This window comes from Triturus cristatus, chromosome 1_1, assembly GCF_964204655.1.
Source record: "Triturus cristatus chromosome 1_1, aTriCri1.1, whole genome shotgun sequence".
Taxonomy (NCBI): domain Eukaryota; kingdom Metazoa; phylum Chordata; class Amphibia; order Caudata; family Salamandridae; genus Triturus; species Triturus cristatus.
In genome coordinates this window covers 863,391,064-863,679,421 of record NC_140579.1, presented here as the reverse complement: position 1 = coordinate 863,679,421, position 288,358 = coordinate 863,391,064, and positions in this window count along the sequence as shown.

Genomic DNA, 288,358 nt, shown 5'->3' with positions numbered 1-288,358 from the left:
AGCGTACTTATCAGTAACTTGTATTTCCTTAGATAGGAATCCATTGTGTGGTTTTCACCAGAAAAGTTTCTAAGTGTCTATTTTTGAAATGTACAAATATTCCTCTAAAATCAGCCGAACTACGAATTCCGATTTACTAACCTGTTATCAGGAGAGAACCGGGGGCTGCATCTTTTAGCTTTTGGCCCAGCACCGACCCTGAAAAGTAATTCTAAGCATACCTACCAGTAACTTGTATTTCCTTCCATAGGAATCCAGTTTGTGGTTTTCAATAGAAAAGTTTCTAAGTGTCCATTTTTGAAACGTACAAATATTCCTCTAAAATCAGCCTAACCACGAATTCCGATTTACTAACCTGTTATCAGGAGAGAACCCAGTGCTGCATCTTTTAGGCCAGCACTGACTCTGAAAAGTAATTCTAAGCGTACTTTCCAGTAACTTGTATTTCCTTCCATAGGAAAACATTGTTTGGTTTTCACCAGAAAACTTTCTAAGTGTCCATTTTTGAAACATACAAATATTCCTCTAAAATCAGCCGAACTACGAATTCCAATTTACTCACCTGTTATCATGAGAGAACCCAGTGCTGCATCTTTCAGCGCAGCACTGACCCTGAAAAGTAATTCTAAGCGTACTTACCAGGAACTTGTATTTCCTTCCATAGGAATCCATTGTGTGGTTTTCACCAGAAAAGAATCTAACTGTACATTTTTGGAACGTACAAATATTCCTCTAAAATCAGCCGAACTACGAATTCCGATTTACTCACCTGTTATCAGGAGAGAACCGAGGGCTGCATCTTTTACCCAGCACTGACCCTGAAAAGTAATTCTAAGCATACTTACCAGTAACTTGTATTTCCTTCCATACAAATCCATTGTGTGGTTTTCACCAGAAAAGTTTCTAAGTGTCCATTTTTGAAACTTACAAATATTCCTCTGAAATCAGCCGAACTACGAATTCTGATTTGCTCACCTGTAATCAGGGGATAACCCATTGCTGCATCTTTTAGACCAGCACTGACCCTGAAAAGTAATTCTAAGCATACTTTTCAGAAACCTTTATTTCCTTCCATAGGAATCCATTTTGTGGTTTTCACTAGAAAAGTTTCTAAGTGTCTAATTTTCAAACGTACAAATATTCCTCTAAAATCAGCCGAACCACGAATTCTGATTTACTCACCTGTTATCAGGAGAGAACCGAGGGCTGCATCTATCAGCCCAGCACTGACCCTGAAAATAATTCAAAGCATAATGTCAAGTATCTTGTATTTCCTTCCATAGGAATCCATTGTGTGGTTTTCACCAGAAAAGTTTCTAAGTGTCCATTTTTGAAATGTACAAATATTCCTCTAAAATCAGCCGAACCACGAATTCCGATTTAATAACCTGTTATCAGGAGAGAACCCAGTGTTGCATCTTTTAGACCAGCACTGACCCTGAAAAGTAATTCTAAGCGTACTTACCATTAACTTGTATTTCCTTCCATAGGAATCCATTGTGTGGTTTTCACCAGAAAAGTTTCTAAGTGTCCAATTTTCAAACGTACAAATATTCCTCTAAAATCAGCCGAACCACGAATTCCGATTTACTCACCTGTTATCAGGAGGGAACCCAGTGCTGCATCTTTCAGAGCAGCACTGACACTGAAAAGAAATTCTAAGCGTACTTACCAGTAACTTGTATTTCCTTCCATAGGCATCCATTGTGTGGTTTTCACTAGAAAAGTTTCTAAGTGTCCAATTTTGGAACGTACAAATATTCCTCTATAATCAGCCTAACAACAAATTCTGATTCACTCACCTGTTATTAGGAGAGAACCCAGTGCTGCATCTTTCAGCCGAGCACTTACCCTGAAAAGTAATTCTAAGCGTACATACCAGTAACTTGTTTTTCCTTCCATAGGAATCCATTGTGTGGTTTTCACCAGAAAAGTTTCTAAGTGTCCATTTTTGAAATGTACAAATATTCCTCTAAAATCAGCCGAAGTACGAATTCTGATTTACTCACCTGTTATCAGGAGGGAACCCAGTGTTGCATCTTTTAGAACAGCACTGACCCTGAAAAGTAATTCTAGGCGGACTTACAAGTAACTTTTATTTCCTTCCATAGGAATCCATTGTGTGGTTTTCACTAGAAAAGTTTCTAAGTGTCTAATTTTGAAACTTACAAATATTCCTCTATAATCAGCCGAACTACGAATTCCGATTTACTCACCTGTTATCAGGAGATAACCCATTGCTGCATCTTTTAGACCAGCACTGACCCTGAAAAGTAATTCTAAGCGTACTTTTCAGAAACTTTTATTTCCTTCCATAGGAATCCATTGTGTGGTTTTCACTAGAAAAGTTTCTAAGTGTCAAACTTTGGAACATACAAATATTCCTCTATAATCAGCCGAACAACAAATTCCGATTTACTCACCTGTTATCAGGAGAGACCCCAGTGCTGCATCTTTCAGCCGAGCACTGACCCTGAAAAGTAATTCTAAGCGTACATACCAGTAACTTGTATTTCCTTCCATAGGAATCCATTGTGTGGTTTTCACCAGAAAAGTTTCTAAGTGTCCATTTTTGAAATGTACAAATATTCCTCTAAAATCAGCCGAAGTACGAATTCTGATTTACTCACCTGTTATCAGGAGGGAACCCAGTGTTGCATCTTTTAGAACAGCACTGACCCTGAAAAGTAATTCTAGGCGGACTTACAAGTAACTTTTATTTCCTTCCATAGGAATCCATTGTGTGGTTTTCACTAGAAAAGTTTCTAAGTGTCTAATTTTGAAACTTACAAATATTCCTCTATAATCAGCCGAACTACGAATTCCGATTTACTCACCTGTTATCAGGAGATAACCCATTGCTGCATCTTTTAGACCAGCACTGACCCTGAAAAGTAATTCTAAGCGTACTTTTCAGAAACTTTTATTTCCTTCCATAGGAATCCATTGTGTGGTTTTCACTAGAAAAGTTTCTAAGTGTCAAACTTTGGAACATACAAATATTGCTCTATAATCAGCCGAACAACAAATTCCGATTTACTCACCTGTTATCAGGAGAGACCCCAGTGCTGCATCTTTCAGCCGAGCACTGACCCTGAAAAGTAATTCTAAGCATACATACCAGTAACTTGTATTTCCTTCCATAGGAATCCATTGTGTGGTTTTCACCAGAAAAGTTTCTAAGTGTCCATTTTTGAAATCTACAAATATTCCTCTAAAATCAGCCGAAGTACGAATTCTGATTTACTCACCTGTTATCAGGAGGGAACCCAGTGTTGCATCTTTTAGAACAGCACTGACCCTGAAAAGTAATTCTAGGCGGACTTACAAGTAACTTTTATTTCCTTCCATAGGAATCCATTGTGTGGTTTTCACTAGAAAAGTTTCTAAGTGTCTAATTTTGAAACTTACAAATATTCCTCTATAATCAGCCGAACTACGAATTCCGATTTACTCACCTGTTATCAGGAGATAACCCATTGCTGCATCTTTTAGACCAGCACTGACCCTGAAAAGTAATTCTAAGCGTACTTTTCAGAAACTTTTATTTCCTTCCATAGGAATCCATTGTGTGGTTTTCACTAGAAAAGTTTCTAAGTGTCAAACTTTGGAACATACAAATATTGCTCTATAATCAGCCGAACAACAAATTCCGATTTACTCACCTGTTATCAGGAGAGACCCCAGTGCTGCATCTTTCAGCCGAGCACTGACCCTGAAAAGTAATTCTAAGCATACATACCAGTAACTTGTATTTCCTTCCATAGGAATCCATTGTTTGGTTTTCACAGGAAAAGTTTCTAAGTGTCCATTTTTGAAATGTACAAATATTCCTCTAAAATTAGACGAACTACGAATTCCGATTTACTAACCTGTTATCAGGAGAGAACCGGGGGCTGCATCTTTTAGCCCAGCACCGACCCTGAAAAGTAATTCTAAGCGTACCTACCAGTAACTTGTATTTCCTTCCATAGGAATCCAGTGTGTGGTTTTCACCAGAAAAGTTTCTAAGTGTCCATTTTTGAAATGTACAAATATTCCTCTAAAATCAGCCAAAGTACGAATTCTGATTTACTCACATGTTATCAGGAGAGAACCAAGTGTTGCATCTTTTAGAACAGCACTGACCCTGAAAAGTAATTCTAGGCGGACTTACCAGTATTTTTTATTTCCTTCCATAGGAATCCATTGTGTGGTTTTCACTAGAAAAGTTGCTAAGTGTCTAATTTTGAAACGTACAAATATTCCTCTATAATCAGCCGAACTACGAATTCCGATTTACTCACCTGTTATCAGGAGAGAACCCAGTGCTGCATCTTTCGGCCCAGCACTGACCCTGAAAAGTAATTCTAAGCGTACATACCAGTAACTTGTATTTCCTTCTATAGGAATCCATTGTGTGGTTTTCACCAGAAAAGTTTCTTAGTGTCCATTTTTGAAACTTACAAATATTCCTCTAAAATCAGCCGAACTACGAATTCTGATTTGCTCACCTGTAATCAGGAGATAACCCATTGCTGCATCTTTTAGACCAGCACTGACCCTGAAAAGTAATTCTAAGCGTACTTTTCAGAAACTTTTATTTCCTTCCATAGGAATCCATTGTGTGGTTTTCACTAGAAAAGTTTCTAAGTGTCTAATTTTGAAACGTACAAATATTCCTCTATAATCAGCCGAACTACGAATTCCGATTTACTCACCTGTTATCAGGAGATAACCCATTGCTGCATCTTTTAGACCAGCACTGACCCTGAAAAGTAATTCTAAGCGTACTTTTCAGAAACTTTTATTTCCTTCCATAGGAATCCATTGTGTGGTTTTCACTAGAAAAGTTTCTAAGTGTCCAATTTTGAAACGTACAAATATTCCTCTAAAATCAGCCGAACCACGAATTCTGATTTACTCACCTGTTATCAGGAGAGAACCGAGGGCTGCATCTATCAGCCCAGCACTGACCCTGAATATAATTCAAAGCATAATGTCAAGTAACTTGTATTTCCTTCCATAGGAATCCATTGTGTGGTTTTCACCAGAAAAGTTTCTAAGTGTCCATTTTTGAAATGTACAAATATTCCTCTAAAATCAGTCGAAGTATGAATTAAGATTTACTCACCTGCTATCAGGAGAGAACCCAGTGTTGCATCTTTTAGCCCAGCACTGACCCTGAAAAGTAATTCTAAGCGTACTTACCAGTAACTTGTATTTCCTTCCATAGGAATCCATTGTGTGGTTTTCACCAGAAAAATTTCTAAGTGTCCATTTTTGAAATGTACAAATATTCCTCTAAAATCAGCCGAACTACGAATTCCGATTTACTCACCTGTTATCATGAGAGAACCCAGTGCTGCATCTTTCAGCGCAGCACTGACCCTGAAAAGTAATTCTACGCATACTTACCAGTAACTTTTATTTCCTTCCATAGGAATCCATTGTGTGGTTTTCACTAGAAAAGTTTCTAAGTGTCAAACTTTGGAACGTACAAATATTCCTCTATAATCAGCCGAACAACAAATTCCGATTTACTCACCTGTTATCTGGAGAGAACCCAGTGCTGCATCTTTCAGCCGAGCACTGACCCTGAAAAGTAATTCTAAGCATACATACCAGTAACTTTGATTTCCTTCCATAGGAATCCATTGTTTGGTTTTCACCAGAAAAGTTTCTAAGTGTCCATTTTTGAAACTTACAAATATTCCTCTAAAATCAGCCGAACTACGAATTCTGATTTGCTCACCAGTTATCAGGAGAGAACCCAGTGCTGCATCTTTTAGACCAACACTTACCCTAAAAAGTAATTCTAAGCGTACTTATCAGTAACTTGTATTTCCTTAGATAGGAATCCATTGTGTGGTTTTCACCAGAAAAGTTTCTAAGTGTCCATTTTTGAAATGTACAAATATTCCTCTAAAATCAGCCGAACTACGAATTCCGATTTACTAACCTGTTATCAGGAGAGAACCGGGGGCTGCATCTTTTAGCTTTTGGCCCAGCACCGACCCTGAAAAGTAATTCTAAGCATACCTACCAGTAACTTGTATTTCCTTCCATAGGAATTCAGTTTGTGGTTTTCAATAGAAAAGTTTCTAAGTGTCCATTTTTGAAACGTACAAATATTCCTCTAAAATCAGCCTAACCACGAATTCCGATTTACTAACCTGTTATCAGGAGAGAACCCAGTGCTGCATCTTTTAGGCCAGCACTGACTCTGAAAAGTAATTCTAAGCGTACTTTCCAGTAACTTGTATTTCCTTCCATAGGAAAACATTGTGTGGTTTTCACCAGAAAACTTTCTAAGTGTCCATTTTTGAAACATACAAATATTCCTCTAAAATCAGCCGAACTACGAATTCCAATTTACTCACCTGTTATCATGAGAGAACCCAGTGCTGCATCTTTCAGCGCAGCACTGACCCTGAAAAGTAATTCTAAGCGTACTTACCAGTAACTTGTATTTCCTTCCATAGGAATCCATTGTGTGGTTTTCACCAGAAAAGAATCTAACTGTACATTTTTGGAACGTACAAATATTCCTCTAAAATCAGCCGAACTACGAATTCCGATTTACTCACCTGTTATCAGGAGAGAACCGAGGGCTGCATCTTTTAGCCCAGCACTGACCCTGAAAAGTAATTCTAAGCATACTTACCAGTAACTTGTATTTCCTTCCATACGAATCCATTGTGTGGTTTTCACCAGAAAAGTTTCTAAGTGTCCATTTTTAAAACTTACAAATATTCCTCTAAAATCAGCCGAACTACGAATTCTGATTTGCTCACCTGTAATCAGGGGATAACCCATTGCTGCATCTTTTAGACCAGCACTGACCCTGAAAAGTAATTCTAAGCATACTTTTCAGAAACCTTTATTTCCTTCCATAGGAATCCATTTTGTGGTTTTCACTAGAAAAGTTTCTAAGTGTCTAATTTTCAAACGTACAAATATTCCTCTAAAATCAGCCGAACCCCGAATTCTGATTTACTCACCTGTTATCAGGAGAGAACCGAGGGCTGCATCTATCAGCCCAGCACTGACCCTGAAAACAATTCAAAGCATAATGTCAAGTATCTTGTATTTCCTTCCATAGGAATCCATTGTGTGGTTTTCACCAGAAAAGTTTCTAAGTGTCCATTTTTGAAATGTACAAATATTCCTCTAAAATCAGCCGAACCACGAATTCCGATTTAATAACCTGTTATCAGGAGAGAACCCAGTGTTGCATCTTTTAGACCAGCACTGACCCTGAAAAGTAATTCTAAGCGTACTTACCATTAACTTGTATTTCCTTCCATAGGAATCCATTGTGTGGTTTTCACCAGAAAAGTTTCTAAGTGTCCAATTTTCAAACGTACAAATATTCCTCTAAAATCAGCCGAACCACGAATTCCGATTTACTCACCTGTTATCAGGAGGGAACCCAGTGCTGCATCTTTCAGCACAGCACTGACACTGAAAAGAAATTCTAAGCGTACTTACCAGTAACTTGTATTTCCTTCCATAGGAATCCATTGTGTGGTTTTCACTAGAAAAGTTTCTAAGTGTCCAATTTTGGAACGTACAAATATTCCTCTATAATCAGCCTAACAACAAATTCTGATTCACTCACCTGTTATTAGGAGAGAACCCAGTGCTGCATCTTTCAGCCGAGCACTTACCCTGAAAAGTAATTCTAAGCGTACATACCAGTAACTTGTATTTCCTTCCATAGGAATCCATTGTGTGGTTTTCACCAGAAAAGTTTCTAAGTGTCCATTTTTGAAATGTACAAATATTCCTCTAAAATCAGCCGAAGTACGAATTCTGATGTACTCACCTGTTATCAGGAGGGAACCCAGTGTTGCATCTTTTAGAACAGCACTGACCCTGAAAAGTAATTCTAGGCGGACTTACAAGTAACTTTTATTTCCTTCCATAGGAATCCATTGTGTGGTTTTCACTAGAAAAGTTTCTAAGTGTCTAATTTTGAAACTTACAAATATTCCTCTATAATCAGCCGAACTACGAATTCCGATTTACTCACCTGTTATCAGGAGATAACCCATTGCTGCATCTTTTAGCCCAGCACTGACCCTAAAAAGTAATTCTAAGCGTACTTACCAGTAACTTGTATTTCCTTCCATAGGAATCCATTGTGTGGTTTTCACCAGAAAAGTTTCTAAGTGTACATTTTTGAAACGTACAAATATTCCTCTAAAATCAGCCGAACTACGAATTCCGATTTACTCACCTGTTATCATGAGAGAAGCCAGTGCTGCATCTTTCAGCGCAGCACTGACCCTGAAAAGTAATTCTACGCGTACTTACCAGTAACTTTTATTTCCTTTCATAGGAATCCATTGTGTGGTTTTCACTAGAAAAGTTTCTAAGTGTCAAACTTTGGAACGTACAAATATTCCTCTATAATCAGCTGAACAAGAAATTCCAATTTACTCACCTGTTATCAGGAGAGAACCCAGTGCTGCATCTTTCAGCCGAGCACTGACCCTGAAAAGTAATTCTAAGCATACATACCAGTAACTTTTATTTCCTTCCATAGGAATCCATTGTTTGGTTTTCACAGGAAAAGTTTCTAAGTGTCCATTTTTTAAACTTACAAATATTCCTCTAATAATCAGCCAAACAAAGAATTCTGATTTGCTCACCAGTTATCAGGAGAGAACCCAGTGCTGCATGTTTTAGACCAGCACTGACCCTAAAAAGTAATTCTAAGCGTACTTATCAGTAACTTGTATTTCCTTAGATAGGAATCCATTGTGTGTTTTTCACCAGAAAAGTTTCTAAGTGTCCATTTTTGAAATGTACAAATATTCCTCTAAAATTAGCCGAACTACGAATTCCGATTTACTAACCTGTTATCAGGAGAGAACCGGGGGCTGCATCTTTTAGCCCAGCACCGACCCTGAAAAGTAATTCTAAGCGTACCTACCAGTAACTTGTATTTCCTTCCATAGGAATCCAGTTTGCGGTTTTCAATAGAAAAGTTTCTAAGTGTCCATTTTTGAATCGTACAAATATTCCTCTAAAATCAGCCGAACCACGAATTCCGATTTACTAACCTGTTATCAGGAGAGAACCCAGTGCTGCATCTTTTAGGCCAGCACTGACTCTGAAAAGTAATTCTAAGCGTACTTACCAGTAACTTGTATTTCCTTCCATAGGAAAACATTGTGTGGTTTTCAGCAGAAAACTTTCTAAGTGTCCGTTTTTGAAACATACAAATATTCCTCTAAAATCAGCCGAACTACGAATTCCGATTTACTCACCTGTTATCATGAGAGAACCCAGTGCTGCATCTTCCAGCACAGCACTGACCCTGAAAAGTAATTCTAAGCGTACTTACCAGTCACTTGTATTTCCTTCCATAGGAATCCATTGTGTGGTTTTCACCAGAAAAGTTTCTAAGTGTCCAATTTTGAAACGTACAAATATTCCTCTATAATCAGCCGAACTATGAATCCCGATTTACTCACCTGTTATCAGGAGAGAACCCAGTGCTGCATCTTTCAGCCCGGCACTGACCCTGAAAAGTAATTCTAAGCATACTTACCAGTAACTTGTATTTCCTTCCATAGGAATCCATTGTGTGGTTTTCACCAGAAAAGTTTCTCAGTGTCCATTTTTGAAACGTACAAATATTCCTCTAAAATCAGCCGAACTACGAATTCAGATTTACTCACCTGTTATCAGGAGAGATCCCAGTGCTGCATCTTTCAGCCCAGCACTGACCCTGAAAAGTAATTCTAAGCGTACTTTTCAGAAACTTTTATTTCCTTCCATAGGAATCCATTGTGTGGTTTTCACTAGAAAAGTTTCTAAGTGTCCAATTTTCAAACGTACAAATATTCCTCTAAAATCAGCCGAACCACGAATTCTGATTTACTCACCTGTTATCAGGAGAGAACCGAGGGCTGCATCTATCAGCCCAGCACTGACCCTGAAACTAATTCAAAGCATAATGTCAAGTAACTTGTATTTCCTACCGTAGGAATCCATTGTGTGGTTTTCACTAGAAAAGTTTCTAAGTGTCCATTTTTGAAATGTACAAATATTCCTCTAAAATCAGCCGAAGTACGAATTAAGATTTACTCACCTGCTATCAGGAAAGAACCCAGTGTTGCATCTTTTAGCCCAGCACTGACCCTGAAAAGTAATTCTAAGCGTACTTACTAGTAACTTGTATTTCCTTCCATAGGAATCCATTGTGTGGTTTTCACCAGAAAAGTTTCTAAGTGTCCATTTTTGAAACGTACAAATATTCCTCTAAAATCAGCCGAACTACGAATTCCGATTTACTCACCTGTTATCATGAGAGAACCCAGTGCTGCATCTTTCAGCGCAGCACTGACCCTGAAAAGTAATTCTACGCGTACTTACCAGTAACTTTTATTTCCTTTCATAGGAATCCATTGTGTGGTTTTCACTAGAAAAGTTTCTAAGTGTCAAACTTTGGAACGTACAAATATTCCTCTATAATCAGCTGAAAAAGAAATTCCAATTTACTCACCTGTTATCAGGAGAGAACCCAGTGCTGCATCTTTCAGCCGAGCACTGACCCTGAAAAGTAATTCTAAGCATACATACCAGTAACTTTTATTCCCTTCCATAGGAATCCATTGTTTGGTTTTCACGGAAAAGTTTCTAAGTGTCCATTTTTTAAACTTACAAATATTCCTCTAATAATCAGCCAAAGAATTCTGATTTGCTCACCAGTTATCAGGAGAGAACCCAGTGCTGCATCTTTTAGACCAGCACTGACCCTAAAAAGTTATTCTAAGCGTACTTATCAGTAACTTGTATTTCCTTAGATAGGAATCCATTGTGTGTTTTTCACCAGAAAAGTTTCTAAGTGTCCATTTTTGAAATGTACAAATATTCCTCTAAAATTAGCCGAACTACGAATTCCGATTTACTAACCTGTTATCAGGAGAGAACCGGGGGCTGCATCTTTTAGCCCAGCACCAAACCTGAAAAGTAATTCTAAGCGTACCTACCAGTAACTTGTATTTACTTCCATAGGAATCCAGTTTGTGGTTTTCAATAGAAAAGTTTCTAAGTGTCCATTTTTGAAACGTACAAATATTCCTCTAAAATCAGCCGAACCACGAATTCCGATTTACTAACCTGTTATCAGGAGAGAACCCAGTGCTGCATCTTTTAGGCCAGCACTGACTCTGAAAAGTAATTCTAAGCGTACTTACCAGTAACTTGTATTTCCTTCCATAGGAAAACATTGTGTGGTTTTCACCAGAAAACTTTCTAAGTGTCCGTTTTTGAAACATACAAATATTCCTCTATAATCAGCCGAACTACGAATTCCGATTTACTCACCTGTTATCATGAGAGAACCCAGTGCTGCATCTTCCAGCGCAGCACTGACCCTGAAAAGTAATTCTAAGCGTACTTACCAGTAACTTGTATTTCCTTCCATAGGAATCCATTGTGTGGTTTTCACTAGAAAAGTTTCTAAGTGTCCAATTTTGAAACGTACAAATATTTCTCTATAATCAGCCGAACTATGAATTTTGATTTACTCACCTGTTATCAGGAGAGAACCCAGTGCTGCATCTTTCAGCCCAGCACTGACCCTGAAAAGTAATTCTAAGCATACTTACCAGTAACTTGTATTTCCTCCCATAGGAATCCATTGTGTGGTTTTCACCAGAAAAGTTTCTAAATGTCCATTTTTGAAACGTACAAATATTCCTCTAAAATCAGCCGAACTACGAATACCAATTTACTCACCTGTTATCAGGAGAGAACCCAGTGCTGCATCTTTTAGACCAGCACTGACCCTGAAAAGTACTTCTAAGTGTACTTATCAGTAACTTGTATTTCCTTAGGTAGGAATCCATTGTGTGGTTTTCACCAGAAATGTTTCTAAGTGTCCATTTTTGAAACGTACAAATATTCCTCTAAAGTCAGCCAAACTACGAATTCCGATTTACTCACCTGTTATCAGGAGAGAACCGAGGGCTGCATCTTTTAGCCCAGCACTGACCCTGAAAAGTAATTCTAAGCGTACCTACCAGTAACTTGTATTTCCTTCCATAGGAATCCAGTTTGTGGTTTTCAATAGAAAAGTTTCTAAGTGTCCAATTTTGAAACGTACAAATATTCCTCTAAAATCAACCAAACTACGAATTCCAAATTACTCACCTGTTATCAGGAGAGAACCGAGGGCTGCATTTTTTAGCCCAGCACTGACCCTGAAAAGTAATTCTAAGCATACTTACCAGTAACTTGTATTTCCTTCCATAGGAATCCAGTGTGTGGTTTTCACCAGAAAAGTTTCTAAGTGTCCATTTTTGAAATGTACAAATAATCCTCTAAAATCAGCCAAACTACGAATTCCGATTTACTCACCTGTTATCAGGAGAGAACCCAGTGCTGTATCTTTCATCTTTCAGCCCAGCACTGACCCTGAAAAGTAATTCTAAGCGTACTTACCAGTAACTTGTATTTCCTTCCATAGGAATATATTGTGTGGGTTTCACCAGATAAGTTTCTAAGTGTCCAATTTTTAAACGTACAAGTATTCCTCTAAAATTAGCCGAACTACGAATTCCGATTTACTCACCTATTATCAGGAGAGAACCCAGGGCTGCATCTTTCAGCCCAGCACTGACCCTGAAAAGTAATTCTAAGCGTACTTATCAGTAACTTGTATTTCCTTCCATAGGAATCCAGTTTGTGGTTTTCAATAGAAAAGTTTCTAAGTGTCCAATTTTGAAACATACAAATATTCCTCTAAAATCAACCGAACTACGAATTCTGATTTACTCACCTGTTATCAGGAGAGAACCGAGGGCTGCATTTTTTAGCCCAGCACTGACCCTGAAAAGTAATTCTAAGTATACTTACTAGTAACTTGTATTTCCTTCCATAGGAATCCATTGTGTGGTTTTCACCAGAAAAGTTTCTAAGTGTCCATTTTTGAAACTTACAAATATTCCTCTAATAATCAGCCAAACTACGCATTCTGATTTGCTCACCAGTTATCAGGAGAGAACCCAGTGCTGCATCTTTTAGACCAGCACTGACCCTGAAAAGTAATTCTAAGCGTACTTATCAGTAACTTGTATTTCCTTAGATAGGAATCCATTGTGTGGTTTTCACCAGAAAAGTTTCTAAGTGTCCATTTTTGGAACGTACAAATATTCATCTAAAATCAGCCGAACTACGAATTCCGATTTACTCACCTGTTATCAGGAGAGAACCGAGGGCTGCATCTTTTAGCACAGCACTGACCCTGAAAAGTAATTCTAAGCGTACCTACCAGTAACTTGTATTTCCTTCCATAGGAATCCAGTTTATGGTTTTCAATAGAAAAGTTTCTAAGTGTCCATTTTTGAAACGTACAAATATTCCTCTAAAATCAGCCGAACTACGAATTCCGATTTACTAACCTGTTATCAGGAGAGAACCCAGTGCTGCATCTTTTAGACCAGCACTGACTCTGAAAAGTAATTCTAAGCGTTCTTATGAGTAACTTGTATTTCCTTCCATAGAAATCCATTGTGTGGTTTTCACCAGAAAAGTTTCTAAGTGTCCAATTTTGAAACGTACAAATATTCCTCTAAAATCAACCAAACTACGAATTCCAAATTACTCACCTGTTATCAGGAGAGAACCGAGGGCTGCATTTTTTAGCCCAGCACTGACCCTGAAAAGTAATTCTAAGCATACTTACCAGTAACTTGTATTTCCTTCCATAGGAATCCAGTGTGTGGTTTTCACCAGAAAAGTTTCTAAGTGTCCATTTTTGAAATGTACAAAAAATCCTCTAAAATCAGCCAAACTACGAATTCCGATTTACTCACCTGTTATCAGGAGAGAACCCAGTGCTGTATCTTTCATCTTTCAGCCCAGCACAGACCCTGAAAAGTAATTCTAAGCGTACTTATCAGTAACTTGTATTTCCTTCCATAGGAATATATTGTGTGGGTTTCACCAGATAAGTTTCTAAGTGTCCAATTTTTAAACGTACAAGTATTCCTCTAAAATTAGCCGAACTACGAATTCCGATTTACTCACCTATTATCAGGAGAGAACCCAGGGCTGCATCTTTTAGACCAGCACTGACCCTGAAAAGTAATTATAAGCGTACTTACCGGTAACTTGTATTTCCTTCCATAGGAATCCATTGTGTGGTTTTCACCAGAAAAGGTTTTAAGTGTCCTTTTTTGAAATGTACAAATAATCCTCTAAAATCAGCCAAACTACGAATTTCGATTTACTCACCTGTTATCCAGAGAGAACCCAGTGCTGCATCTTTCAGCCCAGCACTGACCCTGAAAAGAAATTCTAAGCGTACTTACCAGTAACTTGTATTTCCTTCCATAGGATTATATTGTGTGGTTTTCACCAGATAAGTTTCTAAGTGTCCAATTTTTAAACGTACAAATATTCCTCTAAAATTAGCCGAACTACAAATTCCGATTTACTCACCTGTTATCAGGAGAGAACCGAGGGATGCATCTTTTAGCCCAGCACTGACACTGAAAAGTAATTCTAAGCGTACTTACCAGTAACTTGTATTTCCTTCCACAGGAATCCATTGTGTGGTTTTCACCAGAAAAGTTTCTAAGTGTCCATTTTTGAAACTTACAAATATCCCTCTAATATCAGCCAAACTACGAATTCTGATTTGCTCACCAGTTATCAGGAGAGAACCCAGTGCTGCATCTTTTAGACCAGCACTGACCCTGAAAAGTAATTCTAAGTGTACTTATCAGTAACTTGTATTTCCTTAGATAGGAATCCATTGTGTGGTTTTCACCAGAAAAGTTTCTAAGTGTCCATTTTTGAAACGTACAAATATTCCTCTAAAATCAGCCAAACTACGAATTCCGATTTACTCACGTGTTATCAGGAGCGATCTCAGTGCTGCATCTTGCAGCCCAGCACTGACCCTGAAAAATAATTCAAAGCGTACTTACAAGTAACTTGTATTTCCTTCCATAGGAATCCATTGTGTGGTTTTCACCAGAAAAGTTTCTGAGTGTCCAATTTTGAAACGTACAAATATTCCTCTAAAATCAACCGAACTACGAATTCCGATTTACTCACCTGTTATCAAGAGAGAACCGAGCCGTGCATTTTTTAGCCCAGCACTGACCCTGAAAAGTAATTCTAAGCATACTTACCGGTAAGTTGTATTTCCTTCCATAGGAATATATTGTGTGGTTTTCACCAGATAAGTTTCTAAGTGTCCATTTTTGCAAACGTACAAATATTCCTCTAAAAATATCCGAACTACGAATTCCGATTTACTCACCTGTTATCAGGAGAGAACCGAGGGATGCATCTTTTAGCCCAGCACTGACCCTGAAAAGTAATTGTAAGCGTACTTACCAGTAACTTGTATTTCCTTCCATAGGAATCCATTGTGTGGTTTTCACCGGAAAACTTTCTAAGTGTCCATTTTTGAAACGTACAAATATTCCTCTAAAATCAGCCGAACTACGAATTCCGATTTACTCACCTGTTATCATGAGAGAACCCAGTGCTGCATCTTTCAGCACAGCACTGACCCTGAAAAGTCATTCTAAGCGTACTTACCAGTAACTTTTATTTCCTTCCATAGCAATCCATTGTGTGGTTTTCACTAGAAAAGTTTCTAAGTGTCCAATTTTGGAACGTACAAATATTCCTCTATAATCAGCCGAACAACAAATTCCGATTCAATCACCTTTTATCAGGAGAGAACCCAGTGCTGCATCTTAAAGCCGAGCACTGACCCTGAAAAGTAATTCTAGGCGTACATACCAGTAACTTGTATTTCCTTCCATAGGAATCCATTGTGTGGTTTTCACCGGAAAACTTTCTAAGTGTCCATTTTTGAAACGTACAAATATTCCTCTAAAATCAGCCGAACTACGAATTCCGATTTACTCACCTGTTATCATGAGAGAACCCAGTGCTGCATCTTTCAGCGCAGCACTGACCCTGAAAAGTAATTCTAAGCGTACTTACCAGTAACTTTTATTTCCTTCCATAGGAATCCATTGTATGGTTTTCACTAGAAAAGTTTCTAAGTGTCCAATTTTGGAACGTACAAATATTCCTCTATAATCAGCCGAACAACAAATTCCGATTCACTCACCTGTTATCAGGAGAGACCCCAGTGCTGCATCTTTCAGCCGAGCACTGACCCTGAAAAGTAATTCTAAGCATACATACCAGTAACTTTTATTTCCTTCCATAGGAATCCATTGTGTGGTTTTCACCAGAAAAGTTTCTAAGTGTCCAATTTTGAAACGTACAAATATTCCTCTATAATCAGCCGAACTACGAATTCCGATTTACTCACCTGTTATCAGGAGAGAACCAAGGGCTGCATCTTTCAGCCCAGCACTGACCCTGAAAAATAATTCAAAGCATAATTACCAGTAACTTGTATTTCCTTCCATAGGAATCCATTGTGTGGTTTTCACCAGAAAAGTTTCTAAGTGTCCATTTTTGAAACGTACAAATATTCCTCTAAAATCAGCCGAACTACGAATTCCGATTTACTCACCTGTTATCATGAGAGAACCCAGTGCTGCATCTTTCAGCGCAGCACTGACCCTGAAAAGTAATTCTAAGCGTACTTACCAGTAACTTTTATTTCCTTCCATAGGAATCCATTGTATGGTTTTCACTAGAAAAGTTTCTAAGTGTCCAATTTTGGAACGTACAAATATTCCTCTATAATCAGCCGAACAACAAATTCCGATTCACTCACCTGTTATCAGGAGAGAACCCAGTGCTGCATCTTTCAGCCGAGCTCTGACCCTGATAAGTAATTCTAAGCGTACATACCAGTAACTTGTATTTCCTTCTATAGGAATCCATTATGTGGTTTTCACCAGAAAAGTTTCTAAGTGTCCATTTTTGAAACGTACAAACATTCCTCTAAAGTCAGCTGAACTACGAATTCCGATTTACTCACCTGTTATCAGAAGAGAACCGAGGACTGCATCTTTTAGCCCAGCACTGACCCTGAAAAGTAATTCTAAGCATACCTACCAGTAACTTTTATTTCTTTCCATAGGAATTCAGTGTTTGGTTTTCAATAGAAAAGTTTGTAAGTGTCCATTTTTTAAACGTACAAATATTCCTCTGAAATCAGCCGAACCACGAATTCTGAGTTAATAACCTGTTATCAGGAGAGAACCCAGTGCTGCATCTTTTAGACCAGCACTGACCCTGAAAAGTCATTCTAAGCGTACTTACCATTAACTTGTATTTCCTTCCATAGGAATCCATTGTGTGGTTTTCACCAGAAAAGTTTCTAAGTGTCCAATTTTCATACGTACAAATATTCCTCTAAAATCAGCCGAACTACGAATTCCGATTTACTCACCTGTTATCAGGAGAGACCCCAGTGCTGCATCTTTCAGCCGAGCACTGACCCTGAAAAGTAATTCTAAGCATACATACCAGTAACTTTTATTTCCTTCCATAGGAATCCATTGTGTGGTTTTCACCAGAAAAGTTTCTAAGTGTCCAATTTTGAAACGTACAAATATTCCTCTATAATCAGCCGAACTACGAATTCCGATTTACTCACCTGTTATCAGGAGAGAACCAAGGGCTGCATCTTTCAGCCCAGCACTGACCCTGAAAAATAATTCAAAGCATAATTACCAGTAACTTGTATTTCCTTCCATAGGAATCCATTGTGTGGTTTTCACCAGAAAAGTTTCTAAGTGTCCATTTTTGAAATGTACAAATATTCCTCTAAAATCAGCCGAAGTACGAATTCTGATTTACTCACCTGTTATCAGGAGAGAACCCAGTGTTGCATCTTTTAGAACAGCACTGACCCTGAAAAGTAATTCTAGGCGGACTTACCAGTAACTTTTATTTCCTTCCATAGGAATCCATTGTGTGGTTTTCACTAGAAAAGTTCTAAGTGTCTAATTTTGAAACGTACAAATATTCCTCTATAATCAGCCGAACTACGAATTCCGATTTACTCACCTGTTATCAGGAGAGAACCCAGTGCTGCATCTTTCAGCGCAGCACTGACCCTGAAAAGTAATTCTACATGTACTTACTAGTAACTTTTATTTCCTTTCATAGGAATCCATTGTGTGGTTTTCACTAGAAAAGTTTCTAAGTGTCAAACTTTGGAACATACAAATATTACTCTATAATCAGCCGAACAACAAATTCCGATTTACTCACCTGTTATCAGGAGAGACCCCAGTGCTGTACTTTCAGCCGAGCACTGACCCTGAAAAGTAATTCTAAGCATACATACCAGTAACTTTTATTTCCTTCCATAGGAATCCATTGTTTGGTTTTCACAGGAAAAGTTTCTAAGTGTCTATTTTTGAAATGTAAAAATATTCCTCTAAAATTAGCCGAACTACGAATTCCGATTTACTAACCTGTTATCAGGAGAGAACAGGGGGCTGCATCTTTTAGCCCAGCACCGACCCTGAAAAGTAATTCTAAGCATGCCTACCATTAACTTGTATTTCCTTCCATAGGAATCCAGTGTGTGGTTTTCACCAGAAAAGTTTCTAAGTGTCCATTTTTGAAATGTACAAATATTCCTCTAAAATCAGCCAAAGTATGAATTCTGATTTACTCACATGTTATCAGGAGAGAACCCAGTGTTGCATCTTTTAGAACAGCACTGACCCTGAAAAGTAATTCTAGGCGGACTTACCAGTAACTTTTATTTCCTTCCATAGGAATCCATTGTGTTGTTTTCACTAGAAAAGTTTCTAAGTGTCTAATTTTGAAACGTACAAATATTCCTCTATAATCAGCCGAACTACGAATTCCGATTTACTCACCTGTTATCAGGAGAGAACCCAGTGCTGCATCTTTCAGCCCAGCACTGACCCTGAAAAGTAATTCTAAGCGTACATACCAGTAACTTGTATTTCCTTCTATAGGAATCCATTGTGTGGTTTTCACCAGAAAAGTTTCTTAGTGTCCATTTTTGAAACTTACAAATATTCCTAAATCAGCCGAACTACGAATTCTGATTTGCTCACCTGTAATCAGGAGATAACCCATTGCTGCATCTTTTAGACCAGCACTGACCCTGAAAAGTAATTCTAAGCGTACTTTTCAGAAACTTGTATTTCCTTCCATAGGAATCCATTGTGTGGTTTTCACTAGAAAAGTTTCTAAGTGTCCAATTTTCAAACATACAAATATTCCTCTAAAATCAGCCGAACCACGAATTCTGATTTACTTATCTGTTATCAGGAGAGAACCGAGGGCTGCATCTATCAGCCCAGCACTGACCCTAAAACTAATTCAAAGCATAATGTCAAGTAACTTGTATTTCCTACCGTAGGAATCCATTGTGTGGTTTTCACCAGAAAAGTTTCTAAGTGTCCATTTTTGAAATGTACAAATATTCCTCTAAAATCAGCCGAAGTACGAATTAAGATTTACTCACCTGCTATCAGGAAAGAACCCAGTGTTGCATCTTTTAGCCCAGCACTGACCCTGAAAAGTAATTCTAAGCGTACTTACCAGTAACTTGTATTTCCTTCCATAGGAATCCATTGTGTGGTTTTCACCAGAAAAGTTTTTAAGTGTCCATTTTTGAAACGTACAAATATTCCTCTAAAATCAGCCGAACTACGAATTCCGATTTACTCACCTGTTATCATGAGAGAACCCAGTGCTGCATCTTTCAGCGCAGCACTGACCCTGAAAAGTAATTCTACGCGTACTTACCAGTAACTTTTATTTCCTTTCATAGGAATCCATTGTGTGGTTTTCACTAGAAAAGTTTCTAAGTGTCAAACTTTGGAACGTACAAATATTCCTCTATAATCAGCTGAACAAGAAATTCCAATTTACTCACCTGTTATCAGGAGAGAACCCAGTGCTGCATCTTTCAGCCGAGCACTGACCCTGAAAAGTAATTCTAAGCATACATACCAGTAACTTTTATTTCCTTCCATAGGAATCCATTGTTTGGTTTTCACAGGAAAAGTTTCTAAGTGTCCATTTTTTAAACTTACAAATATTCCTCTAATAATCAGCCAAACAAAGAATTCTGATTTGCTCACCAGTTATCAGGAGAGAACCCAGTGCTGCATCTTTTAGACCAGCACTGACCCTAAAAAGTAATTCTAAGCGTACTTATCAGTAACTCGTATTTCATTAGATAGGAATCCATTGTGTGTTTTTCACCAGAAAAGATTCTAAGTGTCCATTTTTGAAATGTACAAATATTCCTCTAAAATTAGCCGAACTACGAATTCCGATTTACTAACCTGTTATCAGGAGAGAACCGGGGGCTGCATCTTTTAGCCCAGCACCGACCCTGAAAAGTAATTCTAAGCGTACCTACCAGTAACTTGTATTTCCTTCCATAGGAATCCAGTTTGTGGTTTTCAATAGAAAAGTTTCTAAGTGTCCATTTTTGAATCGTACAAATATTCCTCTAAAATCAGCCGAACCACGAATTCCGATTTACTAACCTGTTATCAGGAGAGAACCCAGTGCTGCATCTTTTAGGCCAGCACTGACTCTGAAAAGTAATTCTAAGCGTACTTACCAGTAACTTGTATTTCCTTCCATAGGAAAACATTGTGTGGTTTTCACCAGAAAACTTTCTAAGTGTCCGTTTTTGAAACATACAAATATTCCTCTAAAATCAGCCGAACTACGAATTCCGATTTACTCACCTGTTATCATGAGAGAACCCAGTGCTGCATCTTCCAGCGCAGCACTGACCCTGAAAAGTAATTCTAAGCGTACTTACCAGTAACTTGTATTTCCTTCCATAGGAATCCATTGTGTGGTTTTCACCAGAAAAGTTTCTAAGTGTCCAATTTTGAAACGTACAAATATTCCTCTATAATCAGCCGAACTATGAATTCCGATTTACTCACCTGTTATCAGGAGAGAACCCAGTGCTGCATCTTTCAGCCCGGCACTGACCCTGAAAAGTAATTCTAAGCATACTTACCAGTAACTTGTATTTCCTTCCATAGGAATCCATTGTGTGGTTTTAACCAGAAAAGTTTCTAAGTGTCCATTTTTGAAACGTACAAATATTCCTCTAAAATCAGCCGAACTACGAATTCAGATTTACTCACCTGTTATCAGGAGAGATCCCAGTGCCGCATCTTTCAGCCCAGCACTGACCCTGGAAAATAATTCAAAGCGTACTTACCAGTAACTTGTATTTCCTTCCATAGGAATCCATTGTGTGGTTTTCACCAGAAAGGTTTCTAACTGTCCATTTTTGGAACGTACACATATTCCTCTAAAATCAGACGAACTACGAATTCCGATTTACTCACCTGTTATCAAGAGAGAACCGAGGGCTGCATCTTTTAGCCCAGCACTGACCCTGAAAAGTAATTCTAAGCGTACCTACCAGTAACTTGTATTTCCTTCCATAGGAATCCAGTTTGTGGTTTTCAATAGAAAAGTTTCTAAGTGTCCATTTTTGAAACGTACAAATATTCCTCTAAAATCAGCCGAACTACGAATTCCGATTTACTCACTTGTTATCAGGAGAGAACCAAGGGCTGCATTTTTTAGCCCAGCACTAACCCTGAAAAGTAATTCTAAGCGTACTTACCAGTAACTTGTATTTCCTTTGATAGGAATCCATTGTGTGGTTTTCACCAGAAAACTTTCTAAGTGTACATTTTTGGAACGTACAAATATTCCTCTAAAATCAGCCGAACTACGAATTCCGATTTACTCACCTGTTATCAGGAGAGAACCGTGGGCTGCATCTTTTAGCCCAGCACTGACCCTGAAAAGTAATTCTAAGCGTACCTACCAGTAACTTGTATTTCCTTCCAAAGGAATCCAGTTTGTGGTTTTCAATAGGAAAGTTTCTAAGTGTCCATTTTTGAAACGTACAAATATTCCTCTAAAATCAGCCGAACTACGAATTCTGATTTACTAACCTGTTATCAGGAGAGAACCCAGTGCTGCATCTTTTAGACCAGCACTGACTCTGAAAAGTAATTCTAAGCGTACTTACCAGTAACTTGTATTTCCTTCCATAGGAATCCATTGTGTGGTTTTCACCAGAAAACTTTCTAAGTGTCCTTTTTTGAAACATACAAATATTCCTCTAAAATCAGCCGAACTACGAAGTCCGATTTACTCACCTGTTATCATGAGAGAACCCAGTGCTGCATCTTTCAGCGCAGCACTGACCCTGAAAAGTAATTCTAAGCGTACTTACCAGTAACTTGTATTTCCTTCCATAGGAATCCATCGTGTGGTTTTCACCAGAAAAGTTTCTAAGTGTCCAATTTTGAAACGTACAAATATTCCTCTATAATCAGCCGAACTACGAATTCTGATTTACTCACCTGTAATCAGGACAGAACCCAGTGCTGCATCTTTCAGCCCAGCACTGACCCTGAAAAGTAATTCTAAGCGTACATACCAGTAACTTGTATTTCCTTCCATAGAAATCCATTGTGTGGTTTTCACCAGAAAAGTTTCTAAGTGTCCATTTTTGAAACTTACAAATATTCCTCTAAAATCAGCCAAACTATGAATTCTGATTTGCTCACCTGTTATCAGGAGAGAACCCAGTGCTGCATCTTTTAGACCTGCACTGACCCTGAAAAGTAATTCAAAGCATACTTATCAGTAACTTGTATCTCCTTAGATAGGAATCCATTGTGTGGTTTTCACCAGAAAATTTCTAAATGTCCATTTTTGAAACTTACAAATATTCCTCTAAAATCAGCCGAACTATGAATTTCGATTTACTCACCTGTTATCAGGAGATAACTCAGTGCTGCATCTGTCAGCGCAGCACTGACCCTGAAAAGTAATTCTAAGCGTACTTACCAGTAACTTGTATTTCCTTCCATAGGAATCCATTGTGTGGTTTTCACCAGAAAAGTTTCTAAGTGTCCAATTTTGAAACGTACAAATATTCCTCTATAATCAGCCGAACTATGAATTCCGATTTACTCACCTGTTATCAGGAGATAACTCAGTGCTGCATCTGTCAGCGCAGCACTGACCCTGAAAAGTAATTCTAAGCGTACTTACCAGTAACTTGTATTTCCTTCCATAGGAATCCATTGTGGGGTTTTCACCAGAAAAGTTTCTAAGTGTCCAATTTTGGAACGTACAAATATTCCTCTATAATCAGCCTAACAACAAATTCTGATTCACTCACCTGTTATTAGGAGAGAACCCAGTGCTGCATCTTTCAGCCGAGCACTTACCCTGAAAAGTAATTCTAAGCGTACATACCAGTAACTTGTATTTCCTTCCATAGGAATCCATTGTGTGGTTTTCACCAGAAAAGTTTCTAAGTGTCCATTTTTGAAATGTACAAATATTCCTCTAAAATCATCCGAAGTACGAATTCTGATTTACTCACCTGTTATCAGGAGGGAACCCAGTGTTGCATCTTTTAGAACAGCACTGACCCTGAAAAGTAATTCTAGGCGGACTTACAAGTAACTTTTATTTCCTTCCATAGGAATCCATTGTGTGGTTTTCACTAGAAAAGTTTCTAAGTGTCTAATTTTGAAACTTACAAATATTCCTCTATAATCAGCCGAACTACGAATTCCGATTTACTCACCTGTTATCAGGAGATAACCCATTGCTGCATCTTTTAGACCAGCACTGACCCTGAAAAGTAATTCTAAGCGTACTTTTCAGAAACTTTTATTTCCTTCCATAGGAATCCATTGTGTGGTTTTCACTAGAAAAGTTTCTAAGTGTCAAACTTTGGAACATACAAATATTCCTCTATAATCAGCCGAACAACAAATTCCGATTTACTCACCTGTTATCAGGAGAGACCCCAGTGCTGCATCTTTCAGCCGAGCACTGACCCTGAAAAGTAATTCTAAGCGTACATACCAGTAACTTGTATTTCCTTCCATAGGAATCCATTGTGTGGTTTTCACCAGAAAAGTTTCTAAGTGTCCATTTTTGAAATGTACAAATATTCCTCTAAAATCAGCCGAAGTACGAATTCTGATTTACTCACCTGTTATCAGGAGGGAACCCAGTGTTGCATCTTTTAGAACAGCACTGACCCTGAAAAGTAATTCTAGGCGGACTTACAAGTAACTTTTATTTCCTTCCATAGGAATCCATTGTGTGGTTTTCACTAGAAAAGTTTCTAAGTGTCTAATTTTGAAACTTACAAATATTCCTCTATAATCAGCCGAACTACGAATTCCGATTTACTCACCTGTTATCAGGAGATAACCCATTGCTGCATCTTTTAGACCAGCACTGACCCTGAAAAGTAATTCTAAGCGTACTTTTCAGAAACTTTTATTTCCTTCCATAGGAATCCATTGTGTGGTTTTCACTAGAAAAGTTTCTAAGTGTCAAACTTTGGAACATACAAATATTCCTCTATAATCAGCCGAACAACAAATTCCGATTTACTCACCTGTTATCAGGAGAGACCCCAGTGCTGCATCTTTCAGCCGAGCACTGACCCTGAAAAGTAATTCTAAGCATACATACCAGTAACTTGTATTTCCTTCCATAGGAATCCATTTTTTGGTTTTCACAGGAAAAGTTTCTAAGTGTCCATTTTTGAAATGTACAAATATTCCTCTAAAATTAGACGAACTACGAATTCCGATTTACTAACCTGTTATCAGGAGAGAACCGGGGGCTGCATCTTTTAGCCCAGCACCGACCCTGAAAAGTAATTCTAAGCATACCTACCAGTAACTTGTATTTCCTTCCATAGGAATCCAGTGTGTGGTTTTCACCAGAAAAGTTTCTAAGTGTCCATTTTTGAAATGTACAAATATTCCTCTAAAATCAGCCAAAGTACGAATTCTGATTTACTCACATGTTATCAGGAGAGAACCCAGTGTTGCATCTTTTAGAACAGCACTGACCCTGAAAAGTAATTCTAGGCGGACTTACCAGTAACTTTTATTTCCTTCCATAGGAATCCATTGTGTGGTTTTCACTAGAAAAGTTTCTAAGTGTCTAATTTTGAAACGTACAAATATTCCTCTATAATCAGCCGAACTACGAATTCCGATTTACTCACCTGTTATCAGGAGAGAACCCAGTGCTGCATCTTTCAGCCCAGCACTGACCCTGAAAAGTAATTCTAAGCGTACATACCAGTAACTTGTATTTCCTTCTATAGGAATCCATTGTGTGGTTTTCACCAGAAAAGTTTCTTAGTGTCCATTTTTGAAACTTACAAATATTCCTCTAAAATCAGCCGAACTACGAATTCTGATTTGCTCACCTGTAATCAGGAGATAACCCATTGCTGCATCTTTTAGATCAGCACTGACCCTGAAAAGTAATTCTAAGCGTACTTTTTAGAAACTTTTATTTCTTTCCATAGGAATCCATTGTGTGGTTTTCACTAGAAAAGTTTCTAAGTGTCTAATTTTGAAACGTACAAATATTCCTCTATAATCAGCCGAACTACGAATTCCGATTTACTCACCTGTTATCAGGAGATAACCCATTGCTGCATCTTTTAGACCAGCACTGACCCTGAAAAGTAATTCTAAGCGTACTTTTCAGAAACTTTCATTTCCTTCCATAGGAATCCATTGTGTGGTTTTCACTAGAAAAGTTTCTAAGTGTCCAATTTTGAAACGTACAAATATTCCTCTAAAATCAGCCGAACCACGAATTCTGATTTACTCACCTGTTATCAGGAGAGAACCGAGGGCTGCATCTATCAGCCCAGCACTGACCCTGAATATAATTCAAAGCATAATGTCAAGTAACTTGTATTTCCTTCCATAGGAATCCATTGTGTGGTTTTATCCAGAAAAGTTTCTAAGTGTCCATTTTTGAAATGTACAAATATTCCTCTAAAATCAGTCGAAGTACGAATTAAGATTTACTCACCTGCTATGAGGAGAGAACCCAGTGTTGCATCTTTTAGCCCAGCACTGACCCTGAAATGTAATTCTAAGCGTACTTACCAGTAACTTGTATTTCCTTCCATAGGAATCCATTGTGTGGTTTTCACCAGAAAAAATTCTAAGTGTCCATTTTTGAAATGTACAAATATTCCTCTAAAATCAGCCGAACTACGAATTCCGATTTACTCACCTGTTATCATGAGAGAACCCAGTGCTGCATCTTTCAGCGCAGCACTGACCCTGAGAAGTAATTCTACGCGTACTTACCAGTAACTTTTATTTCCTTCCATAGGAATCCATTGTGTGGTTTTCACTAGAAAAGTTTCTAAGTGTCAAACTTTGGAACGTACAAATATTCCTCTATAATCAGCCGAACAACAAATTCCGATTTACTCACCTGTTATCTGGAGAGAACCCAGTGCTGCATCTTTCAGCCGAGCACTGACCCTGAAAAGTAATTCTAAGCATACATACAGTAACTTTGATTTCCTTCCATAGGAATCCATTGTTTGGTTTTCACCAGAAAAGTTTCTAAGTGTCCATTTTTGAAACTTACAAATATTCCTCTAAAATCAGCCGAACTACGAATTCTGATTTGCTCACCAGTTATCAGGAGAGAACCCAGTGCTGCATCTTTTAGACCAACACTTACCCTAAAAAGTAATTCTAAGCGTACTTATCAGTAACTTGTATTTCCTTAGATAGGTATCCATTGTGTGGTTTTCACCAGAAAAGTTTCTAAGTGTCCATTTTTGAAATGTACAAATATTCCTCTAAAATCAGCCGAACTACGAATTCCGATTTACTAACCTGTTATCAGGAGAGAACCGGGGGCTGCATCTTTTAGATTTTGGCCCAGCACCGACCCTGAAAAGTAATTCTAAGCATACCTACCAGTAACTTGTATTTCCTTCCATAGGAATTCAGTTTGTGGTTTTCAATAGAAAAGTTTCTAAGTGTCCATTTTTGAAACGTACAAATATTCCTCTAAAATCAGCCTAACCACGAATTCCGATTTACTAACCTGTTATCAGGAGAGAACCCAGTGCTGCATCTTTTAGGCCAGCACTGACTCTGAAAAGTAATTCTAAGCATACTTTCCAGTAACTTGTATTTCCTTCCATAGGAAAACATTGTGTGGTTTTCACCAGAAAACTTTCTAAGTGTCCATTTTTGAAACATACAAATATTCCTCTAAAATCAGCCGAACTACGAATTCCAATTTACTCACCTGTTATCATGAGAGAACCCAGTGCAGCATCTTTCAGCGCAGCACTGACCCTGAAAAGTAATTCTAAGCGTACTTACCAGTAACTTGTATTTCCTTCCATAGGAATCCATTGTGTGGTTTTCACCAGAAAAGAATCTAACTGTACATTTTTGGAACGTACAAATATTCCTCTAAAATCAGCCGAACTACGAATTCCGATTTACTCACCTGTTATCAGGAGAGAACCGAGGGCTGCATCTTTTAGCCCAGCACTGACCCTGAAAAGTAATTCTAAGCATACTTACCAGTAACTTGTATTTCCTTCCATACGAATCCATTGTGTGGTTTTCACCAGAAAAGTTTCTAAGTGTCCATTTTTAAAACTTACAAATATTCCTCTAAAATCAGCCGAACTACGAATTCTGATTTGCTCACCTGTAATCAGGGGATAACCCATTGCTGCATCTTTTAGACCAGCACTGACCCTGAAAAGTAATTCTAAGCATACTTTTCAGAAACCTTTATTTCCTTCCATAGAAATCCATTTTGTGGTTTTCACTAGAAAAGTTTCTAAGTGTCTAATTTTCAAACGTACAAATATTCCTCTAAAATCAGCCGAACCCCGAATTCTGATTTACTCACCTGTTATCAGGAGAGAACCGAGGGCTGCATCTATCAGCCCAGCACTGACCCTGAAAATAATTCAAAGCATAATGTCAAGTATCTTGTATTTCCTTCCATAGGAATCCATTGTGTGGTTTTCACCAGAAAAGTTTCTAAGTGTCCATTTTTGAAATGTACAAATATTCCTCTAAAATCAGCCGAACCACGAATTCCGATTTAATAACCTGTTATCAGAAGAGAACCCAGTGTTGCATCTTTTAGACTAGCACTGACCCTGAAAAGTAATTCTAAGCGTACTTACCATTAACTTGTATTTCCTTCCATAGGAATCCATTGTGTGGTTTTCACCAGAAAAGTTTCTAAGTGTCCAATTTTCAAACGTACAAATATTCCTCTAAAATCAGCCGAACCACGAATTCCGATTTACTCACCTGTTATCAGGAGGGAACCCAGTGCTGCATCTTTCAGCGCAGCACTGACACTGAAAAGAAATTCTAAGCGTACTTACCAGTAACTTGTATTTCCTTCCATAGGAATCCATTGTGTGGTTTTCACTAGAAAAGTTTCTAAGTGTCCAATTTTGGAACGTACAAATATTCCTCTATAATCAGCCTAACAACAAATTCTGATTCACTCACCTGTTATTAGGAGTGAACCCAGTGCTGCATCTTTCAGCCGAGCACTTACCCTGAAAAGTAATTCTAAGCGTACTTACCAGTAACTTGTATTTCCTTCCATAGGAATCCATTGTGTGGTTTTCACCAGAAAAGTTTCTAAGTGTCCATTTTTGAAATGTACAAATATTCCTCTAAAATCAGCCGAAGTACGAATTCTGATGTACTCACCTGTTATCAGGAGGGAACCCAGTGTTGCATCTTTTAGAACAGCACTGACCCTGATAAGTAATTCTAGGCGGACTTACAAGTAACTTTTATTTCCTTCCATAGGAATCCATTGTGTGGTTTTCACTAGAAAAGTTTCTAAGTGTCTAATTTAAAAACATACAAATATTCCTCTATAATCAGCCGAACTACGAATTCCGATTTACTCACCTGTTATCAGGAGATAACCCATTGCTGCATCTTTTAGCCCAGCACTGACCCTGAAAAGTAATTCTAAGCGTACTTACCAGTAACTTGTATTTCCTTCCATAGGAATCCATTGTGTGGTTTTCACCAGAAAAGTTTCTAAGTGTCCATTTTTGAAACGTACAAATATTCCTCTAAAATCAGCCGAACTACGAATTCCGATTTACTCACCTGTTATCATGAGAGAAGCCAGTGCTGCATCTTTCAGCGCAGCACTGACCCTGAAAAGTAATTCTACGCGTACTTACCAGTAACTTTTATTTCCTTTCATAGGAATCCATTGTGTGGTTTTCACTAGAAAAGTTTCTAAGTGTCAAACTTTGGAACGTACAAATATTCCTCTATAATCAGCTGAACAAGAAATTCCAATTTACTCACCTGTTATCAGGAGAGAACCCAGTGCTGCATCTTTCAGCCGAGCACTGACCCTGAAAAGTAATTCTAAGCATACATACCAGTAACTTTTATTTCCTTCCATAGGAATCCATTGTTTGGTTTTCACAGGAAAAGTTTCTAAGTGTCCATTTTTTAAACTTACAAATATTCCTCTAATAATCAGCCAAACAAAGAATTCTGATTTGCTCACCAGTTATCAGGAGAGAACCCAGTGCTGCATCTTTTAGACCAGCACTGACCCTAAAAAGTTATTCTAAGCGTACTTATCAGTAACTTGTATTTCCTTAGATAGGAATCCATTGTGTGTTTTTCACCAGAAAAGTTTCTAAGTGTCCATTTTTGAAATGTACAAATATTCCTCTAAAATTAGCCGAACTACGAATTCCGATTTACTAACCTGTTATCAGGAGAGAACCGGGGGCTGCATCTTTTAGCCCAGCACCGACCCTGAAAAGTAATTCTAAGCATACCTACCAGTAACTTGTATTTCCTTCCATAGGAATCCAGTTTGCGGTTTTCAATAGAAAAGTTTCTAAGTGTCCATTTTTGAATCGTACAAATATTCCTCTAAAATCAGCCGAACCACGAATTCCGATTTACTAACCTGTTATCAGGAGAGAACCCAGTGCTGCATCTTTTAGGCCAGCACTGACTCTGAAAAGTAATTCTAAGCGTACTTACCAGTAACTTGTATTTCCTTCCATAGGAAAACATTGTGTGGTTTTCAGCAGAAAACTTTCTAAGTGTCCGTTTTTGAAACATACAAATATTCCTCTAAAATCAGCCGAACTACGAATTCCGATTTACTCACCTGTTATCATGAGAGAACCCAGTGCTGCATCTTCCAGCACAGCACTGACCCTGAAAAGTAATTCTAAGCGTACTTACCAGTAACTTGTATTTCCTTCCATAGGAATCCATAGTGTGGTTTTCACCAGAAAAGTTTCTAAGTGTCCAATTTTGAAACGTACAAATATTCCTCTATAATCAGCCGAACTATGAATTCCGATTTACTCACCTGTTATCAGGAGAGAACCCAGTGCTGCATCTTTCAGCCCGGCACTGACCCTGAAAAGTAATTCTAAGCATACTTACCAGTAACTTATATTTCCTTCCATAGGAATCCATTGTGTGGTTTTCACCAGAAAAGTTTCTAAGTGTCCATTTTTGAAACGTACAAATATTCCTCTAAAATCAGCCGAACTACGAATTCAGATTTACTCACCTGTTATCAGGAGAGATCCCAGTGCTGCATCTTTCAGCCCAGCACTGACCCTGAAAAGTAATTCTAAGCGTACTTTTCAGAAACTTTTATTTCCTTCCATAGGAATCCATTGTGTGGTTTTCACTAGAAAAGTTTCTAAGTGTCCAATTTTCAAACGTAAAAATATTCCTCTAAAATCAGCCGAACCACAAATTCTGATTTACTCACCTGTTATCAGGAGAGAACCGAGGGCTGCATCTATCAGCCCAGCACTGACCCTGAAACTAATTCAAAGCATAATGTCAAGTAACTTGTATTTCCTACCGTAGGAATCCATTGAGTGGTTTTCACCAGAAAAGTTTCTAAGTGTCCATTTTTGAAATGTACAAATATTCCTCTAAAATCAGCCGAAGTACGAATTAAGATTTACTCACCTGCTATCAGGAAAGAACCCAGTGTTGCATCTTTTAGCCCAGCACTGACCCTGAAAAGTAATTCTAAGCGTACTTACCAGTAACTTGTATTTCCTTCCATAGGAATCCATTGTGTGGTTTTCACCAGAAAAGTTTCTAAGTGTCCATTTTTGAAACGTACAAATATTCCTCTAAAATCAGCCCAACTACGAATTCCGATTTACTCACCTGTTATCATGAGAGAACCCAGTGCTGCATCTTTCAGCGCAGCACTGACCCTGAAAAGTAATTCTACGCGTACTTACCAGTAACTTTTATTTCCTTTAATAGGAATCCATGGTGTGGTTTTCACTAGAAAAGTTTCTAAGTGTCAAACTTTGGAACGTACAAATATTCCTCTATAATCAGCTGAACAAGAAATTCCAATTTACTCACCTGTTATCAGGAGAGAACCCAGTGCTGCATCTTTCAGCCGAGCACTGACCCTGAAAAGTAATTCTAAGCATACATACCAGTAACTTTTATTCCCTTCCATAGGAATCCATTGTTTGGTTTTCACGGGAAAAGTTTCTAAGTGTCCATTTTTTAAACTTACAAATATTCCTCTAATAATCAGCCAAACAAAGAATTCTGATTTGCTCACCAGTTATCAGGAGAGAACCCAGTGCTGCATCTTTTAGACCAGCACTGACCCTAAAAAGTAATTCTAAGCGTACTTATCAGTAACTTGTATTTCCTTAGATAGGAATCCATTGTGTGTTTTTCACCAGAAAAGTTTCTAAGTGTCCATTTTTGAAATGTACAAATATTCCTCTAAAATTAGCCGAACTACGAATTCCGATTTACTAACCTGTTATCAGGAGAGAACCGGGGGCTGCATCTTTTAGCCCAGCACCAAACCTGAAAAGTAATTCTAAGCGTACCTACCAGTAACTTGTATTTACTTCCATAGGAATCCAGTTTGTGGTTTTCAATAGAAAAGTTTCTAAGTGTCCATTTTTTAAACGTACAAATATTCCTCTAAAATCAGCCGAACTACGAATTCCGATTTACTAACCTGTTATTAGGAGAGAACCCAGTGCTGCATCTTCCAGCACAGCACTGACCCTGAAAAGTAATTCTAAGCGTACTTACCAGTAACTTGTATTTCCTTCCATAGGAATCCATTGTGTGGTTTTCACCAGAAAAGTTTCTAAGTGTCCAATTTTGAAACGTACAAATATTCCTCTATAATCAGCCGAACTATGAATTCCGATTTACTCACCTGTTATCAGGAGAGAACCCAGTGCTGCATCTTTCAGCCCAGCACTGACCCTGAAAAGTAATTCTAAGCATACTTACCAGTAACTTGTATTTCCTTCCATAGGAATCCATTGTGTGGTTTTCACCAGAAAAGTTTCTAAATGTCCATTTTTGAAACGTACAAATATTCCTCTAAAATCAGCCGAACTACGAATACCAATTTACTCACCTGTTATCAGGAGAGAACCCAGTGCTGCATCTTTTAGACCAGCACTGACCCTGAAAAGTACTTCTAAGTGTACTTATCAGTAACTTGTATTTCCTTAGATAGGAATCCATTGTGTGGTTTTCACCAGAAATGTTTCTAAGTGTCCATTTTTGAAACGTACAAATATTCCTCTAAAGTCAGCCAAACTACGAATTCCGATTTACTCACCTGTTATCAGGAGAGAACCGAGGGCTGCATCTTTTAGCCCAGCACTGACCCTGAAAAGTAATTCTAAGCGTACCTACCAGTAACTTGTATTTCCTTCCATAGGAATCCAGTTTGTGTTTTTCAATAGAAAAGTTTCTAAGTGTCCAATTTTGAAACGTACAAATATTCCTCTAAAATCAACCAAACTACGAATTCCAAATTACTCACCTGTTATCAGGAGAGAACCGAGGGCTGCATTTTTTAGCCCAGCACTGACCCTGAAAAGTAATTCTAAGCATACTTACCAGTAACTTGTATTTCCTTCCATAGGAATCCAGTGTGTGGTTTTCACCAGAAAAGTTTCTAAGTGTCCATTTTTGAAATGTACAAATAATCCTCTAAAATCAGCCAAACTACGAATTCCGATTTACTCACCTGTTATCAGGAGAGAACCCAGTGCTGTATCTTTCATCTTTCAGCCCAGCACTGACCCTGAAAAGTAATTCTAAGCGTACTTACCAGTAACTTGTATTTCCTTCCATAGGAATATATTGTGTGGGTTTCACCAGATAAGTTTCTAAGTGTCCAATTTTTAAACGTACAAGTATTCCTCTAAAATTAGCCGAACTACGAATTCCAATTTACTCACCTATTATCAGGAGAGAACCCAGGGCTGCATCTTTTAGATCAGCACTGACCCTGAAAAGTAATTATAAGCGTACTTACCGGTAACTTGTATTTCCTTCCATAGGAATCCATTGTGTGGTTTTCACCAGAAAAGGTTTTAAGTGTCCTTTTTTGAAATGTACAAATAATCCTCTAAAATCAGCCAAACTACGAATTTCGATTTACTCACCTGTTATCCAGAGAGAACCCAGTGCTGCATCTTTCAGCCCAGCACTGACCCTGAAAAGAAATTCTAAGCGTACTTACCAGTAACTTGTATTTCCTTCCACAGGATTATATTGTGTGGTTTTCACCAGATAAGTTTCTAAGTGTCCAATTTTTAAACGTACAAATATTCCTCTAAAATTAGCCGAACTACAAATTCCGATTTACTCACCTGTTATCAGGAGAGAACCGAGGGCTGCATTTTTTAGCCCAGCACTGACCCTGAAAAGTAATTCTAAGCATACTTACCAATAACTTGTATTTCCTTCCATAGGAATATATTGTGTGGTTTTCACCAGAAAAGTTTCTAAGTGTCCAATTTTGAAACGTACAAATATTCCTCTAAAATCAACCGAACTACGAATTCCGATTTACTCACCTGTTATCAGGAGAGAACCCAGTGCTGCATCTTTCAGCCCAGCACTGACCCTGAAAAGTAATTCTAAGCGTACTTATCAGTAACTTGTATTTCCTCCCATAGGAATCCAGTTTGTGGTTTTCAATAGAAAAGTTTCTAAGTGTCCAATTTTGAAACATACAAATATTCCTCTAAAATCAACCGAACTACGAATTCTGATTTACTCACCTGTTATCAGGAGAGAACCGAGGGCTGCATTTTTTAGCCCAGCACTGACCCTGAAAAGTAATTCTAAGTATACTTACTAGTAACTTGTATTTCCTTCCATAGGAATCCATTGTGTGGTTTTCACCAGAAAAGTTTCTAAGTGTCCATTTTTGAAACTTACAAATATTCCTCTAATAATCAGCCAAACTACGCATTCTGATTTGCTCACCAGTTATCAGGAGAGAACCCAGTGCTGCATCTTTTAGACCAGCACTGACCCTGAAAAGTAATTCTAAGCGTACTTATCAGTAACTTGTATTTCCTTAGATAGGAATCCATTGTGTGGTTTTCACCAGAAAAGTTTCTAAGTGTCCATTTTTGGAACGTACAAATATTCCTCTAAAATCAGCCGAACTACGAATTCCGATTTACTCACCTGTTATCAGGAGAGAACCGAGGGCTGCATCTTTTAGCACAGCACTGACCCTGAAAAGTAATTCTAAGCGTACCTACCAGTAACTTGTATTTCCTTCCATAGGAATCCAGTTTATGGTTTTCAATAGAAAAGTTTCTAAGTGTCCATTTTTGAAACGTACAAATATTCCTCTAAAATCAGCCGAACTACGAATTCCGATTTACTAACCTGTTATCAGGAGAGAACCCAGTGCTGCATCTTTTAGACCAGCACTGACTCTGAAAAGTATTTCAAAGCGTACTTATCAGTAACTTGTATTTCCTTAGATAGGAATCCATTGTGTGGTTTTCACCAGAAAATTTCTAAATGTCCATTTTTGAAACGTACAAATATTCCTCTAAAATCAGCCGAACCACGAATTCCGATTTACTCACCTGTTATCAGGAGATAACTCAGTGCTGCATCTTTTAGACCAGCACTGACTCTGAAAAGTAATTCTAAGCGTTCTTATGAGTAACTTGTATTTCCTTCCATAGAAATCCATTGTGTGGTTTTCACCAGAAAAGTTTGTAAGTGTCCAATTTTGAAACGTACAAATATTCCTCTAAAATCAACCAAACTACGAATTCCAAATTACTCACCTGTTATCAGGAGAGAACCGAGGGCTGCATTTTTTAGCCCAGCACAGACCCTGAAAAGTAATTCTAAGCATACTTACCAGTAACTTGTATTTCCTACCATAGGAATCCAGTGTGTGGTTTTCACCAGAAAAGTTTCTAAGTGTCCATTTTTGAAATGTACAAAAAATCCTCTAAAATCAGCCAAACTATGAATTCCGATTTACTCACCTGTTATCAGGAGAGAACCCAGTGCTGTATCTTTCATCTTTCAGCCCAGCACTGACCCTGAAAAGTAATTCTAAGCGTACTTACCAGTAACTTGTATTTCCTTCCATAGGAATCCATTGTGTGGTTTTCACCAGAAAAGGTTTTAAGTGTCCTTTTTTGAAATGTACAAATAATCCTCTAAAATCAGCCAAACTACGAATTTCGATTTACTCACCTGTTATCCAGAGAGAACCCAGTGCTGCATCTTTCAGCCCAGCACTGACCCTGAAAAGAAATTCTAAGCGTACTTACCAGTAACTTGTATTTCCTTCCATAGGATTATATTGTGTGGTTTTCACCAGATAAGTTTCTAAGTGTCCAATTTTTAAACGTACAAATATTCCTCTAAAATTAGCCGAACTACAAATTCCGATTTACTCACCTGTTATCAGGAGAGAACCGAGGGATGCATCTTTTAGCCCAGCACTGACACTGAAAAGTAATTCTAAGCGTACTTACCAGTAACTTGTATTTCCTTCCACAGGAATCCATTGTGTGGTTTTCACCAGAAAAGTTTCTAAGTGTCCATTTTTGAAACGTACAAATATTCCTCTAAAATCAGCCGAACTACGAATTCCGATTTACTCACCTGTTATCATGAGAGAACCCAGTGCTGCATCTTTCAGCACAGCACTGACCCTGAAAAGTCATTCTAAGCGTACTTACCAGTAACTTTTATTTCCTTCCATAGCAATCCATTGTGTGGTTTTCACTAGAAAAGTTTCTAAGTGTCCAATTTTGGAACGTACAAATATTCCTCTATAATCAGCCGAACAACAAATTCCGATTCAATCACCTTTTATCAGGAGAGAACCCAGTGCTGCATCTTTCAGCCGAGCACTGACCCTGAAAAGTAATTCTAAGAGTACATACCATTAACTTGTATTTCCTTCCATAGGAATCCATTGTGTTGTTTTCACCAGAAAAGTTTCTAAGTGTCCATTTTTGAAACTTACAAATATCCCTCTAAAATCAGCCGAACTACGAATTCTGATTTGCTCACCAGTTATCAGGAGAGAACCCAGTGCTGCATCTTTTAGACCAGCACTGCCCCTGAAAAGTAATTCTAAGTGTACTTATCAGTAACTTGTATTTCCTTAGATAGGAATCCATTGTGTGGTTTTCACCAGAAAAGTTTCTAAGTGTCCATTTTTGAAAGGTACAAATATTCCTCTAAAATCAGCCAAACTACGAATTCCGATTTACTCACGTGTTATCAGGAGAGATCTCAGTGCTGCATCTTGCAGCCCAGCACTGACCCTGAAAAATAATTCAAAGCGTACTTACAAGTAACTTGTATTTCCTTCCATAGGAATCCATTGTGTGGTTTTCACCAGAAAAGTTTCTGAGTGTCCAATTTTGAAACGTACAAATATTCCTCTAAAATCAACCGAACTACGAATTCCGATTTACTCACGTGTTATCAGGAGAGATCTCAGTGCTGCATCTTGCAGCCCAGCACTGACCCTGAAAAGTAATTCTAAGCATACTTACCAGTAAGTTGTATTTCCTTCCATAGGAATATATTGTGTGGTTTTCACCAGATAAGTTTCTAAGTGTCCATTTTTGCAAACGTACAAATATTCCTCTAAAAATAGCCGAACTACGAATTCCGATTTACTCACCTGTTATCAGGAGAGAACCGAGGGATGCATCTTTTAGCCCAGCACTGACCCTGAAAAGTAATTCTAAGCGTACTTACCAGTAACTTGTATTTCCTTCCATAGGAATCCATTGTGTGGTTTTCACCAGAAAACTTTCTAAGTGTCCATTTTTGAAACGTACAAATATTCCTCTAAAATCAGCCGAACTACGAATTCCGATTTACTCACCTGTTATCATGAGAGAACCCAGTGCTGCATCTTTCAGTGCAGCACTGACCCTGAAAAGTAATTCTAAGCGTACTTACCAGTAACTTTTATTTCCTTCCATAGGAATCCATTGTATGGTTTTCACTAGAAAAGTTTCTAAGTGTCCAATTTTGGAACGTACAAATATTCCTCTATAATCAGCCGAACAACAAATTCCGATTCACTCACCTGTTATCAGGAGAGAACCCAGTGCTGCATCTTTCAGCCGAGCTCTGACCCTGATAAGTAATTCTAAGCGTACATACCAGTAACTTGTATTTCCTTCTATAGGAATCCATTATGTGGTTTTCACCAGAAAAGTTTCTAAGTGTCCATTTTTGAAACGTACAAACATTCCTCTAAAGTCAACCGAACTACGAATTCTGATTTACTCACCTGTTATCAGGAGAGAACCGAGGGCTGCATTTTTTAGCCCAGCACTGACCCTGAAAAGTAATTCTAAGTATACTTACTAGTAACTTGTATTTCCTTCCATAGGAATCCATTGTGTGGTTTTCACCAGAAAAGTTTCTAAGTGTCCATTTTTGAATCGTACAAATATTCCTCTAAAATCAGCCGAACCACGAATTCCGATTTACTAACCTGTTATCAGGAGAGAACCCAGTGCTGCATCTTTTAGGCCAGCACTGACTCTGAAAAGTAATTCTAAGCATACTTACAAGTAACTTGTATTTCCTTCCATAGGAAAACATTGTGTGGTTTTCAGCAGAAAACTTTCTAAGTGTCCGTTTTTGAAACATACAAATATTCCTCTAAAATCAGCCGAACTACGAATTCCGATTTACTCACCTGTTATCATGAGAGAACCCAGTGCTGCATCTTCCAGCACAGCACTGACCCTGAAAAGTAATTCTAAGCATACTTACCAGTAACTTGTATTTCCTTCCATAGGAATCCATTGTGTGGTTTTCACCAGAAAAGTTTCTAAGTGTCCAATTTTGAAACGTACAAATATTCCTCTATAATCAGCCGAACTATGAATTCCGATTTACTCACCTGTTATCAGGAAAGAACCCAGTGTTGCATCTTTTAGCCCAGCACTGACCCTGAAAAGTAATTCTAAGCGTACTTACCAGTAACTTGTATTTCCTTCCATAGGAATCCATTGTGTGGTTTTCACCAGAAAAGTTTCTAAGTGTCCATTTTTGAAACGTACAAATATTCCTCTAAAATCAGCCCAACTACGAATTCCGATTTACTCACCTGTTATCATGAGAGAACCCAGTGCTGCATCTTTCAGCGCAGCACTGACCCTGAAAAGTAATTCTACGCGTACTTACCAGTAACTTTTATTTCCTTTCATAGGAATCCATTGTGTGGTTTTCACTAGAAAAGTTTCTAAGTGTCAAACTTTGGAACGTACAAATATTCCTCTATAATCAGCTGAACAAGAAATTCCAATTTACTCACCTGTTATCAGGAGAGAACCCAGTGCTGCATCTTTCAGCCGAGCACTGACCCTGAAAAGTAATTCTAAGCATACATACCAGTAACTTTTATTCCCTTCTATAGGAATCCATTGTTTGGTTTTCACGGGAAAAGTTTCTAAGTGTCCATTTTTTAAACTTACAAATATTCCTCTAATAATCAGCCAAACAAAGAATTCTGATTTGCTCACCAGTTATCAGGAGAGAACCCAGTGCTGCATCTTTTAGACCAGCACTGACCCTAAAAAGTAATTCTAAGCGTACTTATCAGTAACTTGTATTTCCTTAGATAGGAATCCATTGTGTGTTTTTCACCAGAAAAGTTTCTAAGTGTCCATTTTTGAAATGTACAAATATTCCTCTAAAATTAGCCGAACTACGAATTCCGATTTACTAACCTGTTATCAGGAGAGAACCGGGGGCTGCATCTTTTAGCCCAGCACCAAACCTGAAAAGTAATTCTAAGCGTACCTACCAGTAACTTGTATTTACTTCCATAGGAATCCAGTTTGTGGTTTTCAATAGAAAAGTTTCTAAGTGTCCATTTTTTAAACGTACAAATATTCCTCTAAAATCAGCCGAACTACGAATTCCGATTTACTAACCTGTTATTAGGAGAGAACCCAGTGCTGCATCTTCCAGCACAGCACTGACCCTGAAAAGTAATTCTAAGCGTACTTACCAGTAACTTGTATTTCCTTCCATAGGAATCCATTGTGTGGTTTTCACCAGAAAAGTTTCTAAGTGTCCAATTTTGAAACGTACAAATATTCCTCTATAATCAGCCGAACTATGAATTCCGATTTACTCACCTGTTATCAGGAGAGAACCCAGTGCTGCATCTTTCAGCCCAGCACTGACCCTGAAAAGTAATTCTAAGCATACTTACCAGTAACTTGTATTTCCTTCCATAGGAATCCATTGTGTGGTTTTCACCAGAAAAGTTTCTAAATGTCCATTTTTGAAACGTACAAATATTCCTCTAAAATCAGCCGAACTACGAATACCAATTTAATCACCTGTTATCAGGAGAGAACCCAGTGCTGCATCTTTTAGACCAGCACTGACCCTGAAAAGTAATTCTAAGCGTACCTACCAGTAACTTGTATTTCCTTCCATAGGAATCCAGTTTGTGTTTTTCAATAGAAAAGTTTCTAAGTGTCCAATTTTGAAACGTACAAATATTCCTCTAAAATCAACCAAACTACGAATTCCAAATTACTCACCTGTTATCAGGAGAGAACCGAGGGCTGCATTTTTTAGCCCAGCACTGACCCTGAAAAGTAATTCTAAGCATACTTACCAGTAACTTGTATTTCCTTCCATAGGAATCCAGTGTGTGGTTTTCACCAGAAAAGTTTCTAAGTGTCCATTTTTGAAATGTACAAATAATCCTCTAAAATCAGCCAAACTACGAATTCCGATTTACTCACCTGTTATCAGGAGAGAACCCAGTGCTGTATCTTTCATCTTTCAGCCCAGCACTGACCCTGAAAAGTAATTCTAAGCGTACTTACCAGTAACTTGTATTTCCTTCCATAGGAATATATTGTGTGGGTTTCACCAGATAAGTTTCTAAGTGTCCAATTTTTAAACATACAAGTATTCCTCTAAAATTAGCCGAACTACGAATTCCAATTTACTCACCTATTATCAGGAGAGAACCCAGGGCTGCATCTTTTAGACCAGCACTGACCCTGAAAAGTAATTATAAGCGTACTTACCGGTAACTTGTATTTCCTTCCATAGGAATCCATTGTGTGGTTTTCACCAGAAAAGGTTTTAAGTGTCCTTTTTTGAAATGTACAAATAATCCTCTAAAATCAGCCAAACTACGAATTTCGATTTACTCACCCGTTATCCAGAGAGAACCCAGTGCTGCATCTTTCAGCCCAGCACTGACCCTGAAAAGAAATTCTAAGCGTACTTACCAGTAACTTGTATTTCCTTCCACATGATTATATTGTGTGGTTTTCACCAGATAAGTTTCTAAGTGTCCAATTTTTAAACGTACAAATATTCCTCTAAAATTAGCCGAACTACAAATTCCGATTTACTCACCTGTTATCAGGAGAGAACCGAGGGCTGCATTTTTTAGCCCAGCACTGACCCTGAAAAGTAATTCTAAGCATACTTACCAATAACTTGTATTTCCTTCCATAGGAATATATTGTGTGGTTTTCACCAGAAAAGTTTCTAAGTGTCCAATTTTGAAACGTACAAATATTCCTCTAAAATCAACCGAACTACGAATTCCGATTTACTCACCTGTTATCAGGAGAGAACCCAGTGCTGCATCTTTCAGCCCAGCACTGACCCTGAAAAGTAATTCTAAGCGTACTTATCAGTAACTTGTATTTCCTCCCATAGGAATCCAGTTTGTGGTTTTCACCAGAAAAGTTTCTAAGTGTCCATTTTTGAAATGTACAAATATTCCTCTAAAATCAGCCGAAGTACGAATTAAGATTTACTCACCTGCTATCAGGAAAGAACCCAGTGTTGCATCTTTTAGCCCAGCACTGACCCTGAAAAGTAATTCTAAGCGTACTTACCAGTAACTTGTATTTCCTTCCATAGGAATCCATTGTGTGGTTTTCACCAGAAAAGTTTCTAAGTGTCCATTTTTGAAACGTACAAATATTCCTCTAAAATCAGCCCAACTACGAATTCCGATTTAATCACCTGTTATCATGAGAGAACCCAGTGCTGCATCTTTCAGCGCAGCACTGACCCTGAAAAGTAATTCTACGCGTACTTACCAGTAACTTTTATTTCCTTTCATAGGAATCCATTGTGTGGTTTTCACTAGAAAAGTTTCTAAGTGTCAAACTTTGGAACATACAAATATTCCTCTATAATCAGCTGAACAAGAAATTCCAATTTACTCACCTGTTATCAGGAGAGAACCCAGTGCTGCATCTTTCAGCCGAGCACTGACCCTGAAAAGTAATTCTAAGCATACTTACCAGTAACTTGTATTTCCTTCCATAGGAATCCATTGTGTGGTTTTCACCAGAAAAGTTTCTAAATGTCCATTTTTGAAACGTACAAATATTCCTCTAAAATCAGCCGAACTACGAATACCAATTTACTCACCTGTTATCAGGAGAGAACCCAGTGCTGCATCTTTTAGCCCAGCACTGACCCTGAAAAGTAATTCTAAGCGTACCTACCAGTAACTTGTATTTCCTTCCATAGGAATCCAGTTTGTGTTTTTCAATAGAAAAGTATCTAAGTGTCCAATTTTGAAACGTACAAATATTCCTCTAAAATCAACCAAACTACGAATTCCAAATTACTCACCTGTTATCAGGAGAGAACCGAGGGCTGCATTTTTTAGCCCAGCACTGACCCTGAAAAGTAATTCTAAGCATACTTACCAGTAACTTGTATTTCCTTCCATAGGAATCCAGTGTGTGGTTTTCACCAGAAAAGTTTCTAAGTGTCCATTTTTGAAATGTACAAATAATCCTCTAAAATCAGCCAAACTACGAATTCCGATTTACTCACCTGTTATCAGGAGAGAACCCAGTGCTGTATCTTTCATCTTTCAGCCCAGCACTGACCCTGAAAAGTAATTCTAAGCGTACTTACCAGTAACTTGTATTTCCTTCCATAGGAATATATTGTGTGGGTTTCACCAGATAAGTTTCTAAGTGTCCAATTTTTAAACGTACAAGTATTCCTCTAAAATTAGCCGAACTACGAATTCCAATTTACTCACCTATTATCAGGAGAGAACCCAGGGCTGCATCTTTTAGACCAGCACTGACCCTGAAAAGTAATTATAAGCGTACTTACCGGTAACTTGTATTTCCTTCCATAGGAATCCATTGTGTGGTTTTCACCAGAAAAGGTTTTAAGTGTCCTTTTTTGAAATGTACAAATAATCCTCTAAAATCAGCCAAACTACGAATTTCGATTTACTCACCTGTTATCCAGAGAGAACCCAGTGCTGCATCTTTCAGCCCAGCACTGACCCTGAAAAGAAATTCTAAGCGTACTTACCAGTAACTTGTATTTCCTTCCACAGGATTATATTGTGTGGTTTTCACCAGATAAGTTTCTAAGTGTCCAATTTTTAAACGTACAAATATTCCTCTAAAATTAGCCGAACTACAAATTCCGATTTACTCACCTGTTATCAGGAGAGAACCGAGGGCTGCATTTTTTAGCCCAGCACTGACCCTGAAAAGTAATTCTAAGCATACTTACCAATAACTTGTATTTCCTTCCATAGGAATATATTGTTTGGTTTTCACCAGAAAAGTTTCTAAGTGTCCAATTTTGAAACGTACAAATATTCCTCTAAAATCAACTGAACTACGAATTCCGATTTACTCACCTGTTATCAGGAGAGAACCCAGTGCTGCATCTTTCAGCCCAGCACTGACCCTGAAAAGTAATTCTAAGCGTACTTATCAGTAACTTGTATTTCCTCCCATAGGAATCCAGTTTGTGGTTTTCAATAGAAAAGTTTCTAAGTGTCCAATTTTGAAACATACAAATATTCCTCTAAAATCAACCGAACTACGAATTCTGATTTACTCACCTGTTATCAGGAGAGAACCGAGGGCTGCATTTTTTAGCCCAGCACTGACCCTGAAAAGTAATTCTAAGTATACTTACTAGTAACTTGTATTTCCTTCCATAGGAATCCATTGTGTGGTTTTCACCAGAAAAGTTTCTAAGTGTCCATTTTTGAAACTTACAAATATTCCTCTAATAATCAGCCAAACTACGCATTCTGATTTGCTCACCAGTTATCAGGAGAGAACCCAGTGCTGCATCTTTTAGACCAGCACTGACCCTGAAAAGTAATTCTAAGCGTACTTATCAGTAACTTGTATTTCCTTAGATAGGAATCCATTGTGTGGTTTTCACCAGAAAAGTTTCTAAGTGTCCATTTTTGGAACGTACAAATATTCCTCTAAAATCAGCCGAACTACGAATTCCGATTTACTCACCTGTTATCAGGAGAGAACCGAGGGCTGCATCTTTTAGCACAGCACTGACCCTGAAAAGTAATTCTAAGCGTACCTACCAGTAACTTGTATTTCCTTCCATAGGAATCCAGTTTATGGTTTTCAATAGAAAAGTTTCTAAGTGTCCATTTTTGAAACGTACAAATATTCCTCTAAAATCAGCCAAACTACGAATTCCGATTTACTAACCTGTTATCAGGAGAGAACCCAGTGCTGCATCTTTTAGACCAGCACTGACTCTGAAAAGTATTTCAAAGCGTACTTATCAGTAACTTGTATTTCCTTAGATAGGAATCCATTGTGTGGTTTTCACCAGAAAATTTCTAAATGTCCATTTTTGAAACGTACAAATATTCCTCTAAAATCAGCCGAACCACGAATTCCGATTTACTCACCTGTTATCAGGAGATAACTCAGTGCTGCATCTTTTAGACCAGCACTGACTCTGAAAAGTAATTCTAAGCGTTCTTATGAGTAACTTGTATTTCCTTCCATAGAAATCCATTGTGTGGTTTTCACCAGAAAAGTTTCTAAGTGTCCATTTTTGAAATGTACAAAAAATCCTCTAAAATCAGCCAAACTACGAATTCCGATTTACTCACCTGTTATCAGGAGAGAACCCAGTGCTGTATCTTTCATCTTTCAGCCCAGCACTGACCCTGAAAAGTAATTCTAAGCGTACTTACCAGTAACTTGTATTTCCTTCCATAGGAATATATTGTGTGGGTTTCACCAGATAAGTTTCTAAGTGTCCAATTTTTAAACGTACAAGTATTCCTCTAAAATTAGCCGAACTACGAATTCCGATTTACTCACCTATTATCAGGAGAGAACCCAGGGCTGCATCTTTTAGACCAGCACTGACCCTGAAAAGTAATTATAAGCGTACTTACCGGTAACTTGTATTTCCTTCCATAGGAATCCATTGTGTGGTTTTCACCAGAAAAGGTTTTAAGTGTCCTTTTTTGAAATGTACAAATAATCCTCTAAAATCAGCCAAACTACGAATTTCGATTTACTCACCTGTTATCCAGAGAGAACCCAGTGCTGCATCTTTCAGCCCAGCACTGACCCTGAAAAGAAATTCTAAGCGTACTTACCAGTAACTTGTATTTCCTTCCATAGGATTATATTGTGTGGTTTTCACCAGATAAGTTTCTAAGTGTCCAATTTTTAAACGTACAAATATTCCTCTAAAATTAGCCGAACTACAAATTCCGATTTACTCACCTGTTATCAGGAGAGAACCGAGGGATGCATCTTTTAGCCCAGCACTGACACTGAAAAGTAATTCTAAGCGTACTTACCAGTAACTTGTATTTCCTTCCACAGGAATCCATTGTGTGGTTTTCACCAGAAAAGTTTCTAAGTGTCCATTTTTGAAACGTACAAATATTCCTCTAAAATCAGCCGAACTACGAATTCCGATTTACTAACCTGTTATTAGGAGAGAACCCAGTGCTGCATCTTCCAGCACAGCACTGACCCTGAAAAGTAATTCTAAGCGTACTTACCAGTAACTTGTATTTCCTTCCATAGGAATCCATTGTGTGGTTTTCACCAGAAAAGTTTCTAAGTGTCCAATTTTGAAACGTACAAATATTCCTCTATAATCAGCCGAACTATGAATTCCGATTTACTCACCTGTTATCAGGAGAGAACCCAGTGCTGCATCTTTCAGCCCAGCACTGACCCTGAAAAGTAATTCTAAGCATACTTACCAGTAACTTGTATTTCCTTCCATAGGAATCCATTGTGTGGTTTTCACCAGAAAAGTTTCTAAATGTCCATTTTTGAAACGTACAAATATTCCTCTAAAATCAGCCGAACTACGAATACCAATTTAATCACCTGTTATCAGGAGAGAACCCAGTGCTGCATCTTTTAGACCAGCACTGACCCTGAAAAGTAATTCTAAGCGTACCTACCAGTAACTTGTATTTCCTTCCATAGGAATCCAGTTTGTGTTTTTCAATAGAAAAGTTTCTAAGTGTCCAATTTTGAAACGTACAAATATTCCTCTAAAATCAACCAAACTACGAATTCCAAATTACTCACCTGTTATCAGGAGAGAACCGAGGGCTGCATTTTTTAGCCCAGCACTGACCCTGAAAAGTAATTCTAAGCATACTTACCAGTAACTTGTATTTCCTTCCATAGGAATCCAGTGTGTGGTTTTCACCAGAAAAGTTTCTAAGTGTCCATTTTTGAAATGTACAAATAATCCTCTAAAATCAGCCAAACTACGAATTCCGATTTACTCACCTGTTATCAGGAGAGAACCCAGTGCTGTATCTTTCATCTTTCAGCCCAGCACTGACCCTGAAAAGTAATTCTAAGCGTACTTACCAGTAACTTGTATTTCCTTCCATAGGAATATATTGTGTGGGTTTCACCAGATAAGTTTCTAAGTGTCCAATTTTTAAACATACAAGTATTCCTCTAAAATTAGCCGAACTACGAATTCCAATTTACTCACCTATTATCAGGAGAGAACCCAGGGCTGCATCTTTTAGACCAGCACTGACCCTGAAAAGTAATTATAAGCGTACTTACCGGTAACTTGTATTTCCTTCCATAGGAATCCATTGTGTGGTTTTCACCAGAAAAGGTTTTAAGTGTCCTTTTTTGAAATGTACAAATAATCCTCTAAAATCAGCCAAACTACGAATTTCGATTTACTCACCCGTTATCCAGAGAGAACCCAGTGCTGCATCTTTCAGCCCAGCACTGACCCTGAAAAGAAATTCTAAGCGTACTTACCAGTAACTTGTATTTCCTTCCACATGATTATATTGTGTGGTTTTCACCAGATAAGTTTCTAAGTGTCCAATTTTTAAACGTACAAATATTCCTCTAAAATTAGCCGAACTACAAATTCCGATTTACTCACCTGTTATCAGGAGAGAACCGAGGGCTGCATTTTTTAGCCCAGCACTGACCCTGAAAAGTAATTCTAAGCATACTTACCAATAACTTGTATTTCCTTCCATAGGAATATATTGTGTGGTTTTCACCAGAAAAGTTTCTAAGTGTCCAATTTTGAAACGTACAAATATTCCTCTAAAATCAACCGAACTACGAATTCCGATTTACTCACCTGTTATCAGGAGAGAACCCAGTGCTGCATCTTTCAGCCCAGCACTGACCCTGAAAAGTAATTCTAAGCGTACTTATCAGTAACTTGTATTTCCTCCCATAGGAATCCAGTTTGTGGTTTTCACCAGAAAAGTTTCTAAGTGTCCATTTTTGAAATGTACAAATATTCCTCTAAAATCAGCCGAAGTACGAATTAAGATTTACTCACCTGCTATCAGGAAAGAACCCAGTGTTGCATCTTTTAGCCCAGCACTGACCCTGAAAAGTAATTCTAAGCGTACTTACCAGTAACTTGTATTTCCTTCCATAGGAATCCATTGTGTGGTTTTCACCAGAAAAGTTTCTAAGTGTCCATTTTTGAAACGTACAAATATTCCTCTAAAATCAGCCCAACTACGAATTCCGATTTAATCACCTGTTATCATGAGAGAACCCAGTGCTGCATCTTTCAGCGCAGCACTGACCCTGAAAAGTAATTCTACGCGTACTTACCAGTAACTTTTATTTCCTTTCATAGGAATCCATTGTGTGGTTTTCACTAGAAAAGTTTCTAAGTGTCAAACTTTGGAACGTACAAATATTCCTCTATAATCAGCTGAACAAGAAATTCCAATTTACTCACCTGTTATCAGGAGAGAACCCAGTGCTGCATCTTTCAGCCGAGCACTGACCCTGAAAAGTAATTCTAAGCATACTTACCAGTAACTTGTATTTCCTTCCATAGGAATCCATTGTGTGGTTTTCACCAGAAAAGTTTCTAAATGTCCATTTTTGAAACGTACAAATATTCCTCTAAAATCAGCCGAACTACGAATACCAATTTACTCACCTGTTATCAGGAGAGAACCCAGTGCTGCATCTTTTAGCCCAGCACTGACCCTGAAAAGTAATTCTAAGCGTACCTACCAGTAACTTGTATTTCCTTCCATAGGAATCCAGTTTGTGTTTTTCAATAGAAAAGTATCTAAGTGTCCAATTTTGAAACGTACAAATATTCCTCTAAAATCAACCAAACTACGAATTCCAAATTACTCACCTGTTATCAGGAGAGAACCGAGGGCTGCATTTTTTAGCCCAGCACTGACCCTGAAAAGTAATTCTAAGCATACTTACCAGTAACTTGTATTTCCTTCCATAGGAATCCAGTGTGTGGTTTTCACCAGAAAAGTTTCTAAGTGTCCATTTTTGAAATGTACAAATAATCCTCTAAAATCAGCCAAACTACGAATTCCGATTTACTCACCTGTTATCAGGAGAGAACCCAGTGCTGTATCTTTCATCTTTCAGCCCAGCACTGACCCTGAAAAGTAATTCTAAGCGTACTTACCAGTAACTTGTATTTCCTTCCATAGGAATATATTGTGTGGGTTTCACCAGATAAGTTTCTAAGTGTCCAATTTTTAAACGTACAAGTATTCCTCTAAAATTAGCCGAACTACGAATTCCAATTTACTCACCTATTATCAGGAGAGAACCCAGGGCTGCATCTTTTAGACCAGCACTGACCCTGAAAAGTAATTATAAGCGTACTTACCGGTAACTTGTATTTCCTTCCATAGGAATCCATTGTGTGGTTTTCACCAGAAAAGGTTTTAAGTGTCCTTTTTTGAAATGTACAAATAATCCTCTAAAATCAGCCAAACTACGAATTTCGATTTACTCACCTGTTATCCAGAGAGAACCCAGTGCTGCATCTTTCAGCCCAGCACTGACCCTGAAAAGAAATTCTAAGCGTACTTACCAGTAACTTGTATTTCCTTCCACAGGATTATATTGTGTGGTTTTCACCAGATAAGTTTCTAAGTGTCCAATTTTTAAACGTACAAATATTCCTCTAAAATTAGCCGAACTACAAATTCCGATTTACTCACCTGTTATCAGGAGAGAACCGAGGGCTGCATTTTTTAGCCCAGCACTGACCCTGAAAAGTAATTCTAAGCATACTTACCAATAACTTGTATTTCCTTCCATAGGAATATATTGTTTGGTTTTCACCAGAAAAGTTTCTAAGTGTCCAATTTTGAAACGTACAAATATTCCTCTAAAATCAACTGAACTACGAATTCCGATTTACTCACCTGTTATCAGGAGAGAACCCAGTGCTGCATCTTTCAGCCCAGCACTGACCCTGAAAAGTAATTCTAAGCGTACTTATCAGTAACTTGTATTTCCTCCCATAGGAATCCAGTTTGTGGTTTTCAATAGAAAAGTTTCTAAGTGTCCAATTTTGAAACATACAAATATTCCTCTAAAATCAACCGAACTACGAATTCTGATTTACTCACCTGTTATCAGGAGAGAACCGAGGGCTGCATTTTTTAGCCCAGCACTGACCCTGAAAAGTAATTCTAAGTATACTTACTAGTAACTTGTATTTCCTTCCATAGGAATCCATTGTGTGGTTTTCACCAGAAAAGTTTCTAAGTGTCCATTTTTGAAACTTACAAATATTCCTCTAATAATCAGCCAAACTACGCATTCTGATTTGCTCACCAGTTATCAGGAGAGAACCCAGTGCTGCATCTTTTAGACCAGCACTGACCCTGAAAAGTAATTCTAAGCGTACTTATCAGTAACTTGTATTTCCTTAGATAGGAATCCATTGTGTGGTTTTCACCAGAAAAGTTTCTAAGTGTCCATTTTTGGAACGTACAAATATTCCTCTAAAATCAGCCGAACTACGAATTCCGATTTACTCACCTGTTATCAGGAGAGAACCGAGGGCTGCATCTTTTAGCACAGCACTGACCCTGAAAAGTAATTCTAAGCGTACCTACCAGTAACTTGTATTTCCTTCCATAGGAATCCAGTTTATGGTTTTCAATAGAAAAGTTTCTAAGTGTCCATTTTTGAAACGTACAAATATTCCTCTAAAATCAGCCAAACTACGAATTCCGATTTACTAACCTGTTATCAGGAGAGAACCCAGTGCTGCATCTTTTAGACCAGCACTGACTCTGAAAAGTATTTCAAAGCGTACTTATCAGTAACTTGTATTTCCTTAGATAGGAATCCATTGTGTGGTTTTCACCAGAAAATTTCTAAATGTCCATTTTTGAAACGTACAAATATTCCTCTAAAATCAGCCGAACCACGAATTCCGATTTACTCACCTGTTATCAGGAGATAACTCAGTGCTGCATCTTTTAGACCAGCACTGACTCTGAAAAGTAATTCTAAGCGTTCTTATGAGTAACTTGTATTTCCTTCCATAGAAATCCATTGTGTGGTTTTCACCAGAAAAGTTTCTAAGTGTCCATTTTTGAAATGTACAAAAAATCCTCTAAAATCAGCCAAACTACGAATTCCGATTTACTCACCTGTTATCAGGAGAGAACCCAGTGCTGTATCTTTCATCTTTCAGCCCAGCACTGACCCTGAAAAGTAATTCTAAGCGTACTTACCAGTAACTTGTATTTCCTTCCATAGGAATATATTGTGTGGGTTTCACCAGATAAGTTTCTAAGTGTCCAATTTTTAAACGTACAAGTATTCCTCTAAAATTAGCCGAACTACGAATTCCGATTTACTCACCTATTATCAGGAGAGAACCCAGGGCTGCATCTTTTAGACCAGCACTGACCCTGAAAAGTAATTATAAGCGTACTTACCGGTAACTTGTATTTCCTTCCATAGGAATCCATTGTGTGGTTTTCACCAGAAAAGGTTTTAAGTGTCCTTTTTTGAAATGTACAAATAATCCTCTAAAATCAGCCAAACTACGAATTTCGATTTACTCACCTGTTATCCAGAGAGAACCCAGTGCTGCATCTTTCAGCCCAGCACTGACCCTGAAAAGAAATTCTAAGCGTACTTACCAGTAACTTGTATTTCCTTCCATAGGATTATATTGTGTGGTTTTCACCAGATAAGTTTCTAAGTGTCCAATTTTTAAACGTACAAATATTCCTCTAAAATTAGCCGAACTACAAATTCCGATTTACTCACCTGTTATCAGGAGAGAACCGAGGGATGCATCTTTTAGCCCAGCACTGACACTGAAAAGTAATTCTAAGCGTACTTACCAGTAACTTGTATTTCCTTCCACAGGAATCCATTGTGTGGTTTTCACCAGAAAAGTTTCTAAGTGTCCATTTTTGAAACGTACAAATATTCCTCTAAAATCAGCCGAACTACGAATTCCGATTTACTCACCTGTTATCATGAGAGAACCCAGTGCTGCATCTTTCAGCACAGCACTGACCCTGAAAAGTCATTCTAAGCGTACTTACCAGTAACTTTTATTTCCTTCCATAGCAATCCATTGTGTGGTTTTCACTAGAAAAGTTTCTAAGTGTCCAATTTTGGAACGTACAAATATTCCTCTATAATCAGCCGAACAACAAATTCCGATTCAATCACCTTTTATCAGGAGAGAACCCAGTGCTGCATCTTTCAGCCGAGCACTGACCCTGAAAAGTAATTCTAAGCGTACACACCATTAACTTGTATTTCCTTCCATAGGAATCCATTGTGTTGTTTTCACCAGAAAAGTTTCTAAGTGTCCATTTTTGAAACTTACAAATATCCCTCTAAAATCAGCCGAACTACGAATTCTGATTTGCTCACCAGTTATCAGGAGAGAACCCAGTGCTGCATCTTTTAGACCAGCACTGACCCTGAAAAGTAATTCTAAGTGTACTTATCAGTAACTTGTATTTCCTTAGATAGGAATCCATTGTGTGGTTTTCACCAGAAAAGTTTCTAAGTGTCCATTTTTGAAAGGTACAAATATTCCTCTAAAATCAGCCAAACTACGAATTCCGATTTACTCACGTGTTATCAGGAGAGATCTCAGTGCTGCATCTTGCAGCCCAGCACTGACCCTGAAAAATAATTCAAAGCGTACTTACAAGTAACTTGTATTTCCTTCCATAGGAATCCATTGTGTGGTTTTCACCAGAAAAGTTTCTGAGTGTCCAATTTTGAAACGTACAAATATTCCTCTAAAATCAACCGAACTACGAATTCCGATTTACTCACCTGTTATCAGGAGAGAACCGAGCCGTGCATTTTTTAGCCCAGCACTGACCCTGAAAAGTAATTCTAAGCATACTTACCAGTAAGTTGTATTTCCTTCCATAGGAATATATTGTGTGGTTTTCACCAGATAAGTTTCTAAGTGTCCATTTTTGCAAACGTACAAATATTCCTCTAAAAATAGCCGAACTACGAATTCCGATTTACTCACCTGTTATCAGGAGAGAACCGAGGGATGCATCTTTTAGCCCAGCACTGACCCTGAAAAGTAATTCTAAGCGTACTTACCAGTAACTTGTATTTCCTTCCATAGGAATCCATTGTGTGGTTTTCACCAGAAAACTTTCTAAGTGTCCATTTTTGAAACGTACAAATATTCCTCTAAAATCAGCCGAACTACGAATTCCGATTTACTCACCTGTTATCATGAGAGAACCCAGTGCTGCATCTTTCAGTGCAGCACTGACCCTGAAAAGTAATTCTAAGCGTACTTACCAGTAACTTTTATTTCCTTCCATAGGAATCCATTGTATGGTTTTCACTAGAAAAGTTTCTAAGTGTCCAATTTTGGAACGTACAAATATTCCTCTATAATCAGCCGAACAACAAATTCCGATTCACTCACCTGTTATCAGGAGAGAACCCAGTGCTGCATCTTTCAGCCGAGCTCTGACCCTGATAAGTAATTCTAAGCGTACATACCAGTAACTTGTATTTCCTTCTATAGGAATCCATTGTGTGGTTTTCACCAGAAAACTTTCTAAGTGTCCATTTTTGAAACGTACAAACATTCCTCTAAAGTCAACCGAACTACGAATTCTGATTTACTCACCTGTTATCAGGAGAGAACCGAGGGCTGCATTTTTTAGCCCAGCACTGACCCTGAAAAGTAATTCTAAGTATACTTACTAGTAACTTGTATTTCCTTCCATAGGAATCCATTGTGTGGTTTTCACCAGAAAAGTTTCTAAGTGTCCATTTTTGAAACTTACAAATATTCCTCTGATAATCAGCCAAACTACGCATTCTGATTTGCTCACCAGTTATCAGGAGAGAACCCAGTGCTGCATCTTTTAGACCAGCACTGACCCTGAAAAGTAATTCTAAGCGTACTTATCAGTAACTTGTATTTCCTTAGATAGGAATCCATTGTGTGGTTTTCACCAGAAAAGTTTCTAAGTGTCCATTTTTGGAACGTACAAATATTCCTCTAAAATCAGCCGAACTACGAATTCCGATTTACTCACCTGTTATCAGGAGAGAACCGAGGGCTGCATCTTTTAGCACAGCACTGACCCTGAAAAGTAATTCTAAGCGTACCTACCAGTAACTTGTATTTCCTTCCATAGGAATCCAGTTTATGGTTTTCAATAGAAAAGTTTCTAAGTGTCCATTTTTGAAACGTACAAATATTCCTCTAAAATCAGCCGAACTACGAATTCCGATTTACTAACCTGTTATCAGGAGAGAACCCAGTGCTGCATCTTTTAGACCAGCACTGACTCTGAAAAGTATTTCAAAGCGTACTTATCAGTAACTTGTATTTCCTTAGATAGGAATCCATTGTGTGGTTTTCACCAGAAAATTTCTAAATGTCCATTTTTGAAACGTACAAATATTCCTCTAAAATCAGCCGAACCACGAATTCCGATTTACTCACCTGTTATCAGGAGATAACTCAGTGCTGCATCTTTTAGACCAGCACTGACTCTGAAAAGTAATTCTAAGCGTTCTTATGAGTAACTTGTATTTCCTTCCATAGGAATCCAGTGTGTGGTTTTCACCAGAAAAGTTTCTAAGTGTCCATTTTTGAAATGTACAAAAAATCCTCTAAAATCAGCCAAACTACGAATTCCGATTTACTCACCTGTTATCAGGAGAGAACCCAGTGCTGTATCTTTCATCTTTCAGCCGAGCACTGACCCTGAAAAGTAATTCTAAGCGTACTTACCAGTAACTTGTATTTCCTTCCATAGGAATATATTGTGTGGGTTTCACCAGATAAGTTTCTAAGTGTCCAATTTTTAAACGTACAAGTATTCCTCTAAAATTAGCCGAACTACGAATTCCGATTTACTCACCTATTATCATGAGAGAACCCAGGGCTGCATCTTTTAGACCAGCACTGACCCTGAAAAGTAATTAAAAGCGTACTTACCGGTAACTTGTATTTCCTTCCATAGGAATCCATTGTGTGGTTTTCACCAGAAAAGGTTTTAAGTGTCCTTTTTTGAAATGTACAAATAATCCTCTAAAATCAGCCAAACTACGAATTTCGATTTACTCACCTGTTATCCAGAGAGAACCCAGTGCTGCATCTTTCAGCCCAGCACTGACCCTGAAAAGAAATTCTAAGCGTACTTACCAGTAACTTGTATTTCCTTCCATAGGATTATATTGTGTGGTTTTCACCAGATAAGTTTCTAAGTGTCCAATTTTTAAACGTACAAATATTCCTCTAAAATTAGCCGAACTACAAATTCCGATTTACTCACCTGTTATCAGGAGAGAACCGAGGGATGCATCTTTTAGCCCAGCACTGACACTGAAAAGTAATTCTAAGCGTACTTACCAGTAACTTGTATTTCCTTCCACAGGAATCCATTGTGTGGTTTTCACCAGAAAAGTTTCTAAGTGTCCATTTTTGAAACGTACAAATATTCCTCTAAAATCAGCCGAACTACGAATTCCGATTTACTCACCTGTTATCATGAGAGAACCCAGCGCTGCATCTTTCAGCACAGCACTGACCCTGAAAAGTCATTCTAAGCGTACTTACCAGTAACTTTTATTTCCTTCCATAGCAATCCATTGTGTGGTTTTCACTAGAAAAGTTTCTAAGTGTCCAATTTTGGAACGTACAAATATTCCTCTATAATCAGCCGAACAACAAATTCCGATTCAATCACCTTTTATCAGGAGAGAACCCAGTGCTGCATCTTTCAGCCGAGCACTGACCCTGAAAAGTAATTCTAAGCGTACATACCATTAACTTGTATTTCCTTCCATAGGAATCCATTGTGTTGTTTTCACCAGAAAAGTTTCTAAGTGTCCATTTTTGAAACTTACAAATATCCCTCTAAAATCAGCCGAACTACGAATTCTGATTTGCTCACCAGTTATCAGGAGAGAACCCAGTGCTGCATCTTTTAGACCAGCACTGACCCTGAAAAGTAATTCTAAGTGTACTTATCAGTAACTTGTATTTCCTTAGATAGGAATCCATTGTGTGGTTTTCACCAGAAAAGTTTCTAAGTGTCCATTTTTGAAACGTACAAATATTCCTCTAAAATCAGCCAAACTACGAATTCCGATTTACTCACGTGTTATCAGGAGAGATCTCAGTGCTGCATCTTGCAGCCCAGCACTGACCCTGAAAAATAATTCAAAGCGTACTTACAAGTAACTTGTATTTCCTTCCATAGGAATCCATTGTGTGGTTTTCACCAGAAAAGTTTCTGAGTGTCCAATTTTGAAACGTACAAATATTCCTCTAAAATCAACCGAACTACGAATTCCGATTTACTCACCTGTTATCAGGAGAGAACCGAGCCGTGCATTTTTTAGCCCAGCACTGACCCTGAAAAGTAATTCTAAGCATACTTACCAGTAAGTTGTATTTCCTTCCATAGGAATATATTGTGTGGTTTTCACCAGATAAGTTTCTAAGTGTCCATTTTTGCAAACGTACAAATATTCCTCTAAAAATAGCCGAACTACGAATTCCGATTTACTCACCTGTTATCAGGAGAGAACCGAGGGATGCATCTTTTAGCCCAGCACTGACCCTGAAAAGTAATTCTAAGCGTACTTACCAGTAACTTGTATTTCCTTCCATAGGAATCCATTGTGTGGTTTTCACCAGAAAAGTTTCTAAGTGTCCAATTTTGAAACGTACAAATATTCCTCTATAATCAGCCGAACTATGCATTCCGATTTACTCACCTGTTATCAGGAGAGAACCCAGTGCTGCATCTTTTAGACCAGCAATGACTCTGAAAAGTAATTCTAAGCGTACTTACCAGTAACTTGTATTTCCTTCCATAGGAATCCATTGTGTGGTTTTCACCAGAAAACTTTCTAAGTGTCCTTTTTTGAAACGTACAAATATTCCTCTAAAATCAGCCGAACTACGAAGTCCGATTTACTCACCTGTTATCATGAGAGAACCAAGTGCTGCATCTTTCAGCGCAGCACTGACCCTGAAAAGTAATTCTAAGCGTACTTACCAGTAACTTGTATTTCCTTCCATAGGAATCCATCGTGTGGTTTTCAACAGAAAAGTTTCTAAGTGTCCAATTTTGAAACGTACAAATATTCCTCTATAATCAGCCGAACTACGAATTCTGATTTACTCACCTGTAATCAGGAGAGAACCCAGTGCTGCATCTTTCAGCCGAGCACTGACCCTGAAAAGTTATTCTAAGCATACATACCAGTAACTTTTATTTCCTTCCATAGGAATCCATTGTTTGGTTTTCACCAGAAAAGGTTTTAAATGTCCTTTTTTGAAATGTACAAATATTCCTCTAAAATCAGCCGAACTACGAATTCTGATTTACTGACCTGTTATCAGGAGACATCCCAGTGCTGCATCTTGCAGCCCAGCACTGACACTGAAAAATAATTTAAAGCGTACTTACAAGTAACTTGTATTTCCTTCCATAGGAATCCATTGTGTGGTTTTCACCAGAAAAGTTTCTAAGTGTCCAATTTTGAAACGTACAAATATTCTTCTAAAATCAACCGAACTACGAATTCCGATTTACTCACCTATTACCAGGAGAGAACCCAGGGCTGCATCTTTTAGACCAGTACTGACACTGAAAAGTAATTATAAGCGTACTTACCGGTAACTTGTATTTCCTTCCATGGGAATCCATTGTGTGGTTTTCACCAGAAAAGGTTTTAAATGTCCTTTTTTGAAATGTACAAATATTCTTCTAAAATCAACCGAACTACGAATTCCGATTTACTCACCTATTATCAGGAGAGAACCCAGGGCTGCATCTTTTAGACCAGCACTGACACTGAAAAGTAATTATAAGCGTACTTACCGGTAAGTTGTATTTCCTTCCATAGGAATACATTGTGTGGTTTTCAGTAGAAAAGTTTCTAAGTGTCCAATTTTCAAATGTACAAATATTCCTCTAAAATCAGCCGAACCACGAATTCTGATTTACTCACCTGTTATCAGGAGAGATCCGAGGGCTGCATCTATCAGCCCAGCACTGACCCTGAAAATAATTCAAAGCATAATGTCAAGTAACTTGTATTTCCTTCCATAGGAATCCATTGTGTAGTTTTCACCAGAAAAGTTTCTAAGTGTCCATTTTTGAAATGTACAAATATTCCTCTAAAATCAGCTGAAGTACGAATTAAGATTTACTCACCTGCTATCAGGAGAGAACCCAGTGTTGCATCTTTTAGCCCAGCACTGACCCTGAAAAGTAATTCTAAGCGTACTTACCAGTAACTTGTATTTCCTTCCATAGGAATCCATTGTGTGGTTTTAACCAGAAAAGTTTCTAAGTGTCCTTTTTTGAAACGTACAAATATTCCTCCAAAATCAGCCGAACTACGAATTCCGATTTACTCACCTGTTATCATGAGAGAAACCAGTGCTGCATCTTTCAGCGCAGCACTGACCCTGAAAAGTAATTCTGCGCGTACTTACCAGTAAATTTTATTTCCTTCCATAGGAATCCATTGTGTGGTTTTCACTAGAAAAGTTTCTAAGTGTCAAACTTTGGGACGTACAAATATTCCTCTATAATCAGCCGAACAACAAATTCCGATTTACTCACCTGTTATCAGGAGAGAACCCAGTGCTGCATCTTTCAGCCGAGCACTGACCCTGAAAAGTTATTCTAAGCATACATACCAGTAACTTTTATTTCCTTCCATAGGAATCCATTGTTTGGTTTTCACCAGAAAAGTTTCTAAGTGCCCATTTTTTAAACTTACAAATATTCCTCTAATAATCAGCCAAACAACGAGTTCTGATTTGCTCACCAGTTATCAGGAGAGAACCGGGGGCTGCATCTTTTAGCCCTGCACCGACCTTGAAAAGTAATTCTAAGCGTACCTACCAGTAACTTGTATTTCCTTCCATAGGAATCCAGTTTGTGGTTTTCAATAGAAAAGTTTCTAAGTGTCCATTTTTGAAACGTACAAATATTCCTCTAAAATCAGCCGAACCACGAATTCTGATTTACTAACCTCTTATCAGGAGAGAACCCAGTGCTGCATCTTTTAGGCCAGCACTGACTCTGAAAAGTAATTCTAAGCCTATTTACCAGTAACTTGTATTTCCTTCCTTAGGAATCCATTGTGTCGTTTTCACCAGAAAAGTTTCTAAGTGTCCAATTTTGAAACGTACAAATATTCCTCTAAAATCAACCGAACTACGAATTCGGATTTACTCACCTGTTATCAGGAGAGAACCGAGGGCTGCATTTTTCAGCCCAGCACTGACCATGAAAAGTAATTCTAAGCGTACATACCAGTAACTTGTATTTCCTTCCATAGAAATCCATTGTGTGGTTTTCACCAGAAAAGTTTCTAAGTGTCAATTTTTGAAACTTAGAAATATTCCTCTAAAATCAGCTGAACTATGAATTCTGATTTGCTCACCTGTTATCAGGAGAGAACCCAGTGTTGCATCTTTTAGACCAGCACTGACCCTGAAAAGTAATTCTAAGCGTACTTATCAGTAACTTGTATTTCCTTAGATAGGAATCCATTGTGTGGTTTTCACCAGAAAAGTTTCTAAGTGTCCATTTTTGAAACGTACAAATAGTGCTCTAAAATCAGCCGAACTACGAATTCCGATTTACACACCTGTTATCAGGAGAGATCCCAGTGCTTCATCTTTCAGCCCAGCACTGACCTTGGAAAATAATTCAAAGCGTACTTACAAGCAACTTGTATTTCCTTTCATAGGAATCCATTGTGTGTTTTTCACCAGAAAAGTTTCTAAGTGTCCAATTTTGAAACGTACAAATATTTCTCTAAAATCAGCCAAACTACGAATTCCGATTTACTCTCCTGTTATCAGGAGAGAACCGAGGGCTGCATTTTTTAGCCCAGCACTGACCCTGAAAAGTAATTCTAAGTATACTTACTAGTAAGTTGTATTTCCTTCCATAGGAATCCACTGTGTGGTTTTCACCAGAAAAGTTTCTAAGTGTCTATTTTTGAAACTTACAAATATTCCTCTAATAATCAGCCAAACTACGAATTCTGATTTGCTCACCAGTTATCAGGAGAGAACCCAGTGCTGCATCTTTTAGACCAGCACTGACCCTGAAAAGTAATTCTAAGCGTACTTATCAGTAACTTGTATTTCCTTAGATAGGAATCCATTGTGTGGTTTTCATCAGAAAAGTTTCTAAGTGTCCATTTTTGGAATGTACAAATATTCCTCTAAAATCAGCCGAACTACGAATTCCGATTTATTCACATGTTATCAGGAGAGAACCGAGGGCTGCATCTTTTAGCACAGCACTGACCCTGAAAAGTAATTCTAAGCGTACCTACCAGTAACTTGTATTTCCTTCCATAGGAATCCAGTTTATGGTTTTCAATAGAAAAGTTTCTAAGTGTCCATTTTTGAAACGTACAAATATTCCTCTAAAATCAGCAGAACTACGAATTCCAATTTACTAACCTGTTATCAGGAGAGAACCCAGCGCTGCATCTTTTAGACCAGCACTGACTCTGAAAAGTATTTCAAAGCGTACTTATCAGTAACTTGTATTTCCTTAGATAGGAATCCATTGTGTGGTTTTCACCAGAAAATTTCTAAATGTCAATTTTTGAAACGTACAAATATTCCTCTAAAATCAGCCGAACCACGAATTCCGATTTACTCACCTGTTATCAGGAGATAACTCAGTGCTGCATCTTTTAGACCAGCACTGACTCTGAAAAGTAATTCTAAGCGTACTTATGAGTAACTTGTATTTCCTTCCATAGAAATCCATTGTGTGGTTTTCACCAGAAAAGTTTCTAAGTGTCCAATTTTGAAACATACAAATATTCCTCTAAAATCAACCGAACTACGAATAACGATTTACTCACCTGTTATCAGGAGAGATCCGAGGGCTGCATTTTTTAGCCCAGCACTGACCCTGAAAAGTGATTCTAAGCATACTTACCAGTAACTTGTATTTCCTTCCATAGGAATCCATTGTGTGGTTTTCACCAGAAAATTTTCTAAGTGTCAATTTTGGAAACGTACAAATATTCCTCTAAAATCAGCCGAACTACGAATACCAATTTACTCACCTGTTATCAGGAGAGAACCCAGTGCTGCATCTTTTAGACCAGCACTGACCCTGAAAAGTAATTCTAAGTGTACTTATCAGTAACTTGTATTTCCTTAGATAGGAATCCATTGTGTGGTTTTCACCAGAAATGTTTCTAAGTGTCCATTTTTGAAACGTACAAATATTCCTCTTAAATCAGCCGAACTACGAATTCCGATTTACTAACCTGCTATCAGGAGGGAACCCAGTGCTGCATATTTTACACCACCACTGACTCTGAAAAGTAATTCTAAGCGTACTTACCAGTAACTTGTATTTCCTTCCTTAGGAATCCATTGTGTGGTTTTCACCAGAAAAGTTTCTAAGTGTCCAATTTTGAAACGTACAAATATTCCTCTAAAATCAACCGAACTACGAATTCCAAATTACTCACCTGTTATCAGGAGATAACCGAGGGCTGCATTTTTTAGCCCAGCACTGACCCTGAAAAGTAATTATAGGCGTACTTACCGGTAACTTGTATTTCCTTCCATAGGAATCCATTGTGTGGTTTTCACCAGAAAAGGTTTTAAGTGTCCTTTTTTGAAATGAACAAATAATCCTCTAAAATCAGCCAAACTACGAATTTCGATTTACTCACCTGTTATCCGGAGAGAACCCAGTGCTGCATCTTTCAGCCCAGCACTGACCCTGAAAAGTAATTTTAAGCATACTTACCAGTAACTTTTATTTCCTTCCATAGGAATCCATCGTGTGGTTTTCAACAGAAAAGTTTCTAAGTGTCCAATTTTGAAACGTACAAATATTCCTCTAAAATCAACCGAACTACGAATTCGGATTTACTCACCTGTTATCAGGAGAGAACCGAGGGCTGCATTTTTCAGCCCAGCACTGACCCTGAAAAGTAATTCTAAGCGTACATACCAGTAACTTGTATTTCCTTCCATAGAAATCCATTGTGTGGTTTTCACCAGAAAAGTTTCTAAGTGTCAATTTTTGAAACTTAGAAATATTCCTCTAAAATCAGCTGAACTATGAATTCTGAATTGCTCACCTGTTATCAGGAGAGAACCCAGTGTTGCATCTTTTAGACCAGCACTGACCCTGAAAAGTAATTCTAAGCGTACTTATCAGTAACTTGTATTTCCTTAGATAGGAATCCATTGTGTGGTTTTCACCAGAAAAGTTTCTAAGTGTCCATTTTTGAAACGTACAAATAGTGCTCTAAAATCAGCCGAACTACGAATTCCGATTTACACACCTGTTATCAGGAGAGATCCCAGTGCTTCATCTTTCAGCCCAGCACTGACCCTGAAAAATAATTCAAAGCGTACTTACAAGTAACTTGTATTTCCTTCCATAGGAATCCATTGTGTGGTTTTCACCAGAAAAGTTTCTGAGTGTCCAATTTTGAAACGTACAAATATTCCTCTAAAATCAACCGAACTACGAATTCCGATTTACTCACCTGTTATCAGGAGAGAACCGAGCCGTGCATTTTTTAGCCCAGCACTGACCCTGAAAAGTAATTCTAAGCATACTTACCAGTAAGTTGTATTTCCTTCCATAGGAATATATTGTGTGGTTTTCACCAGATAAGTTTCTAAGTGTCCATTTTTGCAAACGTACAAATATTCCTCTAAAAATAGCCGAACTACGAATTCCGATTTACTCACCTGTTATCAGGAGAGAACCGAGGGATGCATCTTTTAGCCCAGCACTGACCCTGAAAAGTAATTCTAAGCGTACTTACCAGTAACTTTTATTTCCTTCCATAGGAATCCATTGTATGGTTTTCACTAGAAAAGTTTCTAAGTGTCCAATTTTGGAACGTACAAATATTCCTCTATAATCAGCCGAACAACAAATTCCGATTCACTCACCTGTTATCAGGAGAGAACCCAGTGCTGCATCTTTCAGCCGAGCTCTGACCCTGATAAGTAATTCTAAGCGTACATACCAGTAACTTGTATTTCCTTCTATAGGAATCCATTATGTGGTTTTCACCAGAAAAGTTTCTAAGTGTCCATTTTTGAAACGTACAAACATTCCTCTAAAGTCAGCTGAACTACGAATTCCGATTTACTCACCTGTTATCAGAAGAGAACCGAGGACTGCATCTTTTAGCCCAGCACTGACCCTGAAAAGTAATTCTAAGCATACCTACCAGTAACTTTTATTTCTTTCCATAGGAATTCAGTGTTTGGTTTTCAATAGAAAAGTTTGTAAGTGTCCATTTTTTAAACGTACAAATATTCCTCTGAAATCAGCCGAACCACGAATTCCGAGTTAATAACCTGTTATCAGGAGAGAACCCAGTGCTGCATCTTTTAGACCAGCACTGACCCTGAAAAGTCATTCTAAGCGTACTTACCATTAACTTGTATTTCCTTCCATAGGAATCCATTGTGTGGTTTTCACCAGAAAAGTTTCTAAGTGTCCAATTTTCATACGTACAAATATTCCTCTAAAATCAGCCGAACTACGAATTCCGATTTACTCACCTGTTATCAGGAGAGACCCCAGTGCTGCATCTTTCAGCCGAGCACTGACCCTGAAAAGTAATTCTAAGCATACATACCAGTAACTTTTATTTCCTTCCATAGAAATCCATTGTGTGGTTTTCACCAGAAAAGTTTCTAAGTGTCCAATTTTGAAACGTACAAATATTCCTCTAAAATCAGCCGAACTATGAATTCTGATTTGCTCACCTGTTATCAGGAGAGAACCCAGTGCTGCATCTTTTAGACCTGCACTGACCCTGAAAAGTAATTCAAAGCATACTTATCAGTAACTTGTATCTCCTTAGATAGGAATCCATTGTGTGGTTTTCACCAGAAAATTTCTAAATGTCCATTTTTGAAACTTACAAATATTCCTCTAAAATCAGCCGAACTATGAATTCCGATTTACTCACCTGTTATCAGGAGATAACTCAGTGCTGCATCTGTCAGCGCAGCACTGACCCTGAAAAGTAATTCTAAGCGTACTTACCAGTAACTTGTATTTCCTTCTATAGGAATCCATTGTGTGGTTTTCACCAGAAAAGTTTCTAAGTGTCCAATTTTGAAACGTACAAATATTCCTCTATAATCAGCCGAACTATGAATTCCGATTTACTCACCTGTTATCAGGAGAGAACCCAGTGCTGCATCTTTCAGCCCAGCACTGACCCTGAAAAGTAATTCTAAGCATACTTACCAGTAACTTGTATTTCCTTCCATAGGAATCCATTGTGTGGTTTTCACCAGAAAAGTTTCTAAGTGTCCATTTTTGAAACTTACAAATATTCCTCTAAAATCAGCCGAACTACGAATTCAGATTTACTCACCTGTTATCAGGAGATAACTCAGTGCTGCATCTGTCAGCGCAGCACTGACCCTGAAAAGTAATTCTAAGCGTACTTACCAGTAACTTGTATTTCCTTCCATAGGAATCCATTGTGTGGTTTTCACCAGAAAACTTTCTAAGTGTACATTTTTGGAACGTACAAATATTCCTCTAAAATCAGCCGAACTCCGAATTCCGATTTACTCACCTGTTATCAGGAGAGAACCGTGGGCTGCATCTTTAAGCCCAGCACTGACCCTGAAAAGTAATTCTAAGCGTACCTACCAGTAACTTGTATTTCCTTCCATAGGAATCCAGTTTGTGGTTTTCAATAGAAAAGTTTCTAAGTGTCCATTTTTGAAACGTACAAATATTCCTCTAAAATCAGCCGAACTACGAATTCCGATTTACTCACTTGTTATCGGGAGAGAACCAAGGGCTGCATTTTTTAGCCCAGCACTAACCCTGAAAAGTAATTCTAAGCGTACTTACCAGTAACTTGTATTTCCTTTGATAGGAATCCATTGTGTGGTTTTCACCAGAAAAGTTTCTAAGTGTCCAATTTTGAAACGTACAAATATTCCTCTATAATCAGCCGAACTATGAATTCCGATTTACTCACCTGTTATCAGGAGAGAACCCAATGCTGCATCTTTTAGACCAGCAATGACTCTGAAAAGTAATTCTAAGCGTACTTACCAGTAACTTGTATTTCCTTCCATAGGAATCCATTGTGTGGTTTTCACCAGAAAACTTTCTAAGTGTCCTTTTTTGAAACGTACAAATATTCCTCTAAAATCAGCCGAACTACGAAGTCCGATTTACTCACCTGTTATCATGAGAGAACCCAGTGCTGCATCTTTCAGCGCAGCACTGACCCTGAAAAGTAATTCTAAGCGTACTTACCAGTAACTTGTATTTCCTTCCATAGGAATCCATCGTGTGGTTTTCAACAGAAAAGTTTCTAAGTGTCCAATTTTGAAACGTACAAATATTCCTCTATAATCAGCCGAACTATGAATTCCGATTTACTCACCTGTTATCAGGAGAGAACCCAGTGCTGCATCTTTCAGCCCGGCACTGACCCTGAAAAGTAATTCTAAGCATACTTACCAGTAACTTGTATTTCCTTCCATAGGAATCCATTGTGTGGTTTTCACCAGAAAAGTTTCTAAGTGTCCATTTTTGAAACGTACAAATATTCCTCTAAAATCAGCCGAACTACGAATTCAGATTTACTCACCTGTTATCAGGAGAGATCCCAGTGCTGCATCTTTCAGCCCAGCACTGACCCTGGAAAATAATTCAAAGCGTACTTACCAGTAACTTGTATTTCCTTCCATAGGAATCCATTGTGTGGTTTTCACCAGAAAGGTTTCTAACTGTCCATTTTCGGAACGTACACATATTCCTCTAAAATCAGCCGAACTACGAATTCCGATTTACTCACCTGTTATCAAGAGAGAACCGAGGGCTGCATCTTTTAGCCCAGCACTGACCCTGAAAAGTAATTCTAAGCGTACCTACCAATAACTTGTATTTCCTTCCAAAGGAATCCAGTTTGTGGTTTTTAATAGGAAAGTTTCTAAGTGTCCATTTTTGAAACGTACAAATATTCCTCTAAAATCAGCCGAACTACGAATTCTGATTTACTAACCTGTTATCAGGAGAGAACCCAGTGCTGCATCTTTTAGACCAGCACTGACTCTGAAAAGTAATTCTAAGCGTACTTACCAGTAACTTGTATTTCCTTCCATAGGAATCCATTGTGTGGTTTTCACCAGAAAACTTTCTAAGTGTCCTTTTTTGAAACGTACAAATATTCCTCTAAAATCAGCCGAACTACGAAGTCCGATTTACTCACCTGTTATCATGAGAGAACCCAGTGCTGCATCTTTCAGCGCAGCACTGACCCTGAAAAGTAATTCTAAGCGTACTTACCAGTAACTTTTATTTCCTTCCATAGGAATCCATTGCGTGGTTTTCACTAGAAAAGTTTCTAAGTGTCCAATTTTGAAACGTACAAATATTCATCTATAATCAGCCGAACTACGAATTCTGATTTACTCACCTGTAATCAGGACAGAACCCAGTGCTGCATCTTTCAGCCCAGCACTGACCCTGAAAAGTAATTCTAAGCGTACATACCAGTAACTTGTATTTCCTTCCATAGAAATCCATTGTGTGGTTTTCACCAGAAAAGTTTCTAAGTGTCCATTTTTGAAACTTACAAATATTCCTCTAAAATCAGCCGAACTATGAATTCTGATTTGCTCACCTGTTATCAGGAGAGAACCCAGTGCTGCATCTTTTAGACCTGCACTGACCCTGAAAAGTAATTCAAAGCATACTTATCAGTAACTTGTATCTCCTTAGATAGGAATCCATTGTGTGGTTTTCACCAGAAAATTTCTAAATGTCCATTTTTGAAACTTACAAATATTCCTCTAAAATCAGCCGAACTATGAATTCCGATTTACTCACCTGTTATCAGGAGATAACTCAGTGCTGCATCTGTCAGCGCAGCACTGACCCTGAAAAGTAATTCTAAGCGTACTTACCAGTAACTTGTATTTCCTTCCATAGGAATCCATTGTGTGGTTTTCACCAGAAAAGTTTCTAAGTGTCCAATTTTGAAACGTACAAATATTCCTCTATAATCAGCCGAACTATGCATTCCGATTTACTCACCTGTTATCAGGAGAGAACCCAGTGCTGCATCTTTTAGACCAGCAATGACTCTGAAAAGTAATTCTAAGCGTACTTACCAGTAACTTGTATTTCCTTCCATAGGAATCCATTGTGTGGTTTTCACCAGAAAACTTTCTAAGTGTCCTTTTTTGAAACGTACAAATATTCCTCTAAAATCAGCTGAACTGCGAAGTCCGATTTACTCACCTGTTATCATGAGAGAACCAAGTGCTGCATCTTTCAGCGCAGCACTGACCCTGAAAAGTAATTCTAAGCGTACTTACCAGTAACTTGTATTTCCTTCCATAGGAATCCATCGTGTGGTTTTCAACAGAAAAGTTTCTAAGTGTCCAATTTTGAAACGTACAAATATTCCTCTATAATCAGCCGAACTACGAATTCTGATTTACTCACCTGTAATCAGGAGAGAACCCAGTGCTGCATCTTTCAGCCGAGCACTGACCCTGAAAAGTTATTCTAAGCATACATACCAGTAACTTTTATTTCCTTCCATAGGAATCCATTGTTTGGTTTTCACCAGAAAAGGTTTTAAATGTCCTTTTTTGAAATGTACAAATATTCCTCTAAAATCAGCCGAACTACGAATTCTGATTTACTGACCTGTTATCAGGAGAGATCCCAGTGCTGCATCTTGCAGCCCAGCACTGACACTGAAAAATAATTTAAAGCGTACTTACAAGTAACTTGTATTTCCTTCCATAGGAATCCATTGTGTGGTTTTCACCAGAAAAGTTTCTAAGTGTCCAATTTTGAAACGTACAAATATTCTTCTAAAATCAACCGAACTACGAATTCCGATTTACTCACCTATTACCAGGAGAGAACCCAGGGCTGCATCTTTTAGACCAGTACTGACACTGAAAAGTAATTATAAGCGTACTTACCGGTAACTTGTATTTCCTTCCATGGGAATCCATTGTGTGGTTTTCACCAGAAAAGGTTTTAAATGTCCTTTTTTGAAATGTACAAATATTCTTCTAAAATCAACCGAACTACGAATTCCGATTTACTCACCTATTATCAGGAGAGAACCCAGGGCTGCATCTTTTAGACCAGCACTGACACTGAAAAGTAATTATAAGCGTACTTACCGGTAAGTTGTATTTCCTTCCATAGGAATACATTGTGTGGTTTTCAGTAGAAAAGTTTCTAAGTGTCCAATTTTCAAATGTACAAATATTCCTCTAAAATCAGCCGAACCACGAATTCTGATTTACTCACCTGTTATCAGGAGAGATCCGAGGGCTGCATCTATCAGCCCAGCACTGACCCTGAAAATAATTCAAAGCATAATGTCAAGTAACTTGTATTTCCTTCCATAGGAATCCATTGTGTAGTTTTCACCAGAAAAGTTTCTAAGTGTCCATTTTTGAAATGTACAAATATTCCTCTAAAATCAGCTGAAGTACGAATTAAGATTTACTCACCTGCTATCAGGAGAGAACCCAGTGTTGCATCTTTTAGCCCAGCACTGACCCTGAAAAGTAATTCTAAGCGTACTTACCAGTAACTTGTATTTCCTTCCATAGGAATCCATTGTGTGGTTTTCACCAGAAAAGTTTCTAAGTGTCCTTTTTTGAAACGTACAAATATTCCTCCAAAATCAGCCGAACTACGAATTCCGATTTACTCACCTGTTATCATGAGAGAAACCAGTGCTGCATCTTTCAGCGCAGCACTGACCCTGAAAAGTAATTCTGCGCGTACTTACCAGTAAATTTTATTTCCTTCCATAGGAATCCATTGTGTGGTTTTCACTAGAAAAGTTTCTAAGTGTCAAACTTTGGGACGTACAAATATTCCTCTATAATCAGCCGAACAACAAATTCCGATTTACTCACCTGTTATCAGGAGAGAACCCAGTGCTGCATCTTTCAGCCGAGCACTGACCCTGAAAAGTTATTCTAAGCATACATACCAGTAACTTTTATTTCCTTCCATAGGAATCCATTGTTTGGTTTTCACCAGAAAAGTTTCTAAGTGCCCATTTTTTAAACTTACAAATATTCCTCTAATAATCAGCCAAACAATGAGTTCTGATTTGCTCACCAGTTATCAGGAGAGAACCGGGGGCTGCATCTTTTATCCCTGCACCGACCTTGAAAAGTAATTCTAAGCGTACCTACCAGTAACTTGTATTTCCTTCCATAGGAATCCAGTTTGTGGTTTTCAATAGAAAAGTTTCTAAGTGTCCATTTTTGAAACGTACAAATATTCCTCTAAAATCAGCCGAACCACGAATTCTGATTTACTAACCTCTTATCAGGAGAGAACCCAGTGCTGCATCTTTTAGGCCAGCACTGACTCTGAAAAGTAATTCTAAGCGTATTTACCAGTAACTTGTATTTCCTTCCTTAGGAATCCATTGTGTGGTTTTCACCAGAAAAGTTTCTAAGTGTCCAATTTTGAAACGTACAAATATTCCTCTAAAATCAACCGAACTACGAATTCGGATTTACTCACCTGTTATCAGGAGAGAACCGAGGGCTGCATTTTTCAGCCCAGCACTGACCCTGAAAAGTAATTCTAAGCGTACATACCAGTAACTTGTATTTCCTTCCATAGAAATCCATTGTGTGGTTTTCACCAGAAAAGTTTCTAAGTGTCAATTTTTGAAACTTAGAAATATTCCTCTAAAATCAGCTGAACTATGAATTCTGATTTGCTCACCTGTTATCAGGAGAGAACCCAGTGTTGCATCTTTTAGACCAGCACTGACCCTGAAAAGTAATTCTAAGCGTACTTATCAGTAACTTGTATTTCCTTAGATAGGAATCCATTGTGTGGTTTTCACCAGAAAAGTTTCTAAGTGTCCATTTTTGAAACGTACAAATAGTGCTCTAAAATCAGCCGAACTACGAATTCCGATTTACACACCTGTTATCAGGAGAGATCCCAGTGCTTCATCTTTCAGCCCAGCACTGACCTTGGAAAATAATTCAAAGCGTACTTACAAGCAACTTGTATTTCCTTTCATAGGAATCCATTGTGTGTTTTTCACCAGAAAAGTTTCTAAGTGTCCAATTTTGAAACGTACAAATATTTCTCTAAAATCAGCCGAACTACGAATTCCGATTTACTCTCCTGTTATCAGGAGAGAACCGAGGGCTGCATTTTTTAGCCCAGCACTGACCCTGAAAAGTAATTCTAAGTATACTTACTAGTAAGTTGTATTTCCTTCCATAGGAATCCACTGTGTGGTTTTCACCAGAAAAGTTTCTAAGTGTCTATTTTTGAAACTTACAAATATTCCTCTAATAATCAGCCAAACTACGAATTCTGATTTGCTCACCAGTTATCAGGAGAGAACCCAGTGCTGCATCTTTTAGACCAGCACTGACCCTGAAAAGTAATTCTAAGCGTACTTATCAGTAACTTGTATTTCCTTAGATAGGAATCCATTGTGTGGTTTTCATCAGAAAAGTTTCTAAGTGTCCATTTTTGGAATGTACAAATATTCCTCTAAAATCAGCCGAACTACGAATTCCGATTTACTCACATGTTATCAGGAGAGAACCGAGGGCTGCATCTTTTAGCACAGCACTGACCCTGAAAAGTAATTCTAAGCGTACCTACCAGTAACTTGTATTTCCTTCCATAGGAATCCAGTTTATGGTTTTCAATAGAAAAGTTTCTAAGTGTCCATTTTTGAAACGTACAAATATTCCTCTAAAATCAGCAGAACTACGAATTCCAATTTACTAACCTGTTATCAGGAGAGAACCCAGCGCTGCATCTTTTAGACCAGCACTGACTCTGAAAAGTATTTCAAAGCGTACTTATCAGTAACTTGTATTTCCTTAGATAGGAATCCATTGTGTGGTTTTCACCAGAAAATTTCTAAATGTCAATTTTTGAAACGTACAAATATTCCTCTAAAATCAGCCGAACCACGAATTCCGATTTACTCACCTGTTATCAGGAGATAACTCAGTGCTGCATCTTTTAGACCAGCACTGACTCTGAAAAGTAATTCTAAGCGTACTTATGAGTAACTTGTATTTCCTTCCATAGAAATCCATTGTGTGGTTTTCACCAGAAAAGTTTCTAAGTGTCCAATTTTGAAACATACAAATATTCCTCTAAAATCAACTGAACTACGAATTCCGATTTACTCACCTGTTATCAGGAGAGATCCGAGGGTTGCATTTTTTAGCCCAGCACTGACCCTGAAAAGTGATTCTAAGCATACTTACCAGTAACTTGTATTTCCTTCCATAGGAATCCATTGTGTGGTTTTCACCAGAAAATTTTCTAAGTGTCAATTTTGGAAACGTGCAAATATTCCTCTAAAATCAGCCGAACTACGAATACCAATTTACTCACCTGTTATCAGGAGAGAACCCAGTGCTGCATCTTTTAGACCAGCACTGACCCTGAAAAGTAATTCTAAGTGTACTTATCAGTAACTTGTATTTCCTTAGATAGGAATCCATTGTGTGGTTTTCACCAGAAATGTTTCTAAGTGTCCATTTTTGAAACGTACAAATATTCCTCTAAAATCAGCCGAACTACGAATTCCGATTTACTAACCTGCTATCAGGAGGGAACCCAGTGCTGCATATTTTACACCACCACTGACTCTGAAAAGTAATTCTAAGCGTACTTACCAGTAACTTGTATTTCCTTCCTTAGGAATCCATTGTGTGGTTTTCACCAGAAAAGTTTCTAAGTGTCCAATTTTGAAACGTACAAATATTCCTCTAAAATCAACCGAACTACGAATTCCAAATTACTCACCTGTTATCAGGAGATAACCGAGGGCTGCATTTTTTAGCCCAGCACTGACCCTGAAAAGTAATTATAGGCGTACTTACCGGTAACTTGTATTTCCTTCCATAGGAATCCATTGTGTGGTTTTCACCAGAAAAGGTTTTAAGTGTCCTTTTTTGAAATGAACAAATAATCCTCTAAAATCAGCCAAACTACGAATTTCGATTTACTCACCTGTTATCCGGAGAGAACCCAGTGCTGCATCTTTCAGCCCAGCACTGACCCTGAAAAGTAATTTTAAGCATACTTACCAGTAACTTGTATTTCCTTCCATAGGAATCCATCGTGTGGTTTTCAACAGAAAAGTTTCTAAGTGTCCAATTTTGAAACGTACAAATATTCCTCTAAAATCAACCGAACTACGAATTCGGATTTACCCAACTGTTATCAGGAGAGAACCGAGGGCTGCATTTTTCAGCCCAGCACTGACCCTGAAAAGTAATTCTAGGCGTACATACCAGTAACTTGTATTTCCTTCCATAGAAATCCATTGTGTGGTTTTCACCAGAAAAGTTTCTAAGTGTCAATTTTTGAAACTTAGAAATATTCCTCTAAAATCAGCTGAACTATGAATTCTGAATTGCTCACCTGTTATCAGGAGAGAACCCAGTGTTGCATCTTTTAGACCAGCACTGACCCTGAAAAGTAATTCTAAGCGTACTTATCAGTAACTTGTATTTCCTTAGATAGGAATCCATTGTGTGGTTTTCACCAGAAAAGTTTCTAAGTGTCTATTTTTGAAACTTACAAATATTCCTCTAATAATCAGCCAAACTACGAATTCTGATTTGCTCACCAGTTATCAGGAGAGAACCCAGTGCTGCATCTTTTAGACCAGCACTGACCCTGAAAAGTAATTCTAAGTGTACTTATCAGTAACTTGTATTTCCTTAGATAGGAATCCATTGTGTGGTTTTCACCAGAAATGTTTCTAAGTGTCCATTTTTGAAACGTACAAATATTCCTCTAAAATCAGCCGAACTACGAATTCCGATTTACTAACCTGCTATCAGGAGGGAACCCAGTGCTGCATATTTTACACCACCACTGACTCTGAAAAGTAATTCTAAGCGTACTTACCAGTAACTTGTATTTCCTTCCTTAGGAATCCATTGTGTGGTTTTCACCAGAAAAGTTTCTAAATGTCCAATTTTGAAACGTACAAATATTCCTCTAAAATCAACCGAACTACGAATTCCAAATTACTCACCTGTTATCAGGAGATAACCGAGGGCTGCATTTTTTAGCCCAGCACTGACCCTGAAAAGTAATTATAGGCGTACTTACCGGTAACTTGTATTTCCTTCCATAGGAATCCATTGTGTGGTTTTCACCAGAAAAGGTTTTAAGTGTCCTTTTTTGAAATGAACAAATAATCCTCTAAAATCAGCCAAACTACGAATTTCGATTTAATCACCTGTTATCCGGAGAGAACCCAGTGCTGCATCTTTCAGCCCAGCACTGACCCTGAAAAGTAATTCTAAGCGTACTTACCAGTAACTTGTATTTCCTTCCATAGGAATCCATCGTGTGGTTTTCAACAGAAAAGTTTCTAAGTGTCCAATTTTGAAACGTACAAATATTCCTCTATAATCAGCCGAACTACGAATTCTGATTTACTCACCTGTAATCAGGACAGAACCCAGTGCTGCATCTTTCAGCCCAGCACTGACCCTGAAAAGTAATTCTAAGCGTACATACCAGTAACTTGTATTTCCTTCCATAGAAATCCATTGTGTGGTTTTCACCAGAAAAGTTTCTAAGTGTCCATTTTATGAAACTTACAAATATTCCTCTAAAATCAGCCGAACTATGAATTCTGATTTGCTCACCTGTTATCAGGAGAGAACCCAGTGCTGCATCTTTTAGACCTGCACTGACCCTGAAAAGTAATTCAAAGCATACTTATCAGTAACTTGTATCTCCTTAGATAGGAATCCATTGTGTGGTTTTCACCAGAAAATTTCTAAATGTCCATTTTTGAAACTTACAAATATTCCTCTAAAATCAGCCGAACTATGAATTCCGATTTACTCACCTGTTATCAGGAGATAACTCAGTGCTGCATATGTTAGACCAGCACTGACTCTGAAAAGTAATTCTAAGGGTACTTATGAGTAACTTGTATTTCCTTCCATAGAAATCCATTGTGTGGTTTTCACCAGAAAAGTTTCTAAGTGTCCATTTTTGAAACGTACAAATATTCCTCTAAAATCAGCCGAACTACGAATTCTGATTTACTGACCTGTTATCAGGAGAGATCCCAGTGCTGCATCTTGCAGCCCAGCACTGACCCTGAAAAATAATTCAAAGCGTACTTACAAGTAACTTGTATTTCCTTCCATAGGAATCTATTGTGTGGTTTTCACCAGAAAAGTTTCTAAGTGTCCAATTTTGAAACGTACAAATATTCCTCTAAAATCAACCGAACTACGAATTCCGATTTACTCACCTATTATCAGGAGAGAACCCAGGGCTGCATCTTTTAGACCAGCACTGACACTGAAAAGTAATTATAAGCGTACTTACCGGTAACTTGTATTTCCTTCCATGGGAATCCATTGTGTGGTTTTCTCCAGAAAAGGTTTTAAATGTCCTTTTTTGAAATGTACAAATATTCCTCTAAAATCAGCCGAACTACGAATTCTGATTTACTGACCTGTTATCAGGAGAGATCCCAGTGCTGCATCTTGCAGCCCAGCACTGACACTGAAAAATAATTTAAAGCGTACTTACAAGTAACTTGTATTTCCTTCCATAGGAATCCATTGTGTGGTTTTCACCAGAAAAGTTTCTAAGTGTCCAATTTTGAAACGTACAAATATTCTTCTAAAATCAACCGAACTACGAATTCCGATTTACTCACCTATTACCAGGAGAGAACCCAGGGCTGCATCTTTTAGACCAGTACTGACACTGAAAAGTAATTATAAGCGTACTTACCGGTAACTTGTATTTCCTTCCATGGGAATCCATTGTGTGGTTTTCACCAGAAAAGGTTTTAAATGTCCTTTTTTGAAATGTACAAATATTCTTCTAAAATCAACCGAACTACGAATTCCGATTTACTCACCTATTATCAGGAGAGAACCCAGGGCTGCATCTTTTAGACCAGCACTGACACTGAAAAGTAATTATAAGCGTACTTACCGGTAAGTTGTATTTCCTTCCATAGGAATACATTGTGTGGTTTTCAGTAGAAAAGTTTCTAAGTGTCCAATTTTCAAATGTACAAATATTCCTCTAAAATCAGCCGAACCACGAATTCTGATTTACTCACCTGTTATCAGGAGAGATCCGAGGGCTGCATCTATCAGCCCAGCACTGACCCTGAAAATAATTCAAAGCATAATGTCAAGTAACTTGTATTTCCTTTCATAGGAATCCATTGTGTAGTTTTCACCAGAAAAGTTTCTAAGTGTCCATTTTTGAAATGTACAAATATTCCTCTAAAATCAGCCGAAGTAAGAATTAAGATTTACTCACCTGCTATCAGGAGAGAACCCAGTGTTGCATCTTTTAGCCCAGCACTAACCCTGAAAAGTAATTCTAAGCGTACTTACCAGTAACTTGTATTTCCTTCCATAGGAATCCATTGTGTGGTTTTCACCAGAAAAGTTTCTAAGTGTCCATTTTTGAAACGTACAAATATTCCTCCAAAATCAGCCGAACTACGAATTCCGATTTACTCACCTGTTATCATGAGAGAAACCAGTGCTGCATCTTTCAGCGCAGCACTGACCCTGAAAAGTAATTCTGCGCGTACTTACCAGTAAATTTTATTTCCTTCCATAGGAATCCATTGTGTGGTTTTCACTAGAAAAGTTTCTAAGTGTCAAACTTTGGGACGTACAAATATTCCTCTATAATCAGCCGAACAACAAATTCCGATTTACTCACCTGTTATCAGGAGAGAACCCAGTGCTGCATCTTTCAGCCGAGCACTGACCCTGAAAAGTTATTCTAAGCATACATACCAGTAACTTTTATTTCCTTCCATAGGAATCCATTGTTTGGTTTTCACCAGAAAAGTTTCTAAGTGCCCATTTTTTAAACTTACAAATATTCCTCTAATAATCAGCCAAACAACGAGTTCTGATTTGCTCACCAGTTATCAGGAGAGAACCGGGGGCTGCATCTTTTAGCCCTGCACCGACCTTGAAAAGTAATTCTAAGCGTACCTACCAGTAACTTGTATTTCCTTCCATAGGAATCCAGTTTGTGGTTTTCAATAGAAAAGTTTCTAAGTGTCCATTTTTGAAACGTACAAATATTCCTCTAAAATCAGCCGAACCACGAATTCTGATTTACTAACCTCTTATCAGGAGAGAACCCAGTGCTGCATCTTTTAGGCCAGCACTGACTCTGAAAAGTAATTCTAAGCGTATTTACCAGTAACTTGTATTTCCTTCCTTAGGAATCCATTGTGTGGTTTTCACCAGAAAAGTTTCTAAGTGTCCAATTTTGAAACGTACAAATATTCCTCTAAAATCAACCGAACTACGAATTCGGATTTACTCACCTGTTATCAGGAGAGAACCGAGGGCTGCATTTTTCAGCCCAGCACTGACCCTGAAAAGTAATTCTAAGAGTACATACCAGTAACTTGTATTTCCTTCCATAGAAATCCATTGTGTGGTTTTCACCAGAAAACTTTCTAAGTGTCCAATTTTGAAACATACACATATTCCTCTATAATCAGCCGAACTACGAATTCCGATTTACTCACCTGTTATCAGGAGAGAACCCAGTGCTGCATCTTTCAGCGCAGCACTGACCCTGAAAAGTAATTCTAAGCATACTTACCAGTAACTTGTATTTCCTTCCATAGGAATCCATTGTGTGGTTTTCACCAGAAAAGTTTCTGTGTCCATTTTTGAAACCTACAAATATTCCTCTAAAATCAGCCGAACTACGAATTCCGATTTACTCACCTGTTATCAGGAGAGATCCCAGTGCTGCATCTTTCAGCGCAGCACTGACCCTGAAAAGTAATTCTAAGCATACTTACCAGTAACTTGTATTTCCTTCCATAGGAATCCATTGTGTGGTTTTCACCAGAAAAGTTTCTAAGTGTCCATTTTTGAAACTTACAAATATTCCTCTAAAATCAGCCGAACTACGAATTCCGATTTACTCACCTGTTATCAGGAGAGATCCCAGTGCTGCATCTTTCAGCCCCGCACTGACCCTGGAAAATAATTCAAAGCGTACTTACAAGTAACTTGTATTTCCTTCCATAGGAATCCATTGTGTGGTTTTCACCAGAAAAGTTTCTAAGTGTCTGATTTTGAAACGTACAAATATTCCTCTAAAATCAGCCGAACTACGAATTCCGATATACTCACCTGTTATCAGGAGAGAACCGAGGGCTGCATTTTTTAGCCCAGCACTGACCGTGAAAAGTAATTATAAGCATACTTACCAGTAACTTGTATTTCCTTCCATAGGAATCCATTGTGTGGTTTTCACCAGAAAATTTCTAAATGTCCATTTTTGAAACGTACAAATATTCCTCTAAAATCAGACGAACTACGAATTCCGATTTACTAACCTGTTATCAGGAGAGAACCGGGGGCTGCATCTTTTAGCCCAGCACCGACCCTGAAAAGTAATTCTAAGCGTACCTACCAGTAACTTGTATTTCCTTCGATAGGAATCCAGTTTGTGGTTTTCAATATAAAAGTTTCTAAGTGTCCATTTTTGAAACGTACAAATATTCCTCTAAAATCAGCCGAACTACGAATTCCGATTTACTAACCTGTTATCAGGCTAGAACCCAGTGCTGCATCTTTTAGGCCAGCACTGACTCTGAAAAGTAATTCTAAGCGTACTTACCAGTAACTTGTATTTCCTTCCATAGGAAAACATTGTGTGGTTTTCACCAGAAAACTTTCTAAGTGTCCATTTTTGAAACATACAAATATTCCTCTAAAATCAACCGAACTACGAATTCCGATTTACTCACCTGTTATCATGAGAGAACCCAGTGCTGCATCTTTCAGCGCAACACTGACCCTGAAAAGTAATTCTAAGCGTACATACCAGTAACTTGTATTTCCTTCCATAGAAATCCATTGTGTAGTTTTCACCAGAAAAGTTTCTAAGTGTCAATTTTTGAAACTTAGAAATATTCCTCTAAAATCAGCCGAACTATGAATTCTGATTTGCTCACCTGTTACCAGGAGAGAACCCAGTGTTGCATCTTTTAGACCAGCACTGACCCTGAAAAGTAATTCTAAGCGTACTTATCAGTAACTTGTATTTCCTTAGATAGGAATCCATTGTGTGGTTTTCACCAGAAAAGTTTCTAAGTGTCCATTTTTGAAACTTACAAATATTCCTCTAATAATCAGCCAAACTACGAATTCTGATTTGCTCACCAGTTATCAGGAGAGAACCCAGTGCTGCATCTTTTAGACCAGCACTGACCCTGAAAAGTAATTCTAAGCGTACTTATCAGTAACTTGTATTTCCTTAGATAGGAATCCATTGTGTGGTTTTCATCAGAAAAGTTTCTAAGTGTCCATTTTTGGAATGTACAAATATTCCTCTAAAATCAGCCGAACTACGAATTCCGATTTACTCACATGTTATCAGGAGAGAACCGAGGGCTGCATCTTTTAGCACAGCACTGACCCTGAAAAGTAATTCTAAGCGTACCTACCAGTAACTTGTATTTCCTTCCATTGGAATCCAGTTTATGGTTTTCAATAGAAAAGTTTCTAAGTGTCCATTTTTGAAACGTACAAATATTCCTCTAAAATCAGCAGAACTACGAATTCCAATTTACTAACCTGTTATCAGGAGAGAACCCAGCGCTGCATCTTTTAGACCAGCACTGACTCTGAAAAGTATTTCAAAGCGTACTTATCAGTAACTTGTATTTCCTTAGATAGGAATCCATTGTGTGGTTTTCACCAGAAAATTTCTAAATGTCAATTTTTGAAACGTACAAATATTCCTCTAAAATCAACCGAACTACGAATTCCGATTTACTCACCTGTTATCAGGAGAGATCCGAGGGCTGCATTTTTTAGCCCAGCACTGACCCTGAAAAGTGATTCTAAGCATACTTACCAGTAACTTGTATTTCCTTCCATAGGAATCCATTGTGTGGTTTTCACCAGAAAATTTTCTAAGTGTCAATTTTGGAAACGTACAAATATTCCTCTAAAATCAGCCGAACTACGAATACCAATTTACTCACCTGTTATCAGGAGAGAACCCAGTGCTGCATCTTTTAGACCAGCACTGACCCTGAAAAGTAATTCTAAGTGTACTTATCAGTAACTTGTATTTCCTTAGATAGGAATCCATTGTGTGGTTTTCACCAGAAATGTTTCTAAGTGTCCATTTTTGAAACGTACAAATATTCCTCTAAAATCAGCCGAACTACGAATTCCGATTTACTAACCTGCTATCAGGAGGGAACCCAGTGCTGCATATTTTACACCACCACTGACTCTGAAAAGTAATTCTAAGCGTACTTACCAGTAACTTGTATTTCCTTCCTTAGGAATCCATTGTGTGGTTTTCACCAGAAAAGTTTCTAAGTGTCCAATTTTGAAACGTACAAATATTCCTCTAAAATCAACCGAACTACGAATTCCAAATTACTCACCTGTTATCAGGAGATAACCGAGGGCTGCATTTTTTAGCCCAGCACTGACCCTGAAAAGTAATTATAGGCGTACTTACCGGTAACTTGTATTTCCTTCCATAGGAATCCATTGTGTGGTTTTCACCAGAAAAGGTTTTAAGTGTCCTTTTTTGAAATGAACAAATAATCCTCTAAAATCAGCCAAACTACGAATTTCGATTTACTCACCTGTTATCCGGAGAGAACCCAGTGCTGCATCTTTCAGCCCAGCACTGACCCTGAAAAGTAATTCTAAGCATACTTACCAGTAACTTGTATTTCCTTCCATAGGAATCCATCGTGTGGTTTTCAACAGAAAAGTTTCTAAGTGTCCAATTTTGAAACGTACAAATATTCCTCTAAAATCAACCGAACTACGAATTCGGATTTACTCACCTGTTATCAGGAGAGAACCGAGGGCTGCATTTTTCAGCCCAGCACTGACCCTGAAAAGTAATTCTAAACGTACATACCAGTAACTTGTATTTCCTTCCATAGAAATCCATTGTGTGGTTTTCACCAGAAATGTTTCTAAGTGTCAATTTTTGAAACTTAGAAATATTCCTCTAAAATCAGCTGAACTATGAATTCTGAATTGCTCACCTGTTATCAGGAGAGAACCCAGTGTTGCATCTTTTAGACCAGCACTGACCCTGAAAAGTAATTCTAAGCGTACTTATCAGTAACTTGTATTTCCTTAGATAGGAATCCATTGTGTGGTTTTCACCAGAAAAGTTTCTAAGTGTCCATTTTTGAAACGTACAAATAGTGCTCTAAAATCAGCCGAACTACGAATTCCGATTTACACACCTGTTATCAGGAGAGATCCCAGTGCTTCATCTTTCAGCCCAGCACTGACCTTGGAAAATAATTCAAAGCGTACTTACAAGCAACTTGTATTTCCTTTCATAGGAATCCATTGTGTGTTTTTCACCAGAAAAGTTTCTAAGTGTCCAATTTTGAAACGTACAAATATTTCTCTAAAATCAGCCGAACTACGAATTCCGATTTACTCTCCTGTTATCAGGAGAGAACCGAGGGCTGCATTTTTTAGCCCAGCACTGACCCTGAAAAGTAATTCTAAGTATACTTACTAGTAAGTTGTATTTCCTTCCATAGGAATCCACTGTGTGGTTTTCACCAGAAAAGTTTCTAAGTGTCTATTTTTGAAACTTACAAATATTCCTCCAATAATCAGCCAAACTACGAATTCTGATTTGCTCACCAGTTATCAGGAGAGAACCCAGTGCTGCATCTTTTAGACCAGCACTGACCCTGAAAAGTAATTCTAAGCGTACTTATCAGTAACTTGTATTTCCTTAGATAGGAATCCATTGTGTGGTTTTCATCAGAAAAGTTTCTAAGTGTCCATTTTTGGAATGTACAAATATTCCTCTAAAATCAGCCGAACTACGAATTCCGATTTACTCACATGTTATCAGGAGAGAACCGAGGGCTGCATCTTTTAGCACAGCACTGACCCTGAAAAGTAATTCTAAGCATACCTACCAGTAACTTGTATTTCCTTCCATAGGAATCCAGTTTATGGTTTTCAATAGAAAAGTTTCTAAGTGTCCATTTTTGAAACGTACAAATATTCCTCTAAAATCAGCAGAACTACGAATTCCAATTTACTAACCTGTTATCAGGAGAGAACCCAGCGCTGCATCTTTTAGACCAGCACTGACTCTGAAAAGTATTTCAAAGCGTACTTATCAGTAACTTGTATTTCCTTAGATAGGAATCCATTGTGTGGTTTTCACCAGAAAATTTCTAAATGTCAATTTTTGAAACGTACAAATATTCCTCTAAAATCAGCCGAACCACGAATTCCGATTTACTCACCTGTTATCAGGAGATAACTCAGTGCTGCATCTTTTAGACCAGCACTGACTCTGAAAAGTAATTCTAAGCGTACTTATGAGTAACTTGTATTTCCTTCCATAGAAATCCATTGTGTGGTTTTCACCAGAAAAGTTTCTAAGTGTCCAATTTTGAAACATACAAATATTCCTCTAAAATCAACCGAACTACGAATTCCGATTTACTCACCTGTTATCAGGAGAGATCCGAGGGCTGCATTTTTTAGCCCAGCACTGACCCTGAAAAGTGATTCTAAGCATACTTACCAGTAACTTGTATTTCCTTCCATAGGAATCCATTGTGTGGTTTTCACCAGAAAATTTTCTAAGTGTCAATTTTGGAAACGTACAAATATTCCTCTAAAATCAGCCGAACTACGAATACCAATTTACTCACCTGTTATCAGGAGAGAACCCAGTGCTGCATCTTTTAGACCAGCACTGACCCTGAAAAGTAATTCTAAGTGTACTTATCAGTAACTTGTATTTCCTTAGATAGGAATCCATTGTGTGGTTTTCACCAGAAATGTTTCTAAGTGTCCATTTTGTAAACGTACAAATATTCCTCTAAAATCAGCCGAACTACGAATTCCGATTTACTAACCTGCTATCAGGAGGGAACCCAGTGCTGCATATTTTACACCACCACTGACTCTGAAAAGTAATTCTAAGCGTACTTACCAGTAACTTGTATTTCCTTCCTTAGGAATCCATTGTGTGGTTTTCACCAGAAAAGTTTCTAAGTGTCCAATTTTGAAACGTACAAATATTCCTCTAAAATCAACCGAACTACGAATTCCAAGTTACTCACCTGTTATCAGGAGATAACCGAGGGCTGCATTTTTTAGCCCAGCACTGACCCTGAAAAGTAATTATAGGCGTACTTACCGGTAACTTGTATTTCCTTCCATAGGAATCCATTGTGTGGTTTTCACCAGAAAAGGTTTTAAGTGTCCTTTTTTGAAATGAACAAATAATCCTCTAAAATCAGCCAAACTACGAATTTCGATTTACTCACCTGTTATCCGGAGAGAACCCAGTGCTGCATCTTTCAGCCCAGCACTGACCCTGAAAAGTAATTCTAAGCGTACTTACCAGTAACTTGTATTTCCTTCCATAGGAATCCATCGTGTGGTTTTCAACAGAAAAGTTTCTAAGTGTCCAATTTTGAAACGTACAAATATTCCTCTATAATCAGCCGAACTACGAATTCTGATTTACTCACCTGTAATCAGGACAGAACCCAGTGCTGCATCTTTCAGCCCAGCACTGACCCTGAAAAGTAATTCTAAGCGTACATACCAGTAACTTGTATTTCCTTCCATAGAAATCCATTGTGTGGTTTTCACCAGAAAAGTTTCTAAGTGTCCATTTTATGAAACTTACAAATATTCCTCTAAAATCAGCCGAACTATGAATTCTGATTTGCTCACCTGTTATCAGGAGAGAACCCAGTGCTGCATCTTTTAGACCTGCACTGACCCTGAAAAGTAATTCAAAGCATACTTATCAGTAACTTGTATCTCCTTAGATAGGAATCCATTGTGTGGTTTTCACCAGAAAATTTCTAAATGTCCATTTTTGAAACTTACAAATATTCCTCTAAAATCAGCCGAACTATGAATTCCGATTTACTCACCTGTTATCAGGAGATAACTCAGTGCTGCATATGTTAGACCAGCACTGACTCTGAAAAGTAATTCTAAGGGTACTTATGAGTAACTTGTATTTCCTTCCATAGAAATCCATTGTGTGGTTTTCACCAGAAAAGTTTCTAAGTGTCCATTTTTGAAACGTACAAATATTCCTCTAAAATCAGCCGAACTACGAATTCTGATTTACTGACCTGTTATCAGGAGAGATCCCAGTGCTGCATCTTGCAGCCCAGCACTGACCCTGAAAAATAATACAAAGCGTACTTACAAGTAACTTGTATTTCCTTCCATAGGAATCTATTGTGTGGTTTTCACCAGAAAAGTTTCTAAGTGTCCAATTTTGAAACGTACAAATATTCCTCTAAAATCAACCGAACTACGAATTCCGATTTACTCACCTATTATCAGGAGAGAACCCAGGGCTGCATCTTTTAGACCAGCACTGACACTGAAAAGTAATTATAAGCGTACTTACCGGTAACTTGTATTTCCTTCCATGGGAATCCATTGTGTGGTTTTCACCAGAAAAGGTTTTAAATGTCCTTTTTTGAAATGTACAAATATTCCTCTAAAATCAGCCGAACTACGAATTCTGATTTACTGACCTGTTATCAGGAGAGATCCCAGTGCTGCATCTTGCAGCCCAGCACTGACACTGAAAAATAATTTAAAGCGTACTTACAAGTAACTTGTATTTCCTTCCATAGGAATCCATTGTGTGGTTTTCACCAGAAAAGTTTCTAAGTGTCCAATTTTGAAACGTACAAATATTCTTCTAAAATCAACCGAACTACGAATTCCGATTTACTCACCTATTACCAGGAGAGAACCCAGGGCTGCATCTTTTAGACCAGTACTGACACTGAAAAGTAATTATAAGCGTACTTACCGGTAACTTGTATTTCCTTCCATGGGAATCCATTGTGTGGTTTTCACCAGAAAAGGTTTTAAATGTCCTTTTTTGAAATGTACAAATATTCTTCTAAAATCAACCGAACTACGAATTCCGATTTACTCACCTATTATCAGGAGAGAACCCAGGGCTGCATCTTTTAGACCAGCACTGACACTGAAAAGTAATTATAAGCGTACTTACCGGTAAGTTGTATTTCCTTCCATAGGAATACATTGTGTGGTTTTCAGTAGAAAAGTTTCTAAGTGTCCAATTTTCAAATGTACAAATATTCCTCTAAAATCAGCCGAACCACGAATTCTGATTTACTCACCTGTTATCAGGAGAGATCCGAGGGCTGCATCTATCAGCCCAGCACTGACCCTGAAAATAATTCAAAGCATAATGTCAAGTAACTTGTATTTCCTTCCATAGGAATCCATTGTGTAGTTTTCACCAGAAAAGTTTCTAAGTGTCCATTTTTGAAATGTACAAATATTCCTCTAAAATCAGCCGAAGTAAGAATTAAGATTTACTCACCTGCTATCAGGAGAGAACCCAGTGTTGCATCTTTTAGCCCAGCACTGACCCTGAAAAGTAATTCTAAGCGTACTTACCAGTAACTTGTATTTCCTTCCATAGGAATCCATTGTGTGGTTTTCACCAGAAAAGTTTCTAAGTGTCCATTTTTGAAACGTACAAATATTCCTCCAAAATCAGCCGAACTACGAATTCCGATTTACTCACCTGTTATCATGAGAGAAACCAGTGCTGCATCTTTCAGCGCAGCACTGACCCTGAAAAGTAATTCTGCGCGTACTTACCAGTAAATTTTATTTCCTTCCATAGGAATCCATTGTGTGGTTTTCACTAGAAAAGTTTCTAAGTGTCAAACTTTGGGACGTACAAATATTCCTCTATAATCAGCCGAACAACAAATTCCGATTTACTCACCTGTTATCAGGAGAGAACCCAGTGCTGCATCTTTCAGCCGAGCACTGACCCTGAAAAGTTATTCTAAGCATACATACCAGTAACTTTTATTTCCTTCCATAGGAATCCATTGTTTGGTTTTCACCAGAAAAGTTTCTAAGTGCCCATTTTTTAAACTTACAAATATTCCTCTAATAATCAGCCAAACAACGAGTTCTGATTTGCTCACCAGTTATCAGGAGAGAACCGGGGGCTGCATCTTTTAGCCCTGCACCGACCTTGAAAAGTAATTCTAAGCGTACCTACCAGTAACTTGTATTTCCTTCCATAGGAATCCAGTTTGTGGTTTTCAATAGAAAAGTTTCTAAGTGTCCATTTTTGAAACGTACAAATATTCCTCTAAAATCAGCCGAACCACGAATTCTGATTTACTAACCTCTTATCAGGAGAGAACCCAGTGCTGCATCTTTTAGGCCAGCACTGACTCTGAAAAGTAATTCTAAGCGTATTTACCAGTAACTTGTATTTCCTTCCTTAGGAATCCATTGTGTGGTTTTCACCAGAAAAGTTTCTAAGTGTCCAATTTTGAAACGTACAAATATTCCTCTAAAATCAACCGAACTACGAATTCGGATTTACTCACCTGTTATCAGGAGAGAACCGAGGGCTGCATTTTTCAGCCCAGCACTGACCCTGAAAAGTAATTCTAAGCGTACATACCAGTAACTTGTATTTCCTTCCATAGAAATCCATTGTGTGGTTTTCACCAGAAAACTTTCTAAGTGTCCAATTTTGAAACATACACATATTCCTCTATAATCAGCCGAACTACGAATTCCGATTTACTCACCTGTTATCAGGAGAGAACCCAGTGCTGCATCTTTCAGCGCAGCACTGACCCTGAAAAGTAATTCTAAGCATACTTACCAGTAACTTGTATTTCCTTCCATAGGAATCCATTGTGTGGTTTTCACCAGAAAAGTTTCTGTGTCCATTTTTGAAACTTACAAATATTCCTCTAAAATCAGCCGAACTACGAATTCCGATTTACTCACCTGTTATCAGGAGAGATCCCAGTGCTGCATCTTTCAGCGCAGCACTGACCCTGAAAAGTAATTCTAAGCATACTTACCAGTAACTTGTATTTCCTTCCATAGGAATCCATTGTGTGGTTTTCACCAGAAAAGTTTCTAAGTGTCCATTTTTGAAACTTACAAATATTCCTCTAAAATCAGCCGAACTACGAATTCCGATTTACTCACCTGTTATCAGGAGAGATCCCAGTGCTGCATCTTTGAGCCCCGCACTGACCCTGTAAAATAATTCAAAGCGTACTTACAAGTAACTTGTATTTCCTTCCATAGGAATCCATTGTGTGGTTTTCACCAGAAAAGTTTCTAAGTGTCTGATTTTGAAACGTACAAATATTCCTCTAAAATCAGCCGAACTACGAATTCCGATATACTCACCTGTTATCAGGAGAGAACCGAGGGCTGCATTTTTTAGCCCAGCACTGACCGTGAAAAGTAATTATAAGCATACTTACCAGTAACTTGTATTTCCTTCCATAGGAATCCATTGTGTGGTTTTCACCAGAAAATTTCTAAATGTCCATTTTTGAAACGTACAAATATTCCTCTAAAATCAGACGAACTACGAATTCCGATTTACTAACCCGTTATCAGGAGAGAACCGGGGGCTGCATCTTTTAGCCCAGCACCGACCCTGAAAAGTAATTCTAAGCGTACCTACCAGTAACTTGTATTTCCTTTGATAGGAATCCAGTTTGTGGTTTTCAATATAAAAGTTTCTAAGTGTCCATTTTTGAAACGTACAAATATTCCTCTAAAATCAGCCGAACTACGAATTCCGATTTACTAACCTGTTATCAGGCTAGAACCCAGTGCTGCATCTTTTAGGCCAGCACTGACTCTGAAAAGTAATTCTAAGCGTACTTACCAGTAACTTGTATTTCCTTCCATAGGAAAACATTGTGTGGTTTTCACCAGAAAACTTTCTAAGTGTCCATTTTTGAAACATACAAATATTCCTCTAAAATCAACCGAACTACGAATTCCGATTTACTCACCTGTTATCATGAGAGAACCCAGTGCTGCATCTTTCAGCGCAACACTGACCCTGAAAAGTAATTCTAAGCGTACATACCAGTAACTTGTATTTCCTTCCATAGAAATCCATTGTGTAGTTTTCACCTGAAAAGTTTCTAAGTGTCAATTTTTGAAACTTAGAAATATTCCTCTAAAATCAGCCGAACTATGAATTCTGATTTGCTCACCTGTTACCAGGAGAGAACCCAGTGTTGCATCTTTTAGACCAGCACTGACCCTGAAAAGTAATTCTAAGCGTACTTATCAGTAACTTGTATTTCCTTAGATAGGAATCCATTGTGTGGTTTTCACCAGAAAAGTTTCTAAGTGTCCATTTTTGAAACGTACAAATAGTGCTCTAAAATCAGCCGAACTACGAATTCCGATTTACACACCTGTTATCAGGAGAGATCCCAGTGCTTCATCTTTCAGCCCAGCACTGACCTTGGAAAATAATTCAAAGCGTACTTACAAGCAACTTGTATTTCCTTTCATAGGAATCCATTGTGTGTTTTTCACCAGAAAAGTTTCTAAGTGTCCAATTTTGAAACGTACAAATATTTCTCTAAAATCAGCCGAACTACGAATTCCGATTTACTCTCCTGTTATCAGGAGAGAACCGAGGGCTGCATTTTTTAGCCCAGCACTGACCCTGAAAAGTAATTCTAAGTATACTTACTAGTAACTTGTATTTCCTTCCATAGGAATCCATTGTGTGGTTTTCACCAGAAAAGTTTCTAAGTGTCCATTTTTGAAACTTACAAATATTCCTCTAATAATCAGCCAAACTACGAATTCTGATTTGCTCACCAGTTATCAGGAGAGAACCCAGTGCTGCATCTTTTAGACCAGCACTGACCCTGAAAAGTAATTCTAAGCGTACTTATCAGTAACTTGTATTTCCTTAGATAGGAATCCATTGTGTGGTTTTCATCAGAAAAGTTTCTAAGTGTCCATTTTTGGAATGTACAAATATTCCTCTAAAATCAGCCGAACTACGAATTCCGATTTACTCACATGTTATCAGGAGAGAACCGAGGGCTGCATCTTTTAGCACAGCACTGACCCTGAAAAGTAATTCTAAGCGTACCTACCAGTAACTTGTATTTCCTTCCATTGGAATCCAGTTTATGGTTTTCAATAGAAAAGTTTCTAAGTGTCCATTTTTGAAACGTACAAATATTCCTCTAAAATCAGCAGAACTACGAATTCCAATTTACTAACCTGTTATCAGGAGAGAACCCAGCGCTGCATCTTTTAGACCAGCACTGACTCTGAAAAGTATTTCAAAGCGTACTTATCAGTAACTTGTATTTCCTTAGATAGGAATCCATTGTGTGGTTTTCACCAGAAAATTTCTAAATGTCAATTTTTGAAACGTACAAATATTCCTCTAAAATCAGCCGAACCACGAATTCCGATTTACTCACCTGTTATCAGGAGATAACTCAGTGCTGCATCTTTTAGACCAGCACTGACTCTGAAAAGTAATTCTAAGTGTACTTATGAGTAACTTGTATTTCCTTCCATAGAAATCCATTGTGTGGTTTTCACCAGAAAAGTTTCTAAGTGTCCAATTTTGAAACATACAAATATTTCTCTAAAATCAACCGAACTACGAATTCCGATTTACTCACCTGTTATCAGGAGAGATCCGAGGGGTGCATTTTTTAGCCCAGCACTGACCCTGAAAAGTGATTCTAAGCATACTTACCAGTAACTTGTATTTCCTTCCATAGGAATCCATTGTGTGGTTTTCACCAGAAAATTTTCTAAGTGTCAATTTTGGAAACGTACAAATATTCCTCTAAAATCAGCCGAACTACGAATACCAATTTACTCACCTGTTATCAGGAGAGAACCCAGTGCTGCATCTTTTAGACCAGCACTGACCCTGAAAAGTAACTGTAAGTGTACTTATCAGTAACTTGTATTTCCTTAGATAGGAATCCATTGTGTGGTTTTCACCAGAAATGTTTCTAAGTGTCCATTTTTGAAACGTACAAATACTTCTCTAAAATCAGCCGAACTACGAATTCCGATTTACTAACCTGCTATCAGGAGGGAACCCAGTGCTGCATCTTTTACACCACCACTGACTCTGAAAAGTAATTCTAAGCGTACTTACCAGTAACTTGTATTTCCTTCCTTAGGAATCCATTGTGTGGTTTTCACCAGAAAAGTTTCTAAGTGTCCAATTTTGAAACGTACAAATATTCCTCTAAAATCAACCGAACTACGAATTCCAAATTACTCACCTGTTATCAGGAGATAACCGAGGGCTGCATTTTTTAGCCCAGCACTGACCCTGAAAAGTAATTCTAAGCATACTTACCAGTAACTTGTATTTCCTTCCATAGGAATCCAGTGTATGGTTTTCACCAGAAAAGTTTCTAAGTGTCCATTTTTGAAATGTACAAATAATCCTCTAAAATCAGCCAAACTACGAATTCTGATTTACTCACCTGTTATCAGGAGAGAACCCAGTGCTGTATCTTTCATCTTTCAGCCCAGCACTGACCCTGAAAAGTAATTCTAAGCGTACTTACCAGTAACTTGTATTTCCTTCCATAGGAATATATTGAGTGGGTTTCACCAGATAAGTTTCTAAGTGTCCAATTTTTAAACGTACAAGTATTCCTCTAAAATTAGCCGAACTACGAATTCCGATTTACTCACCTATTATCAGGAGAGAACCCAGGGCTGCATCTTTTAGACCAGCACTGACCCTGAAAAGTAATTATAGGCGTACATACCGGTAACTTGTATTTCCTTCCATAGGAATCCATTGTGTTGTTTTCACCAGAAAAGGTTTTAAGTGTCCTTTTTTGAAATGAACAAATAATCCTCTAAAATCAGCCAAACTACGAATTTCGATTTACTCACCTGTTATCCGGAGAGAACCCAGTGCTGCATCTTTCAGCCCAGCACTGACCCTGAAAAGTAATTCTAAGCGTACTTACCAGTAACTTGTATTTCCTTCCATAGGATTATATTGTGTGGTTTTCACCAGATAAGTTTCTAAGTGTCCAATTTTTAAACGTACAAATATTCCTCTAAAATTAGCCGAACTACAAATTCCGATTTACTCACCTGTTATCAGGAGAGAACCGAGGGATGCATCTTTTAGCCCAGCACTGACCCTGAAAAGTAATTCTAAGCGTACTTACCAGTAACTTGTATTTCCTTCCACAGGAATCCATTGTGTGGTTTCCACCAGAAAAGTTTCTAAGTGTCCATTTTTGAAACGTACAAATATTCCTCTAAAATCAGCCGAACTACAAATTCCGATTTACTCACCTGTTATCATGAGAGAACCCAGTGCTGCATCTTTCAGCACAGCACTGACCCTGAAAAGTCATTCTAAGTGTACTTACCAGTAACTTTTATTTCCTTCCATAGGAATCCATTGTGTGGTTTTCACTAGAAAAGTTTCTAAGTGTCCAATTTTGGAACGTACAAATATTCCTCTATAATCAGCCGAACAACAAATTCCGATTCACTCACCTTTTATCAGGAGAGAACCCAGTGCTGCATCTTTCAGCCGAGCACTGACCCTGAAAAGTAATTCTAAGCGTACATACCAGTAACTTGTATTTCCTTCCATAGGAATCCATTGTGTTGTTTTCACCAGAAAAGTTTCTAAGTGTCCATTTTTGAAACTTACAAATATTTCTCTAAAATCAGCCGAACTACGAATTCTGATTTGCTCACCAGTTATCAGGAGAGAACCCAGTGCTGCATCTTTTAGACCAGCACTGACCCTGAAAAGTAATTCTAAGTGTACTTATCAGTAACTTGTATTTCCTTAGATAGGAATCCATTGTGTGGTTTTCACCAGAAAAGTTTCTAAGTGTCCATTTTTGAAACGTACAAATATTTCTCTAAAATTAGCCGAACTACGAATTCCGATTTACTCACGTGTTATCAGGAGAGATCTCAGTGCTGCATCTTGCAGCCCAGCACTGACCCTGAAAAATAATTCAAAGCGTACTTACAAGTAGCTTGTATTTCCTTCCATAGGAATCCATTGTGTGGTTTTCACCAGAAAAGTTTCTGAGTGTCCAATTTTGAAACGTACAAATATTCCTCTAAAATCAACCGAACTACGAATTCCGATTTACTCACCTGTTATCAGGAGATAACCGAGCCGTGCATTTTTTAGCCCAGCACTGACCCTGAAAAGTAATTCTAAGCATACTTACCAGTAAGTTGTATTTCCTTCCATAGGAATATATTGTGTGGTTTTCACCAGATAAGTTTCTAAGTGTCCAATTTGCAAACGTACAAATATTCCTCTAAAAATAGCCGAACTACGAATTCCGATTTAATCACCTGTTATCAGGAGAGAACCGAGGGATGCATCTTTTAGCCCAGCACTGATTCTGAAAAGTAATTCTAAGCGTACTTACCAGTAACTTGTATTTCCTTCCATAGGAATCCATTGTGTGGTTTTCACCAGAAAACTTTCTAAGTGTCCATTTTTGAAACGTACAAATATTCCTCTAAAATCAGCCGAACTAAGAATTCCGATTTACTCACCTGTTATCATGAGAGAACCCAGTGCTGCATCTTTCAGCGCAGCACTGACCCTGAAAAGTAATTCTAAGCATACTTACCAGTAACTTTTATTTCCTTCCATAGGAATCCATTGTATGGTTTTCACTAGAAAAGTTTCTAAGTGTCCAATTTTGGAACGTACAAATATTCCTCTATAATCAGCCGAACAACAAATTCCGATTCACTCACCTGTTATCAGGAGAGAACCCAGTGCTGCATCTTTCAGCCGAGCACTGACCCTGAAAAGTAATTCTAAGCGTACATACCAGTAACTTGTATTTCCTTCTATAGGAATCCATTGTGTGGTTTTCACCAGAAAAGTTTCTAAGTGTCCATTTTTGAAACGTACAAACATTCCTCTAAAGTCAGCTGAACTACGACTTCCGATTTACTCACCTGTTATCAGAAGAGAACCGAGGGCTGCATCTTTTAGCACAGCACTGACCCTGAAAAGTAATTCTAAGCGTACCTACCAGTAACTTGTATTTCCTTCCATAGGAATTCAGTGTTTGGTTTTCAATAGAAAAGTTTCTAAGTGTCCATTTTTGAAACGTACAAATATTCCTCTGAAATCAGCCGAACCACGAATTACGATTTAATAACCTGTTATCAGCAGAGAACCCAGTGCTGCATCTTTTAGACCAGCACTGACCCTGAAAAGTAATTCTAAGCGTACTTACCATTAACTTGTATTTCCTTCCATAGGAATCCATTGTGTGGTTTTCACCAGAAAAGTTTCTAAGTGTCCAATTTTCAAACGTACAAATATTCCTCTAAAGTCAGCCGAACCACGAATTCCAATTTACTCACCTGTTTACAGGAGAGAACCAAGGGCTGCATCTTTCAGCCCAGCACTGACCCTGAAAAATAATTCAAAGCATAATTACAAGTAACTTGGATTTCCTTCCATAGGAATCCATTGTGTGGCTTTCACCAGAAAAGTTTCTAAGTGTCCATTTTTGAAACTTACAAATATTTCTTTAAAATCAGCCGAACTACGAATTCTGATTTGCTCACCAGTTATCAGGAGAGAACCCAGTGCTGCATCTTTTAGACCAGCACTGACCCTGAAAAGTAATGCTAAGTGTACTTATCAGTAACTTGTATTTCCTTAGATAGGAATCCATTGTGTGGTTTTCACCAGAAAAGTTTCTAAGTGTCCATTTTTGAAACGTACAAATATTCCTCTAAAATTAGCCGAACTACGAATTCCGATTTACTCACGTGTTATCAGGAGAGATCTCAGTGCTGCATCTTGCAGCCCAGCACTGACCCTGAAAAATAATTCAAAGCGTACTTACAAGTAACTTGTATTTCCTTCCATAGGAATCCATTGTGTGGTTTTCAACAGAAAAGTTTCTGAGTGTCCAATTTTGAAACGTACAAATATTCCTCTAAAATCAACCGAACTACGAATTCCGATTTACTCACCTATTATCAGGAGATAACCGAGCCGTGCATTTTTTAGCCCAGCACTGACCCTGAAAAGTAATTCTAAGCATACTTACCAGTAAGTTGTATTTCCTTCCATAGGAATCCATTGTGTGGTTTTCACCAGAAAAGGTTTTAAGTGTCCTTTTTTGAAATGAACAAATAATCCTCTAAAATCAGCCAAACTACGAATTCTGATTTGCTCACCAGTTATCAGGAGAGAACCCAGTGCTGCATCTTTTAGACCAGCACTGACCCTGAAAAGTAATGCTAAGTGTACTTATCAGTAACTTGTATTTCCTTAGATAGGAATCCATTGTGTGGTTTTCACCAGAAAAGTTTCTAAGTGTCCATTTTTGAAACGTACAAATATTCCTCTAAAATTAGCCGAACTACGAATTCCGATTTACTCACGTGTTATCAGGAGAGATCTCAGTGCTGCATCTTGCAGCCCAGCACTGACCCTGAAAAATAATTCAAAGCGTACTTACAAGTAACTTGTATTTCCTTCCATAGGAATCCATTGTGTGGTTTTCAATAGAAAAGTTTCTAAGTGTCCATTTTTGAAACGTACAAATATTCCTCTAAAATCAGCCGAACCACGAATTCTGATTTACTAACCTCTTATCAGGAGAGAACCCAGTGCTGCATCTTTTAGGCCAGCACTGACTCTGAAAAGTAATTCTAAGCGTATTTACCAGTAACTTGTATTTCTTTCCTTAGGAATCCATTGTGTGGTTTTCACCAGAAAAGTTTCTAAGTGTCCAATTTTGAAACGTACAAATATTCCTCTAAAATCAACCGAACTACGAATTCGGATTTACTCACCTGTTATCAGGAGAGAACCGAGGGCTGCATTTTTCAGCCCAGCACTGACCCTGAAAAGTAATTCTAAGCGTACATACCAGTAACTTGTATTTCCTTCCATAGAAATCCATTGTGTGGTTTTCACTAGAAAACTTTCTAAGTGTCCAATTTTGAAACGTACACATATTCCTCTATAATCAGCCGAACTACGAATTCCGATTTACTCACCTGTTATCAGGAGAGAACCCAGTGCTGCATCTTTCAGCGCAGCACTGACCCTGAAAAGTAATTCTAAGCATACTTAGCAGTAACTTGTATTTCCTTCCATAGGAATCCATTGTGTGGTTTTCACCAGAAAAGTTTCTGTGTCCATTTTTGAAACTTACAAATATTCCTCTAAAATCAGCCGAACTACGAATTCCGATTTACTCACCTGTTATCAGGAGAGATCCCAGTGCTGCATCTTTCAGCCCCGCACTGACCCTGGAAAATAATTCAAAGCGTACTTACAAGTAACTTGTATTTCCTTCCATAGGAATCCATTGTGTGGTTTTCACCAGAAAAGTTTCTAAGTGTCTGATTTTGAAACGTACAAATATTCCTCTAAAATCAGCCGAACTACGAATTCCGATATACTCACCTGTTATCAGGAGAGAACCGAGGGCTGCATTTTTTAGCCCAGCACTGACCGTGAAAAGTAATTATAAGCATACTTACCAGTAACTTGTATTTCCTTCCATAGGAATCCATTGTGTGGTTTTCACCAGAAAATTTCTAAATGTCCATTTTTGAAACGTACAAATATTCCTCTAAAATCAGACGAACTACGAATTCCGATTTACTAACCCGTTATCAGGAGAGAACCGGGGGCTGCATCTTTTAGCCCAGCACCGACCCTGAAAAGTAATTCTAAGCGTACCTACCAGTAACTTGTATTTCCTTTGATAGGAATCCAGTTTGTGGTTTTCAATATAAAAGTTTCTAAGTGTCCATTTTTGAAACGTACAAATATTCCTCTAAAATCAGCCGAACTACGAATTCCGATTTACTAACCTGTTATCAGGCTAGAACCCAGTGCTGCATCTTTTAGGCCAGCACTGACTCTGAAAAGTAATTCTAAGCGTACTTACCAGTAACTTGTATTTCCTTCCATAGGAAAACATTGTGTGGTTTTCACCAGAAAACTTTCTAAGTGTCCATTTTTGAAACATACAAATATTCCTCTAAAATCAACCGAACTACGAATTCCGATTTACTCACCTGTTATCATGAGAGAACCCAGTGCTGCATCTTTCAGCGCAACACTGACCCTGAAAAGTAATTCTAAGCGTACATACCAGTAACTTGTATTTCCTTCCATAGAAATCCATTGTGTAGTTTTCACCTGAAAAGTTTCTAAGTGTCAATTTTTGAAACTTAGAAATATTCCTCTAAAATCAGCCGAACTATGAATTCTGATTTGCTCACCTGTTACCAGGAGAGAACCCAGTGTTGCATCTTTTAGACCAGCACTGACCCTGAAAAGTAATTCTAAGCGTACTTATCAGTAACTTGTATTTCCTTAGATAGGAATCCATTGTGTGGTTTTCACCAGAAAAGTTTCTAAGTGTCCATTTTTGAAACGTACAAATAGTGCTCTAAAATCAGCCGAACTACGAATTCCGATTTACACACCTGTTATCAGGAGAGATCCCAGTGCTTCATCTTTCAGCCCAGCACTGACCTTGGAAAATAATTCAAAGCGTACTTACAAGCAACTTGTATTTCCTTTCATAGGAATCCATTGTGTGTTTTTCACCAGAAAAGTTTCTAAGTGTCCAATTTTGAAACGTACAAATATTTCTCTAAAATCAGCCGAACTACGAATTCCGATTTACTCTCCTGTTATCAGGAGAGAACCGAGGGCTGCATTTTTTAGCCCAGCACTGACCCTGAAAAGTAATTCTAAGTATACTTACTAGTAACTTGTATTTCCTTCCATAGGAATCCATTGTGTGGTTTTCACCAGAAAAGTTTCTAAGTGTCCATTTTTGAAACTTACAAATATTCCTCTAATAATCAGCCAAACTACGAATTCTGATTTGCTCACCAGTTATCAGGAGAGAACCCAGTGCTGCATCTTTTAGACCAGCACTGACCCTGAAAAGTAATTCTAAGCGTACTTATCAGTAACTTGTATTTCCTTAGATAGGAATCCATTGTGTGGTTTTCATCAGAAAAGTTTCTAAGTGTCCATTTTTGGAATGTACAAATATTCCTCTAAAATCAGCCGAACTACGAATTCCGATTTACTCACATGTTATCAGGAGAGAACCGAGGGCTGCATCTTTTAGCACAGCACTGACCCTGAAAAGTAATTCTAAGCGTACCTACCAGTAACTTGTATTTCCTTCCATTGGAATCCAGTTTATGGTTTTCAATAGAAAAGTTTCTAAGTGTCCATTTTTGAAACGTACAAATATTCCTCTAAAATCAGCAGAACTACGAATTCCAATTTACTAACCTGTTATCAGGAGAGAACCCAGCGCTGCATCTTTTAGACCAGCACTGACTCTGAAAAGTATTTCAAAGCGTACTTATCAGTAACTTGTATTTCCTTAGATAGGAATCCATTGTGTGGTTTTCACCAGAAAATTTCTAAATGTCAATTTTTGAAACGTACAAATATTCCTCTAAAATCAGCCGAACCACGAATTCCGATTTACTCACCTGTTATCAGGAGATAACTCAGTGCTGCATCTTTTAGACCAGCACTGACTCTGAAAAGTAATTCTAAGTGTACTTATGAGTAACTTGTATTTCCTTCCATAGAAATCCATTGTGTGGTTTTCACCAGAAAAGTTTCTAAGTGTCCAATTTTGAAACATACAAATATTTCTCTAAAATCAACCGAACTACGAATTCCGATTTACTCACCTGTTATCAGGAGAGATCCGAGGGGTGCATTTTTTAGCCCAGCACTGACCCTGAAAAGTGATTCTAAGCATACTTACCAGTAACTTGTATTTCCTTCCATAGGAATCCATTGTGTGGTTTTCACCAGAAAATTTTCTAAGTGTCAATTTTGGAAACGTACAAATATTCCTCTAAAATCAGCCGAACTACGAATACCAATTTACTCACCTGTTATCAGGAGAGAACCCAGTGCTGCATCTTTTAGACCAGCACTGACCCTGAAAAGTAATTCTAAGTGTACTTATCAGTAACTTGTATTTCCTTAGATAGGAATCCATTGTGTGGTTTTCACCAGAAATGTTTCTAAGTGTCCATTTTTGAAACGTACAAATATTCCTCTAAAATCAGCCGAACTACGAATTCCGATTTACTAACCTGCTATCAGGAGAGAACCCAGTGCTGCATCTTTTACACCACCACTGACTCTGAAAAGTAATTCTAAGCGTACTTACCAGTAACTTGTATTTCCTTCCTTAGGAATCCATTGTGTGGTTTTCACCAGAAAAGTTTCTAAGTGTCCAATTTTGAAACGTACAAATATTCCTCTAAAATCAACCGAACTACGAATTCCAAATTACTCACCTGTTATCAGGAGATAACCGAGGGCTGCATTTTTTAGCCCAGCACTGACCCTGAAAAGTAATTCTAAGCATACTTACCAGTAACTTGTATTTCCTTCCATAGGAATCCAGTGTATGGTTTTCACCAGAAAAGTTTCTAAGTGTCCATTTTTGAAATGTACAAATAATCCTCTAAAATCAGCCAAACTACGAATTCTGATTTACTCACCTGTTATCAGGAGAGAACCCAGTGCTGTATCTTTCATCTTTCAGCCCAGCACTGACCCTGAAAAGTAATTCTAAGCGTACTTACCAGTAACTTGTATTTCCTTCCATAGGAATATATTGAGTGGGTTTCACCAGATAAGTTTCTAAGTGTCCAATTTTTAAACGTACAAGTATTCCTCTAAAATTAGCCGAACTACGAATTCCGATTTACTCACCTATTATCAGGAGAGAACCCAGGGCTGCATCTTTTAGACCAGCACTGACCCTGAAAAGTAATTATAGGCGTACATACCGGTAACTTGTATTTCCTTCCATAGGAATCCATTGTGTTGTTTTCACCAGAAAAGGTTTTAAGTGTCCTTTTTTGAAATGAACAAATAATCCTCTAAAATCAGCCAAACTACGAATTTCGATTTACTCACCTGTTATCCGGAGAGAACCCAGTGCTGCATCTTTCAGCCCAGCACTGACCCTGAAAAGTAATTCTAAGCGTACTTACCAGTAACTTGTATTTCCTTCCATAGGATTATATTGTGTGGTTTTCACCAGATAAGTTTCTAAGTGTCCAATTTTCAAACGTACAAATATTCCTCTAAAATTAGCCGAACTACAAATTCCGATTTACTCACCTGTTATCAGGAGAGAACCGAGGGATGCATCTTTTAGCCCAGCACTGACCCTGAAAAGTAATTCTAAGCGTACTTACCAGTAACTTGTATTTCCTTCCACAGGAATCCATTGTGTGGTTTCCACCAGAAAAGTTTCTAAGTGTCCATTTTTGAAACGTACAAATATTCCTCTAAAATCAGCCGAACTACAAATTCCGATTTACTCACCTGTTATCATGAGAGAACCCAGTGCTGCATCTTTCAGCACAGCACTGACCCTGAAAAGTCATTCTAAGTGTACTTACCAGTAACTTTTATTTCCTTCCATAGGAATCCATTGTGTGGTTTTCACTAGAAAAGTTTCTAAGTGTCCAATTTTGAAACGTACAAATATTCCTCTATAATCAGCCGAACAACAAATTCCGATTCACTCACCTTTTATCAGGAGAGAACCCAGTGCTGCATCTTTCAGCCGAGCACTGACCCTGAAAAGTAATTCTAAGCGTACATACCAGTAACTTGTATTTCCTTCCATAGGAATCCATTGTGTTGTTTTCACCAGAAAAGTTTCTAAGTGTCCATTTTTGAAACTTACAAATATTTCTCTAAAATCAGCCGAACTACGAATTCTGATTTGCTCACCAGTTATCAGGAGAGAACCCAGTGCTGCATCTTTTAGACCAGCACTGACCCTGAAAAGTAATTCTAAGTGTACTTATCAGTAACTTGTATTTCCTTAGATAGGAATCCATTGTGTGGTTTTCACCAGAAAAGTTTCTAAGTGTCCATTTTTGAAACGTACAAATATTTCTCTAAAATTAGCCGAACTACGAATTCCGATTTACTCACGTGTTATCAGGAGAGATCTCAGTGCTGCATCTTGCAGCCCAGCACTGACCCTGAAAAATAATTCAAAGCGTACTTACAAGTAGCTTGTATTTCCTTCCATAGGAATCCATTGTGTGGTTTTCACCAGAAAAGTTTCTGAGTGTCCAATTTTGAAACGTACAAATATTCCTCTAAAATCAACCGAACTACGAATTCCGATTTACTCACCTGTTATTAGGAGATAACCGAGCCGTGCATTTTTTAGCCCAGCACTGACCCTGAAAAGTAATTCTAAGCATACTTACCAGTAAGTTGTATTTCCTTCCATAGGAATATATTGTGTGGTTTTCACCAGATAAGTTTCTAAGTGTCCAATTTGCAAACGTACAAATATTCCTCTAAAAATAGCCGAACTACGAATTCCGATTTAATCACCTGTTATCAGGAGAGAACCGAGGGATGCATCTTTTAGCCCAGCACTGATTCTGAAAAGTAATTCTAAGCGTACTTACCAGTAACTTGTATTTCCTTCCATAGGAATCCATTGTGTGGTTTTCACCAGAAAACTTTCTAAGTGTCCATTTTTGAAACGTACAAATATTCCTCTAAAATCAGCCGAACTAAGAATTCCGATTTACTCACCTGTTATCATGAGAGAACCCAGTGCTGCATCTTTCAGCGCAGCACTGACCCTGAAAAGTAATTCTAAGCATACTTACCAGTAACTTTTATTTCCTTCCATAGGAATCCATTGTATGGTTTTCACTAGAAAAGTTTCTAAGTGTCCAATTTTGGAACGTACAAATATTCCTCTATAATCAGCCGAACAACAAATTCCGATTCACTCACCTGTTATCAGGAGAGAACCCAGTGCTGCATCTTTCAGCCGAGCACTGACCCTGAAAAGTAATTCTAAGCGTACATACCAGTAACTTGTATTTCCTTCTATAGGAATCCATTGTGTGGTTTTCACCAGAAAAGTTTCTAAGTGTCCATTTTTGAAACGTACAAACATTCCTCTAAAGTCAGCTGAACTACGACTTCCGATTTACTCACCTGTTATCAGAAGAGAACCGAGGGCTGCATCTTTTAGCACAGCACTGACCCTGAAAAGTAATTCTAAGCGTACCTACCAGTAACTTGTATTTCCTTCCATAGGAATTCAGTGTTTGGTTTTCAATAGAAAAGTTTCTAAGTGTCCATTTTTGAAACGTACAAATATTCCTCTGAAATCAGCCGAACCACGAATTACGATTTAATAACCTGTTATCAGCAGAGAACCCAGTGCTGCATCTTTTAGACCAGCACTGACCCTGAAAAGTAATTCTAAGCGTACTTACCATTAACTTGTATTTCCTTCCATAGGAATCCATTGTGTGGTTTTCACCAGAAAAGTTTCTAAGTGTCCAATTTTCAAACGTACAAATATTCCTCTAAAGTCAGCCGAACCACGAATTCCAATTTACTCACCTGTTTACAGGAGAGAACCAAGGGCTGCATCTTTCAGCCCAGCACTGACCCTGAAAAATAATTCAAAGCATAATTACAAGTAACTTGGATTTCCTTCCATAGGAATCCATTGTGTGGCTTTCACCAGAAAAGTTTCTAAGTGTCCATTTTTGAAACTTACAAATATTTCTTTAAAATCAGCCGAACTACGAATTCTGATTTGCTCACCAGTTATCAGGAGAGAACCCAGTGCTGCATCTTTTAGACCAGCACTGACCCTGAAAAGTAATGCTAAGTGTACTTATCAGTAACTTGTATTTCCTTAGATAGGAATCCATTGTGTGGTTTTCACCAGAAAAGTTTCTAAGTGTCCATTTTTGAAACGTACAAATATTCCTCTAAAATTAGCCGAACTACGAATTCCGATTTACTCACGTGTTATCAGGAGAGATCTCAGTGCTGCATCTTGCAGCCCAGCACTGACCCTGAAAAATAATTCAAAGCGTACTTACAAGTAACTTGTATTTCCTTCCATAGGAATCCATTGTGTGGTTTTCAACAGAAAAGTTTCTGAGTGTCCAATTTTGAAACGTACAAATATTCCTCTAAAATCAACCGAACTACGAATTCCGATTTACTCACCTATTATCAGGAGATAACCGAGCCGTACATTTTTTAGCCCAGCACTGACCCTGAAAAGTAATTCTAAGCATACTTACCAGTAAGTTGTATTTCCTTCCATAGGAATCCATTGTGTGGTTTTCACCAGAAAAGGTTTTAAGTGTCCTTTTTTGAAATGAACAAATAATCCTCTAAAATCAGCCAAACTACGAATTCTGATTTGCTCACCAGTTATCAGGAGAGAACCCAGTGCTGCATCTTTTAGACCAGCACTGACCCTGAAAAGTAATGCTAAGTGTACTTATCAGTAACTTGTATTTCCTTAGATAGGAATCCATTGTGTGGTTTTCACCAGAAAAGTTTCTAAGTGTCCATTTTTGAAACGTACAAATATTCCTCTAAAATTAGCCGAACTACGAATTCCGATTTACTCACGTGTTATCAGGAGAGATCTCAGTGCTGCATCTTGCAGCCCAGCACTGACCCTGAAAAATAATTCAAAGCGTACTTACAAGTAACTTGTATTTCCTTCCATAGGAATCCATTGTGTGGTTTTCAACAGAAAAGTTTCTGAGTGTCCAATTTTGAAACGTACAAATATTCCTCTAAAATCAACCGAACTACGAATTCCGATTTACTCACCTATTATCAGGAGATAACCGAGCCGTGCATTTTTTAGCCCAGCACTGACCCTGAAAAGTAATTCTAAGCATACTTACCAGTAACTTGTATTTCCTTCCATAGGAATCCATCGTGTGGTTTTCAACAGAAAAGTTTCTAAGTGTCCAAATTTGAAACGTACAAATATTCCTCTATAATCAGCCGAACTACGAATTCTGATTTACTCACCTGTAATCAGGACAGAACCCAGTGCTGCATCTTTCAGCCTAGCACTGACCCTGAAAAGTAATTCTAAGCGTACATACCAGTAACTTGTATTTCCTTACATAGAAATCCATTGTGTGGTTTTCACCAGAAAAGTTTCTAAGTGTCCATTTTATGAAACTTACAAATATTCCTCTAAAATCAGCCAAACTATGAATTCTGATTTGCTCACCTGTTATCAGGAGAGAACCCAGTGCTGCATCTTTTAGACCTGCACTGACCCTGAAAAGTAATTCAAAGCATACTTATCAGTAACTTGTATCTCCTTAGATAGGAATCCATTGTGTGGTTTTCACCAGAAAATTTCTAAATGTCCATTTTTGAAACGTACAAATATTCCTCTAAAATCAGCCGAACTACGAATTCTGATTTACTGACCTGTTATCAGGAGAGATCCCAGTGCTGCATCTTGCAGCCCAGCACTGACCCTGAAAAATAATTCAAAGCGTACTTACAAGTAACTTGTATTTCCTTCCATAGGAATCTATTGTGTGGTTTTCACCAGAAAAGTTTCTAAGTGTCCAATTTTGAAACGTACAAATATTCCTCTAAAATCAACCGAACTACGAATTCCGATTAACTCACCTATTATCAGGAGAGAACCCAGGGCTGCATCTTTTAGACCAGCACTGACACTGACAAGTAATTATAAGCGTACTTACCGGTAACTTGTATTTCCTTCCATGGGAATCCATTGTGTGGTTTTCACCAGAAAAGGTTTTAAATGTCCTTTTTTGAAATGTACAAATATTCCTCTAAAATCAGCCGAACTACGAATTCTGATTTACTGACCTGTTATCAGGAGAGATCCCAGTGCTACATCTTGCAGCCCAGCACTGACACTGAAAAATAATTTAAAGCGTACTTACAAGTAACTTGTATTTCCTTCCATAGGAATCCATTGTGTGGTTTTCACCAGAAAAGTTTCTAAGTGTCCAATTTTGAAACGTACAAATATTCTTCTAAAATCAACCGAACTACGAATTCCGATTTACTCACCTATTACCAGGAGAGAACCCAGGGCTGCATCTTTTAGACCAGTACTGACACTGAAAAGTAATTATAAGCGTACTTACCGGTAACTTGTATTTCCTTCCATGGGAATCCATTGTGTGGTTTTCACCAGAAAAGGTTTTAAATGTCCTTTTTTGAAATGTACAAATATTCTTCTAAAATCAACCGAACTACGAATTCCGATTTACTCACCTATTATCAGGAGAGAACCCAGGGCTGCATCTTTTAGACCAGCACTGACACTGAAAAGTAATTATAAGCGTACTTACCGGTAAGTTGTATTTCCTTCCATAGGAATACATTGTGTGGTTTTCAGTAGAAAAGTTTCTAAGTGTCCAATTTTCAAACTTACAAATATTCCTCTAAAATCAGCCGAACTACGAATTCCGATTTACTCACCTGTTATCAGGAGAGATCCCAGTGCTGCATCTTTCAGCCCTGCACTGACCCTGGAAAATAATTCAAAGCGTACTTACAAGTAACTTGTATTTCCTTCCATAGGAATCCATTGTGTGGTTTTCACCAGAAAAGTTTCTAAGTGTCCGATTTTGAAACGTACAAATATTCCTCTAAAATCAGCCGAACTACGAATTCCGATATACTCACCTGTTATCAGGAGAGAACCGAGGGCTGCATTTTTTAGCCCAGCACTGACCGTGAAAAGTAATTATAAGCATACTTACCAGTAACTTGTATTTCCTTCCATAGGAATCCATTGTGTGGTTTTCACCAGAAAATTTCTAAATGTCCATTTTTGAAACGTACAAATATTCCTCTAAAATCAGACGAGCTACGAATTCCGGTTTACTAACCTGTTATCAGGAGAGAACCGGGGGCTGCATCTTTTAGCCCAGCACTGACCCTGAAAAGTAATTCTAAGCGTACCTACCAGTAACTTGTATTTCCTTCCATAGGAATCCAGTTTGTGGTTTTCAATATAAAAGTTTCTAAGGGTCCATTTTTGAAACGTACAAATATTCCTCTAAAATCAGCCGAACTACGAATTCCGATTTACTAACCTGTTATCAGGCTAGAACCCAGTGCTGCATCTTTTAGGCCAGCACTGACTCTGAAAAGTAATTCTAAGCGTACTTACCAGTAACTTGTATTTCCTTCCATAGGAAAACATTGTGTGGTTTTCACCAGAAAACTTTCTAAGTGTCCAATTTTGAAACGTACAAATATTCCTCTATAATCAGCCGAACTACGAATTCCGATTTACTCACCTGTTATCAGGAGAGAACCCAGTGCTGCATCTTTCAGCCCAGCACTGACCCTGAAAAGTAATTCTAATCATACTTACCAGTAACTTGTATTTCCTTCAATAGGAATCCATTGTGTGGTTTTCACCAGAAAATTTCTAAATGTCCATTTTTGAAACATACAAATATTCCTCTAAAATCAGCCGAACTACGAATTCCGATTTACTCACCTGTTATCAGGAGATAACTCAGTGCTGCATCGTTTAGACCAGCACTGACTCTGAAAGATAATTCAAAGCGTACTTACAAGTAACTTGTATTTCCTTCCATAGGAATCCATTGTGTGGTTTTCACCAGAAAAGTTTCTAAGTGTCCAATTTTGAAACGTACAAATATTCCTCTAAAATCAACCGAACTACGAATTGTGATTTACTCACCTGTTATCAGGAGAGAACCGAGGGCTGCATTTTTTAGCCCAGCACTGACCCTGAAAAGTGATTCTAAGCATACTTACCAGTAACTTGTATTTCCTTCCATAGGAATCCATTGTGTGGTTTTCACCAGAAAATTTTCTAAGTGTCCATTTTTCAAACGTACAAATATTCCTCTAAAGTCAGACAACTACGATTTCCGATTTACTCACCTGTTATCAGGAGAGAACCGAGGGCTGCATCTTTTAGCCCAGCACTGACCCTGAAAAGTTATTCTAAGCGTACCTAGCAGTAACTTGTATTTCCTTCCATAGGAATCCAGTTTGTGGTTTTCAATAGAAAATTTTCTAAGTGTCCATTTTTGAAACGTACAAATATTCCTCTAAAATCAGCCGAACTACGAATTCCGATTTACTAACCTGCTATCAGGAGAGAACCCAGTGCTGCATCTTTTACACCAGCACTGACTCTGAAAAGTAATTCTAAGCGTATTTACCAGTAACTTGTATTTCCTTCCTTAGGAATCCATTGTGTGGTTTTCACCAGAAAAGTTTCTAAGTGTCCAATTTTGAAACGTACAAATATTCCTCTAAAATCAACCGAACTACGAATTCGGATTTACCCACCTGTTATCAGGAGAGAACGGAGGGCTGCATTTTTTAGCCCAGCACTGACCCTGAAAAGTAATTCTAAGCATACTTACCAGTAACTTGTATTTCCTTCCATAGGAAAACATTGTGTGGTTTTCACCAGAAAACTTTCTAAGTGTCCAATTTTGAAACGTACAAATATTCCTCTAAAATCAGCCGAACTACGAATTCCGATTTACTCACCTGTTATCATGAGAGAACCCAGTGCTGCATCTTTCAGCCCAGCACTGACCCTGAAAAGTAATTCTAATCATACTTACCAGTAACTTGTATTTCCTTCCATAGGAATCCATTGTGTGGTTTTCACCAGAAAATTTCTAAATGTCCATTTTTTAAATGTACAAATATTCCTCTAAAATCAGCCGAACTATAAATTCCGATTTACTCACCTGTTATCAGGAGATAACTCAGTGCTGCATCTTTTAGACCAGCACTGGCTCTGAAAGATAATTCAAAGCGTACTTACAAGTAACTTGTATTTCCTTCCATAGGAATCCATTGTGTGGTTTTCACCAGAAAAGTTTCTAAGTGTCCAATTTTGAAACGTACAAATATTCCTCTAAAATCAACCGAACTACAAATTCCGATTTACTCACCTGTTATCAGGAGAGAACCGAGGGCTGCATTTTTTAGCCCAGCACTGACCCTGAAAAGTGATTCTAAGCATACTTACCAGTAACTTGTATTTCCTTCCATAGGAATCCATTGTGTGGTTTTCACCAGAAAATTTTCTAAGTGTCCATTTTGGAAACGTACAAATATTCCTCTAAAATCAGCCGAACTACGAATACCAATTTACTCACCTGTTATCAGGAGAGAACCCAGTGCTGCATCTTTTAGACCAGCACTGACCCTGAAAAGTAATTCTAAGTGTACTTATCAGTAACTTGTATTTCCTTAGATAGGAATCCATTGTGTGGTTTTCACCAGAAATGTTTCTAAGTATCCATTTTTGAAACGTACAAATATTCCTCTAAAGTCAGACAACTACGAATTCCGATTTACTCACCTGTTATCAGGAGAGAACCGAGGGCTGCATCTTTTAGCCCAGCACTGACCCTGAAAAGTAATTCTAAGCGTACCTACCAGTAACTTGTATTTCCTTCCATAGGAATCCAGTTTGTGGTTTTCAATAGAAAAGATTCTAAGTGTCCATTTTTGAAACGTACAAATATTCCTCTAAAATCAGCCGAACTACGAATTCCGATTTACTAACCTGCTATCAGGAGAGAACCCAGTGCTGCATCTTTTACACCAGCACTGACTCTGAAAAGTAATTCTAAGCGTACATACCAGTAACTTGTATTTCCTACCATAGAAATCCATTGTGTGGTTTTCACCAGAAAAGTTTCTAAGTGTCAATTTTTGAAACTTAGAAATATTCCTCTAAAATCAGCCGAACTATGAATTCTGATTTGCTCACCTGTTATCAGGAGAGAACCCAGTGTTGCATCTTTTAGACCAGCACTGACCCTGAAAAGTAATTCTAAGCGTACTTATCAGTAACTTGTATTTCCTTAGATAGGAATCCATTGTGTGGTTTTCACCAGAAAAGTTTCTAAGTGTCCATTTTTGAAACGTACAAATAGTGCTCTAAAATCAGCCGAACTACGAATTCCGATTTACACACCTGTTATCAGGAGAGATCCCAGTGCTTCATCTTTCAGCCCAGCACTGACCTTGGAAAATAATTCAAAGTGTACTTACAAGCAACTTGTATTTCCTTTCATAGGAATCCATTGTGTGTTTTTCACCAGAAAAGTTTCTAAGTGTCCAATTTTGAAACATACAAATATTTCTCTAAAATCAGCCGAACTACGAATTCCGATTTACTCTCCTGTTATCAGGAGAGAACCGAGGGCTGCATTTTTTAGCCCAGCACTGACCCTGAAAAGTAATTCTAAGTATACTTACTAGTAACTTGTATTTCCTTCCATAGGAATCCATTGTGTGGTTTTCACCAGAAAAGTTTCTAAGTGTCCATTTTTGAAACTTACAAATATTCCTCTAATAATCAGCCAAACTACGAATTCTGATTTGCTCACCAGTTATCAGGAGAGAACACAGTGCTGCATCTTTTAGACCAGCACTGACCCTGAAAAGTAATTCTAAGCGTACTTATCAGTAACTTGTATTTCCTTAGATAGGAATCCATTGTGTGGTTTTCATCAGAAAAGTTTCTAAGTGTCCATTTTTGGAATGTACAAATATTCCTCTAAAATCAGCCGAACTACGAATTCCGATTTACTCACATGTTATCAGGAGAGAACCGAGGGCTGCATCTTTTAGCACAGCACTGACCCTGAAAAGTAATTCTAAGCGTACCTACCAGTAACTTGTATTTCCTTCCATTGGAATCCAGTTTATGGTTTTCAATAGAAAAGTTTCTAAGTGTCCATTTTTGAAACGTACAAATATTCCTCTAAAATCAGCAGAACTACGAATTCCAATTTACTAACCTGTTATCAGGAGAGAACCCAGCGCTGCATCTTTTAGACCAGCACTGACTCTGAAAAGTATTTCAAAGCGTACTTATCAGTAACTTGTATTTCCTTAGATAGGAATCCATTGTGTGGTTTTCACCAGAAAATTTCTAAATGTCAATTTTTGAAACGTACAAATATTCCTCTAAAATCAGCCGAACCACGAATTCCGATTTACTCACCTGTTATCAGGAGATGCTGCATCTTTTAGACCAGCACTGACTCTGAAAAGTAATTCTAAGCGTACTTATGAGTAACTTGTATTTCCTTCCATAGAAATCCATTGTGTGGTTTTCACCAGAAAAGTTTCTAAGTGTCCAATTTTGAAACATACAAATATTCCTCTAAAATCAACCGAACTACGAATTCCGATTTACTCACCTGTTATCAGGAGAGATCCGAGGGCTGCATTTTTTAGCCCAGCACTGACCCTGAAAAGTGATTCTAAGCATACTTACCAGTAACTTGTATTTCCTTCCACAGGAATCCATTGTGTGGTTTTCACCAGAAAATTTTCTAAGTGTCAATTTTGGAAACGTACAAATATTCCTCTAAAATCAGCCGAACTACGAATACCAATTTACTCACCTGTTATCAGGAGAGAACCCAGTGCTGCATCTTTTAGACCAGCACTGACCCTGAAAAGTAATTCTAAGTGTACTTATCAGTAACTTGTATTTCCTTAGATAGGAATCCATTGTGTGGTTTTCACCAGAAATGTTTCTAAGTGTCCATTTTTGAAACGTACAAATATTCCTCTAAAATCAGCCGAACTACGAATTCCGATTTACTAACCTGCTATCAGGAAGGAACCCAGTGCTGCATCTTTTACACCACCACTGACTCTGAAAAGTAATTCTAAGCGTACTTACCAGTAACTTGTATTTCCTTCCTTAGGAATCCATTGTGTGGTTTTCACCAGAAAAGTTTCTAAGTGTCCAATTTTGAAACGTACAAATATTCCTCTAAAATCAACCGAACTACGAATTCCAAATTACTCACCTGTTATCAGGAGAGAACCCAGGGCTGCATCTTTTAGACCAGCACTGACCCTGAAAAGAAATTATAGGCGTACTTACCGGTAACTTGTATTTCCTTCCATAGGAATCCATTGTGTGGTTTTCACCAGAAAAGGTTTTAAGTGTCCTTTTTTGAAATGAACAAATAATCCTCTAAAATCAGCCAAACTACGAATTTCGATTTACTCACCTGTTTTCCGGAGAGAACCCAGTGCTGCATCTTTCAGCCCAGCACTGACCCTGAAAAGTAATTCTAAGCGTACTTACCAGTAACTTGTATTTCCTTCCATAGGATTATATTGTGTGGTTTTCACCAGATAAGTTTCTAAGTGTCCAATTTTTAAACGTACAAATATTCCTCTAAAATTAGCCGAACTACAAATTCCGATTTACTCACCTGTTATCAGGAGAGAACCGAGGGATGCATCTTTTAGCCCAGCACTGACCCTGAAAAGTAATTCTAAGCGTACTTACCAGTAACTTGTATTTCCTTCCACAGGAATCCATTGTGTGGTTTCCACCAGAAAAGTTTCTAAGTGTCCATTTTTGAAACGTACAAATATTCCTCTAAAATCAGCCGAACTACGAATTCCGATTTACTCACCTGTTATCATGAGAGAACCCAGTGCTGCATCTTTCAGCACAGCACTGACCCTGAAAAGTCATTCTAAGCGTACTTACCAGTAACTTTTATTTCCTTCCATAGGAATCCATTGTGTGGTTTTCACTAGAAAAGTTTCTAAGTGTCCAATTTTGGAACGTACAAATCTTCCTCTATAATCAGCCGAACAACAAATTCCGATTCACTCACCTTTTATCAGGAGAGAACCCAGTGCTGCATCTTTTAGCCGAGCACTGACCCTGAAAAGTAATTCTAAGCGTACATACCAGTAACTTGTATTTCCTTAGATAGGAATCCATTGTGCGGTTTTCACCAGAAATGTTTCTAAGTGTCCATTTTTGAAACGTACAAATATTCCTCTAAAGTCAGACAACTACGAATTCCGATTTACTCACCTGTTATCAGGAGAGAACCGAGGGCTGCATCTTTTAGCCCAGCACTGACCCTGAAAAGTTATTCTAAGCGTACCTAGCAGTAACTTGTATTTCCTTCCATAGGAATCCAGTTTGTGGTTTTCAATATAAAAGTTTCTAAGTGTCCATTTTTGAAACGTACAAATATTCCTCTAAAATCAGCCGAACTACGAATTCCGATTTACTAACCTGCTATCAGGAGAGAACCCAGTGCTGCATCTTTTACACCAGCACTGACTCTGAAAAGTAATTCTAAGCGTATTTACCAGTAACTTGTATTTCCTTCCTTAGGAATCCATTGTGTGGTTTTCACCAGAAAAGTTTCTGAGTGTCCAATTTTGAAACGTACAAATATTCCTCTAAAATCAACCGAACTACGAATTCCGATTTACTCACCTGTTATCAGGAGATAACCGAGCCGTGCATTTTTTAGCCCAGCACTGACCCTGAAAAGTAATTCTAAGCATACTTACCAGTAAGTTGTATTTCCTTCCATAGGAATATATTGTGTGGTTTTCACCAGATAAGTTTCTAAGTGTCCAATTTGCAAACGTCCAAATATTCCTCTAAAAATAGCCGAACTACGAATTCCGATTTACTCACCTGTTATCAGGAGAGAACCGAGGGATGCATCTTTTAGCCCAGCACTGACCCTGAAAAGTAATTCTAAGCGTACTTACCAGTAACTTGTATTTCCTTCCATAGGAATCCATTGTGTGGTTTTCACCAGAAAACTTTCTAAGTGTCCATTTTTGAAACGTACAAATATTCCTCTAAAATCAGCCGAACTAAGAATTCCGATTTACTCACCTGTTATCATGGGAGAACCCAGTGCTGCATCTTTCAGCGCAGCACTGACCCTGAAAAGTAATTCTAAGCATACTTACCAGTAACTTTTATTTCCTTCCATAGGAATCCATTGTATGGTTTTCACTAGAAAAGTTTCTAAGTGTCCAATTTTGGAACGTACAAATATTCCTCTATAATCAGCCGAACAACACATTCCGATTCACTCACCTGTTATCAGGAGAGAACCCAGTGCTGCATCTTTCAGCCGAGCACTGACCCTGAAAAGTAATTCTAAGCGTACATACCAGTAACTTTTATTTCCTTCTATAGGAATCCATTGTGTGGTTTTCACCAGAAAAGTTTCTAAGTGTCCATTTTTGAAACGTACAAACATTCCTCTAAAGTCAGCTGAACTACGACTTCCGATTTACTCACCTGTTTTCAGAAGAGAACCGAGGGCTGCATCTTTTAGCACAGCACTGACCCTGAAAAGTAATTCTAAGCGTACCTACCAGTAACTTGTATTTCCTTCCATAGGAATTCAGTGTTTGGTTTTCAATAGAAAAGTTTCTAAGTGTCCATTTTTGAAACGTACAAATATTCCTCTGAAATCAGCCGAACCACGAATTCCGATTTAATAACCTGTTATCAGCAGAGAACCCAGTGCTGCATCTTTTAGACCAGCACTGACCCTGAAAAGTAATTCCAAGCGTACTTACCATTAACTTGTATTTCCTTCCATAGGAATTCATTGTGTGGTTTTCACCAGAAAAGTTTCTGTGTCCAATTTTCAAACGTACAAATATTCCTCTAAAGTCAGCCGAACCACGAATTCCAATTTACTCACCTGTTTACAGGAGAGAACCAAGGGCTGCATCTTTCAGCCCTGCACTGACCCTGAAAAATAATTCAAAGCATAATTACAAGTAACTTGGATTTCCTTCCATAGGAATCCATTGTGTGGTTTTCACCAGAAAAGTTTCTAAGTGTCCATTTTTGAAACTTACAAATATTTCTTTAAAATCAGCCGAACTACGAATTCTGATTTGCTCACCAGTTATCAGGAGAGAACCCAGTGCTGCATCTTTTAGACCAGCACTGACCATGAAAAGTAATTCTAAGTGTACTTATCAGTAACTTGTATTTCCTTAGATAGGAATCCATTGTGTGGTTTTCACCAGAAAAGTTTCTAAGTGTCCATTTTTGAAACGTACAAATATTCCTCTAAAATTAGCCGAACTACGAATTCCGATTTACTCACGTGTTATCAGGAGAGATCTCAGTGCTGCATCTTGCAGCCCAGCACTGACCCTGAAAAATAATTCAAAGCGTACTTACAAGTAACTTGTATTTCCTTCCATAGGAATCCATTGTGTGGTTTTCACCAGAAAAGTTTCTGAGTGTCCAATTTTGAAACGTACAAATATTCCTCTAAAATCAACCGAACTACGAATTCCGATTTACTCACCTGTTATCAGGAGATAACCGAGCCGCGCATTTTTTAGCCCAGCACTGACCCTGAAAAGTAATTCTAAGCATACTTACCAGTAAGTTGTATTTCCTTCCATAGGAATATATTGTGTGGTTTTCACCAGATAAGTTTCTAAGTGTCCAATTTGCAAACGTACAAATATTCCTCTAAAAATAGCCGAACTACGAATTCTGATTTACTCACCTGTTATCAGGAGAGAACCGAGGGATGCATCTTTTAGCCCAGCACTGACCCTGAAAAGTAATTTTAAGCGTACTTACCAGTAACTTGTATTTCCTTCTATAGGAATCCATTGTGTGGTTTTCACCAGAAAACTTTCTAAGTGTCCATTTTTGAAACGTACAAATATTCCTCTAAAATCAGCCGAACTAAGAATTCCGATTTACTCACCTGTTATCATGAGAGAACCCAGTGCTGCATCTTTCAGCGCAGCACTGACCCTGAAAAGTAATTCTAAGCATGCTTACCAGTAACTTTTATTTCCTTCCATAGGAATCCATTGTATGGTTTTCACTAGAAAAGTTTCTAAGTGTCCAATTTTGGAACGTACAAATATTCCAACTAAAGTCAGCTGAACTACGACTTCCGATTTACTCACCAGTTATCAGAAGAGAACCGAGGGCTGCATCTTTTAGCACAGCACTGACCCTGAAAAGTAATTCTAAGCGTACCTACCAGTAACTTGTATTTCCTTCCATAGGAATTCAGTGTTTGGTTTTCAATAGAAAAGTTTCTAAGTGTCCATTTTTGAAACGTACAAATATTCCTCTGAAATCCGCCGAACCACGAATTCCGATTTAATAACCTGTTATCAGCAGAGAACCCAGTGCTGCATCTTTTAGACCAGCACTGACCCTGAAAAGTAATTCTAAGCGTACTTACCATTAACTTGTATTTCCTTCCATAGGAATCCATTGTGTGGTTTTCACCAGAAAAGTTTCTAAGTGTCCAATTTTCAAACGTACAAATATTCCTCTAAAGTCAGCCGAACCACGAATTCCAATTTACTCACCTGTTTACAGGAGAGAACCAAGGGCTGCATCTTTCAGCCCAGTACTGACCCTGAAAAATAATTCAAAGCATAATTACAAGTAACTTGGATTTCCTTCCATAGGAATCCATTGTGTGGTTTTCACCAGAAAATTTTCTAAGTGTCCATTTTGGAAACGTACAAATATTCCTCTAAAATCAGCCGAACTACGAATACCAATTTACTCACCTGTTATCAGGAGAGAACCCAGTGCTGCATCTTTTAGGCCAGCACTGACTCTGAGAAGTAATTCTAAGCGTACTTACTAGTAACTTGTATTTCCTTCCATAGGAATCCATTGTGTGGTTTTCACCAGAAAAGTTTCTAAGTGTCCATTTTTGAAACTTACAAATATTCCTCTAATAATCAGCCAAACTACGAATTCTGATTTGCTCACCAGTTATCAGGAGAGAACCCAGTGCTGCATCTTTTAGACCAGCACTGACCCTGAAAAGTAATTCTAAGCGTACTTATCAGTAACTTGTATTTCCTTAGATAGGAATCCATTGTGTGGTTTTCACCAGAAAAGTTTCTAAGTGTCCATTTTTGGAACGTACAAATATTCCTCTAAAATCAGCAGAACTACGAATTCCGATTTACTCACCTGTTATCAGGAGAGAACCGAGGGCTGCATCTTTTAGCACAGCACTGACCCTGAAAAGTAATTCTAAGCGTACCTACCAGTAACTTGTATTTTCTTCCATAGGAATCCAGTTTATGGTTTTCAATAGAAAAGTTTCTAAGTGTCCATTTTTGAAACGTACAAATATTCCTCTAAAATCAGCCGAACTACGAATTCCGATTTACTAACCTGTTATCAGGAGAGAACCCAGTGCTGCATCTTTTAGACCAGCACTGACTCTGAAAAGTATTTAAAAGCGTACTTATCAGTAACTTGTATTTCCTTAGATAGGAATCCATTGTGTGGTTTTCACCAGAAAATTTCTAAATGTCCATTTTTGAAACGTACAAAAATTCCTCTAAAATCAGCCGAACCACGAATTCTGATTTACTCACCTGTTATCAGGAGATAACTCAGTGCTGCATCTTTTAGACCAGCACTGACTCTGAAAAGTAATTCTAAGCGTACTTATGAGTAACTTGTATTTCCTTCCATAGAAATCCATTGTGTGGTTTTCACCAGAAAAGTTTCTAAGTGTCCAATTTTGAAACGTACAAATATTCCTCTAAAATCAACCGAACTACGAATTCCAAATTACTCACCTGTTATCAGGAGAGAACCGAGGGCTGCATTTTTTAGCCCAGCACTGACCCTGAAAAGTAATTCTAAGCATACTTACCAGTAACTTGTATTTTCTTCCATAGGAATCCAGTGTGTGGTTTTCACCAGAAAAGTTTCTAAGTGTCTATTTTTGAAATGTACAAATAATCCTCTAAAATCAGCCAAACTACGAATTCCGATTTACTCACCTGTTATCAGGAGAGAACCCAGTGCTGTATCTTTCATCTTTCAGCCAAGCACTGACCCTGAAAAGTAATTCTAAGCGTACTTACCAGTAACTTGTATTTCCATCCATAGGAATATATTGTGTGGGTTTCACCAGATAAGTTTCTAAGTGTCCTTTTTTGAAATGTACAAATAATCCTCTAAAATCAGCCAAACTACGAATTTCGATTTACTCACCTGTTATCCTGAGAGAACCCAGTGCTGCATCTTTTAGCCCAGCACTGACCCTGAAAAGTAATTATAAGCGTACTTACCGGTAACTTGTATTTCCTTCCATAGGAATCCATTGTGTGGTTTTCACCAGAAAAGGTTTTAAGTGTCCTTTTTTGAAATGTACAAATAATCCTCTAAAATCAGCCAAACTACGAATTTCGATTTACTCACCTGTTATCCTGAGAGAACCCAGTGCTGCATCTTTCAGCCCAGCACTGACCCTGCAAAGAAATTCTAAGCGTACTTACCAGTAACTTGTATTTCCTTCCATAGGATTATATTGTGTGGTTTTCACCAGATAAGTTTCTAAGTGTCCAATTTTTAAACGTACAAATATTCCTCTAAAATTAGCCGAACTACAAATTCCGATTTACTCACCTGTTATCAGGAGAGAACCGAGGGATGCATCTTTTAGCCCAGCACTGACCCTGAAAAGTAATTCTAAGCGTACTTACCAGTAACTTGTATTTCCTTCCACAGGAATCCATTGTGTGGTTTTCACCAGAAAAGTTTCTAAGTGTCCATTTTTGAAACGTACAAATATTCCTCTAGAATCAGACGAACTACGAATTCCGATTTACTCACCTGTTATCATGAGAGAACCCAGTGCTGCATATTTCAGCACAGCACTGACCCTGAAAAGTCATTCTAAGCGTACTTACCAGTAACTTTTATTTCCTTCCATAGGAATACATTGTGTGGTTTTCACTAGAAAAGTTTCTAAGTGTCCAATTTAGAATGTACAAATATTCCTCTATAATCAGCCGAACAACAAATTCCGATTCACTCACCTTTTATCAGGAGAGAACCCAGTGCTGCATCTTTCAGCCGAGCACTGACCCTGAAAAGTAATTCTAAGCGTACATACCATTAACTTGTATTTCCTTCCATAGGAATCCATTGTGTTGTTTTCACCAGAAAAGTTTCTAAGTGTCCATTTTTGAAACTTACAAATATCCCTCTAAAATCAGCCGAACTACGAATTCTGATTTGCTCACCAGTTATCAGGAGAGAACCCAGTGCTGCATCTTTTAGACCAGCACTGACCCTGAAAAGTAATTCTAAGTGTACTGATCAGTAACTTGTATTTCCTTAGATAGGAATCCATTGTGTGGTTTTCACCAGAAAAGTTTCTAAGTGTCCATTTTTGAAACGTACAAATATTCCTCTAAAATCAGCCAAACTACGAATTCCGATTTACTCACGTGTTATCAGGAGAGATCTCAGTGCTGCATCTTGCAGCCCAGCACTGACCCTGAAAAATAATTCAAAGCGTACTTACAAGTAACTTGTATTTCCTTCCATAGGAATCCATTGTGTGGTTTTCACCAGAAACGTTCCTGAGTGTCCAATTTTGAAACGTACAAATATTCCTCTAAAATCAACCGAACTACGAATTCCGATTTACTCACCTGTTATCAGGAGAGAACCGAGCCGTGCATTTTTTAGCCCAGCACTGACCCTGAAAAGTATTTCTAAGCATACTTACCAGTAAGTTGTATTTCCTTCCATAGGAATATATTGTGTGGTTTTCACCAGATAAGTTTCTAAGTGTCCATTTTTGCAAACGTACAAATATTCCTCTAAAAATAGCGGAACTACGAATTCCGATTTACTCACCTGTTATCAGGAGAGAACCGAGGGATGCATCTTTTAGCCCAGCACTGACCCTGAAAAGTAATTCTAAGCGTACTTACCAGTAACTTGTATTTCCTTCCATAGGAATCCATTGTGTGGTTTTCACCAGAAAACTTTCTAAGTGTCCATTTTTGAAACGTACAAATATTCCTCTAAAATCAGCCGAACTACGAATTCCGATTAACTCACCTGTTATCATGAGAGAACCCAGTGCTGCATCTTTCAGCGCAGCACTGACCCTGAAAAGTAATTCTAAGCGTACTTACCAGTAACTTTGATTTCCTTCCATAGGAATCCATTGTATGGTTTTCACTAGAAAAGTTTCTAAGTGTCCAATTTTGGAACGTACAAATATTCCTCTATAATCAGCCGAACAACAAATTCTGATTCACTCACCTGTTATCAGGAGAGAACCCAGTGCTGCATCTTTCAGCCGAGCACTGACCCTGAAAAGTAATTCTAAGCGTACATACCAGTAACTTGTATTTCCTTCTATAGGAATCCATTGTGTGGTTTTCACCAGAAAAGTTTCTAAGTGTCCATTTTTGAAACGTACAAACATTCCTCTAAAGTCAGCTGAACTACGAATTCCGATTTACTCACCTGTTATCAGAAGAGAACCGAGGGCTGCATCTTTTAGCCCAGCACTGACCCTGAAAAGTAATTCTAAGCGTACCTACTAGTAACTTGTATGTCTTTCCATAGGAATTCAGTGTTTGGTTTTCAATAGAAAAGTTTCTAAGTGTCCATTTTTGAAACGTACAAATATTCCTCTGAAATCAGCCGAACCACGAATTCCGATTTAATAACCTGTTATCAGGAGAGAACCCAGTGCTGCATCTTTTAGACCAGCACTGACCCTGAAAAGTAATTCTAAGCGTGCTTACCATTAACTTGTATTTCCTTCCATAGGAATCCATTGTGTGGTTTTCACCAGAAAAGTTTCTAAGTGTCCAATTTTCAAACGTACAAATATTCCTCTAAAATCAGCCGAACCACGAATTCCAATTTACTCACCTGTTATCAGGAGAGAACCAAGGGCTGCATCTTTCAGCCCAGCACTGACCCTGAAAAATAATTCAAAGCATAATTACAAGTAACTTGGATTTCCTTCCATAGGAATCCATTGTCTAGTTTTCACTAGAAAAGTTTCTAAGTGTCTAATTTTGAAACGTACAAATATTCCTCTATAATCAGCCGAACTACGAATTCAGATTTACTCACCTGTTATCAGGAGAGAACCCAGTGCTGCATCTTTCAGCCCAGCACTGACCCTGAAAAGTAATTCTAAGCGTACATACCAGTAACCTGTATTTCCTTCTATAGGAATCCATTGTGGTTTTCACTAGAAAAGTTTCTAAGTGTCCATTTTTGAAACGTGCAAATATTCCTCTGAAATCAGCCGAACCACGAATTCTCATTTACTCACCTGTTATCAGGAGAGAACCGAGGGCTGCATCTATCAGCCCAGCACTGACCCTGAAAATCATTCAAAGCATAATGTCAAGTAACTTGTATTTCCTTCCATAGGAATCCATTGTGTGGTTTTCACCAGAAAAGTTTCTAAGTCTCCATTTTTGAAATGTACAAATATTCCTCTAAAATCAGCCGAAGTACGAATTAAGATTTACTCACCTGCTATCAGGAGAGAACCCAGTGTTGCATCTTTTAGCCCAGCACTGACCCTGAAAAGTAATTCAAAGCGTACTTACCAGTAACTTGTATTTCCTTCCATAGGAATCCATTGTGTGGTTTTCACCAGAAAAGTTTCTAAGTGTCCATTTTTGAAACATACAAATTTTCCTCTAAAATCAGCCGAACTACGAATTCCGATTTACTCACCTGTTATCATGAGAGAACCCAGTGCTGCATCTTTCAGCGCAGCACTGACCCTGAAAAGTAATTCTATGCGTACTTACCAGTAATTTTTATTTCCTTTCATAGGAATCCATTGTGTGGTTTTCACAAGAAAAGTTTCTAAGTGTCAAACTTTGGAACGTAAAAATATTCCTCTATAATCAGCCGAACAACAAATTCCAAATTTACTCACCTGTTATCAGGAGAGAACCCAGTGCTGCATCTTTCAGCCAAGCACTGACCCTCAAAAGTAATTCTAAGCATACATACCAGTAACTTTTATTTCCTTCCATAGCAATCCATTGTTTGGTTTTCACCAGAAAAGTTTCTAAGTGTCCATTTTTTAAACTTACAAATATTCCTCTAATAATCAGCCAAACAACGAATTCTGATTTGCTCACCAGTTATCAGGAGAGAACCCAGTGCTGCATCTTTTAGACCAGCACTGACCCTAAAAAGTAATTCTAAGCGTACTTATCAGTAACTTGTATTTCCTTAGATAAAAAATCCATTGTGTGGTTTTCACCAGAAAAGTTTCTAAGTGTCTGTTATCAGGAGAGAACCGGGGGCTGCATCTTTTAGCCCAGCACCGACCCTGAAAAGTAATTCTAAGCGTACCTACCAGTAACTTGTATTTCCTTCCATAGGAATCCAGTTTGTGGTTTTCAATAGAAAAGTTTCTAAGTGTCCATTTTTGAAACGTACAAATATTCCTCTAAAATCAGCCGAACTACGAATTCCGATTTACTAACCTGTTATCAGGAGAGAACCCAGTGCTGGATCTTTTAGGCCAGCACTGACTCTGAAAAGTAGTTCTAAGCGTACTTACCAGTAACTTGTATTCCCTTCCATAGGAAAACATTGTGTGGTTTTCACCAGAAAACTTTCTAAGTGTCCATTTGTGAAACATACAAATATTCCTCTAAAATCAGCCGAACTACGAATTCCGATTTACTCACCTGTTTTCATGAGAGAACCCAGTGCTGCATCTTTCAGCGCAGCACTGACCCTGAAAAGTAATTCTAAGCGTACTTACCAGTAACTTGTATTTCCTTCCATAGGAATCCATTGTGTGGTTTTCACCAGAAAACTTTCTAAGTGTCCATTTTTGAAACATACAAATATTCCTCTAAAATCAGCCGAACTACGAATTCCGATTTACTCACCTGTTATCATGAGAGAACCCAGTGCTGCATCTTTCAGTGCAGCACTGACCCTGAAAAGTAATTCTAAGCGTACTTACAAGTAACTTGTATTTCCTTCCATAGGAATCCATTGTGTGGTTTTCACCAGAAAAGTTTCTAAGTGTCCAATTTTGAAACGTACAAATATTCCTCTATAATCAGCCGAACTAAGAATTCCGATTTACTCACCTGTTATCAGGAGAGAACCCAGTGCTGCATCTTTCAGCCCAGCACTGACCCTGAAAAGTAATTCTAAGCGTACATACCAGTAACCTGTATTTCCTTCTATAGGAATCCATTGTGGTTTTCACTAGAAAAGTTTCTAAGTGTCCATTTTTGAAACGTGCAAATATTCCTCTGAAATCAGCCGAACCACGAATTCTCATTTACTCACCTGTTATCAGGAGAGAACCGAGGGCTGCATCTATCAGCCCAGCACTGACCCTGAAAATCATTCAAAGCATAATGTCAAGTAACTTGTATTTCCTTCCATAGGAATCCATTGTGTGGTTTTCACCAGAAAAGTTTCTAAGTCTCCATTTTTGAAATGTACAAATATTCCTCTAAAATCAGCCGAAGTACGAATTAAGATTTACTCACCTGCTATCAGGAGAGAACCCAGTGTTGCATCTTTTAGCCCAGCACTGACCCTGAAAAGTAATTCAAAGCGTACTTACAAGTAACTTGTATTTCCTTCCATAGGAATCCATTGTGTGGTTTTCACCAGAAAAGTTTCTAAGTGTCCAATTTTGAAACGTACAAATATTCCTCTATAATCAGCCGAACTAAGAATTCCGATTTACTCACCTGTTATCAGGAGAGAACCCAGTGCTGCATCTTTCAGCCCAGCACTGACCCTGAAAAGTAATTCTAAGCGTACATACCAGTAACCTGTATTTCCTTCTATAGGAATCCATTGTGGTTTTCACTAGAAAAGTTTCTAAGTGTCCATTTTTGAAACGTGCAAATATTCCTCTGAAATCAGCCGAACCACGAATTCTCATTTACTCACCTGTTATCAGGAGAGAACCGAGGGCTGCATCTATCAGCCCAGCACTGACCCTGAAAATCATTCAAAGCATAATGTCAAGTAACTTGTATTTCCTTCCATAGGAATCCATTGTGTGGTTTTCACCAGAAAAGTTTCTAAGTCTCCATTTTTGAAATGTACAAATATTCCTCTAAAATCAGCCGAAGTACGAATTAAGATTTACTCACCTGCTATCAGGAGAGAACCCAGTGTTGCATCTTTTAGCCCAGCACTGACCCTGAAAAGTAATTCAAAGCGTACTTACCAGTAACTTGTATTTCCTTCCATAGGAATCCATTGTGTGGTTTTCACCAGAAAAGTTTCTAAGTGTCCATTTTTGAAACATACAAATTTTCCTCTAAAATCAGCCGAACTACGAATTCCGATTTACTCACCTGTTATCATGAGAGAACCCAGTGCTGCATCTTTCAGCGCAGCACTGACCCTGAAAAGTAATTCTATGCGTACTTACCAGTAATTTTTATTTCCTTTCATAGGAATCCATTGTGTGGTTTTCACAAGAAAAGTTTCTAAGTGTCAAACTTTGGAACGTAAAAATATTCCTCTATAATCAGCCGAACAACAAATTCCAAATTTACTCACCTGTTATCAGGAGAGAACCCAGTGCTGCATCTTTCAGCCAAGCACTGACCCTGAAAAGTAATTCTAAGCATACATACCAGTAACTTTTATTTCCTTCCATAGCAATCCATTGTTTGGTTTTCACCAGAAAAGTTTCTAAGTGTCCATTTTTTAAACTTACAAATATTCCTCTAATAATCAGCCAAACAACGAATTCTGATTTGCTCACCAGTTATCAGGAGAGAACCCAGTGCTGCATCTTTTAGACCAGCACTGACCCTAAAAAGTAATTCTAAGCGTACTTATCAGTAACTTGTATTTCCTTAGATAAAAAATCCATTGTGTGGTTTTCACCAGAAAAGTTTCTAAGTGTCTGTTATCAGGAGAGAACCGGGGGCTGCATCTTTTAGCCCAGCACCGACCCTGAAAAGTAATTCTAAGCGTACCTACCAGTAACTTGTATTTCCTTCCATAGGAATCCAGTTTGTGGTTTTCAATAGAAAAGTTTCTAAGTGTCCATTTTTGAAACGTACAAATATTCCTCTAAAATCAGCCGAACTACGAATTCCGATTTACTAACCTGTTATCAGGAGAGAACCCAGTGCTGGATCTTTTAGGCCAGCACTGACTCTGAAAAGTAGTTCTAAGCGTACTTACCAGTAACTTGTATTCCCTTCCATAGGAAAACATTGTGTGGTTTTCACCAGAAAACTTTCTAAGTGTCCATTTGTGAAACATACAAATATTCCTCTAAAATCAGCCGAACTACGAATTCCGATTTACTCACCTGTTTTCATGAGAGAACCCAGTGCTGCATCTTTCAGCGCAGCACTGACGCTGAAAAGTAATTCTAAGCGTACTTACCAGTAACTTGTATTTCCTTCCATAGGAATCCATTGTGTGGTTTTCACCAGAAAAGTTTCTAAGTGTCCAATTTTGAAATGTACAAATATTCCTCTAAAATCAGCCGAACTACGAATTCCGATTTACTCTCCTGTAATCAGGAGAGAACCCAGTGCTGCATCTTTCAGCCCAGCACTGACCCTGAAAAGTAATTCTAAGCATACTTACCAGTAACTTGTATTTCCTTCCATAGGAATCCATTGTGTTGTTTTCACCAGAAAATTTCTAAATGTCCATTTTTGAAACGTACAAATATTCCTCTAAAATCAGCCGAACTACGAATTCCGATTTACTCACCTGTTATCAGGAGATAACTCTGTGCTGCATCTTTTAGACCAGCACTGACTCTGAAAAGTAATTCTAAGCGTACTTATGAGTAACTTGTATTTCCTTCCATAGGAATCCAGTTTGTGGTTTTCAATAGAAAAGTTTCTAAGTGTCCATTTTTGAAGCGTACAAATATTCCTCTAAAATCAGCCGAACTACGAATTCCGATTTACTAACCTGTTATAAGGAGAGAACCCAGTGCTGCATCTTTTAGGCCAGCACTGACTCTGAAAAGTAATTCTAAGCGTACTTACCAGTAACTTGTATTTCCTTCCATAGGAAAACATTGTGTGGTTTTCACCAGAAAACTTTCTAAGTGTCCATTTTTGAAACATACAAATATTCCTCTAAAATCAGCCGAACTACGAATTCCGATTTACTCACCTGTTATCATGAGAGAACCCAGTGCTGCATCTTTCAGTGCAGCACTGACCCTGAAAAGTAATTCTAAGCGTACTTACAAGTAACTTGTATTTCCTTCCATAGGAATCCATTGTGTGGTTTTCACCAGAAAAGTTTCTAAGTGTCCAATTTTGAAACGTACAAATATTCCTCTATAATCAGCCGAACTAAGAATTCCGATTTACTCACCTGTTATCAGGAGAGAACCCAGTGCTGCATTTTTCAGCCCAGCACTGACCCTGAAAAGTAATTCTAAGCATACTTACCAGTAACTTGTATTTCCTTCCACAGGAATCCATTGTGTGGTTTTCACCAGAAAATTTCTAAATGTCCATTTTTGAAACGTACAAATATTCCTCTAAAATCAGCCGAACTAGGAATTTCGATTTACTCACCTGTTATCAGGAGATAACTCCGTGCTGCATCTTTTAGACCAGCACCGACCCTGAAAAGTAATTCTAAGCGTACCTACCAGTAACTTGTATTTCCTTCCATAGGAATCCAGTTTGTGGTTTTCAATAGAAAAGTTTCTAAGTGTCCATTTTTGAAACGTACAAATATTCCTCTAAAATCAGCCGAACTACGAATTCCGATTTACTAACCTGTTATCAGGAGAGAACCCAGTGCTGGATCTTTTAGGCCAGCACTGACTCTGAAAAGTAGTTCTAAGCGTACTTACCAGTAACTTGTATTCCCTTCCATAGGAAAACATTGTGTGGTTTTCACCAGAAAACTTTCTAAGTGTCCATTTGTGAAACATACAAATATTCCTCTAAAATCAGCCGAACTACGAATTCCGATTTACTCACCTGTTTTCATGAGAGAACCCAGTGCTGCATCTTTCAGCGCAGCACTGACGCTGAAAAGTAATTCTAAGCGTACTTACCAGTAACTTGTATTTCCTTCCATAGGAATCCATTGTGTGGTTTTCACCAGAAAAGTTTCTAAGTGTCCAATTTTGAAATGTACAAATATTCCTCTAAAATCAGCCGAACTACGAATTCCGATTTACTCACCTGTAATCAGGAGAGAACCCAGTGCTGCATCTTTCAGCCCAGCACTGACCCTGAAAAGTAATTCTAAGCATACTTACCAGTAACTGTTATTTCCTTCCATAGGAATCCATTGTGTTGTTTTCACCAGAAAATTTCTAAATGTCCATTTTTGAAACGTACAAATATTCCTCTAAAATCAGCCGAACTACGAATTCCGATTTACTCACCTGTTATCAGGAGATAACTCTGTGCTGCATCTTTTAGACCAGCACTGACTCTGAAAAGTAATTCTAAGCGTACTTATGAGTAACTTGTATTTCCTTCCATAGGAATCCAGTTTGTGGTTTTCAATAGAAAAGTTTCTAAGTGTCCATTTTTGAAGCGTACAAATATTCCTCTAAAATCAGCCGAACTACGAATTCCGATTTACTAACCTGTTATAAGGAGAGAACCCAGTGCTGCATCTTTTAGGCCAGCACTGACTCTGAAAAGTAATTCTAAGCGTACTTACCAGTAACTTGTATTTCCTTCCATAGGAAAACATTGTGTGGTTTTCACCAGAAAACTTTCTAAGTGTCCATTTTTGAAACATACAAATATTCCTCTAAAATCAGCCGAACTACGAATTCCGATTTACTCACCTGTTATCATGAGAGAACCCAGTGCTGCATCTTTCAGTGCAGCACTGACCCTGAAAAGTAATTCTAAGCGTACTTACAAGTAACTTGTATTTCCTTCCATAGGAATCCATTGTGTGGTTTTCACCAGAAAAGTTTCTAAGTGTCCAATTTTGAAACGTACAAATATTCCTCTATAATCAGCCGAACTAAGAATTCCGATTTACTCACCTGTTATCAGGAGAGAACCCAGTGCTGCATTTTTCAGCCCAGCACTGACCCTGAAAAGTAATTCTAAGCATACTTACCAGTAACTTGTATTTCCTTCCACAGGAATCCATTGTGTGGTTTTCACCAGAAAAGTTTCTAAGTGTCCATTTTTGAAACGTACAAATATTCCTCTAAAATCAGCCGAACTACGAATTCTGATTTACTCACCTGTTATCAGGAGAGATCCCAGTGCTGCATCTTGCAGCCCAGCACTCACCCTGACCCTGAAAAATAATTCAAAGCGTACTTACAAGTAACTTGTATTTCCTTCTATAGGAATCCATTGTGTGGTTTTCACCAGAAAAGTTTCTAAGTGTCCAATTTTGAAACGTACAAATATTCCTCTATAATGAGCCGAACTACGAATTCCGATTTACTCACCTGTTATCAGGAGAGAACCCAGTGCTGCATCTTTTAGAACAGCACTGACCCTGAAAAGTATTTCAAAGCGTACTTATCAGTAACTTGTATTTCCTTAGATAGGAATCCATTGTGTGGTTTTCACCAGAAAACTTTCTAAGTGTCCTTTTTTGAAACGTACAAATATTCCTCTAAAATCAGCCGAACTATGAATTCCGATTTACTCACCTGTTATCATGAGAGAACCCAGTGCTGCATCTTTCAGCGCAGCACTAACCCTGAAAAGTAATTCTAAGCGTACATACCAGTAACTTGTATTTCCTTCAATAGAAATCCATTGTGTGGTTTTCACCAGAAAAGTTTCCAAGTGTCCATTTTTGAAACTTACAAATATTCCTCTAAAATCAGCCGAACTATGAATTCTGATTTGCTCACCTGTTATCAGGAGAGAACCCAGTACTGCATCTGTTAGACCAGCACTGACTCTGAAAAGTAATTCTAAGCATACTTATGAGTAACTTGTATTTCCTTCCATAGAAATCCATTGTGTGGTTTTCACCAGAAAAGTTTTTAAGTGTCCAATTTTGAAACGTACAAATATTCCTCTATAATAAGCCGAACTACGAATTCCGATTTACTCACCTGTTATCAGGAGAGAACCCAGTGCTGCATCTTTCAGCCCAGCACTGACTCTGAAAAGTAATTCTAAGCGTACTTATGACTAACTTGTATTTCCTTAGATAGGAATCCATTGTGTGGTTTTCACCAGAAAAGTTTCTAAGTGTCCATTTTTGGAACGTACAAATATTCCTCTAAAATCAGCCGAACTACGAATTCCGATTTACTCACCTGTTATCAGGAGAGAACCGAGGGCTGCATCTTTTAGCACAGCACTGACCCTGAAAAGTAATTCTAAGCGTACCTACCGGTAACTTGTGTTTCCTTCCATAGGAATCCAGTTTATGGTTTTCAATAGAAAAGTTTCTAAGTGTCCATTTTTGAAACGTACAAATATTCCTCTAAAATCAGCCGAACCACGAATTCCGATTTACTCACCTGTTATCAGGAGATAACTCAGTGCTGCATCTTTTAGACCAGCACTGACTCTGAAAAGTAATTCTAAGCGTACTTATGACTAACTTGTATTTCCTTCCATAGAAATCCATTGTGTGGTTTTCACCAGAAAAGTTTCTAAGTGTCCAATTTTGAACCGTACATATATTCCTCTAAAATCAACCGAACTACGAATTCCAAATTACTCACTTGTTATCAGGAGAGAACCGAGGGCTGCATTTTTTAGCCCAGCACTGACCCTGAAAAGTAATTCTAAGCATACTTACCAGTAACTTGTATTTCCTTCCATAGGAATATATTGTGTGGGTTTCACCAGATAAGTTTCTAAGTGTCCAATTTTTAAACGTACAAGTATTCCTCTAAAATTAGCCGAACTACGAATTCCAATTTACTCACCTATTATCAGGAGAGAACCCAGGGCTGCATCTTTTAGACCAGCACTGACCCTGAAAAGTAATTATAAGCGTACTTACCGGTAACTTGTATTTCCTTCCATAGGAATCCATTGTGTGGTTTTCACCAGAAAAAGTTTTAAGTGTCCTTTTTTGAAATATACAAATAATCCTCTAAAATCAGCCAAACAATGAATTTTGATTTACTCACCTGTTATCAGGAGAGAACCGAGGGATGCATCTTTTAGCCCAGAACTGACCCTGAAAAGTAATTCTAAGCATACTTACCAGTAACTTGTATTTCCTTCCATAGGAATCCATTGTGTGGTTTTCACCAGAAAAGTTTCTAAGTGTCCATTTTTGAAATGTACAAATATTCCTCTAAAATCAGCCAAACTACGAATTCCGATTTACTCACCTGTTATCATGAGAGAACCCACTGCTGCATCTTTCAGCGCAGCACTGACCCTGAAAATTCATTCTAAGTGTACTTACCATTAACTTTTATTTCCTTCCATAGGAATCCATTGTGTTGTTTTCACTAGAAAAGTTTCTAAGTGTCCAATTTTGGAACGTACAAATATTCCTCTATAATCAGCCGAATAACAAATTCCGATTAACTCACCTTTTATCAGGAGAGAACCCAGTGCTGCATCTTTCAGCCGAGCACTGACCCTGAAAAGTAATTCTAAGCGTACATACCAGTAACTTGTATTTCCTTCCATAGCAATCCATTGTGTTGTTTTCACCAGAAAAGTTTCTAAGTGTCCATTTTTGAAACGTACAAATATTCCTCTAAAATCAGCCGAACTACGAATTCCGATTTACTCACCTGTTATCAGGAGAGATCCCAGTGCTGCATCTTGCAGCTCAGCACTGACCCTGAAAAATAATTCAAAGCGTACTTACAAGTAACTTGTATTTCCTTCCATAGAAATCCATTGTGTGGTTTTCACCAGAAAAGTTTCTAAGTGTCCAATTTTGAAACGTACAAATATTCCTCTAAAATCAACCGAGCTACGAATTCCGATTTACTCACCTGTTATCAGGAGAGAACCGAGCCGTGCATTTTTTAGCCCAGCACTGACCCTGAAAAGTAATTCTAAGCATACTTACCAGTAACTTGTATTTCCTTCCATAGGAATCCATTGTGTGGTTTTCACCAGAAAAGTTTCTAAGTGTCCATTTTTGAAACTTACAAATATTCCTCTAATAATCAGCCAAACTACGAATTCTGATTTGCTCACCAGTTATCAGGAGAGAACCCAGTGCTGCATCTTTTAGACCAGCACTGACCCTGAAAAGTAATTCTAAGCGTACTTATCAGTAACTTGTATTTCCTTAGATAGGAATCCATTGTGTGGTTTTCACCAGAAAAGTTTTTAAGTGTCTATTTTTGGAACGTACAAATATTTCTCTAAAATCAGCCGAACTACGAATTCCGATTTACTCACCTGTTATCAGGAGAGAACCGAGGGCTGCATCTTTTAGACCAGCACTGACCCTGAAAATTAATTCTAAGCGTACCTACCAGTAACTTGTATTTCCTTCCATAGGAATCCAGTTTGTGGTTTTCAATAGAAAAGTTTCTAAGTGTCCATTTTTGAAACGTATAAATATTCCTCTAAAATCAGCCGAACTACGAATTCCGATTTACTAACCTGTTATCAGGAGAGAACCCAGTGCTGCATCTTTTAGACCAGCACTGACCCTGAAAAGTATTTCAAAGCGTACTTATCAGTAACTTGTATTTCCTTAGATAGGAATCCATGGTGTGGTTTTCACCAGAAAATTTCTAAATGTCCATTTTTGAAACGTACAAATATTCCTCTAAAATCAGCCTAACCACGAATTCCGATTTACTCACCTGTTATCAGGAGATAACGCAGTGCTGCATCTTTTAGACCAGCACTGACTCTGAAAAGTAATTCTAAGCGTACTTATAACTAACTTGTATTTCCTTCCATAGAAATCCATTGTGTGGTTTTCACCAGAAAAGTTTCTAAGTGTCCAATTTTGAAACGTACAAATATTCCTCTAAAATCAACCGAACTACGAATTCCAAATTACTCACCTGTTATCAGGAGAGAACCGAGGGCTGCATGTTTTAGCCCAGCACTGACCCTGAAAAATAATTCTAAGCATACTTACCAGTAACTTGTATTTCCTTCCATAGGAATCCAGTGTGTGGTTTTCACCAGGAAAGTTTCTAAGTGTCCATTTTTGAAATGTACAAATAATCCTCTAAAATCAGCCAAACTACGAATTCCGATTTACTCACCTGTTATCAGGAGAGAACCCAGTGCTGTATCTTTCATCTTTCAGCCCAGCACTGACCCTGAAAAGTAATTCTAAGCGTACTTACCAGTAACTTGTATTTCCTTCCATAGGAATATATTGTGTGGGTTTCACCAGATAAGTTTCTAAGTGTCCAATTTTTAAACGTACAATTATTCCTCTAAAATTAGCCGAACTACGAATTCCGATTTACTCACCTATTATCAGGAGAGAACCCAGGGCTGCATCTTTTAGACCAGCACTGACCCTGAAAAGTAATTATAAGCGTGCTTACCGGTAACTTGTATTTCCTTCCATAGGAATCCATTGTGTGGTTTTCACCAGAAAAGGTTTTAAGTGTCCTTTTTTGAAATGTACAAATAATCCTCTAAAATCAGCCAAACTACGAATTTCGATTTACTCACCTGTTATCAGGAGAGAACCCAGTGCTGCATCTTTCAGCCCAGCACTGACCCTGAAAAGTAATTCTAAGCGTACTTACCAGTAACTTGTATTTTCTTCCATAGGATTATATTGTGTGGTTTTCACCAGATAAGTTTCTAAGTGTCCAATTTTTAAACGTACAAATATTCCTCTAAAATTAGCCGAACGACAAATTCCGATTTACTCACCTGTTATCAGGAGAGATCCCAGTGCTGCATCTTGCAGCCCAGCACTGACCCTGAAAAGTAATTCTAAGCGTACTTATCAGTAACTTGTATTTCCTTAGATAGGAATCCATTGTGTGGTTTTCACCAGAAAAGTTTCTAAGTGTCCATTTTTGGAACATACAAATATTCCTCTAAAATCAGCCGAACTACGAATTCCGATTTACTCACCTGTTATCAGGAGAGAACCGAGGGCTTCATCTTTTAGCCCTGCACTGACCCTGAAAAGTAATTCTAAGCGTACCTACCAGTAACTTGTATTTCCTTCCATAGGAATCCAGTTTGTGGTTTTCAATAGAAAAGTTTCTAAGTGTCCATTTTTGAAACGTACAAATATTCCTCTAAAATCAGCCGAACTACGAATTCCGATTTACTAACCTGTTATCAGGAGAGAACCCAGTGCTGCATCTTTTAGACCAGCACTGACCCTGAAAAGTATTTCAAAGCGTACTTATCAGTAACTTGTATTTCCTTAGATAGGAATCCATTGTGTGGTTTTCACCTGAAAATTTCTAAATGTCCATTTTTGAAACGTACAAATATTCCTTCTAAAATCAGCCGAACTACGAATTCCAAATTACTCACCTGTTATCAGGAGAGAACCGAGGGCTGCATTTTTAAGCCCAGCACTGACCCTGAAAAGTAATTCTAAGCATACTTACCAGTAACTTGTATTTCCTTCCATAGGAATCCAGTGTGTGGTTTTCACCAGAAAAGTTTCTAAGTGTCCATTTTTGAAATGTACAAATAATCCTCGAAAATCAGCCAAACTACGAATTCCGATTTACTCACCTGTTATCAGGAGAGAACACAGTGCTGCATCTTTCAGCGAAGCACCGACCCTGAAAAGTAATTCTAAGAGTACTTACCAGTAACTTGTATTTCCTTCCATAGGAATCCATTGTGTGGTTTTCACCTGAAAAGTTTCTAATTTGCCAATTTTCAAATGTACAAATATTCCTCTAAAATCAGCCGAACCACAAATTCCGATTTACTCACCTGTTATCAGGAGAGAACCGAGGGCTGCATCTTTCAGCCCAGCACTGACCCCTAAAAATAATTCAAAGCATAATTACAAGTAACTTGTATTTCCTTCCATAGGAATCCCTTGTGTGGTTTTCACCAGAAAAGTTTCTAAGTGTCCACTTTTGAAATGTACAAATATTCCTCTAAAATCAGCCGAAGTGCGAATTCCGATTTACTCACCTGTTATCAGGAGAGAACCCAGCGTTGCATCTTTTAGCCCAGCACTGACCCTGAAAAGTAATTCTAAGCGGACTTACCAGTAACTTTTATTTCCTTCCATAGGAATCCATTGTGTGGTTTTCACTAGAAAAGTTTCTAAGTGTCCAATCTTGAAATGTACAAATATTCCTCTATAATCAGCCGAACTACGAATTCTGATTTACTCACCTGTTATCAGGAGAGAACCCAGTGCTGCATCTTTTAGACAAGCACTGACCCTGAAAAGTAATTCTAAGCGTACTTATCAGTAACTTGTATTTCCTTAGAAAGGAATCCATTGTATGGTTTTCACCAGAAAAGTTTCTAAGTGTCCATTTTTGAAACGTACAAATATTCCTCTAAAATCAGCCGAACTACGAATTCCGATTTACTCACCTGTTATCATGAGAGAACCCAGTGCTGCATCTTTCAGCGCAGCACTGACCCTGAAAAGTAATTCTAAGCGTACTTACCAGTAACTTATATTTCCTTCCATAGGAAACCATTGTGTGGTTTTCACTAGAAAAGTTTCTACGTGTCCAATTTTGGAACGTACAAATATTCCTCATTATTCAGCAGAACAACAAATTCCGGTTCACTCACCTCTTATCAGGAGAGAACCCAGTGCTGCATCTTTCAGCCGAGCACTGACCCTGAAAAGTAATTCTAAGCATACATACCAGTAACTTGTATTTCCTTCCATAGGAATCCATTGTGTGGTTTTCACCAGAAAAGTTTCTAAGTGTCCATTTTTGAAACTTACAAATATTCCTCTAAAATCAGCCGAACTACGAATTCTGATTTGCTCACCAGTTATCAGGAGAGAACCCAGTGCTGCATCTTTTAGACCAGCACTGACCCTGAAAAGTAATTCTAAGTATACTCATCAGTAACTTGTATTTCCTTAGGTAGGAATCCATTGTGTGGTTTTCAGCAGAAAAGTTTCAATGTCCATTTTTGAAACGTACAAATATTCCTCTAAAGTCAGCCGAACTACGAATTCCGATTTACTCACCTGTTATCAGGAGAGAACCGAGGGCTGCATCTTTTAGCCCAGCACTGACCCTGAAAAGTAATTCTAAGCGTACCTCCAGTAACTTGTATTTCTTTCCATAGGAATCCAGTTTTTGGTTGTCAATAGAAAAGTTTCTAAGTGTCTATTTTTGAAACATACAAATATTCCTCTGAAATCAGCCGAACTACGAATTCCGATTTAATAACCTGTTATCAGGAGAGAACCCAGTGCTGCATCTTTTAGACCAGCACTGACCCTGAAAAGTAATTCTAAGCGTACTTACCAGTAACTTGTATTTCCTTCCATAGGAATCCATTGTGTGGTTTTCACCAGAAAAGTTTCTAAGTGTCCATTTTTGAAACTTACAAATATTCCTCTAAAATCAGCCGAACTACGAATTCTGATTTGCTCACCAGTTATCAGGAGAGAATCCAGTGCTGCATCTTTTAGACCAGCACTGACCCTGAAAAGTAATTCTAAGTATACTCATCAGTAACTTGTATTTCCTTAGGTAGGAATCCATTGTGTGGTTTTCAGCAGAAAAGTTTCAATGTCCATTTTTGAAAAGTACAAATATTCCTCTAAAGTCAGCCGAACTACGAATTCCGATTTACTCACCTGTTATCAGGAGAGAACCGAGGGCTGCATCTTTTAGCCCAGCACTGACCCTGAAAAGTAATTCTAAGCGTACCTCCAGTAACTTGTATTTCTTTCCATAGGAATCCAGTTTTTGGTTGTCAATAGAAAAGTTTCTAAGTGTCTATTTTTGAAACATACAAATATTCCTCTGAAATCAGCCGAACTACGAATTCCGATTTAATAACCTGTTATCAGGAGAGAACCCAGTGCTGCATCTTTTAGACCAGCACTGACCCTGAAAAGTAATTCTAAGCGGACTTACCAGTAACTTTTATTTCCTTCAATAGGAATCCATTGTGTGATTTTCACTAGAAAAGTTTCTAAGTGTCCAATTTTGAAACGTACAAATATTCCTCTATAATTAGCCGAACTACGAATTCCGATTTACTTAACTGTTATCAGGAGAGAACCCAGTGCTGCATCTTTCAGCCCAGCACTGACCCTGAAAAGTAATTCTAAGCGTACATACCAGTAACTTCTATGTCCTTCCATAGGAATCAATTGTGTGGTTTTCACCAAAAAAGTTTCTAAGTGTCCATTTTTGAAACTTACAAATATTCCTCTAAAATCAGCCGAACTACGAATTCTGATTTGCTCACCTGTAATCAGGAGAAAACCCATTGCTGCCTCTTTTAGAACAGCACTGACCCTGAAAAGTAATTCTAAGCGTACTTATCAGTAACTTTTATTTTCTTCCATAGGAATCCATTGTGTGGTTTTCACTAGAAAAGTTTCTAAGTGTCCAATTTTCAAACGTACAAATATTCCTCTAAAATCAGCCGAACCTCGAATTCCGATTTACTAACCTGTTATCAGGAGAGAACCGAGGGCTGCATCTATCAGCCCAGCACTGACCCTGAAAATAATTCAAAGCATAATGTCAAGTAACTTGTATTTCCTTCCATAGGAATCGATTGTGTGGTTTTCACCAGAAAAGTTTCTAAGTGTCCATATTTGAAATGTACAAATATTCCTCTAAAATCAGCCGAAGTATGAATTCCGACTTACCTCCTGCTATCGTTAGAGAACCCAGTGTTGCATCTTTTAGTCCAGCACTGACCCTGGAAAGTAATTGTAAGCGTACTTACCAGTAACTTGTATTTCCTTCCATAGGAATCCATTGTGTGGTTTTCACCAGAAAAGTTTCTAAGTGTCCATTTTTGAAACGTACAAATATTCCTCTAAAATCAGCCAAACTACAAATTCTGATTTGCTCACCAGTTATCAGGAGAGAACCCAGTGCTGCATCTTTTAGACCAGCACTGACCCTAAAAAGTAATTCTAAGCGTACTTATCAGTAACTTGTATTTCCTTAGATAGGAAACCATTGTGTGGTTTTCACCAGAAAAGTTTCTAAGTGTCCATTTTTGAAACGTACAAATATTCCTCTAAAGTCAGCCGAACTACGAATTCTGATTTACTCACCTGTTATCAGGAGAGAACCGAGGGCTGCATCTTTTAGCCCAGCACTGACCCTGAATAGTAATTCTAAGCGTACCTACCAGTAACTTGTATTTCCTTCCATAGGAATCTAGTTTGTGGTTTTCAATAGAAAAGATTCTAAGTGTCCATTTTTAAAACGTACAAATATTCCTCTAAAATCAGCCGAACTACGAATTCCGATTTACTAACCTGTTATCAGGAGAGAACCCAGTGCTGCATTTTTAGGTCAGCACTGACCCTGAAAAGTAATTCTAAGCGTACTTACCAGTAACTTGTATTTCCCTCCATAGGAATCCATTGTGTGGTTTTCACCAGAAAAGTTTCTAAGTGTCCATTTTTGAAACGTACAAATATTCCTCAAAAATCAGCCGAACTACGAATTCCGATTTACTCACCTGTTATCATTAGAAAACCCAGTGCTGCATCTTTCAGTGCAGCACTGACCCTGAAAAGTAATTCTAAGCGTACTTACCAGTAACTTGTATTTCCCTCCATAGGAATCCATTGTGTGGTTTTCACCAGAAAAGTTTCTAAGTGTCCATTTTTGAAATGTACATATATTCCTCTAAAATCAGCCGAAGTACGAATTCCGATTTACTCACCTGCTATCGTTAGAGAACCCAGTGTTGCATCTTTTAGCCCAGCACTGACCCTAAAAAGTAATTCTAAGCGTACTTACCAGTAACTTGTATTTCCTTCCATAGGAATCCATTGTGTGGTTTTCACCAGAAAAGTTTCTAAGTGTCCATTTTTGAAACGTACAAATATTCCTCTAAAATCAGCCAAACTACGAATTCTGATTTGCTCACCAGTTATCAGGAGAGAACCCAGTGCTGCATCTTTTAGGTCAGCACTGACTTTGAAAAGTAATTCTAAGCGTACTTACCAGTAACTTGTATTTCCCTCCATAGGAATCCATTGTGTGGTTTTCACCAGAAAAGTTTCTAAGTGTCCAATTTTGAAACGTACAAATATTCCTCTAAAATCAGCCAAACTCCGAATTCCGATTTACTCACCTGTTATCAGGAGAGAACCGACGGCTGCATTTTTTAGCCCAGCACTGACCCTGAAAAGTAATTCTAAGGATACTTACCAGTAACTTGTATTTCCTTAGATAGGAATCCATTGTATGGTTTTCACCAGAAAAGGTTTTCAGTGTCCTTTTTTGAAATCTACAAATAATCCTCTAAAATCAGCCAAACTACGAATTCCGATTTACTCACCTGTTATCAGGAGAAAACACAGTGCTACATCTTTCAGCCCAGAACTGACCCTGAAAAGTAATTCTAAGCGCACTTACCAGTAACTTGTATTTCCTTCCATAGGAATCCATTGTGTGGTTTTCACCAGATAAGTTTCTAAGTGTCCAATTTTTAAACATACATATATTCCTCTAAAATCAGCCGAACTACGAATTCCGATTTACTCACCTGTTATCAGGAGAGAACAGAGGGCTGCATCTTTTAGCCCAGCACTGACCCTGAAAATTAATTCTAAGCGTACTTACCAGTAACTTGTATTTCCTTCCATAGGAATTCAGTGTGCGGTTTTCACTAGAAAAGTTTCTAAGTGTCCATTTTTTAAACTTACAAATATTCCTCTAAAATCAACCGAACTATGAATTCTGATTTACTTACCTGTTACCAGGAGAGATCCCAGTGCTGCATCTTTCAGCCCAGCGCTGACCCTGAAATGTAATTCTAAGCGTACTTACCAGTAACTTGTATTTCCTTCCTTAGGAATCCATTGTGTGGTTTTCACCAGAAAAGTTTCTACGTGTCCAATTTTCAAACGGACAAATATTCCTCTAAAATCAGCCGAACTACGAATTCCGATTTACTAACCTGTTATCAGGAGAGAACCCAGTGCTGCATCTTTTAGGCCAGCACTGACCCTGAAAAGGAATTCTAAGCAGACTTACCAGTAACTTGTATTTCCTTCCATAGGAAACCATTGTGTGGTTTTCACCAGAAAACTTTCTAAGTGTCCATTTTTGAAATATACAAATATTCCTCTAAAATCAGCCGAACTACGAATTCCGATATACTCACCTGTTATCATGAGAGAACCCAGTGCTGCATCTTTCAGCACAGCACTGACCCTGAAAAGTAATTCTAAGCGTACTTACCAGTAACTTGTATTTCCTTCCATCGGAATCTATTGTGTGGTTTTCACCAGAAAAGTTTCTAAGTGTCCAATTTTGAAACGTACAAATATTCCTCTAAAATCAGCCAAACTACGAATTCCGATTTATTCACCTGTTATCAGGAGAGAACCGACGGCTGCATTTTTTAGCCCAGCACTGACCCTGAAAAGTAATTCTAAGGATACTTACCAGTAACTTGTATTTCCTTAGACAGGAATCCATTGTATGGCTTTCACCAGAAAAGGTTTTCAGCCGAACTACGAATTCCGATTTACTCACCTGTTATCATGAGAGAACCCAGTGCTGCATCTTTCAGCCCAGCACTGACCCTGAAAAGTAATTCTAAGCGTACTTACCAGTAACTTGTATTTCCTTCCATAGGAATCCAGTGTGCGGTTTTCACCAGAAAAGTTTCTAAGTGTCCATTTTTTAAACTTACAAATATTCCTCTAAAATCAACCGAGCTACGAATTCTGATTTACTTACCTGTTATCAGGAGAGATCCCAGTGCTGCATCTTTTAGACCAGCACTGACCTGAAACGTAACTCTAAGGATACTTACCAGTAACTTGTATTTCCTTCCATAGGAATCCATTTTGTGGTTTTCACCAGAAAAGTTTCAAAGTGTCCCAATTTTGAAACGTACAAATATTCTTTTAAAGTCTGCCGAACTACGAATTCCGATATACTCACCTGTGATCAGGGGAGGACCCAGTGCTGCATCTTTCAGCCCAGCGCTGAACCTGAAATGTAATTCTAAGCGTACTTACCAGTAACTTGTATTATCTTCCTTAGGAATCCATTGTGTGGTTTTCACCAGAAAAGTTTCTATGTGTCCAATTTTCAAACGGACAAATATTCCTCTAAAATCAGCCGAACCACGAATTCCGATTTACTCACCTGTTATCAGGAGAGAACCGAGGGCTGCATCTTTCAGCCCAGCACTGACCCTGAAAAATAATTCAAAGCATACTTACAAGTAACTTGTATTTCATTCCATAGGAATCCATTGTGTGGTTTTCAAAAGAAAAGTTTCTAAGTGTCCATTTTTGAAACCTACAAATATTCCTCTAAAATCAGACGAACTACGAATTCTGATTTGCTCGCCAGTTATCAGGAGAGAACCCAGTGCTGCATCTTTTAGTGCAGCACTGACCCTGAAAAGTAATTCTGAGTGTACTTATCAGTAACTTGTATTTCCTTAGATAGGAATCCATTGTGTGGTTTTCAACAGAAAAGTTTCTAAGCGTCCATTTTTTAAATGTACAAATATTCCTCTAAAGTCAGCCGAACTACGAATTCCGATTTACTCACCTGTTATCAGGAGAGAACCGAGGGCTGCATGTTTTAGCCCAGCACTGACCCTAAAAAAGTAATTCTACGCGTACCTACCAGTAACTTGTATTTCCTTCCATAGGAATCCAGTTTGTGGTTTTCAATAGAAAAGTTTCTAAGTGTCCATTTTTAAAACGTACAAATATTCCTCTAAAATCAGCCGAACTACGAATTCCGATTTACTAACCTGTTATCAGGAGAGACCCCAGTGCTGCATCTTTTAGGCCAGCACTGACTCTGAAAAGTAATTCTAATCGTACTTACCAGTAACTTGTATTTCCTTCCATAGGAATCCATTGTGTGGTTTTCACCAGAAAAGTTTCTAAGTGTCCAATTTTGAAACGTACAAATATTCCTCTAAAATCAGCCAAACTACGAATTCCGATTTATTCACCTGTTATCAGGAGAGAACCGACCGCTGCATTTTTTAGCCCAGCACTGACCCTGAAAAGTAATTCTAAGGATATTTACCAGTAACTTGTATTTCCTTAGACAGGAATCCATTGTATGGCTTTCACCAGAAAAGGTTTTCAATGTCCTTTTTTGAAATCTACAAATCATCCTCTAAAATCAGCCAAACTACGAATTCCGATTTACTCACCTGTTATCAGGAGAGAACACAGTGCTGCATCTTTCAGCCCAGAACTGACCCTGAAAAGTAATTCTAAGCGTACTTACCAGTAACTTGTATTTCCTTCCATAGGAATCCATTGTGTGGTTTTCACCAGATAAGTTTCTAAGTGTCCAATTTTTAAACATACAAATATTCCTCTAAAATCAGCCGAACTACGAATTCCGATTTACTCACCTGTTATCAGGAGAGAACAGAGGGCTGCATCTTTTAGCCCAGCACTGACCCTGAAAAGTAATTCTAAGCGTACTTACCAGTAACTTGTATTTCCTTCCATAGGAATCCAGTTTGTGGTTTTCACCAGAAAAGTTTCAAAGTGTCCCAGTTTTGAAACGTACAAATATTCTTTTAAAATCTGCCAAACTACGAATTCAAATATACTCACCTGTTATCAGGGGAGGACCCAGTGCTGCATCTTTCAGCCCAGCGCTGACCCTGAAAAGTAATTCTAAGCGTTCATACCAGTAACTTGTATTTCCTTCCATAGGAATCCATTGTGTGGTTTTCACCAGAAAAGTTTCTAAGTGTCCAATTTTCAAACGTACAAATATTCCTCTAAAATCAGCCGAACCACGAATTCCGATTTACTCACCTGTTATCAGGAGAGAACCAAGGGCTGCATCTTTCAGCCCAGCACTGACCCTGAAAAATAATTCAAGCATAATTACAAGTAACTTGTATTTCCTTCCATAGGAATCCATTGTGTGGTTTTCACCAGAAAAGTTTCTAAGTGTCCATTTTTCAAATGTAAAATATTCCTCTAAAATCAGCCGAAGTACGAATTCTGATTTACTCACCTGTTATCAGGAGAGAACCAAGGGCTGCATCTTTCAGCCCAGCACTGACCCTGAAAAATAATTCAAAGCATAATTACAAGTAACTTGTATTTCCTTCCATAGGAATCCATTGTATGGTTTTCACCAGAAAAGTTTCTAAGTGTCCAATGTTGAAACGTACAAATATTCCTCTAAAATCAGCCAAACTACGAATTCCGATTTATTCACCTGTTATCAGGAGAGAACCGACGGCTGCATTTTTTAGAGCAGCACTGACCCTGAAAAGTAATTCTAAGGATACTTACCAGTAACTTGTATTTCCTTAGACAGGAATCCATTGTATGGTTTTCACCAGAAAAGGTTTTCAGTGTCCTTTTTTGAAATCTGCAAATAATCCTCTAAAATCAACCGAACTACGAATTCTGATTTACTTACCTGTTATCAGGAGAGATCCCAGTGCTGCATCTTTTAGACCAGCACTGACCTGAAACGTAACTCTAAGGATACTTACCAGTAACTTGTATTTCCTTCCATAGGAATCCATTTTGTGGTTTTCACCAGAAAAGTTTCAAAGTGTCCCATTTTTGAAACGTACAAATATTTTTCTAAAATCGGCCGAACTACGAATTCCGATATACTCACCTGTTATCAGGGGACAACCCAGTGCTGCATCTCTCAGCCCAGCGCTGACCCTGAAATGTAATTCTAAGCGTACTCACCAGTAACTTGTATTTCCTTCCTTAGGAATCCTTTGTGTGGTTTTCACCAGAAAAGTTTCTAAGTGTCCAATTTTCAAACGTACAAATATTCCTCTAAAATCAGCTGAACCACGAATTCCGATTTACTCACCTGTTATCAGGAGAAAACCGAGGGCTGCATCTTTCAGCCCAGCACTGACCCTGAAAAATAATTCAAAGCATACTTACAAGTAACTTGTATTTCCTTCCATAGGAATCCCTTCTGTGGTTTTCACCAGAAAAGTTTCTAAGTGTCCTTTTTTGAAACTTACAAATATTCCTCTAAAATCAGCCGAACTACGAATTCTGATTTGCTCACCTGTAATCAGGAGAGAACCCAGTGCTGCATCTTTTAGACAAGCACTGACACTGAAAAGTAATTCTAAGCGTACTTATCAGTAACTTCTATTTCCTTAGATAGGAATCCATTGTATGGTTTTCACCAGAAAAGTTTCTAAGTGTCCATTTTTGAAACATACAAATATTCCTCTAAAATCAGCCAAACTACAAATTCCGATTTACTCACCTGTTATCATGAGAGAACCCAGTGCTGCATCTTTCAGTGCAGCACTGACCCTGAAAAGTAATTCTAAGTGTACATACCAGTAACTTGTATTTCCTTCCATAGGAATCCATTGTGTGGTTTTCACCAGAAAAGTTTCTAAGTGTCCATTTTTGAAACCTACAAATATTCCTCTAAAATCAGCCGAACTGTGGTAAATAAAATAAATATTACCGGACTGAATTTCATGCGGAATCTTAAATTAAAGTAAATAGCTCAAAATAACAAGAGGCAGAATCCGTGGTATAAGAGGTTTTCTAATGGGCTTTATTCCATTCAAAATGGCCGACTCGAGTCGCGGTCCTCAGGTTCCGTCACCACGAGGGTTCAGGAAGTGAAGTACAATAATTCATTAACAGACATGTATTTTTATAATAAGTGCATTACAATGAAACGAATGTAGAAGGCGTAACATTTGATAAGAAAAGTGACAAAACAGTGACATAATCGAAACTAGGCGTAATAAGGAATAAAAGAAACATGATTGGTTAGAATTATCAGACATAGGTGGATCTATAAGATAATACTTGGCATAGATGCGCGCGCGGTAGCATGACGTGTAATTGACGTGCAACTAGGGGGTGAAGGGGACTTGACATTTAGCTCTACATGTGGAGACGAGAAGTCTGGGGTCAAGTCAACCTAATCCCAAATCATATCTAACATCCTATGTTTAAAGAACTATGTTATCCACAAGGAAGAACTCTCGGACAGAATCTATTCTATACTGACTGTGTGCGTGTACAAGCGTCTAAGTGTCTATATGAGATGCGAGGGGCAGAAAACTTTCCATGGCAACAGGGCTATGAATCACTTGCAGGAGGACGGAAAGGCTGAGTCCTTTGCTTGTGAGCTAAAGGAAATGTTTACCTAAATCACTGGACAGGAATGCATCGGCTGAAGAGTAAAATAGATAATTCGAAGGTGAAATACAACTTCTTGGCAGACAGGCGAAAACTGGCCGAGGCAGTCACCGTTAGCTGCACAGGGAGTAGGACAAAGTTCATGGATACAGATGCGAGCTCAAGCTGAAGCTGTCAAAGACAGAGAGCAGGGAAAGGCTTTGAGGACAGAATCGGGCCTACTTGCCTGAACTGTAAAAATGGAGTAACTTAGCCATATAAAGTCGGTGGCTTTTCATACTTAGGAATCGAATATCCAGCCCATTGATGGCGGATCTGACAGAGAACATGTCGACGGTAGACACACATATGTTTGCGTCTTAGAAACTGGAACTGGAGGGAACATACATGTACTTGTAACATGCATATAGAACCGTTGGGGTCCAAGATAGGGGACATAACTGATCAGGAAAATCCACATTTCCACATTCCCTCCTTGTCCCCTTCTTGCCCTTCACGAGACATCAATCTTCATCATTCCATTGATTTGCTCATAGAGCATCATTTCTTCTTCCTTCCGGTATTCTGAACGAAAACCTTGATGTGGAATACACGATGTGGCACACAGACCACAAATCGCTGGTCCACATTGTAGGCATAAACAACAACTGAAGAGCATAAGAAGGCCAATACCTAGGAAGGATAGAACTCTCCATCCCCAGGCTGATATCACACTCCAAAACCACCCGGACCACGTCCAAGTGCCTGGATTCTCGTGTATCTGGCTTACAATCTTATGAAGGCGTGTTATAGCTTTATATACAGATGGCGAATTTTCTGGTATGAATATGCAGCAGCTGGATCCGATGACCCTGCAAGCTCCGCCCCTATCGGCCAGGATGACGTCAAGGACAAGACGATTCTGGAGAACAACAATTCTCATCACTGATTGTTCCTCTGTCAGATTGCCTAGGGCGGCTATAGTCTCGTTTACTACAGCTTCAAGAGTCTTGGTGAGTCTGCGTATCAGCTTACTATTTGATATTGTACCTATATAGGGAAAGATACCTTTATTGAAATCTACATACTTGTCCCATGCTGTTTCAGTATAATCGACAACTGGGAGATCTCTTTGCTCTCTATTGTGTACTAAATGAACATTTCGATAATAATCAGGGGGAGCTAGGAAAACAGGTGGCAAAAGGAATGCTATGTAACAAGTACCATCCCAATCTAGAGGCAGACGCATATATGCCGTCTGACCACATATAAAGTAAGAATGGCGAGAAGCTCTAAATGAAGATTTACCTTGATCACTATATTCTACTGTAGTAACGCATTGGCTATGGCCCATGTGTATGGAACCAACTTTTCGTACACATAATTCACCCTTAACTGGAAATACTGACATAGTGGGCAGAATTAGTTCAACTTCGGATTTAACATTCAAAATCATAAGATTAGGCGTAAAATTACCTAATTTATACACTTCATTTTCTAAATCAGTTCCTGTTCTACTGGGGTGACCCTCCTTATTAGGGTGACAGACTTTGAATAAAACTAGATTCAGATTTCCCCATATCCAGTGTTGTTGATAAACTGCTGTGTCTGGGTCTATGGAATTTAATAAACTAAACCATGCTCCACAGGAGCCATTGTGTGTGAATGGATGTGGAAAGAAAGGCAGAACTCCTTTGTTATTCTGATAGGGAGGGAGTCGGCCACACACCCAACAATTGGTGGCATTACTAGTCTGATGGGAATGATGTAACATACTAATGAATGTGTTATTACGCAGCGCAAGTCTATAGGACAACTCATGTGGCGGTAGGTCACTAAAAGAGTGTTCATCAGTTATATTGAAAACACGTTTAGAATCAGGATAATACATATGCAACAATATACTTGCAGTAACTATTAAAAAACTCAAGAAAAACAAAATTAATAAAGTCACAATACAGTGGCTACGCAGTGATTTACAATACGCCTGTCGTTTCAACATTTCTCGGGTATTTTCTCTACTCAGGTCCAAGGGATACATGTCGGAGACAATTCAACCGCTTCACCTTGGAGAGGACTTAAACAATCAAATTGCTCGACTGTTTGGGCCTAAGCTTTAATTTATAGCACTGAGAGTCATTCTTTTCAACAAAAGGAAGTTTTGAATCAGTCTGTGAGGGAGTGCAGGGCACAGTGTCTATATCTGAAGGTAGTCCATGGAATTTTTTGACGTGACTTGAATGAATCCACCCTTTACGTCCCTCGATCTTCACGGCTGTTCTTGTGGTCAACAGGACCAACTTCGGTGCTTTCCACCTGGGCTCCAATTGACTTTTCCTGTCGAAATTTCTCACAAAGACAAGATTACCCGGAACAATGTCATGGGGTTTCGCCTCAGTGTTGTCGGGAAAGGCTGCAGCTACCTGTGAACGAGAAGATTGTAGTGCAGACATCAAGGAAGCCAAGTAATCTGTCAGCATGTTACAGTCAATGTCAGTTATTTTACGTGGTATAGGCGTCCCCCACATATTCGGTGGTCTACCAAAGATCACCTCATACGGGGATAGCCCTGTTCTAGAGTGTGCTACCATTCTCATATAAAAGAGTGCAACTGGTAATGCTACTATCCAGTCGACACCTTTCTCTCTACATATTTTGGACAGTCTGATTTTCAGTGTCTGGTTATGTCTTTCTACGAGACCTGCTGCCTCGGGGTGTCGGACACAGTGGAATTTCCACTGATATCCCAACAAGAGTGAGACATGTTTCATTAATTCGGATGCGAAAGGCTGACCGTTATCTGAATATACAACACGTGGTAAACCGTACCGTGGGAAGAATTCTCGAACTAGCTGCTTGGCAGTAGTCGGGGCAGTGTAATCTGATACGGGATACGCCTCTGTCCAACGGGAGAGAGCGCAGACAACTACGAGAACATATTTGAATCCTCGACAACGTTCCATCTGAATATAATCCATCTGGAGGACTTCAAAAGGATGGTCAGGAGGCTGAAATCCACCCTGCTCTACGGGAACACTCTTTCCTGGATTAAACTGACAACATATCATACAGGTACGAACTTTTTGTTTAGCTGCTGCTCGTAAATGTTTGTTGAACCAAATGTGCTGAATGCTGTCTAGCATAGCCTTCTCTCCTAAATGTGCTGGACTGTGAACTGTAGCTATAATGGCTTGAACCATGGAATCAGGGAGAAACCATACAGATTTCTCCTTTGTCATCCACCCTTGATCTGTCTGGATCCCTCCTAGTTCAGTCCACTTCTTTATTTCTTCTGCTGTGGCATGTGTCTGTATGTCAATTACATCAAGTGCGGGATCCTTAATTGTCATACACTGTGTTGGTGTCTGAACTATTGGCTTTGTCATGTCTAATGTGCGATTCTGAGCAGTCTGTTTAGCTGTTCTGTCAGCTAAATCATTGCCTTGAGAAATGGTATCAGTAACCTTCGTGTGTGCTTTACATTTCATAATCGATATAGCAGTGGGTAGATGTATTGCGTCTAACAAAGCATGAATGAGGGGTCCGTGCTGAATGTGGGCACCATGGGACGTTAAATAACCTCTCTCTCGCCACAGCACGCCGAAGTCGTGTACAACTCCGAATGCATAACGTGAGTCAGTGTATACATTAACTTTCTTATTTGTGGCTTGAATACAGGCTTGCGTTAGAGCAATGAGTTCTGCTGCTTGGGCTGACAAAGTATCTATACAATTTGTTTCAATAACTTCAGTGTCTGTTGTGACTGCATACGCGGCCACTAAATCTCCTGTACTTGCTCTCATGCATGATCCGTCTACATACAACGTCAGGTCTGGATCTAACAATGGAACGTCTGTCAAGTCTTGTCTAGGTTTCGTCTTTATTTCAATGATTTCAACACAATCATGAGCTAGTGGGTCTGTTCCAATTACAGGTAATAGTGTAGCAGGATTCAATGTATTACACCGTCGGATCTCTATGTGTGGTTGAAACAATGTCAGTTCATAACCGGTAAGTCTTGCTATGGTCAAGTGTTGTGTTTGTGTTCGGTTCACAAGAACCTCTACTGCATGTGGTACTTGAACTGTCAATGGGTGTCCTAATACTATGGCATCGCTTTGTCTGATTGCTAAAGCTGTCGCTGCCACTGATTTCAGGCATGCAGGCAAAGCCTGAGCTACGGGATCTAATGTACTGGAAAAATAAGCACATGGCTTGCATGATCCTGCTTGATCCTGAGTGAGTACTGACAAGGCAGTACCTTCGCGTTCTGTAACAAAGAGTGTAAAATGTTTGCTATAACATGGCGTTGCTAAAACAGGTGCTTGACATAAAGCTTCCTTTAGGCTTTCAAAAGCTTGTGTATGTTCCTGAGTCCAAGGGAGAACAGTCGATGTGGCTGCCTCCTGTGTGGTTAACTGAATAAGTGGTTTTGCTAGAAATGCGTACTGAGGGATCCACTGCCTACAATATGAAGTGAGGCCTATGAAAGCTCGCACCTCCTTTTGTGTCTGGGGTATTGACATGTTAGCAATTAACTGAATGCGATCTGGTGTAAGCTGCCTTCCCTCCTTGGACAGCGAGTGACCAAGATAAATAACTCGCTGAACACAGAATTGCAGCTTAGAAGGGGACACCTTGTGCCCCTTGTCGGCTAGGAAATGTAAAACTGTCAGAGAAGCTTTTTCACATTCTGACTCGCTTCTTGCGGTGATCAGCAGATCATCGACATATTGAAGCAGTGCAGTATTGACTGGCATGTGGATACTGTCAAGTTCTCTTTTCAGTGCTTGGCTGTAGATGCTGGGGCTTTCTGTAAATCCTTGGGGAGCGCGTGAGAATTTAAAACTGCGCCCATTTAAACTGAATCCGAACAAGTATTGGCTTTCCGGATCTATTGGGACGCTGAAAAAGGCATTCTTGAGATCGATTACAGTAAAGAATGTTGCTTCGGAATCAATTGCTGTCAACAATGATGATATATCAGGGACCACAGGGAATTGTGGTACAATACACTTGTTTAGTTCACGCAAATCAATAACCAATCGGTATACTGGCGGAGCAGTAGGATCAGTTCGTTTAAGAATCGGAATTATCGGTGAATTACATACATTGGAGTCTGTTTCTACAACTACTCCCTGGGCAATTAGCTCATCAATGATTTTCAACAAAGCCACTACAGCATCATGCGGTAACTTGTATTGTCGCATTCGTGGTAGTACCACTCCTGCTTTCAATGTAACTCGATAGGGTGTAATGTTCATGCAGCCAACATCCGTAGGGCCTTGTGCCCATAGATGTACTGGTAAAGTCTGTAGTCGGGGATCCATGTCTCTAGACACATAGTGACCTTTAAAATCACGCAAAAACAACCTTACTCCTTCCGGAGAACAACATATTATGGCTCCTAGTGCTTTCAGAGTCTTAATTCCTAACATATTTTCTGGGCATGATTTAGTAAGCAATAAATCTGTAGTTCGTGTCAAAGGTCCTAACGTAAGCGGTAGAGGCTGTGATACTTCATTAACAATAGGTTTTCCTGAAAAACCAAGGGAAACATTTTGAGAGCCTGAGAGGGGTGCCCCTGGAACTTCACTACGTTTTATGGTTGTTCGACTTGCCCCTGTATCGAGTAAGAATTTTCTATCTTGACCTAATAATTCACTATGTACATAAGGTCCTTCTTGATCTACAGGAATCTCGATAAGCGGTAAGTCGACTTCCCTCTCTAGGCTGGTTCATGCGTAGCGCTGATACTCAGGGTATTCATACTGTGCAGTCTGATACATTTGTCGTGTTGTGGTTTGTGTGGCAGTAGCAGGCAACGGTGGTGCAGCTGGCACAAACTGTATGGGTTGCTGTGAGGCTGGCATAGACTGTTGCTGAACTGGCATGGACTGTCCATGCTGCATAGCTCCTTGTTCATTCTGATCTTGTCTAACTAATCGTGGTCTCTCTTTTGCAATACCTGTAGCTATATTACGTTTCAGGACTTGACAATCATGTACATAATGGCCTAGTTGTTTACAGTAATTGCAGGTTCCTTTTACAGGAACTGCAGAATCACCAGAATGTGTCACACCCTTTTTGTGACCATCTGCTGGTACTGTCTGAGAAACTAGCATTTTCATTTTTGTATCCTTCATGCGTCTATGCTCGTGTTCTTGTTCATCCCTAATTCTATTGTGATGATACTGTAACATTTGTAGCATTTGCGACGGAGTGTTACTTTGCCAGGTACTCTCGAATTTCAATATTCTATTCTTCACTGGAGGCAATGCATTTTCCACCAATTTTGTCACAAATAAATGTGGATATGAGTCACTACTTGCTTTTATACCACTATTTATACCAAAACATTTTTCAAATCGAGCATAATAATCGCTTGTGTCTTCATCTTGCTTTTGTTTGCAGGCTGTGATTGCACCCCAATCTTCCTTTTTTGTAGTTAATAAATGTGGCAGTACCTGTACTAGTAAACCTGGTAACAGTTTAACTTTATCCCCGAGCCCTGAACCTGCAGCTCGGCTCCTTTCTTCCTCTGCTAATGCTGTCCAGTCTATCTTTTGGTCTCCCACTTCCCACTCTTTTTCTTTCAGTTTTTCATATATGCCAGCAGGCAAAAGCACCTTTAATATCGTCATAATATCAGGAAAGGTGTACTCTCCCATCAGTAACATGTCTTTAATTTCTCGGTGGAAACCCGCTGGGTCTTTGTCATGACTAGGTACTACTTTCTTCATTTCTAATAATTCCATTTTTGATATGGGTGTGTAAACAAATACACGGTGAAACTCATTGTCTTCGCCTTTTATTGGGTGCACTTCTCGTAAAGGATTTTGTCTATCCATATAGTACGGCGTTCTTTCTCTGTGGGGCAGCGAGAGAGAATCCGGACTTACAAAAAGGACGTACTGCTTACGTGACACTAATATCTCTTTAATTAGCTTATTACTAGAACCTCTCCATCTGTTTGTGAGTAGTTCCGTTAATATATCAGGTAAAGGACCAGGGTCAGCATGTTGGCTCTTATATAATATGAGAAGTTGCTGAATCATATAGATTCCAGCTAAGCGTTGGTCATCTGTACTGAGGTTGAGAAACGTGTGTGCTACGGTCTCATCACCGTATTTTTCAGGACTGTCAATCCAGTGAACGGCTGATCTGGCTAATTCTTGCTCATCCATAGAATCGAGGAGGTGGTAACCTCTTCGTTCTCGTAGTATCTTATCTGCGGCTTGAAACGAATGTTCAGGAGACTTCAGATTTATTACAGGCGTCGGATACGTTCTGCTATTATTTGGACATACGGAGTGTATGGGATCAGAAAAACATCTAGTATTTTCACAAGATCTTCCTCTGCCTACATAAGCTATGGTCTCTGACTGTCTTGCGGAATTCCCTGATTCGGACACTTCATCTTGCTCAAACTCGTCTGTTCCCAATCTCTCTTCATGAATACGCTCTATTTCTTTACGTATTTTTCGGCACATGGCTATTATACAATTTTGCTTATCGTGTCTCCCTTCTGATATATTCTGACTCCATCTTGTAAGAATAAGCATTGCATTCGGGTCTACCCCCGGACGATCTTGATTTCTGATTACACAGTTTATGAGGAAACGTAACAGTTCCCCCTGTATCTCTACTTTCTGGAATTCCATAGCTCTGTTAATACATCCTGGATCTCGTCCTGTTTGAACAAAATGATATATGTTATCTAGATGCGTAGTCATCCCTGGTAACCTTGCTAAATATTCTGCGGCTCGCCTGATACGTAATGATGCCAGGACCATTTCGTCCTCTTTACCAACCACTGGGTCATATCTACAATTTACAAGGAGTTCTTTAAGCGTACGTTCACTTACGAATTTAGGTGTACGTGAATGCGCTGACTCTTGAAAGACAAGTTTATTTATTCTAGGTGGTGTAAAAGTACTGCTAGCACCTCCCGTGGCCCTATCTGGGGCGTCGGGTGTGAATGGGTTCGTTGAACGTGACACAGCAACTATGGGTGTCGATACCTCTGTAGAGTCGACTGCGGAGACAGATGCGGAAACAGATGTGCTTGCCGAAGCTTGTATCGGGACTTGCCGTTGCACGGGGACAGATACCTGATCCTGACGTTGGACCCCTCCGCCAGACGGTCTATGTGGTGTGGCGTTAGCATACTCGGGAGCTGCATCGTCTAGATATGAGGAAAGAAAAACATCTTCTGCGGTTCTGGGATGCCCCTTTGGATGTACCTTAATTGGAAATAATGGGGGTGGCAAGTCTTTTGGTATCTCTGGAGCAGCCTTAGGTAGTCCTTCGGCTAGAAGGGGATACATACCATTCATAAGAGCATTTCTTTGTCTATTCACTTGTTCTGATTTCACTCGGATACCTTCCTCAATTAATAGATTTTCTTGAACTTTATTTGAACTTTCTTTACTCCTCTCTTCTTGTCTACGTGCTTTTTCTGTTCGTCTATGAGATTCTTTACGCCATAACTCAACAGCGTCTTTCTGTGACTGTCTGACCTTTCTTTTCCATAACTCTTCCTCCACTTTCATGATGCACTCTGCATCCCAGGTTCCCGCTATGGGCCACCTTTGACTTTCCGGTAATCCTTTGGTATAATCTACCCATAGATCAAGAAACAATATGGCATCTAAGCCATGTTTATGGTACATGAAATGCCCTGGAGTATCCCTAGGAGGAATAGGAACTGCTTCTTCAAGCACCCCTTTTCTGGTAGTAATCTGTCTTAACTTCGAGAAGAGCGGCATATTTACAACTGATCTGATACTTACTCTTGAACTTGCTTAATACGAGAAACACAATAATGAACAGTGAACAATGAACAGTCATTCATACCACAATATGCAAGACATTTCTGAATACTTTAAACTTTAAACATTAAACATTATAACAATGGTCGACAATGATGACAGTCTGCTTAACTAATCACCACGCTGAATTCTTGACAATAACTGAATACTTCGGAATACTTGATATACTGCTAAACAGTACATATACACTGCTAAACAGTGCAGACCGGATTTGTGTACCCAAATCCGTCTTGACCGGCACAACCTATGTGCGCGTCAACACGCCTCCCCGGCGATGGTACTCACCGAGTAGCTCCTTGAAACGGAAGGCCTCAGAGAATGGACAGGACTCGATAACTGCGGACATCGGACCCTCTGGACGTCGGGATTTCGGAAAACCTGGTGGGCCTCTGTATACCTCGGATCTTGCTCTCTCAGCTAGGCTCTGGTCGGGATACTTCGCACTTCTCACCGCCTCGTCTGGGTTGATCGCAGCCTCAGTCGCCCCCGCTTGACCGGAGGGAGCTTACAGGAAATCCTGCTGGTACGCGTTTATGGTCCGTCCAGCTGTGGCAGGAGACCGGGCCTGCAACGCACCGCCGGCGCGTGAGATGAGAAAGTGTCCCTGTTCGGGCGCCATTATGTGGTAAATAAAATAAATATTACCGGACTGAATTTCATGCGGAATCTTAAATTAAAGTAAATAGCTCAAAATAACAAGAGGCAGAATCCGTGGTATAAGAGGTTTTCTAATGGGCTTTATTCCATTCAAAATGGCCGACTCGAGTCGCGGTCCTCAGGTTCCGTCACCACGAGGGTTCAGGAAGTGAAGTACAATAATTCATTAACAGACATGTATTTTTATAATAAGTGCATTACAATGAAACGAATGTAGAAGGCGTAACATTTGATAAGAAAAGTGACAAAACAGTGACATAATCGAAACTAGGCGTAATAAGGAATAAAAGAAACATGATTGGTTAGAATTATCAGACATAGGTGGATCTATAAGATAATACTTGGCATAGATGCGCGCGCGGCAGCATGACGTGTAATTGACGTGCAACTAGGGGGTGAAGGGGACTTGACATTTAGCTCTACATGTGGAGACGAGAAGTCTGGGGTCAAGTCAACCTAATCCCAAATCATATCTAACATCCTATGTTTAAAGAACTATGTTATCCACAAGGAAGAACTCTCGGACAGAATCTATTCTATACTGACTGTGTGCGTGTACAAGCGTCTAAGTGTCTATATGAGATGCGAGGGGCAGAAAACTTTCCATGGCAACAGGGCTATGAATCACTTGCAGGAGGACGGAAAGGCTGAGTCCTTTGCTTGTGAGCTAAAGGAAATGTTTACCTAAATCACTGGACAGGAATGCATCGGCTGAAGAGTAAAATAGATAATTCGAAGGTGAAATACAACTTCTTGGCAGACAGGCGAAAACTGGCCGAGGCAGTCACCGTTAGCTGCACAGGGAGTAGGACAAAGTTCATGGATACAGATGCGAGCTCAAGCTGAAGCTGTCAAAGACAGAGAGCAGGGAAAGGCTTTGAGGACAGAATCGGGCCTACTTGCCTGAACTGTAAAAATGGAGTAACTTAGCCATATAAAGTCGGTGGCTTTTCATACTTAGGAATCGAATATCCAGCCCATTGATGGCGGATCTGACAGAGAACATGTCGACGGTAGACACACATATGTTTGCGTCTTAGAAACTGGAACTGGAGGGAACATACATGTACTTGTAACATGCATATAGAACCGTTGGGGTCCAAGATAGGGGACATAACTGATCAGGAAAATCCACATTTCCACAGAACTACGAATTCTGATTTGCTCACCAGTTATCAGGAGATAACTCAGTGCTGCATCTTTTAGACCAGCACTGACCCTGAAAAGTAATTCTAAGTGTACTTATCAGTAACTTGTATTTCCTTAGATAGGAATCCATTGTGTGGTTTTCAACAGAAAAGTTTCTAAGTGTCCATTTTTAAAATGTACAAATATTCCTCTAAAGTCAGCCGAACTATGAATTCTGATTTACTCACCTGTTATCAGGAGAGAACCGAGGGCTGCATCTTTTAGCCCAGCACTGACCCTGAAAAGTAATTCTAAGCGTACCTACCAGTAACTTGTATTTCTTTCCATAGGAATCCAGTTTTTGGTTTTCAATAGAAAAGTTTCTAAGTGTCCAATTTTGAAATGTACAAATATTCCTCTGTAATTAGCCGAACTACGAATTCCGATTTACTCACCTGTTATCAGGAGAGAACCCAGTGCTGCATGTTTCAGCCCAGCACTGACCCTGAAAAGTAATTCTAAGCGTACATACCAGTAACTTGTATTTCCTTCCATAGGAATCCATTGTGTGGTTTTCACCAGAAAAGTTTCTAAGTGTCCATTTTTGAAACTTACAAATATTCCTCTAAAATCAGTCGAACTACGAATTCTGATTTGCTCACCTGTAATCAGGAGAGAACCCATTGCTGCATCTTTTAGACCAGCACTGACCCTGAAAAGTAATTCTAAGCGTACTTACCAGTAACTTTTATTTCCTTCCATAGGAATCCATTGTGTGGTTTTCACTAGAAAAGTTTCTAAGTGTCCAATTTTGGAACGTACAAATATTCCTCTATAATCAGCCGAACAACAAATTCCGATTTGCTCACCAGTTTTCAGGAGAGAACCCAGTGCTGCATCTTTTAGACCAGCACTGACCCTGAAAAGTAATTGTAAGCGTACTTACCAGTAACTTTTATTTCCTTCCATAGGAATCCATTGTGTGGTTTTCACCAGAAAAGTTTCTAAGTGTCCATTTTTGGAACGTACAAATATTCCTCTAAAATCAGGCAAACTACGAATTCCGATTTACTCACCTGTTATCAGGAGAGAACCGAGGGCTGCATCTTTTAGCCCAGAACTGACCCTGAAAAGTAATTCTAAGCGTACCTACCAGTAACTTGTATTTCCTTCCAGAGGAATCCAGTTTGTGGTTTTCAATAGAAAAGTTTCTAAGTGTCCATTTTTGAAACGTGCAAATATCCCTCTAAAATCAGCCGAACTAAGAATTCCGATTTACTAACCTGTTATCAGGAGAGAACCCAGTGCTGCATCATTTAGACCAGCACTGACTTTGAAAAGTAATTTTAAGCGTACTTACCAGTAACTTGTATTTCCTTCCATAGGAATCCATTGTGCTGTTTTCACCAGAAAACTTTCTAAGTGTCCTTTTTTTAAACATACAAATATTCCTCTAAAATCAGCTGAACTACGAATTCTGATTTACTCACCTGTTATCAGGAGAGATCCCAGTGCTTCATCTTGCAGCCCAGCACTGTCCCTCAAAAATAATTCAAAGCGTACTTACAAGTAACTTGTATTTCCTTCCATAGGAATCCATTGTGTGTTTTTCGCCAGAAAAGTTTCTAAGTGTCCAATTTTTAAACATACAAATATTCCTCTAGTATCAAACGAGCTACGAATTCCGATTTACTCACCTGTTATCAGGAGAGAACCCAGTGCTGCATCTTTTAGACCAGCACTGACTCTGAAAAGTAATTCTAAGCGTACTTACCAGTAACTTGTATTTCCTTCCATAGGAATCCATTGTGTGGTTTTCACCAGAAAACTTTCTAAGTGTCCTTTTTTGAAACGTACAAATATTCCTCTAAAATCAGCCGAACTACGAATTCCGATTTACTCACCTGTTATCAGGAGAGAACCCAGTGCAGCATCTTTCAGCCCAGCACTGACCCAGAAAAGTAATTCTAAGCGTACTTACCAGTAACTTGCATTTCCTTCCATAGGAATATATTGTGTGGTTTTCACCAGATGAGTTTCTAAGTGTCCAATTTTTAAACGTACAAATATTCCTCTAAAATTAGCCGAACTACGAATTCCGATTTACTCACCTGTTATCAGGAGAGAACCGAGGGCTGCATCTTTTAGCCCAGCGCGGACCCTGAAAAGTAATTCTAAGCGTACCTACCAGTAACTTTTATTTTCTTCCATAGGAATCCATAGTGTGGTTTTCACTAGAAAAGTTTCTAAGTGTCCAATTTTGGAACATACAAATATTCCTCTATAATCAGCCGAACAACAAATTCCGATTTACACACCTGTTATCAGGAGAGAACCCAGTGCTGCATCTTTCAGCCGAGCACTGACCCTGAAAAGTAATTCTAAGCATTCATACCAGTAACTTGTATTTCCTTCCATAGGAATCCATTGTGTGGTTTTCACCAGAAAAGTTTCTAAGAGTCCATTTTTTAAACTTACAAATATTCCTCTAATAATCAGCCAAACTACGAATTCTGATTTGCTCACCAGTTATCAGGAGAGAACCCAGTGCTGCATCGTTTAGACCAGCACTGACCCTAAAAAGTAATTCTAAGCGTACTTATCAGTAACTTGTATTTCCTTAGATAGGAATCCATTGTGTGGTTTTCACCAGAAAAGTTTCTAAGTGTCCATTTTTGGAACATACAAATATTCCTCTAAAATCAGCCGAACTACGAATTCCGATTTACTCACCTGTTATCAGGAGAGAACCCAGTGCTGCATCTTTCAGCCCAGCACTGACCCTGAAAAGTAATTCTAAGCGCACATACTAGTAACTTGTATTTCCTTCCATAGAAATCCATTTGTGTGGTTTTCACCAGAAAAGTTTCTAAGTGTCCAATTTTGAAACGTACAAATATTCCTCTATAATCAGCCGAACTACGAATTCTGATTTACTCACCTGTTATCAGGAGAGAACCCAGTGCTGCATCTTTTAGACCAGCACTGACCCTGAATAGTAATTCTAAGCGTACCTATCAGTAACTTGTATTTCCTTCCATAGAAATCCATTGTGTGGTTTTCACCAGAAAAGTTTCTAAGTGTCCATTTTTGAAACTTACAAATATTCCTCTAAAATCAGCCGAACTATGAATTCTGATTTGCTCACCTGTTATCAGGAGAGAACCCAGTGCTGCATCTTTTAGACCAGCACTGACCCTGAAAAGTAATTCTAAGCGTACTTATCAGGAACTTGTATTTCCTTAGATAGGAATCCATTGTGTGGTTTTCACCAGAAAAGTTTCTAAGTGTCCATTTTTGGAACATACAAATATTCCTCTAAAATCAGCCGAACTACGAATTCCGATTTACTCACCTGTTATCAGGAGAGAACCGAGGGCTGCATCTTTTAGCCCAGCACTGACCCTGAAAAGTAATTCTAAGAGTACCTACCACTAACTTGTATTTCCTTAGATAGGAATCCATTGTGTGGTTTTCACCAGAAAAGTTTCTAAGTGTACATTTTTGGAACATACAAATATTCCTCTAAAATCAGCCGAACTACGAATTCTGATTTACTCACCTGTTATCATTAGAGAACCCAGTGCTGCATCTTTCAGCGCAGCACTGACCCTGAAAAGTAATTCTATGCGTACTTACCAGTAACTTTTATTTCCTTCAAAAGGAATCCATAGTGTGGTTTTCACTAGAAAAGTTTCTAAGTGTCCAATTTTGGAACGTACAAATATTCCTCTATAATCAGCCGAACATCAAATTCCGATTTACTCACCTGTTATCAGGAGAGAACCCAGTGCTGCATCTTTCAGCCGAGCACTGACCCTGAAAAGTAATTCTAAGCATACATACCAGTAACTTGTATTTCCTTAGATAGGAATCCATTGTGTGGTTTTCACCAGAAAAGTTTCTAAGTGTCCATTTTTGGAATGTACAAACATTCCTCTAAAATCAGCCGAACTACGAATTCTGATTTACTCACCTGTTATCAGGAGAGAACCGAGGGCTGCACCTTTTAGCCCAGCGCAGACCCTGAAAAGTAATTCTAAGCGTACATACCAGTAACTTGTATTTCCTTCCATAGGAATCCATTGTGTGGTTTTCACCAGAAAAGTTTCTAAGTGTCCATTTTTGAAACGTACAAATATTCCTCTAAAATCAGCCGAACTACGAATTCCGATTTACTCACCTGTTATCAGGAGAGAACCGAGGGCTGCATCTTTTAGCCCAGCACTGACCCTGAAAAGTAATTCTAAGAGTACCTACCACTAACTTGTATTTCCTTAGATAGGAATCCATTGTGTGGTTTTCACCAGAAAAGTTTCTAAGTGTACATTTTTGGAACATACAAATATTCCTCTAAAATCAGCCGAACTACGAATTCCGATTTACTCACCTGTTATCAGGAGAGAACCCAGTGCTGCATCGTTTAGACCAGCACTGACCCTAAAAAGTAATTCTAAGCGTACTTATCAGTAACTTGTATTTCCTTAGATAGGAATCCATTGTGTGGTTTTCACCAGAAAAGTTTCTAAGTGTCCATTTTTGGAACATACAAATATTCCTCTAAAATCAGCCGAACTACGAATTCCGATTTACTCACCTGTTATCAGGAGAGAACCCAGTGCTGCATCTTTCAGCCCAGCACTGACCCTGAAAAGTAATTCTAAGCGTACATACTAGTAACTTGTATTTCCTTCCATAGAAATCCATTTGTGTGGTTTTCACCAGAAAAGTTTCTAAGTGTCCAATTTTGAAACGTACAAATATTCCTCTATAATCAGCCGAACTACGAATTCTGATTTACTCACCTGTTATCAGGAGAGAACCCAGTGCTGCATCTTTTAGACCAGCACTGACCCTGAATAGTAATTCTAAGCGTACCTATCAGTAACTTGTATTTCCTTCCATAGAAATCCATTGTGTGGTTTTCACCAGAAAAGTTTCTAAGTGTCCATTTTTGAAACTTACAAATATTCCTCTAAAATCAGCCGAACTATGAATTCTGATTTGCTCACCTGTTATCAGGAGAGAACCCAGTGCTGCATCTTTTAGACCAGCACTGACCCTGAAAAGTAATTCTAAGCGTACTTATCAGGAACTTGTATTTCCTTAGATAGGAATCCATTGTGTGGTTTTCACCAGAAAAGTTTCTAAGTGTACATTTTTGGAACATACAAATATTCCTCTAAAATCAGCCGAACTACGAATTCTGATTTACTCACCTGTTATCATTAGAGAACCCAGTGCTGCATCTTTCAGCGCAGCACTGACCCTGAAAAGTAATTCTATGCGTACTTACCAGTAACTTTTATTTCCTTCAAAAGGAATCCATAGTGTGGTTTTCACTAGAAAAGTTTCTAAGTGTCCAATTTTGGAACGTACAAATATTCCTCTATAATCAGCCGAACAACAAATTCCGGTTCACTCACCTGTTATCAGGAGAGAACCCAGTGCTGCATCTTTCAGCCCAGCACTGACCCTGAAAAGTAATTCTAAGTGTACTTACCAGTAACTTGTATTTCCTTCCATTAGAATCCAGTGTATGGTTTTCACCAGAAAAGTTTCTAAGTGTCCATTTTTGAAACTTAGAAATATTCCTCTAAAATCAACCAAACTACGAATTCTGATTTACTCACCTGTTATCAGGAGAGAACCCAATGCTACATCTTTCAGCCCAGCACTGACCCTGAAAAGTAATTCTAAGAGTACATACCAGTAACGTGTATTTCCTTCCATTGGAATCCATTGTGTGGTTTTCACCAGAAAAGTTTCTAAGTGTCCATTTTTGGAACATACAAATATTCCTCTAAAATCAGCCGAACTACGAATTCCGATTTACTCACCTGTTATCAGGAGAGAACCCAGTGCTGCATCTTTCAGCCCAGCACTGACCCTGAAAAGTAATTCTAAGCGTACATACTAGTAACTTGTATTTCCTTCCATAGAAATCCATTTGTGTGGTTTTCACCAGAAAAGTTTCTAAGTGTCCAATTTTGAAACGTACAAATATTCCTCTATAATCAGCCGAACTACGAATTCTGATTTACTCACCTGTTATCAGGAGAGAACCCAGTGCTGCATCTTTTAGACCAGCACTGACCCTGAATAGTAATTCTAAGCGTACCTATCAGTAACTTGTATTTCCTTCCATAGAAATCCATTGTGTGGTTTTCACCAGAAAAGTTTCTAAGTGTCCATTTTTGAAACTTACAAATATTCCTCTAAAATCAGCCGAACTATGAATTCTGATTTGCTCACCTGTTATCAGGAGAGAACCCAGTGCTGCATCTTTTAGACCAGCACTGACCCTGAAAAGTAATTCTAAGCGTACTTATCAGGAACTTGTATTTCCTTAGATAGGACACCATTGTGTGGTTTTCACCAGAAAAGTTTCTAAGTGTCCATTTTTGGAACATACAAATATTCCTCTAAAATCAGCCGAACTACGAATTCCGATTTACTCACCTGTTATCAGGAGAGAACCGAGGGCTGCATCTTTTAGCCCAGCACTGACCCTGAAAAGTAATTCTAAGAGTACCTACCACTAACTTGTATTTCCTTAGATAGGAATCCATTGTGTGGTTTTCACCAGAAAAGTTTCTAAGTGTACATTTTTGGAACATACAAATATTCCTCTAAAATCAGCCGAACTACGAATTCTGATTTACTCACCTGTTATCATTAGAGAACCCAGTGCTGCATCTTTCAGCGCAGCACTGACCCTAAAAAGTAATTCTATGCGTACTTACCAGTAACTTTTATTTCCTTCAAAAGGAATCCATAGTGTGGTTTTCACTAGAAAAGTTTCTAAGTGTCCAATTTTGGAACGTACAAATATTCCTCTATAATCAGCCGAACATCAAATTCCGATTTACTCACCTGTTATCAGGAGAGAACCCAGTGCTGCATCTTTCAGCCGAGCACTGACCCTGAAAAGTAATTCTAAGCATACATACCAGTAACTTGTATTTCCTTAGATAGGAATCCATTGTGTGGTTTTCACCAGAAAAGTTTCTAAGTGTCCATTTTTGGAATGTACAAACATTCCTCTAAAATCAGCCGAACTACGAATTCCGATTTACTCACCTGTTATCAGGAGAGAACCGAGGGCTGCACCTTTTAGCCCAGCGCAGACCCTGAAAAGTAATTCTAAGCGTACATACCAGTAACTTGTATTTCCTTCCATAGGAATCCATTGTGTGGTTTTCACCAGAAAAGTTTCTAAGTGTCCATTTTTTAAACTTACAAATATTCCTCTAATAATCAGCCAAACTACAAATTCTGATTTGCTCACCAGTTATCAGGAGAGAACCCAGTTCTGCATCTTTTAGACCAGCACTGACCCTAAAAAGTAATTCTAAGTGTACCTACCAGTAACTTGTATTTCCTTAGATAGGAATCCATTGTGTGGTTTTCACCAGAAAAGTTTCTAAGTGTCCATTTTTGGAATGTACAAACATTCCTCTAAAATCAGCCGAACTACGAATTCCGATTTAATCACCTGTTATCAGGAGAGAACCGAGGGCTGCACCTTTTAGCCCAGCGCAGACCCTGAAAAGTAATTCTAAGCGTACCTACCAGTAACTTGTATTTCCTTCCATAGGAATCCAGTTTGTGGTTTTCAATAGAAAAGTTTGTAAGTGTCCAATTTTGAAACGTACAAATATTCCTCTATAATCAGCCGAACTACGAATTCTGATTTATTCACCTGTTATCAGGAGAGAACCCAGTGCTGCATCTTTCAGCCCAGCACCGACCCTGAAAAGTAATTCTAAGAGTACCTACCAGTAACTTGTATTTCCTTAGATAGGAATCCATTGTGTGGTTTTCACCAGAAAAGTTTCTAAGTGTCCATTTTTTAAACTTACAAATATTCCTCTAATAATCAGCCAAACTACAAATTCTGATTTGCTCACCAGTTATCAGGAGAGAACCCAGTGCTGCATCTTTTAGACCAGCACTGACCCTAAAAAGTAATTCTAAGTGTACCTACCAGTAACTTGTATTTCCTTAGATAGGAATCCATTGTGTGGTTTTCACCAGAAAAGTTTCTAAGTGTCTATTTTTGGAATGTACAAACATTCCTCTAAAATCAGCCGAACTACGAATTCCGATTTACTCACCTGTTATCAGGAGAGAACCGAGGGCTGCACCTTTTAGCCCAGCGCAGACCCTGAAAAGTAATTCTAAGCGTACCTACCAGTAACTTGTATTTCCTTCCATAGGAATCCAGTTTGTGGTTTTCAATAGAAAAGTTTGTAAGTGTCCAATTTTGAAACGTACAAATATTCCTCTATAATCAGCCGAACTACGAATTCTGATTTACTCACCTGTTATCAGGAGAGAACCCAGTGCTGCATCTTTCAGCCCAGCACCGACCCTGAAAAGTAATTCTAAGAGTACCTACCAGTAACTTGTATTTCCTTAGATAGGAATCCATTGTGTGGTTTTCACCAGAAAAGTTTCTAAGTGTCCATTTTTGGAACAAACAAATATTCCTCTAAAATCAGCCGAACTACGAATTCTGATTTACTCACCTGTTATCATGAGAGAACCCAGCGCTGCATCTTTCAGCGCAGCACTGACCGTGAAAAGTAATTCTATGCGTACTTACCAGTAACTTTTATTTCCTTCCATAGGAATCCATAGTGTGGTTTTCACTAGAAAAGTTTCTAAGTGTCCAATTTTGGAACGTACAAACATTCCTCTATAATCAGCCGAACAACAAATTCCGATTTACTCACCTGTTATCAGGAGAGAACCCAGTGCTGCATCTTTCAGCCGAGCACTGACCCTGAAAAGTAATTCTAAGCATACATACCAGTAACTTGTATTTCCTTCCATAGGAATCCATTGCGTGGTTTTCACCAGAAAAGTTTCTAAGTGTCCATTTTTTAAACTTACAAATATTCCTCTAATAATCAGCCAAACTACGAGTTCTGATTTGCTCACCAGTTATCAGGAGAGAACCCAGTGCTGCATCTTTTCGACCAGCACTGACCCTAAAAAGTAATTCTAAGCGTACTTACCAGTAACTTGTATATCCTTCCATAGGAATCCATTGTGCTGTTTTCACCAGAAAAATTTCTAAGTGTTCTTTTTTGAAATGTACAAATATTCCTCTAAAATCAGCCGAACTACGAATTCCGATTTACTCACCTGTTATCAGGAGAGATCCCAGTGCTTCATCTTGCAGCCCAGCACTGACCCTCAAAAATAATTCAAAGCGTACTTACAAGTAACTTGTATTTCCTTCCATAGGAATCCATTGTGTGTTTTTCGCCAGAAAAGTTTCTAAGTGTCCAATTTTGAAACGTACAAATATTCCTCTAGTATCAAACGAGCTACGAATTCCTATTTACTCACCTGTTATCAGGAGAGAACTGAGTGCTGCATTTTTTAGCCCAGCACTGACCCTGAAAAGTAATTCTAAGCATACTTACCAGTAACTTGTATTTCCTTCTATAGGAAACCAGTGTGTGGTTTTCACCAGAAAAGTTTCTAAGTGTCCATTTTTGAAATGTACAAATAATCCTCTAAAATTAGCCAAACTACGAATTCCGATTTACTCACCTGTTATCAGGAGAGAACCCAGTGCTGCATCTTTCAGCCCAGCACTGACCCTGAAAAGTAATTCTAAGCGTACTTACCAGTAACTTGTATTTCCTTCCATAGGAATATATTGTGTGGTTTTCACCAGAAAAGTTTCTAAGTGTCCATTTTTGAAACGTACAAATATTCCTCTAAAATCAGCCGAACTACGAATTCCGATTTACTCACCTGTTATCAGGAGAGAACCGAGGGCTGCATCTTTTAGCCCAGCACTGACCCTGAAAAGTAATTCTAAGAGTACCTACCACTAACTTGTATTTCCTTAGATAGGAATCCATTGTGTGGTTTTCACCAGAAAAGTTTCTAAGTGTACATTTTTGGAACATACAAATATTCCTCTAAAATCAGCCGAACTACGAATTCCGATTTACTCACCTGTTATCAGGAGAGAACCGAGGGCTGCATCTTTTAGCCCAGCACTGACCCTGAAAAGTAATTCTAAGAGTACCTACCACTAACTTGTATTTCCTTAGATAGGAATCCATTGTGTGGTTTTCACCAGAAAAGTTTCTAAGTGTACATTTTTGGAACATACAAATATTCCTCTAAAATCAGCCGAACTACGAATTCTGATTTACTCACCTGTTATCATTAGAGAACCCAGTGCTGCATCTTTCAGCGCAGCACTGACCCTGAAAAGTAATTCTATGCGTACTTACCAGTAACTTTTATTTCCTTCAAAAGGAATCCATAGTGTGGTTTTCACTAGAAAAGTTTCTACGTGTCCAATTTTGGAACGTACAAATATTCCTCTATAATCAGCCGAACATCAAATTCCGATTTACTCACCTGTTATCAGGAGAGAACCCAGTGCTGCATCTTTCAGCCGAGCACTGACCCTGAAAAGTAATTCTAAGCATACATACCAGTAACTTGTATTTCCTTAGATAGGAATCCATTGTGTGGTTTTCACCAGAAAAGTTTCTAAGTGTCCATTTTTGGAATGTACAAACATTCCTCTAAAATCAGCCGAACTACGAATTCCGATTTACTCACCTGTTATCAGGAGAGAACCGAGGGCTGCACCTTTTAGCCCAGCGCAGACCCTGAAAAGTAATTCTAAGCGTACATACCAGTAACTTGTATTTCCTTCCATAGGAATCCATTGTGTGGTTTTCACCAGAAAAGTTTCTAAGTGTCCATTTTTTAAACTTACAAATATTCCTCTAATAATCAGCCAAACTACAAATTCTGATTTGCTCACCAGTTATCAGGAGAGAACCTAGTGCTGCATCTTTTAGACCAGCACTGACCCTAAAAAGTAATTCTAAGTGTACCTACCAGTAACTTGTATTTCCTTAGATAGGAATCCATTGTGTGGTTTTCACCAGAAAAGTTTCTAAGTGTCCATTTTTGGAATGTACAAACATTCCTCTAAAATCAGCCGAACTACGAATTCCGATTTACTCACCTGTTATCAGGAGAGAACCGAGGGCTGCACCTTTTAGCCCAGCGCAGACCCTGAAAAGTAATTCTAAGCGTACCTACCAGTAACTTGTATTTCCTTCCATAGGAATCCAGTTTGTGGTTTTCAATAGAAAAGTTTGTAAGTGTCCAATTTTGAAACGTACAAATAGTCCTCTATAATCAGCCGAACTACGAATTCTGATTTACTCACCTGTTATCAGGAGAGAACCCAGTGCTGCATCTTTCAGCCCAGCACCGACCCTGAAAAGTAATTCTAAGAGTACCTACCAGTAACTTGTATTTCCTTAGATAGGAATCCATTGTGTGGTTTTCACCAGAAAAGTTTCTAAGTGTCCATTTTTTAAACTTACAAATATTCCTCTAATAATCAGCCAAACTACAAATTCTGATTTGCTCACCAGTTATCAGGAGAGAACCCAGTGCTGCATCTTTTAGACCAGCACTGACCCTAAAAAGTAATTCTAAGTGTACCTACCAGTAACTTGTATTTCCTTAGATAGGAATCCATTGTGTGGTTTTCACCAGAAAAGTTTCTAAGTGTCCATTTTTGGAATGTACAAACATTCCTCTAAAATCAGCCGAACTACGAATTCCGATTTACTCACCTGTTATCAGGAGAGAACCGAGGGCTGCACCTTTTAGCCCAGCGCAGACCCTGAAAAGTAATTCTAAGCGTACCTACCAGTAACTTGTATTTCCTTCCATAGGAATCCAGTTTGTGGTTTTCAATAGAAAAGTTTGTAAGTGTCCAATTTTGAAACGTACAAATATTCCTCTATAATCAGCCGAACTACGAATTCTGATTTACTCACCTGTTATCAGGAGAGAACCCAGTGCTGCATCTTTTAGACCAGCACTGACCCTGAATAGTAATTCTAAGCGTACCTATCAGTAACTTGTATTTCCTTCCATAGAAATCCATTGTGTGGTTTTCACCAGAAAAGTTTCTAAGTGTCCATTTTTGAAACTTACAAATATTCCTCTAAAATCAGCCGAACTACGAATTCTGATTTACTCACCTGTTATCATGAGAGAACCCAGCGCTGCATCTTTCAGCGCAGCACTGACCGTGAAAAGTAATTCTATGCGTACTTACCAGTAACTTTTATTTCCTTCCATAGGAATCCATAGTGTGGTTTTCACTAGAAAAGTTTCTAAGTGTCCAATTTTGGAACGTACAAACATTCCTCTATAATCAGCCGAACAACAAATTCCGATTTACTCACCTGTTATCAGGAGAGAACCCAGTGCTGCATCTTTCAGCCGAGCACTGACCCTGAAAAGTAATTCTAAGCATACATACCAGTAACTTGTATTTCCTTCCATAGGAATCCATTGTGTGGTTTTCACCAGAAAAGTTTCTAAGTGTCCATTTTTTAAACTTACAAATATTCCTCTAATAATCAGCCAAACTACGAATTTTGATTTGCTTACCAGTTATCAGGTTAGAACCCAGTGCTGCATCTTTTCGACCAGCACTGACCCTAAAAAGTAATTCTAAGCGTACCTACCAGTAACTTGTATTTCCTTAGCTAGGAATCCATTGTGTGGTTTTCACCAGAAAAGTTTCTAAGTGTCCATTTTTGGAACGTACAAATATTCCTCTAAAATAAACATAACTAAGAATTCCGATTTACTCACCTGTTATCAGGAGAGAACCGAGGGCTGCATCTTTTAGCCCAGCGCGGACCCTGAAAAGTAATTCTAAGCGTACCTACCAGTAACTTTTATTTCCTTCCATAGGAATCCATAGTGTGGTTTTCACTAGAAAAGTTTCTAAGTGTCCAATTTTGGAACGTACAAATATCCCTCTAAAATCAGCCGAACTACGAATTCTGATTTACTAACCTGTTATCAGGAGAGAACCCAGTGCTGCATCATTTAGACCAGCACTGACTTTGAAAAGTAATTCTAAGCGTACTTACCAGTAACTTGTATATCCTTCCATAGGAATCCATTGTGCTGTTTTCACCAGAAAACTTTCTAAGTGTTCTTTTTTGAAATGTACAAATATTCCTCTAAAATCAGCCGAACTACGAATTCCGATTTACTCACCTGTTATCAGGAGAGATCCCAGTGCTTCATCTTGCAGCCCAGCACTGACCCTCAAAAATAATTCAAAGCGTACTTACAAGTAACTTGTATTTCCTTCCATAGGAATCCATTGTGTGTTTTTCGCCAGAAAAGTTTCTAAGTGTCCAATTTTGAAACGTACAAATATTCCTCTAGTATCAAACGAGCTACGAATTCCGATTTACTCACCTGTTATCAGGAGAGAACTGAGTGCTGCATTTTTTAGCCCAGCACTGACCCTGAAAAGTAATTCTAAGAGTACCTACCACTAACTTGTATTTCCTTAGATAGGAATCCATTGTGTGGTTTTCACCAGAAAAGTTTCTAAGTGTACATTTTTGGAACATACAAATATTCCTCTAAAATCAGCCGAACTACGAATTCCGATTTACTCACCTGTTATCATGAGAGAACCCAGTGCTGCATCTTTCAGCGCAGCACTGACCCTGAAAAGTAATTCTATGCGTACTTACCAGTAACTTTTATTTCCTTCAAAAGGAATCCATAGTGTGGTTTTCACTAGAAAAGTTTCTAAGTGTCCAATTTTGGAACGTACAAATATTCCTCTATAATCAGCCGAACATCAAATTCCGATTTACTCACCTGTTATCAGGAGAGAACCCAGTGCTGCATCTTTCAGCCGAGCACTGACCCTGAAAAGTAATTCTAAGCATACATACCAGTAACTTGTATTTCCTTAGATAGGAATCCATTGTGTGGTTTTCACCAGAAAAGTTTCTAAGTGTCCATTTTTGGAATGTACAAACATTCCTCTAAAATCAGCCGAACTACGAATTCCGATTTACTCACCTGTTATCAGGAGAGAACCGAGGGCTGCACCTTTTAGCCCAGCGCAGACCCTGAAAAGTAATTCTAAGCGTACATACCAGTAACTTGTATTTCCTTCCATAGGAATCCATTGTGTGGTTTTCACCAGAAAAGTTTCTAAATGTCCATTTTTTAAACTTACAAATATTCCTCTAATAATCAGCCAAACTACAAATTCTGATTTGCTCACCAGTTATCAGGAGAGAACCCAGTGCTGCATCTTTTAGACCAGCACTGACCCTAAAAAGTAATTCTAAGTGTACCTACCAGTAACTTGTATTTCCTTAGATAGGAATCCATTGTGTGGTTTTCACCAGAAAAGTTTCTAAGTGTCCATTTTTGGAATGTACAAACATTCCTCTAAAATCAGCCCGAACTACGAATTCCGATTTACTCACCTGTTATCAGGAGAGAACCGAGGGCTGCACCTTTTAGCCCAGCGCAGACCCTGAAAAGTAATTCTAAGCGTACCTACCAGTAACTTGTATTTCCTTCCATAGGAATCCAGTTTGTGGTTTTCAATAGAAAAGTTTGTAAGTGTCCAATTTTGAAACGTACAAATATTCCTCTATAATCAGCCGAACTACGAATTCTGATTTACTCACCTGTTATCAGGAGAGAACCCAGTGCTGCATCTTTCAGCCCAGCACCGACCCTGAAAAGTAATTCTAAGCATACATACCAGTAACTTGTATTTCCTTAGATAGGAATCCATTGTGTGGTTTTCACCAGAAAAGTTTCTAAGTGTCCATTTTTGGAATGTACAAACATTCCTCTAAAATCAGCCGAACTACGAATTCCGATTTACTCACCTGTTATCAGGAGAGAACCGAGGGCGGCACCTTTTAGCCCAGCGCAGACCCTGAAAAGTAATTCTAAGCGTACATACCAGTAACTTCTATTTCCTTCCATAGGAATCCATTGTGTGGTTTTCACCAGAAAAGTTTCTAAGTGTCCATTTTTTAAACTTACAAATATTCCTCTAATAATCAGCCAAACTACAAATTCTGATTTGCTCACCAGTTATCAGGAGAGAACCCAGTGCTGCATCTTTTAGACCAGCACTGACCCTAAAAAGTAATTCTAAGTGTACCTACCAGTAACTTGTATTTCCTTAGATAGGAATCCATTGTGTGGTTTTCACCAGAAAAGTTTCTAAGTGTCCATTTTTGGAATGTACAAACATTCCTCTAAAATCAGCCGAACTACGAATTCCGATTTACTCACCTGTTATCAGGAGAGAACCGAGGGCTGCACCTTTTAGCCCAGCGCAGACCCTGAAAAGTAATTCTAAGCGTACCTACCAGTAACTTGTATTTCCTTCCATAGGAATCCAGTTTGTGGTTTTCAATAGAAAAGTTTGTAAGTGTCCAATTTTGAAACGTACAAATATTCCTCTATAATCAGCCGAACTACGAATTCTGATTTACTCACCTGTTATCAGGAGAGAACCCAGTGCTGCATCTTTCAGCCCAGCACCGACCCTGAAAAGTAATTCTAAGAGTACCTACCAGTAACTTGTATTTCCTTAGATAGGAATCCATTGTGTGGTTTTCACCAGAAAAGTTTCTAAGTGTCCATTTTTTAAACTTACAAATATTCCTCTAATAATCAGCCAAACTACAAATTCTGATTTGCTCACCAGTTATCAGGAGAGAACCCAGTGCTGCATCTTTTAGACCAGCACTGACCCTAAAAAGTAATTCTAAGTGTACCTACCAGTAACTTGTATTTCCTTAGATAGGAATCCATTGTGTGGTTTTCACCAGAAAAGTTTCTAAGTGTCCATTTTTGGAATGTACAAACATTCCTCTAAAATCAGCCGAACTACGAATTCCGATTTACTCACCTGTTATCAGGAGAGAACCGAGGGCTGCACCTTTTAGCCCAGCGCAGACCCTGAAAAGTAATTCTAAGCGTACCTACCAGTAACTTGTATTTCCTTCCATAGGAATCCAGTTTGTGGTTTTCAATAGAAAAGTTTGTAAGTGTCCAATTTTGAAACGTACAAATATTCCTCTATAATCAGCCGAACTACGAATTCTGATTTACTCACCTGTTATCAGGAGAGAACCCAGTGCTGCATCTTTCAGCCCAGCACCGACCCTGAAAAGTAATTCTAAGAGTACCTACCAGTAACTTGTATTTCCTTAGATAGGAATCCATTGTGTGGTTTTCACCAGAAAAGTTTCTAAGTGTCCATTTTTGGAACAAACAAATATTCCTCTAAAATCAGCCGAACTACGAATTCTGATTTACTCACCTGTTATCATGAGAGAACCCAGCGCTGCATCTTTCAGCGCAGCACTGACCGTGAAAAGTAATTCTATGCGTACTTACCAGTAACTTTTATTTCCTTCCATAGGAATCCATAGTGTGGTTTTCACTAGAAAAGTTTCTAAGTGTCCAATTTTGGAACGTACAAACATTCCTCTATAATCAGCCGAACAACAAATTCCGATTTACTCACCTGTTATCAGGAGAGAACCCAGTGCTGCATCTTTCAGCCGAGCACTGACCCTGAAAAGTAATTCTAAGCATACATACCAGTAACTTGTATTTCCTTCCATAGGAATCCATTGTGTGGTTTTCACCAGAAAAGTTTCTAAGTGTCCATTTTTTAAACTTACAAATATTCCTCTAATAATCAGCCAAACTACGAATTCTGATTTGCTCACCAGTTATCAGGAGAGAACCCAGTGCTGCATCTTTTCGACCAGCACTGACCCTAAAAAGTAATTCTAAGCGTACCTACCAGTAACTTGTATTTCCTTAGCTAGGAATCCATTGTGTGGTTTTCACCAGAAAAGTTTCTAAGTGTCCATTTTTGGAACGTACAAATATTCCTCTAAAATAAACATAACTAAGAATTCCGATTTACTCACCTGTTATCAGGAGAGAACCGAGGGCTGCATCTTTTAGCCCAGCGCGGACCCTGAAAAGTAATTCTAAGCGTACCTACCAGTAACTTTTATTTCCTTCCATAGGAATCCATAGTGTGGTTTTCACTAGAAAAGTTTCTAAGTGTCCAATTTTGGAACGTACAAATATCCCTCTAAAATCAGCCGAACTACGAATTCCGATTTACTAACCTGTTATCAGGAGAGAACCCAGTGCTGCATCATTTAGACCAGCACTGACTTTGAAAAGTAATTCTAAGCGTACTTACCAGTAACTTGTATATCCTTCCATAGGAATCCATTGTGCTGTTTTCACCAGAAAACTTTCTAAGTGTTCTTTTTTTGAAATGTACAAATATTCCTCTAAAATCAGCCGAACTACGAATTCCGATTTACTCACCTGTTATCATGAGAGAACCCAGTGCTGCAACTTTCAGCGCAGCACTGACCCTGAAAAGTAATTCTAAGCGTACTTACCAGTAACTTTTATTTCCTTCCATAGGAATCCATTGTATGGTTTTCACTAGAAAAGTTTCTAAGTGTCCAATTTTGGAACGTACAAATATTCCTCTACAATTAGCCGAACAACAAATTCCGATTCACTCACCTGTTATCAGGAGAGAACCCAGTGCTGCATCTTTCAGCCGAGCACTGACCCTGAAAAGTAATTACAAGCGTACTTACCGGTAACTTGTATTTCCTTTCATAGGAATCCATTGTGTGGTTTTCACCAGAAAAGTTTCTAAGTGTCCAATTTGGAACCGTACAAATATTCCTCTAAAATCAACCAAACTACGAATTCCGATTTACTCACCTGTTATCAGGAGAGAACCGAGGGCTGCATTTTTTAGCCCAGCACTGACCCTGAAAAGTAATTCTAAGCATACTTACCAGTAACTTGTATTTCCTTCCATAGGAATATATTGTGTGGTTTTCACCAGATAAGTTTCTAAGTGTCCAATTTGCAAACATACAAATATTCCTCTAAAAATAGCCAAACTACGAATTCCGATTTACTCGCCTGTTATCAGGAGAGAACCGAGGGATGCATCTTTTACCCCAGAACTGACCCTGAAAAGTAATTCTAAGCGTACTTACCAGTAACTTGTATTTCCTTCCATAGGAATCCATTGTGTGGTTTTCACCAGAAAACTTTCTAAGTGTCCATTTTTGAAACGTACAAATATTCCTCTAAAATCAGCAGAACTACGAATTCCGATTTACTCACCTGTTATCATGAGAGAACCCAGTGCTGCATCTTTCAGCGCAACACTGACCCTGAAAAGTAATTCTAAGCGTACTTACCAATACATTTTATTTCCTTCCATAGGAATCCATTGTATGGTTTTCACTAGAAAAGTTTCTAAGTGTCCAATTTTGAAACGTACAAATATTCCTCTAAAATCAGCCGAACTACGAATTCTGATTTACTCACCTGTTATCAGGAGAGATCCCAGTGCTGCATCTTGCAGCCCAGCACTGACCCTGAAAAATAATTCAAAGCGTACTTACAAGTAACTTGTATTTCCTTCCATAGGAATCCATTGTGTGGTTTTCACCAGAAAAGTTTCTAAGTGTCCAATTTTGAAACGTACAAATATTCCTCTATAATCAACCGAACTACGAATTCCGATTTACTCACCTGTTATCAGGAGAGAACCGAGGGCTGCATTTTTTAGCCCAGCACTGACCCTGAAAAGTAATTCTAAGCATACTTACCAGTAACTTGTATTTCCTTCCATAGGAATATATTGTGTGGTTTTCACCAGATAAGTTTCTAACTGTCCATTTTTGAAACGTACAAATATTCCTCTAAAATCAGCAGAACTACGAATTCCGATTTACTCACCTGTTATCATGAGAGAACCCAGTGCTGCAACTTTCAGCGCATCACTGACCCTGAAAAGTAATTCTAAGCGTACTTACCAGTAACTTTTATTTCCTTCCATAGGAGTCCATTGTGTGGTTTTCACCAGAAAAGTTTCTAAGTGTCCAATTTTGAAGCGTACAAATATTCCTCTAAAATCAACCGAACTACGAATTCCGATTTACTCACCTGTTATCAGGAGAGAACTGAGGGCTGCATTTTTTAGCTCAGCACTGACCCTGAAAAGTAATTCTAAGCATACTTACCAGTAACTTGTATTTCCTTCCATAGGAATATATTGTGTGGTTTTCAGCAGATAAGTTTCTAAGTGTCCATTTTTGAAACGTACAAATATTCCTCTAAAATCAGCAGAACTACGAATTCCGATTTACTCACCTGTTATCATGAGAGAACCCAGTGCTGCAACTTTCAGCGCAGCACTGACCCTGAAAAGTATTTCTAAGCGTACTTACCAGTAACTTTTATTTCCTTCCATAGGAATCCATTGTATGGTTTTCACTAGAAAAGTTTCTAAGTGTCCAATTTTGGAGCGTACAAATATTCCTCTATAATCAGCCGAACAACAAATTCCGATTCACTCACCTGTTATCAGGAGAGAACCCAGTGCTGCATCTTTCAGCCGAGCACTGACCCTGAAAAGTAATTCTAAGCGTACATACCAGTAACTTGTATTTCCTTCTATAGGAATCCATTGTGTGGTTTTCACCAGAAAAGTTTCTAAGTGTCCATTTTTGAAACGTACAAACATTCCTCTAAAGTCAGCTGAACTACAAATTCCGATTTACTCACCTGTTATCAGAAGAGAACCGAGGGCTGCATCTTTTAGCCCAGCACTGACCCTGAAAAGTAATTCTAAGCGTACCTACCAGTAACTTGTATTTCTTTCCATAGGAATTCAGTGTTTGGTTTTCAATAGAAAAGTTTCTAAGTGTCAATTTTTGAAACGTACAAATATTCCTCTGAAATCAGCCGAACCACGAATTCCGATTTAATAACCTGTTTTCAGGAGAGAACCCAGTGCTGCATCTTTTAGACCAGCACTGACCCTGAAAAGTAATTCTAAGCGTACTTACCATTAACTTGTATTTCCTTCCATAGGAATCCATTGTGTGGTTTTCACCAGAAAAGTTTCTAAGTGTCCAATTTTCAAACGTACAAATATTCCTCTAAAATCAGCCGAACCACGAATTCCGATTTACTCACCTGTTATCAGGAGAGAACCCAGTGCTGTATCTTTTATCTTTCAGCCCAGCACTGACTCTGAAAAGTAATTCTAAGCGTACTTACCAGTAACTTGTATTTCCTTCCATAGGAATATATTGTGTGGGTTTCACCAGATAAGTTTCTAAGTGTCCATTTTTGAAACGTACAAATATTCCTCTAAAATCAGCAGAACTACGAATTCCGATTTACTCACCTGTTATCATGAGAGAACCCAGTGCTGCATCTTTCAGCGCAACACTGACCCTGAAAAGTAATTCTAAGCGTACTTACCAGTAACTTTTATTTCCTTCCATAGGAATCCATTGTATGGTTTTCACTAGAAAAGTTTTTAAGTGTCCAATTTTGAAACGTACAAATATTCCTCTAAAATCAGCCGAACTGCGAATTCCGATTTACTCACCTGTTATCAGGAGAGATCCCAGTGCTGCATCTTGCAGCCCAGCACTGACCCTGAAAAATAATTCAAAGCGTACTTACAAGTAACTTGTATTTCCTTCCATAGGAATCCATTGTGTGGTTTTCACCAGAAAAGTTTCTAAGTGTCCAATTTTGAAGCGTACAAATATTCCTCTAAAATCAACCGAACTACGAATTCCGATTTACTCACCTGTTATCAGGAGAGAACTGAGGGCTGCATTTTTTAGCTCAGCACTGACCCTGAAAAGTAATTCTAAGCATACTTACCAGTAACTTGTATTTCCTTCCATAGGAATATATTGTGTGGTTTTCAGCAGATAAGTTTCTAAGTGTCCATTTTTGAAACGTACAAATATTCCTCTAAAATCAGCAGAACTACGAATTCCGATTTACTCACCTGTTATCATGAGAGAAGCCAGTGCTGCAACTTTCAGCGCAGCACTGACCCTGAAAAGTAATTCTAAGCGTACTTACCAGTAACTTTTATTTCCTTCCATAGGAATCCATTGTATGGTTTTCACTAGAAAAGTTTCTAAGTGTCCAATTTTGGAACGTACAAATATTCCTCTATAATCAGCCGAACAACAAATTCCGATTCACTCACCTGTTATCAGGAGAGAACCCAGTGCTGCATCTTTCAGCTGAGCACTGACCCTGAAAAGTAATTCTAAGCGTACATACCAGTAACTTGTATTTCATTCTATAGGAATCCATTGTGTGGTTTTCACCAGAAAAATTTCTAAGTGTCCATTTTTGAAACGTACAAACATTCCTCTAAAGTCAGCTGAACTACAAATTCCGATTTACTCACCTGTTATCAGAAGAGAACCGAGGGCTGCATCTTTTAGCCCAGCACTGACCCTGAAAAGTAATTCTAAGCGTACCTACCAGTAACTTGTATTTCTTTCCATAGGAATTCAGTGTTTGGTTTTCAATAGAAAAGTTTCTAAGTGTCAATTTTTGAAACGTACAAATATTCCTCTGAAATCAGCCGAACCACGAATTCCGATTTAATAACCTGTTTTCAGGAGAGAACCCAGTGCTGCATCTTTTAGACCAGCACTGACCCTGAAAAGTAATTCTAAGCGTACTTACCATTAACTTGTATTTCCTTCCATAGGAATCCATTGTGTGGTTTTCACCAGAAAAGTTTCTAAGTGTCCAATTTTCAAACGTACAAATATTCCTCTAAAATCAGCCGAACCACGAATTCCGATTTACTCACCTGTTATCAGGAGAGAACCAAGGGCTGCATCTTTCAGCCCAGCACTGACCCTGAAAAGTAATTCTAAGCGTACTTACCATTAACTTGTATTTCCTTCCATAGCAATCCATTGTGTGGTTTTCACCAGAAAAGTTTCTAAGTGTCCATTTTTGAAATGTACAAATATTCCTCTAAAATCAGCCGAAGTACGAATTCTGATTTACTCACCTGTTATCAGGAGAGAACCCAGTGTAGCATCTTTTAGAACAGCACCGACCCTGAAAAGTAATTCTAGGCGGACTTACCAGTAACTTTTATTTCCTTCCATACGAATCCATTGTGTGGTTTTCACTAGAAAAGTTTCTAAGTGTCAAATTTTGAAACGTACAAATATTCCTCTATAATCAGCCGAACTACAGATTCCGATTTACTCACCTGTTATCAGGAGAGAACTCAGTGCTGCATCTTTCAGCCCAACACTGACCCTGAAAAGTAATTCTAAGCGTACATACCAGTAACTTGTATTTCCTTCTATAGGAATCCATTGTGTGGTTTTCACCAGAAAAGTTTCTAAGTGTCCAATTTTGGAACGTACAAATATTCCTCTATAATCAGCCGAACAACAAATTCCGATTCACTCACCTGTTATCAGGAGAGAACCCAGTGCTGCATCTTTCAGCTGAGCACTGACCCTGAAAAGTAATTCTAAGCGTACATACCAGTAACTTGTATTTCATTCTATAGGAATCCATTGTGTGGTTTTCACCAGAAAAATTTCTAAGTGTCCATTTTTGAAACGTACAAACATTCCTCTAAAGTCAGCTGAACTACGATTTCCGATTTACTCACCTGTTATCAGAAGTGAAACGAGGGCTGCATCTTTTAGCCCAGCACTGACCCTGAAAAGTAATTCTAAGCGTACCTACCAGTAACTTGTATTTCTTTCCATAGGAATTCAGTGTTTGGTTTTCAATAGAAAAGTTTCTAAGTGTCCATTTTTGAAACGTACAAATATTCCTCTGAAATCAGCCGAACCACGAATTCCGATTTAATAACCTGTTTTCAGGAGAGAACCCAGTGCTGCATCTTTTAGGCCAGCACTGACCCTGAAAAGTAATTCTAAGCGTACTTACCATTAACTTGTATTTCCTTCCATAGCAATCCATTGTGTGGTTTTCACCAGAAAAGTTTCTAAGTGTCCAATTTTCAAACGTACAAATATTCCTCTAATATCAGCCGAACCACGAATTCCGATTTACTCACCTGTTATCAGGAGAGAACCAAGGGCTGCATCTTTCAGCCCAGCACTGACCCTGAAAAGTAATTCTAAGCGTACTTACCATTAACTTGTATTTCCTTCCATAGCAATCCATTGTGTGGTTTTCACCAGAAAAGTTTCTAAGTGTCCATTTTTGAAATGTACAAATATTCCTCTAAAATCAGCCGAAGTACGAATTCTGATTTACTCACCTGCTATCAGGAGAGAACCCAGTGTTGCATCTTTTAGCCCAGCACTGATCCTGAAAAGTAATTCTAAGCGTACTTACCAGTAACTTGTATTTCCTTCCATAGGAATCCATTGTGTAGTTTTCACCGGAAAAGTTTCTAAGTGTCCATTTTGAAACGTACAAATATTCCTCTAAAATCAGCCGAACTACGAATTCCGATTTACTCACCTGTTATCATGAGAGAACCCAGTGCTGCATCTTTCAGCGCAGCACTGACCCTGAAAAGTAATTCTAAGCATACTTACAGTAACTTGTATTTCCTTCCATAGTAATATATTGTGTGATTTTCAGCAGATAAGTTTCTAAGTGTCCATTTTTGAAACATACAAATATTCCTCTAAAATCAGCAGAACTACGAATTCCGATTTACTCAGCTGTTATCATGAGAGAAGCCAGTGCTGCAACTTTCAGCGCAGCACTGACCCTGAAAAGTAATTCTAAGCGTACTTACCAGTAACTTTTATTTCCTTCCATAGGAATCCATTGTATGGTTTTCACTAGAAAAGTTTCTAAGTGTCCAATTTTGGAACGTACAAATATTCCTCTATAATCAGCCGAACAACAAATTCCGATTCACTCACCTGTTATCAGGAGAGAACCCAGTGCTGCATCTTTCAGCCGAGCACTGACCCTGAAAAGTAATTCTAAGCGTACATACCAGTAACTTGTATTTCCTTCTACTGGAATCCATTGTGTGGTTTTCACCAGAAAAGTTTCTAAGTGTCCATTTTTGAAACGTACAAATATTCCTCTAAAGTCAGCTGAACTACGAATTCCGATTTACTCACCTGTTATCAGAAGAGAACCGAGGGCTGCATCTTTTAGCCCAGCACTGACCCTGAAAAGTAATTCTAAGCGTACCTACCAGTAACTTGTATTTCTTTCCATAGGAATTCAGTGTTTGGTTTTCAATAGAAAAGTTTCTAAGTGTCCATTTTTGAAACGTACAAATATTCCTCTGAAATCAGCCGAACCACGAATTCCGATTTAATAACCTGTTTTCAGGAGAGAACCCAGTGCTGCATCTTTTAGGCCAGCACTGACCCTGAAAAGTAATTCTAAGCGTACTTACCATTAACTTGTATTTCCTTCCATAGCAATCCATTGTGTGGTTTTCACCAGAAAAGTTTCTAAGTGTCACATTTTCAAACGTACAAATATTCCTCTAAAATCAGCCGAACCACGAATTCCGATTTACTCACCTGTTATCAGGAGAGAACCAAGGGCTGCATCTTTCAGCCCAACACTGACCCTGAAAAATAATTCAAAGCATAATTACAAGTAACTTGTATTTCCTTCCATAGGAATCCATTGTGTGGTTTTCACCAGAAAAGTTTCTAAGTGTCCACTTTTGAAATGTACAAATATTCCTCTAAAATCAGCCGAAGTACGAATTCTGATTTACTCACCTGTTATCAGGAGAGAACCCAGTGTTGCATCTTTTAGAACAGCACTGACCCTGAAAAGTAATTCTTGGCGGACTTACCAGTAACTTTTATTTCCTTCCATACGAATCCATTGTGTGGTTTTCACTAGAAAAGTTTCTAAGTGTCAAATTTTGAAACGTACAAATATTCCTCTATAATCAGCCGAACTACAGATTCCGATTTACTCACCTGTTATCAGGAGAGAACTCAGTGCTGCATCTTTCAGCCCAACACTGACCCTGAAAAGTAATTCTAAGCGTACATACCAGTAACTTGTATTTCCTTCTATAGGAATCCATTGTGTGGTTTTCACCAGAAAAGTTTCTAAGTGTCCAATTTTGGAACGTACAAATATTCCTCTATAATCAGCCGAACAACAAATTCCGATTCACTCACCTGTTATCAGGAGAGAACCCAGTGCTGCATCTTTCAGCTGAGCACTGACCCTGAAAAGTAATTCTAAGCGTACATACCAGTAACTTGTATTTCATTCTATAGGAATCCATTGTGTGGTTTTCACCAGAAAAATTTCTAAGTGTCCATTTTTGAAACGTACAAACATTCCTCTAAAGTCAGCTGAACTACGATTTCCGATTTACTCACCTGTTATCAGAAGTGAAACGAGGGCTGCATCTTTTAGCCCAGCACTGACCCTGAAAAGTAATTCTAAGCGTACCTACCAGTAACTTGTATTTCTTTCCATAGGAATTCAGTGTTTGGTTTTCAATAGAAAAGTTTCTAAGTGTCCATTTTTGAAACGTACAAATATTCCTCTGAAATCAGCCGAACCACGAATTCCGATTTAATAACCTGTTTTCAGGAGAGAACCCAGTGCTGCATCTTTTAGGCCAGCACTGACCCTGAAAAGTAATTCTAAGCGTACTTACCATTAACTTGTATTTCCTTCCATAGCAATCCATTGTGTGGTTTTCACCAGAAAAGTTTCTAAGTGTCCAATTTTCAAACGTACAAATATTCCTCTAATATCAGCCGAACCACGAATTCCGATTTACTCACCTGTTATCAGGAGAGAACCAAGGGCTGCATCTTTCAGCCCAGCACTGACCCTGAAAAGTAATTCTAAGCGTACTTACCATTAACTTGTATTTCCTTCCATAGCAATCCATTGTGTGGTTTTCACCAGAAAAGTTTCTAAGTGTCCATTTTTGAAATGTACAAATATTCCTCTAAAATCAGCCGAAGTACGAATTCTGATTTACTCACCTGCTATCAGGAGAGAACCCAGTGTTGCATCTTTTAGCCCAGCACTGATCCTGAAAAGTAATTCTAAGCGTACTTACCAGTAACTTGTATTTCCTTCCATAGGAATCCATTGTGTAGTTTTCACCGGAAAAGTTTCTAAGTGTCCATTTTGAAACGTACAAATATTCCTCTAAAATCAGCCGAACTACGAATTCCGATTTACTCACCTGTTATCATGAGAGAACCCAGTGCTGCATCTTTCAGCGCAGCACTGACCCTGAAAAGTAATTCTAAGCATACTTACAGTAACTTGTATTTCCTTCCATAGTAATATATTGTGTGATTTTCAGCAGATAAGTTTCTAAGTGTCCATTTTTGAAACATACAAATATTCCTCTAAAATCAGCAGAACTACGAATTCCGATTTACTCAGCTGTTATCATGAGAGAAGCCAGTGCTGCAACTTTCAGCGCAGCACTGACCCTGAAAAGTAATTCTAAGCGTACTTACCAGTAACTTTTATTTCCTTCCATAGGAATCCATTGTATGGTTTTCACTAGAAAAGTTTCTAAGTGTCCAATTTTGGAACGTACAAATATTCCTCTATAATCAGCCGAACAACAAATTCCGATTCACTCACCTGTTATCAGGAGAGAACCCAGTGCTGCATCTTTCAGCCGAGCACTGACCCTGAAAAGTAATTCTAAGCGTACATACCAGTAACTTGTATTTCCTTCTACTGGAATCCATTGTGTGGTTTTCACCAGAAAAGTTTCTAAGTGTCCATTTTTGAAACGTACAAATATTCCTCTAAAGTCAGCTGAACTACGAATTCCGATTTACTCACCTGTTATCAGAAGAGAACCGAGGGCTGCATCTTTTAGCCCAGCACTGACCCTGAAAAGTAATTCTAAGCGTACCTACCAGTAACTTGTATTTCTTTCCATAGGAATTCAGTGTTTGGTTTTCAATAGAAAAGTTTCTAAGTGTCCATTTTTGAAACGTACAAATATTCCTCTGAAATCAGCCGAACCACGAATTCCGATTTAATAACCTGTTTTCAGGAGAGAACCCAGTGCTGCATCTTTTAGGCCAGCACTGACCCTGAAAAGTAATTCTAAGCGTACTTACCATTAACTTGTATTTCCTTCCATAGCAATCCATTGTGTGGTTTTCACCAGAAAAGTTTCTAAGTGTCACATTTTCAAACGTACAAATATTCCTCTAAAATCAGCCGAACCACGAATTCCGATTTACTCACCTGTTATCAGGAGAGAACCAAGGGCTGCATCTTTCAGCCCAACACTGACCCTGAAAAATAATTCAAAGCATAATTACAAGTAACTTGTATTTCCTTCCATAGGAATCCATTGTGTGGTTTTCACCAGAAAAGTTTCTAAGTGTCCACTTTTGAAATGTACAAATATTCCTCTAAAATCAGCCGAAGTACGAATTCTGATTTACTCACCTGTTATCAGGAGAGAACCCAGTGTTGCATCTTTTAGAACAGCACTGACCCTGAAAAGTAATTCTTGGCGGACTTACCAGTAACTTTTATTTCCTTCCATACGAATCCATTGTGTGGTTTTCACTAGAAAAGTTTCTAAGTGTCTAATTTTGAAACGTACAAATATTCCTCTATAATCAGCTGAACTACAGATTCCGATTTACTCACCTGTTATCAGGAGAGAACTCAGTGCTGCATCTTTCAGCCCAGCACTGACCCTGAAAAGTAATTCTAAGCGTACATACCAGTAACTTGTATTTCCTTCTATAGGAATCCATTGCGTGGTTTTCACCAGAAAAGATTCTAAGTGTCCAATTTTGAAACGTACAAATATTCCTCTAAAATCAGCCGAAGTACGAATTCAGATTTACTCACCTGCTATCAGGAGAGAACCCAGTGTTGCATCTTTTAGCCCAGCACTGACCCTGAAAAGTAATTCTAAGCGTACCTACCAGTAACTTGTATTTCTTTCCATAGGAATTCAGTGTTTGGTTTTCAATAGAAAAGTTTCTAAGTGTCCATTTTTGAAACGTACAAATATTCCTCTAAAATCAGCCGAACTACGAATTCCGATTTACTAACCTGTTATCAGGAGAGAACCAGGGGCTGCATCTTTTAGCCCAGCACCGACCCTGAAAAGTAATTCTAAACATACCTACCAGTAACTTGTCTTTCCTTCCATAGGAATCCAGTTTGTGGTTTTCAATAGAAAAGTTTCTAAATGTCCATTTTTGAAACGTACAAATATTCCTCTAAAATCAGCCGAACTACGAATTCCGATTTACTAACCTGTTATCAGGAGAGAACCCAGTGCTGCATCTTTTAGGCCAGCACTGACTCTGAAAAGTAATTCTAAGCATACTTACCAGTAACTTGTATTTCCTTCCATAGGAAAACATTGTGTGGTTTTCACCAGAAAACTTTCTAAGTGTCCATTTTTGAAACATACAAATATTCCTCTTAAATCAGCCGAACTACGAATTCCAATTTACTCACCTGTTATCATGAGAGAACCCAGTGCTGCATCTTTCAGCGCAGCACTGACCCAGAAAAGTAATTCTAAGCGTACTTACCAGTAACTTGTATTTCCTTCCGTAGGAATCCATTGTGTGGTTTTCACCAGAAAAGATTCTAAGTGTCCAATTTTGAAACGTACAAATATTCCTCTATAATCAGCCGAACTACGAATTCCGATTTACTCACCTGTTATCAGGAGAGAACCCAGTGCTGCATCTTTTAGCCCAGCACTGACCCTGAAAAGTAATTCTAAGCGTACTTACCAGTAACTTGTATTTCCTTCCATAGGAATCCATTGTGTGGTTTTCACTAGAAAATGTCTAAATGTCCATTTTTGAAACGTACAAATATTCCTCTAAAATCAGCCGAACTACGAATTCCGATTTACTCACCTGTTATCAGGAGATAACTCAGTGCTGCATCTTTTAGACCAGCACTGACTCTGAAAAATAATTCTAAGCGTACTTATGAGTAACTTGTATTTCCTTCCATAGAAATCCATTGTGTGGTTTTCACCAGAAAAGTTTCTAAGTGTCCATTTTTGAAACGTACAAATATTCCTCTAAAATCAGCCGAACTACGAATTCCGATTTACTAACCTGTTATCAGGAGAGAACCCAGTGCTGCATCTTTTAGGCCAGCACTGACTCTGAAAAGTAATTCTAAGCATACTTACCAGTAACTTGTATTTCCTTCCATAGGAAAACATTGTGTGGTTTTCACCAGAAAACTTTCTAAGTGTCCATTTTTGAAACATACAAATATTCCTCTTAAATCAGCCGAACTACGAATTCCAATTTACTCACCTGTTATCATGAGAGAACCCAGTGCTGCATCTTTCAGCGCAGCACTGACCCAGAAAAGTAATTCTAAGCGTACTTACCAGTAACTTGTATTTCCTTCCATAGCAATCCATTGTGTGGTTTTCACCAGAAAAGTTTCTAAGTGTCCATTTTTGAAATGTACAAATATTCCTCTAAAATCAGCCGAAGTACGAATTCTGATTTACTCACCTGCTATCAGGAGAGAACCCAGTGTTGCATCTTTTAGCCCAGCACTGATCCTGAAAAGTAATTCTAAGCGTACTTACCAGTAACTTGTATTTCCTTCCATAGGAATCCATTGTGTAGTTTTCACCGGAAAAGTTTCTAAGTGTCCATTTTGAAACGTACAAATATTCCTCTAAAATCAGCCGAACTACGAATTCCGATTTACTCACCTGTTATCATGAGAGAACCCAGTGCTGCATCTTTCAGCGCAGCACTGACCCTGAAAAGTAATTCTAAGCATACTTACAGTAACTTGTATTTCCTTCCATAGTAATATATTGTGTGATTTTCAGCAGATAAGTTTCTAAGTGTCCATTTTTGAAACATACAAATATTCCTCTAAAATCAGCAGAACTACGAATTCCGATTTACTCAGCTGTTATCATGAGAGAAGCCAGTGCTGCAACTTTCAGCGCAGCACTGACCCTGAAAAGTAATTCTAAGCGTACTTACCAGTAACTTTTATTTCCTTCCATAGGAATCCATTGTATGGTTTTCACTAGAAAAGTTTCTAAGTGTCCAATTTTGGAACGTACAAATATTCCTCTATAATCAGCCGAACAACAAATTCCGATTCACTCACCTGTTATCAGGAGAGAACCCAGTGCTGCATCTTTCAGCCGAGCACTGACCCTGAAAAGTAATTCTAAGCGTACATACCAGTAACTTGTATTTCCTTCTACTGGAATCCATTGTGTGGTTTTCACCAGAAAAGTTTCTAAGTGTCCATTTTTGAAACGTACAAATATTCCTCTAAAGTCAGCTGAACTACGAATTCCGATTTACTCACCTGTTATCAGAAGAGAACCGAGGGCTGCATCTTTTAGCCCAGCACTGACCCTGAAAAGTAATTCTAAGCGTACCTACCAGTAACTTGTATTTCTTTCCATAGGAATTCAGTGTTTGGTTTTCAATAGAAAAGTTTCTAAGTGTCCATTTTTGAAACGTACAAATATTCCTCTGAAATCAGCCGAACCACGAATTCCGATTTAATAACCTGTTTTCAGGAGAGAACCCAGTGCTGCATCTTTTAGGCCAGCACTGACCCTGAAAAGTAATTCTAAGCGTACTTACCATTAACTTGTATTTCCTTCCATAGCAATCCATTGTGTGGTTTTCACCAGAAAAGTTTCTAAGTGTCACATTTTCAAACGTACAAATATTCCTCTAAAATCAGCCGAACCACGAATTCCGATTTACTCACCTGTTATCAGGAGAGAACCAAGGGCTGCATCTTTCAGCCCAGCACTGACCCTGAAAAATAATTCAAAGCATAATTACAAGTAACTTGTATTTCCTTCCATAGGAATCCATTGTGTGGTTTTCACCAGAAAAGTTTCTAAGTGTCCACTTTTGAAATGTACAAATATTCCTCTAAAATCAGCCGAAGTACGAATTCTGATTTACTCACCTGTTATCAGGAGAGAACCCAGTGTTGCATCTTTTAGAACAGCACTGACCCTGAAAAGTAATTCTTGGCGGACTTACCAGTAACTTTTATTTCCTTCCATACGAATCCATTGTGTGGTTTTCACTAGAAAAGTTTCTAAGTGTCTAATTTTGAAACGTACAAATATTCCTCTATAATCAGCTGAACTACAGATTCCGATTTACTCACCTGTTATCAGGAGAGAACTCAGTGCTGCATCTTTCAGCCCAGCACTGACCCTGAAAAGTAATTCTAAGCGTACATACCAGTAACTTGTATTTCCTTCTATAGGAATCCATTGCGTGGTTTTCACCAGAAAAGATTCTAAGTGTCCAATTTTGAAACGTACAAATATTCCTCTAAAATCAGCCGAAGTACGAATTCAGATTTACTCACCTGCTATCAGGAGAGAACCCAGTGTTGCATCTTTTAGCCCAGCACTGACCCTGAAAAGTAATTCTAAGCGTACCTACCAGTAACTTGTATTTCTTTCCATAGGAATTCAGTGTTTGGTTTTCAATAGAAAAGTTTCTAAGTGTCCATTTTTGAAACGTACAAATATTCCTCTAAAATCAGCCGAACTACGAATTCCGATTTACTAACCTGTTATCAGGAGAGAACCAGGGGCTGCATCTTTTAGCCCAGCACCGACCCTGAAAAGTAATTCTAAACATACCTACCAGTAACTTGTCTTTCCTTCCATAGGAATCCAGTTTGTGGTTTTCAATAGAAAAGTTTCTAAATGTCCATTTTTGAAACGTACAAATATTCCTCTAAAATCAGCCGAACTACGAATTCCGATTTACTAACCTGTTATCAGGAGAGAACCCAGTGCTGCATCTTTTAGGCCAGCACTGACTCTGAAAAGTAATTCTAAGCATACTTACCAGTAACTTGTATTTCCTTCCATAGGAAAACATTGTGTGGTTTTCACCAGAAAACTTTCTAAGTGTCCATTTTTGAAACATACAAATATTCCTCTTAAATCAGCCGAACTACGAATTCCAATTTACTCACCTGTTATCATGAGAGAACCCAGTGCTGCATCTTTCAGCGCAGCACTGACCCAGAAAAGTAATTCTAAGCGTACTTACCAGTAACTTGTATTTCCTTCCGTAGGAATCCATTGTGTGGTTTTCACCAGAAAAGATTCTAAGTGTCCAATTTTGAAACGTACAAATATTCCTCTATAATCAGCCGAACTACGAATTCCGATTTACTCACCTGTTATCAGGAGAGAACCCAGTGCTGCATCTTTTAGCCCAGCACTGACCCTGAAAAGTAATTCTAAGCGTACTTACCAGTAACTTGTATTTCCTTCCATAGGAATCCATTGTGTGGTTTTCACTAGAAAATGTCTAAATGTCCATTTTTGAAACGTACAAATATTCCTCTAAAATCAGCCGAACTACGAATTCCGATTTACTCACCTGTTATCAGGAGATAACTCAGTGCTGCATCTTTTAGACCAGCACTGACTCTGAAAAATAATTCTAAGCGTACTTATGAGTAACTTGTATTTCCTTCCATAGAAATCCATTGTGTGGTTTTCACCAGAAAAGTTTCTAAGTGTCCATTTTTGAAACGTACAAATATTCCTCTAAAATCAGCCGAACTACGAATTCTGATTTACTCACCTGTAATCAGGAGAGAACCCAGTGCTGCATCTTTCAGCCCAGCACTGACCCTGAAAAGTAATTCTAAGCGTACATACGATTAACTTGTATTTCCTTCCATAGAAATCCATTGTGTGGTTTTCACCAGAAAAGTTTCTAAGTGTCCATTTTTGAAACTTACAAATATTCCTCTAAAATCAGCCAAACTATGACTTCTGATTTGCTCACCTGTTATCAGGAGAGAACCCAGTGCTGCATCTTTTAGACCAGCACTGACCCTGAAAAGTAATTCAAAGCATACTTATCAGTAACTTGTATTTCCTTAGATAGGAATCCATTGTGTGGTTTTCACCAGAAAAGTTTCTAAGTGTCCATTTTTGAAACGTACAAATATTCCTCTAAAATCAGCCGAACTACGAATTCCGATTTACACACCTGTTATCAGGAGAGATCCCAGTGCTGCACCTTTCAGCCCAGCACTGACCTTGGAAAATAATTCAAAGTGTACTTACAAGTAACTTGTATTTCCTTTCATAGGAATCCATTGTGTGGTTTTCACCAGAAAAGTTTCTAAGTGTCCAATTTTGAAACGTACAAATATATCTCTAAAATCAGCCGAACTACGAATTCCGATTTACTCTCCTGTTATCAGGAGATAACCGAGGGCTGTATTTTTTAGCCCAGCACTGACCCTGAAAAGTAATTCTAAGTATACTTACTAGTAACTTGTATTTCCTTCCATAGGAATCCATTGTGTGGTTTTCACCAGAAAAGTTTCTAAGTGTCCATTTTTGAAACTTACAAATATTCCTCTAAAATCAGCCGAACTACGAATTCCGATTTACTAACCTGTTCTCAGGAGAGAACCGGGGGCTGCATCTTTTAGCCCAGCACCGACCCTGAAAAGTAATTCTAAGCATACCTACCAGTAACTTGTATTTCCTTCCATAGGAATCCAGTTTGTGGTTTTCAATAGAAAAGTTTCTAAGTGTCCATTTTTGAAACGTACAAATATTCCTCTAAAATCAGCCGAACTACGAATTCCGATTTACTCACCTGTTATCATGAGAGAACCCAGTGCTGCAACTTTCAGCGCAGCACTGACCCTGAAAAGTAATTCTAAGCGTACTTGCCAGTAACTTTTATTTCCTTCCATAGGAATCCATTGTATGGTTTTCACTAGAAAAGTTTCTAAGTGTCCAATTTTGGAACGTACAAATATTCCTCTATAATCAGCCGAACAACAAATTCCGATTCACTCACCTGTTATCAGGAGAGAACCCAGTGCTGCATCTTTCAGCCGAGCACTGACCCTGAAAAGTAATTCTAAGTGTACATACCAGTAACTTGTATTTCCTTCTATAGGAATCCATTTTGTGGTTTTCACCAGAAAAGTTTCTAAGTGTCCATTTTTGAAACGTACAAACATTCCTCTAAAGTCAGCTGAACTACGAATTCCGATTTACTCACCTGTTATCAGAAGAGAACCGAGGGCTGCATCTTTTAGCCCAGCACTGACCCTGAAAAGTAATTCTAAGCGTACCTACCAGTAACTTGTATTTCTTTCCATAGGAATTCAGTGTTTGGTTTTCAATAGAAAAGTTTCTAAGTGTCCATTTTTGAAACATACAAATATTCCTCTGAAATCAGCCGAACCGCGAATTCCGATTTAATAACCTGTTTTCAGGAGAGAACCCAGTGCTGCATCTCTTAGACCAGCACTGACCCTGAAAAGTAATTCTAAGCGCACTTACCATTAACTTGTATTTCCTTCCATAGGAATCCATTGTGTGGTTTTCACCAGAAAAGTTTCTAAGTGTCCAATTTTCAAACATACAAATATTCCTCTAAAATCAGCCGAACCACGAATTCCGATTTACTCACCTGTTATCAGGAGAGAACCAAGGGCTGCATCTTTCAGCCCAGCACTGACCCTGAAAAATAATTCAAAGCATAATTACAAGTAACTTGTATTTCCTTCCATAGGAATCCATTGTGTGGTTTTCACTAGAAAAGTTTCTAAGTGTCTAATTTTGAAACGTACAAATATTCCTCTATAATCAGCCGAAGTACAAATTCTGATTTACTCATCTGTTATCAGGAGAGAATCCAGTATTGCATCTTTTAGAACAGCACTGACCCTGAAAAGTAATTCTAGGCGGACTTACCAGTAACTTTTATTTCCTTCCATACGAATTCATTGTGTTGTTTTCACTAGAAAAGTTTCTAAATGTCTAATTTTGAAACGTACAAATATTCCTCTATAATCAGCCGAACTACAGATTCCGATTTACTCACCTGTTATCAGGAGAGAACCCAGTGCTGCATCTTTCAGCCCAGCACTGACCCTGAAAAGTAATTCTAAGCGTACATACCAGTAACTTGTATTTCCTTCTATAGGAATCCATTGTGTGGTTTTCACCAGAAAAGTTTCTAAGTGTCCATTTTTGAAACTTACAAATATTCCTCTAAAATCAGCCGAACTACGAATTCTGATTTGCTCACCTGTAATCAGGAGATAACTCATTGCTGCATCTTTTAGACCAGCACTGACCCTGAAAAGTAATTCTAAGCGTACTTTTTAGTAACTTGTATTTCCTTCCATAGGAATCCATTGTGTGGTTTTCACCAGAAAAGTTTCTAAGTGTCCATTTTTTAAATGTACAAATATTCCTCTAAAATCAGCCGAAGTACGAATTAAGATTTACTCACCTGCTATCAGGAGAGAACCCAGTGTTGCATCTTTTAGCCCAGCACTGACCCTGAAAAGTAATTCTAAGCGTACTTACCAGTAACTTGTATTTCCTTCCATAGGAATCCATTGTGTGGTTTTCACCGGAAAAGTTTCTAAGTGTCCATTTTTGAAACGTACAAATATTCCTCTAAAATCAGCCGAACTACGAATTCCGATTTACTCACCTGTTATCATGAGAGAACCCAGTGCTGCATCTTACAGCGCAGCACTGACCCTGAAAAATAATTCTACGTGTACTTACCAGTAACTTTTATTTCCTTCTATAGGAATCCATTGTGTGGTTTTCACTAGAAAAGTTTCTAAGTGTCAAACTTTGGAACGTACAAATATTCCTCTATAATCAGCCGAACAACAAATTCAGATTTACTCCTCTGTTATCAGGAGAGAACCCAGTGCTGCATCTTTCAGCCGAGCACTGACCCTGAAAAGTAATTCTAAGCATACATACCAGTAACTTTTATTTCCTTCCATAGGAATCCATTGTTTGGTTTTCACCAGAAAAGTTTCTAAGTGTCCATTTTTTAAACTTACAAATATTCCTCTAATAATCAGCCAAACAACGAATTCTGATTTGCTCACCAGTTATCAGGAGAGAACCCAGTGCTGCATCTTTTAGACCAGCACTGACCCTAAAAAGTAATTCTAAGAGTACTTATCAGTAACTTGTATTTCCTTAAATAGGAATCCATTGTGTGGTTTTCACCAGAAAAGTTTCTTAGTGTCCATTTTTAAAACGTACAAATATTCCTCTAAAATCAGCCGAACTACAAATTCCGATTTACTAACCTGTTATCAGGAGAGAACCGGGGCCTGCATCTTCTAGCCCAGCACCGACCCTGAAAAGTAATTCTTAGCATACCTACCAGTAACTTGTCTTTCCTTCCATAGGAATCCAGTTTGTGGTTTTCAATAGAAAAGTTTCTAAGTGTCCATTTTTGAAACGTACAAATATTCCTCTAAAATCAGCCGAACTACGAATTCCGATTTACTAACCTGTTATCAGGAGAGAACCCAGTGCTGCATCTTTTAGGCCAGCACTGACTCTGAAAAGTAATTCTAAGCATACTTACCAGTAACTTGCATTTCCTTCCATAGGAAAACATTGTGTGGTTTTCACCAGAAAACTTTCTAAGTGTCCATTTTTGAAACATACAAATATTCCTCTTAAATCAGCCGAACTACGAATTCCAATTTACTCACCTGTTATCATGAGAGAACCCAGTGCTGCATCTTTCAGCGCAGCACTGACCCTGAAAAGTAATTCTAAGCCTACTTACCAGTAACTTGTATTTCCTTCCAAAGGAATCCATTGTGTGGTTTTCACCAGAAAAGATTCTAAGTGTCCAATTTTGAAACGTACAAATATTCCTCTATAATCAGCCGAACTACGAATTCCGATTTACTCACCTGTTATCAGGAGAGAACCCAGTGCTGCATCTTTCAGCCCAGCACTGACCCTGAAAAGTAATTCTAAGCGTACTTACCAGTAACTTGTATTTCCTTCCATAGGAATCCATTGTGTGGTTTTCACCAGAAAATTTCTAAATGTCCATTTTTGAAACGTACAAATATTCCTCTAAAATCAGCCGAACTACGAATTCCGATTTACTCACCTGTTATCCGGAGATAACTCAGTGCTGCATCTTTTAGACCAGCACTGACTCTGAAAAGTAATTGTAAGCGTACTTATGAGTAACTTGTATTTCCTTGCATAGAAATCCATTGTGTGGTTTTCACCAGAAAAGTTTCTAAGTGTCCATTTTTGAAACGTACAAATATTCCTCTAAAATCAGCCGAACTACGAATTCCGATTTACTCACCTGTTATCAGGAGAGATCCCAGTGCTGCATCTTGCAGCCCAGCACTGACCCTGAAAAGTAATTCTAAGCGTACATACCAGTAACTTGTATTTCCTTCCATAGAAATCCATTGTGTGGTTTTCACCAGAAACGTTTTTAAGTGTCCATTTTTGAAACTTACAAATATTCCTCTAAAATCAGCCAAACTATGAATTCTGATTTGCTCACCTGTTATCAGGAGAGAACCAAGGGCTGCATCTTTTAGACCAGCACTGACCCTGAAAAGTAATTCAAAGCATACTTATCAGTAACTTGTATTTCCTTAGATAGGAATCCATTGTGTGGTTTTCACCAGAAAATTTCTAAATGTCCATTTTTGAAACATACAAATATTCCTCTAAAATCAGCCGAACTACGAATTCCGATTTACTCACCTGTTAGCAGGAGAGATCCCAGTGCTGCATCTTGCAGCCCAGCACTGACCCTGAAAAATAATTCTAAGCGTACATACCAGTAACTTGTATTTCCTTCCATAGGAATCCATTGTGTGGTTTTCACCAGAAAAGTTTCTAAGTGTCCAATTTTGAAACGTACAAATATTCCTCTAAAATCAACCGAACTACGAATTCCGATTTACTCACCTGCTATCATGAGAGACCCGAGGGCTGTATTTTTTAGCCCAGCACTGACCCTGAAAAGTAATTCTAAGCATACTTACCAGTAACTTGTATTTCCTTCCATAGGAATCCATTGTGTGGTTTTCACCAGAAAAGGTTTTAAGTGTCCTTTTTTGAAATGTACAAATAATCCTCTAAAATCAGCCAAACTACGAATTTCGATTTACTCACCTGTTATCAGGAGAGAACCCGGTGCTGCATCTTTCAGCCCAGCACTGACCCTGAAAAGTAATTCTAAGTGTACTTACCAGTAACTTGTATTTCCTTCCATAGGATTATATTGTGTGGTTTTCACCAGATAAGTTTCTAAGTGTCCAATTTTTAAACGTACAAATATTCCTCTAAAATTAGCCGAACTACGAATTCTGATTTGCTCACCAGTTATCAGGAGAGAACCCATTGCTGCATCTTTTAGACCAGCACTGACCCTGAAAAGTAATTCTAAGTGTACTTATCAGTAACTTGTATTTCCTTAGATAGGAATCCATTGTGTGGTTTTCACCAGAAATGTTTCTAAGTGTCCATTTTTGAAACGTACAAATATTCCTCTAAAGTCAGCCAAACTACGAATTCCGATTTACTTACCTGTTATCAGGAGAGAACCGAGGTCTGCATCTTTTAGCCCAGCACTGACCCTGAAAAGTAATTCTAAGCGTTCCTACCAGTAACTTGTATTTCCTTCCATAGGAATCCAGTTTGTGGTTTTCAATAGAAAAGTTTCTAAATGTCCATTTTTGAAACGTACAAATATTCCTCTAAAATCAGCCGAACTACGAATTCCGATTTACTCAGCCTGTTATCATGAGAGAACCCCGTGCTGCATCTTTCAGCGCAGCACTGACCCTGAAAAGTAATTCTAAGCGTACTTACCAGTAACTTGTATTTCCTTCCATAGGAATCCATTGTGTGGTTTTCACCAGAAAATTTCTAAATGTCCATTTTTGAAACGTACAAATATTCCTCTAAAATCAGCCGAACTACGAATTCCGATTTACTCACCTGTTATCAGGAGATAACTCAGTGCTGTATCTTTTAGACCAGCACTGACTCTGAAAAGTAATTCTAAGCGTACTTATGAGTAACTTGTATTTCCTTCCATAGAAATCCATTGTGTGGTTTTCACCAGAAAAGTTTCTAAGTGTCCATTTTTGAAACGTACAAATATTCCTCTAAAATCAGCCGAACTACGAATTCCGATTTACTCACCTGTTATCAGGAGAGATCCCAGTGCTGCATCTTGCAGCCCAGCACTGACCCTGAAAAATAATTCAAAGCGTATTTACAAGTAACTTGTATTTCCTTCCATAGGAATCCATTGTGTGGTTTTCACCAGAAAAGTTTCTAAGTGTCCAATTTTGAAATGTACAAATATTCCTCTATAATCAGCCGAACTACGAATTCTGATTTACTCACCTGTAATCAGGAGAGAACCCAGTGCTGCATCTTTCAGCCCAGCACTGACCCTGAAAAGTAATTCTAAGCGTACATACCAATTACTTGTATTTCCTTCCATAGAAATCCATTGTGTGGTTTTCACCAGAAAAGTTTCTAAGTGTCCATTTTTTAAACTTACAAATATTCCTCTAAAATCAGCCGAACTATGAATTCTGATTTGCTCACCTGTTATCAGGAGAGAACCAAGTGCTGCATCTTTTAGACCAGCACTGACCCTGAAAAGTAATTCAAAGCATACTTATCAGTAACTTGTATTTCCTTAGATAGGAATCCATTGTGTGGTTTTCACCAGAAAATTTCTAAATGTCCATTTTTGAAACGTACAAATATTCCTCTAAAATCAGCCGAACTACGAATTCCGATTTACTCACCTGTTATCAGGAGATAACTCAGTGCTGCATCTGTTAGACCAGCACTGTCTCTAAAAAGTAATTCAAAGCATACTTATCAGTAACTTGTATTTCCTTAGATAGGAATCCATTGTGTGGTTTTCACCAGAAAATTTCTAAATGTCCATTTTTGAAACGTACAAATATTCCTCTAAAATCAGCCGAACTACGAATTCCGATTTACTGACCTGTCATCATGAGAGAACACAGTGCTGCAACTTTCAGCGCAGCACTGACCCTGAAAAGTAATTCTAAGCGTACTTACCAGTAACTTTTATTTCCTTCCATAGGAATCCATTGTATGGTTTTCACTAGAAAAGTTTCTAAGTGTCCAATTTTGGAACGTACAAATATTCCTCTATAATCAGCCGAACAACAAATTCCGATTCACTCACCTGTTATTAGGAGAGAACCCAGTGCTGCATCTTTCAGCCAAGCACTGACCCTGAAAAGTAATTCTAAGCGTACATACCAGTAACTTGTATTTCCTTCTATAGGAATCCATTGTGTGGTTTTCACCAGAAAAGTTTCTAAGTGTCCATATTTGAAACGTACAAACATTCCTCTAAAGTCAGCTGAACTACGAACTCCGATTTACTCACCTGTTATCAGAAGAGAACAGAGGGCTGCATCTTTTAGCCCAGCACTGACCCTGAAAAGTAATTCTAAGCGTACCTACCAGTAACTTGTATTTCTTTCCATAGGAATTCAGTGTTTGGTTTTCAATAGAAAAGTTTCTAAGTGTCCATTTTTGAAACGTACAAATATTCCTCTGAAATCAGCCGAACCACGAATTCCGATTTAATAACCTGTTTTCAGGAGAGAACCCAGTGATGCATCTTTTAGACCAGCACTGACCCTGAAAAGTAATTCTAAGCATACTTACCATTAACTTGTATTTCCTTCCATAGGAATCCATTGTGTGGTTTTTACCAGAAAAGGTTTTAAGTGTCCTTTTTTGAAATGTACAAATAATCCTATAAAATCAGCCAAACTACGAATTTCGATTTACTCACCTGTTATCAGGAGAGAACCAAGGGCTGCATCTTTCAGCCCAGCACTGACCCTGAAAAGTAATTCTAAGCATACTTACCAGTAACTTGTATTTCCTTCATTAGGAATCCATTGTTTGGTTTTCACCAGAAAAGGTTTTAAGAGTCCTTTTTTGAAATGCACAAATAATCCTATAAAATCAGCCAAACTACGAATTTCGATTTACTCACCTGTTATCAGGAGAGAACCAAGGGCTGCATCTTTCAGCCCAGCACTGACCCTGAAAAATAATTCAAAGCATAATTACAAGTAACTTGTATTTCCTTCCATAGGAATCCATTGTGTGGTTTTCACCAGAAAAGTTTCTAAGTGTCCATTTTTGAAATGTACAAATATTCCTCTAAAATCAGCCGAAGTACAAATTCTGATTTACTCACCTGTTATCAGGAGAGAACCCAGTGTTGCATCTTTTAGAACAGCACTGACCCTGAAAAGTAATTTTAGTCGGACTTACCAGTAACTTTTATTTCCTTCCATACGAATCCATTGTGTGGTTTTCACTAGAAAAGTTTCTAAGTGTCTAATTTTGAAACGTACAAATATTCCTCTATAATCAGCCGAACTACAGATTCCGATATACTCACCTGTTATCAGGAGAGAACCCAGTGCTGCATCTTTCAGCCCAGCACTGACCCTGAAAAGTAATTCTAAGCGTACTTACCAGTAACTTGTATTTCCTTCCAAAGGAATCCATTGTGTGGTTTTCACCAGAAAAGATTCTAAGTGTCCAATTTTGAAACGTACAAATATTCCTCTATAATCAGCCGAACTACGAATTCCGATTTACTCACCTGTTATCAGGAGAGAACCCAGTGCTGCATCTTTCAGCCCAGCACTGACCCTGAAAAGTAATTCTAAGCGTACTTACCAGTAACTTGTATTTCCTTCCATAGGAATCCATTGTGTGGTTTTCACCAGAAAATTTCTAAATGTCCATTTTTGAAACGTACAAATATTCCTCTAAAATCAGCCGAACTACGAATTCCGATTTACTCACCTGTTATCCGGAGATAACTCAGTGCTGCATCTTTTAGACCAGCACTGACTCTGAAAAGTAATTGTAAGCGTACTTATGAGTAACTTGTATTTCCTTGCATAGAAATCCATTGTGTGGTTTTCACCAGAAAAGTTTCTAAGTGTCCATTTTTGAAACGTACAAATATTCCTCTAAAATCAGCCGAACTACGAATTCCGATTTACTCACCTGTTATCAGGAGAGATCCCAGTGCTGCATCTTGCAGCCCAGCACTGACCCTGAAAAGTAATTCTAAGCGTACATACCAGTAACTTGTATTTCCTTCCATAGAAATCCATTGTGTGGTTTTCACCAGAAACGTTTTTAAGTGTCCATTTTTGAAACTTACAAATATTCCTCTAAAATCAGCCAAACTATGAATTCTGATTTGCTCACCTGTTATCAGGAGAGAACCAAGGGCTGCATCTTTTAGACCAGCACTGACCCTGAAAAGTAATTCAAAGCATACTTATCAGTAACTTGTATTTCCTTAGATAGGAATCCATTGTGTGGTTTTCACCAGAAAATTTCTAAATGTCCATTTTTGAAACATACAAATATTCCTCTAAAATCAGCCGAACTACGAATTCCGATTTACTCACCTGTTAGCAGGAGAGATCCCAGTGCTGCATCTTGCAGCCCAGCACTGACCCTGAAAAATAATTCTAAGCGTACATACCAGTAACTTGTATTTCCTTCCATAGGAATCCATTGTGTGGTTTTCACCAGAAAAGTTTCTAAGTGTCCAATTTTGAAACGTACAAATATTCCTCTAAAATCAACCGAACTACGAATTCCGATTTACTCACCTGCTATCATGAGAGACCCGAGGGCTGTATTTTTTAGCCCAGCACTGACCCTGAAAAGTAATTCTAAGCATACTTACCAGTAACTTGTATTTCCTTCCATAGGAATCCATTGTGTGGTTTTCACCAGAAAAGGTTTTAAGTGTCCTTTTTTGAAATGTACAAATAATCCTCTAAAATCAGCCAAACTACGAATTTCGATTTACTCACCTGTTATCAGGAGAGAACCCGGTGCTGCATCTTTCAGCCCAGCACTGACCCTGAAAAGTAATTCTAAGTGTACTTACCAGTAACTTGTATTTCCTTCCATAGGATTATATTGTGTGGTTTTCACCAGATAAGTTTCTAAGTGTCCAATTTTTAAACGTACAAATATTCCTCTAAAATTAGCCGAACTACGAATTCTGATTTGCTCACCAGTTATCAGGAGAGAACCCATTGCTGCATCTTTTAGACCAGCACTGACCCTGAAAAGTAATTCTAAGTGTACTTATCAGTAACTTGTATTTCCTTAGATAGGAATCCATTGTGTGGTTTTCACCAGAAATATTTCTAAGTGTCCATTTTTGAAACGTACAAATATTCCTCTAAAGTCAGCCAAACTACGAATTCCGATTTACTTACCTGTTATCAGGAGAGAACCGAGGTCTGCATCTTTTAGCCCAGCACTGACCCTGAAAAGTAATTCTAAGCGTTCCTACCAGTAACTTGTATTTCCTTCCATAGGAATCCAGTTTGTGGTTTTCAATAGAAAAGTTTCTAAATGTCCATTTTTGAAACGTACAAATATTCCTCTAAAATCAGCCGAACTACGAATTCCGATTTACTCAGCCTGTTATCATGAGAGAACCCCGTGCTGCATCTTTCAGCGCAGCACTGACCCTGAAAAGTAATTCTAAGCGTACTTACCAGTAACTTGTATTTCCTTCCATAGGAATCCATTGTGTGGTTTTCACCAGAAAATTTCTAAATGTCCATTTTTGAAACGTACAAATATTCCTCTAAAATCAGCCGAACTACGAATTCCGATTTACTCACCTGTTATCAGGAGATAACTCAGTGCTGTATCTTTTAGACCAGCACTGACTCTGAAAAGTAATTCTAAGCGTACTTATGAGTAACTTGTATTTCCTTCCATAGAAATCCATTGTGTGGTTTTCACCAGAAAAGTTTCTAAGTGTCCATGTTTGAAACGTACAAATATTCCTCTAAAATCAGCCGAACTACGAATTCCGATTTACTCACCTGTTATCAGGAGAGATCCCAGTGCTGCATCTTGCAGCCCAGCACTGACCCTGAAAAATAATTCAAAGCGTATTTACAAGTAACTTGTATTTCCTTCCATAGGAATCCATTGTGTGGTTTTCACCAGAAAAGTTTCTAAGTGTCCAATTTTGAAATGTACAAATATTCCTCTATAATCAGCCGAACTACGAATTCTGATTTACTCACCTGTAATCAGGAGAGAACCCAGTGCTGCATCTTTCAGCCCAGCACTGACCCTGAAAAGTAATTCTAAGCGTACATACCAATTACTTGTATTTCCTTCCATAGAAATCCATTGTGTGGTTTTCACCAGAAAAGTTTCTAAGTGTCCATTTTTTAAACTTACAAATATTCCTCTAAAATCAGCCGAACTATGAATTCTGATTTGCTCACCTGTTATCAGGAGAGAACCAAGTGCTGCATCTTTTAGACCAGCACTGACCCTGAAAAGTAATTCAAAGCATACTTATCAGTAACTTGTATTTCCTTAGATAGGAATCCATTGTGTGGTTTTCACCAGAAAATTTCTAAATGTCCATTTTTGAAACGTACAAATATTCCTCTAAAATCAGCCGAACTACGAATTCCGATTTACTCACCTGTTATCAGGAGATAACTCAGTGCTGCATCTGTTAGACCAGCACTGTCTCTAAAAAGTAATTCAAAGCATACTTATCAGTAACTTGTATTTCCTTAGATAGGAATCCATTGTGTGGTTTTCACCAGAAAATTTCTAAATGTCCATTTTTGAAACGTACAAATATTCCTCTAAAATCAGCCGAACTACGAATTCCGATTTACTGACCTGTCATCATGAGAGAACACAGTGCTGCAACTTTCAGCGCAGCACTGACCCTGAAAAGTAATTCTAAGCGTACTTACCAGTAACTTTTATTTCCTTCCATAGGAATCCATTGTATGGTTTTCACTAGAAAAGTTTCTAAGTGTCCAATTTTGGAACGTACAAATATTCCTCTATAATCAGCCGAACAACAAATTCCGATTCACTCACCTGTTATTAGGAGAGAACCCAGTGCTGCATCTTTCAGCCAAGCACTGACCCTGAAAAGTAATTCTAAGCGTACATACCAGTAACTTGTATTTCCTTCTATAGGAATCCATTGTGTGGTTTTCACCAGAAAAGTTTCTAAGTGTCCATATTTGAAACGTACAAACATTCCTCTAAAGTCAGCTGAACTACGAACTCCGATTTACTCACCTGTTATCAGAAGAGAACAGAGGGCTGCATCTTTTAGCCCAGCACTGACCCTGAAAAGTAATTCTAAGCGTACCTACCAGTAACTTGTATTTCTTTCCATAGGAATTCAGTGTTTGGTTTTCAATAGAAAAGTTTCTAAGTGTCCATTTTTGAAACGTACAAATATTCCTCTGAAATCAGCCGAACCACGAATTCCGATTTAATAACCTGTTTTCAGGAGAGAACCCAGTGATGCATCTTTTAGACCAGCACTGACCCTGAAAAGTAATTCTAAGCATACTTACCATTAACTTGTATTTCCTTCCATAGGAATCCATTGTGTGGTTTTTACCAGAAAAGGTTTTAAGTGTCCTTTTTTGAAATGTACAAATAATCCTATAAAATCAGCCAAACTACGAATTTCGATTTACTCACCTGTTATCAGGAGAGAACCAAGGGCTGCATCTTTCAGCCCAGCACTGACCCTGAAAAGTAATTCTAAGCATACTTACCAGTAACTTGTATTTCCTTCATTAGGAATCCATTGTTTGGTTTTCACCAGAAAAGGTTTTAAGAGTCCTTTTTTGAAATGCACAAATAATCCTATAAAATCAGCCAAACTACGAATTTCGATTTACTCACCTGTTATCAGGAGAGAACCAAGGGCTGCATCTTTCAGCCCAGCACTGACCCTGAAAAATAATTCAAAGCATAATTACAAGTAACTTGTATTTCCTTCCATAGGAATCCATTGTGTGGTTTTCACCAGAAAAGTTTCTAAGTGTCCATTTTTGAAATGTACAAATATTCCTCTAAAATCAGCCGAAGTACAAATTCTGATTTACTCACCTGTTATCAGGAGAGAACCCAGTGTTGCATCTTTTAGAACAGCACTGACCCTGAAAAGTAATTTTAGTCGGACTTACCAGTAACTTTTATTTCCTTCCATACGAATCCATTGTGTGGTTTTCACTAGAAAAGTTTCTAAGTGTCTAATTTTGAAACGTACAAATATTCCTCTATAATCAGCCGAACTACAGATTCCGATATACTCACCTGTTATCAGGAGAGAACCCAGTGCTGCATCTTTCAGCCCAGCACTGACCCTGAAAAGTAATTCTAAGCGTACATACCAGTAACTTGTACTTCCTTCCATAGGAAAACTTTGTGTGGTTTTCACCAGAAAACTTTCTAAGTGTCCATTTTTGAAACATACAAATATTCCTCTTAAATCAGCCGAACTACGAATTCCGATTTACTCACCTGTTATCATGAGAGAACCCAGTGCTGCATCTTTCAGCGCAGCACTGACCCTGAAAAGTAATTCTAAGTATACTTACCAGTAACTTGTATTTCCTTCCATAGGAATCCATTGTGTGGTTTTCACCAGAAAAGTTTCTAAGTGTCCAATTTTGAAACGTACAAATATTCCTCTATAATCAGCCGAACTACGAATTCCGATTTACTCACCTGTTATCAGGAGAGAACCCAGTGCTGCATCTTTCAGCCCAGCACTGACCCTGAAAAGTAATTCTAAGCGTACTTACCAGTAACTTGTATTTCCTTCCATAGGAATCCATTGTGTGGTTTTCACCAGAAAATTTCCAAATGTCCATTTTTGAAACGTACAAATATTCCTCTAAAATCAGCCGAACTACGAATTCCGATTTACTCACCTGTTATCAGGAGAGATCCCAGTGCTGCATCTTGCAGCCCAGCACTGACCCTGAAAAGTAATTCTAAGCGTACATACCAGTAACTTGTATTTCCTTCCATAGAAATCCATTGTGTGGTTTTCACCAGAAAAGTTTTTAAGTGTCCATTTTTGAAACTTACAAATATTCCTCTAAAATCAGCCAAACTATGAATTCTGATTTGCTCACCTGTTATCAGGAGAGAACCAAGGGCTGCATCTTTTAGACCAGCACTGACCCTGAAAAGTAATTCAAAGCATACTTATCAGTAACTTGTATTTCCTTAGATAGGAATCCATTGTGTGGTTTTCACCAGAAAATTTCTAAATGTCCATTTTTGAAACATACAAATATTCCTCTAAAATCAGCCGAACTACGAATTCCGATTTACTCACCTGTTAGCAGGAGAGATCCCAGTGCTGCATCTTGCAGCCCAGCACTGACCCTGAAAAATAATTCTAAGCGTACATACCAGTAACTTGTATTTCCTTCCATAGGAATCCATTGTGTGGTTTTCACCAGAAAAGTTTCTAAGTGTCCAATTTTGAAACGTACAAATATTCCTCTAAAATCAACCGAACTACGAATTCCGAATTACTCACCTGCTATCATGAGAGAACCGAGGGCTGTATTTTTTAGCCCAGCACTGACCCTGAAAAGTAATTCTAAGCATACTTACCAGTAACTTGTATTTCCTTCCATAGGAATCCATTGTGTGGTTTTCACCAGAAAAGGTTTTAAGTGTCCTTTTTTGAAATGTACAAATAATCCTCTAAAATCAGCCAAACTACGAATTTCGATTTACTCACCTGTTATCAGGAGAGAACCCGGTGCTGCATCTTTCAGCCCAGCACTGACCCTGAAAAGTAATTCTAAGTGTACTTACCAGTAACTTGTATTTCCTTCCATAGGATTATATTGTGTGGTTTTCACCAGATAAGTTTCTAAGTGTCCAATTTTTAAACGTACAAATATTCCTCTAAAATTAGCCGAACTACGAATTCTGATTTGCTCACCAGTTATCAGGAGAGAACCCATTGCTGCATCTTTTAGACCAGCACTGACCCTGAAAAGTAATTCTAAGTGTACTTATCAGTAACTTGTATTTCCTTAGATAGGAATCCATTGTGTGGTTTTCACCAGAAATGTTTCTAAGTGTCCATTTTTGAAACGTACAAATATTCCTCTAAAGTCAGCCAAACTACGAATTCCGATTTACTTACCTGTTATCAGGAGAGAACCGAGGTCTGCATCTTTTAGCCCAGCACTGACCCTGAAAAGTAATTCTAAGCGTTCCTACCAGTAACTTGTATTTCCTTCCATAGGAATCCAGTTTGTGGTTGTCAATAGAAAAGTTTCTAAATGTCCATTTTTGAAACGTACAAATATTCCTCTAAAATCAGCCGAACTACGAATTCCGATTTACTCAGCCTGTTATCATGAGAGAACCCCATGCTGCATCTTTCAGCGCAGCACTGACCCTGAAAAGTAATTCTAAGCGTACTTACCAGTAACTTGTATTTCCTTCCATAGGAATCCATTGTGTGGTTTTCACCAGAAAATTTCTAAATGTCCATTTTTGAAACGTACAAATATTCCTCTAAAATCAGCCGAACTACGAATTCCGATTTACTCACCTGTTATCAGGAGATAACTCAGTGCTGTATCTTTTAGACCAGCACTGACTCTGAAAAGTAATTCTAAGCGTACTTATGAGTAACTTGTATTTCCTTCCATAGAAATCCATTGTGTGGTTTTCACCAGAAAAGTTTCTAAGTATCCATTTTTGAAACGTACAAATATTCCTCTAAAATCAGCCGAACTACGAATTCTGATTTACTCACCTGTAATCAGGAGAGAACCCAGTGCTGCATCTTTCAGCCCAGCACTGACCCTGAAAAGTAATTCTAAGCGTACATACCAATTACTTGTATTTCCTTCCATAGAAATCCATTGTGTGGTTTTCACCAGAAAAGTTTCTAAGTGTCCATTTTTTAAACTTACAAATATTCCTCTAAAATCAGCCGAACTATGAATTCTGATTTGCTCACCTGTTATCAGGAGAGAACCAAGTGCTGCATCTTTTAGACCAGCACTGACCCTGAAAAGTAATTCAAAGCATACTTATCAGTAACTTGTATTTCCTTAGATAGGAATCCATTGTGTGGTTTTCACCAGAAAATTTCTAAATGTCCATTTTTGAAACGTACAAATATTCCTCTAAAATCAGCCGAACTACGAATTCCGATTTACTCACCTGTTAGCAGGAGAGATCCCAGTGCTGCATCTTGCAGCCCAGCACTGACCCTGAAAAATAATTCTAAGCGTACATACCAGTAACTTGTATTTCCTTCCATAGGAATCCATTGTGTGGTTTTCACCAGAAAAGTTTCTAAGTGTCCAATTTTGAAACGTACAAATATTCCTCTAAAATCAACCGAACTACGAATTCCGATTTACTCACCTGCTATCATGAGAGACCCGAGGGCTGTATTTTTTAGCCCAGCACTGACCCTGAAAAGTAATTCTAAGCATACTTACCAGTAACTTGTATTTCCTTCCATAGGAATCCATTGTGTGGTTTTCACCAGAAAAGGTTTTAAGTGTCCTTTTTTGAAATGTACAAATAATCCTCTAAAATCAGCCAAACTACGAATTTCGATTTACTCACCTGTTATCAGGAGAGAACCCGGTGCTGCATCTTTCAGCCCAGCACTGACCCTGAAAAGTAATTCTAAGTGTACTTACCAGTAACTTGTATTTCCTTCCATAGGATTATATTGTGTGGTTTTCACCAGATAAGTTTCTAAGTGTCCAATTTTTAAACGTACAAATATTCCTCTAAAATTAGCCGAACTACGAATTCTGATTTGCTCACCAGTTATCAGGAGAGAACCCATTGCTGCATCTTTTAGACCAGCACTGACCCTGAAAAGTAATTCTAAGTGTACTTATCAGTAACTTGTATTTCCTTCCATAGGAATCCATTGTGTGGTTTTCACCAGAAAAGTTTCTAAGTGTCCAATTTTGAAATGTACAAATATTCCTCTATAATCAGCCGAACTACAAATTCTGATTTACTCACCTGTAATCAGGAGAGAACCCAGTGCTGCATCTTTCAGCCCAGCACTGACCCTGAAAAGTAATTCTAAGCGTACATACCAATTACTTGTATTTCCTTCCATAGAAATCCATTGTGTGGTTTTCACCAGAAAAGTTTCTAAGTGTCCATTTTTTAAACTTACAAATATTCCTCTAAAATCAGCCGAACTATGAATTCTGATTTGCTCACCTGTTATCAGGAGAGAACCAAGTGCTGCATCTTTTAGACCAGCACTGACCCTGAAAAGTAATTCAAAGCATACTTATCAGTAACTTGTATTTCCTTAGATAGGAATCCATTGTGTGGTTTTCACCAGAAAATTTCTAAATGTCCATTTTTGAAACGTACAAATATTCCTCTAAAATCAGCCGAACTACGAATTCCGATTTACTCACCTGTTAGCAGGAGAGATCCCAGTGCTGCATCTTGCAGCCCAGCACTGACCCTGAAAAATAATTCTAAGCGTACATACCAGTAACTTGTATTTCCTTCCATAGGAATCCATTGTGTGGTTTTCACCAGAAAAGTTTCTAAGTGTCCAATTTTGAAACGTACAAATATTCCTCTAAAATCAACCGAACTACGAATTCCGATTTACTCACCTGCTATCATGAGAGACCCGAGGGCTGTATTTTTTAGCCCAGCACTGACCCTGAAAAGTAATTCTAAGCATACTTACCAGTAACTTGTATTTCCTTCCATAGGAATCCATTGTGTGGTTTTCACCAGAAAAGGTTTTAAGTGTCCTTTTTTGAAATGTACAAATAATCCTCTAAAATCAGCCAAACTACGAATTTCGATTTACTCACCTGTTATCAGGAGAGAACCCGGTGCTGCATCTTTCAGCCCAGCACTGACCCTGAAAAGTAATTCTAAGTGTACTTACCAGTAACTTGTATTTCCTTCCATAGGATTATATTGTGTGGTTTTCACCAGATAAGTTTCTAAGTGTCCAATTTTTAAACGTACAAATATTCCTCTAAAATTAGCCGAACTACGAATTCTGATTTGCTCACCAGTTATCAGGAGAGAACCCATTGCTGCATCTTTTAGACCAGCACTGACCCTGAAAAGTAATTCTAAGTGTACTTATCAGTAACTTGTATTTCCTTAGACAGGAATCCATTGTGTGGTTTTCACCAGAAATGTTTCTAAGTGTCCATTTTTGAAACGTACAAATATTCCTCTAAAGTCAGCCAAACTACGAATTCCGATTTACTTACCTGTTATCAGGAGAGAACCGAGGTCTGCATCTTTTAGCCCAGCACTGACCCTGAAAAGTAATTCTAAGCGTTCCTACCAGTAACTTGTATTTCCTTCCATAGGAATCCAGTTTGTGGTTTTCAATAGAAAAGTTTCTAAATGTCCATTTTTGAAACGTACAAATATTCCTCTAAAATCAGCCGAACTACGAATTCCGATTTACTCAGCCTGTTATCATGAGAGAACCCCGTGCTGCATCTTTCAGCGCAGCACTGACCCTGAAAAGTAATTCTAAGCGTACTTACCAGTAACTTGTATTTCCTTCCATAGGAATCCATTGTGTGGTTTTCACCAGAAAATTTCTAAATGTCCATTTTTGAAACGTACAAATATTCCTCTAAAATCAGCCGAACTACGAATTCCGATTTACTCACCTGTTATCAGGAGATAACTCAGTGCTGTATCTTTTAGACCAGCACTGACTCTGAAAAGTAATTCTAAGCGTACTTATGAGTAACTTGTATTTCCTTCCATAGAAATCCATTGTGTGGTTTTCACCAGAAAAGTTTCTAAGTGTCCATTTTTGAAACGTACAAATATTCCTCTAAAATCAGCCGAACTACGAATTCCGATTTACTCACCTGTTATCAGGAGAGATCCCAGTGCTGCATCTTGCAGCCCAGCACTGACCCTGAAAAATAATTCAAAGCGTATTTACAAGTAACTTGTATTTCCTTCCATAGGAATCCATTGTGTGGTTTTCACCAGAAAAGTTTCTAAGTGTCCAATTTTGAAATGTACAAATATTCCTCTATAATCAGCCGAACTACGAATTCTGATTTACTCACCTGTAATCAGGAGAGAACCTAGTGCTGCATCTTTCAGCCCAGCACTGACCCTGAAAAGTAATTCTAAGCGTACATACCAATTACTTGTATTTCCTTCCATAGAAATCCATTGTGTGGTTTTCACCAGAAAAGTTTCTAAGTGTCCATTTTTTAAACTTACAAATATTCCTCTAAAATCAGCCGAACTACGAATTCCGATTTACTCACCTGTTATCAGGAGATAACTCAGTGCTGCATCTGTTAGACCAGCACTGTCTCTAAAAAGTAATTCAAAGCATACTTATCAGTAACTTGTATTTCCTTAGATAGGAATCCATTGTGTGGTTTTCACCAGAAAATTTCTAAATGTCCATTTTTGAAACGTACAAATATTCCTCTAAAATCAGCCGAACTACGAATTCCGATTTACTGACCTGTCATCATGAGAGAACCCAGTGCTGCAACTTTCAGCGCAGCACTGACCCTGAAAAGTAATTCTAAGCGTACTTACCAGTAACTTTTATTTCCTTCCATAGGAATCCATTGTATGGTTTTCACTAGAAAAGTTTCTAAGTGTCCAATTTTGGAACGTACAAATATTCCTCTATAATCAGCCGAACAACAAATTCCGATTCACTCACCTGTTATTAGGAGAGAACCCAGTGCTGCATCTTTCAGCCAAGCACTGACCCTGAAAAGTAATTCTAAGCGTACATACCAGTAACTTGTATTTCCTTCTATAGGAATTCATTGTGTGGTTTTCACCAGAAAAGTTTCTAAGTGTCCATATTTGAAACGTACAAACATTCCTCTAAAGTCAGCTGAACTACGAACTCCGATTTACTCACCTGTTATCAGAAGAGAACAGAGGGCTGCATCTTTTAGCCCAGCACTGACCCTGAAAAGTAATTCTAAGCGTACCTACCAGTAACTTGTATTTCTTTCCATAGGAATTCAGTGTTTGGTTTTCAATAGAAAAGTTTCTAAGTGTCCATTTTTGAAACGTACAAATATTCCTCTGAAATCAGCCGAACCACGAATTCCGATTTAATAACCTGTTTTCAGGAGAGAACCCAGTGATGCATCTTTTAGACCAGCACTGACCCTGAAAAGTAATTCTAAGCATACTTACCATTAACTTGTATTTCCTTCCATAGGAATCCATTGTGTGGTTTTTACCAGAAAAGGTTTTAAGTGTCCTTTTTTGAAATGTACAAATAATCCTATAAAATCAGCCAAACTACGAATTTCGATTTACTCACCTGTTATCAGGAGAGAACCAAGGGCTGCATCTTTCAGCCCAGCACTGACCCTGAAAAGTAATTCTAAGCATACTTACCAGTAACTTGTATTTCCTTCATTAGGAATCCATTGTTTGGTTTTCACCAGAAAAGGTTTTAAGAGTCCTTTTTTGAAATGCACAAATAATCCTATAAAATCAGCCAAACTACGAATTTCGATTTACTCACCTGTTATCAGGAGAGAACCAAGGGCTGCATCTTTCAGCCCAGCACTGACCCTGAAAAATAATTCAAAGCATAATTACAAGTAACTTGTATTTCCTTCCATAGGAATCCATTGTGTGGTTTTCACCAGAAAAGTTTCTAAGTGTCCATTTTTGAAATGTACAAATATTCCTCTAAAATCAGCCGAAGTACAAATTCTGATTTACTCACCTGTTATCAGGAGAGAACCCAGTGTTGCATCTTTTAGAACAGCACTGACCCTGAAAAGTAATTTTAGTCGGACTTACCAGTAACTTTTATTTCCTTCCATACGAATCCATTGTGTGGTTTTCACTAGAAAAGTTTCTAAGTGTCTAATTTTGAAACGTACAAATATTCCTCTATAATCAGCCGAACTACAGATTCCGATATACTCACCTGTTATCAGGAGAAAACCCAGTGCTGCATCTTTCAGCCCAGCACTGACCCTGAAAAGTAATTCTAAGCGTACATACCAGTAACTTGTACTTCCTTCCATAGGAAAACTTTGTGTGGTTTTCACCAGAAAACTTTCTAAGTGTCCATTTTTGAAACATACAAATATTCCTCTTAAATCAGCCGAACTACGAATTCCGATTTACTCACCTGTTATCATGAGAGAACCCAGTGCTGCATCTTTCAGCGCAGCACTGACCCTGAAAAGTAATTCTAAGTATACTTACCAGTAACTTGTATTTCCTTCCATAGGAATCCATTGTGTGGTTTTCACCAGAAAAGTTTCTAAGTGTCCAATTTTGAAACGTACAAATATTCCTCTATAATCAGCCGAACTACGAATTCCGATTTACTCACCTGTTATCAGGAGAGAACCCAGTGCTGCATCTTTCAGCCCAGCACTGACCCTGAAAAGTAATTCTAAGCGTACTTACCAGTAACTTGTATTTCCTTCCATAGGAATCCATTGTGTGGTTTTCACCAGAAAATTTCCAAATGTCCATTTTTGAAACGTACAAATATTCCTCTAAAATCAGCCGAACTACGAATTCCGATTTACTCACCTGTTATCAGGAGAGATCCCAGTGCTGCATCTTGCAGCCCAGCACTGACCCTGAAAAGTAATTCTAAGCGTACATACCAGTAACTTGTATTTCCTTCCATAGAAATCCATTGTGTGGTTTTCACCAGAAAAGTTTTTAAGTGTCCATTTTTGAAACTTACAAATATTCCTCTAAAATCAGCCAAACTATGAATTCTGATTTGCTCACCTGTTATCAGGAGAGAACCAAGGGCTGCATCTTTTAGACCAGCACTGACCCTGAAAAGTAATTCAAAGCATACTTATCAGTAACTTGTATTTCCTTAGATAGGAATCCATTGTGTGGTTTTCACCAGAAAATTTCTAAATGTCCATTTTTGAAACATACAAATATTCCTCTAAAATCAGCCGAACTACGAATTCCGATTTACTCACCTGTTAGCAGGAGAGATCCCAGTGCTGCATCTTGCAGCCCAGCACTGACCCTGAAAAATAATTCTAAGCGTACATACCAGTAACTTGTATTTCCTTCCATAGGAATCCATTGTGTGGTTTTCACCAGAAAAGTTTCTAAGTGTCCAATTTTGAAACGTACAAATATTCCTCTAAAATCAACCGAACTACGAATTCCGATTTACTCACCTGCTATCATGAGAGAACCGAGGGCTGTATTTTTTAGCCCAGCACTGACCCTGAAAAGTAATTCTAAGCATACTTACCAGTAACTTGTATTTCCTTCCATAGGAATCCATTGTGTGGTTTTCACCAGAAAAGGTTTTAAGTGTCCTTTTTTGAAATGTACAAATAATCCTCTAAAATCAGCCAAACTACGAATTTCGATTTACTCACCTGTTATCAGGAGAGAACCCGGTGCTGCATCTTTCAGCCCAGCACTGACCCTGAAAAGTAATTCTAAGTGTACTTACCAGTAACTTGTATTTCCTTCCATAGGATTATATTGTGTGGTTTTCACCAGATAAGTTTCTAAGTGTCCAATTTTTAAACGTACAAATATTCCTCTAAAATTAGCCGAACTACGAATTCTGATTTGCTCACCAGTTATCAGGAGAGAACCCATTGCTGCATCTTTTAGACCAGCACTGACCCTGAAAAGTAATTCTAAGTGTACTTATCAGTAACTTGTATTTCCTTAGATAGGAATCCATTGTGTGGTTTTCACCAGAAATGTTTCTAAGTGTCCATTTTTGAAACGTACAAATATTCCTCTAAAGTCAGCCAAACTACGAATTCCGATTTACTTACCTGTTATCAGGAGAGAACCGAGGTCTGCATCTTTTAGCCCAGCACTGACCCTGAAAAGTAATTCTAAGCGTTCCTACCAGTAACTTGTATTTCCTTCCATAGGAATCCAGTTTGTGGTTTTCAATAGAAAAGTTTCTAAATGTCCATTTTTGAAACGTACAAATATTCCTCTAAAATCAGCCGAACTACGAATTCCGATTTACTCAGCCTGTTATCATGAGAGAACCCCGTGCTGCATCTTTCAGCGCAGCACTGACCCTGAAAAGTAATTCTAAGCGTACTTACCAGTAACTTGTATTTCCTTCCATAGGAATCCATTGTGTGGTTTTCACCAGAAAATTTCTAAATGTCCATTTTTGAAACGTACAAATATTCCTCTAAAATCAGCTGAACTACGAATTCCGATTTACTCACCTGTTATCAGGAGATAACTCAGTGCTGTATCTTTTAGACCAGCACTGACTCTGAAAAGTAATTCTAAGCGTACTTATGAGTAACTTGTATTTCCTTCCATAGAAATCCATTGTGTGGTTTTCACCAGAAAAGTTTCTAAGTGTCCATTTTTGAAACGTACAAATATTCCTCTAAAATCAGCCGAACTACGAATTCCGATTTACTCACCTGTTATCAGGAGAGATCCCAGTGCTGCATCTTGCAGCCCAGCACTGACCCTGAAAAATAATTCAAAGCGTATTTACAAGTAACTTGTATTTCCTTCCATAGGAATCCATTGTGTGCTTTTCACCAGAAAAGTTTCTAAGTGTCCAATTTTGAAATGTACAAATATTCCTCTATAATCAGCCGAACTACGAATTCTGATTTACTCACCTGTAATCAGGAGAGAACCCAGTGCTGCATCTTTCAGCCCAGCACTGACCCTGAAAAGTAATTCTAAGCGTACATACCAATTACTTGTATTTCCTTCCATAGAAATCCATTGTGTGGTTTTCACCAGAAAAGTTTCTAAGTGTCCATTTTTTAAACTTACAAATATTCCTCTAAAATCAGCCGAACTATGAATTCTGATTTGCTCACCTGTTATCAGGAGAGAACCAAGTGCTGCATCTTTTAGACCAGCACTGACCCTGAAAAGTAATTCAAAGCATACTTATCAGTAACTTGTATTTCCTTAGATAGGAATCCATTGTGTGGTTTTCACCAGAAAATTTCTAAATGTCCATTTTTGAAACGTACAAATATTCCTCTAAAATCAGCCGAACTACGAATTCCGATTTACTCACCTGTTATCAGGAGATAACTCAGTGCTGCATCTGTTAGACCAGCACTGTCTCTAAAAAGTTATTCAAAGCATACTTATCAGTAACTTGTATTTCCTTAGATAGGAATCCATTGTGTGGTTTTCACCAGAAAATTTCTAAATGTCCATTTTTGAAACGTACAAATATTCCTCTAAAATCAGCCGAACTACGAATTCCGATTTACTCACCTGTCATCATGAGAGAACCCAGTGCTGCAACTTTCAGCGCAGCACTGACCCTGAAAAGTAATTCTAAGCGTACTTACCAGTAACTTTTATTTCCTTCCATAGGAATCCATTGTATGGTTTTCACTAGAAAAGTTTCTAAGTGTCCAATTTTGGAACGTACAAATATTCCTCTATAATCAGCCGAACAACAAATTCCGATTCACTCACCTGTTATTAGGAGAGAACCCAGTGCTGCATCTTTCAGCCAAGCACTGACCCTGAAAAGTAATTCTAAGCGTACATACCAGTAACTTGTATTTCCTTCTATAGGAATCCATTGTGTGGTTTTCGCCAGAAAAGTTTCTAAGTGTCCATATTTGAAACGTACAAACATTCCTCTAAAGTCAGCTGAACTACGAATTCCGATTTACTCACCTGTTATCAGAAGAGAACAGAGGGCTGCATCTTTTAGCCCAGCACTGACCCTGAAAAGTAATTCTAAGCGTACCTACCAGTAACTTGTATTTCTTTCCATAGGAATTCAGTGTTTGGTTTTCAATAGAAAAGTTTCTAAGTGTCCATTTTTGAAACGTACAAATATTCCTCTGAAATCAGCCGAACCACGAATTCCGATTTAATAACCTGTTTTCAGGAGAGAACCCAGTGATGCATCTTTTAGACCAGCACTGACCCTGAAAAGTAATTCTAAGCATACTTACCATTAACTTGTATTTCCTTCCATAGGAATCCATTGTGTGGTTTTTACCAGAAAAGGTTTTAAGTGTCCTTTTTTGAAATGTACAAATAATCCTATAAAATCAGCCAAACTACGAATTTCGATTTACTCACCTGTTATCAGGAGAGAACCAAGGGCTGCATCTTTCAGCCCAGCACTGACCCTGAAAAGTAATTCTAAGCATACTTACCAGTAACTTGTATTTCCTTCATTAGGAATCCATTGTTTGGTTTTCACCAGAAAAGGTTTTAAGAGTCCTTTTTTGAAATGTACAAATAATCCTATAAAATCAGCCAAACTACGAATTTCGATTTACTCACCTGTTATCAGGAGAGAACCAAGGGCTGCATCTTTCAGCCCAGCACTGACCCTGAAAAATAATTCAAAGCATAATTACAAGTAACTTGTATTTCCTTCCATAGGAATCCATTGTGTGGTTTTCACCAGAAAAGTTTCTAAGTGTCCATTTTCGAAATGTACAAATATTCCTCTAAAATCAGCCGAAGTACAAATTCTGATTTACTCACCTGTTATCAGGAGAGAACCCAGTGTTGCATCTTTTAGAACAGCACTGACCCTGAAAAGTAATTTTAGTCGGACTTACCAGTAACTTTTATTTCCTTCCATACGAATCCATTGTGTGGTTTTCACTAGAAAAGTTTCTAAGTGTCTAATTTTGAAACGTACAAATATTCCTCTATAATCAGCCGAACTACAGATTCCGATATACTCACCTGTTATCAGGAGAGAACACAGTGCTGCATCTTTCAGCCCAGCACTGACCCTGAAAAGTAATTCTAAGCGTACATACCAGTAACTTGTACTTCCTTCCATAGGAAAACTTTGTGTGGTTTTCACCAGAAAACTTTCTAAGTGTCCATTTTTGAAACATACAAATATTCCTCTTAAATCAGCCGAACTACGAATTCCGATTTACTCACCTGTTATCATGAGAGAACCCAGTGCTGCATCTTTCAGCGCAGCACTGACCCTGAAAAGTAATTCTAAGTATACTTACCAGTAACTTGTATTTCCTTCCACAGGAATCCATTGTGTGGTTTTCACCAGAAAATTTCCAAATGTCCATTTTTGAAACGTACAAATATTCCTCTAAAATCAGCCGAACTACGAATTCCGATTTACTCACCTGTTATCAGGAGATAACTCAGTGCTGCATCTTTTAGACCAGCACTGACTCTGAAAAGTAATTCTAAGCGTACTTATGAGTAACTTGTATTTCCTTCCATAGAAATCCATTGTGTGGTTTTCACCAGAAAAGTTTCTAAGTGTCCATTTTTGAAACGTACAAATATCCCTCTAAAATCAGCCGAACTACGAATTCCGATTTACTCACCTGTTATCAGGAGAGATCCCAGTGCTGCATCTTGTAGCCCAGCACTGACCCTGAAAAATAATTCAAAGCGTACTTACAAGTAACTTGTATTTCCTTCCATAGGAATCCATTGTGTGGTTTTCACCAGAAAAGTTTCTAAGTGTCCATTTTTTAAACTTACAAATATTCCTCTAAAATCAGCCGAACTATGAATTCTGATTTGCTCACCTGTTATCAGGAGAGAACCAAGTGCTGCATCTTTTAGACCAGCACTGACCCTGAAAAGTAATTCAAAGCATACTTATCAGTAACTTGTATTTCCTTAGATAGGAATCCATTGAGTGGTTTTCACCAGAAAATTTCTAAATGTCCATTTTTGAAACGTACAAATATTCCTCTAAAATCAGCCGAACTACGAATTCCGATTTACTCACCTGTTATCAGGAGATAACTCAGTGCTGCATCTGTTAGACCAGCACTGTCTCTAAAAAGTTATTCAAAGCATACTTATCAGTAACTTGTATTTCCTTAGATAGGAATCCATTGTGTGGTTTTCACCAGAAAATTTCTAAATGTCCATTTTTGAAACGTACAAATATTCCTCTAAAATCAGCCGAACTACGAATTCCGATTTACTCACCTGTCATCATGAGAGAACCCAGTGCTGCAACTTTCAGCGCAGCACTGACCCTGAAAAGTAATTCTAAGCGTACTTACCAGTAACTTTTATTTCCTTCCATAGGAATCCATTGTATGGTTTTCACTAGAAAAGTTTCTAAGTGTCCAATTTTGGAACGTACAAATATTCCTCTATAATCAGCCGAACAACAAATTCCGATTCACTCACCTGTTATTAGGAGAGAACCCAGTGCTGCATCTTTCAGCCAAGCACTGACCCTGAAAAGTAATTCTAAGCGTACATACCAGTAACTTGTATTTCCTTCTATAGGAATCCATTGTGTGGTTTTCGCCAGAAAAGTTTCTAAGTGTCCATATTTGAAACGTACAAACATTCCTCTAAAGTCAGCTGAACTACGAATTCCGATTTACTCACCTGTTATCAGAAGAGAACAGAGGGCTGCATCTTTTAGCCCAGCACTGACCCTGAAAAGTAATTCTAAGCGTACCTACCAGTAACTTGTATTTCTTTCCATAGGAATTCAGTGTTTGGTTTTCAATAGAAAAGTTTCTAAGTGTCCATTTTTGAAACGTACAAATATTCCTCTGAAATCAGCCGAACCACGAATTCCGATTTAATAACCTGTTTTCAGGAGAGAACCCAGTGATGCATCTTTTAGACCAGCACTGACCCTGAAAAGTAATTCTAAGCATACTTACCATTAACTTGTATTTCCTTCCATAGGAATCCATTGTGTGGTTTTTACCAGAAAAGGTTTTAAGTGTCCTTTTTTGAAATGTACAAATAATCCTATAAAATCAGCCAAACTACGAATTTCGATTTACTCACCTGTTATCAGGAGAGAACCAAGGGCTGCATCTTTCAGCCCAGCACTGACCCTGAAAAGTAATTCTAAGCATACTTACCAGTAACTTGTATTTCCTTCATTAGGAATCCATTGTTTGGTTTTCACCAGAAAAGGTTTTAAGAGTCCTTTTTTGAAATGTACAAATAATCCTATAAAATCAGCCAAACTACGAATTTCGATTTACTCACCTGTTATCAGGAGAGAACCAAGGGCTGCATCTTTCAGCCCAGCACTGACCCTGAAAAATAATTCAAAGCATAATTACAAGTATCTTGTATTTCCTTCCATAGGAATCCATTGTGTGGTTTTCACCAGAAAAGTTTCTAAGTGTCCATTTTCGAAATGTACAAATATTCCTCTAAAATCAGCCGAAGTACAAATTCTGATTTACTCACCTGTTATCAGGAGAGAACCCAGTGTTGCATCTTTTAGAACAGCACTGACCCTGAAAAGTAATTTTAGTCGGACTTACCAGTAACTTTTATTTCCTTCCATACGAATCCATTGTGTGGTTTTCACTAGAAAAGTTTCTAAGTGTCTAATTTTGAAACGTACAAATATTCCTCTATAATCAGCCGAACTACAGATTCCGATATACTCACCTGTTATCAGGAGAGAACCCAGTGCTGCATCTTTCAGCCCAGCACTGACCCTGAAAAGTAATTCTAAGCGTACATACCAGTAACTTGTACTTCCTTCCATAGGAAAACTTTGTGTGGTTTTCACCAGAAAACTTTCTAAGTGTCCATTTTTGAAACATACAAATATTCCTCTTAAATCAGCCGAACTACGAATTCCGATTTACTCACCTGTTATCATGAGAGAACCCAGTGCTGCATCTTTCAGCGCAGCACTGACCCTGAAAAGTAATTCTAAGTATACTTACCAGTAACTTGTATTTCCTTCCACAGGAATCCATTGTGTGGTTTTCACCAGAAAATTTCCAAATGTCCATTTTTGAAACGTACAAATATTCCTCTAAAATCAGCCGAACTACGAATTCCGATTTACTCACCTGTTATCAGGAGATAACTCAGTGCTGCATCTTTTAGACCAGCACTGACTCTGAAAAGTAATTCTAAGCGTACTTATGAGTAACTTGTATTTCCTTCCATAGAAATCCATTGTGTGGTTTTCACCAGAAAAGTTTCTAAGTGTCCATTTTTGAAACGTACAAATATCCCTCTAAAATCAGCCGAACTACGAATTCCGATTTACTCACCTGTTATCAGGAGAGATCCCAGTGCTGCATCTTGTAGCCCAGCACTGACCCTGAAAAATAATTCAAAGCGTACTTACAAGTAACTTGTATTTCCTTCCTTAGGAATCCATTGTGTGGTTTTCACCAGAAACGTTTCTAAGTGTCCATTTTTGAAACTTTCAAATATTCCTCTAAAATCAGCCGAACTATGAATTCTGATTTGCTCACCTGTTATCAGGAGAGAACCCAGTGCTGCATCTTTTAGACCAGCACTGACCCTGAAAAGTAATTCAAAGCATACTTAGCAGTAACTTGTATTATCTTAGATAGGAATCCATTGTGTGGTTTTCACCAGAAAATTTCTAAATGTCCATTTTTGAAACGTACAAATATTCCTCTAAAATCAGCCGAACTACGAATTCCGATTTACTCACCTGTTATCAGGAGATAGTGCTGCATCTGTTAGACCTGCACTGACTCTGAAAAGTAATTCTAAGCGTACTTATGAGTAACTTGTATTTCCTTCCATAGAAATCCATTGTGTGGTTTTCACCAGAAAAGTTTCTAAGTGTCCAATTTTCAAACGTACAAATATTCCTCTAAAATCAGCCGAACCAGGAATTCCGATTTACTCACCTGTTATCAGGAGAGAACCAAGAGCTGCATCTTTCAGCCCAGCACTGACCCTGAAAAATAATTCAAAGCATAATTACAAGTAACTTGTATTTCCTTCCATAGGAATCCATTGTGTGGTTTTCACCAGAAAAGTTTCTAAGTGTCCATTTTTGAAATGTACAAATATTCCTCTAAAATCAGCCGAAGTACATATTCTGATTTACTCACCTGTTATCAGGAGAGAACCCAGTGTTGCATCTTTTAGAACAGCACTGACCCTGAAAAGTAATTCTAAGTGTACTTACCAGTAACTTGTATTTCCTTCCATAGGATTATATTGTGTGGTTTTCACCAGATAAGTTTCTAAGTGTCCAATTTTTAAACGTACAAATATTCCTCTAAAATTAGCCGAACTACGAATTTTGATTTGCTCACCAGTTATCAGGAGAGAACCCATTGCTGCATCTTTTAGACCAGCACTGATCCTGAAAAGTAATTCTAAGTGTACTTATCAGTAACTTGTATTTCCTTAGATAGGAATCCATTGTGTGGTTTTCACCAGAAATGTTTCTAAGTGTCCATTTTTGAAACGTACAAATATTCCTCTAAAATCAGCCGAACTACGAATTCCGATTTACTCAGCCTGTTATCATGAGAGAACCCCGTGCTGCATCTTTCAGCGCAGCACTGACCCTGAAAAGTAATTCTAAGCGTACTTACCAGTAACTTGTATTTCCTTCCATAGGAATCCATTGTGTGGTTTTCACCAGAAAATTTCTAAATGTCCATTTTTGAAACGTACAAATATTCCTCTAAAATCAGCCGAACTACGAATTCCGATTTACTCACCTGTTATCAGGAGATAACTCAGTGCTGTATCTTTTAGACCAGCACTGACTCTGAAAAGTAATTCTAAGCGTACTTATGAGTAACTTGTATTTCCTTCCATAGAAATCCATTGTGTGGTTTTCACCAGAAAAGTTTCTAAGTGTCCATTTTTGAAACGTACAAATATTCCTCTAAAATCAGCCGAACTACGAATTCCGATTTACTCACCTGTTATCAGGAGAGATCCCAGTGCTGCATCTTGCAGCCCAGCACTGACCCTGAAAAATAATTCAAAGCGTATTTACAAGTAACTTGTATTTCCTTCCATAGGAATCCATTGTGTGGTTTTCACCAGAAAAGTTTCTAAGTGTCCATTTTTGAAATGTACAAATATTCCTCTATAATCAGCCGAACTACGAATTCTGATTTACTCACCTGTAATCAGGAGAGAACCCAGTGCTGCATCTTTCAGCCCAGCACTGACCCTGAAAAGTAATTCTAAGCGTACATACCAATTACTTGTATTTCCTTCCATAGAAATCCATTGTGTGGTTTTCACCAGAAAAGTTTCTAAGTGTCCATTTTTTAAACTTACAAATATTCCTCTAAAATCAGCCGAACTATGAATTCTGATTTGCTCACCTGTTATCAGGAGAGAACCAAGTGCTGCATCTTTTAGACCAGCACTGACCCTGAAAAGTAATTCAAAGCATACTTATCAGTAACTTGTATTTCCTTAGATAGGAATCCATTGTGTGGTTTTCACCAGAAAATTTCTAAATGTCCATTTTTGAAACGTACAAATATTCCTCTAAAATCAGCCGAACTACGAATTCCGATTTACTCACCTGTTATCAGGAGATAACTCAGTGCTGCATCTGTTAGACCAGCACTGTCTCTAAAAAGTAATTCAAAGCATACTTATCAGTAACTTGTATTTCCTTAGATAGGAATCCATTGTGTGGTTTTCACCAGAAAATTTCTAAATGTCCATTTTTGAAACGTACAAATATTCCTCTAAAATCAGCCGAACTACGAATTCCGATTTACTGACCTGTCATCATGAGAGAACCCAGTGCTGCAACTTTCAGCGCAGCACTGACCCTGAAAAGTAATTCTAAGCGTACTTACCAGTAACTTTTATTTCCTTCCATAGGAATCCATTGTATGGTTTTCACTAGAAAAGTTTCTAAGTGTCCAATTTTGGAACGTACAAATATTCCTCTATAATCAGCCGAACAACAAATTCCGATTCACTCACCTGTTATTAGGAGAGAACCCAGTGCTGCATCTTTCAGCCAAGCACTGACCCTGAAAAGTAATTCTAAGCGTACATACCAGTAACTTGTATTTCCTTCTATAGGAATCCATTGTGTGGTTTTCACCAGAAAAGTTTCTAAGTGTCCATATTTGAAACGTACAAACATTCCTCTAAAGTCAGCTGAACTACGAACTCCGATTTACTCACCTGTTATCAGAAGAGAACAGAGGGCTGCATCTTTTAGCCCAGCACTGACCCTGAAAAGTAATTCTAAGCGTACCTACCAGTAACTTGTATTTCTTTCCATAGGAATTCAGTGTTTGGTTTTCAATAGAAAAGTTTCTAAGTGTCCATTTTTGAAACGTACAAATATTCCTCTGAAATCAGCCGAACCACGAATTCCGATTTAATAACCTGTTTTCAGGAGAGAACCCAGTGATGCATCTTTTAGACCAGCACTGACCCTGAAAAGTAATTCTAAGCATACTTACCATTAACTTGTATTTCCTTCCATAGGAATCCATTGTGTGGTTTTTACCAGAAAAGGTTTTAAGTGTCCTTTTTTGAAATGTACAAATAATCCTATAAAATCAGCCAAACTACGAATTTCGATTTACTCACCTGTTATCAGGAGAGAACCAAGGGCTGCATCTTTCAGCCCAGCACTGACCCTGAAAAGTAATTCTAAGCATACTTACCAGTAACTTGTATTTCCTTCATTAGGAATCCATTGTTTGGTTTTCACCAGAAAAGGTTTTAAGAGTCCTTTTTTGAAATGCACAAATAATACTATAAAATCAGCCAAACTACGAATTTCGATTTACTCACCTGTTATCAGGAGAGAACCAAGGGCTGCATCTTTCAGCCCAGCACTGACCCTGAAAAATAATTCAAAGCATAATTACAAGTAACTTGTATTTCCTTCCATAGGAATCCATTGTGTGGTTTTCACCAGAAAAGTTTCTAAGTGTCCATTTTTGAAATGTACAAATATTCCTCTAAAATCAGCCGAAGTACAAATTCTGATTTACTCACCTGTTATCAGGAGAGAACCCAGTGTTGCATCTTTTAGAACAGCACTGACCCTGAAAAGTAATTTTAGTTTGACTTACCAGTAACTTTTATTTCCTTCCATACGAATCCATTGTGTGGTTTTCACTAGAAAAGTTTCTAAGTGTCTAATTTTGAAACGTACAAATATTCCTCTATAATCAGCCGAACTACAGATTCCGATATACTCACCTGTTATCAGGAGAGAACCCAGTGCTGCATCTTTCAGCCCAGCACTGACCCTGAAAAGTAATTCTAAGCGTACATACCAGTAACTTGTACTTCCTTCCATAGGAAAACTTTGTGTGGTTTTCACCAGAAAACTTTCTAAGTGTCCATTTTTGAAACATACAAATATTCCTCTTAAATCAGCCGAACTACGAATTCCGATTTACTCACCTGTTATCATGAGAGAACCCAGTGCTGCATCTTTCAGCGCAGCACTGACCCTGAAAAGTAATTCTAAGTATACTTACCAGTAACTTGTATTTCCTTCCATAGGAATCCATTGTGTGGTTTTCACCAGAAAAGTTTCTAAGTGTCCAATTTTGAAACGTACAAATATTCCTCTATAATCAGCCGAACTACGAATTCCGATTTACTCACCTGTTATCAGGAGAGAACCCAGTGCTGCATCTTTCAGCCCAGCACTGACCCTGAAAAGTAATTCTAAGCGTACTTACCAGTAACTTGTATTTCCTTCCATAGGAATCCATTGTGTGGTTTTCACCAGAAAATTTCCAAATGTCCATTTTTGAAACGTACAAATATTCCTCTAAAATCAGCCGAACTACGAATTCCGATTTACTCACCTGTTATCAGGAGATAACTCAGTGCTGCATCTTTTAGACCAGCACTGACTCTGAAAAGTAATTCTAAGCGTACTTATGAGTAACTTGTATTTCCTTCCATAGAAATCCATTGTGTGGTTTTCACCAGAAAAGTTTCTAAGTGTCCATTTTTGAAACGTACAAATATCCCTCTAAAATCAGCCGAACTACGAATTCCGATTTACTCACCTGTTATCAGGAGAGATCCCAGTGCTGCATCTTGTAGCCCAGCACTGACCCTGAAAAATAATTCAAAGAGTACTTACAAGTAACTTGTATTTCCTTCCATAGGAATCCATTGTGTGGTTTTCACCAGAAACGTTTCTAAGTGTCCATTTTTGAAACTTTCAAATATTCCTCTAAAATCAGCCGAACTATGAATTCTGATTTGCTCACCTGTTATCAGGAGAGAACCCAGTGCTGCATCTTTTAGAGCAGCACTGACCCTGAAAAGTAATTCAAAGCATACTTAGCAGTAACTTGTATTATCTTAGATAGGAATCCATTGTGTGGTTTTCACCAGAAAATTTCTAAATGTCCATTTTTGAAACGTACAAATATTCCTCTAAAATCAGCCGAACTACGAATTCCGATTTACTCACCTGTTATCAGGAGATAGTGCTGCATCTGTTAGACCTGCACTGACTCTGAAAAGTAATTCTAAGCGTACTTATGAGTAACTTGTATTTCCTTCCATAGAAATCCATTGTGTGGTTTTCACCAGAAAAGTTTCTAAGTATCCAATTTTCAAACGTACAAATATTCCTCTAAAATCAGCCGAACCAGGAATTCCGATTTACTCACCTGTTATCAGGAGAGAACCAAGAGCTGCATCTTTCAGCCCAGCACTGACCCTGAAAAATAATTCAAAGCATAATTACAAGTAACTTGTATTTCCTTCCATAGGAATCCATTGTGTGGTTTTCACCAGAAAAGTTTCTAAGTGTCCATTTTTGAAATGTACAAATATTCCTCTAAAATCAGCCGAAGTACATATTCTGATTTACTCACCTGTTATCAGGAGAGAACCCAGTGTTGCATCTTTTAGAACAGCACTGACCCTGAAAAGTAATTCTAGTCGGACTTACCAGTAACTTTTATTTCCTTCCATACGAATCCATTGTGTGGTTTTCACTAGAAAAGTTTCTAAGTGTCTAATTTTGAAACGTACAAATATTTCTCTATAATCAGCCGAACTACAGATTCCGATTTACTCACCTGTTATCAGGAGAGAACCCAGTGCTGCATCTTTCAGCCCAGCACTGACCCTGAAAAGTAATTCTAAGCGTACATACCAGTAACTTGTACTTCCTTCCATAGGAAAACATTGTGTGGTTTTCACCAGAAAACTTTCTAAGTGTCCATTTTTGAAACATACAAATATTCCTCTTAAAGCAGCCGAACTACGAATTCCAATTTACTCACCTGTTATCATGAGAGAACCCAGTGCTGCATCTTTCAGCGCAGCACTGACCCTGAAAAGTAATTCTAAGCGTACTTACCAGTAACTTGTATTTCCTTCCATAGGAATCCATTGTGTGGTTTTCACCAGAAAAGTTTCTAAGTGTCCAATTTTGAAACGTACAAATATTCCTCTATAATCAGCCGAACTACGAATTCCGATTTACTCACCTGTTATCAGGAGAGAACCGAGGGCTGCATGTTTTAGCCCAGCACTGACTCTGAAAAGTAATTCTAAGCGTACTTATGAGTAACTTGTATTTCCTTCCATAGAAATCCATTCTGTGGTTTTCACCAGAAAAGTTTCTAAGTGTCCATTTTTGAAACGTACAAATATCCCTCTAAAATCAGCCAAACTACGAATTCCGATTTACTCACCTGTTATCAGGAGAGATCCCAGTGCTGCATCTTGCAGCCCAGCACTGACCCTGAAAAATAATTCAAAGCGTACTTACAAGTAACTTGTATTTCCTTCCATAGGAATCCATTGTGTGGTTTTCACCAGAAACGTTTCTAAGTGTCCATTTTTGAAACTTACAAATATTCCTCTAAAATCAGTCGAACTATGAATTCTGATTTGCTCACCTGTTATCAGGAGAGAACCCAGTGGTGCATCTTTTAGACCAGCACTGACCCTGAAAAGTAATTCTAAGCGTACTTATGAGTAACTTGTATTTCCTTCCATAGAAATCCATTGTGTGGTTTTCACCAGAAAAGTTTCTAAGTGTCCATTTTTGAAACATACAAATATTCCTCTTAAAGCAGCCAAACTACAAATTCCGATTTACTCACCTGTTATCATGAGAGAACCCAGTGCTGCATCTTTCAGCGCAGCACTGACCCTAAAAAGTAATTCTAAGAGTACTTATCAGTAACTTGTATTTCCTTAGATAGGAATCCATTGTGTGGTTTTCACCAGAAAAGTTTCTAAGTGTCCAATTTTCAAACGTACAAATATTCCTCTAAAATCAGCTGAACCACGAATTCCGATTTACTCACCTGTTATCAGGAGAGAACCGAGGGCTGCATGTTTTAGCCCAACACTGACCTTGAAAAGTAATTCTAAGCATACTTACCAGTAACTTGTATTTCCTTCCATAGGAATCCATTGTGTGGTTTTCACCAGAAAAGTTTCTAAGTGTCCAATTTTGAAACGTACAAATATTCCTCTATAATCAGCCGAACTACGAATTCCGATTTACTCACCTGTTATCAGGAGAGAACCGAGGGCTGCATGTTTTAGCCCAGCACTGACTCTGAAAAGTAATTCTAAGCGTACTTATGAGTAACTTGTATTTCCTTCCATAGAAATCCATTCTGTGGTTTTCACCAGAAAAGTTTCTAAGTGTCCATTTTTGAAACGTACAAATATCCCTCTAAAATCAGCCAAACTACGAATTCCGATTTACTCACCTGTTATCAGGAGAGATCCCAGTGCTGCATCTTGCAGCCCAGCACTGACCCTGAAAAATAATTCAAAGCGTACTTACAAGTAACTTGTATTTCCTTCCATAGGAATCCATTGTGTGGTTTTCACCAGAAACGTTTCTAAGTGTCCATTTTTGAAACTTACAAATATTCCTCTAAAATCAGTCGAACTATGAATTCTGATTTGCTCACCTGTTATCAGGAGAGAACCCAGTGGTGCATCTTTTAGACCAGCACTGACCCTGAAAAGTAATTCTAAGCGTACTTATGAGTAACTTGTATTTCCTTCCATAGAAATCCATTGTGTGGTTTTCACCAGAAAAGTTTCTAAGTGTCCATTTTTGAAACATACAAATATTCCTCTTAAAGCAGCCAAACTACAAATTCCGATTTACTCACCTGTTATCATGAGAGAACCCAGTGCTGCATCTTTCAGCGCAGCACTGACCCTAAAAAGTAATTCTAAGAGTACTTATCAGTAACTTGTATTTCCTTAGATAGGAATCCATTGTGTGGTTTTCACCAGAAAAGTTTCTAAGTGTCCAATTTTCAAACGTACAAATATTCCTCTAAAATCAGCTGAACCACAAATTCCGATTTACTCACCTGTTATCAGGAGAGAACCGAGGGCTGCATGTTTTAGCCCAACACTGACCTTGAAAAGTAATTCTAAGCATACTTACCAGTAACTTGTATTTCCTTCATTAGGAATCCATTGTGTGGTTTTCACCAGAAAAGGTTTTAAGAGTCCTTTTTTGAAATGTACAAATAATCCTCTAAAATCAGCAAAAATACGAATTTCGATTTACTCACCTGTTATCAGGAGAGAACCCGGTGCTGCATCTTTCAGCCCAGCACTGACCCTGAAAAGTAATTCTAAGCGTACTTACCAGTAACTTGTATTTCCTTCCATAGGATTATATTGTGTGGTTTTCACCAGATAAGTTTCTAAGTGTCCAATTTAGAAACGTACAAATATTCCTCTAAAATCAGCCGAACCACGAATTCCGATTTACTCACCTGTTATCAGGAGAGAACCGAGGGCTGCATGTTTTAGCCCAGCACTGACCCTAAAAAGTAATTCTAAGCGTGCTTACAAGTAACTTGTATTTCCTTCCATAGGAATCCAATGTGTGGTTTTCACCAGAAAAGTTTCTAAGTGTCCAATTTTGAAACGTACAAATATTCCTCTAAAATCAACCGAAATGCGAATTCCGATTTACTCACCTATTATCAGGAGAGAACCCAGGGCTGCATCTTTTAGACCAGCACTGACCCTGAAAAGTAATAATAAGCGTACTTACCGGTAACTTGTATTGCCTTCCATAGGAATCCATTGTATGGTTTTCACCAGAAAAGGATTTAAGTGTCCTTTTTTGAAATGTACAAATAATCCTCTAAAATCAGCCAAACTACGAATTTCCATTTACTCTCCTGTTATCAGGAGAGAACCCGGTGCTGCATCTTTCAGCCCAGCACTGACCCTGAAAAGTAATTCTAAGCGTACATACCAGTAACTTGTATTTCCTTCCATATAAATCCATTGTGTGGTTTTCACCAGAAAATTTTCTAAGTGTCCATTTTTGAAACTTACAAATATTCCTCTAAAATCAGCCGAACTATGAATTCTGATTTGCTCACCTGTTATCAGGTGAGAACCCAGTGCTGCATCTTTTAGACCAGCACTGACCTTGAAAAGTAATTCTAAGCGTTCTTATGAGTAACTTGTATTTCCTTCCATAGAAATCCATTGTGTGGTTTTCACCAGAAAAGTTTCTAAGTGTCCATTTTTGAAACGTACAAATATTCCTCTAAAATCAGCCGAACTACGAATTCCGATTTACTCACCTGTTATCAGGAGAGATCCCAGTGCTGCATCTTGCAGTCCAGCACTGACCCTGAAAAATAATTCAAAGCGTACTTACAAGTAACTTGTATTTCCTTCCATAGGAATCTATTGTGTGGTTTTCACCAGAAAAGTTTCTAAGTGTCTAATTTTGAAACGTACAAATATTCCTCTAAAATCAACCGAAATACGAATTCCGATTTACTCACCTGTTATCAGGAGAGAACCAAGGGCTGCATTTTTTAGCCCAGCACTGACTTTGAAAAGTAATTCTAAGCATACTTACCAGTAACTTGAATTTCCTTCCATAGAAATCCAGTGTGTGGTTTTCACCAGAAAAGTTTCTAAGTGTCCAATTTTTAAACGTACAAATATTCCTCTAATATCAGCCAAACTACGAATTTCGATTTACTCACCTGTTATCAGGAGAGAACCCAGTGCTGCATCTTTCAGCCCAGCACTGACCCTGAAAAGTAATTCTAAGCGTGCTTACAAGTAACTTGTATTTCCTTCCATAGGAATCCAATGTGTGGTTTTCACCAGAAAAGTTTCTAAGTGTCCAATTTTGAAACGTACAAATATTCCTCTAAAATCAACCGAAATGCGAATTCCGATTTACTAACCTATTATCAGGAGAGAACCGAGGGCTGCATTTTTTAGCCCAGCACTGATCCTGAAAAGTAATTCTAAGCGTACATACCAGTAACTTGTATTTCCTTCCATAGGAATCCATTGTGTGGTTTTCACCAGAAAAGTTTCTAAGTGTCCTTTTTTGAAATGTACAAATAATCCTCTAAAATCAGCCAAACTACGAATTTCAATTTACTCACCTGTTATCAGGAGAGAACCCGGTGCTGCATCTTTCAGCCAAGCACTGACCCTGAAAAGTAATTCTAAGCGTACTTACCAGTAACTTGTATTTCCTTCCATAGGATTATATTGTGTAGTTTTCACCAGATAAGTTTCTAAGTGTCCAATTTTTAAACGTACAAATATTCCTCTAAAATTAGCAGAACTACGAATTCTGATTTGCTCACCAGTTATCAGGAGAGAACCCAGTGCTGCATCTTTTAGACCAGCACTGACCCTGAAAAGTAATTCTAAGTGTACTTATCAGTAACTTGTATTTCCTTAGATAGGAATCCATTGTGTGGTTTTCACCAGAAATGTTTCTAAGTGTCCATTTTTGAAACGTACAAATATTCCTCTAAAATCAACCGAACTACGAATTCCGATTTACTCACCTGTTATCAGGAGAGAACCGAGGGCTGCATTTTTTAGCCCAGCACTGATCCTGAAAAGTAATTCTAAGCGTACATACCAGTAACTTGTATTTCCTTCCATAGGAATCCATTGTGTGGTTTTCACCAGAAAAGTTTCTAGGTGTCCTTTTTTGAAATGTACAAATAATCCTCTAAAATCAGCCAAACTACGAATTTCAATTTACTCACCTGTTATCAGGAGAGAACCCAGTGCTGCATCTTTTAGACCAGCACTGACCCTGAAAAGTAATTCTAAGTGTACTTATCAGTAACTTGTATTTCCTTAGATAGGAATCCATTGTGTGGTTTTCACCAGAAATGTTTCTAAGTGTCCATTTTTGAAACGTACAAATATTCCTCTAAAGTCAGCCGAACTACGAATTCCGATTTACTCACCTGTTATCAGGAGAGAACCGAGGGCTGCATCTTTTAGCCCAGCACTGACCCTGAAAAGTAATTCTAAGCGTACCTACCAGTAACTTGTATTTCCTTCCATAGGAATCCAGTTTGTGGTTTTCAATAGAAAAGTTTCTAAGTGTCCATTTTTGAAACGTACAAATATTCCTCTAAAATCAGCCGAACTACGAATTCCGATTTACTAACCTGCTATCAGGAGAGAACCCAGTGCTGCATCTTTGAGACCAGCACTGACTCTGAAAAGTAATTCTAAGCGTACTTACCAGTAACTTGTATTTCCTTCCATAGGAAAACATTGTGTGGTTTTCACCAGAAAAGTTTCTAAGTGTCCATTTTTGAAACGTACAAATATTCCTCTAAAATCAGCCGAACTACGAATTCTGATTTACTCACCTGTTATCATGAGAGAACCCAGTGCTGCATCTTTCAGCGCAGCACTGACCCTGAAAAGTAATTCTAAGCGTACATACCAATTACTTGTATTTCCTTCCATAGAAATCCATTGTGTGGTTTTCACCAGAAAAGTTTCTAAATGTCCATTTTTGAAACTTACAAATATTCCTCTAAAATCAGCCGAACTATGAATTCTGATTTGCTCACCTGTTATCAGGAGGGAACCCAGTGCTGCATCTTTTAGACCAGCACTGACCCTGAAAAGTAATTCAAAGCATACTTATCAGTAACTTGTATTTCCTTAGATAGGAATCCATTGTGTGGTTTTCACCAGAAAATTTCTAAATGTCCATTTTTGAAACGTGCAAATATTCCTCTAAAATCAGCCGAATTACGAATTCCGATTTACTCACCTGTTATCAGGAGATAACTCAGTGCTGCATCTGTTAGACCAGCACTGTCTCTGAAAAGTAATTCAAAGCATACTTATCAGTAACTTGTATTTCCTTAGATAGGAATCCATTGTGTGGTTTTCACCAGAAAAGTTTATAAGTGTCCAATTTTGGAACGTACAAATATTCCTCTATAATCAGCCGAACAACAAATTCCGATTTACTCACCTGTAATCAGGAGAGAACCCAGTGCTGCATCTTTCAGCCCAGCACTGACCCTGAAAAGTAATTCTAAGCGTACATACCAATTACTTGTATTTCCTTCCATAGAGATCCATTGTGTGGTTTTCACCAGAAAAGTTTCTAAATGTCCATTTTTGAAACTTACAAATATTCCTCTAAAATCAGCCGAACTATGAATTCTGATTTGCTCACCTGTTATCAGGAGGGAACCCAGTGCTGCATCTTTTAGACCAGCACTGACCCTGAAAAGTAATTCAAAGCATACTTATCAGTAACTTGTATTTCCTTAGATAGGAATCCATTGTGTGGTTTTCACCAGAAAATTTCTAAATGTCCATTTTTGAAACGTGCAAATATTCCTCTAAAATCAGCCGAATTACGAATTCAGATTTACTCACCTGTTATCAGGAGATAACTCAGTGCTGCATCTGTTAGACCAGCACTGTCAATGAAAAGTAATTCAAAGCATACTTATCAGTAACTTGTATTTCCTTAGATAGGAATCCATTGTGTGGTTTTCACCAGAAAATTTCTAAATGTCCATTTTTGAAACGTACAAATATTCCTCTAAAATCAGCCGAACTACGAATTCCGATTTACACACCTGTTATCAGGAGATAACTCAGTGCTGCATCTGTTAGACCAGCACTGTCTCTGAAAAGTAATTCTAAGCGTACTTATGAGTAACTTGTATTTCCTTCCATAGAAATCCATTGTGTGGTTTTCACCAGAAAAGTTTCTAAGTGTCCATTTTTTAAATGTACAAATATTCCTCTAAATTCAGCCGAAGTACGAATTAAGATTTACTGACCTGCTATCAGGAGAGAACCCAGTGTTGCATCTTTTAGCCCAGCACTGACCCTGAAAAGTAATTCTAAGCGGGCTTACCAGTAACTTTTATTTCCTTTCATAGGAATCCATTGTGTGGTTTTTAGTAGAAAAGTTTCTAAGTGTTTAATTTTGAAATGTACAAATATTCCTCTATAATCAGCCGAACTACGAATTCCAATTAACTCACCTGTTATCAGGAGAGAACCCAGTGCTGCATCTTTCAGCCCAGCACTGACCCTGAAAAGTAATTCTAAGCGTACATACCAGTAACTTGTATTTCCTTCCATAGAAATCCATTGTGTGGTTTTCACCAGAAAAGTTTCTAAGTGTCCAATTCTTAAACATACAAATATTCCTCTAAAATCAGCCGAACTACGAATTCCGATTTACTCGCCTGTTATCAGGAGAGAACCGAGGGCTGCATTTTTTAGCCCAGCACTGACACTGAAAAGTAATTCCAAGCATACTTACCAGTAACATGTATTTCCTTCCATTGGAATCCAGTGTGTGGTTTTCACTAGAAAAGTTTCTAAGTGCCCATTTTTGAAACTTACAAGTATTCCTCTAAAATCAGCCGAACTACGTTTTCCGATTTACTCACCTATTATCAGGAGAGAACCCAGGGCTGCATCTTTTAGACCATCATTGACCCTGAAAAGTAATTATAAGCGTACTTACCGGTAACTTGTATTTCCTTCCATAGGAATCCATTGTGTGGTTTTCACCAGAAAAGGTTTTAAGTGTCCTTTTTTGAAATGTACAAATAATCCTCTAAAATCAGCCAAACTACGAATTCCGATTTACTCCCCTGTTATCAGGAGAGAACCCAGTGCTGCATCTTTCAGCCCAGCACTGACCCTGAAAAGTAATTCTAAGCGTACTTACCAGTAACTTGTATTTCCTTCCATAGGAATATATTGTGTGGTTTTCACCAGATAAGTTTCTAAGTGCCCAATTTTGGAACGTACAAATATTCCTCTATAATCAGCCGAACAACAAATTCCGATTTACTGACCTGTTATCAAGAGAGAACCCAGTGCTGCATCTTTCAGCCGAGCACTGACCCTGAAAAGTAATTCTAAGCATACATACCAGTAACTTGTATTTCCTTCCATAGGAATCCATTGTGTGGTTTTCACAAGAAAAGTTTCTAAGTGTCCATTTTTGAAACTTACAAATATTCCTCTAAAATCAGCCGAACTACGAATTCTGATTTGCTCACCAGTTATCAGGAGAGAACCCAGTGCTGCATCTTTTAGACCAGCACTGACCCTGAAAAGTAATTCTAAGCGTACTTATCAGTAACTTGTGTTTCCTTAGATCGGAATCCATTGTGTGGTTTTCCCCAGAAAAGTTTCTAAGTGTCCATTTTTGAAACGTACAAATATTCCTCTAAAATCAGCCGAACTACGAATTCCGATTTACTCACCTGTTATCAGGAGAGAACCGAGGGCTGCATCTTTTAGCCCAGCACTGACCCTGAAAAGTAATTCTAAGCGTACCTACCAGTAACTTGTATTTCCTTCCATAGGAATCCAGTTTGTGGTTTTCAATAGAAAAGTTTCTAAGTGTCCATTTTTGAAACGTACAAATATTCCTCTAAAATCAGCCGAACTACGAATTCCGATTTACTAACCTGCTATCAGGAGAGAACCCAGTGCTGCATCTTTGAGACCAGCACTGACTCTGAAAAGTAATTCTAAGCGTACTTACCAGTAACTTGTATTTCCTTCCATAGGAAAACATTGTGTGGTTTTCACCAGAAAAGTTTCTAAGTGTCCATTTTTGAAACGTACAAATATTCCTCTAAAATCAGCCGAACTACGAATTCTGATTTACTCACCTGTTATCATGAGAGAACCCAGTGCTGCATCTTTCAGCGCAGCACTGACCCTGAAAAGTAATTCTAAGCGTACTTACCAGTAACTTATATTTCCTTCCATAGGAATCCATTGTGTGGTTTTCACCAGAAAAGTTTATAAGTGTCCAATTTTGGAACGTACAAATATTCCTCTATAATCAGCCGAACAACAAATTCCGATTTACTCACCTGTAATCAGGAGAGAACCCAGTGCTGCATCTTTCAGCCCAGCACTGACCCTGAAAAGTAATTCTAAGCGTACATACCGATTACTTGTATTTCCTTCCATAGAAATCCATTGTGTGGTTTTCACCAGAAAAGTTTCTAAATGTCCATTTTTGAAACTTACAAATATTCCTCTAAAATCAGCCGAACTATGAATTCTGATTTGCTCACCTGTTATCAGGAGGGAACCCAGTGCTGCATCTTTTAGACCAGCACTGACCCTGAAAAGTAATTCAAAGCATACTTATCAGTAACTTGTATTTCCTTAGATAGGAATCCATTGTGTGGTTTTCACCAGAAAATTTCTAAATGTCCATTTTTGAAACGTACAAATATTCCTCTAAAATCAGCCGAACTACGAATTCCGATTTACACACCTGTTATCAGGAGATAACTCAGTGCTGCATCTGTTAGACCAGCACTGTCTCTGAAAAGTAATTCTAAGCGTACTTATGAGTAACTTGTATTTCCTTCCATAGAAATCCATTGTGTGGTTTTCACCAGAAAAGTTTCTAAGTGTCCATTTTTGAAATGGACAAATATTCCTCTAAATTCAGCCGAAGTACGAATTCTGATTTACTCACCTGTTATCAGGAGAGAACCCACTGTTGCATCTTTTAGCCCGGCACAGACCCTGAAAAGTAATTCTACGCGGACTTACCAGTAACTTTTATTTCCTTCCATAGGAATCCATTGTGTGGTTTTCATTAGAAAAGTTTCTAAGTGTCCAATTTTGAAACGTACAAATATTCCTCTATAATCAGCCGAACTACGAATTCCGATTTACTCACCTGTTATCAGGAGAGAACCCAGTGCTGCATCTATCAGCCCAGCACTGACCCTGAAAATAATTCAAAGCATGATGTCAAGTAACTTGTATTTCCTTCCATAGGAATCCATTGTGTGGTTTCCACCAGAAAAGTTTCTTAGTGTCCATTTTTGAAATGTACAAATATTCCTCTAAAATCAGCCGATGTACGAAATCCGATTTACTCACCTGCTATCAGGAGAGAACCCAGTGTTGCATTTTTAGCCCAGCACTGACCCTGAAAAGTAATTCTAAGCGGGCTTACCAGTAACTTGTATTTCCTTTCATAGGAATCCATTGTGTGGTTTTCACTAGAAAAGTTTCTAAGTGTCCAATTTTGAAACGTACAAATATTCCTCTATAATCAGCCGAACTACAAATTCCAATTTACTCACTTGTTATCAGGAGAGAACTCAGTGCTGCATCTTTCAGCCCAGCACTGACCCTGAAAAGTAATTCTAAGCGTACATACCAGTAACTTGTATTTCCTTCAATAGAAATCCATTGTGTGGTTTTCACCAGAAAAGTTTCTAAGTGTCCAATTTTGAAACGTACAAATATTCCTCTAAAATCAGCCGAACTACGAATTCCGAATTACTCACCTGTTATCAGGAGATAACTCATGCTGCATCTTTTAGACCAGCACTGACTCTGAAAAGTAATTCTAAGCGTACTTACGAGTAACTTGTATTTCCTTCCATGGAAATCCATTGTGTGGTTTTCACCAGAAATGTTTCTGAGTGTCCATTTTTGAAACGTACAAATATTCCTCTGAAATCAGCCGAACTACGAATTCCGATTTAATAACCTGTTATCAGGAGAGAACCCAGTGCTGCATCTTTTAGACCAGCACTGACTCTGAAAAGTAATTCTAAGCATACTTACCAGTAACTTGTATTTCCTTCCATAGGAATCCATTGTGTGGTTTTCACCAGAAAAGTTTCTAAGTGTCCAATTTTCAAACGTACAAATATTCCTCTAAAATCAGCTGAATCACGAATTCCGATTTACTCACCTGTTATCAGGAGAGAACCAAGGGCTGCATCTTTCAGCCCAGCACTGAACCTGAAAAATAATTCAAAGCATAATTACAAGTAACTTGTATTTCCTTCCATAGGACTCCATTGTGTGGTTTTCACCAGAAAAGTTTCTAAGTGTCCATTTTTGAAATGGACAAATATTCCTCTAAATTCAGCCGAAGTACGAATTCTGATTTACTCACCTGTTATCAGGAGAGAACCCACTGTTGCATCTTTTAGCCCGGCACAGACCCTGAAAAGTAATTCTACGCGGACTTACCAGTAACTTTTATTTCCTTCCATAGGAATCCATTGTGTGGTTTTCATTAGAAAAGTTTCTAAGTGTCCAATTTTGAAACGTACAAATATTCCTCTATAATCAGCCGAACTACGAATTCCGATTTACTCACCTGTTATCAGGAGAGAACCCAGTGCTGCATCTATCAGCCCAGCACTGACCCTGAAAATAATTCAAAGCATGATGTCAAGTAACTTGTATTTCCTTCCATAGGAATCCATTGTGTGGTTTCCACCAGAAAAGTTTCTTAGTGTCCATTTTTGAAATGTACAAATATTCCTCTAAAATCAGCCGATGTACGAAATCCGATTTACTCACCTGCTATCAGGAGAGAACCCAGTGTTGCATTTTTAGCCCAGCACTGACCCTGAAAAGTAATTCTAAGCGGGCTTACCAGTAACTTGTATTTCCTTTCATAGGAATCCATTGTGTGGTTTTAACTAGAAAAGTTTCTAAGTGTCCAATTTTGAAACGTACAAATATTCCTCTATAATCAGCCGAACTACAAATTCCAATTTACTCACTTGTTATCAGGAGAGAACTCAGTGCTGCATCTTTCAGCCCAGCACTGACCCTGAAAAGTAATTCTAAGCGTACATACCAGTAACTTGTATTTCCTTCAATAGAAATCCATTGTGTGGTTTTCACCAGAAAAGTTTCTAAGTGTCCAATTTTGAAACGTACAAATATTCCTCTAAAATCAGCCGAACTACGAATTCCGAATTACTCACCTGTTATCAGGAGATAACTCATGCTGCATCTTTTAGACCAGCACTGACTCTGAAAAGTAATTCTAAGCGTACTTACGAGTAACTTGTATTTCCTTCCATGGAAATCCATTGTGTGGTTTTCACCAGAAAAGTTTCTGAGTGTCCATTTTTGAAACGTACAAATATTCCTCTAAAATCAGCCGAAGTACGAATTCCGATTTACTCACCTGCTATCAGGAGAGAACCCAGTGTTGTATCTTCTAGCCCAGCACTGACCCTGAAAAGTAATTCTAAGCGGGCTTACCAGTAACTTTTATTTCCTTTCATAGGAATCCATTGTGTGGTTTTCACTAGAAAAGTTTCTCAGTGTCCAATTTTGAAACGTACAAATATTCCTCTATAATCAGCCGAACTACAAATTCCAATTTACTCACCTGTTATCAGGAGAGAACCCAGTGCTGCATCTTTCAGCCCAGCACTGACCCTGAAAAGTAATTCTAAGCGTACATACCAGTAACTTGTATTTCCTTCCATAGAAATCCATTGTGTGGTTTTCACCAGAAAAGTTTCTAAGTGTCCAATTTTCAAACGTACAGATATTCCTCTAAAATCAGCTGAACCACAAATTCCGATTTACTCACCTGTTATCAGAAGAGAACCAAGGGCTGCATCTTTCAGCCCAGCACTGAACCTGAAAAATAATTCAAAGCATAATTACAAGTAACTTGTATTTCCTTCCATAGGAATCCATTGTGTGGTTTTCACCAGAAAAGTTTCTAAGTGTCCATTTTTGAAATGGACAAATATTCCTCTAAATTCAGCCGAAGTACGAATTCTGATTTACTCACCTGTTATCAGGAGAGAACCCAGTGTTGCATCTTTTAGCCCAGCACAGACCCTGAAAAGTAATTCTAGGCGGACTTACCAGTAACTTTTATTTCCTTCCATAGGAATCCATTGTGTGGCTTTCATTAGAAAAGTTTCTAAGTGTCCAATTTTTTTCGTTGCATATGCACTGTGACAAAGATATGGATCCCAGATTGTAATATGTATGGCATAGCGCTGTGCGTTATAACATAGACATCGAGGAAGGCACGTTAGATGGGGCAATATAACCCGTGCGAAGGCAAGTGTGGCATGACATATTCATGGGGTGGTGTTACAGTACAATCTGGGATCCATATCTTTGTCACAGTGCATATGCAACGTTACACTCCCCAGCACATATTTTATATTACAACGTTAGAGACTAGTTAGGTTACACAACACTGCCCTGTGCATATTACACTCCAAGGTGCATATCGCATAGCACGCGCTAGTGCCTGTACTATCTCACGCTCTCCAATGAATCTGTCATTGCGCACAATGTATTGCATATTATATTTCACACCAAGGTTCATCTTATATTACACTTTTTGGTGCATGGTTTATACCATATACTATATAAAGTTTTCATTTTCAATCGTGCTCTCAGGACTATGTTCTATATAACACTGCGTCCACCTACCCTTTTCACGGGCATTACATTTTGCGATGTGGGGGTGGAAGGTCAGGGGGTGTTTCTTCCAAGTGAGCCCGGAGTCACAGTCACAAACGTCCTCTACTTCCTGAATAAAAGTAAGATTATGCTGCATACTTGTTCATATTTTAAATAGTTCGCACAGACACACATTTTAAAAACAATAACGTTCCTAATACCTACCTTCTCTGAACAGTTAGCTTGCTGCCCCATCCACCTTCTCCCTATCCTCTGTTGTCTGAATCCATGGACTAGCCTCCTCCCTCCTGCCATGCATGGTCTGACTGCTGCCACTGCACTCCATTTAGCATGATGTACCAGTCCGCTGTTCCTGCCCTCCATTGCCCAATTCTATGGCCCATCATTGACCTCCTGCTTAGCCTCTGTGCTCAGCTTGCTGCCCCTATTCTCCTTCCCCCTGCCCTCCGATGTCTTTGTGCATGCCCCTGCTCCACTCTTTTTGCTCACCATGTTCCATGGACCTGCCACTCCTATCTACTCTGAGTGTTATGTTGAGCTGCCACTCCCCTCCCACCTGCCTAGCATTTTCAGATGACTATAACCTGTCCCTGCCACCTCCACCCTGCCTGTCCACATGCCATGCCCCTATCCCCTTCCTCCTGCCCTCCATGGTCCATTTTACTGCCACAACCTTCTGCCCTCCCTGGTCTGTTGTGCTGCAACTGCTCCTCCTGCCTGCCCCGTGCGGTCTGTTGTGAGGCCCCTTCCCCTGAACTCTTTTGTCTGTGCCCAGGTCCTGACACTCCCTTCTATCCTCCATGGTCCTTTGTGCATGCCCCTGCACCCTCCTTCTTGCCCATCATAGCCATTGTGCTGCCACTAACCCTCCCGCTTGCCATGCATGGTCTTCTGTGCTGCCATGGCTCCTCCCACCTTCCCGGTGTGGTCAGCTAGCTGACCCTGACCCCCTCCCACCTCCCTCCATGGTCTGTGTGTATGCCATCATAGTCTCATTGTTGCTCTCCATGGTGTGTCTTGTTTCTAGTGCCCATCCTGCCTGACCTCCATGGTCATCTTGCTGCTCCTGCCCTGCCCCCTTGCCCCCAGCCCTCTGTTTCCATGTTCAGAACCCTATTCCCTCCCTCCTGGCTTGTCTGTTTCATTGTAACGCCCCTGATCCGTCCCTCCTGTCCTTTATGGTCTGTTATGCTGCTGCTTTCGCTCCTGTCTGTCCATTATGGTCAGCTAGCTACCATTGCCTCTTTCCCCTCTGTTCTCTGTTGTCCATGTGCATGGTCCTGTCCCCTCCCTATTGCTTTCTATGGATTGTTGTGCTGCACTCCCGTCCCGCATGCCCTGTGTGGTGTATTGTGCTGCTGCAAACCCTGATGCCTGCCCTGTAGGGTCAGTTTGGTGCACCTCTCCATGTCCCTCCTGTCCTCTGTTATCCGAGTCCATGTCCCTACCCCAATTCCTCCTGCCTACCATGATCCAATGTACCATACTTGCGAACATTTTGAACTTGGTAAGAGGGATATTTTGAAAAGAAACTGGGGTATTGATTTTCCCCTTTGAGTTACATTGAAAAAGAGGAGATTGTAGACAGGAGACAGATCAAATAAAGCCCATTTGTGCTTGAAAACCTTGGACATTTCCTGGCTGAAACGGGTCTGTTGGCATGTATGGTTGTACTACCACTGCCTCTTCCTTCTGCCCACAATGGTCTATTATATTGCAACAGCCTCTCTTGCCAGTTCTGTATTGTTGGTTTGTTGCCCCTGCCCCCCTTTCCACTGCCCTCCATAGTCTGTTGTGCTGCCACTGCCCTTCCTGCACGCCCACTGTGGTCAAATTGTTGCCTTTGCACTCTCCTACGTGCCTTCAATTTTCAGAGTCCGTGCCCCTGGCCTCTGCCTCTCAACAGTATCCCAATGAACAACTAGATTGCTAACATTCTATATTTATTACAAAAGTGTGGAACGCCTGACTTTCCTTTAGAAATTACATATATGAGAGGGTCTTATTTGCATCAAAATTATGGTTAGTGCTCAAAAAAACTAAAATGAGGACATATTTTCTGAGTTTGCAAATAGCGACAAAGAACTTTTAAATTATTTGTAATCTTTATGTTTTTTTTATCCCATTGACCACTTGAATAAATGTTGCACCTAGCGGAGAGGATGTGGTGTTACTTCCAGAGCTGCAGACTTTGCAACTGGGGAACCAGGTTTGAGTTTCTGCTTCAGCTCAACATTCTGTGATTCTGGTCCAATCACTTAATCTCCCCATGTCTAAAACCAAAATGAATTTGATCTTGTGTGATGTAACCAATGTTCATGTAAAGCACTCCAATTCCTGACAAGTCTGCACTATATAAAACTGCAAATACACAACAAATAAGTGTTTTGCACAGTTCTGTAATTGGGCTACATGTGGGCTACATCTTGGTGATATTTGTGCTGCATTTGGGCTCTTTTGTCTCTGGTGGCCATCTTGGGAGATTTATTTGTTATGAAGTTTCCTAATTTCCTCATTTACTGCAGTCTCCTCAGTAGGAAATACTTTCAGTTTTTTATTTTGGTTCCATCAAGAAGGCATTCAGATGTGTCACACATTTGCCATAAATTCTGAATGTTAGCACTCTAGTTGCTCATTAGATCACTGTAGTAAAACTACTGCTCACCAGGGAAGTCTGTTGCTGGTATTCAAAGTGCATGTTTCAGTCTGCATGTCAGAATTTTTTTATGAAATAGAAGAAGATTTGAGAAGTCAAAATGTGCCCTAATTTTTCTTTCTGCAGCACTAATCATAATTTCTATGGCAAAATGAACCCCCTCATTTTGGTCCTTTGTAAATTAAATGTTTTAAGTGTTACCACTTTATTCCAATCAAGATGGCTTCAGGCGTGCCATACTTTTGTCATAAGTAAGACTGTTAGCTCTCTAGGTGTTCGTTAGAACACTCTGGAACATTCTGTCTTTGGCCTATACTTGGGCTACATCTGGGTGATATTTGGGCTACATTTGGGCTCTTTTGTCTCTGATGGCCTTCTTGGGAGATTTATTTGCTATGAAGTTTCCTAATTTCATCATTTACTGCAGTCTCCTCAGTAGGAAATACTTTCAGTTTTTTAGTTTGGTTCCATCAAGAAGGCATTCAGATGTGTCACACATTTGCCATAAATTCTGAATGTCATCACTCTAGTTGCTCATTAGATCACTGTAGTAAAACTACTGTTCACCAGGGAAGTCTGCTGCTGGTATTGAAATTGCATGTTTCAGTCTGCATGTCAGAATTTTTTTATGAAATAGAAGAGCATTTGAGAAGTCAAAATGTGCCCTAATTTTTCTTTCTGCAGCACTAATCATAATTTCTATTGCAAACTGAACCCCCTCATTTTGTTCCTTTGTAAATTAAATGTTTTAAGTGTTGCCACTTTATTCCAATCAAGATGGCTTCAGGTGTGCCATACTTTTGTCATAAGTAAGACTGTTAGCGCTCTAGTTGTTCGTTAGAACTCTCTGGGACATTCTGTCATTGGGCTATACTTGGGCTACATCTGGGTGATATTTGGGCTACATTTGGGCTCTTTTGTCTCTGGTGGCCATTTTGGGAGACTTATTTGTCGTGAAGTTTCCTAATTTCCTCATTTACTACAGTCTCCTCAGTAGGAAATACTTTCAGTTTTTTAATTTGATTCCATCAAGAAGGCATTCAGATGTGTCACACATTTGCCATAAATTCAGAATGTTAGCACTCTAGTTGCTTATTAGATCACTGTAGTAAAGCTACTGCTCACCAGGGAAGTCTGCTGCTGGTTTTGAAAGTGCATGTTTCAGTCTGCATGTCAGAATTTGTTAATGAAATAGAAGAGGATTTGAGAAGTCACTCAAAATGTGCCCTAATTTTTCTTTCTGCAGCACTAATCATACTTTCTATGGCTAAATGAACCCCCTCATTTTGTTCCTTTTTAAATTAAAGATGGCTTCAGGTGTGCAATACGTTTGTCATAAGTAGGACTGTCAGCGCTCTAGTTGTTCTTTAGAACACTCTGGGAAGCTGCAGTAGAACACAAAGGAATCAACTGACAGTCTCTGACCTTGTTGGATGTACATGTTTTACTGAGAATGTCAGACTTCATTCTCACATGACTGAGAAAGATAATGTGAATTTACAGAAAATACACTCTCAGATTAGCTTATAGATCACCTTTGAAACCTCTGTGGATAAAGCATGAGAAAATTGTTTTCTCTCAAAAATGATTCATGATATCACAGCAGAAGGCTTTTTCACATTGTAAAATCACCTTAGAACGCACCACAATTCCTAAAATGAGTATGGTACCATCAACAAATGATTTATAATGTAACTAAAGTCTTAAAACCTTCTATTAACTGCAATGCTTTTTAAAGAGGTGCTATCATGTATATTGGTCCCAAGACGGCTGCCAACACTTCTTGGATGAAGTACTGACAGACAATCAGATCTCACAGTGAGATGTGTGGTTAGGCTCCGTCCAGATATATCTATCTTTTTAACTCTAATTTTCTCAGGAACTACTGAACATATTTACACCATTTAAGCAAAAGGCATGAGTCTGAACTGAGGACTACCTCTTTGCCAAATTTGGTGTAATTCCGTTCAGCAGTTCGGGCTGTAGCTGCATCAACAGGTCCTATGGGAAAATGCATGGGGAGAATGCGTTTTGGGACTCCCCTTTTTTCTCGGCCCCCGCTTGACGAATCACCGTGAAATTTTCAGGATAGGAGCGGACCGGAGCTGGCCAAAAGTTTGGAAAAGCTTAGAAAAGTTTCTGAGTGTCCATTTTTGAAACGTACAAATATTTCTCTAAAATCAGCCAAACTACGAATTCCGATTTACTAACCTGTTATCAGGAGAGAACACAGTGCTGCATCTTTTAGACCAGCACTGACCCTGAAAAGTAATTCTAAGCGTACCTACCAGTAACTTGTATTTCCTTCCATATCAATCCAGTTTGTGGTTTTCACCAGAAAACTTTCTAAGTGTCCATTTTTAAAACATACAAATATTCCTCTAAAATCAGCCGAACTACGAATTCCGATTTACTCACCTGTTATCATGAGAGATCCCAGTGCTGCATCTTTCAGCCTAGCACTGACCCTGGAAAATAATTCAAAGCGTACTTACAAGTAACTTGTATTTCCTTCCATGAGAATCCATTGTGTGGTTTTCACCAGAAAAGTTTCTAAGTGTCCAATTTTGAAATGTACAAATATTCCTCTAAAATCAGCCGAACTACGAATTCCGATTTACTCACCTGTTATCAGGAGAGAACCGAGGGCTGCATCTTTTAGCCCAGCACTGACCCTGAAAAGTAATTCTAAGCGTACCTACCAGTAACTTGTATTTCCTTCCATAGCAATCCAGTTTGTGGTTTTCACCAGAAAACTTTCTAAGTGTCCATTTTTAAAACATACAAATATTCCTCTAAAATCAGCCGAACTACGAATTCCGATTTACTCACCTGTTATCATGAGAGATCCCAGTGCTGCATCTTTCAGCCTAGCACTGACCCTGGAAAATAATTCAAAGCGTACTTACAAGTAACTTGTATTTCCTTCCATGAGAATCCATTGTGTGGTTTTCACCAGAAAAGTTTCTAAGTGTCCAATTTTGAAACGTACAAATATTCTTCTAAAATCAGCCGAACTACGAATTCTGATTTACTCACCTGTTATCAGGAGATAACTCAGTGCTGCATCTTTTAGACCTGCACTGACTCTGAAAAGTAATTCTAAGCGTACTTACAAGTAACTTGTATTTCTTTCCATAGGAATCCATTGTGTGGTTTTCACCAGAAAAGTTTCTAAGTGTCCAATTTTGAAACATACAAATATTCCTCTAAAATCAGCCGAACTACGAACTCCGATTTACTCACCTGTTATCAGGAGAGAACCCAGTGCTGCATCTTTTAGACCAGCACTGACCCTGAAAAGTAATTCTAAGCGTACCTACCAGTAACTTGTTTTTCCTTCCATAGAAATCCATTGTGTGGTTTTCACCAGAAAAGTTTCTAAGTGTCCATTTTTGAAACTTACAAATATTCCTCTAAAATCAGCCGAACTATGAATTCTGATTTGCTCACCTGTTATCAGAAGAGAACCCAGTGCTGCATCTTTTAGACCAGCACTGACCCTGAAAAGTAAATCTAAGCGTACTTATCAGTAACTTGTATTAACTCAGATAGGAATCCATTGTGTGGTTTTCACCAGAAAAGTTTCTAAGTGTCCATTTTTGAAACGTACAAATATTCCTCTAAAATCAGCCGACCTACGTATTCCGATTTACTCACCTGTTATCAGGAGAGATCCCAGTGCTGCATCTTTCAGCCCAGCACTGACCCTGGAAAATAATTCAAAGCGTACTTACAAGTAACTTGTATTTCCTTCCATAGGAATCCATTGTGTGGTTTTCACCAGAAAAGTTTCTAAGTGTCCATTTTTTAAACTTACAAATATTCCTCTAAAATCAGCCGAACTATGAATTCTGATTTGCTCACCTGTTATCAGAAGAGAACCCAGTGCTGCATCTTTTAGACCAGCACTGACCCTGAAAAGTAAATCTAAGCGTACTTATCAGTAACTTGTATTAACTCAGATAGGAATCCATTGTGTGGTTTTCACCAGAAAAGTTTCTAAGTGTCCATTTTTTAAACGTACAAATATTCCTCTAAAATCAGCCGACCTACGTATTCCGATTTACTCACCTGTTATCAGGAGAGATCCCAGTGCTGCATCTTTCAGCCCAGCACTGACCCTGGAAAATAATTCAAAGCGTACTTACAAGTAACTTGTATTTCCTTCCATAGGAATCCATTGTGTGGTTTTCACCAGAAAAGTTTCTAAGTGTCCAATTTTGAAACATACAAATATTCCTCTAAAATCAGCCGAACTACGAACTCCGATTTACTCACCTGTTATCAGGAGAGAACCCAGTGCTGCATCTTTTAGACCAGCACTGACCCTGAAAAGTAATTCTAAGCGTACCTACCAGTAACTTGTATTTCCTTCCATAGAAATCCATTGTGTGGTTTTCACCAGAAAAGTTTCTAAGTGTCCATTTTTGAAACTTACAAATATTCCTCTAAAATCAGCCGAACTATGAATTCTGATTTGCTCACCTGTTATCAGAAGAGAACCCAGTGCTGCATCTTTTAGACCAGCACTGACCCTGAAAAGTAAATCTAAGCGTACTTATCAGTAACTTGTATTAACTCAGATAGGAATCCATTGTGTGGTTTTCACCAGAAAAGTTTCTAAGTGTCCATTTTTGAAACGTACAAATATTCCTCTAAAATCAGCCGACCTACGTATTCCGATTTACTCACCTGTTATCAGGAGAGATCCCAGTGCTGCATCTTTCAGCCCAGCACTGACCCTGGAAAATAATTCAAAGCGTACTTACAAGTAACTTGTATTTCCTTCCATAGGAATCCATTGTGTGGTTTTCACCAGAAAAGTTTCTAAGTGTCCATTTTTGAAACTTACAAATATTCCTCTAAAATCAGCCGAACTATGAATTCTGATTTGCTCACCTGTTATCAGGAGAGATCCCAGTGCTGCATCTTTCAGCCCAGCACTGACCCTGGAAAATAATTCAAAGCGTACTTACAAGTAACTTGTATTTCCTTCCATAGGAATCCATTGTGTGGTTTTCACCAGAAAAGTTTCTAAGTGTCCATTTTTGAAACTTACAAATATTCCTCTAAAATCAGCCGACCTACGTATTCCGATTTACTCACCTGTTATCAGGAGAGAACCGAGGGCTGCATTTTTTAGCCCAGTTCTGACCCTGAAAAGTAATTCTAAGCATACTTACCTGTAACTTGTATTTCCTTCCATAGGAATCCATTGCGTGGTTTTCACCAGAAAAGTTTCTAAGTGTCCATTTTTGAAACTTACAAATATTCCTCTAATAATTAGCCAAACTATGAATTCTGATTTGCTCACCAGTTATCAGGAGAGAACCCAGTGCTGCATCTTTTAGACCAGCACTGACCCTGAAAAGTAATTCTAAGCGTGCTTATCAGTAACTTGTATTTCCTTAGATAGATATCCATTGTGTGGTTTTCACCAGAATAGTTTCTAAGTGTCCATTTTTGAAACTTTCAAATATTCCTCTAAAATCAGCCGAACTACGAATTCCGATTTACTCACCTGTTATCAGGAGAGAACCGAGGGCTGCATCTTTTAGCCCAGCACTGACCCTGAAAAATAATTCTAAGCGTACCTACCAGTAGCTTGTATTTCCTTCCAAAGGAATCCAGTTTGTGGTTTTCAATAGAAAAGTTTCTAAGTGTCCATTTTTGAAATGTACAAATATTCCTCTAAAATTAGCCGAACTACGAATTCCGATTTACTAACCTGTTATCAGGAGAGAACACAGTGCTGCATCTTTTAGACCAGCACTGACTCTGAAAAGTAATTCTAAGCGTACTTACCAGTAACTTGTATTTCATTCCATAGGAATCCATTGTGTGGTTTCACCAGAAAACTTTCTAAGTGTCCTTTTTTGAAACGTACAAATATTCCTCTAAAATCAGCCGAACTACGAATTCCGATTTACTCACCTGTTATCATGAGAGAACCCAGTGCTGCATCTTTCAGCGCAGCACTGACCCTGAAAAGTAATTCTAAGCGTACTTACCAGTAACTTGTATTTCCTTCCATAGGAATCCATTGTGTGGCTTTCACCAGAAAATTTTCTAAGTGTCCAATTTTGAAACGTATAAATATTCGTATATAATCAGCCGAACTACGAATTCCGATTTACTCACCTGTTATCAGGAGAGAACCCAGTGCTGCATCTTTCAGCCCAGCACTGACCCTGAAAAGTAATTCTAAGCGTACACACCAGTAACTTGTATTTCCTTCCATAGAAATCCATTGTGTGGTTTTCACCAGAAAAGTTTCTAAGTGTCCATTTTTGAAACGTACAAATATTCCTCTAAAATCAGCCGAACTACGAATTCCGATTTACTCACCTGTTATCAGGAGATAACTCAGTGCTGCATCTTTGAGACCAGCACTGACTCTGAAAAGTAATTCTAAGCGTACTTACGAGTAACTTGTATTTCCTTCCATAGAAATCCATTGTGTGGTTTTCACCAGAAAAGTTTCTAAGTGTCTGTTTTTGAAACGTACAAATATTCCTCTAAAATCAGCTGAACTACGAATTCCGATTTACTCACCTGTTATCAGGAGAGATCCCAGTGCTGCATCTTTCAGCCCAGCACTGACCCTGAAAAATAATTCAAAGCGTACTTACAAGTAACTTGTATTTCCTTCCATAGGAATCCATTGTGTGGTTTTCACCAGAAAAGTTTCTAAGTGTCCAATTTTGAAACGTACACATATTCCTCTAAAATCAACAGAACTACGAATTCCGATTTACTCACCTGTTATCAGGAGAGAACCGAGGGCTGCATTTTTTAGCACAGCACTGACCCTGAAAAGTAATTCTAAGCATACTTACCAGTAACTAGTATTTCCTTCCATAGGAATCCAGTGTGTGGTTTTCACCAGAAAAGGTATTAAGTGTCCTTTTTTGAAATGTACAAATAATCCTCTAAAATCAGCCGAACTACGAATTCCGATTTACTCACCTTTTATCAGGAGAGAACCGAGGGCTGCATCTTTTAGCCCAGCACTGACCCTGAAAAGTAATTCTAAGCGTACCTACCAGTAACTTGTATTTCTTTCCATAGGAATCCAGTTTTTGGTTTTCAATAGAAAAGTTTCTAAGTGTCCATTTTTGAAACGTACAAATATTCCTCTAAAATCAGCCGAAGTACGAATTCTGATTTACTGACATGTTATCAGGAGAGAACCCAGTGTTGCATCTTTTAGCCCAGCACTGACCCTGAAAAGTAATTCTACGCGGACTTACCAGTAACTTTTATTTCCTTCCATAGGAATCCATTGTGTGGTTTTCACTAGAAAAGTTTCTAAGTGTCCAATTTTGAAACGTACAAATATTCCTCTATAATCACCCGAACTACGAATTCCGATTTACTCACCTGTTATCAGGAGAGAACCCAGTGCTGCATCTTTCAGCCCAGCACTGACCCTGAAAAGTAATTCTAAGCGTACATATCAGTAACTTGTATTTCCTTCCATAGGAATCCATTGTGTGGTTTTCACCAGAAAAGTTTCTAAGTGTCTATTTTTGAAACTTACAAATATTCCTCTAAAATCAGCCGAACTACGAATTTCGATTTACTCACTTGTTATCAGGAGAGATCCCCGTGATTCATCTTTCAGCCCAGCACTGACCCTGAAAAATAATTCAAAGCATACTTACAAGTAACTTGTATTTCCCTCCATAGGAATCCATTGTGTGGTTTTCACCAGAAAAGTTTCTAGTGTCCAATTTTGAAACGTACAAATATTCCTCTAAAATCAGCCGAACTACGAATTCAGATTTACTCACCTGTTATCAGGAGAGAACCGAGGGCTGCATCTTTCAGCTCAGCACTGACCCTGAAAAATAATTCAAAGCATACTTACAAGTAACTTGTATTTCCTTCCATAGGAATCCATTGTGTGGTTTTCACCAGAAAAGTTTCTAAGTGTCCACTTTTGAAATTAACAAATATTCCTCTAAAATCAGCCGAAGTACGATTTCCGATTTACTCTCCTATTATCAGGAGAGAACCCGGGGCTGCATCTTTTAGACCAGCACTGACCCTGAAAAGTAATTATAAGCGTACATACCAGTAACTTGTATTTCCTTCCATAGAAATCCATTGTGTGGTTTTCACCAGAAAAGTTTCTAAGTGTCCATTTTTGAAACTTACAAATATTCCTCTAAAAATCAGCCAATCTACGAATTCTGATTTGCTCACCTGTTATCAGGAGAGAACTCCATGCTGCATCTTTTAGACCAGCACTGACCCTGAAAAGCAATTCAAAGCATACTTATCAGTAACTTGTATTTCCTTAGATAGGAATCCATTGTGTGGTTTTCACCAGAAAAGTTTCTCAGTGTCCAATTTTGAAACGTACAAATATTCCTCTAAAATCAACCGCATTACAAATTCCGATTTACTCACCTGTTATCAGGACAGAACAGAGGGCTGCATTTTTTAGCCCAGCACTGACCTTGAAAAGTTATTCTAAGCATACTTACCAGTAACTTGTATTTCCTTATATAGGAATCCATTGTGTGGTTTTCACCAGATAAGTTTCTAAGTGTCCAATTCTTAAGCATACAAATATTCCTCTAAAATCAACCGAACTACGAATTCCGATGTACTCACCTGTTATCAGGAGAGAACCAAGGGCTGCATTTTTTAGCCCAGCACTGACCCTGAAAAGTTATTCTAAGCATACTTACCAGTAACTTGTATTTCCTTCCATAGGAATCCAGTGTGTGGTTTTCACCAGAAAAGTTTCTAAGTGTCCATTTTTAAAACTTACAAATATTCCTCTAAAATCTGCTGAACTACGATTTCCGATTTACTCACCTGTCATCAGGAGAGAACCCAGGGCTGCATCTTTTAGACCAGCACTGACCCTGAAAAGTAATTATAAGCGTACTTACCGGTAACTTGTATTTCCTTCCTTAGGAATCCATTGTGTGGTTTTCACCAGAAAAGGTTTTAAGTGTCCTTTTTTGAAATGTACAAATAATCCTCTAAAATCAGCCAAACTACGAATTCCGATATACTCCCCTGTTATCAGGAGAGAACCCAGTGCTGCATCTTTCAGCCCAGCACTGACCCTGAAAAGTAATTCTAAGCGTACTTAACAGTAACTTGTATTTCCTTCCATAGGAATATATTGTGTGGTTTTCACCAGATAAGTTTCTAAGTGTCCAATTTTTAAACGTACAAATATTCCACTAAAATTAGCCGAACTATGAATTCCGATTTACTCACCTGTTATCAGGAGAGAACCGAGGGCTGCATCTTTTATCCCAGCACTGACCCTGAAAAGTAATTCTAAGCGTACTTACCAGTAACTTGTATTTCCTTCCATAGGAATCCATTGTGTGGTTTTTACCAGAAAAGTTTCTAAGTGTCCAATTTTGGAACGTACAAATATTCCTCTATAATCAGCCGAACAACAAATTCCGATTTACTCACCTGTTTTCAGGAGATAACCCAGTGCTGCATCTTTCAGCCGAGCACTGTCCCTGAAAAGTAATTCTAAGCATAAATACCAGTAACTTGTATTTCCTTCCATAGGAATCCATTGTGTGGTTTTCACCAGAAAAGTTTCTAAGTGTCCAATTTTGAAATGTACAAATATTCCTCTAAAATCAGCCGAACTACGAATTCCGATTTACTCACCTATTATCAGGAGAGAACCCAGGGCTGCATCTTTCAGCCCAGCACTGACCATGAAAAGTGATTCTAAGCGTACTTACAAGTAACTTGTATTTCCTTCTATAGGAATCCATTGTGTGGTTTTCACCAGATAAGTTTCTAAGTGTCCAATTTTGAAACATACAAATATTCCTATAAAATCAGCCGAACTACGAATTCCGATTTACTCACCCATTATCATGAGAGAACCCAGTGCTGCATCTTTCAGCGCAGCACTGACCCTGAAAAGAAATTCTATGCGTACTTACCAGTAACTTTTATTTCCTTCCCTAGGAATCCATTGTGTGGTTTTCACTAGAAAAGTTTCTAAGTGTCCAATTTTGGAACGTACAAATATTCCTCTATAATCAGCCGAACAACAAATTCTGATTTACTCACCTGTTATCAGGAGAGCCCAGTGCTGCATCTTTCAGCCGAGCACTGACCCTGAAAAGTAATTCTAAGCATACATACCAGTAACTTGTATTTCCTTCCATAGGAATCCATTGTGTGGATTTCACCAGAAAAGTTTCTAAGTGTCCATTTTTTAAACTTACAAATATTCCTCTAATAATCAGCCAAAGTACGAATTCTGATTTGCTCACCAGTTATCAGGAGAGAACCCAGTGCTGCATCTTTTAGACCAATGCAAAAAGAACAATTGATGGACAGAATGCTGAACAATGTCATACATTCACCCCAGTACAGAGATCTGGGCCCAAATCCATCGTTTTTTTGCTCACCATGCCATTCCAGTTTGAACCCAGCCATATGCAAATCAGTCTTGACCCTGTGCCTCATGGGAACAGTCCAGCCCGAACTGCCAAGCCAGGTCCTCCCTGGACTGGAAACAAGCATCCTAGGACCGGTTTCGGGGTTTCACCCCTCTTCAGCAGGGATAGCTTGATTCCAGTGGCATGGAGAGCACGGGACTCACGTCTGAGCATACCCGTCCCACTCGGGGTGACAAATGCAAAAAGAACAATTGATGGACAGAATGCTGAACAATGTCATACATTCACCCCAGTACAGAGATCTGGGCCCAAATCCATCGTTTTTTTGCTCACCATGCCATTCCAGTTTGAACCCAGCCATATGCAAATCAGTCTTGACCCTGTGCCTCATGGGAACAGTCCAGCCCGAACTGCCAAGCCAGGTCCTCCCTGGACTGGAAACAAGCATCCTAGGACCGGTTTCGAGGTTTCACCCCTCTTCAGCCAGGATAGCTTGATTCCAGTGGCATGGAGAGAACGGGACTCACGTCTGAGCATACCCGTCCCACTCGGGGTGACAAATGCAAAAAGAACAATTGATGGACAGAATGCTGAACAATGTCGTACATTCACCCCAGTACAGAGATCTGGGCCCAAATCCATCGTTTTTTTGCTCACCATGCCATTCCAGTTTGAACCCAGCCATATGCAAATCAGTCTTGACCCTGTGCCTCATGGGAACAGTCCAGCCCGAACTGCCAAGCCAGGTCCTCCCTGGACTGGAAACAAGCATCCTAGGACCGGTTTCGGGGTTTCACCCCTCTTCAGCCAGGATAGCTTGATTCCAGTGGCATGGAGAGCACGGGACTCACGTCTGAGCATACCCGTCCCACTCGGGGTGACAAATGCAAAAAGAACAATTGATGGACAGAATGCTGAACAATGTCATACATTCATCCCAGTACAGAGATCTGGGCCCAAATCCATCGTTTTTTTGATCACCATGCCATTCCAGTTTGAACCCAGCCATATGCAAATCAGTCTTGACCCTGTGCCTCATGGGAACAGTCCAGCCCGAACTGCCAAGCCAGGTCCTCCCTGGACTGGAAACAAGCATCCTAGGACCGGTTTCGGGGTTTTACCCCTCTTCAACCAGGATAGCTTGATTCCAGTGGCATGGAGAGCACGGGACTCACGTCTGAGCATACCCGTCCCACTCGGGGTGACAAATGAAAAAAGAACAATTGATGGACAGAATGCTGAACAATGTCATACATTCACCCCAGTACAGAGATGTGGGCCCAAATCCATCGTTTTTTTGATCACCATGCCATTCCAGTTTGAACCCAGCCATATGCAAATCAGTCTTGACCCTGTGCCTCATGGGAACAGTCCAGCCCGAACTGCCAAGCCAGGTCCTCCCCGGACTGGAAACAAGCATCCTAGGACCGGTTTCGAGGTTTCACCCCTCTTCAGCCAGGATAGCTTGATTCCAGTGGCATGGAGAGCACGGGACTCACGTCTGAGCATACCCGTCCCACTCGGGGTGACAAATGCAAAAAGAACAATTGATGGACAGAATGCTGAACAATGTCATACATTCACCCCAGTACAGAGATCTGGGCCCAAATCCATCATTTTTTTGCTCACCATGCCATTCCAGTTTGAACCCAGCCATATGCAAATCAGTCTTGACCCTGTGCCTCATGGGAACAGTCCAGCCCGAACTGCCAAGCCAGGTCCTCCCTGGACTGGAAACAAGCATCCTAGGACCGGTTTCGGGGTTTCACCCCTCTTCAGCCAGGATAGCTTGATTCCAGTGGCATGGAGAGCACGGGACTCACGTCTGAGCATACCCGTCCCACTCGGGGTGACAAATGCAAAAAGAACAATTGATGGACAGAATGCTGAACAAAATAGAAAAATGTGGGATTGGTATTCCCAGACGTGGGACCCGTGCTCACTACGCCACTGGAGTCAAGCTATCCTGGCTGATGATGGCTGATAGCCAGAAACCGGTCCTAGGGTGCTTGATTCCGGTCCAGGGAAGACATGGCTTGGCAGTTCGGGCTGGACTGTTCCCATGAGGCACAGGGTCAAGACTGATTTGCATATGGCCATGTCTAAACTGGGGTGGTGTAGTGGGCAAAAGAACGATGGATTTAAACCAGATCTCTTGACTGGGGGAGAATGTCTGCATTGTCAGCATTCCGTCCATCATTTGTTTGTTGTAACGCTTTTCGCCCTAAGTGGGATGGGTATTCCCTGACGTGGGACCCGTGCTCACTACGCCACTGGAGTCAAGCTATCCTGGCTGATGACGGCTGATAGCCAGAAACCGGTCCTAAGATGCTTGATTCCGGTCCAGAGAAGACATGGCTTTGCAGTTCGGGCTGGACTGTTCCCATGAGGCACAGGGTCAAGACTGATTTGCATATGGCCATGTCTAAACTGGGGTGGTGTAGTGGGCAAAAGAACGATGGATTTAAACCAGATCTCTTGACTGGGGGAGAATGTCTGCATTGTCAGCATTCCGTCCATCATTTGTTTGTTGTAACGCTTTTCGCCCTAAGTGGGATGGGTATTCCCAGACGTGGGACCCGTGCTCACTACGCCACTGGAGTCAAGCTATCCTGGCTGATGACGGCTGATAGCCAGAAACCGGTCCTAGGATGCTTGATTCCGGTCCAGGGAAGACATGGCTTGGCAGTTCGGGCTGGACTGGTCCCATGAGGCACAGGGTCAAGACTGATTTGCATATGGCCATGTCTAAACTGGGGTGGTGTAGTGGGCAAAAGAACGATGGATTTAAACCAGATCTCTTGACTGGGGGAGAATGTCTGCATTGTCAGCATTCCGTCCATCATTTGTTTGTTGTAATGCTTTTCGCCCTAAGTGGGATGGGTATTCCCAGACGTGGGAACCGTGCTCACTACGCCACTGGAGTCAAGCTCTCCTGGCTGATGACGGCTGATAGCCAGAAACCGGTCCTAGGATGCTTGATTCCGGTCCAGGGAAGACATGGCTTGGCAGTTCGGGCTGGACTGTTCCCATGAGGCACAGGGTCACGACTGATTTGCATATGGCCATGTCTAAACTGGGGTGGTGTGGTGGGCAAAAGAACGATGGATTTAAACCAGATCTCTTGACTGGGGGAGAATGTCTGCATTGTCAGCATTCCGTCCATCATTTGTTTGTTGTAACGCTTTTCGCCCTAAGTGGGATGGGTATTCCCAGATGTGGAACCCGTGCTCACTACGCCACTGGAGTCAAGCTATCCTGGCTGATGATGGCTGATAGCCAGAAACCGGTCCTAGGATGCTTGATTTCGGTCCAGGGAAGACATGGCTTGGCAGTTCGGGCTGGACTGTTCCCATGAGGCACAGGGTCAAGACAGATTTGCATATGGCCATGTCTAAACTGGGGTGGTGTAGTGGTCAAAAGAACGATGGATTTAAACCAGATCTCTTGACTGGGGGAGAATGTCTGCATTGTCAGCATTCCGTCCATCATTTGTTTGTTGTAATGCTTTTCGCCCTTAGTGGGATGGATATTCCCAGACGTGGGACCCGTGCTCACTACGCCACTGGAGTCAAGCTATCCTGGCTGATGACGGCTGATAGCCAGAAACCGGTCCTAGGATGCTTGATTCCGGTCCAGGGAAGACATGGCTTGGCAGTTCGGGCTGGACTGTTCCCATGAGGCACAGGGTCAAGACTGATTTGCATATGGCCATGTCTAAACTGGGGTGATGTAGTGGGCAAAAGAATGATGGATTTAAACCAGATCTCTTGACTGGGGGAGAATATCTGCATTGTCAGCATTCCATCCATCATTTGTTTGTTGTAACGCTTTTCGCCCTAAGTGGGATGGGTATTCCCAGACGTGGGACCCGTGCTCACTACGCCACTGGAGTCAAGCTATCCTGGCTGATGACGGCTGATAGCCAGAAACCGGTCCTAGGATGCTTGATTCCGGTCCAGGGAAGACATGGCTTGGCAGTTCGGGCTGGACTGTTCCCATGAGGCACAGGGTCAAGACTGATTTGCATATGGCCATGTCTAAACTGGGGTGGTGTAGTGGGCAAAAGAACGATGGATTTAAACCAGATCTCTTGACTGGGGGAGAATGCCTGCATTGTCAGCATTCCGTCCATCATTTGTTTGTTGTAACGCTTTTCGCCCTAAGTGGGATGGGTATTCCCAGACGTGGGACCCGTGCTCACTACGCCACTGGAGTCAAGCTATCCTGGCTGATGACGGCTGATAGCCAGAAACCGGTCCTAAGATGCTTGATTCCGGTCCAGGGAAGACATGGCTTGGCAGTTCGGGCTGGACTGTTCCCATGAGGCACAGGGTCAAGACTGATTTGCATATGGCCATATCTAAACTGGGGTGGTGTAGTGGGCAAAAGAACGATGGATTTAAACCAGATCTCTTGACTGGGGGAGAATGTCTGCATTGTCAGCATTCCGTCCATCATTTGTTTGTTGTAACGCTTTTCGCCCTAAGTGGGATGGGTATTCCCAGACGTGGGACCCGTGCTCACTACACCACTGGAGTCAAGCTATCATGGCTGATGACGGCTGAAAGCCAAAAACCGGTCCTAGGATGCTTGATTCCGGTCCAGGGAAGACATGGCTTGGCAGTTCGGGCTGGACTGTTCCCATGAGGCACAGGGTCAAGACTGATTTGCATATGGCCATGTCTAAACTGGGGTGGTGTAGTGGGCAAAAGAACGATGGATTTAAACCAGATCTCTTGACTGGGGGAGAATGTCTGCATTGTCAGCATTCCGTCCATCATTTGTTTGTTGTAACGCTTTTCGCCCTAAGTGGGATGGGTATTCCCAGACGTGGGACCCGTGCTCACTACGCCACTGGAGTCAAGCTATCCTGGCTGATGACGGCTGATAGCCAGAAACCGGTCCTAGGATGCTTGATTCCGGTCCAGGGAAGACATGGCTTGGCAGTTCGGGCTGGACTGTTCCCATGAGGCACAGGGTCAAGACTGATTTGCATATGGCCATGTCTAAACTGGGGTGGTGTAGTGGGCAAAAGAACGATGGATTTAAACCAGATCTCTTGACTGGGGGAGAATGTCTGCATTGTCAGCATTCCGTCCATCATTTGGTTGTTTTAACGCTTTTCGCCCTAAGTGGGATGGGTATTCCCAGACGTGGGACCCGTGCTCACTACGCCACTGGAGTCAAGCTATCCTGGCTGATGACGGCTGATAGCCAGAAACCGGTCCTAGGATGCTTGATTCCGGTCCAGGGAAGACATGGCTTGGCAGTTCGGGATGGACTGTTCCCATGAGGCACAGGGTCAAGACTGATTTGCATATGGCCATGTCTAAACTGGGGTGGTGTAGTGGGCAAAAGAACGATGGATTTAAACCAGATCTCTTGACTGGGGGAGAATGTCTACATTGTCAGCATTCCGTTATTCATTTGTTTGTTGTAACGCTTTTCGCCCTAAGTGGGATGGGTATTCCCAGACGTGGGACCCGTGCTCACTACGCCACTGGAGTCAAGCTATCCTGGCTGATGATGGCTGATAGCCAGAAACCGGTCCTAGGATGCTTGATTCCGGTCCAGGGAAGACATGGCTTGGCAGTTCGGGCTGGACTGTTCCCATGAAGCACAGGGTCAAGACTGATTTGCATATGGCCATGTCTAAACTGGGGTGGTGTAATGGGCAAAAGAACGATGGATTTAAACCAGATCTCTTGACTGGGGGAGAATGTCTGCATTGTCAGCATTCCGTCCATCATTTGTTTGTTGTAACGCTTTTCGCCCTAAGTGGGATGGGTATTCCCAGACGTGGGACCCGTGCTCACTACGCCACTGGAGTCAAGCTATCCTGGCTGATGACGGCTGATAGCCAGAAACCGGTCCTAGGATGCTTGATTCCGGTCCAGGGAAGACATGGCTTGGCAGTTCGGGCTGGACTGTTCCCATGAGGCACAGGGTCAAGACTGATTTGCATATGGCCATGTCTAAACTGGGGTGGTGTAGTGGGCAAAAGAACGATGGATTTAAACCAGATCTCTTGACTGGGGGAGAATGTCTGCATTGTCAGCATTCCGTCCATCATTTGTTTGTTGTAACGCTTTTCGCCCTAAGTGGGATGGGTATTCCCAGACGTGGGACCCGTGCTCACTACGCCACTGGAGTCAAGCTATCCTGGCTGATGACGGCTGATAGCCAGAAACCGGTCCTAGGATGCTTGATTCCGGTCCAGGGAAGACATGGCTTGGCAGTTCGGGCTGGACTGTTCCCATGAGGCACAGGGTCAAGACTGATTTGCATATGGCCATGTCTAAACTGGGGTGGTGTAGTGGGCAAAAGAACGATGGATTTAAACCAGATCTCTTGACTGGGGGAGAATGTCTGCATTGTCAGCATTCCGTCCATCATTTGTTTGTTGTAACGCTTTTCGCCCTAAGTGGGATGGGTATTCCCAGACGTGGGACCCGTGCTCACTACGCCACTGGAGTCAAGCTATCCTGGCTGATGACGGCTGATAGCCAGAAACCGGTCCTAGGATGCTTGATTCCGGTCCAGGGAAGACATGGCTTGGCAGTTCGGGCTGGACTGTTCCCATGAGGCACAGGGTCAAGACTGATTTGCATATGGCCATGTCTAAACTGGGGTGGTGTAGTGGGCAAAAGAACGATGGATTTAAACCAGATCTCTTGACTGGGGGAGAATGTCTGCATTGTCAGCATTCCGTCCATCATTTGTTTGTTGTAACGCTTTTCGCCCTAAGTGGGATGGGTATTCCCAGACGTGGGACCCGTGCTCACTATGCCACTGGAGTCAAGCTATCCTGGCTGATGACGGCTGATAGCCAGAAACCGGTCCTAGGATGCTTGATTCCGGTCCAGGGAAGACATGGCTTGGCAGTTCGGGCTGGACTGTTCCCATGAGGCACAGGGTCAAGACTGATTTGCATATGGCCATGTCTAAACTGGGGTGGTGTAGTGGGCAAAAGAACGATGGATTTAAACCGGATCTCTTGACTGGGGGAGAATGTCTGCATTGTCAGCATTCCGTCCATCATTTGTTTGTTGTAACGCTTTTCGCCCTAAGTGGGATGGGTATTCCCAGACGTGGGACCCGTGCTCACTACGCCACTGGAGTCAAGCTATCCTGGCTGATGACGGCTGATAGCCAGAAACCGGTCCTAGGATGCTTGATTCCGGTCCAGGGAAGACATGGCTTGGCAGTTCGGGCTGGACTGTTCCCATGAGGCACAGAGTCAAGACTGATTTGCATATGCCCATGTCTAAACTGGGGTGGTGTAGTGGGCAAAAGAACGATGGATTTAAACCAGATCTCTTGACTGGGGGAGAATGTCTGCATTGTCAGAATTCCGTCCATCATTTGTTTGTTGTAACGCTTTTCGCCCTAAGTGGGATGGGTATTCCCAGACGTGGGACCCGTGCTCACTACGCCACTGGAGTCAAGCTATCCTGGCTGATAATGGCTGATAGCCAGAAACCGGTCCTAGGATGCTTGATTCCGGTCCAGGGAAGACATGGCTTGGCAGTTCGGGCTGGACTGTTCCCATGAGGCACAGGGTCAAGACTGATTTGCATATGGCCATGTCTAAACTGGGGTGGTGTAGTGGGCAAAAGAACGATGGATTTAAACCAGATCTCTTGACTGGGGGAGAATGCCTGCATTGTCAGCATTCCGTCCATCATTTGTTTGTTGTAACGCTTTTCGCCCTAAGTGGGATGGGTATTCCCAGACGTGGGACCCGTGCTCACTACGCCACTGGAGTCAAGCTATCCTGGCTGATGATGGCTGATAGCCAGAAACCGGTCCTAGGATGCTTGATTCCGGTCCAGGGAAGACATGGCTTGGCAGTTCGGGCTGGACTGTTCCCATGAAGCACAGGGTCAAGACTGATTTGCATATGGCCATGTCTAAACTGGGGTGGTGTAATGGGCAAAAGAACGATGGATTTAAACCAGATCTCTTGACTGGGGGAGAATGTCTGCATTGTCAGCATTCCGTCCATCATTTGTTTGTTGTAACGCTTTTCGCCCTAAGTGGGATGGGTATTCCCAGACGTGGGACCCGTGCTCACTACGCCACTGGAGTCAAGCTATCCTGGCTGATGACGGCTGATAGCCAGAAACCGGTCCTAGGATGCTTGATTCCGGTCCAGGGAAGACATGGCTTGGCAGTTCGGGCTGGACTGTTCCCATGAGGCACAGGGTCAAGACTGATTTGCATATGGCCATGTCTAAACTGGGGTGGTGTAGTGGGCAAAAGAACGATGGATTTAAACCAGATCTCTTGACTGGGGGAGAATGTCTGCATTGTCAGCATTCCGTCCATCATTTGTTTGTTGTAACGCTTTTCGCCCTAAGTGGGATGGGTATTCCCAGACGTGGGACCCGTGCTCACTACGCCACTGGAGTCAAGCTATCCTGGCTGATGACGGCTGATAGCCAGAAACCGGTCCTAGGATGCTTGATTCCGGTCCAGGGAAGACATGGCTTGGCAGTTCGGGCTGGACTGTTCCCATGAGGCACAGGGTCAAGACTGATTTGCATATGGCCATGTCTAAACTGGGGTGGTGTAGTGGGCAAAAGAACGATGGATTTAAACCAGATCTCTTGACTGGGGGAGAATGTCTGCATTGTCAGCATTCCGTCCATCATTTGTTTGTTGTAACGCTTTTCGCCCTAAGTGGGATGGGTATTCCCAGACGTGGGACCCGTGCTCACTACGCCACTGGAGTCAAGCTATCCTGGCTGATGACGGCTGATAGCCAGAAACCGGTCCTAGGATGCTTGATTCCGGTCCAGGGAAGACATGGCTTGGCAGTTCGGGCTGGACTGTTCCCATGAGGCACAGGGTCAAGACTGATTTGCATATGGCCATGTCTAAACTGGGGTGGTGTAGTGGGCAAAAGAACGATGGATTTAAACCAGATCTCTTGACTGGGGGAGAATGTCTGCATTGTCAGCATTCCGTCCATCATTTGTTTGTTGTAACGCTTTTCGCCCTAAGTGGGATGGGTATTCCCAGACGTGGGACCCGTGCTCACTATGCCACTGGAGTCAAGCTATCCTGGCTGATGACGGCTGATAGCCAGAAACCGGTCCTAGGATGCTTGATTCCGGTCCAGGGAAGACATGGCTTGGCAGTTCGGGCTGGACTGTTCCCATGAGGCACAGGGTCAAGACTGATTTGCATATGGCCATGTCTAAACTGGGGTGGTGTAGTGGGCAAAAGAACGATGGATTTAAACCGGATCTCTTGACTGGGGGAGAATGTCTGCATTGTCAGCATTCCGTCCATCATTTGTTTGTTGTAACGCTTTTCGCCCTAAGTGGGATGGGTATTCCCAGACGTGGGACCCGTGCTCACTACGCCACTGGAGTCAAGCTATCCTGGCTGATGACGGCTGATAGCCAGAAACCGGTCCTAGGATGCTTGATTCCGGTCCAGGGAAGACATGGCTTGGCAGTTCGGGCTGGACTGTTCCCATGAGGCACAGAGTCAAGACTGATTTGCATATGCCCATGTCTAAACTGGGGTGGTGTAGTGGGCAAAAGAACGATGGATTTAAACCAGATCTCTTGACTGGGGGAGAATGTCTGCATTGTCAGAATTCCGTCCATCATTTGTTTGTTGTAACGCTTTTCGCCCTAAGTGGGATGGGTATTCCCAGACGTGGGACCCGTGCTCACTACGCCACTGGAGTCAAGCTATCCTGGCTGATAATGGCTGATAGCCAGAAACCGGTCCTAGGATGCTTGATTCCGGTCCAGGGAAGACATGGCTTGGCAGTTCGGGCTGGACTGTTCCCATGAGGCACAGGGTCAAGACTGATTTGCATATGGCCATGTCTAAACTGGGGTGGTGTAGTAGGCAAAAGAATGATGGATTTAAACCAGATCTCTTGACTGGGGGAGAATGTCTGCATTGTCAGCATTCCGTCCATCATTTGTTTGTTGTAACGCTTTTCGCCCTAAGTGGGATGGGTATTCCCAGACGGGGGACCCGTGCTCACTACGCCACTGGAGTCAAGCTATCCTGGCTGATGACGGCTGATAGCTAGAAACCGGTCCTAGGATGCTTGATTCCGGTCCAGGGAAGACATGGCTTGGCAGTTCGGGCTGGACTGTTCCCATGAGGCACAGGGTCAAGACTGATTTGCATATGGCCATGTCTAAACTGGGGTGGTGTAGTGGGCAAAAGAACGATGGATTTAAACCAGATCTCTTGACTGGGGGAGAATGTCTGCATTGTCAGCATTCCGTCCATCATTTGTTTGTTGTAACGCTTTTCGCCCTAAGTGGGATGGGTATTCCCAGACGTGGGACCCGTGCTCACTACGCCACTGGAGTCAAGCTATCCTGGCTGATGATGGCTGATAGCCAGAAACCAGTCCTAGGATGCTTGATTCCGGTCCAGGGAAGACATGGCTTGGCAGTTCGGGCCGGACTGTTCCCATGAGGCACAGGGTCAAGACTGATGTGCATATGGCCATGTCTAAACTGGGGTGGTGTAGTGGGCAAAAGAACGATGGATTTAAACCAGATCTCTTGACGGGGGAGAATGTCTGCATTGTCAGCATTCCGTCCATCATTTGTTTGTTGTAACGCATCTTTTAGACCAGCACTGACCCTAACAAGTAATTCTAAGCGTACTTATCAGTAACTTGTATTTCCTTAGATAGGAATCCATTGTGTGGTTTTCACCAGAAAAGTTTCTTAGTGTCCATTTTTGAAACTTACAAATATTCCTCTAAAATCAGCCGAACTACGAATTCTGATTTACTCACCTGTTATCAGGAGAGAACCCAGTGCTGCATCTTTCAGCCCAGCAGTGACCCTGAAAAGTAATTCTAAGCATACATACCAGTAACTTGTATTTCCTTCCATAGAAATCCATTGTGTGGTTTTCACCAGAAAAGTTTCTAAGTGTCCATTTTTGAAACTTACAAATATTCCTCTAAAAATCAGCCAATCTACGAATTCTGATTTGCTCACCTGTTATCAGGAGAGAACTCCATGGTGCATCTTTTAGACCAGCACTGACCCTGAAAAGCAATTCAAAGCATACTTATCAGTAACTTGTATTTCCTTAGATAGGAATCCATTGTGTGGTTTTCACCAGAAAAGTTTCTCAGTGTCCAATTTTGAAACGTAAAAATATTCCTCTAAAATCAACCGCATTACAAATTCCGATTTACTCACCTGTTATCAGGAGAGAACAGAGGGCTGCATTTTTTAGCCCAGCACTGACCTTGAAAAGTTATTCTAAGCATACTTACCAGTAACTTGTATTTCCTTATATAGGAATCCATTGTGTGGTTTTCACCAGATAAGTTTCTAAGTGTCCAATTCTTAAGCATACAAATATTCCTCTAAAATCAGCCGAACTACGAATTCCGATGTACTCACCTGTTATCAGGAGAGAACCAAGGGCTGCATTTTTTAGCCCAGCACTGACCCTGAAAAGTTATTCTAAGCATACTTACCAGTAACTTGTATTTCCTTCCATAGGAATCCAGTGTGTGGTTTTCACCAGAAAAGTTTCTAAGTGTCCATTTTTAAAACTTACAAATATTCCTCTAAAATCTGCTGAACTACGATTTCCGATTTACTCACCTGTCATCAGGAGAGAACCCAGGGCTGCATCTTTTAGACCAGCACTGAACCTGAAAAGTAATTATAAGCGTACTTACCGGTAACTTGTATTTCCTTCCTTAGGAATCCATTGTGTGGTTTTCACCAGAAAAGGTTTTAAGTGTCCTTTTTTTAAATGTACAAATAATCCTCTAAAATCAGCCAAACTACGAATTCCGATTTACTCCCCTGTTATCAGGAGAGAACCCAGTGCTGCATCTTTCAGCCCAGCACTGACCCTGAAAAGTAATTCTAAGCGTACCTAACAGTAACTTGTATTTCCTTTCATAGGAATATATTGTGTGGTTTTCACCAGATAAGTTTCTAAGTGTCCAATTTTTAAACGTACAAATATTCCACTAAAATTAGCCGAACTATGAATTCCGATTTACTCACCTGTTATCAGGAGAGAACCGAGGGCTGCATCTTTTATCCCAGCACTGACCCTGAAAAGTAATTCTAAGCGTACTTACCAGTAACTTGTATTTCCTTCCATAGGAATCCATTGTGTGGTTTTTACCAGAAAAGTTTCTAAGTGTCCAATTTTGGAACGTACAAATATTCCTCTATAATCAGCCGAACAACAAATTCCGATTTACTCACCTGTTATCAGGAGATAACCCAGTGCTGCATCTTTCAGCCCAGCACTGACCATGAAAAGTAATTCTAAGTGTACTTACAAGTAACTTGTATATCCTTCTATAGGAATCCATTGTGTGGTTTTCACCAGATAAGTTTCTAAGTGTCCAATTTTGAAACATACAAATATTCCTGTAAAATCAGCCGAACTACGAATTCCGATTTACTCACCCATTATCATGAGAGAACCCAGTGCTGCATCTTTCAGCGCAGCACTGACCCTGAAAAGTAATTCTATGCGTACTTACCAGTAACTTTTATTTCCTTCCCTAGGAATCCATTGTGTGGTTTTCACTAGAAAAGTTTCTAAGTGTCCAATTTTGGAACGTACAAATATTCCTCTATAATCAGCCGAACAACAAATTCTGATTTACTCACCTGTTATCAGGAGAGCCCAGTGCTTTATCTTTCAGCCGAGCACTGACCCTGAAAAGTAATTCTAAGCATACATACCAGTAACTTGTATTTCCTTCCATAGGAATCCATTGTGTGGATTTCACCAGAAAAGTTTCTAAGTGTCCATTTTTTAAACTTACAAATATTCCTCTAATAATCAGCCAAAGTACGAATTCTGATTTGCTCACCAGTTATCAGGAGAGAACCCAGTGCTGCATCTTTTAGACCAATGCAAAAAGAACAATTGATGGACAGAATGCTGAACAATGTCATACATTCACCCCAGTACAGAGATCTGGGCCCAAATCCATCGTTTTTTTGCTCACCATGCCATTCCAGTTTGAACCCAGCCATATGCAAATCAGTCTTGACCCTGTGCCTCATGGGAACAGTCCAGCCCGAACTGCCAAGCCAGGTCCTCCCTGGACTGGAAACAAGCATCCTAGGACCGGTTTCGGGGTTTCACCCCTCTTCAGCAGGGATAGCTTGATTCCAGTGGCATGGAGAGCACGGGACTCACGTCTGAGCATACCCGTCCCACTCGGGGTGACAAATGCAAAAAGAACAATTGATGGACAGAATGCTGAACAATGTCATACATTCACCCCAGTACAGAGATCTGGGCCCAAATCCATCGTTTTTTTGCTCACCATGCCATTCCAGTTTGAACCCAGCCATATGCAAATCAGTCTTGACCCTGTGCCTCATGGGAACAGTCCAGCCCGAACTGCCAAGCCAGGTCCTCCCTGGACTGGAAACAAGCATCCTAGGCCGGTTTCGAGGTTTCACCCCTCTTCAGCCAGGATAGCTTGATTCCAGTGGCATGGAGAGAACGGGACTCACGTCTGAGCATACCCGTCCCACTCGGGGTGACAAATGCAAAAAGAACAATTGATGGACAGAATGCTGAACAATGTCATACATTCACCCCAGTACAGAGATCTGGGCCCAAATCCATCGTTTTTTTGCTCACCCTGCCATTCCAGTTTGAACCCAGCCATATGCAAATCAGTTTTGACCCTGTGCCTCATGGGAACAGTCCAGCCCGAACTGCCAAGCCAGGTCCTCCCTGGACTGGAAACAAGCATCCTAGGACCGGTTTCGGGGTTTCACCCCTCTGCAGCAGGGATAGCTTGATTCCAGTGGCATGGAGAGCACGGGACTCACGTCTGAGCATACCCGTCCCACTCGGGGTGACAAATGCAAAAAGAACAATTGATGGACAGAATGCTGAACAATGTCATACATTCACCCCAGTACAGAGATCTGGGCCCAAATCCATCGTTTTTTTGCTCACCATGCCATTCCAGTTTGAACCCAGCCATATGCAAATCAGTCTTCACCCAGACGTGGGACCCGTGCTCACTACGCCACTGGAGTCAAGCTATCCTGGCTGATGACGGCTGATAGCCAAAAACCGGTCCTAGGATGCTTGATTCCGGTCCAGGGAAGACATGGCTTGACAGTTCGGGCTGGACTGTTCCCATGAGGCACAGGGTCAAGACTGATTTGCATATGGCCATGTCTAAACTGGGGTGGTGTAGTGGGCAAAAGAACGATGGATTTAAACCAGATCTCTTGACTGGGGGAGAATGTCTGCATTGTCAGCATTCCGTCCATCATTTGTTTGTTGTAACGCTTTTCGCCCTAAGTGGGATGGGTATTCCCAGACGTGGGAACTGTGCTCACTACGCCACTGGAGTCAAGCTATCCTGGCTGATGACGGCTGATAGCCAGAAACCGGTCCTAGGATGCTTGATTCCGGTCCAGGGAAGACATGGCTTGGCAGTTCGGGCTGGACTGTTCCCATGAGGCACAGGGTCAAGACTGATTTGCATATGGCCATGTCTAAACTGGGGTGGTGTAGTGGGCAAAAGAACGATGGATTTAAACCAGATCTCTTGACTGGGGGAGAATGTCTGCATTGTCAGCATTCCGTCCATCATTTGTTTGTTGTAACGCTTTTCGCCCTAAGTGGGATGGGTATTCCCAGACGTGGAACCCGTGCTCACTACGCCACTGGAGTCAAGCTATCCTGGCTGATGACGGCTGATAGCCAGAAACCGGTCCTAGGATGCTTGATTCCGGTCTAGGGAAGACATGGCTTGGCAGTTCGGGCTGGACTGTTCCCATGAGGCACAGGGTCAAGACTGATTTGCTTATGGCCATGTCTAAACTGGGGTGGTGTAGTGGGCAAAAGAACGATGGATTTAAACCAGATCTCTTGACTGGGGGAGAATGTCTGCATTGTCAGCATTCCGTCCATCATTTGTTTGTTGTAACGCTTTTCGCCCTTAGTGGGATGGGTATTCCCAGACGTGGGACCCGTGCTCACTACGCCACTGGAGTCAAGCTATCCTGGCTGATGACGGCTGATAGCCAGAAACCGGTCCTAGGATGCTTGATTCCGGTCCAGGGAAGACATGGCTTGGCAGTTCGGGCTGGACTGTTCCCATGAGGCACAGGGTCAAGACTGATTTGCATATGGCCATGTCTAAACTGGGGTGGTGTAGTGGGCAAAAGAACGATGGATTTAAACCAGATCTCTTGACTGGGGGAGAATGTCTGCATTGTCAGCATTCCATCCATCATTTGTTTGTTGTAACGCTTTTCGCCCTAAGTGGGATGGGTATTCCCAGACGTGGGACCCGTGCTCACTACGCCACTGGAGTCAAGCTATCCTGGCTGATGACGGCTGATAGCCAGAAACCGGTCCTAGGATGCTTGATTCCGGTCCAGGGAAGACATGGCTTGACAGTTCGGGCTGGACTGTTCCCATGAGGCACAGGGTCACGACTGATTTGCATATGGCCATGTCTAAACTGGGGTGGTGTAGTGGGCAAAAGAACGATGGATTTAAACCAGATCTCTTGACTGGGGGAGAATGTCTGCATTGTCAGCATTCCGTCCATCATTTGTTTGTTGTAACGCTTTTCGCCCTTAGTGGGATGGGTATTCCCAGACGTGGGACCCGTGCTCACTACGCCACTGGAGTCAAGCTATCCTGGCTGATGACGGCTGATAGCCAGAAACCGGACCTAGGATGCTTGATTCCGGTCCAGGGAAGACATGGCTTGGCAGTTCGGGCTGGACTGTTCCCATGAGGCACAGGGTCAAGACTGATTTGCATATGGCCATGTCTAAACTGGGGTGGTGTAGTGGGCAAAAGAACGATGGATTTAAACCAGATCTCTTGACTGGGGGAGAATGTCTGCATTGTCAGCATTCCGTCCATCATTTGTTTGTTGTAACGCTTTTCGCCCTAAGTGGGATGGGTATTCCCAGACGTGGGACCCGTGCTCACTACGCCACTGGAGTCAAGCTATCCTGGCTGATGACGGCTGATAGCCAGAAACCGGTCCTAGGATGCTTGATTCCGGTCCAGGGAAGACATGGCTTGGCAGTTCGGGCTGGACTGTTCCCATGAGGCACAGGGTCAAGACTGATTTGCATATGGCCATGTCTAAACTGGGGTGGTGTAGTGGGCAAAAGAACGATGGATTTAAACCAGATCTCTTGACTGGGGGAGAATGTCTGCATTGTCAGCATTCCGTCCATCATTTGGTTGTTTTAACGCTTTTCGCCCTAAGTGGGATGGGTATTCCCAGACGTGGGACCCGTGCTCACTACGCCACTGGAGTCAAGCTATCCTGGCTGATGACGGCTGATAGCCAAAAACCGGTCCTAGGATGCTTGATTCCGGTCCAGGGAAGACATGGCTTGGCAGTTCGGGCTGGACTGTGTCCATGAGGCACAGGGTCAAGACTGATTTGCATATGGCCATGTCTAAACTGGGGTGGTGTAGTGGGCAAAAGAACGATGGATTTAAACCAGATCTCTTGACTGGGGGAGAATGTCTGCATTGTCAGCATTCCGTCCATCATTTGTTTGTTGTAACGCTTTTCGCCCTAAGTGGGATGGGTATTCCCAGACGTGGGACCCGTGCTCACTACGCCACTGGAGTCAAGCTATCCTGGCTGATGACGGCTGATAGCCAGAAACCGGTCCTAGGATGCTTGATTCCGGTCCAGGGAAGACATGGCTTGGCAGTTCGGGATGGACTGTTCCCATGAGGCACAGGGTCAAGACTGATTTGCATATGGCCATGTCTAAACTGGGGTGGTGTAGTGGGCAAAAGAACGATGGATTTAAATCAGATCTCTTGACTGGGGGAGAATGTCTGCATTGTCAGCATTCCGTTCATCATTTGTTTGTTGTAACGCTTTTCGCCCTAAGTGGGATGGGTATTCCCAGACGTGGGACCCGTGCTCACTACGCCACTGGAGTCAAGCTATCCTGGCTGATGACAGCTGATAGCCAGAAACCGGTCCTAGGATGCTTGATTCCGGTCCAGGGAAGACATGGCTTGGCAGTTCGGGCTGGACTGTTCCCATGAGGCACAGGGTCAAGACTGATTTGCATATGGCCATGTCTAAACTGGGGTGGTGTAGTGGGCAAAAGAACGATGGATTTAAACCAGATCTCTTGACTGGGGGAGAATGTCTGCATTGTCAGCATTCCGTCCATCATTTGTTTGTTGTAACGCTTTTCGCCCTAAGTCGGATGGGTATTCCCAGACGTGGTACCCGTGCTCACTACGCCACTGGAGTCAAGCTATCCTGGCTGATGACGGCTGATAGCCAGAAACCGGTCCTAGGATGCTTGATTCCGGTCCAGGGAAGACATGGCTTGGCAGTTCGGGCTGGACTGTTCCCATGAGGCACAGGGTCAAGACTGATTTGCATATGGCCATGTCTAAACTGGGGTGGTGTAGTGGGCAAAAGAACGATGGATTTAAACCAGATCTCTTGACTGGGGGAGAATGTCTGCATTGTCAGCATTCCGTCCATCATTTGTTTGTTGTAACGCTTTTCGCCCTAAGTGGGATGGGTATTCCCAGACGTGGGACCCGTGCTCACTACGCCACTGGAGTCAAGCTATCCTGGCTGATGACGGCTGATAGCCAGAAACCGGTCCTAGGATGCTTGATTCCGGTCCAGGGAAGACATGGCTTGGCAGTTCGGGCTGGACTGTTCCCATGAGGCACAGGGTCAAGACTGATTTGCATATGGCCATGTCTAAACTGGGGTGGTGTAGTGGGCAAAAGAACGATGGATTTAAACCAGATCTCTTGACTGGGGGAGAATGTCTGCATTGTCAGCATTCCGTCCATCATTTGTTTGTTGTAACGCTTTTCGCCCTAAGTAGGATGGGTATTCCCAGACGTGGGACCCGTGCTCACTACGCCACTGGAGTCAAGCTATCCTGGCTGATGACGGCTGATAGCCAAAAACCGGTCCTAGGATGCTTGATTCCGGTCCAGGGAAGACATGGCTTGGCAGTTCGGGCTGGACTGTGTCCATGAGGCACAGGGTCAAGACTGATTTGCATATGGCCATGTCTAAACTGGGGTGGTGTAGTGGGCAAAAGAACGATGGATTTAAACCAGATCTCTTGACTGGGGGAGAATGTCTGCATTGTCAGCATTCCGTCCATCATTTGTTTGTTGTAACGCTTTTCGCCCTAAGTGGGATGGGTATTCCCAGACGTGGGACCCGTGCTCACTACGCCACTGGAGTCAAGCTATCCTGGCTGATGACGGCTGATAGCCAGAAACCGGTCCTAGGATGCTTGATTCCGGTCCAGGGAAGACATGGCTTGGCAGTTCGGGCTGGACTGTTCCCATGAGGCACAGGGTCAAGACTGATTTGCATATGGCCATGTCTAAACTGGGGTGGTGTAGTGGGCAAAAGAACGATGGATTTAAACCAGATCTCTTGACTGGGGGAGAATGTCTGCATTGTCAGCATTCCGTCCATCATTTGGTTGTTTTAACGCTTTTCGCCCTAAGTGGGATGGGTATTCCCAGACGTGGGACCCGTGCTCACTACGCCACTGGAGTCAAGCTATCCTGGCTGATGACGGCTGATAGCCAAAAACCGGTCCTAGGATGCTTGATTCCGGTCCAGGGAAGACATGGCTTGGCAGTTCGGGCTGGACTGTGTCCATGAGGCACAGGGTCAAGACTGATTTGCATATGGCCATGTCTAAACTGGGGTGGTGTAGTGGGCAAAAGAACGATGGATTTAAACCAGATCTCTTGACTGGGGGAGAATGTCTGCATTGTCAGCATTCCGTCCATCATTTGGTTGTTTTAACGCTTTTCGCCCTAAGTGGGATGGGTATTCCCAGACGTGGGACCCGTGCTCACTACGCCACTGGAGTCAAGCTATCCTGGCTGATGACGGCTGATAGCCAAAAACCGGTCCTAGGATGCTTGATTCCGGTCCAGGGAAGACATGGCTTGGCAGTTCGGGCTGGACTGTGTCCATGAGGCACAGGGTCAAGACTGATTTGCATATGGCCATGTCTAAACTGGGGTGGTGTAGTGGGCAAAAGAACGATGGATTTAAACCAGATCTCTTGACTGGGGGAGAATGTCTGCATTGTCAGCATTCCGTCCATCATTTGTTTGTTGTAACGCTTTTCGCCCTAAGTGGGATGGGTATTCCCAGACGTGGGACCCGTGCTCACTACGCCACTGGAGTCAAGCTATCCTGGCTGATGACGGCTGATAGCCAGAAACCGGTCCTAGGATGCTTGATTCCGGTCCAGGGAAGACATGGCTTGGCAGTTCGGGATGGACTGTTCCCATGAGGCACAGGGTCAAGACTGATTTGCATATGGCCATGTCTAAACTGGGGTGGTGTAGTGGGCAAAAGAACGATGGATTTAAATCAGATCTCTTGACTGGGGGAGAATGTCTGCATTGTCAGCATTCCGTTCATCATTTGTTTGTTGTAACGCTTTTCGCCCTAAGTGGGATGGGTATTCCCAGACGTGGGACCCGTGCTCACTACGCCACTGGAGTCAAGCTATCCTGGCTGATGACAGCTGATAGCCAGAAACCGGTCCTAGGATGCTTGATTCCGGTCCAGGGAAGACATGGCTTGGCAGTTCGGGCTGGACTGTTCCCATGAGGCACAGGGTCAAGACTGATTTGCATATGGCCATGTCTAAACTGGGGTGGTGTAGTGGGCAAAAGAACGATGGATTTAAACCAGATCTCTTGACTGGGGGAGAATGTCTGCATTGTCAGCATTCCGTCCATCATTTGTTTGTTGTAACGCTTTTCGCCCTAAGTGGGATGGGTATTCCCAGACGTGGTACCCGTGCTCACTACGCCACTGGAGTCAAGCTATCCTGGCTGATGACGGCTGATAGCCAGAAACCGGTCCTAGGATGCTTGATTCCGGTCCAGGGAAGACATGGCTTGGCAGTTCGGGCTGGACTGTTCCCATGAGGCACAGGGTCAAGACTGATTTGCATATGGCCATGTCTAAACTGGGGTGGTGTAGTGGGCAAAAGAACGATGGATTTAAACCAGATCTCTTGACTGGGGGAGAATGTCTGCATTGTCAGCATTCCGTCCATCATTTGTTTGTTGTAACGCTTTTCGCCCTAAGTGGGATGGGTATTCCCAGACGTGGGACCCGTGCTCACTACGCCACTGGAGTCAAGCTATCCTGGCTGATGACGGCTGATAGCCAGAAACCGGTCCTAGGATGCTTGATTCCGGTCCAGGGAAGACATGGCTTGGCAGTTCGGGCTGGACTGTTCCCATGAGGCACAGGGTCAAGACTGATTTGCATATGGCCATGTCTAAACTGGGGTGGTGTAGTGGGCAAAAGAACGATGGATTTAAACCAGATCTCTTGACTGGGGGAGAATGTCTGCATTGTCAGCATTCCGTCCATCATGTGTTTGTTGTAACGCTTTTCGCCCTAAGTAGGATGGGTATTCCCAGACGTGGGACCCGTGCTCAATACGCCACTGGAGTCAAGCTATCCTGGCTGATGACGGCTGATAGCCAGAAACCGGTCCTAGGATGCTTGATTCCGGTCCAGGGAAGACATGGCTTGGCAGTTCGGGCCGGACTGTTCCCATGAGGCACAGGGTCAAGACTGATTTGCATATGGCCATGTCTAAACTGGGGTGGTGTAGTGGGCAAAAGAACGATGGATTTAAACCAGATCTCTTGACTGGGGGAGAATGTCTGCATTGTCAGCATTCCGTCCATCATTTGTTTGTTGTAACGCATCTTTTAGACCAGCACTGACCCTAACAAGTAATTCTAAGCGTACTTATCGGTAACTTGTATTTCCTTAGATAGGAATCCATTGTGTGGTTTTCACCAGAAAAGTTTCTTAGTGTCCATTTTTGAAACGTACAAATATTCCTCTAAAATCAGCCGAACTATGAATTCCGATTTACTCACCTGTTATCAGGAGAGAACCCAGTGCTGCATCTTTCAGCCCAGCACTGACCCTGAAAAGTAATTCTAAGCTTACATACCAGTAACTTGTATTTCCTTCCATTGAAATCCATTGTGTGGTTTTCACCAGAAAAGTTTCTAAGTCTCCATTTTTGAAACTTACAAATATTCCTCTAAAAATCAGCCAAACTACGAATTCTGATTTGCTCACCTGTTATCAGGAGAGAACTCCATGCTGCATCTTTTAGACCAGCACTGACCCTGAAAAGTAATTCAAAGCATACTTATCAGTAACTTGTATTTCCTTAGATAGGAATCCATTGTGTGGTTTTCACCAGAAAAGTTTCTCAGTGTCCAATTTTGAAACGTACAAATATTCCTCTAAAATCAACCGAATTACAAATTCCGATTTACTCACCTGTTATCAGGAGAGAACAGAGGGCTGCATTTTTTAGCCCAGCACTGACCCTGAAAAGTTATTCTAAGCATACATACCAGTAACTTGTATTTCCTTCCATAGGAATCCATTGTGTGGATTTCACCAGAAAAGTTTCTAAGTGTCCATTTTTTAAACTTACAAATATTCCTCTAATAATCAGCCAAAGTACGAATTCTGATTTGCTCACCAGTTATCAGGAGAGAACCCAGTGCTGAATCTTTTAGACCAGCACTGACCCTAAAAAGCAATTCTAAGCGTACTTATCAGTAACTTGTATTTCCTTAGATAGGAATCCATTGTGTGGTTTTCACCAGAAAAGTTTCTTAGTGTCCATTTTTGAAACTTACAAATATTCCTCTAAAATCAGCCGAACTACGAATTCCGATTTACTCACCTGTTATCAGGAGAGAACCCAGTGCTGCATCTTTCAGCCCAGCACTGACCCTGAAAAGTAATTCTAAGCGTACATACCAGTAACTTGTATTTCCTTCCACAGAAATCCATTGTGTGGTTTTCACCAGAAAAGTTTCTAAGTGTCCATTTTTGAAACTTACAAATATTCCTCTAAAAATCAGCCAATCTACGAATTCTGATTTGCTCACCTGTTATCAGGAGAGAACTCCATGCTGCATCTTTTAGACCAGCACTGACCCTGAAAAGCAATTCAAAGCATACTTATCAGTAACTTGTATTTCCTTAGATAGGAATCCATTGTGTGGTTTTCACCAGAAAAGTTTCTCAGTGTCCAATTTTGAAACGTACAAATATTCCTCTAAAATCAACCGCATTACAAATTCCGATTTACTCACCTGTTATCAGGAGAGAACAGAGGGCTGCATTTTTTAGCCCAGCACTGACCCTGAAAAGTTATTCTAAGCATACTTACCAGTAACTTGTATTTCCTTATATAGGAATCCATTGTGTGGTTTTCACCAGATAAGTTTCTAAGTGTCCAATTCTTAAGCATACAAATATTCCTCTAAAATCAGCCGAACTACGAATTCCGATTTACTCACCTGTTATCAGGAGAGAACCAAGGGCTGCATTTTTTAGCCCAGCACTGACCCTGAAAAGTTATTCTAAGCATACTTACCAGTAACTTGTATTTCCTTCCATATGAATCCAGTGTGTGGTTTTCACCAGAAAAGTTTCTAAGTGTCCATTTTTAAAACTTACAAATATTCCTCTAAAATCTGCTGAACTACGATTTCCGATTTACTCACCTGTCATCAGGAGAGAACTCAGGGCTGCATCTTTTAGACCAGCACTGACCCTGAAAAGTAATTATAAGCGCACTTACCGGTAACTTGTATTTCCTTCCTTAGGAATCCATAGTGTGGTTTTCACCAGAAAAGGTTTTAAGTGTCCTTTTTTGAAATGTACAAATAATCCTCTAAAATCAGCCAAACTACGAATTCCGATTTACTCCCCTGTTATCAGGAGAGAACCCAGTGCTGCATCTTTCAGCCCAGCACTGACCCTGAAAAGTAATTCTAAGCGTACTTACCAGTAACTTGTATTTCCTTCCATAGGAATATATTGTGTGGTTTTCACCAGATAAGTTTCTAAGTGTCCAATTTTTAAACGTACAAATATTCCACTAAAATTAGGCGAACTATGAATTCCGATTTACTCACCTGTTATCAGGAGAGAACCGAGGGCTGCATCTTTTATCCCAGCACTGACCCTGAAAAGTAATTCTAAGCGTACTTACCAGTAACTTGTATTTCCTTCCATAGGAATCCATTGTGTGGTTTTTACCAGAAAAGTTTCTAAGTGTCCAATTTTGGAACGTACAAATATTCCTCTATAATCAGCCGAACAACAAATTCCGATTTACTCACCTGTTATCAGGAGAGAACCCAGTGCTGCATCTTTCAGCCGAGCACTGTCCCTGAAAAGTAATTCTAAGCATACATACCAGTAACTTGTATTTCCTTCCATAGGAATCCATTGTGTGGTTTTCAACAGAAAAGTTTCTAAGTGTCCAATTTTGAAATGTACAAATATTCCTCTAAAATCAGCCGAACTACGAATTCCGATTTACTCACCTATTATCAGGAGAGAACCCAGGGCTGCATCTTTCAGCCCAGCACTGACCATGAAAAGTAATTCTAAGCATACTTACAAGTAACTTGTATTTCCTTCTATAGGAATCCATTGTGTGGTTTTCACCAGATAAGTTTCTAAGTGTCCAATTTTGAAACATACAAATATTCCTATAAAATCAGCCGAACTACGAATTCCGATTTACTCACCCATTATCATGAGAGAACCCAGTGCTGCATCTTTCAGCGCAGCACTGACCCTGAAAAGTAATTCTATGCGTACTTACCAGTAACTTTTATTTCCTTCCCTAGGAATCCATTGTGTGGTTTTCACTAGAAAAGTTTCTAAGTGTCCAATTTTGGAACGTACAAATATTCCTCTATAATCAGCCGAACAACAAATTCTGATTTACTCACCTGTTATCAGGAGAGCCCAGTGCTGCATCTTTCAGCCGAGCACTGACCCTGAAAAGTAATTCTAAGAATACATACCAGTAACTTGTATTTCCTTCCATAGGAATCCATTGTGTGGATTTCACCAGAAAAGTTTCTAAGTGTCCATTTTTTAAACTTACAAATATTCCTCTAATAATCAGCCAAAGTACGAATTCTGATTTGTTCTCACCAGTTATCAGGAGAGAACCCAGTGCTGCATCTTTTAGACCAATGCAAAAAGAACAATTGATGGACAGAATGCTGAACAATGTCATACATTCACCCCAGTACAGAGATCTGGGCCCAAATCCATCGTTTTTTTGCTCACCATGCCATTCCAGTTTGAACCCAGCCATATGCAAATCAGTCTTGACCCTGTGCCTCATGGGAACAGTCCAGCCCGAACTGCCAAGCCAGGTCCTCCCTGGACTGGAAACAAGCATCCTAGGACCGGTTTCGGGGTTTCACCCCTCTTCAGCCAGGATAGCTTGATTCCAGTGGCATGGAGAGCACGGGACTCACGTCTGAGCATACCCGTCCCACTCGGGGTGACAAATGCAAAAAGAACAGTTGATGGACAGAATGCTGAACAATGTCATACATTCACCCCAGTACAGAGATCTGGGCCCAAATCCATCGTTTTTTTGATCACCATGCCATTCCAGTTTGAACCCAGCCATATGCAAATCAGTCTTGACCCTGTGCCTCATGGGAACAGTCCAGCCCGAACTGCCAAGCCAGGTCCTCCCTGGACTGGAAACAAGCATCCTAGGACCGGTTTCGGGGTTTCACCCCTCTTCAGCCAGGATAGCTTGATTCCAGTGGCATGGAGAGCACGGGACTCACGTCTGAGCATACCCGTCCCACTCGGGGTGACAAATGCAAAAAGAACAATTGATGGACAGAATGCTGAACAATGTCATACATTCACCCCAGTACAGAGATCTGGGCCCAAATCCATCATTTTTTTGCTCACCATGCCATTCCAGTTTGAACCCAGCCATATGCAAATCAGTCTTGACCCTGTGCCTCATGGGAACAGTCCAGCCCGAACTGCCAAGCCAGGTCCTCCCTGGACTGGAAACAAGCATCCTAGGACCGGTTTCGGGGTTTCACCCCTCTTCAGCCAGGATAGCTTGATTCCAGTGGCATGGAGAGCACGGGACTCACGTCTGAGCATACCCGTCCCACTCGGGGTGACAAATGCAAAAAGAACAATTGATGGACAGAATGCTGAACAAAATAGAAAAATGTGGGATGGGTATTCCCAGACGTGGGACCCGTGCTCACTACGCCACTGGATTCAAGCTATCCTGGCTGATGACGGCTGATAGCCAAAAACCGGTCCTAGGATGCTTGATTCCGGTCCAGGGAAGACATGGCTTGGCAGTTCGGGCTGGACTGTTCCCATGAGGCACAGGGTCAAGACTGATTTGCATATGGCCATGTCTAAACTGGGGTGGTGTAGTGGGCAAAAGAACGATGGATTTAAACCAGATCTCTTGACTGGGGGAGAATGTCTGCATTGTCAGCATTCTGTCCATCATTTGTTTGTTGTAACGCTTTTCGCCCTAAGTGGGATGGGTATTCCCAGACGTGGGACCCGTGCTCACTACGCCACTGGATTCAAGCTATCCTGGCTGATGACGGCTGATAGCCAAAAACCGGTCCTAGGATGCTTGATTCCGGTCCAGGGAAGACATGGCTTGGCAGTTCGGGCTGGACTGTTCCCATGAGGCACAGGGTCAAGACTGATTTGCATATGGCCATGTCTAAACTGGGGTGGTGTAGTGGGCAAAAGAACGATGGATTTAAACCAGATCTCTTGACTGGGGGAGAATGTCTGCATTGTCAGCATTCTGTCCATCATTTGTTTGTTGTAACGCTTTTCGCCCTAAGTGGGATGGGTATTCCCAGACGTGGGACCCGTGCTCACTATGCCACTGGAGTCAAGCTATCCTGGCTGATGACGGCTGATAGCCAGAAACCGGTCCTAGGATGCTTGATTCCGGTCCAGGGAAGACATGGCTTGGCAGTTCGGGCTGGACTGTTCCCATGAGGCACAGGGTCAAGACTGATTTGCATATGGCCATGTCTAAACTGGGGTGGTGTAGTGGGCAAAAGAACGATGGATTTAAACCAGATCTCTTGACTGGGGGAGAATGTCTGCATTGTCATCATTCCGTCCATCATTTGTTTGTTGTAACGCTTTTCGCCCTAAGTGGCATGGGTATTCCCAGACGTGGGAACCGTGCTCACTACGCCACTGGAGTCAAGCTATCCTGGCTGATGACGGCTGATAGCCAGAAACCGGTCCTAGGATGCTTGATTCCGGTCCAGGGAAGACATGGCTTGGCAGTACGGGATGGACTGTTCCCATGAGGCACAGGGTCACGACTGATTTGCATATGGCCATGTCTAAACTGGGGTGGTGTAGTGGGCAAAAGAATGATGGATTTAAACCAGATCTCTTGACTGGGGGAGAATGTCTGCATTGTCAGCATTCCGTCCATCATTTGTTTGTTGTAACGCTTTTCGCCCTAAGTGGGATGGGTATTCCCAGACGTGGGACCCGTGCTCACTACGCCACTGGAGTCAAGCTATCCTGGCTGATGACGGCTGATAGCCAGAAACCGGTCCTAGGATGCTTGATTCCGTCCAGGGAAGACATGGCTTGGCAGTTCGGGCTGGACTGTTCCCATGAGGCACAGGGTCAAGACAGATTTGCATATGGCCATGTCTAAACTGGGGTGGTGTAGTGGGCAAAAGAACGATGGATTTAAACCAGATCTCTTGACTGGGGGAGAATGTCTGCATTGTCAGCATTCCGTCCATCATTTGTTTGTTGTAACGCTTTTCGCCCTTAGTGGGATGGGTATTCCCAGACGTGAGACCCGTGCTCACTACGCCACTGAAGTCAAGCTATCCTGGCTGATGACGGCTGATAGCCAGAAACCGGTCCTAGGATGCTTGATTCCGGTCCAGGGAAGACATGGCTTGGCAGTTCGGGCTGGACTGTTCCCATGAGGCACAGGGTCAAGACTGATTTGCATATGGCCATGTCTAAACTGGGGTGGTGTAGTGGGCAAAAGAACGATGGATTTAAACCAGATCTCTTGACTGGGGGAGAATGTCTGCATTGTCAGCATTCCGTCCATCATTTGTTTGTTGTAACGCTTTTCGCCCTAAGTGGGATGGGTATTCCCAGACGTGGGACCCGTGCTCACTACGCCACTGGAGTCAAGCTATCATGGCTGATGACGGCTGATAGCCAAAAACCGGTCCTAGGATGCTTGATTCCGGTCGAGGGAAGACATGGCTTGGCAGTTCGGGCTGGACTGTTCCCATGAGGCACAGGGTCAAGACTGATTTGCATATGGCCATGTCTAAACTGGGGTGGTGTAGTGGGCAAAAGAACGATGGATTTAAACCAGATCTCTTGACTGGGGGAGAATGTCTGCATTGTCAGCATTCCGTCCATCATTTGTTTGTTGTAACGCTTTTCGCCCTAAGTGGGATGGGTATTCCCAGACGTGGGACCCGTGCTCACTACGCCACTGGAGTCAAGCTATCCTGGCTGATGACGGCTGATAGCCAGAAACCGGTCCTAGGATGCTTGATTCCGGTCCAGGGAAGACATGGCTTGGCAGTTCGGGCTGGACTGTTCCCATGAGGCACAGGGTCAAGACTGATTTGCATATGGCCATGTCTAAACTGGGGTGGTGTAGTGGGCAAAAGAACGATGGATTTAAACCAGATCTCTTGACTGGGGGAGAATGTCTGCATTGTCAGCATTCCGTCCATCATTTGTTTGTTGTAACGCTTTTCGCCCTAAGTGGGATGGGTATTCCCAGACGTGGGAACCGTGCTCACTACGCCACTGGAGTCAAGCTATCCTGGCTGATGACGGCTGATAGCCAGAAACCGGTCCTAGGATGCTTGATTCCGGTCCAGGGAAGACATGGCTTGGCAGTACGGGCTGGACTGTTCCCATGAGGCACAGGGTCACGACTGATTTGCATATGGCCATGTCTAAACTGGGGTGGTGTAGTGGGCAAAAGAATGATGGATTTAAACCAGATCTCTTGACTGGGGGAGAATGTCTGCATTGTCAGCATTCCGTCCATCATTTGTTTGTTGTAACGCTTTTTGCCCTAAGTGGGATAGGTATTCCCAGACGTGGGACCCGTGCTCACTACGCCACTGGAGTCAAGCTATCCTGGCTGATGACGGCTGATAGCCAGAAACCGGTCCTAGGATGCTTGATTCCGGTCCAGGGAAGACAAGGCTTGGCAGTTCGGGCTGGACTGTTCCCATGAGGCACAGGGTCAAGACTGATTTGCATATGGCCATGTCTAAACTGGGGTGGTGTAGTGGGCAAAAGAACGATGGATTTAAACCAGATCTCTTGACTGGGGGAGAATGTCTGCATTGTCAGCATTCCGTCCATCATTTGTTTGTTGTAACGCTTTTCACCCTTAGTGGGATGGGTATTCCCAGACGTGGGACCCGTGCTCACTACGCCACTGAAGTCAAGCTATCCTGGCTGATGACGGCTGATAGCCAGAAACCGGTCCTAGGATGCTTGATTCCGGTCCAGGGAAGACATGGCTTGGCAGTTCGTGCTGGACTGTTCCCATGAGGCACAGGGTCAAGACTGATTTGCATATGGCCATGTCTAAACTGGGGTGGTGTAGTGGGCAAAAGAACGATGGATTTAAACCAGATCTCTTGACTGGGGAAGAATGTCTGCATTGTCAGCATTCCGTCCATCATTTGTTTGTTGTAACGCTTTTCGCCCTAAGTGGGATCGGTATTCCCAGACGTGGGACCCGTGCTCACTACGCCACTGGAGTCAAGCTATCATGGCTGATGACGGCTGATAGCCAAAAACCGGTCCTAGGATGCTTGATTCCGGTCCAGGGAAGACATGGCTTGGCAGTTCGGGCTGGACTGTTCCCATGAGGCACAGGGTCAAGACTGATTTGCATATGGCCATGTCTAAACTGGGGTGGTGTAGTGGGCAAAAGAACGATGGATTTAAACCAGATCTCTTGACTGGGGGAGAATGTCTGCATTGTCAGCATTCCGTCCATCATTTGTTTGTTGTAACGCTTTTCGCCCTAAGTGGGAGGGGTATTTCCAGACGTGGGACCCGTGCTCACTACGCCACTGGAGTCAAGCTATCCTGGCTGATGATGGCTGATAGCCAGAAACCGGTCCTAGGATGCTTGATTCCGGTCCAGGGAAGCCATGGCTTGGCAGTTCGGGCTGGACTGTTCCCATGAGGCACAGGGTCAAGACTGATTTGCATATGGCCATGTCTAAACTGGGGTGGTGTAGTGGGCAAAAGAACGATGGATTTAAACCAGATCTCTTGACTGGGGGAGAATGTCTGCATTGTCAGCATTCCGTCCATCATTTGTTTGTTGTAACGCTTTTCGCCCTAAGTGGGATGGGTATTCCCAGACGTGGGACCCGTGCTCACTACGCCACTGGAGTCAAGCTATCCTGGCTGATGACGGCTGATAGCCAGAAACCGGTCCTAGGATGCTTGATTCCGGTGCAGGGAAGACATGGCTTGGCAGTTCGGGCTGGACTGTTCCCATGAGGCACAGGGTCAAGACTGATTTGCATATGGCCATGTCTAAACTGGAGTGGTGTAGTGGGCAAAAGAACGATGGATTTAAACCAGATCTCTTGACTGGGGGAGAATGTCTGCATTGTCAGCATTCCGTCCATCATTTGTTTGTTGTAACGCTTTTCGCCCTAAGTGGGATGGGTATTCCCAGACGTGGGACCCGTGCTCACTACGCCACTGGAGTCAAGCTATCCTGGCTGATGACGGCTGATAGCCAGAAACCGGTCCTAGGATGCTTGATTCCGGTCCAGGGAAGACATGGCTTGGCAGTTCGGGCTGGACTGTTCCCATGAGGCACAGGGTCAAGACTGATTTGCATATGGCCATGTCTAAACTGGGGTGGTGTAGTGGGCAAAAGAACGATGGATTTAAACCAGATCTCTTGACTGGGGGAGAATGTCTGCATTGTCAGCATTCCTTCCATCATTTGTTTGTTGTAACGCTTTTCGCCCTAAGTGGGATGGGTATTCCCAGACGTGGGACCCGTGCTCACTACGCCACTGGAGTCAAGCTATCCTGGCTGATGACGGCTGATAGCCAGAAACCGGTCCTAGGATGCTTGATTCCGGTCCAGGGAAGACATGGCTTGGCAGTTCGGGCTGGACTGTTCCCATGAGGCACAGGGTCAAGACTGATTTGCATAATGCCATGTCTAAACTGGGGTGGTGTAGTGGGCAAAAGAACGATGGGATAAAACCAGATCTCTTGACTGGGGGAGAATGTCTGCATTGTCAGCATTCCGTCCATCATTTGTTTGTTGTAACGCTTTTCGCCCTAAGTAGGATGGGTATTCCCAGACGTGGGACCCGTGCTCACTACGCCACTGGAGTCAAGCTATCCTGGCTGATGACGGCTGATAGCCAGAAACCGGTCCTAGGATGCTTGATTCCGGTCCAGGGAAGACATGGCTTGGCAGTTCGGGCCGGACTGTTCCCATGAGGCACAGGGTCAAGACTGATTTGCATATGGCCATGTCTAAACTGGGGTGGTGTAGTGGGCAAAAGAACGATGGATTTAAACCAGATCTCTTGACTGGGGGAGAATGTCTGCATTGTCAGCATTCCGTCCATCATTTGTTTGTTGTAACGCATCTTTTAGACCAGCACTGACCCTAACAAGTAATTCTAAGCGTACTTATCGGTAACTTGTATTTCCTTAGATAGGAATCCATTGTGTGGTTTTCACCAGAAAAGTTTCTTAGTGTCCATTTTTGAAACGTACAAATATTCCTCTAAAATCAGCCGAACTATGAATTCCGATTTACTCACCTGTTATCAGGAGAGAACCCAGTGCTGCATCTTTCAGCCCAGCACTGACCCTGAAAAGTAATTCTAAGCTTACATACCAGTAACTTGTATTTCCTTCCATTGAAATCCATTGTGTGGTTTTCACCAGAAAAGTTTCTAAGTGTCCATTTTTGAAACTTACAAATATTCCTCTAAAAATCAGCCAAACTACGAATTCTGATTTGCTCACCTGTTATCAGGAGAGAACTCCATGCTGCATCTTTTAGACCAGCACTGACCCTGAAAAGTAATTCAAAGCATACTTATCAGTAACTTGTATTTCCTTAGATAGGAATCCATTGTGTGGTTTTCACCAGAAAAGTTTCTCAGTGTCCAATTTTGAAACGTACAAATATTCCTCTAAAATCAACCGAATTACAAATTCCGATTTACTCACCTGTTATCAGGAGAGAACAGAGGGCTGCATTTTTTAGCCCAGCACTGACCCTGAAAAGTTATTCTAAGCATACATACCAGTAACTTGTATTTCCTTCCATAGGAATCCATTGTGTGGATTTCACCAGAAAAGTTTCTAAGTGTCCATTTTTTAAACTTACAAATATTCCTCTAATAATCAGCCAAAGTACGAATTCTGATTTGCTCACCAGTTATCAGGAGAGAACCCAGTGCTGAATCTTTTAGACCAGCACTGACCCTAAAAAGCAATTCTAAGCGTACTTATCAGTAACTTGTATTTCCTTAGATAGGAATCCATTGTGTGGTTTTCACCAGAAAAGTTTCTTAGTGTCCATTTTTGAAACTTACAAATATTCCTCTAAAATCAGCCGAACTACGAATTCCGATTTACTCACCTGTTATCAGGAGAGAACCCAGTGCTGCATCTTTCAGCCCAGCACTGACCCTGAAAAGTAATTCTAAGCGTACATACCAGTAACTTGTATTTCCTTCCATAGAAATCCATTGTGTGGTTTTCACCAGAAAAGTTTCTAAGTGTCCATTTTTGAAACTTACAAATATTCCTCTAAAAATCAGCCAATCTACGAATTCTGATTTGCTCACCTGTTATCAGGAGAGAACTCCATGCTGCATCTTTTAGACCAGCACTGACCCTGAAAAGCAATTCAAAGCATACTTATCAGTAACTTGTATTTCCTTAGATAGGAATCCATTGTGTGGTTTTCACCAGAAAAGTTTCTCAGTGTCCAATTTTGAAACGTACAAATATTCCTCTAAAATCAACCGCATTACAAATTCCGATTTACTCACCTGTTATCAGGAGAGAACAGAGGGCTGCATTTTTTAGCCCAGCACTGACCCTGAAAAGTTATTCTAAGCATACTTACCAGTAACTTGTATTTCCTTATATAGGAATCCATTGTGTGGTTTTCACCAGATAAGTTTCTAAGTGTCCAATTCTTAAGCATACAAATATTCCTCTAAAATCAGCCGAACTACGAATTCCGATTTACTCACCTGTTATCAGGAGAGAACCAAGGGCTGCATTTTTTAGCCCAGCACTGACCCCGAAAAGTTATTCTAAGCATACTTACCAGTAACTTGTATTTCCTTCCATATGAATCCAGTGTGTGGTTTTCACCAGAAAAGTTTCTAAGTGTCCATTTTTAAAACTTACAAATATTCCTCTAAAATCTGCTGAACTACGATTTCCGATTTACTCACCTGTCATCAGGAGAGAACTCAGGGCTGCATCTTTTAGACCAGCACTGACCCTGAAAAGTAATTATAAGCGTACTTACCGGTAACTTGTATTTCCTTCCTTAGGAATCCATAGTGTGGTTTTCACCAGAAAAGGTTTTAAGTGTCCTTTTTTGAAATGTACAAATAATCCTCTAAAATCAGCCAAACTACGAATTCCGATTTACTCCCCTGTTATCAGGAGAGAACCCAGTGCTGCATCTTTCAGCCCAGCACTGACCCTGAAAAGTAATTCTAAACGTACTTACCAGTAACTTGTATTTCCTTCCATAGGAATATATTGTGTGGTTTTCACCAGATAAGTTTCTAAGTGTCCAATTTTTAAACGTACAAATATTCCACTAAAATTAGGCGAACTATGAATTCCGATTTACTCACCTGTTATCAGGAGAGAACCGAGGGCTGCATCTTTTATCCCAGCACTGACCCTGAAAAGTAATTCTAAGCGTACTTACCAGTAACTTGTATTTCCTTCCATAGGAATCCATTGTGTGGTTTTTACCAGAAAAGTTTCTAAGTGTCCAATTTTGGAACGTACAAATATTCCTCTATAATCAGCCGAACAACAAATTCCGATTTACTCACCTGTTATCAGGAGAGAACCCAGTGCTGCATCTTTCAGCCGAGCACTATCCCTGAAAAGTAATTCTAAGCATACATACCAGTAACTTGTATTTCCTTCCATAGGAATCCATTGTGTGGTTTTCAACAGAAAAGTTTCTAAGTGTCCAATTTTGAAATGTACAAATATTCCTCTAAAATCAGCCGAACTACGAATTCCGATTTACTCACCTATTATCAGGAGAGAACCCAGGGCTGCATCTTTCAGCCCAGCACTGACCATGAAAAGTAATTCTAAGCGTACTTACAAGTAACTTGTATTTCCTTCTATAGGAATCCATTGTGTGGTTTTCACCAGATAAGTTTCTAAGTGTCCAATTTTGAAACATACAAATATTCCTATAAAATCAGCCGAACTACGAATTCCGATTTACTCACCCATTATCATGAGAGAACCCAGTGCTGCATCTTTCAGCGCAGCACTGACCCTGAAAAGTAATTCTATGCGTACTTACCAGTAACTTTTATTTCCTTCCCTAGGAATCCATTGTGTGGTTTTCACTAGAAAAGTTTCTAAGTGTCCAATTTTGGAACGTACAAATATTCCTCTATAATCAGCCGAACAACAAATTCTGATTTACTCACCTGTTATCAGGAGAGCCCAGTGCTGCATCTTTCAGCCGAGCACTGACCCTGAAAAGTAATTCTAAGAATACATACCAGTAACTTGTATTTCCTTCCATAGGAATCCATTGTGTGGATTTCACCAGAAAAGTTTCTAAGTGTCCATTTTTTAAACTTACAAATATTCCTCTAATAATCAGCCAAAGTACGAATTCTGATTTGTTCTCACCAGTTATCAGGAGAGAACCCAGTGCTGCATCTTTTAGACCAATGCAAAAAGAACAATTGATGGACAGAATGCTGAACAATGTCATACATTCACCCCAGTACAGAGATCTGGGCCCAAATCCATCGTTTTTTTGCTCACCATGCCATTCCAGTTTGAACCCAGCCATATGCAAATCAGTCTTGACCCTGTGCCTCATGGGAACAGTCCAGCCCGAACTGCCAAGCCAGGTCCTCCCTGGACTGGAAACAAGCATCCTAGGACCGGTTTCGGGGTTTCACCCCTCTTCAGCCAGGATAGCTTGATTCCAGTGGCATGGAGAGCACGGGACTCACGTCTGAGCATACCCGTCCCACTCGGGGTGACAAATGCAAAAAGAACAATTGATGGACAGAATGCTGAACAATGTCATACATTCACCCCAGTACAGAGATCTGGGCCCAAATCCATCATTTTTTTGCTCACCATGCCATTCCAGTTTGAACCCAGCCATATGCAAATCAGTCTTGACCCTGTGCCTCATGGGAACAGTCCAGCCCGAACTGCCAAGCCAGGTCCTCCCTGGACTGGAAACAAGCATCCTAGGACCGGTTTCGGGGTTTCACCCCTCTTCAGCCAGGATAGCTTGATTCCAGTGGCATGGAGAGCACGGGACTCACGTCTGAGCATACCCGTCCCACTCGGGGTGACAAATGCAAAAAGAACAATTGATGGACAGAATGCTGAACAAAATAGAAAAATGTGGGATGGGTATTCCCAGACGTGGGACCCGTGCTCACTACGCCACTGGATTCAAGCTATCCTGGCTGATGACGGCTGATAGCCAAAAACCGGTCCTAGGATGCTTGATTCCGGTCCAGGGAAGACATGGCTTGGCAGTTCGGGCTGGACTGTTCCCATGAGGCACAGGGTCAAGACTGATTTGCATATGGCCATGTCTAAACTGGGGTGGTGTAGTGGGCAAAAGAACGATGGATTTAAACCAGATCTCTTGACTGGGGGAGAATGTCTGCATTGTCAGCATTCTGTCCATCATTTGTTTGTTGTAACGCTTTTCGCCCTAAGTGGGATGGGTATTCCCAGACGTGGGACCCGTGCTCACTACGCCACTGGAGTCAAGCTATCCTGGCTGATGACGGCTGATAGCCAGAAACCGGTCCTAGGATGCTTGATTCCGGTCCAGGGAAGACATGGCTTGGCAGTTCGGGCTGGACTGTTCCCATGAGGCACAGGGTCAAGACTGATTTGCATATGGCCATGTCTAAACTGGGGTGGTGTAGTGGGCAAAAGAACGATGGATTTAAACCAGATCTCTTGACTGGGGGAGAATGTCTGCATTGTCAGCATTCCGTCCATCATTTGTTTGTTGTAACGCTTTTCGCCCTAAGTGGCATGGGTATTCCCAGACGTGGGAACCGTGCTCACTACGCCACTGGAGTCAAGCTATCCTGGCTGATGACGGCTGATAGCCAGAAACCGGTCCTAGGATGCTTGATTCCGGTCCAGGGAAGACATGGCTTGGCAGTACGGGATGGACTGTTCCCATGAGGCACAGGGTCACGACTGATTTGCATATGGCCATGTCTAAACTGGGGTGGTGTAGTGGGCAAAAGAATGATGGATTTAAACCAGATCTCTTGACTGGGGGAGAATGTCTGCATTGTCAGCATTCCGTCCATCATTTGTTTGTTGTAACGCTTTTCGCCCTAAGTGGGATGGGTATTCCCAGACGTGGGACCCGTGCTCACTACGCCACTGGAGTCAAGCTATCCTGGCTGATGACGGCTGATAGCCAGAAACCGGTCCTAGGATGCTTGATTCCGGTCCAGGGAAGACATGGCTTGGCAGTTCGGGCTGGACTGTTCCCATGAGGCACAGGGTCAAGACAGATTTGCATATGGCCATGTCTAAACTGGGGTGGTGTAGTGGGCAAAAGAACGATGGATTTAAACCAGATCTCTTGACTGGGGGAGAATGTCTGCATTGTCAGCATTCCGTCCATCATTTGTTTGTTGTAACGCTTTTCGCCCTTAGTGGGATGGGTATTCCCAGACGTGAGACCCGTGCTCACTACGCCACTGAAGTCAAGCTATCCTGGCTGATGACGGCTGATAGCCAGAAACCGGTCCTAGGATGCTTGATTCCGGTCCAGGGAAGACATGGCTTGGCAGTTCGGGCTGGACTGTTCCCATGAGGCACAGGGTCAAGACTGATTTGCATATGGCCATGTCTAAACTGGGGTGGTGTAGTGGGCAAAAGAACGATGGATTTAAACTAGATCTCTTGACTGGGGGAGAATGTCTGCATTGTCAGCATTCCGTCCATCATTTGTTTGTTGTAACGCTTTTCGCCCTAAGTGGGATGGGTATTCCCAGACGTGGGACCCGTGCTCACTACGCCACTGGAGTCAAGCTATCATGGCTGATGACGGCTGATAGCCAAAAACCGGTCCTAGGATGCTTGATTCCGGTCGAGGGAAGACATGGCTTGGCAGTTCGGGCTGGACTGTTCCCATGAGGCACAGGGTCAAGACTGATTTGCATATGGCCATGTCTAAACTGGGGTGGTGTAGTGGGCAAAAGAACGATGGATTTAAACCAGATCTCTTGACTGGGGGAGAATGTCTGCATTGTCAGCATTCCGTCCATCATTTGTTTGTTGTAACGCTTTTCGCCCTAAGTGGGATGGGTATTCCCAGACGTGGGACCCATGCTCACTACGCCACTGGAGTCAAGCTATCCTGGCTGATGACGGCTGATAGCCAGAAACCGGTCCTAGGATGCTTGATTCCGGTCCAGGGAAGACATGGCTTGGCAGTTCGGGCTAGACTGTTCCCATGAGGCACAGGGTCAAGACTGATTTGCATATGGCCATGTATAAACTGGGGTGGTGTAGTGGGCAAAAGAACGATGGATTTAAACCAGATCTCTTGACTGGGGGAGAATGTCTGCATTGTCAGCATTCCGTCCATCATTTGTTTGTTGTAACGCTTTTCGCCCTAAGTGGGATGGGTATTCCCAGACGTGGGAACCGTGCTCACTACGCCACTGGAGTCAAGCTATCCTGGCTGATGACGGCTGATAGCCAGAAACCGGTCCTAGGATGCTTGATTCCGGTCCAGGGAAGACATGGCTTGGCAGTACGGGCTGGACTGTTCCCATGAGGCACAGGGTCACGACTGATTTGCATATGGCCATGTCTAAACTGGGGTGGTGTAGTGGGCAAAATAATGATGGATTTAAACCAGATCTCTTGACTGGGGGAGAATGTCTGCATTGTCAGCATTCCGTCCATCATTTGTTTGTTGTAACGCTTTTTGCCCTAAGTGGGATAGGTATTCCCAGACGTGGGACCCGTGCTCACTACGCCACTGGAGTCAAGCTATCCTGGCTGATGACGGCTGATAGCCAGAAACCGGTCCTAGGATGCTTGATTCCGGTCCAGGGAAGACATGGCTTGGCAGTTCGGGCTGGACTGTTCCCATGAGGCACAGGGTCAAGACTGATTTGCATATGGCCATGTCTAAACTGGGGTGGTGTAGTGGGCAAAAGAACGATGGATTTAAACCAGATCTCTTGACTGGGGGAGAATGTCTGCATTGTCAGCATTCCGTCCATCATTTGTTTGTTGTAACGCTTTTCGCCCTAAGTGGGATGGGTATTTCCAGACGTGGGACCCGTGCTCACTACGCCACTGGAGTCAAGCTATCCTGGCTGATGACGGCTGATAGCCAGAAACCGGTCCTAGGATGCTTGATTCCGGTCCAGGGAAGCCATGGCTTGGCAGTTCGGGCTGGACTGTTCCCATGAGGCACAGGGTCAAGACTGATTTGCATATGGCCATGTCTAAACTGGGGTGGTGTAGTGGGCAAAAGAACGATGGATTTAAACCAGATCTCTTGACTGGGGGAGAATGTCTGCATTGTCAGCATTCCGTCCATCATTTGTTTGTTGTAACGCTTTTCGCCCTAAGTGGGATGGGTATTCCCAGACGTGGGACCCGTGCTCACTACGCCACTGGAGTCAAGCTATCCTGGCTGATGACGGCTGATAGCCAGAAACCGGTCCTAGGATGCTTGATTCCGGTCCAGGGAAGACATGGCTTGGCAGTTCGGGCTGGACTGTTCCCATGAGGCACAGGGTCAAGACTGATTTGCATATGGCCATGTCTAAACTGGGGTGGTGTAGTGGGCAAAAGAACGATGGATTTAAACCAGATCTCTTGACTGGGGGAGAATGTCTGCATTGTCAGCATTCCGTCCATCATTTGTTTGTTGTAACGCTTTTCGCCCTAAGTGGCATGGGTATTCCCAGACGTGGGAACCGTGCTCACTACGCCACTGGAGTCAAGCTATCCTGGCTGATGACGGCTGATAGCCAGAAACCGGTCCTAGGATGCTTGATTCCGGTCCAGGGAAGACATGGCTTGGCAGTACGGGATGGACTGTTCCCATGAGGCACAGGGTCACAACTGATTTGCATATGGCCATGTCTAAACTGGGGTGGTGTAGTGGGCAAAAGAATGATGGATTTAAACCAGATCTCTTGACTGGGGGAGAATGTCTGCATTGTCAGCATTCCGTCCATCATTTGTTTGTTGTAACGCTTTTCGCCCTAAGTGGGATGGGTATTCCCAGACGTGGGACCCGTGCTCACTACGCCACTGGAGTCAAGCTATCCTGGCTGATGACGGCTGATAGCCAGAAACCGGTCCTAGGATGCTTGATTCCGGTCCAGGGAAGACATGGCTTGGCAGTTCGGGCTGGACTGTTCCCATGAGGCACAGGGTCAAGACAGATTTGCATATGGCCATGTCTAAACTGGGGTGGTGTAGTGGGCAAAAGAACGATGGATTTAAACCAGATCTCTTGACTGGGGGAGAATGTCTGCATTGTCAGCATTCCGTCCATCATTTGTTTGTTGTAACGCTTTTCGCCCTTACTGGGATGGGTATTCCCAGACGTGAGACCCGTGCTCACTACGCCACTGAAGTCAAGCTATCCTGGCTGATGACGGCTGATAGCCAGAAACCGGTCCTAGGATGCTTGATTCCGGTCCAGGGAAGACATGGCTTGGCAGTTCGGGCTGGACTGTTCCCATGAGGCACAGGGTCAAGACTGATTTGCATATGGCCATGTCTAAACTGGGGTGGTGTAGTGGGCAAAAGAACGATGGATTTAAACCAGATCTCTTGACTGGGGGAGAATGTCTGTATTGTCAGCATTCCGTCCATCATTTGTTTGTTGTAACGCTTTTCGCCCTAAGTGGGATGGGTATTCCCAGACGTGGGACCCGTGCTCACTACGCCACTGGAGTCAAGCTATCATGGCTGATGACGGCTGATAGCCAAAAACCGGTCCTAGGATGCTTGATTCCGGTCGAGGGAAGACATGGCTTGGCAGTTCGGGCTGGACTTTTCCCATGAGGCACAGGGTCAAGACTGATTTGCATATGGCCATGTCTAAACTGGGGTGGTGTAGTGGGCAAAAGAACGATGGATTTAAACCAGATCTCTTGACTGGGGGAGAATGTCTGCATTGTCAGCATTCCGTCCATCATTTGTTTGTTGTAACGCTTTTCGCCCTAAGTGGGATGGGTATTCCCAGACGTGGGACCCGTGCTCACTACGCCACTGGAGTCAAGCTATCCTGGCTGATGACGGCTGATAGCCAGAAACCGGTCCTAGGATGCTTGATTCCGGTCCAGGGAAGACATGGCTTGGCAGTTCGGGCTGGACTGTTCCCATGAGGCACAGGGTCAAGACTGATTTGCATATGGCCATGTATAAACTGGGGTGGTGTAGTGGGCAAAAGAACGATGGATTTAAACCAGATCTCTTGACTGGGGGAGAATGTCTGCATTGTCAGCATTCCGTCCATCATTTGTTTGTTGTAACGCTTTTCGCCCTAAGTGGGATGGGTATTCCCAGACGTGGGAACCGTGCTCACTACGCCACTGGAGTCAAGCTATCCTGGCTGATGACGGCTGATAGCCAGAAACCGGTCCTAGGATGCTTGATTCCGGTCCAGGGAAGACATGGCTTGGCAGTACGGGCTGGACTGTTCCCATGAGGCACAGGGTCACGACTGATTTGCATATGGCCATGTCTAAACTGGGGTGGTGTAGTGGGCAAAAGAATGATGGATTTAAACCAGATCTCTTGACTGGGGGAGAATGTCTGCATTGTCAGCATTCCGTCCATCATTTGTTTGTTGTAACGCTTTTTGCCCTAAGTGGGATAGGTATTCCCAGACGTGGGACCCGTGCTCACTACGCCACTGGAGTCAAGCTATCCTGGCTGATGACGGCTGATAGCCAGAAACCGGTCCTAGGATGCTTGATTCCGGTCCAGGGAAGACAAGGCTTGGCAGTTCGGGCTGGACTGTTCCCATGAGGCACAGGGTCAAGACTGATTTGCATATGGCCATGTCTAAACTGGGGTGGTGTAGTGGGCAAAAGAACGATGGATTTAAACCAGATCTCTTGACTGGGGGAGAATGTCTGCATTGTCAGCATTCCGTCCATCATTTGTTTGTTGTAACGCTTTTCGCCCTTAGTGGGATGGGTATTCCCAGACGTGGGACCCGTGCTCACTACGCCACTGAAGTCAAGCTATCCTGGCTGATGACGGCTGATAGCCAGAAACCGGTCCTAGGATGCTTGATTCCGGTCCAGGGAAGACATGGCTTGGCAGTTCGGGCTGGACTGTTCCCATGAGGCACAGGGTCAAGACTGATTTGCATATGGCCATGTCTAAACTGGGGTGGTGTAGTGGGCAAAAGAACGATGGATTTAAACCAGGTCTCTTGACTGGGGAAGAATGTCTGCATTGTCAGCATTCCGTCCATCATTTGTTTGTTGTAACGCTTTTCGCCCTAAGTGGGATCGGTATTCCCAGACGTGGGACCCGTGCTCACTACGCCACTGGAGTCAAACTATCATGGCTGATGACGGCTGATAGCCAAAAACCGGTCCTAGGATGCTTGATTCCGGTCCAGGGAAGACATGGCTTGGCAGTTCGGGCTGGACTGTTCCCATGAGGCACAGGGTCAAGACTGATTTGCATATGGCCATGTCTAAACTGGGGTGGTGTAGTGGGCAAAAGAACGATGGATTTAAACCAGATCTCTTGACTGGGGGAGAATGTCTGCATTGTCAGCATTCCGTCCATCATTTGTTTGTTGTAACGCTTTTCGCCCTAAGTGGGATGGGTATTTCCAGACGTGGGACCCGTGCTCACTACGCCACTGGAGTCAAGCTATCCTGGCTGATGACGGCTGATAGCCAGAAACCGGTCCTAGGATGCTTGATTCCGGTCCAGGGAAGCCATGGCTTGGCAGTTCGGGCTGGACTGTTCCCATGAGGCACAGGGTCAAGACTGGTTTGCATATGGCCATGTCTAAACTGGGGTGGTGTAGTGGGCAAAAGAACGATGGATTTAAACCAGATCTCTTGACTGGGGGAGAATGTCTGCATTGTCAGCATTCCGTCCATCATTTGTTTGTTGTAACGCTTTTCGCCCTAAGTGGGATGGGTATTCCCAGACGTGGGACCCGTGCTCACTACACCACTGGAGTCAAGCTATCCTGGCTGATGACGGCTGATAGCCAGAAACCGGTCCTAGGATGCTTGATTCCGGTCCAGGGAAGACATGGCTTGGCAGTTCGGGCTGGACTGTTCCCATGAGGCACAGGGTCAAGACTGATTTGCATATGGCCATGTCTAAACTGGGGTGGTGTAGTGGGCAAAAGAACGATGGATTTAAACCAGATCTCTTGACTGGGGGAGAATGTCTGCATTGTCAGCATTCCGTTCATCATTTGTTTGTTGTAACGCTTTTCGCCCTAAGTGGGATGGGTATTCCTAGACGTGGGACCCGTGCTCACTACGCCACTGGAGTCAAGCTATCCTGGCTGATGACGGCTGATAGCCAGAAACCGGTCCTAGGATACTTGATTCCGGTCCAGGGAAGACATGGCTTGGCAGTTCGGGCTGGACTGTTCCCATGAGGCACAGGGTCAAGACTGATTTGCATATGGCCATGTCTAAACTGGGGTGGTGCAGTGGGCAAAAGAACGATGGATTTAAACCAGATCTCTTGACTGGGGGAGAATGTCTGCATTGTCAGCATTCCGTCCATCATTTGTTTGTTGTAACGCTTTTCGCCCTAAGTGGGATAGGTATTCCCAGACGTGGGACCCGTGCTCACTACACCACTGGAGTCAAGCTATCCTGGCTGATGACGGCTGATAGTCAGAAACCGGTCCTAGGATGCTTGATTCCGGTCCAGGGAAGACATGGCTTGGCAGTTCGGGCTGGACTGTTCCCATGAGGCACAGGGTCAAGACTGATTTGCATATGGCCATGTCTAAACTGGGGTGGTGTAGTGGGCAAAAGAACGATGGATTTAAACCAGATCTCTTGACTGGGGGAGAATGTCTGCATTGTCAGCATTCCGTCCATCATTTGTTTGTTGTAACGCTTTTCGCCCTAAGTGGGATGGGTATTCCCAGACGTGGGACCCGTGCTCACTACGCCACTGGAGTCAAGCTATCCTGGCTGATGACGGCTGATAGCCAGAAACCGGTCCTAGGATGCTTGATTCTGGTCCAGGGAAGACATGGCTTGGCAGTTCGGGCTGGACTGTTCCCATGAGGCACAGGGTCAAGACTGATTTGCTTATGGCCATGTCTAAACTGGGTTGGTGTAGTGGGCAAAAGAACGATGGATTTAAACCAGATCTCTTGACTGGGGGAGAATGTCTGCATTGTCAGCATTCCGTCCATCATTTGTTTGTTGTAACGCTTTTCGCCCTAAGTGGGATGGGTATTCCCAGACGTGGGACCCGTGCTCACTACGCCACTGGAGTCAAGCTATCCTGGCTGATGACGGCTGATAGCCAGAAACCGGTCCTAGGATGCTTGATTCCGGTCCAGGGAAGACATGGCTTGGCAGTTCGGGCTGGACTGTTCCCATGAGGCACAGGGTCAAGACTGATTTGCATATGGCCATGTCTAAACTGGGGTGGTGTAGTGGGCAAAAGAATGATGGATTTAAACCAGATCTCTTGACTGGGGGAGAATGTCTGCATTGTCAGCATTCCGTCCATCATTTGTTTGTTGTAACGCTTTTCGCCCTAAGTGGGATGGGTATTCCCAGACGTGGGACCCGTGCTCACTACGCCACTGGAGTCAAGCTATCCTGGCTGATGATGGCTGATAGCCAGAAACCGGTCCTAGGATGCTTGATTCTGGTCCAGGGAAGACATGGCTTGGCAGTTCGGGCTGGACTGTTCCCATGAGGCACAGGGTCAAGACTGATTTGCATATGGCCATGTCTAAACTGGGGTGGTGTAGTAGGGAAAAGAACGATGGATTTAAACCAGATCTCTTGACTGGGGGAGAATGTCTGCATTGTCAGCATTCCGTCCATCATTTGTTTGTTGTAACGCTTTTCGCCCTAAGTGGGATGGGTATTCCCAGACGTGGGACCCGTGCTCACTACGCCACTGGAGTCAAGCTATCCTGGCTGATGACGGCTGATAGCCAGAAACCGGTCCTAGGATGCTTGATTCCGATCCAGGGAAGACATGGCTTGGCAGTTCGGGCCGGACTGTTCCCATGAAGCATAGGGTCAAGACTGATTTGCATATGGCCATGTCTAAACTGGGGTGGTGTAGTGGGCAAAAGAACGATGGATTTAAACCAGATCTCTTGACTGGGGGAGAATGTCTGCATTGTCAGCATTCCGTTCATCATTTGTTTGTTGTAACGCTTTTCGCCCTAAGTGGGATGGGTATTCCCAGACGTGGGACCCGTGCTCACTACGCCACTGGAGTCAAGCTATCCTGGCTGATGACGGCTGATAGCCAGAAACCGGTCCTAGGATGCTTGATTCCGGTCCAGGGAAGACATGGCTTGGCAGTTCGGGCTGGACTGTTCCCATGAGGCACAGGGTCAAGACTGATTTGCATATGGCCATGTCTAAACTGGGGTGGTGTAGTGGGCAAAAGAACGATGGATTTAAACCAGATCTCTTGACTGGGGGAGAATGTCTGCATTGTCAGCATTCCGTCCATCATTTGTTTGTTGTAACGCTTTTCGCCCTAAGTGGGATGGGTATTCCCAGACGTGGGACCCGTGCTCACTACGCCACTGGAGTCAAGCTATCCTGGCTGATGACGGCTGATAGCCAGAGACCGGTCCTAGGATGCTTGATTCCGGTCCAGGGAAGACATGGCTTGGCAGTTCTGGCTGGACTGTTCCCATGAGGCACAGGGTCAAGACTGATTTGCATATGGCCATGTCTAAACTGGGGTGGTGTAGTGGGCAAAAGAACGATGGATTTAAACCAGATCTCTTGACTGGGGGAGAATGTCTGCATTGTCAGCATTCCATCCATCATTTGTTTGTTGTAACGCTTTTCGCCCTAAGTGGGATGGGTATTCCCAGACGTGGGACCCGTGCTCACTACGCCACTGGAGTCAAGCTATCCTGGCTGATGACGGCTGATAGCCAGAAACCGGTCCTAGGATGCTTGATTCCGGTCCAGGAAAGACATGGCTTGGCAGTTCGGGCTGGACTGTTCCCATGAGGCACA